The sequence below is a fragment of the Paracoccidioides lutzii genome, assembly GCF_000150705.2.
Source record: "Paracoccidioides lutzii Pb01 unplaced genomic scaffold supercont2.19, whole genome shotgun sequence".
Classification (NCBI taxonomy): domain Eukaryota; kingdom Fungi; phylum Ascomycota; class Eurotiomycetes; order Onygenales; family Ajellomycetaceae; genus Paracoccidioides; species Paracoccidioides lutzii.
Genome location: NW_015440965.1, coordinates 398,809 through 674,387, shown reverse-complemented (window position 1 = coordinate 674,387; position 275,579 = coordinate 398,809). Strand labels below are relative to the sequence as shown.

Here is a 275,579-nt window from a genome sequence, read left to right as displayed (position 1 = left end):
TCTTTTATTTATATAAAATAATTTATCAAATTAGTTAAAATACTAAATTTTTTAATATTTTTTACTTTTTTATTATTTTTTAATTTTAGTTAAAATTTTAATTATAATAGAAGTTTTATTTTTTTTTCTGTAATTAATATATAAGATCTTTATTTATTTTATTATTATTATTAATATATTAATAGTAAGTATTTCTTTACTAACTTTTATTTTTTTAATTATTTAATTAAATTTTATAATATTTAATTATATCAAAGTTTTTTTTCTAATTTTTAATATATAATAACTAAAGTCAATTATATTTTTTGATATTTTATCAAGTAAATTTTTATATATATTATTAAACTTATTTAATTTTATTAAAATTATTTTATTTATTTTAAATACTATAGAAAAACTTCTATAAATTATAATAAATATAAATAGTAAATTTATAAACTCTGAAGTTTAATCTTCAAAGTTTTATTTTTAAATTTTCAGTTTTATCTTTTTTTAAATATATATTATTTTATTAAATATAATATTTTATTTAAATATAAATTAATTATTAATATTATTCAATTATGAGATTATAAATTTATAAAAAAATAAAAATTTTTTTAAGTAATTGTTTTTATATTTAATTATCTAAAAATTTCTAATATAAAAAACTTATAATTATTAAAAAAATTAATATTAATTTTAATTTATTACTAAATTTTAAGTAAGATAGCTATAATTATTTAATATATAAATATATAACTTCAAATAATTAAAGTATTTTTTAATTAATATATTTATATAATAATAATATAGTAATTATTTTATAATTAATTTATAAATAATTAATCAATAATAATTTAATAAATATATAAAAATATATATAAATTAATTTTTTTTTAAACTTATTTTTTAAAAATTATTTTAATATTTTATTAAAATAGCTTCTAAAATTAGTAATTAAATATTTTATTATATATATTTATATTAAAGTTATGATAATAATTAAACTTAAAAAATATATAAAAAATTTTTAATAAATTAAATAATATATTAAATACTTTTAATTATATAATTTAAATATTTTTAATAAAATTAAAATATATATATATATAATTTTTTTAAAAAGTAGAAACTAATAAATATATATTTTTTATTTAATTTTTTAAAAATATTAATTAAAATATATTTTTTAATAAATAAAAAATTTATATTATTAATATTTTATAATATATAATTAAAATAATATTTAATATTAAAATTTAATTTTATAAAATTAAATATATAATTTTTATATCTCTTATAAATAAAAAAAATAAATAATATAAAATTTTTAATATTTAATAAGTTTTATTTATTTATATTAACTTATAATATTAATATATATATATATAAATTAAAAAAATTTAGATTTAAAATCTATAACTATTAAATAATATTTCAATAATAAAAAAATTTTACTTATTATTAAATAGATTAATATTATTAAATTTTTTCTCTTAATATTTTATATATAATTTTAAAAATTATAACTCAAGTTATATTATATTTTTAAATTTAATTATTTATTTATATAATTTAAAAGTAAAATTTTTTATAATTAAATTTATAAATTAAATAATTTTTATAAAATTTTAAAACACTGATAATACTTTTTAAATTTTAAATTTTATTTTAAAGATATATTTTATTAATTTATATAATAATAATTTAAATATTATATATATAAGTATTTTATTTTTAATTAGTTATTTTATTAAATTATTAGAAGTTACTTTATTAATATACTATAAGAAAATTATAAAAATAAAGAATAAATATTTTTTTCTCTTTTAATAATTTTATTTTAACTTTTATTTTAATAGTTTTATTTTTTTCTGATGGTTTTGTATCTGAACTATAGAGTAGATCTATTATTATATATAATATTAAATACTACTACTATAGTAAGTGAAAGTTGACTGAAACTTACATCATATGACATTTTTTCAACATAGTCATTCTCATAGTCATTCTGTCAGAAAGATATTTTTACAACTTTACAACTACTTGTTCTATAGTAATTTGATTTTAATTAAGTTCTTAAAGAGTTAAAAAAAGTCTTTCTTATTGATTAGAAACTTGATGAATTTGTATAATTGATATTTTAAGTATTAAATACTGATTTTAATTCATATGTAATACTCATGTATTACATTATTATATTATATAATATGTATATAACTAGTTATATATAATAATTAAATAATAATTTAATTATTATCATTTATAATATAACAAATTAATAACTTAATTATTTTTAAATTATATAATATATATTAGATTATTTTTATTTTTAATTTGCTGTTATTATATGTCTTTACAATGATTTTGCATTAATTTTCACAAACAGTAATCTAAATCTCAATTTCAACCTTCGCATTACATTCTCATCAATCTCCTCCCTCTGCTGGATTTCACTACCTTGACCTTCACTATCTCCACTTCTTCTTCTTCAACTTCTACTTCTTCCCGCTAAATAACTATACACACCAGGTTTTTCACCCGGTCGTTCCTTGCCTCTACTCCTCCCCTTTTACCACCACTGTGAATCCTTCATTTTCTCTCCATTCACAGAATGCCCATTCAGCTGCCTAGCCATCACGGCCTACCAATACACCTGCATCGATGACATCGCTTCCTGACTCTCACCGTCTCCCCGATCGCTATCGGCCTTCCTACCGACAGCACCCTCACCAGCAAAACCACGGCTTCGATCAGGCCGGCTTTCCCTTATTCAGTGGCCCCTCTGGCCTTGACAGCAATAACAGCAATCACCCGTCTTCAAATTCATCTCAGTCATCTCAATACTCCCCTCGATTACAGCCCACTTACCGCTCTTCACACTCTCTAGGCTGTTACGAAGCAACTTCCCCCAGTCGCATCCAAGTCCACAACCTTTCTCATATCCGCAGCTTTGCCAACGAGGAAGTTCTCGCTTCCTCTAGACGCCTCCAAGCACAAGCCCAAGGCGGTGCTAGTCGCTTCTATCAAGATGTTCCCCGTCAGTACGAGATTAGCTCCATGCCTGTCACAGACATCATCGAGATGGTTGCTGGTCTTTTAACCAAGATCACCACCACCAATGACCAACAGCACGAGCATGTGCACCGCAACATCCTGCCCAATGATGGCGCCGCTGGTATCAGTCCTCAAACCACCAGCGTCCTGGCCTTCCATGGGAAAAATATCCCCAGCATTACCATTCTCAATTACTTGAGTCGCATACACAAGTATTGTCCAACAACCTACGAAGTTTTCCTCAGCCTCCTCGTCTACTTCGATCGCATGACTGAAATGGTGAACAAGGGCTTTGTACAGAGCCTGCAGCAAAGATCAGATCAATATACAGCCAGTCTCCCTCTTTCCTCCCCGTCACCATCTATTCCGTCTGCAGTTACTTCAAATCGCCCTTCCACCCGTGGATCTATCGTTACCCCTCCGTCCTCTGTTCACATGCAAGCCCGAGACCATGATCCTCCCTCCCCTTCCCCTCCTTCCACTATATGTCCCAACTCCATCCCACAGTCTTTAAACACCACCCCTGGTCCACGTAACGACGTTCATTTCAGCCTCTCTCATTACTTCGTTGTCGATAGTTTCAACATCCACCGCCTCGTCATTGCAGGTGTGACCTGTGCAAGCAAGTTTTTCTCAGATGTTTTCTACACTAATTCCAGATACGCCAAGGTAGGACCTCATCTTTCATCCATTTTCCTACCCAGCTGTGCACTAATGTACCCAGGTTGGTGGCCTTCCTCTGCTGGAACTTAACCACCTCGAACTCCAATTCCTCCTTCTAAATGATTTCCGACTCGCTGTTCCAGTCGAAAAGTTAGATGCATACGGTACAATGCTTGTTGAATTCTATGCTAGAGAAGTTGTTGCGCAACAACAGCAACAGCAACAGCAACAGCTCCTTCTTTAGCAACCGCAGACCGCGAAGGAGGACAGAAATGGAGATTTCCCCCAGCACCACCGGCCAAAGAGCAAGTAAAAGCACAATTGTACTGCGGAGCTCTGGCCATAGGAATCCATTGGGCACACAAGCGCTTCGCAAACCTAAACTCGACCTTAGTCCAGTTATTGTTACTCATTTTTGTTATTTGTTATGAGATGAATGATTGCGAAAAACGCGGAATCAGAGATAGTTTAACAGATAAATTACAGTATAAATATTTTTATTTTATATCTCTCCATACAAGCATGCTTTGCTCTCTTCACAAGCTTGAGAGCGCTTGCTACCCTCGCTACAGGCTAATCTATCACTGAACATGTGTCATGATCATCATATCGCTCGTATGCCTCAGATCCTTGCAGACCGCCGCTACGGCCATATGTGAATAAGCTCGCGTACGCCCGCACACATGAATATATATTTCATTTTTTTCTCGCTATTTTTCTCTTCTTCTTCTATTAATAGTCAAGATAGTCATCATATATAGATTAGCTAGTCATTATGAATACTACTATCTTATGCCTGCTATGTTCAGACTCTCATAATTCCTCTAAGAGGACTAATATCAACCTTGTTGTTCTGTGGGGCTCTAAGCGAGCTAGCTACACTATTATATATGTAGGTGCATGTGACACAGGTAGCTGGGGCATTCACTAACACTCTCTTGATTCTATGGTGAGCCTGAGCTCTGTCATTTATCCCCTAGCTGCTCAATCCCCCAAATCCACAATAAAAATTAAATACAGGAATCAGATGCTAGTTTCCTTATTAGAAAAAGCTCTTTTACACATTTATACTGTAACTTTGCAAAGAAAATATGCAATTACTTCTCTAATCTGTAATATTATTATATTTTCCTTTAAGACTATAAAACAGTATAAAAAAATTAATTATTCTCATCAATGAAATCAGATCTCTATCAATTCTATTTTCTTCATGAATTTAATATAAGTTGACTTTTACAAAAACTTTATAAATTTATTTGCTTTATTTACTGTAAAATTTATATATAAAAGTTTTAATTTTTTCTTCTCAATAAAATTATGAAGTATATGATAATAAATCTTTATATAATAGAATCTCTTTATCAATAACTTTATTTTATCAGATTGATGATATCTTTATTATTTATTTACAGTATTATATAAATTTTTAACTTTTCTTTTATTAAATCAGCATCTGTTAGACTCAATGCTAGGGTTAAATATATCTTCATTATATAATCATATCTCACATATAATCTAGCAGATCAGCTATGATTTAGTCACATGATCATATAAGCTATTTATAATCTGAATAAATTCTGATATTTTTTTTTCTTATCAATCTTAGTATTTTGTTATATAGCAGTTAGCAACAAAGAGAGTTTTCTTCTTATGTAGCTTATATTCACTCTTTAATATAATATTAAAATTTTCTTTTATTTTTTTACTCAGGTTTTAGCAGAAAACTTAAGTGTCTTAGTTGAATTAGAATCTATTAGTTGAGAGTCTGATAATATATCAGATTAACTATTGAAGATAACAGTTTAATCTGACATCAAATGGTCACTGCAGACTCTTAATTTTTTAAAAAAAATTAAAAAAACTGATAATATATTCTAACAAAACTTATCAATCAATTATATATCTCAATTGAGAAATTCAGAGAGATAATTTATTCAGATAAAAATTATATCTACAATGAGTTAGCAATAATCTTTGATAGTATTTTTGATGATGAGAAGATACTGAGAGATATAGTCACATATCAGCAGATAAAATAGAATAATACTGCAGCTCAGATAATTATTAAGCAGAGTTAAATTAATAAGCTTATTGCAGAATATGATGAGTTTAGTCATATTTTAGTTTAAATAATAGTCAGCAATCAAGCAACAAGTCAAGATATAACTCTCTCAGAGAATATAAAGAGATCTATCAAGATTGATGACTCAAAACATCTTACTAATAATAAAAAATCAAAGTTTGAGCACTAACTCTTTTGTATAAGAAACAAGTTTCAAAAAAATATAAATTACTACTCTATAAAACACATAAAAATTATATATATTGAGAACTAGGTGAATGAGAACACAGTATATCATATAGCACTCTGTATAGAAGAGAATCATTCTGAGTAATATTAGTTTGCAGAAAAGATATTTGAGCATTTCAAATTAATATATGAAAATACTAACAAGTTATAAAATATTAAAAGCAAGTATTACAAGCTGATTATATATAATGAGAATAATTATCATAAATTTATCATAAAATTCTTATATTTGATAGATAAGATCAAGATTATCAAAAGAAATTATTAAATAAACTTTAATAATAAACTGTTTTTTGATCTTCAGAGAATAATAGCAGTAGTTAATATGATCATCAATATATACACTGAGTTTCAAAAGATTTGTACACAGATAACTCATATCCTTCAGATAATTAATATTATTAAAAAGATAAATAGCTTATGAAGAAATAAATTTAATACTCTCAAGCAAAACATCTAATAGACTCTCAATAATCAAACTCTCTTTGATATTTCTTCTACAAAATTCTCAATCATAAAAAAAACTGTGAGTACTCATTTAGACATTCAGTGCTACTACTGCAAGAAGAAAGATCATATTACAAGAAACTATTTTATGAAATAAAGATCTCAATAGATGATAATTAAGCTCAAAGTGAATAATATTTCTAAGTTTTCAATAAATTTAAGAAAAGAATAAGTTTAAGAAAAGACTTTATCTCAGATAATTCAATAGTCTATAAGAGATTTGATATGAAGGACTTGATTGAGAGAAAAAGTTTTGATATACTGATCAAGTTAGTCTATAATGAAATTGTTACTTCTACAAGTTCTTTTGTTAATATTGAAGTGAATAATATAAATTTTATTGATATCTGATATATTATAGAACTGATAATATTTTTCAATAGAAAGTTTCAAGAACTCTTATTCAAATACTATATAAAGAGATATAATAATATCTCTAATGATATAATAGACTATATATTGACTTTAAACCTCTGAGTGAATAATCAGAGATTTTAGAATATTTTTTTACTGATAATAGATCTGAATCAGTATTCTGTTATTTTGAAATAAAAGAGATTAACAGCACAGAATATATAACTCGATATAAAAAATCAATATTTGATTTAATTGAGTAAATAGTCTATTTCTGAATAGATTATAAAGTCAGTATTGAAGATAGTATCTCAGTCAATACTAAAGTACTCTAACTTTAAGTCTGAGCATCAGGCAAATATCAAATGAAGAAAGATCAAACTGAACAAGAAGATTAAACAGAAGTATAAAACTTGACTCTGTAGATTGAAAGAAATTAGCTTAGTCATAACATCTAAAACAAGGTAGAAACTGATTTGAGAGAAGACAGTATAACAAATAATGAATATAAACTTTATTAAAACTGCTTCCTTTCATAATTATATAAAAATTATAAACTTAACAATCTTCATAATCAGTCTATATGAAATTAATAAACAGCTTGAGAAGAAGTGAAGTTTAGTGAGAGCTGAGAATGAATCTGATGAGAAGTTGATCAGCAACTTATCAGAATGATTAAAAGACTGAGAGAACTGCTTCTTAAAAAAAGTATTAGATAATAACTTTCAATCAAAAAACATTTGAGATTCATATTCATAAACTGTTAGAAAGATTGTTATCTCAATTGATTTATTTATCAGAGCTTCAGTTATGTGGTTTATCATTGATAGTCACTTATTTCAGTTGTTTTGATAGTAAGTTATATATAAACAGAGCTTGATTATTAGATATTAATTCATAATCTCAATCTGACTATCTATTTGCATGTAACAAGCTAATGAAAGCTTCAGCTTAACTTCTAATTATCTAATGAACTCACTTCAGAAGTTTGAGATAAATTATAACTTATAATCTGATACAATTGAATCTGATACTTTATAATATTCATAGTAGTATTTCAAAAATAGTCTTACTAGCTTTTTAACATCTGCCTTTCTTATGATAGAAATAAATATAAACTTCTTGCTTAGTTAATAGATAATTATCAATATTGCATTATATTCTTTTTTTATTATAGAGTTATTTATAAAGTTTATTGAAATATACTGTCAGGCACTGCTGAAGATTAATAGTGACTTCAGCAGTTCTGAAGTTTTATTTTAATAGATCTTCATTCTTTGACACACTAGACAATTGTTTACATACTGATCAATATCTTTGATTCAGTTAATTTAGTAGTAACTTGCCTTCACTAACAAGTATAGCTTTTTTTTCCTAAGATGTATTATAGATGACTGCTTATGAATATCTTTTAGAAGATATATTCAGAGAGTAGAATCTTCCTCAATTAATATCATTAAATACTCTTCAAAATATAAAAGTTCATCTATCAGCTCTCAGTACTATTCTCTCTATTGAGCTTTCTTACATTCTGATCTCAGTGATTCTGCTTCTTTGTTTCTTATCTTGACTTTATCAAGAATGTGTATATCCGCATTTAGTGTCTTGACCTTATTAGATTTCTTGATAATCTTTGAATTCAATCTCTTCAACTTGAAAAATAGTTATATTTGAGTACTTGTGCTATTTTTCTAAACCTTCAACTGACTCAGTATGTCTGCTAGTGTATTTTAACCCTCAGCTAATACTGTATTAGAAAGTAAAATCATAAGAGAAACTCTGTCCATCATACTTGCCTAGCATTGAGATTCTTAGTTGTTATGAAGTACTCAATAGTTCTATGATCAGTCAAGATCTTGAATCTCTCTGTTCTCTGAAGGCTTTTCAGCTCAGTATATCATTCTATCAGTGCTTTAATAATTACTAGCATCTTTTTATTATGAATTTCGTAGTTTCTCTCTGCTCTACTTATTGAAGTACAATAGAAGACAATTGAATGCCACTGTATTCTCATATAACTAAGATAAAATATCAGCTATAGTATTATTTGAGATATCAGTCTTCACCTGAGTCTCTTGATTTGAGTTATAATGATAGAGCACAGAGGCTTCAGACAAGACTCTCTTCATTTGATCAAAAGTACACTGGTAGATCTCATTTCACTTAAAAGATTGATTCTTTTGAGTGAGTTTAAATAGTAATTTCATAATCTGACCGTAATCCTTGATAAAATATCTATAAAAGTTGTAGAATCTCAAAATGAATTGAACTTTTTTAACTATACTAGATACTGCTCATCTTGATATCACTGCAATCTTTTTTAAATTCACTTTGATTCCTTGATCAGTGATAATAAAACTCAAGTGCTTTATCTGTTGAATATAAAACTTATATTTTAAGATGCTTGACTATAGTTCAGCTTCTAATAATTTAGTTAACATCTTTTTGACATGCTTCTTGTATTCTTTCAAAATTTTACTGTAGAAAAGTAGATTATCTACAAAGACAGTCATAAACTGATTCAAATAGTCAAAGAAGATAGTATTCACAAAGCATTAAAAAATCACTGAGCTATTATTTAGATCAAAAAGTATAACCTTATACTTATAGATCTTATAATATATTTTAAAAAAAGTTAGATCTTTAGTCTCAGAGTGTATATATATTCAATAAAAGTATTGATAAATGTCTAATTTGATAAAGAACTTAGCTCTATTTAATTACTTCATAAGCTTATCAACTAGCGGAATTGAGTATTAATTATTCTTTGAGATTGTGTTAAGCTGGTAATAGTTCATGCAAAACCTCAGCTTGCCTGCAGTATAAGCTATAAGAATTAAAGAAGCAAATGAAGAAGTCATAGATGAGATAAAGCCTTTCTCTAGATTAATTTCAAGATACTACTTAATAGTCTCAAGTTCTTTCAAGCTCATTCTGTATAATAATGCACGATCAATAGCTTTATTCAGATTAGCTCTTTTCTTAATCTTAATCTTATAGTCTTCTTTCTTTCAGAGAGATGATAATTAATCAGAGGCTGTTTTTGAAAAAATATCATAATATTTCTTATAGTCTCCTGGCAGCTATTTATTAATTATTTATTTATTTTTTAGTTCTGTATTAATAATGATCTTCTTTTTCTCAATAATTCTATCTATCTCACAGAGACTTGAAATAAAGATCTTTAACTTCTTGTTTCTTTTACGATGATGAAAAATCATATCTTTAGTGAATATCATTCTTTACTATTTCAATTATTTATATATTTGATCAAACTAGATAATGATTTTTTATATCTAGTCATATTTTCTGCTTTATTAGTTAGAACTATCTCAGAATTATATTAGTATATCTCAGATCTATTATTAGTATCAGTGTATTGAGAAATTTTCAGTCATCTATTCATAGATACTAGAAGATAATTTCTGTGATCGAGGTTTCTCTTCATCTATTAAATTTTATAATTTAGTGATTTTTTATCAGCTTCTTAGAGTTTGCCTTTAAGGCTTTAGTACACTTATGTGCAAAGCTTTTATCAATAAAGATATAGCAGTTTGCTTAAAAATTCACTAATACTCTTATAGAAATAGTATATTCATTAAAAGCTACTTTAATATGTATAGTAAAAGAATTCTCACTCATTAATTAATTCACATTTAAAGTTTCTAGTACAGCTATCTCATCTAAGAAGAAGGTTTTTTTCAGATTTAATCTTTTTCTAACTTGATGATAGTAGTCTTAGTATTTATTTTTTTCAGTTTTGTCTCTTGTTTGCATGAGCAGTTTCAAGCTATATAATCTTTGCTTTGACAATTGAAGCATTTCACATTTTTCTTTCAATTCTCATTCTTCAATCTATTCTCAGTTGTCTGTGCTGGTATGATTGAAGTTGATTCACAATTTTAAAATGTGAATCTTTTCTTATTATTATTTTAAATGATTGAAGTTTCTTCACATCTGAGCAGTCTTTAATTGTGATAATCTGATATATTCTTAAGATAATGAGTAGCCTGAGTATAAATATCTTGAATCTTTTGAAAGATACTGCAATTGATATAAACTATTATAATTATAAGTTGAAAGTTAAAAAAAATTTTATAAAGAAAGTCTGCTTTATAATCTTTCTTATGAATCTGAGCTTTACTAGCCAGGTGCAAGAATTTAATTATAAATATGTAGTAGTCATCTTCATTTCTTATTATTAGGCATTGGTATTTTGTCTTTACATTCTCGAGCTTATTAACATTCTCATATATTTTTTGTAGATACTTGAACATTTTCTCAGCTGTTTCAAACTTATTAGAATGATCTTTCTTCATTCTTAAGACTAAGTATATGGTAGCTTCATCATTAGTTCAGTTTTCAATATAGACAATATAGTTTTTTTTCAGTTGAAAAGTGGTCAGTATTGACAGCTAGCTTGCATTTCATTCAGAAGAGCCAGTTTTTGAATATCAGTTCTTTTCCATTGATGAGATGCTTAGAGTTATCAAGTTTAGCTGATCATCATATCTGTTGATTATTCATCAATCTGATTTGAAAGACTAAATAGTTCACTGTTTGCTATAAAGTATTTTGTTTCTCTACTAGACTGTTCAATTGCTGATCAAGTTCACTTACTTGCTTTCTCTGCTCATCTCATTCTACTTTGATTCTTTCTAAAATGCCTTTTGTCTCATTCATATGATCAGCAATTTCTTGATATATCTGCTCATAGTCTTCTTCAATTACCTCAAGAAATTGTTTCTTGAATATGAGATTTATTGATCTTATATTCTTCTCAGTCAGAGTTATTATATGTCAATTTGATTTTCATAGATTGTCAGATTCTCTAACTACTTCTGACATCTTAGCAGTTTTCTTAGAGGTTTTACAACAAAAGTAAATAAGAATTCTCAAAGATTTTTCATCTAAAAACCTGGTTTAAAAGAGTAAGAAAAGTAGATGATATTAGTATTATATCATAGCTTCAGTTAGATGTAGGTAAACTGGTGTTCAATTGCCAACTAGATAAGCTATCTGAGCAAATACTAAGATGATTTCTAAAAGATGGGTTCAGGGAAGGCTCTGTTTATATAGCCCTTTTTCTCTAATGCCATTGCCAGGTGATTGCCATGTTTATATATTATTCATACATGGGGTAATTGTGGGGTTGTTTGCCTAGGCAATTGTTGTTTACCAATCACCTTGGCCTGTATGACGACTGATCGCCTCAGCCTGTATGATGACTGATCACCTCGCCCTGCAAGTGACAGACAAGATAGATTGACAGAGAAGATGAATATGATTTATTTGAGCAGGACAGTAGCTAGTCTGTACAGTAGCTAGTCTGAGGGGAGGTGTTGGAGCCTAGGCTTCCTATTATGGACTAGCACACCGCACAGTAGTATATAGCATCCCTGAGATAGCTACCAAATACAACCACTTTAGACGTCCCACAAAATTATGAGTGCACCCACGTGGCTTGATGGCTTGTTTTCTGTCATCTCCTTATATTAATTTTGGGGACCCTATATACGATCTATATTCAAGCAACCTCAACAATGACCGGCGCTCTCGTCTAAGCTAAGTTATCTAATTTCGGAAAATTTCGTCCAGACATTTTTTGCAGGTAGTGAAAACTGTGGCATTTTAGTGAGAATATTTTCTTATATGTGGAAGGAACATGCATTTTTGAGTGTAAGCTCTGTTAAAATAGGTCTATTCCAATTCTGATATAAACAAAAGAAATATCCAAGCATACATCATAAATGACAGAATGATATAAACACAAGCGTAAATGCAAGAGGAGGGAGATATATTGGGAATAATAACTAATAGGAATGTACAAAAGACCCAACCAAAATGTATTTCACATTAAGCTTGTTCTTACTCCAATCTCCCGTCCGCCCTCCCCAGTAGGCATCTCCCCGTTCCTCCCCACAATGAATTCCCTATAGATGACTTCGAGGCGCTTCCGCTCCACGTCACTGATGGAACAACGAGTAGTAGCAATGGATCGCTCGATGTGGGTCCAGCCTATATGGATGTCATCAACAGCACTTTTATCAGCATCGTCCACGCTACTGGCACGGCTCGTAGAAGCGTCAGTTAGCGAATCTAATCCTTCACGTGCGATCTGGCGTTGACGTCTGCGGGCTTGTTTAATCGCGTCGAGTTTTGCTGCCACAATCGCAGACGGGATCAGAGAGGCAGCGGAGCTGTCAGTTGGTCGGTACCCAGATGCTAGAGCTGTAGCATGCTCATCTGAAGAGTACAGGAATTGGATAAAGGGCCTGCTTGCCGATTGGCCTGAGTGGGTGGCACCGTTGACTCCTGGTTTGACGCTGTTTGCTAACGCTTTCGATTCAGTCTGTGAATTTGGATCGGAAGATCTATCGCCCAAAACATCGTGGATGGCTTCGAGATGGGCGTTATATACAACTGCCTGCAGGTCGGCACCGGAATATCCCTCTGTACGATCAGCAATTTCCTCAACTCGCGCCATGACTTCCTCTCTAAGTTTGAGTTTCTGGCTCAGAGTTTTGATGATATCCACCCGGTCTAAGTGTGAGGGCATGCCGCACAGAAGGGATTTATCGAGACGTCCCGGTCGGAGCAAAGCGGGGTCAATGAGGTCTGGTCGTGACGTAGCTGCCAGAACGTACACTCCCGAAAGCCCTTCCGCACCATCCATCTGGGTAAGAAGCTGATTGACTACTCTATCAGTGACACCTGTGGAGTCATGTCCTCGCTTTGGCGCGATACTGTCGAATTCATCGAAGAAAAGGACACAGGGCCTCGCAGCCTCAGCTCGTTCGAATAAATCGCGCACGCTTTTCTCACTTGCTCCGATATACTTGTTGAGAATTTCGGGACCCTTTACACTGATAAAGTTGAGTCCACATTCCCCCGCAACTGCACTTGCAAGAAGTGTTTTCCCGCATCCTGGAAACCCATAAAGCAACAAGCCAGAACGTAGGCGAAGTGGACACTGAGCAAATATCGGTGCATATGTTGTGGGATACTGAAGGGTTTCAAGGAGTGCTTTTCTTGTCTCATGAAGCCCGCCTATTGACGAAAAGGTGGTCGAGGAGGATGTCAGAGTGACATTGCGGAGAGATACAGGGGTGAAACCCTTCAGCGCACGGGCAAAATCTTCAGTGCCTAATGTAATTGTGGCCGACACAGATGATGTATCTTGAACCAAACGGATCAGAACTTCATTCCTTGCACGAGCAGTTAAAAGGACGAGATCTCCGGGCATGTATCCGTCTGTCTTTCCAGCTAAGTCAAGAAAATCCAAGTCTCGGCTTAAAACAAAACCATCAGACTCGCGGGACGAACTTGGGCGGCTGCCAGGATTTGATGGGTCGAGCCAAGTGTCTTGCGTAGACGAGCTGCAACTTCTAGAATGACCATTGACTTTAATTTGGAAAGTTGCAGCCGCCGCGTCCTCAGCAGTTAATTTCTCCAAAATTTTTCTTCTTCCATCCTTATTTGGCGCCTTCAAGCTAATAATTTCCCGTACAACATGACCTCCAACAACAACGTTGTTAAGGGATTCTTTCGCTTGTGCTGTCGCAAGTATCACAACCGAAGACCTAGCCGAACAGAATTCCCGTACTGTTGAACACACGATCTCACTGGTCTGGCGACTCCTTCCATTCTCACCGCCAACTTGAAGCTCCGTTTCCACAGGACAGAGTCGATCAAGGTCATCCAAAATCACGATTGACTTGCCACCTTTCCTGGCACCCCAGGTTGCAGACAAGAAAAGGCGATGAAACATTTCCTTAATGGTGGAAATTCGTGTTTCATCCGTGACCAACTTCCGGCAAGAAAAATAGGAGACGTTAAATAAGTAATCCTCCCGTAAACTGTGAGCCAGTAAATGACATAGAGATGTCTTTCCTGCCCCTAAACCGCCAGTAAGAAGAATCGATGATGACCGAGTAAGATTCGATAAACAATTTTCGATAGTTGTATCTATCCCTACCAAAATAGGCGCTTCATATGGAATGAGGACAGTAGATGGGGCGAATGAAGGAACACTGTCCTGCGGTAATGGTATTTCTGGCTGGATCTGTAAGTTGGCTCTGCATTCCGAGCCCAGAAGCCAGCCAAACGCAGGCCTACCACCAGCATCCGAAGACGCGTTCAATGGCGGGTCGAAGCGAACAATAGCGCCTTCAAAGTCAGACGATGTGAATTGGTCTTCAAGGCTGGGCAAAATCATCCCGTCTGTGATTGGGCCCGACAGCATTCCAGTACCCGATGAACCTGGGGTGCCATATAATAGTTTAATTCTTTCAGCCAGAGCATCGCGGGATGCAGATGAATCACCACCGAATTTTAAACCATTCTTCTTTTTCAGCGAGGCCGTAGCGAAAGGAAAGACTTTGATCGATTTTACAGACGACCACTGGATTTGAAGGGGCGCTGGCTCAACACGAACAATCCCCCCAACCATTCCAACAGATCCTAGGGCGGAACAGAGTTGGGAGGAAAGGGCGACATGTTGGCAATCAGGACTTTCATCCCATGGGAGAATTCTGGCAACAACTTTCTTGGAAGCCTTGCCTGCATCAAAGGTCTCTTGCTCCTTTTGCTGTACCTGCTGTTGAGGGTCGACAGGTGGAAGCAGTCCGGCTGGAGTAACTATCGAGACGCATGACCATATTGCTCCGCGCAGCTCACTTTTTGCCAGGATGTCATGGTCAACCCATATCCTAAGCCCCTCGTTTTTCTGATTGTCTGCACCCTCATCAAACCAATGCCGAGCCACTCTCCGATCTACACCTCGAAGATAGACTGTTCCGCGCGACGCCAAATCGGAATGGCTACTCCTGGGGCGGACAGTACTGCCACTGCTACGACCACTGATACTTTTGCTCCCAGTGCTCGCCGTGCTCTTAATTTCGCTGCGCGAAGGTCTTCCAAATTTTGGACGCATTTTTGGAGCAACTATAACTTCAGCATCTGGTGCGATTTTCGCAAAAGGCGAAGTGGAAGGCAGCGGTGGGGTTAGTGAGGTGATGGTGATGTTGGCCGTTGAGGTGGGTGACAGATGTAGTGTGAGGCTATGGGAGTGGGGTATTTGTCCAGATGTTGCCATGCTATATGCCGGGTTTGGAAGAGCACGAATTTGAGACAGGAGATTAAGTTCTAGGAATGTAGCATGCAGCTCAATAACTATGGGGATCGTGTTAGCCATGCGATTCGGAATAGAAAGGTGCTATCAAAGAAATACCCTCCCAATCCGCCGGTGTTAGGGGTTCTATATTAACAGTATGTGCCACTGGGGGGTCGAGATGCAATAGCAACCCGACCTAACTCGAAGTCAGCAGTCTGACAGTATTGGAGCTTAATATTTTGAGTTGTGGGTGCTAATCACCTGTTGACCGTCACTCAAACCCAAAACTCTACCAAAGGAGGAATCTATATCCAAGATGGGGATCTCCTGCTCTCTTGAAGAGCCTCTTGAACCGCTAATTCCGTCTCTGCTGACTACCGGTGAGAGCCTGCGCTTACTTGGCATACCCGTCCAGCCAACGTAGGAGAATTTTTGCGATTGGGATGTACATGATTGGGAAGCTGACACGCTGGCGGTAGAGTGGTACTGAATCTCGACAATGACATTTTGGGCAGGCTGAGAAACAAGCAGGCATTAGAGATCGAGCGTTTCTAAAATCTGACAGGACGATTACTGTACCGTATTTGCGTTCATCAACAGCGAAACCAGCGACGATGGCAAGTTAACAAGACAATTCTTGAGCGGCACAAAGGCAACCTCCGCCGTGATTGATGTTTTCCCATTAGCCGGAGGCATGGCTGATATTACGAAAAAGAGGTCTCCTCTTGCAAATGCATTAACAAATGAAGAAAAGAGCCTCTAGCAAATGAAGCTATAAGAAATATGCAATCTACCTTACTAAACAACTGCTCGAAATGTTGATGTTGTAGATTTTGTAGATGCTGGAAGCTCCCGGGTCAAACTTCGGGTCATTGTCGGCAAGAAAAGCCCAGGCCGAGATGCGGGCCTAAATATAATCCGCTCCGGTATACACTAGTCCATATTAGGACTCGATGTCTTTTGACGTGTCGCGCCGAAAACGCGTCGAAGACAGCTCTGAAACAAGGTTCAACTTCTTAACTTATAAGTGCAGCAGTTCGCTACACACTACTATACTTCTCCTTTCACATGGTCACTCCCTCTTACAATTTAGATATTATATCATTCTCTCAGATTCCCACTGCCTAAGTCTAATCACTACCTTCCTCTCTTGGAAGCTGTGCCATGGCGCTGCTCCAGTATCGCGCGCCCGTCAAATACGCGGTGCAACAGGAGATCTTCAAAAACTTTCTTCGGACCTTTAAGAGCTTCTCATCAACATCAGAAAATGCTGCCACTGAGGCAATCGAAGGCCTTCGTCTCGACGGCGATGATATCAACGACGAGTACGATTTTATGGATGATACAGATGCAGATGGCCAGCGCGCAAGAAATGATCGATCGAAGGAACCAAAGTTGAAGTATATGAAGATGCTGCAAGATGTCTCGAACCGAATACGAACCAATATTGTCATAGAATTGGATGATCTGGACTCTGTAAGTTAGAGAGAACATTTGACGACATGCCAGCATTCTTCGCTGATTCATTTGGTGGTAGTATGTTAAATCCTTGCCAGATGGGCCGGAGTCAAATATCCTCGACAACATCCAAACCAATGCGAAACGGTACATCGATGTATTCTCTGATGCAGTCGATGAAATTATGCCTAAAGAGACAAGGGAACTCTCGTGAGTTCCTTATTTCCCGTGCTCATTCATTAATTGCAATGCGGTTTTGTGCCTAATTTCCTTTCTGCCAACAGATTTAAAGATGATGTTCTCGACATAATCATGTCCCAACGCGAACGAAGAAACGAAACTATGAGCATGGCGGTTGAAGCTGATCCTGAAGCTGAAACTGGCATGCCATCCTCAATGTTTCCTCCCGAACTTACCCGTCGCTACACCTTGAATTTTAAGCCATTAACAGCTTCTTGTTCAAGCACTGATCGAAGCAAAGCAATAGCAGTACGGAATGTTCGTGGAGAACACCTTGGTCATCTCATTACAGTTCGTGGAATTACAATCAGAGTCTCGGATGTGAAACCTGCGGTCAAAATCAATGCCTACTCCTGTGATCACTGCGGATCAGAAGTATTTCAACCTGTGGTCACAAAACAATTTGCACCCCTTTTAGAGTGTCCTTCTGCCGAATGTAGGCAGAATAACACGAGGGGACAGCTGTTCCTATCTACTAGAGCCTCCAAGTTCATACCATTTCAGGAGGTTAAAATCCAAGAGATGGCGGATCAGGTACCCGTTGGCCATATTCCTCGTTCTCTAACCGTCCACTGCAATGGAAGCTTGGTGCGACAGGTAAATCCTGGTGATGTGGTTGATATTTCTGGAATTTTTCTCCCAATACCCTATACTGGCTTCATGGCCATCAAAGCCGGCCTCCTAACAGATACTTATCTCGAGGCGCAGCATATAACCCACCATAAAAAGGCGTATGAGAATCTTGTAATGGATGCCCGAACACTCCGTAAGATAACCCAACATCAAAACTGGGGAAATATGTATGAGTACCTTTCTCGATCCATTGCCCCTGAAATCTATGGCCACCTAGATGTGAAAAAAGCTCTCCTTTTGTTGTTAATTGGAGGAGTCACGAAGGAAATGGGTGATGGAATGCGCATTCGTGGTGACATTAACATATGTTTAATGGGTGATCCTGGTGTTGCAAAATCTCAGTTGCTCAAATATATTACTAAAGTTGCTCCTCGCGGTGTTTACACCACTGGTCGGGGAAGCAGTGGCGTTGGTCTCACAGCAGCAGTGATGCGAGATCCCGTTACGGATGAGATGGTGCTTGAGGGAGGTGCCTTGGTCTTAGCAGATAATGGCATCTGCTGTATTGACGAATTTGATAAAATGGATGATGGGGATAGAACTGCAATTCATGAAGTCATGGAGCAGCAGACAATATCCATTTCAAAGGCCGGCATATCTACCACTCTCAATGCTCGTACCTCAATTCTCGCCGCGGCCAATCCACTCTATGGCCGATATAATCCCCGCATATCACCAGTTGAGAATATTAACCTCCCAGCTGCCCTTTTGTCTAGATTTGATGTTCTCTTCCTAATGCTGGACACCCCATCTCGCGATGCTGACGAAGAGCTTGCAAAGCATGTCGCTTATGTTCATATGCATAACAAGCATCCCGAAACTGACGACAATAATGTTGTTTTCACCCCCCACGAGGTCCGACAATACGTTGCGAAAGCCCGAACCTACCGCCCAAATATCCCCAAACGTGTCTCTGACTACATGGTTGGATCCTATGTACGTTTAAGACAGGACCAAAAACGCGACGAAGCCAGCAAGAGGCAATTTTCACATACTTCTCCGCGTACATTGTTGGGGATACTCCGCCTGTCGCAGGCTCTGGCCCGCCTACGCTTCAGCAACGAAGTAGTTACAGAAGACGTGGACGAGGCCTTGCGTCTAACGGCAGTGAGCAAGGCGAGCTTGTATCATGATGCCCATGGAGGTGGTGATCACTCCCCGATAAGCAAAATCTACAATCTTATCCGGAGTATGCGAGAGAGCGGTGCTGCCGCTGTCGAAGACGGAAATGAAGGAGAGCTGAGCATGCGAAGAGTAAGAGAACGCGTTCTGGCAAAGGGCTTTACCGAGGACCAACTGATGCAGACCATTGAAGAATACACGGAGCTTTATGTAGGTTATATTGTCCTTGCTTGCTTGCCGCCCCATTGGGTTCAGTTTCCCATTGTATTGACGATTCTTTTTTCCTAGATCTGGCAAGTTATTGCCAATGGGACGCGCCTCGTCTTTATTGACGTTGACGATGACGATGAGATCATGGCATAATGTAATAACGGAAAAAGGCAAGTTCACGAGAAAAGATTGTACCAGCTGAACTGCGCGAGAATATGGCAGGGTTTAAATACCATTGTTTGCATTTCCATTTCAGTTAAGTGGTTCTTTCTTGAATGTAGACTCATGATATCTTTTCTGAAAACTGTTTACGTTGTCCATTTGTTGTATTTTTTCTTTTATCATTTGCTTTGGTTACCTTTAACGGAATTTGCGATGTTATACGAACAGGCGTTTTCTATTTACTGGCATGGTGTTGATACAAGACAGGAAGGATCATCCAGAATCTCGAGAAAGCTATTTTGTTAACCTTGGGAGGTCCATGCACTCTGCTGTTTTTCTCTGCGCTGGGATGAGTAGGTAACCAGAGGTCTTCTTGAACATTCTAGAATTTATTCCGCGCTAGAGCCTTGTGATTCTACTTGTGACAGAGTGGCAAACTTGATTGATTGCAGAGTTTGCACAATACGAGAACAATTATGGTGGAAAGCAGGTCACGTGACGGAAGTTGCCTGACGCCCAGTAGGAGAACTTCATATAATATACAAATACCGGTCTGGACTCTCTGATCGTTATACAAAAACATCTTAATCAATCCTGATCACATCCCTATAAGCTCTCTCCCATCCCCTCAGGCAGCAAGCCTGATGGCGTGCCGACGCAGCGCCGCCAGCGCGCCCAGCCCCCCAACACCACCGAACGCGTCCCGAGCCTTGACGCGCATCTGCTCCCCCATACGCCGTCCACCCAAGAGACCCCATCTCCTCACCCCAATCGCCCGCCGCACATGTGAACTGAATGACATGGAGTCTCCAAGCTCCCCTACACCAGCAGGCAGCTCAAAGAGCAGAAATGTCGCACCAATTCACCTCAACCTACGTGGCCCGATGGCTAGCGATCTCCTAGCCGCCCACGAGGCTGAGGCACAGAAATCCCATGCAGAAGCACTAGCGGCTGCAAATATGCTTGATCGGATTGAAGAAGACCTAGATGTCATGAAGGCAAAAGGCCTATCAAGGGCACTGGCCCTTGGAGCCGCTGTGAAGGCATTAGTCAAGGACTGGTACAATGGAAGTCTAGAAACAGCTAAGCAGTCCACCACAATCAAGCCTGCTGGCTCCACTGGTGCAAATGATGCAAGAGCTCCTACCTATGCAAAGACAGCTGCAGACAGCACCAATGTAACAAAAACACCAGCAACCATACTGCAGAAACCCCTGCTTAGGAATAACCCCAGAGAAGGAAAAACACCACGAATCCTCGCGCGCCTGCCTTCAGATCATCTAGCTCGCAAAGCAAGCCCAATTGCTACTCTTAGAAAGCTGAAGGCTGAACTCCCAGGGCCTTTGGCAGCAGCCATCACAGCAGTTCAAGCCATCCCCACAGGCATTGCCATCATTCCTAGAAGCTTGCAAGACATGGAGGCCCTGCTAGCCCAAAAGAATGTTTTAGCAGCCACCCTCACCAATACTCAGATAGAGAAGGAAGAACATTGGATCACCTGCCTGATTCCTGGGCTGCCCATGGAGATTAGTGACTATGGTGGTGGAACTCTGCGTCTCTCAGCAGAATCCATGACAGAAGAATTCACACTCCAAACCAGAATCAAGCCTGTCCAGAGTCGCTGGGCAAAAATACACCCTGGAAACCCAACAGCCACTCTTATATTACACTTTTCGCAAGAGACAGCAGTAAACCTGCCATCAAAAGTGGAACTATATGGATATCAAAGACCAGTGATCAGAAAGGCACCTAAGGTCAAAATACAACAATGCAGCAAATGCTGGGGATTTCATCAAGAGAGATACTGCCTCCGCGTCCCTCGCTGCAAAAAATGCAGTTCTAAGAATCATGTGAAAGGAAATCCATCCTGTCATAAGGAGAATGAAGCATGTGGATGCCCCAATCGCTGCACTAACTGTCTTGGACCACATGCCGCGGATGATCCATCCTGCCCCACCAGACCAGGGATAAAGAATGGGACTGTTCAAAGGCACTCAAGAAACCAGCTGAGGGATATCCGCAATGCACAGAGTAAGGCATACTTGGCCAAGGCAAGTAACAGCAAATGTGGTGGTCGAGGGCCATCAGCAGACCTGAGGTTGAATGATTCTACTGAGCGTAGATCTAACCTCACACCAACATCAAACACAGCACCAAGCACAGCATTGAGCACAGCATCAGGCACAGCATTAGGCATGGCGCCCAACCCAACATCTAATGCAACACCCAACACGTCATCTCACGCAACAACACCCTCCTTTCAGCTACTCAATGAAGAAGAACTCTAGATCTCCGCAATTCCTGCAGATTATGCAAGTCAACGTAGGAAAAGGGGGCCCAGCACACGAGACGGCCCTCAATCTAGCGTTTGAAAGAAAGACTGACATCCTTCTCATACAGGAACCCTGGATTCACAGGAACTTAAGCCAACGCATCTCCAAAAAGCATCCAGCATTCAACTGCTTTGCCCCAATTGAAAAGTGGGACAGGAAGCCACGGGTCCTCACCTATGTGCGTAAACACCCACAAATCCATGCTCATGCAGTCCCAGGCCCCTGGGCAGAAAACCGGGACATCCACATGCTGCACATACAGGCCTGGGGTCTACAGCTTCAGACAGTCAACATATACAATGCACCCCCAGGCGCAGAGGATCCTGGACAAGGTGTGGGCTGTCTTCTCTCCTGGTCTGTCCCAGCACTCCCGTTGCTCCTTGCTGGCGACCTCAATATCAAGCACCCCATGTGGCAACCAGGAGTGCCTCCAAGCATGTGGGCGGAACCATTCCTGCAATGGACCATGAATTTCAACTTTACTCTCACCATGGACCCAGACACTCCCACACGTGGGCATAACATGATAGACCTGGCCTGGGCCACCCCGGAATTAGTTATCAAAGGAGTGGACACACAGGTGGACAGATCCCTTTACACTTCCTCTGACCACCAGACTCTTCTCACCAAAATCAGCCTTCCACAGGGCGCAAGGCCTGACAGGCCAACCCATTTTTTCCTTCTTGACACCATGAATGAGAAGGTCTTTAACCAGACGCTGGAGGCCTATAAGCCAAAACTAGACAAACTATGTGATATCCCAGAGTACCCCAATACAGATCAGCTGGATGCCCTGGCTAAAGGTATCACAGATGCACTAATAGCTTCCCTGGAAAGTTCCACCAAGAAGAGCACCGGGCAAGGCACAGGTCAGCCATGGTGGAATGAGGACTGCCAGAAAGCAGTGACAACACTACATCGTGCACAGCGCCTAGGCTCTAGTTTTTTACGAGAAGCAAAAAGCAACGTAGCCAGGACCACCAGGAAAGCCAAGAGAGAATACTGGCGAGGCAAGATAGCAGAGGCCTCAGTGGGGAAAGATATCTTTAAGATGATCAAATGGGCCCATTCAACTGGCTCCTTTCATTCCCCCCCTCTTGTAGATGAAGAGACTGGGCGAACGCGAACAACCCCTAGAGAGAAAAGAGACCTTCTGCAACGGGTGCTCTTACAGAAGGCTGCAAGCAGAGAGGATATCCCAATTAGCTGGTCCAACCCACCATCTGTCAAATTACCTTTTCCTGTTGCCTCAGCACATGAGATACAAAGTTCTCTGCTGAACACGGGTAATACCACTCCAGGAACTGATGGAGTGCCAACAGAGGTGCTACGAAAGGCATGGCCACATATTAAGGTATCAGTGGAAAGGCTGTTCAGAGCCTGCCTTAGGGTTGGCTGGCACCCAACCTCCTTTCGAGATGCCACACTGGTTGTGCTGCCTAAGGTCAACAGAGATCCAACACTCCCGCGATCCTACAGGCTTATAGCCCTTCTCTCAACGTTGGGGAAGGGACTGGAACGCCTGGTAGCCCGTAGGCTGGCCTGGACAGCTATACAAGAGAAGATTGTCCACCCCCAGCATTTTGGAGCCCTCCCTGGGCGGGCTGCCTCAGACCTAGTGGCAGCGATGGTTCATGATATAGAGGAAGCCTGGGCCCATGGAAAAGTAGTCTCTCTTCTTACTCTGGACATCAAGGGTGCTTTTGATGCTGTACTCAGAGGAAGGATGCTGCGGAGATTGCAAGAACAAGGCTGGCCACCAAATTTAATTAGATGGGTGGAAAGCTTCATGACAGGACGCACAGGCAGGATCAGATTGGATGGACTCCTGGGAGAGCTCTTTGATATCCCAGCAGGGCTTCCACAAGGCTCGCCAGTCTCACCTATTCTATTCATGCTGTTTATTCAGCCTCTGTTCTTTCTAGGAACTATACAAAGAAGACGTGCACGCTTAGGCTACGCAGATGATCTAGGACTGCTTAGTGCTGGAACCACTCTTGAAGGGAATGTTGTTACTCTCCAGGAGGATTTCAAGTTGCTAAATGATTGGGCCAGCAAAGAAGGGCTGACATTTGATTTTGCCAAAACTGAGATAGCACACTTCACACGGCGCAGAACCCTTTCAAACCCCTCAATCAACCTTGAAACAACATCTGGCACTCACTCTATTACAGCAAAGGCAGTGAAAAGCTCCATAAGATATCTAGGAATCTGGCTAGATAGAAAACTGAGCTTCAAGAAACACGTGGAGACCATGGCGGCTAAGGCACGACAGGTGTCTAATGGCATACGAGCACTAAGCAACACAGCAAGAGGCGCCCCAGTACAACTGCTTAGACAATCCATTCAGGCCTGTGTGCTCTCTGTGCTCTGCTATGGAGCAGAGGCCTGGTGGCCTGGAGCCACATGAATGGAGAAGGGAAAGGAAATCTCCAATCGAATGGATTGCCTAGTCAGAAAGCTAGATCTAGCCCTTAGAGATGCTTTGCGAGGGGCACTGCCAGTCTACAAGACCACACCCATTTCAGCTCTACACCGTGAGCTAGGAATCATGCCAATGAAAGAGACACTAGACAACCGGCGTGCTGTATTTGCAGTAAGAATCAAAAAGCTTGACAAGAGGCACCCGCTAGTGAGATGCTCTAATAAAGTAGCTACCACCAAACCCTATACCACACGTCTGTCTAGAGCGTCCAGTCATGCTGGTGGGATAGAAGCATATGACCCTCTACTCACACCCCCTTGGATGAGATTTCCCAGGAAAGAAGATCTGCAGATTGGGTATGTGGCAGGCTGCACAAAGGAACAGGCAGCACAAGACTTTAAGAGCTGGCTACAACAACGCAATCCCCTGGATCTGGTGGTCTTTACCGATGGTTCACAGATAGAGCACCCTCAGCGTGCGACTGGTGCAGGATGGGCTATATGCTGGGGTAGCGAACACCGTCTAATCTCCACAGGAAACCTGCCAATGGATAAAGCAGAGGTCTTTGACGCAGAGGCAATGGCAGCCCTGCAGGGCCTAAAGGAAGCCACCACCTCACCTCAGGCGAAGTTTGCCAGCAACGTCTACATTTGCCTAGACAATTTGGAGGTAGCACGAGCCCTTGAATCCGTGCCAAACACCTCTAGCCAGCAGGTCTTCGCGCAGTTTCTGAAAGCCATAAAGGCCTGGCAGAGCAGGGATAGGCTCCCATTGGCCACCCAGAGCAGGGTGGTCATTAGATGGGTCCCAGGCCACGCAGGCGTGGCTGGTAATGAAAAGGCAGATCTTGAAGCCAAAGCAGCCGCAGCGCAGGCAGCAAGTGCAAGCATGGTACCTCAACCTGACAGCATAGGCACTCTAGCTTATATAAAGCGACACACTATGGAACAAACCACACGGGCCTTTGAGAACTACTGGGCCAAAAATCAGCCCAAACGCTATATGGAGCTGGAGATCCCACTAAAGAGAGCCTCAACAGAGGTAAAACTTTCACGCTTCACATTAGGAAAGCTCTATGCCGCCCGATCAGGTCATGGAGACTTTGCAGCCTACCACAGCCACCTTAAGCATGAAGATGCAGAGTGCTACTGCCGGTGTGGACATAGCAAAACTCCAGAACATTTCTACTATTGCACTCTTGCAAGAAAAGCAGCAAAGCAGCGCCGGCCTATCTACAATCTCCGCGAGACACTGGCAACCTCGCGTGGGGCCCTAGAATTCAATAACTGGCTAAGAGAAACAGCCTTCTATCAGAATATCTGTCCAATGCGCCGTCGTGCACCTCCAGATCAGATCCCACAGACCATTCTCTCCTCTGTCTTGCCCCCATCTTCCTCACCACCTCCTCCTCCTTCCTCTCTTTCCTCTCCTTTCTTTCCTTCCTTGCCTTCCTTCCTATCCGCCTCCCCTACCTCCCTCCCACAAACCTAAAACCTCTCAAAACCTCTGCTCTATGGCAACCGACCCATGGGCTCTGCCGGTGCAGCAATACGCAACCCATTTTTGCCTCATTTGTAAGATAGCTACTAGATAGGTAGTCGCCTACGGGCGTAGCTCTACCCGCCCTATAGTTCGACGCGGACTCTACTAGATCACGTGCCCTTAAGGCACGTGGACTAACCGGGCGTTAAATAAAAACACACACACACACACTAGTGTTAAGAAAGCTCAGACTTTCTTGTATAGTCACAAATTAGAATATATTACTGCGCCCGCCAGTTGATTTGAACTTCCTCATATAATCCCTGTTTGTTTTCGCGTCTTGTCTTGTCTCTCATGTCTTGTTTGATATGTTTCATTCTTATGCCACTACTTCTGCTTCCTGCATTCTGCATCTTGCTTATACACGGCCGTTTTTTTTATTTACCTGTCCCCTCATAAAAAGTTTCAACTCGGTTACAAATATCTGTCTGTCCTCCCTCTGTCTCTCTTATCAGGTCCCTTTGTTTAGGGCCTTTCTGTGTCAAGATTACCTCACTTTGTCTATTCAGACGACGCCTCATTATTTGTCCGAATCCAAGTCCCCTCACCGAAACCTCATTAAACTCGCCAAGGACGGTCAGGACCTGGCCCTCCCTAGCGAGCTCTTGTCATCCCCAAGACAGTCGGAGGAACATGTTTGCGTATTTGTGTCTTGGGAGCATTTGGAGTCGTGACAAGCTGGAATTGGACACCTCAACATGCCGTTCATCCTATCCATCAACCAACGAGAGATGACTGATACCTGAAATCCCTGGTCATTCCACCCTGCCACGTCGTGACGCTGGACCACTTGTCGCTCGCTTGTTTCTCGTCCTCGTCTCCTTCGAATAGAAGGGCTGCTTTATCCTAATTAATTTCCTGCCTACCCTACCCGCTTCTGGCCCTGGCCCGTATTTTCTCGCCCTGTTTACACATACTTCCCAGTTCGTTCGCTCCACGAGTCACCACTACTCCTGGAGGAGCTTTTGTTTCTTTTCTAGTACCGATAGTTATTTTACTTTGCCCTTTTTTTTGTTTTTTTTTTGGTTGGGTAATGCTCCTCCCCGGGTTCTGTGCAAGATGCCTGCTTATGAGGTGGAACGCAATTGCGATTCGTTAAACCACCTTGTTCATTCTCTTCATCGCCAGGATCAAAATCCACAATTCCCCTCCGTCAGCAGTCTCGAGGCTATCAATTCAGATCAAGCCTTCGAGAGTAATAAAGACATTTCCCAGTCCTCCTCATCCTTGTCTTCTCATCTCCCGCTCCTCCCGGCAACCACCTACAAACCCCCCGGCTCCCCAGCCTCATCTCGACAACAACTCTCTCTCACCACAAACTTCACAGACCAACACTTTAGACGACATTACCCTACGAGTGATGAGACCTCTCCGGACCCACGCGACTTCTATCTACAATACAATGATCCTTTCGATCGTGATGGTCCCGCAGCGGTTGTCAACAATATGACCTCAGCTTCGTTCTTGAGAAAGTCGAACGTTTTATCTGGCTGCTATCCTCCTAATAACCCGTCACCGACATCAAACAATCCCCTTTTTTCCTCACACTCTCGTCAATACCACTCATTCTCTTCTTTCAACCCCTCTCGGCCCAGCTCAATCGACTCCCCCGTCGCGAGAAACCCACAACAAAGGCAATCATCGTTAAAGGAGCTAGTGGATAGATTTAACCAGAACTTGGATCCGCTTCCCACGAAACCTCCTCATTCACGTTCATCTTCGAGGGACGACAGTTCCGTTTCCTGTGACAGCGCATACTCCCGCCTGAGTGGTACCCAACACCATACCCACAAGGGGGATAATGAACGGGAAGATCATCGATCACCCCCGTTACCTCGGCATCACGGGCGACAGAGCCAGCACCAGCGTCCACTGGGGTTAAATTACGACAGTGGGCGCCATTCGTTTGGATCGCCGCCTGCAAACCAGCCGTTGTTTGGTGAAATCATCCCTACTCGATCACAGCTCAGATTGCGTGGTCAAGATACTTCATCTCCCCGTTGGCGGAGAGGTTCGGATGGTAGCATTCACACCCCGAACCCGATGGTTCTCAACTTACCTCTAGACCCTGACAGCGCACTCTCTTCAACATCCCCTACCGCCTGGTATCTTGGATACTCCCCATCCTTTGAATATTTTAATCATACTAAAGCCACTACACACCCCGTTGCTCACCGGCGATTCCGAAGCAATTTAACGCCAAACCTTTCCATCACTTCCTCCTCCGCCTCCAAATCTTTCGATTCGTCAAACGAAAAAATGGGGATTGTCGTTAATGAAGTCGGCCTACAACCAGCTCCTAATATTAGGACTCGGATCAAATGCAATTCTCAGTCACGTATTCCGGTTTCAACCCGCCGCCTTAGCCAGACATCTGATTCAGGTGGCTCCGCACATTCAACAAGAGCCAACTCAGCTATGGATCGATATAATATGCACGTAGGACTTCCTCCCAGAGGTAGCAGTGCGCTTCCAAAACGTTCTTCAAAACACTCTCCTATTGTTAAACTCCCTCCAACGACCCTTAATATAACGTCACTTTCACAACATAGTTGGGGACACATGCCGTCTCACCTAACTCCCGAGAGAAGCCCGACTCTAAATACTGATATGTCCGTGCCACGCCTGAAAAAGTCTCCCCAGCTAAGAAGTTCACGACCTCGCCAACCGGCGTCATCAGCGACCACTTCCGCGTCACGCGCTAGAGTGGTAGATAGAATATCAACCCTACAGAATCAGTCTATCGCTCTGCTTGTGGATGCAAGACCTTCAAAGACAAAGTCAAGGCGGCTTCCGGAACTGGGGAATGTTGACTTTGCTGCCCGCCGACGGAAGATCCAACAGGCATTTAATAAAACTGTTGAGGAAAATGCGAAACGGGAAGAACGCGCCGTTAAACGACGTCAGTTGGTTGAAGAAAGAGAAGGGGGTGGTGACGGAAGTAAAAACACGCTACCGTCATCCCTGGACGAATCGCAATTGGAGTCACAATTCAACAAGAGAAATGATCCCTCGCGTGTCTCAATGGAGAGTTGCCCAGAGACTCCTGATATCTGCGATGGGCATGATGCATTCGTTACACCAGATGAACGACGCTCCCCGGAGGTGGTCAACAATGTCACGGAACGTAAGGAAACAGGTCGTCATGTTACATCATTCGGCCAAGATAATAACAACTGCTCAGTTATGGAACTTGTCGAGCGGCCCAACGAGCACTTAGATGTTCCACGAACTCAAACGCCATGTTCAGATATCGCTCCGGCTTCTGCGGTGACTGTGGATACCGACATTACAACCTTTGATCCTGAACCGCAAACAGATTATCCCCAACCATCTTCTCAGATCCACCGGACTGTGCTCAGTCAAATCATGCAAATGCGAGAATCCAGTCCAAGTAGCTCCGCATATTCGGATTCTTTCTCTGAGAGGGACGATAAGGAGTCGATCCAAATCATGCTCCGGCGGAGCCGCTACCTCGACGCATCACAGGACAATAACAGCGACAATCAAGATCAATGTGAGGCTGCGGACGACTTTAGGAGCAATGGCGACCGTCATCGCTGGAGTACAAGCTCCTGGAGATCGTCATTCCAAGATCAACAGTTCACCGTTGCTCCTTTAGAGAAAATAACGAAGAATCCATCAGACCCCGATGCCCATATGCCCATATCCACGGACGAGAGTAGTCGCACTCCTCAACCGCTCGTTTCACAGCCACGCGCTGACTCTCCTACCACCGGAGAAATTGGATTTCAACACAGCGCTGGGGATCTCCTGAAGGAAACCACTCGTACTGCACATAATGTCCGGTATAGCACGCAGATGATGCAACAGTATCCCGATATGGCTAAGCATGGTGGATGGAATTCAAAACGCGTCACACAACTTTTCTTACAAGAACTGGGGTTCGAGGGATCCCATTTGCTCAAATCTGATTTCGGAATTGCGACACGTGTCCGAACGAGCCGTCCACCTTCCTCTCGGGGTGATAATAACCAGAAAACTGACGTTCTGAGTGAGGATCGCATAATCGTCCCTGAGTCTGTAAATGTTCCAAACTCAGAATACGTGCAACATCGCGCCAGTTTGAATTTCAGAGAAGACTGGGAGAAGGCATCTCCGTCTGTCGCTGATTGGATGCAACTGGCCGCGTCGGAAGAGAGTACAGGAAATTCTCCAAGCGCGATACGTGATGGTACCGAAACCCCGCGGCTTCCCGTTGCAGGATCCACATTTGCACCCACAGAGCCTAATGAAGGATTTGGTCTTCCGATCAATATCCAAACTCCCCATGATGACGATTCACCTACTGTTCCACCGCCTCCTCTTCCCGACCACTCTCCCCCTCCCATCCCCGGCTCTCGGAGTGTTGGCGCTAAACAACCTCATGAACCAGGTTTTCATCCGCCTGTAACATCACCTCCAAGTATATATTCGAATAATCCTCCTTCGCTAATTCACCCTAGTGTCTCGGTTATATCTACAGATCAGAAACTAAGCGCGCGTTGCAGTGAAGAGTCTTCTCTTCACCAGTCTGGTTTAGCACCATCTCCGCAAAACCTGGCATCATCAGCCACGTTACAAGATTCCTCAGGTGTCGATCGGCCAAGTGTGGAGACCTCCGTGCAGAAATCCTCTCCATCCCCCGAACAGCGCCGTCTTAAAAAGCGAAAACATATCATAAAAGAATTAGTTGACACGGAGCACACTTTTGGTCAGGACATGACTGTCGTTGTGGATATCTACAAAGGAACCTCCAGCTCATGTCTGGATTTGTCTCAGGATGATATCAAAACTCTATTTGGGAACTCCGATCAGGTTGTCCAGTTTTCGATGGATTTTCAGGATTGTTTAAAACGCGCTGCTAAAAGCGTTTACGTACTACCCCAGTCCCAGCGATATAAAAGCAAGCGTGGCGGAAGTAGGTTGGCGCAGGCGAGTGGTTTCACGACATATAACCAAGCCAATCCAACCTCAGAATTATCAGATGGTGAAAAGGATAGCCAAACTTCGATCGGTCAGGTGTTCATGGAAAATATCGAGCGGATGGAGAAAGTGTATTCCGAATACCTGCGGAATCATGATGCGGCTAACAAAACGCTGGAGGTTCTCCTGCGAAAGAAGAATGTCACTATATGGCTGAAGGAATGCCGCGACTGGGCGGTGGATTTGACATCGGCATGGAACCTTGATTCTTTACTTGTGAAGCCGGTTCAGCGCATTGTGAAATATCCTCTATTACTAACGGAGCTGCTCGGCACGACCCCACCGGACCACCCGGACCATGCTGCTTTGACGAATGCGCTCCGTGAAACAACTAGCATATCTGTAAGGATCAACGATATGAAGAAACGCGCCGATGTAGTTGGGCAAATTATCAGCGGGCGTAAGCGCAAGGAATCGGACATGCGTGCAGGACTCTCCAAAGCATTCGGTCGGCGCACAGAGAAAATAAAGGCCCATATCGGTATCACAGATATGTTTGCAGATAAGGAATTTGTGGTACTCTCCCAGCAATTTGGGGACAATTTTTTCCAGCTCCAATTGATCATGCGAGATGTGGAACTCTACACTACGGAGGTGCAGGCGTCGTTTAAAAGGTTCCATGAATATGTTCTTGCAATCGAGTCCTATATTAATGTTTCCCCGTCAAATTATCCCGAGTTGGAAAGTAAATGGTGTCAGTTCAGGATTGCTGTGAACGACGTCCTTACTGTAGCTCTGGTTGATCATGTAAGCTTTAGTTGATTACCTCTGTTGGGAAAAGAAACACTAACGTTCTCAGGTTTCCACTGTCAGGAAAAGCGTGATTCTCCCTATGATCACGCTTCTAAAACTTCATGATGGACCACAACGGGTGATGCAAAAGCGTAATAAACGGCTGATGGATTATGTCCGTTACAGAACCCTCAAGGACCGCGGCGACAAGCCAGACAAAAAAACCATTGAGCAAGGGGAACAGTTCATTGCTCTGAATGTGACGTTGAAGGAGGAACTGACCAAACTTTTCGCCTTGACCGGTAAATTGACCGAAGCGTGCCTGAATAACTTTGTGGAAATCCAAAAGATTTGGCTCGGTTTGATCGAGAAACGACTGGGGTATATCATCGAGCGAATCCCCCAAGACCTGGAGCATATCGGAGCCGATTGGTCTGCAGATTTCTCTTTCAGTGATGCCCAAGTCTTGTCGTTGGGTATCTGCAATGGCTCGATACTTGCAGAGGTTGCAAATGTTGCTGGATTTAGTCCACCCTCAGCGTCAAACGGGGCGGATGGATCACCCTCTCGAAGACCCTCTACAGTAGACAGCGCGAACATTCATACTGCGAACACCACTACCAATCCCATTTCCAATCGAGCGACCTCCCTTGAGCAGTGTAATTCACCCAAGATGTCGTACGAGTTCAGCGTCGGCAGCCCTGGAAGTCTCATACAGTCTTCTCAGGCCGACAACTTTAACGAAACGCACAATAATGGAGCCCAAGCATTCTCCACCGGACGAGCACGCACTAACTCTGGATTTTCTGGCCGCATGTCTGGTGTATCTGACATGCCAAACGGGAAACACGTTCCGTCGATGACAGCACTAGTGAACAACACAACAAACGCAGGGTCCACTTGCGCATCTCGACCTTCCAACATCTCTCCATCACTGCCACAACTCTCTCTCGATCCTCCAGTGCTTCAAGATTTCCTTGCGGATCCGCTAGTGGCAATCAGCAGCAATCGTGGCACTACACCTGACCCAACTCTACATCCGTCATCACCACCTACCACACGATCCGGTGGTTTCTTCTCATCAGCAATGCCCATGACCGAGTCTCCGTGGACAGCAACCCCCACGGACGAATCAGAGCAAAAAAAGGATCCGTCAGTTCTGTTCCTCGTGGCGAGTTTATTCGAATTTAACATCGACCGTGCGCGACGGGAGGCCGGGTATCCTTACCTGACATATGTTGCTGGCGAGATATTTGATGTCATTGGCGAGAAGGGCGATCTGTGGCTGGCGCGAAATCAAGATGACCCCACGCGCCAGGTTGGATGGATTTGGACGAAGCATTTTTCCAAACTTTCTGGATAGTTGGTGAAGTCATTCATCCCCACAACAGAAGGGTGGATATGAATATGAAACCAGCGACTGCTTTGCGCTTCACCTGACTAGATGAATTTGCATTGCATTCTTTTTATTTCCTTTTGTTTCTACGTTTTAGTGTTCTCTTGTTTTTAATTATGGTTTATTTGGTGCTTGATGAATGATTCATACACTCAACGCAGCCTCCTGATACCTATCAGATTTGCTCGATCTTGTTGGTTTTTTTCTTTTGCGTTTCCCATGACATGTCATCGTCACTAGCAATACCATATTTTCTATTTTTTTGGTCCTTGTCCCTTACTACTCACTCATGTGCCAGTGGTCATTTCAGTTGGCACCTTACCGTCTTGTCTTTTTCTCCCTCTTTTCATCTTCTGTATTTCTTTCAATCGCCGCATTACCAAAGCCAAAAGGAAGGGAAGGGGAAATCATTTAAAAGGAGTTATATTAGATATGAATCTAACGTGGCCGACAAACCCCAATTGGTTTAAATTACGGCATTGGCTTGCATGTTGTGTGTCCCTTTCGCATCACTGAATACTCAACCCGAGCATGTGCTGCTTTCCAACCACTCTAGTCTCTCTATGGCTTTTAAAGTCTTTATTTATACCCTTTCTCTTCTGCTTTTGTTTTTCTTCTGGCTCTATCACATTCAATGATTTTATATATAATTTCTAGTGGTTCTGTAATGACGAGTTTTTTGCTCTGTAATTTCTCAACTTTCTCTCTCTCACCTTCTCTTCTTGTACTTCGTCTCGCCTTTACCGCGATGATAGGGAGAACTAATGATAAATGAGCATTTCTATTACAATATGAAAGATTGATTGAGCCTCTACTTTGAATGCAGTGAAAGTAGTGAATTGTTTCATTTTTAATATCTATGATATATTGTATTATATAATGTCAAGATTTTTCACACTAGTATTTTGCTTTCACACTGCTTTTATGAAATACTTCATGAAGAATCAAATTATCTTATATTATTATTTTTGTGAGAACATTGAAAGTGAATGAACTAAGTATTAAAAGAAAATATAAGAAGATCTATAATTAAAATCATAAGAGAGGAGAAATATAAATGCTATAAGTACTATAAATAGAAGAGAATAGCAATAAATGAAATATATATGTAGAATTGAATACTAGTTAATAATTAAATCTCTTGAAGAAACTTGAGAATTCAGAGTATTTATATATAAAAATGAATAGTAATAGATTTTATCTTTAATTTTTTATTAAATAAATAATTAATAATATAATATTAATTCTATTCTTCATAAAATACTGATTTTAAAAAATTTATTTTTGAGAAGAATTGATTTTAAAGTGCTAAATCATAAGATAATTCTGATTTTTTAAAAGATGTTGATTTTGAAGTACTTTAATAAGTAGCTATGAAAATACTAAAAGTGAATAAACTAAGTATTAAAAAAAAGCATAAGAAACTCTATAATTAAAATTGTAAAAGAGTAGAAATATAGACATTGTAAGTGATATAAAAAAAAGAGAATAATAATAAATAAAATATATATATAAAAATAAATAATAATTAATCATTAAATCTCTTGAAGATATTTTAAAAATTTAGAGTATTTATATAAAAAAATAAATAATAATAAATTTTATCAATAATTTTTGATGAAATTAATACTGTAATAATTTAATTTTTTATAAATTATTAATTCTATTTTTCAGAAAGAGATAATTCTAAAGAATTAATTTTTGAGAAGTGTTAATTTGTACTGATTTTGAAGTATTGAACTTTAAAATAATACTAATTCTCTAGAAAATACTAAATTTAAAATACTGTTATAAGCAGTATAAGAAGATATTAATTATAGTTATCTCTTCTTTTTATAGATATTAATTTTAACATCTCTAGAAAATGATTATTTTTAAATATAGATAAAGATATAAAATATTTATTAATGTAAAAGATAATACTTATGACATTTATTCAGTAATATTGAGAGATATATTATATGAGATAATTATTATAAAAGCATTTACTACTATGAGATTAAAGAGAAAATATATTTTTTTACTCTTTAAATTTCTCTTTTTTTATAACTTTTTAATTATAAATTTTTATAGGTACTGCTATTTTTAATTTTAAAATCTCTTTTATTTCTTTTTTATTTCTATAAATATAATAAAGTTTATTTCTATATTCTTTAAATAAGCTTTTTTGATTTTAATATATTTTATATTATCATGTATATGATAATATAAACAGTTAATAAATATACTGAGTTATAGCTCAAAATTATTAATTATATGACTGATTTTATATTAAAGATATTTTCTATAAGTGATACTTGTTTAAGCTCAGTAATTTATTTATGATATGTAATTTATTCTCTTGTGAAAAGTGATACAGTTCTTATTATCTTATATATAAAATATATATTCAAATAAATATAATGTGGTTTTAGCTACTGTGTCAGAGAAATTTTTATAATATTAATATGATGACTAATTATTACTTATTTAGCTTACTTTTATTTTAATTGAGTTGATTACTTACTCTTCAGAGCTTTTTATTTTTTGTAGAGTAAGTAAAATTAATGGAGATCTTTTATTTTCAAATTAAACTACTATATTTGATGTAATAATGTAGAATAAATTTATAATCAATCTTTTCAACAGTGTAATCATCACAGACTGAGATGATTAGTTATTGCATAAGCTAAGATAATCAGTTATCATATAGGTCAAGATGATTAGTAAATAATAATTATCTAGATAATAATAAACAACTCCACAAATACCCTATATATAAATAATATATAAATGTAGTAATTACCTGGCAATGACATTAGAGAAAAAGAGTTATATAAACAGAGCCTTCTTTGAACCCATCTTTTAGAAATTATCTTAGTATTTGCTCAGATAGCTTATCTAGTTGGGAATTGAACACCAGTTCACCTGCATCTAGCTGAAACTGTAATATAATACTAATATCATTTGCTTTTCTTGCCCTTTTTAAACCAGGTTTTTAGATGAATAACCTCTGAGAATTCTTATTTGCTTTTGTTATAAAACCTCTAAGAAAACTGCTAAAATATCAGAAGTAGGTAGAGAATCTGATAATCTATGAAAATCAGACTGAGATATGATAACCTTGACTGAGAAGAATATGAGATCAAGAAATCTCATATTCAAGAAATAATTTCTTAAGGCAATTAAAGAAGACTAAGAGCAGATATATCAAGAAATTATTGATCTTATGAATGAGATGAAAGGAGTTTTAGAAAGAATTAGAGTAGAATGAGATGAGCAGAGAAAGCAAGTAAGTGAATTTGATTAGCAAGTAAATAGTCTAATAGAGAAATAAAATATTTTATAGCAAACAGTGAACTATTTAGTCTTTCAAATCAGATTGATGAATAATCAACAGATATGATAATCAGCTAAACTTGATAACTCTAAGTATCTCATCAATGGAAAAGGACTGATATTGAAAAACTGGCTCTTCTGAATGAAATGCAAGCTACCTGTCAATACTGACTACTTTTCAACTGAAGAAAGCTATATTGTCTATATTGAAAACTGAACTGATGATGAAGCTATTAGATACTTAGTTTCAAGAATAAAAAAAGATTATTCTGATAAGTTTGAAACAGTTGAGAAACTGTTTAAGTATCTACAAAAAATATATAAGAATGTTAATAAGCTTGAAAATGCAAAGATAGAATATTAATATTTAATAATAAGAAATGAAGATGACTATCATACATTTGTGATTAAATTCTTACACCTGACTAGTAGAGCTTAGGTTCATAATAAAGATTATAAAATAAACTTTCTTTATAAGATATTTTTTGATCTTCAACTTATGATTACAGTAGCCTGTATTAATTGCAGTATGTTTTAAAAGATTCAAGATATTTGCACTCAGGCTACTCACTATCTTAAGAGCATGTCAGATCATCACAATCAAAGACTGCTCAGCTATGAAAGAACTTTAATCATCTGAAACAGTAATAAAAGAATTTTCACATTTTAAAACTGTGAATCAACTTCAATCATGCCAGCATAGACAACTGAGAATAGACTGAAGAATGAGAATTGAAAAAAGAATATACAATACTTTAATTATCAAAGCAAAAATCATATAGCTTGAAACTGCTCATGTAAACAAGAGATAAAACTGAAGAAAATAAATACTAAAACTACTATCATCAAGTTAGAAAAAGATTAAATCTAAAAAAAACCTTCTTCTCAGATGAGATAGCTATACTAGAAACTTTGAATATGAATCAGTTAATGAGTGAGAATTCTTTTACTGTACATATCAAAGTAGCTTTTAATGAATATACTATTTCTATAAGAGTACTAGTGAATTTTTAAGCAAACTGCTGTATCTTTATTGATATAAGATTTGCACACAAGTGTGCTAAAGCCTTAAAGACAAACTCTAAGAAGCTGATGAAAGATCACCAGATTATAAAATTCAATAAATGAAGAGAAACCTCAATCACAGAAATTATCTTCTTGTATCTATGAATAGATGACTGAAGATTTCTCAATATACTGATACTAATAATAGATTTAAGATGCACTGACATGATTCTGAGATAGTTCTGACTGATAAAGCAGAAAACATGATTAGATATAAAGAATCAACATCTTATTTGATCAAGTATATAAATAATTGAGAATAAGATATCAGAATAATATAATATAATAATCTTAAAAAAGATTCTGAAAAGATTAGTAGTGAGGTCAGATCATAAACAAGATACAGATTACTGTAATAGACTTATCAATAAAGAATTTAAGCAGGAAATTGCTAAAAGATATATAATAACTCAATGAAAAAATGAATCAAACAAATAGCAAAAAATGATATTTATTAAAGATATGATCTTTTATCATCATGAAAGAAACAAAAAATTAAAGATTTTTATTTTAAGTCTCTGTGAAATAGATAGAATCATTGAGAAAAAGAAGATCATTGTTAATACAGAATTGAAGAATGAAGAAATAATTAATAAATAGCTGTCAGCAGACTATAAGAAATTCTATGATATTTTCTCAAAGACTGTCTCTGATCAATCACCATCTCTCTGAAAGAAAGAAGATTATAAGATTGAGATTAAGAAAAGAGCTAATATGAATAAAGCTATTGATCATATATCATTATACAGAATGAGCTTGAAGAAACTTGAGACTGTTAAGCAGTATCTTGAGATCAATCTAGAAAAAGACTTTATCTCATCTATGACTTCTTTATTTACTTCTTCAATTCTTATAATGTATACTGCAGGTAAGTTGAGATTCTATATAGACTATCACTAGCTTAACACAATCTCAAAGAAGAATTGATATTCAATTCCACTAGTTGATGAGCTCATGAAGTGGTTAAATAGAGCTAAATTCTTTATCAATTAGATATTTATCAATACTTTCATTGAATATATATATACTCTGAAACTGAAGATCTGACTATCTTTAGAATATGTTATGAGATCTATAAGTATAAGATTATACTCTTTAATCTAAGTAATAACTCAGTGATCTTTCAATACTTTGTGAATATTATCTTCTTTGACTACTTGAATCAGTTCATAATTATCTTCGTAGATGATCTACTTTTCTATAGCAAAATCTTGAAAGAATATAAGAAGCATGTCAAGAAGATATTGACTAAATTATTAGAAGCTGAACTATAGTCAAGCATCTTAAAATATAAGTTTTATATTCAACAGATAAAGCACTTGAGTTTTATTATCACTGATCAAGGAATCAAAGTGAATTCAGAAAAGATTACAATAATATCAAGATGAGCAGTATCTAGTTCAGTTAAAAATATTCAATTCTTCTTGAGATTTTACAACTTTTATAGATATTTCATCAAGAATTATAGTCAGATTGTGAAATCACTGTTTAAGCTCACTCAGAAGAATCAATCTTTTGAGTAAAATGAGACCTGCCAGTGCACTTTTGATCAAATGAAAAGAGTCTTATTTGAAGCCTCTGTGCTTCATCATTATGACTCAAATCAAAAGACTCAGGTGAAAACTGATGTCTTAAATAGTACTATAGCTGATATTTTATCTTAGTTATATAAGAATAAGCAGTGGCATTCAGTTTCCTTCTATTCTACTTCAATAAGTAGTGCAGAGAGAAACTATGAGATTTATGATAAAAAAATACTAGCAATTATTAAAGCACTGACAGAATGATGTGCTGAGCTGAAAAACCTTCAGAGAATAGAGAGATTCAAGATCTTGACTGATCATAGAGCTCTTAAGTACTTCATGACAACTAAGAATCTCAATGCTAGGTAAGCACAATGAATAGAGTTTCTCTTCTGATTCTACTTTCTAATACAGTATCAGCTGAGATGTTAGAATACACTAGCAGATATGCTGAGTCAGCTGATAATTCAGAAAGATAGCAAAAGCACTTAGATGTAACTATTCCTCAAGCTGAAGAGATTGAATTCAAAGATCATCAAGAAATCTATTAAGGTCAAGACTTTAAATATAAATATACATATTTTTGATAAAGTTAAGACAACAAATAAAAAAGTAAAATTACTAAGATCAAAATATGAGAAAGTATAACAGAGAAAATAGTACTAAGAGCTGATAGATAAACTTTTATATTTTGAAGAGTATTTAACAATATCAATTGAGAAAGATTCTACTCTCTGAGTATGTTTTCTAAAAGAGATTTATGAGTAGTCATCTATAGTGCATTTTAAGAAAAGAAAGCTACACTTGTTAATGAAGACAAGATAGTACTATAATAGCTGAATCAAAGATATTAATCAGTATGTGAACAATTGCCTAGTATACTGAAGATTGAAGATCTCTTAAGATAAAACTTCAGAACTGCCGAAGCTACTATTAATTCTCAATAGAGTCTGGCAGCACATCTCAATGAACTTTATGAATGACTCTATAACAAAAAGAGACTATAATGCAATATTGATGATTGTCTATTAACTAAGTAAAAAATCTATATCTATTTCTATTACAAAAAAGACAGATGTTAAAGAGCTAGTAAAACTGTTCTTATAACACTACTATGAATATAATAAAGTATTAGATTCAATTATGTCAGACTGTAAATTATAATTTATCTTAAACTTCTGAAGTAAGTTCATCATATAATTGAAAAATAAGCTGAAGCTTTTATCAGCTCATCATATGCAAACAGATGATCAGGCTGAGATTGTAAATTAATACCTGGTAATTAAGCTTTATTTATATGTAAATTACTATCAGAACAACTAGAATGAGTGGCTGCCAATGATGAATTACATGACTAAGGCTCTGATAAATGAATCAACTGAGATAACATTCTTCCTAACAGCTTATAAATATGAATCTTGAATATTCTTTAATTGAAAGTTACTGCTTAAGATATTATCTAGAGAAAAGAAGTTTAAATGAAAAGATACCAAGTACTATATTATTCAAATGAAGAAAATCTGAAAGCTAGCAGTAAACAATATAAAAAAGATATAAGAAATTATAAAATTATAGATTAACAAGCATCACTATAAGCTAAACTTTAAGATAGGAGATAAAGTCTTCTTGTCACTAAAGAACTATAGAATTCAACACCTTAGTAGAAAACTCATGAAGCAAAATGAAGACTTCTTTGAAATCATTGAGAGAGTAGAAAACAGCTACAGACTAAAACTATCAAACAGTATGAAAATTCACTCAATATTCTTTTTTGATAAGCTATAAAAGATTGTGAATGATCCTCTACTAGACAGCTAAATGAGACACCAGAATCAGTTAAGATATAAGAAGAAAATAAGTAAGAGGTTGAGGATATTTTAGCAAGTCATATCTCCTGTGAGAAGTTTCAATATCAGATAAAATAGCTAAAATTTGATGAAGATTCAACATGATATCTAGCACAAAATCTAAAGAGATCACTATATCTGATTCAATAATTTTATACTGCAAATTCAACAAAAGTAAAGCTCTTAAAACAATTAAATAAATGATTGAACACTTGAGAAAAGAACAATTATTTAGCAGATAAAGGAGATGATAATCTATCAGCATGAGAGTATGTCTAGACTTCAAGGAGAGATAATATAATAATTTAGAACAGGTTTATATTCAATCTTCTTGACAGTATAATCATCACAGACTGAGATAATCACTCATCATATAGACTGAAATCATCAGTCATCATACAGACTGAGGTGATCAGTCATTATATGAGTCAAGGTGATTAGTAAATAACAATTGCCTAGGTAATAGCAAACAACCCCATAATTACTTTATGTATAAATAATATATAAATGTGGTAATCACCTGGCAACAGCATTAGAGAAAAAGAGCTATATAAACAAAGTTTTCTTCAAATTCATCTTTTAAAAATCATCTTAGTATTCATTTAGATAGCTTATCTAGTTGGCAATTAAATACCAGTTCACTTGCATCTAGCTGAATCTTTGACATTGTACTAAGAAAAAGAGCTATATAAACAAAGTCTTCTCTAAATTAATCTTTAAAGAATCATCTTAGTATTTGCTTAGATAGCTAATGTAGTTGATAATTAAATATCTATTCACTTGTATTTAAATTAAAACTGTAATATAATACTAAAATCTATTACATTTCTTGCTCTTTTTAAAGTAGATTTTTAAATGAAAAATCTTTGAGAATTTTTCTCTACTTTTGTTTTTGAATCTCTGAAAAGACTATTTAGATATCAAAAGCAGTTAGAGAGTCTGACAGTTTATGACGATCAGACTGAGATATGATGACTTTGATTAAAAAAATATAAGATTAAAAAATCTCATATTAAAGAAATAATTTCTTGTAGTAATTAAGAAGAACTCAAATTGAGTATATCAAAAAATTTCTAATCTTATAAATAAGATAATAGGTATTGTAGAAAGGATTAGAGTAGAATGAAATGAGTAAAAAAAGCAAATAAGTGAACTTGATTAGCAAGTAAATAACTTGATAGAAAAATAAATATCTTATAGTAGATCATGAACTCTTTAGTCTTTCAAATCAGACTGATGAATACTTAACAGATGCAATAATCAGTCAAATTCAATAACTCTAAGCATCTCGTTAAGGAGAAAGAATTGATATTTGAAAACTGCCTTTCCTAATAAAATACAAGCTAGCTATCAATATAAATCACTTTTCAACTAAAGAAAATGATATTGTCTATATTGAAAATTGAACTAATAATAAAGCTACCTGATACTTAGTCTCAAAAATGAAGAAAAATCATTATTAGAAGTTTGAAATAGTTAAAAAAATATTCAAGTATCTATCAAAAATATATAAAAATATTAATATATTATATAATATAAAGATAATATATCAATAACTAATAATGAAAAATGAAGATGACTACTATATATTTATAATCAAGTTCTTGTATTTAGCTAATGAAGCTCAAATTCATAAGAATAACTATAAAGTAGACTTTCTATATAAGATTTTTTTTCATCTTCAACCTATAATTGTGTCAGTCTGCATCAATTGTAGCAATTTTTATAAAGTTCAAAAGATCTAAATCAGAACTACTCACTATTTTAAAAACATATCTAGTTTAAATAATTAATAACTGCTTAGTTATAAAGAAACTTCTATAATTTAAAATAATTATAAAAGAATTCTCTCAACTTGAAATTATGAATTGACTATAATTGCACTGGTATAGGTAACTGAGAATAGACAAAAGAATGAGAATTAAAAAAATAAAAAGTGAAATACTTCTATTGTTAAAGCAAAGATTATATAGTATAAAATTACTCATGCAAGTAAGAGATAGAACTGGAGAAAGTGAATACTGGAACTGTTATCATCAAATCAGAAAAAGATTATATCTAAAAGTAGCCTTCTTTTTATATAAAATAGTTATACTATAAACTTTGAATATAAATTAGTTGATGAGTAAAAATTCTTTTACTATATATATTAAAGTAGCTTTTAATAAATATACTATTTCTATAAAAATACTAGTAAATTTTGAAGCAAATTACTGTATTCTTATCAATATAAGCTTTATATACAAGTGTGTTAAAGTTTTAGAGATAAACTCTGAGAAGCTGATAAAAGATCATCAGATTGTGAAATTCAATAATCAGAAAAAAACTTCAATTATAAAAGTTATATTTCTGCTTTTCTAAGTATATAAATATAAATTTCTCAACATGTCAATATTAACAATAAATTTAAGAAGTAATAATATAATTTTAGAATAATTTTAACTAGTAAAGTAGAAAATATAACTAAATATATAAAATCAATATTTAATTTGATCAAGTATATAGATAATTGAGAATAGAATATAAGAAAAATATAATATAATAATTTTAAAAAAGATTTTGAAGAAATCAGTAGTAAAGCCAGAGTATCAACAAGATGTAGATTATTATAATAAACTTATTAATGAGAAATTTAAACAGAAAATTGCTAAAAAATATGTGAGAGCTTAAATAAAAAATGAACTAAACAAGTAATAAAAAATAATATTTATTAATAGTATAATCTTTTATTATCATGAAAAAAGCAAGAAGTCAGAGATCTTTATTTTAAGCCTTTGTGAAATAGATAGAATTATTGAAAAGAAAAAGATTATTATTGATATAGAATTAAAAAATGAAGAAATAATTAATGATTAATTGCTGAAAAACTATAATAAATTCTATTATATTTTTTTAAAGACTATTTTGATCAATTATCACTCTTCTAAATAAAAGTAAACTATAAGATTAAGCTTAAAAAAAGAACTAATTTAAATAAAGTTATTAATCATATATCATTATACTGAATGAGCTTGAAATAACTTGAAATGATTAAGTAATATCTTGAAATCAATTTAATGAAAGGTTTTATTTCATCAGTGACTTTTTTATTTGCATTTTCAATTTATATAGCTCATATGATAAGCAAGCTAAGGTTTTATGTGAATTATCATCAACTTAATATAATTTTAAAATAGAATTAATACTTAATTTCACTAGTGAATGAGCTTATATACCAGCTATATAAGGCTAAGTTCTTTATCAAATTGAACATTTATCAGAACTTTAATTAGATATATATATACTCTGAAACTAAAGATCTGACTGCTTTTAAAACATATTATAAAATCTATAAGTATAAAATTATGCTCTTTGATTGAAGTAATAATTTAATAATTTTTTAATACTTTATAAATACTATTTTCTTTAACTACTTGAATTAATTTATGATTGCTTTTGTGAATAATCTATTTATCTATAATAAAATCTTAAAAAAAATATAAAAAGTATGTTAAAAAGATGTTGATTAAATTATAAGAAATTAAACTATAAATAAGTATCTCAAAATATGAGTTTCATATTCAATAAATAAAGTACTTGAGATTTATTATTACTGATTAAGTAATTAAAGTGAATTTGAAAAAGATTATAATAATATTATAATAAATAGTATTTAGTATAGTTAAGAAAAATCAATTCTTTTTGAAATTCTACAATATCTATTAATATTTTATCAAGAAATATAGTTGAATTATAAACTCACTATTTAAGCTTATATGAAAAAATCAATCTTTTAAGTGAAATGAGATCTGTCAGCATGTTTTCGATTAAATAAATAGAGCTTTGTTTGAAGCCTCAGTACTTTATCATTATAACTCAAATTGAGAGACTTGAGTGAAGATGAATACTTCAGATGATACTATAACTGATGTTTTATCTCAGTTATATAAGAATGAGTAGTTATATTCAGTTATTTTCTACTCAGCTTCAATAAGTGTAAGTAGAAAGAAACTATGAAATTTATGATAAGAATATACTACTGAATGTAAAAGCATTGACAGAATGATATGCTGAGATGAAAAACCTTTAGAGAATAGAGAAATTTATAATTTTAACTAATTATTAAACTTTTAAGTATTTTATAATAATTAAAAATTTCAATATCAGATAAGCATACTGAGCAGAGTTTTTCTTCTGATTTTACTTTCTAATTCAGTATCAGTCTGAGTATCAAAATACACTAATAAATATAGTAAATTGACTGAAGGTTCATAAAAATGACAAAAGCAATTAGATATAATTATTTCTCTAGTCAGAAAGATTGAATTCAAAGATTTTTAAGAAATTTATTGAGATTAAAATTATAGATATGAGTATATATATATATATTTTTTTTAATAAATTTAAGACAAGAAATACAGAGATAGAATCACTAAAATTATGATATGAGAAAGTACAACAGAGAGAATAGTACTTAGAGCTGAATAGATAAACTTTTATATTTTAAAAAATATTTAGCAATATCAATTGAGAAAGATCCTACTCTGTAAACATATTTTTAACAGAAAATTTATTAATAGTCATTAATAATATATTCTGAGAAGAAGAATCTATACTTGCTAGTGAAGATAAAATACTACTAAAATAACTGAATAAAGAATATCAATTAGTTTATAAATAATTGTTTAATATACTGATGAATAAAGATCTTTTGTAATAAAATTTCAAAGTTATTGAAGTCTCTATTAATTCTCAGCAAAGTCTGATAGTATATATTAATAATCTTTATAAATAACTCTATAATGAAAAGAAATCATGATGTAATATTGATAATTGTCTGTTGATAAAGTAAGAAGTCTATATCTATTTCTATAATAAGAAAGATAGAAATTAAAGAGCTAAGACTATTTTCAAAGCACTTCTATTAATATTATAAAGTATCAGATTCAATCATATTAGAATATGAATCACAATTCATCTTATACTTCTAAAATAAATTCATCAAATGATTAAGAGTTAAGCTAAAGCTTTTATCAACTTATTACATATAAACAAATAATTAGACTGAGATTATCAATAAATATTTAATAACTAAGCTTTATTTATATATAAACTACTATTAGAATAACTGAGATGAGTGATTGTCAATGATAAATCATGCGGCTAAAGCAGTGATGAATAAATCAACTGAGATAATACTCTTTCTAACTGTCTACAGATATAAATTTTAAATGTTTTTTGATTAAAAGTTATTGCTGAGAACACTATCTAGAGAAAAAAACCTCAAATGAAAAAATACTCAGTAGCATATCATTCAAATAAAGAAAGTTTAAAAGCTGCAACTGATAATATGAAAAAAAAACAAGAAATTATAAAATTATATATCAACAAATATTATAAGAAGTCAAACTTTGAGATAGAAAATCTTTGCAATTCATCGAGCTTGCTACTCTGTCATAATTAAATGATGATATTAGACTCTGTGATTTCAATATCAGAATTAAATCTATTTTCATCATGTGATTTTGATACTGAGATTAAATTTACCTCATTATATAAATCTATAAATTGCTTATAATTCAAGGTAGATCTCAGCATTTCTTTTTCTCATCAAGCTTAGTATTTCATTATATAACAGTTAATATTGCGGAGATTCCTTTCTTATACAGCTCATATTCACTTTCTAATATTATATGAGAGTTAATGTTTTTATACTGTCAGAATAGTATACTTCTATTAATTGAATATTTTTAGCAGTATCACAATAGATTTTAACCTTTTACGCTTTCAAACCTTTAATTGTAAGTTTAATTATATCTTTATTTGATATAATAGATCATGTAAAAAGGCAAAGATTTTAACTGTGTTGAAGTGAGAAAAATTAAAGTGTTAAGTGACTTGAAGTGTTGAGTGACTAGTTATATTAAAGGGTTTTTCCTAATGTTTTCCCCCAGGCTATAATGTGACTTATCACTAAATGAGCCATATTACTAAATGAGCTGCTCTCAGCAAAACTGCTTCAACTTGCTAGAATCTAATTAATTTCACAATAATAAAATAAATATTAATTAGATTATTAAATAATAATGAGAGTATTCTCTAGTTCTATATTAAATAATTTAATATAATAAATATATACTTGACTAAAGAACACAGTCATAATGAAAAACTTAGTATAAAGTAAGAAGATTGATCAAAGAAGTATCAATTTCTGAATTAGTAGTAAAAGTAGTAGTAAGCTACTTTGAGAGATTAAGATTAATTTCTTTTCCTAGACTGAAAGGTCAAATAGAGTTTAAAAGATTAGAATCTGTTATAGACATCTGCTTTCACTATCACTTTAAAGCAGCTGTAGTTGAACTGACTGATTTTCATTTTGCAGTGTGAGTATAAGTCTATTCTTACTTCTCAGCTTCAAGCTGAGTCTTTTTAGCCTCTCTAGCAAGTTACTAAGCTTCATACTTCTCTATTTTTCTAGTCTTCTTTTTCTCACAAATTCTATAAGCTGCTGTCTAAGCTGCTTATTATTCAATTCATTTTCACTGAGCCTCTTCAACTTCATATTCTTTTCATAGATCATATTGGAGTTAGTCTTAAGCTTGTTGAGCAGCTTTCTCTTTTTTTTTACAATCTGCTTTCTAAATACTCTCATGAGTTAGTTAAACCTTAAATGATGAGAAGAATTAAGTTTAGCTAGATTACTACTATGAATTCAATAGATTTAAAAGTCTTTCACACTGTTATTACTTCTTTTTATTGTATAAAACTTTAATTATAGTCTTATTCTCATATGCTAGCATCTTCTTTTTAAAGATAAGCTTTTTACTAGTATGTATAATCTTTTTCATATCTTTAAAGAGTATACTTTGTTAAATTCAAATTCTATTAATATCATGTTAAAGAGAATAGATAGTTATAGATGTAGCAATCTCAGTTGAAGTTAAATTGATTAAAGATATAAATTATTTTATAAATTAATGAATAATATACTCAGAAGTAAAAGAATAGATATCAGTGACAATAAATGCAGATTGAATATTCTTAGCTATTAAAGATTAATATAACATAAAATTGAAGACTGATAAAAAACTTTTTTTTATTATTTAAATGAGTTCAAATTCACTGCAAAGGAGATTATTGACACTATAAATGTATACATCTGCTAGAGAACTAAAAATATTAACATTCAAAGATTGCTGTCAATGAGTTAAATGTGAAGACAGTACTGCAAAAAGAATTTAATTTTGATATGCAAATTCAATATATTTTATATTGATATAAGAAGAGTGTTCATCTAGAATAAGAAGATATTTTCTGCAGTCTGCTTTGATTTTGATGTGCTCATCAAAAATTCATTTCAATTAGTTAAGTTTATAGTCATCATTACTTCAATCTTTCTCAGAAACTGCAAAATAAGCTATATTATTCTCATTCAAATTTTCTAGTCATATATTTAACATATCATAAGACTTTTCTTGATAACTAAGAATGAATGAAAGAGTTATTTCATCTGCATATATTACTGTGAATAGAGAAATGAATTTACAGCTGTCATCTTGAACTGCAGTAATTTACTTTATTTTCAAAGCTTCAACTGGAATAATTCACTTAATAGTCTGACTGATGTCAATTAAGAAGCTCTTTTCATCAAAATTGTAGATATTTGATAACTCAATATTATATTTTTCAATTTTCTCATTTAACTATATAGTTATATAGCAAAATAGTTAGCAAGAGTCTATATAGAACTTAGCACAAGAAAACAAGCAAAAGATCAAAATACTAGCTGAAAATAATGCTCAAAATGAGTAGAATTATCTGCTATTTTGCATTTTGATCAATGTCATGGACATGAATTCTTTGAATTTGAGTCTTATAGTACTTAATAAAGCACCTCACTTAGTGAATTTCAACAGATTCTTTGATGATTTCTGCAATGAGATTTTGAATGATTTGAGATATAGGAGCAAAGCTATGAGCTGCAAGCTTCTCTATATGAAGTAGAAGTGTTTGTTCTTGCTGATTTGGGAGCTTCTTATGTTGGAAGGCTGTTTTATCCTGTGCAAGTTGCAAGTCATTATAACACCAGTGCAGTGTTTTCTTATTAATTGAGTGCTTCCTAGCAGTTGCAGTGTAATTTTTAACCTTTGAGCTCTTAAATCCTTAATTGATCGCAAAAACGCGGCTCATTTAGTGGTAAATCACGTTAGTGGAATGGGGAATAGAAAGTCCTTCACGAAGCCACGCTGGATTTAAGGCGAACTTCTCCGATAGGATTCCTCCTTTTCTTCGCTATTCTTCTATCTTCCCCATCTTTCCCCAAGCCAGATCGTGTTTGACTAACCCAACCATGCGCGGAAGTTCTTTTCTTAATTCAGGTGGTTTCCTCTGGTTAATTCTCCCTGGTTGGACTTCGAACTCAATATTGTTCCGACGCTCTTTCAAAATCGGACTTTTTTCATTGATATGTTTCTTTCTAGTTGTTATTGCAACATATTATAATCCTCCAGTTTTACGGCACCCATCTTCTCCCCTATCGGATGATCAGTCGACTGTTACTCCACATGAGGTAGCAAGCAGGAAGGAAAAGGGCCTACCTGCGAATACTCCAACTGTATCGCGTCCTCTACCTCCTCAATCCTATCCTCCCCACCACTCCCCCTCCCCCACCCTTTCCGCTATTCCTGAAAATAGTATTAGGAAACCTCCTGGCTTGAAGATTGTTGCCGTGATATTTTACGGACGGCCTGATAGAGTTGAAATTCTTGATTGCTATCTAAAGAGGAATCTCGTGGCAAACAGAGGATGGATCGATGAGGTGTATTGGGTGTCCAATACCAAGAACCAGAATGATTTGAACTGGCTGGATAAGCTGCTTCCTACTTCACCTCTATATAAGAAAATCTCACCGGATACAGATAGTGAGAGAAAAGGATATGCCAGATTATGGGACAGCGCTGTGACTGAACCGGATACACTTTACCTTAAAATTGACGATGATATTGTCTACATTAACGACCATGCGATCCCGAAGTTGGTGTCGCTGAAGCTAGGGAGCAACCACTCTTTTATCGTCTCTGCAAACGTTGTCAATGGCGCTCCTCTTTCTTACCACCATTACCGCACAGAAGCTATACGACCTTACCTTCCCGAACTGACGCAGCCCAGCGACACTTCTCTGGGAATACCGACGTGGCGTGCCTCACAACTCCCACCCTGGGAGGGCCCGGATGATTTCGAGTTCCCGCTCGGAGTTGGCACCGCGCCGTATCCGAACCACCGCTGGCTACCCCTCCGCCACGGGAATCGAAGCGACATATATCGTACCCCTATCCAACACTCACTCTGCAACCCATGGAAAGAGGTATATGGAAAGTGGTCTCTCGCCGCGCAGCAGCATTTTTCCTTTTTTGAATCCCTTGAGCAGAACGCAACCGATGTGTATGATTTTGCCCGTCGTGGTGTCTGGAATATGGGTTTCGAACGGATCAGCATCAATTTCATTGCCGTCTGGGGAAAAGATATCATCGACCATCTTCCATTAGTTGATGACGAAGCAATGTTGACTAAGACAATCCCACGGCGGTTGAATAGACGTGAGTATTCAACGATTTTTTAAAACTTCTGTTTGCATTTATTACAAAACAAAAACACCCTTTTCTTGAGGAATACATACACTGCGAGCGATTACCTTCTGTACTGTAATTTCTGACTAACGTTTATATATCTAGCTGTCCTTGTGGCAACCGGCGCCCTCGCTTCTCATTATGCATTTACCTCTCAAGTCGAGGACCTCAAGAACACTGATATCCTATCTCGATACCGCGCATATGCAAATGAGTTGATTTGTCCTGGTACATTAATCTAAAATTACGTTATGAGGTTTATATATTCCGAAACTCTTGATACGATGCATATATCTACGCAGCTTTCATGACTTAGATTATCACACTTTCCCCCGGTTTTACTCCATAAGTTCCCTCTCAGCTGTTTGTGATTAATTGACATATTAGCATAATTATCCATTTTGATATTAACTTCTTATATATTCCTTTGAGATATTTTACTATTTTTTTTCTCATTTTATCTTTATAAAAATATTATATAATTTTTTTTTTCATTATTATTTAATTATTATAATTATATAATTTTAATATAATTATTTTTTTAATTAAATATTAATATTTATTATTTTATTATTTTATTTTTATAAAAAATATTTATTTTATATTAAAATTTTTAATTTTATTATTATTATTATAATTTTATTATAAGTTATTTTAATTTTTAATTTTATTAATTTTATTATTATTATTATTATTATTTATATAAAATATAATTAGTTAATAATTATAATATCTATATAGTTAAACTAGAATTTAATTACTTTTTATATTTATTTAATAATATTATATTAATTTTGATTTTTTATTTCTAGAAATTTATAATTTAAACTCTAAAAGATAATTTATAAAAATAGTATTTCTTTATTAAATTTTATTTAACTAGTCTAATATTTTAATATAATATATAAAATTTAGAATAAACATATTAAAATAATAAAATATATATAGATATATTAAATATTAAATAATTTAATTTATTAAGCTAGTATATAGTTTAGCTATCTATTCAATTTATTATTTTATAAATATTAAAAATTAGTATTATTAACTATAAAGAGTTCTTATTGATAGTGAGTATTTAAAAAAAAATTATAATTTATATTAAAAAAAGATAATTTTTAAGTATTAAAACTTATATACTGAGTAAATAGTCTTAAATATTAATAATTTAAGTAAAAACTCTTCAATATTAATAATTTATATAAAAATTCTTAAATTATATTATTATAAATAAAGACTTTTAGACTTTAATAATATAAATAAATACTTTTAAATCTTATTAATTTAAATAAAGACTTATAAATCTTAATAAATAAAATAAATAAACTCATAATATAATAAATATACTATTAAATATAGTTTTAATATTTTATTATTATCAAAAAATAATAGTATTATATAAAAAAAAGAGAAATAAAAACTAATAAAATAGATATATATAAAGTTTTATAGAAATTATAGTAGAAAAAAAGTATTCTAAACTTAAAAATTAAAATATAAGTTGAATATTTTAAATTTAATATTATTTTAATTATCAAGATTTCAATTTAGATGCAGATAAAATAGATGTTCAATTGTTAGTTAGTTAAACTATATAGATAGAATATTAACACGATTTTTAAAAGATGAGTTTAAGAAAGACTTTATTTATATAGCTCTTTTTCTTAGCACTGTTTTTCATATTTATATATTATTCATATGAGAGATAATTATAGAGTTGAGATTGATTACTATATCAATATCTAAACAGTTATGATTACTGATTGCTTTAGCCTGTGATATTATGCTGATGAGAAGGTTAAACAGAGTATGCTCATTCTACATTATCATATTATTTCTCTTTTAAAGTCTAGATATGTTATTATACTGATAGATTATCATTTATCTCATCTGCTAGATAGTTATTTTTTTTTTTAAATCTTGAGTTATTTATTTAATTATTTTAGAGGTTTTGCTTTTATTGAGTTTACAGTATAAAATTCTTAAATTAAATACAGTAATTCTTTTATATTTAGAGTTAAATATCATGTTAAATCATTATCAAATTCTAGTTATTTTACTCAATATTGAAGCTTTTTATAAGAGATATAGCTCATTAGAATATTCTCAATCTCTTACTCATTTTTATTTTGTATGTAACTAGTTTTGATGTATTATTTAATTTTTAATAAAGAGTTATTCATAGTTTTCTATAACTTGTTAGAAGAGAATATTGAGTAAATCTTTATGCTGTTTAATAGAATTAATTTATAGCTATTATCAATTTTCTCAATAATCTCAAAAAAGTTCTTATTTTATTTTATAATATTTCTGCTAAAATAATAAATTTTATAGTTCTTGAATGATAGAAAAATCTTATCTTCTATCTCAAAGTTTAATTACTAATAGTATTTATTGATATATAATTTCATAATTTTTTATGCTTTTTTCATAAAGCTAGTTGTCAAGTTTTAGATTTTTTTTTTTAAATAATATACTGTCAGATATCTTTTTATTTAAATTTTTTCTCTCTAGATAATGTTCTTAGCAGTAACTTTAAATCAAAGAATATTTGAGGTTTATATTTATAAGCAGTTAAAAAGAGTAATATTTTAATTGATTCATTCTTCAGAGCTTTAGTTATATAATGGGTTGAACCCCTAGATTTGCTCTGGCTGGCTGACTCAGCCTAGCCATCATTCACATGTGCACATGTGATCATGCTATGCGAGTTTGCTTAAGCTTGAGTTCTTATCTCATTCTTTTCTTCCCTTTCTCAAGCAATTCGTCCTTGTTATATAGGAGGACTAGTCTCTAGTTCTTAGAGCTTAACCCTTTACATTACAAATTGCTTCACTCCTTTCATTGATAGGTCACTGGGAGTCTTAATTCTGTATCACAAAGCTCAGCAAATATGCTGACATATAATAGACTATTGAAAGTTTTAAATTCTGCATCATGAAGTTCAGTGATAGCACTGATATATGAATAGACTGAGTTAGCAATCATGCTAACAAATGAATGAGCAACATTGAAAATGTCTAGCTGAATGAGATAAAGTAGCAGACTTGTACAATAAATGGATCAATATAAAGCAATGAGCAGAAATACCCTCAGCAGCTTCAAACAACAATGAATGGCCTTTCTTCAACAGCAGGAACAGGTTCAGTGTGAGAATAGAAATTTAATAGCAGCTCAGCAAGCTGAAATAGCTAATCTATGACAAGCTTTGAACATCTTAACATCAATCCTCTCTTAATTGAACCTACAATCACTCATTGTAGTCAGAAGATCAAAGACCAAGCTATCAGACTGCAAGAAGTATGATGGTTCTAATCTGAAGTACTACCCTCAGTGAGAGCTAAAGCTTCAATTAAAACTTAAGATCAATGAAAAAGCTTTAGGTAATAATGAGGAATGTGTTTGATATGTGTACTCAAGACTGGAAGAAATGACAGCAGCTCAAGTTTACCTCTGAGTTGAGAATAATAAGAACAAGATCAACTTCATGATAGAGAGCTTACTGAAGCAGACACACATGCTCTTTAGTGATTCTGCATGATAGAAAAAGACTATGCAAAAGCTCAACAATTTATGACAGGGTAGAAGAGCTCTCTTTGACTTTCTGCTCAAATTTAATCAGCTACTGCTGGAAGCTGGTGGTCACAGATGAGATGATCACATTAAAAAGAGGTATTTGAAATCTGCTCTAAGCATGGAGCTGAGGGAAGGCATGATGAGTGTAAGAAAACTATCTCTCTACAAGAATTACTATAAGAAGCTTAAATTAGTTGATCATCAACTCTCTGAGCTTAAGACTTTAAGATAGTGATCTAAACATTGTGAGAACAGATCTTCTTCAGATCATACAACATCTAATTCACACTCTCTACTTCATCATGCTGTTCTTGACCAATGAAACCAGTCTTAAGCTTTCACTGATGATCTGATGGATCTCTCTTCTGGTGCTGTGACCTCAAGTGCTCATCACACTAAATTGATAAATCAAACAGAGGTTAATTGATGAAGAGAGCAAGGCCTGTGCCTGAGATGCAGAGCTGAAGATCATATGATTAAGAGCTGCTCATTCAAACCTCTCAGACATCCTGCCACCCCCACAATAGCTAAGGTGATCCCTGAGCCAGTACTGGACAATAATGATATGGATATGAGTGAGGATTTGGGAAAAGAGTAGCTTCAACCAAAAGACACTGAAAGGAGCAAAATAAGAAGCTTATGAGAAAGCAATGGAGAAGATTTAAATCTAAGATGATATTTAAACCCTTCACTATCAATGCTCTAGTAGATAATGTCTTTTTAACTATAGCAATGATAGACAGTGAATATAATGTCTATGATCTTATTTCTCAATTCTATGTTAATAAGCATAAGCTCTCATGCATTGAAATTCTCTCTGTTAAAATGACCAGCTTTGAAGACTTCATGAGACTCTTTACAAGCATGGTGACTGGCATTCAAATTGATATAGATGGTCATATAACTGAACAGACCTTTCTCTACATGGTGAATGAGTTACATGGTCATGATATGTATCTAGGTGACTCCTGACTAGCCCAGCAAAAGATGACTGTGATCTCTTATCAAAGAATTGTAAGATTTGAAGAGAGTGGCATAGAGATATAGTCTAGTTCAAATGCAAAAGCTGATGTGATTCTCATCTCTGCTGTAAGCTTCTCTAGGCTTGTGAGCACTTGAGAGAAGTGAAACATCAAGATCTTCACTGTCAGTTTGACTGACATTCAAAAGACTCTAGAAGTGAAATCAAAGATTGACTCCAGAGAAAAGCTGCCTGAACATTATCATGAGTTTTTGAACATATTTGATAAGAAAGCCACTGACACTCTGCCCCCACTTCATGGCTCAGGTAGAGATCATGGGACTGAACTGATTAAAAAGGCTGATGATAGCACAGAACAACCCCCTTGGGCCTCATTATATAATATATCTCAAGAGGAACTACTGGCTTTGTGAATGACTCTTATAGATTATCTAGATAAAAGTTTTATTAGAGTTAGCAACTCCCCTGCAGCTGCTCCTGTACTATTCACAAAGAAGTCTGAGGATGAGTTAAGATTCTGTATGAACTATTAAGCTCTTAACAAAATTATCTGAAAGAATTGATATTCTCTATCATTAATCAGTGAGACTCTACAGTGAATTGTACAGACTAAATGATTCACTAAGCTGGACATTATTGCAGCTTTTCACAAGATTTGAATCACAGAAGATGATGAGTGGATGACAGCTTTTAGAATCAGATACAGGCTATTTGAGTGGCTGATTACACCCTTTAGTTTGACTAATGCTCTGAGCACATTTCAAAAATATATTAACTGAGCATTACATGGATATTTGGACAACTTCTGCTCAATCTATTTAGATGACATCTTGATATTTTCCTCAAGAAGCTTACAGGAGTATCATGAGCATATACAAAAAATGCTTATGCATCTACAGGAAGCAGGCCTGCAGGCAGACATCAGAAAGAGTGAATTCAAGGTGAACAGTACAAAGTATCTTAAATTTATCATTGAAGCAGACAAGGGTATACAAATAAATTCAGAGAAGATTAAAGCTGTTTTGAAATGAGCAACACCTACTACTCTTAAAGATGTACAAGGATTTTTAGACTTTGTCAATTTCTATAGATAATTTATCAGAGATTTCTCAAAGATTGTGATCTCACTGACAATTCTTACATATAAGAATGTTTCTTTTTTGTGAATGAGCAAGGCTGAGGAAGCTTTTAAGCATCTAAAATCAATGTTTATCTCTGCTTCAATCCTGCTTCAATTTGACCCTGATCATGAGACTATTGGAAATGAACTTCTCAGATTATGTCTCAAAAGAAGTGTTGCTACAATATGATGAGCAGAGTATTCTATACTCATATGCCTTCTTCTCTCATAAGCATTCACCTATGGAATGCAACTATGAGATTCATGATAAGAAGTTATTAGCAATAATTGAGTGTTTAAAGAAATGAAATGCTGAGCTACAAAGTGTAAAGAAATTTAAAATCCTCATAGATCATAAGAATCTAGAATACTTCATGACTACACATAGACTAAATGAAAAACAGCTACATTGAATGAATATTCTCTATCAATTCAACTTCAGAATTGATTATCAGCTAGGGAAGTTGAACATTGAATCAGACACTCTATCACAAAGAGAGCAAGACATGCCACAGAGTGCTGATGATGAGAGAATCAAGCAGAGACAAGCTCAACTACTTAAGTTTAACATACTGACATCTGAAATGAAATCAATAGTGACTGCTGCCAGTGTGAAATCTGAGATGTCTCTTCAAGCTCAGTGAAATGAGGCTCATAAAAATGACAAGATTCTGCAGCATCTGAAGCAAACTCTTCATGAGAGAAGATTCAAATTTCCTTCTGAACTTAGCATTAAGATCTCTGTCTCTGAGTGCTCTTTAAATGAGAATGAGGAGTTTCTCTTTCAAGATAATAAGTGAGTGCTAGACTTTGAACCTCTTTGAACCAGGTTAGTGTACAAGACTCATAACTCACCTCTTACTGGTCATCCTGGATAAGAGCAAACAGCAGAAGTTCTAAGACATGAGTTTTACTGGCCAGACTATGTCATTGATATGAGAAGAATGATCAGAAACTGTCATCTTTGTAGATCAAACACTGCATGAAGAGATTGACATCAGGAACTGCTTAAGCCTTTCTTTATTTCTGAACACATGTGGCAGGAGCTTTCTATAAACTTTATCATGAACTTATTAAGCTCTAAAGAATACATGAACATCATGATTATAATGGACAGACTAATCAAGGGGGTTATATTAAAAGCAGTTAAGAAAACTGATGTGGAGATAGTGACTAGAGTGTTCCTTCACAACATCATCTCTCAACATGGCATCTATAAGATGATAGTGTCAAATCAAGGGTCAGCTTTCACAAGCATGTTTTGAACTCAGGTATGTGAGAAATTAGACATTAAGAGATGACTCTTTACAGTCTATCACTCAGAGACTGATAGAGCTACAGAGTGAATGAATCAGACTCTGAAAATCTATCTATACAAGTATATTAGCTTTCAACAGAATGACTGATGTGAATGACTCTCTCTAGCAGAGCTGATCATCAATAATAGAGATGCTATCTCAATAGGTGTGAGCTCATTCTTTTTAATACACATTTTCTACATCTTCTTCATTGTTATAGCTGATGCACTCTCTGTTGAAACACTACATAATCTCATTGAGTTTGCAGATGATTATATGAGAAAGGCCTGTGAAGTGTTGAAGTGAGCTCAAGTAAAAATGACAGATGCTCAGCAATCTCAAAAGAAATATGTGAATAGATGAAAAGACCTGGCTTCAAGCTTTCAACCTGGAGATAAGGTCTGGTTGAGCTTAGAGAACATGAGAACTAATCACCTATGCAAGAAGCTGAATGTGAAATACAATCAATATACTATGCTAGAAAAGATAGAATTTCATACTTATCAACTGAACATCTCATCTGACATTCACAATATCTTTAATATAAAGCTTCTACATGCTGTGGTGATAGATTCCCTGCCTAGTTAGAGGCAAACTGACTGGCAGCTACTTACTATAGAAATCTCAGAAGGACCTGAGTTTGAGATTGAGGAAATTCAGAGTGAATGAATCTACCAGAGAAAAAAGTAATACCTCATTAAATGAGTAAGTTGAGCTGAGTCTATATGGAATGATATGAGTCTTCTATAAAAAGTGAAGGTCTTGAACACTTGAGAGGCCTCTCAGCAGGCAAAATTAGATGTAAAGAGAACTTTAAATAGTTGTAAAAGCCTGCAACAAAGAGGAAGAAGAGAGGTTTTATAAGAGATTGAACCTCTAGATTTGCTCTGACTGGCTGACTCAGCCTAGTCATCATTTGTACATATGCATGTGATCATGCTATGTGAGCCTGCTTAAGCTTGAGTTCTCATCTTATTCTTTTCTTCCCTTTCTCAAGCAATTCATCCTTGTTATATAGAAGGACTAGCCTCTAGTTTTTTGAGCTTAACTCTTTACATCTGAGTACAAATCTTCTGAAACTCAGTGTATGTATTGATGATTATGTTAACTACTGCTATCATTGTCTGAAGATTAAAAAACAACTTATCATTAAAGTTTATCTTGTAGTTCTTCTTAATGATCTTGATTTCATCTATTAGATGTAAGAATTTTATAATAAATTTATGATAATTATTCTTATTATATATAATTAGCTTGTAATATTCACTCTTGATATTTTACAGCTTATTAGCATTCTCATATATTGACTTTAAATGTTCAAATATCTTCTTTATAGTCTAATATTGCTCAGAGTGATTCTCTTTTATACAGAGTGCAATATGATATACTGTGTTCTCATCTGTTCAATTCTCAATATATATAATCTTCATGCATTCTATAGAGTAGTGATTGGCATTCTCTCAAAGCTTGTTCCTTATATAATAGAGTCAGTGTTTAAACTTTGACTTTTTGTCATTAGTGAGATATTTTGCATCATCAATCTTGACAGATCTTTTTATGTTCTCTGAGAGAATAACATCTTAACTTGTTGCTTAATTGCTGACTGTTATTTGAATCAAGATATGACTAAGCTTATCATGTTCTGTGATAAGTTCGTTAATTTAATTCTGCTTGATAACTGCTTGAGCTGCAGCATTATTTTATTTCATTAACAGATATGTGACTATATCTTTCAATGCCTTCTCATCATCAAAAATACTGTTGAAAATTACTATTAACTTATTATAAATATCATTTTTATTTGAATAAATTACCTTTTTAAATTTCTTAATTTAAATGTATAATTAATCAGTCAGTCTTGTTAGAATGTATCATCAGTTCTTTTGATCTTTTTTAAAAGCCTCTAGTAGTTATCTAATGTTGAATTGAAATATTGTCTTTAATAATTAATCTGATACATTATCAGACTCTCAACTAGTAGATATTAATTCAACTAAAGTATTTGAGTTTTTTTTTTTTTTTTTTTTTTTTTTTTTTTGCTGAAACTCAAGTGAAAAGATAAGAGAAATCTTAGTATTATATTAGTGAGTGAATGTGAGCTGCATAAGAAGAAAGCTCTCTGCATTGCTAACTGCTATATAATAAAATACTGAAATTAATGAGGAAAAGAGGTGTCAGAGTCTGCTCAGATTATAAATAGCTCACATGATCATGTGACTGAATCACAGCTGATTCACTAGATTTCATGTAAGATATGATCACATGATGAGAATAAATTTAGCCTCAGCGCTGAGCCTAACAAATAATATAATGAATGTGAAAAATTCAGATTAAAGATGTTTAGTTAGATGACATGTTCAGTTAGATGATGAATTACATTAACTAATTTCTAACATCTGATTACTAAAAATATCTATGTTCTTTAATATTTTGTTAATCAGTTCTTTGTATATGTTATTAAACTCATCTGATTCTTTCAGAATTGTTTTGTCTATTTTAAATGCTTCAAAAGTACTTTCATAAATTATAATAAATGTAAACAGTAAATCTGTAAGCTCTGAAGTGCTATTCTTCAAAAATTTTTTTTAAATTCTCAGTTTTGTCTTCTTTTGAGCATGCATTCTTTTGACAGATCTGATGTTTCATCAGAATGTAGATTGATCATCAATATCATTCAATTGTTGTTCATTCACAGTGGAAGACCTCTAATTCAAGGAAGGGTCTCATAACCTCTAAGAGGATCAATATCAATCTTGTTATTCTGTGAAACTCTTAAGTGAGCTAGCTACACTATTATATATGTAGGTGCATGTGACACAGGTAGCTGGGGCATTCACTGACAGTCGAAGCCATATTGGTGACAAACAACATAAACAAAAAACATAAACAACAACAACAAAACAATAACAACCTTGGAACTTCACGCCGCCCTGATTTCGATTCCGATCCGGATCCTAGTCTAAGGCACTCGAACGAACGAGGCTCACCTACCCAAGTTTTATGGTGTTCTAGCCAATCACGCTCCCTACTGTACGTAGTTCTTCCGTCCTCACTTAGTAGAGTCCCTGGCGAACAGCTTGTTTAGCCTCTGGTGCCTGTGGCTTGACCATGAATATTGCCAGAACCAATTCCGTAGAACCAAAGTGTAGTTAGAAGATGGATATTCTTTATACAAATAGAACTGCTGCTGCTGCTGCTGCTGCCTGCTGTTGACTGTCCGTACCCGTCGATATTCAAGGGTCTTCTCGTTGTCTCCACGCACTTTCCCCGCTACCCCTTGCTACAGTCGGGCAATACCAGTTACCCACTCCTCAGTATATTCCTTCATACGCATCCCAACGACTTGAAGACAGACAGATGCAGCCCATGAGACTCGAGATTATTCAAGCATTTTAATGACCCCAATGTATGCTAAATATCCCACTCTCCCGCAGATTATTAAAAAGCCGCATGTTGCACCGGATATGGTTTGGTGCTGACACCTCGAACACAAACAGATCCACCGAAATATATTAAATAAACAAGACGACGTTCAACTTTAGTTAACTGTCATCCTCCACAGCGATTGAATTTCTCTCCTTTTTCAAATTTGATTATCTGTTATGGTCTCTCTTTCTTGACTGGACGATATTGAAAGAAGCAGAAGGAGAGACTCACAGCTAATGACCGTACTGTACAATAAAATCAACGTGCTTTCATTCCCCAGTCTGACGATTTCCCCCGAGTCGCACACACATCCACATCTTTTCCCCGTACAAATCCTCCGCGGATCGTTGCAGCTGGAAAGGAAGAGCAATCTCATTGAGGCCGATATACACTGCAACTTGTCAGAAGACCTCATATAGGATACTATTACAATAATAGTTATCTGAAGCACTGTGTGCCATGCAATAATGGAGGGCGTTGTAGACCCAGAAACCTTCTACACCAAGCAGAATTGCATTGGTATGTTAAGGGTGTTCAACAATAGAATAACTTGAGGACTCTTGATTAACTTCTGTACAGGAGGCGGGAGCTTCGGAAAAGTTTACAAAGGGTATGTGGTTGTTATTCTCCTTGCTGCATCCCTCGTTCTCAATAATCTTCAAAGATATCTAATGTTTATGTTTCCCTTTTATATGTAGAGTAGATAAGCGGACAGGCCAAGCTGTTGCCATTAAGATTATTGATGTCGAAAATGCCGACGACGAGGTTGAAGATATTATACAAGAAATCTCCATTCTGTCCGAACTCAATTCTCCATATGTCACCAAGTACCATGGCTCGTTTTTGAAGGGCTCAGACCTGTGGATCATAATGGAGTTTTGTGCAGGTGGAAGTTGTTGTGACTTGATGCGTGCAGGCCTCATTACTGAGGACTACATCATGATCATTCTCAGAGAATTGCTAATGGGACTGGATTATCTCCATAGTGACAAAAAATTACACAGAGATATCAAAGGTGGGTAATCCCATTTTTATCCCATGTTGAGTATCCACTAGAACTGAAAGAAATTTCCTTCGATTTAGCTGCAAACGTACTTCTTGGGGCAAATGGCCAAGTTAAACTGGCAGATTTTGGCGTCTCGGGACAACTTTCAGCGACCATGACCAAGAAAAACACATTCGTCGGCACCCCTTTCTGGATGGCGCCAGAAGTTATCAAGCAATCCGGATATGATCACAAAGCAGACATATGGTCCTTGGGTATTACGGCGATCGAACTGGCACAGGGCGAGCCACCATACTCCGACATCCATCCAATGAAAGTTCTCTTCCTGATTCCCAAAAATCCACCTCCTGTACTTCAAGGCGACTTCAGCAAATCATTTAAGGATTTTGTGGAATTGTGCCTGAAGAAAGACCCTAAAGAGCGACCTTCAGCTAAAGAGCTGCTTAAACACTCTTTTGTTAAACGAGCAAAGAAGACAACTTATCTCACAGAGCTTATTGAACGATCAGAGCGGTGGCAGGCAGTTCATGGTAACCGATCAGCTGATGACGGGGACGAACGAGAAAGTTGTCGGCCTCCGCATAAACCTACTCCTGAGGAAGAAGATCTGTGGGACTTTGGCACCGTCAGACCAGCAGGTGGTAGGGCGGGAGGGTTACAAGCGATGAATGATACCGGTGCCAATGCAAGAAAGCAGGTACATGAAAAAACAAATAGAGCACCTATTGAACCACGGAAGGGCTCTGCGGATCTGCATATCCAGAACAAACCGTCGAAGGAAACCATGAAGGCTCTACCATTACCTCCTAGATCACCTCAAAAACGTAATCTTCCCGTTGTCCTCCCGGCCTCTCCTATATCTGCTGCCAAAGTTCCACTCCCACCATCAACGCAGAAACAAAAGTGTCTTCAGGAACCATTATTGCCCAAAACTCCTTCACATATCACGAAGCCTCGGCCATTACCCCAGAAGGAAAGTCCCAGCACGAGCGATTATGACAAGGCATTGCAGATGTCCTTAGCTCAGGACATTGGTTTTCTCCAACTTGGTGAAGCAAGCGACCCGCAGCATTCGCAGCAAAAACAACTCCCATCCCCGGCTCCCAATTCACCCACACCAGCCCTAGCAGTCCAGGATCATATTCCAAAGAAACCAATTCCAATGCATATACCGGAAATACCACCGTTTAAGGGACATGCTCTGGCAAATCCGTTGGAAGATGTATCAAACCAAAAGCCCAGTCTAGCTCAGGTCAGCCCTTGCCAAAAGCCCCCAGGGCAACAACCGCTTCCATTTCTCGCATTTCAGTCCCACACTTTGGATCAAAATGTCCAGCAGCAGCCACCACCTCCCATACAGCAGCATCAACGCCTTCCGCAGCTATCAAACGCGCAGCCAGCGGATATACCAAACAAACGGGAATTACCACCACCGCAACATCCATCCCAACCACTGCTACAACAAGACCAGCTACGCAAATCCAGCAATTCCAATCAACCCTCATCACTCCCCTTCTCCATAGATCCAACTTCTTGCAACGACGACATCACCGCTCTGAACGGCGTTATCCTTCCTGCCCTCGAAGCCGCCCTTCACCGCCGCACCTACAACATCAACGCCTTAGCACGGGGCTCGGGCGGTGGTTCTGGTCGCAAAAACGACGACCCCGCAGCTACAGAATTGCTCCAACGTCGACATTACGCGCATGAAAAGCTGAAGCGACTCGTTATAAAGGCTGCGGGTATTTTTAAGGAAATTGAGAAGTGGGATGATGATGCTCCTGTCGGGATGGGTGGGGATGTTACTGCGTTTCTTGAAGGGTTTTTGGAGGAAGTGCTTGTGAGAGTTGAGCCAGAGGAGGATTCTGCTGGTGCTGAGGGTGGGGCGTCGGGTAAAAAGGGATGATGGGTGAAGGGGATGGTTTTCCAAAACGTAATTGGACTCTATGTTTTGTCTGTATGGGTGTAGATGAATCTCCGGGCTTTTGTGCTGACTGTCAGATTGTGGGGGGAATTTTTCACTCTCCCTTCCTCCTTCTTCTTTTTTCACTTATATCTAACTGTGTTTTGCGATAGGCGGGGTTGGTTCTGCGGGTTTCATATCATATTTCTTGTCCATGTCGGAATTACTGTTTAGTATGTTCTGGTGGTCGGTTGCTGATTTGATGGACTTTTGAGGCCGGGGTTAGGGAAGCGATCTTTATTATATCTTTTACATTACTCCGTGCTAGCGAGATGAGCCTACCGGGTTGGAAACATGTTTGTGTCGAATTGTCATGTTAATTGAAACTCTCTAGTAACGAGATATTTGAGAACGGGGTCATGGTTTAAAGCTATAATATATATCTTGTTTCTGAAGAAGCAGACATACCACGTCCTTCCGTGAATAAACCGGATATACTACACAGTCAAGCCCTTACCTACGTCTGGCTTGGTGCTCGGGTTGCAGAAGTTCTGGGGTTCGATCTGTGCGGATGACCAAGAACCCACCGCAGTATTTCGAGCTCGGTTCTCGTCTCCCAGAGGGTTGTTCGTAGAATGGATAAGGCCCTATTGATATGGTCCACGTGTCTTGGGGATCGTTCCTATTCTTCTAAGCCTCTTCTAAACGCTGGGGGCTACCGCACATTCCTCTACGGAGGACATGGTATAATGTGACCTCGGTGGTCGATCACCAGGGACCACATCTTGAGGACCTATAGGTTAATGACTTATTAATTGAACGACTGACGATGTATCCCGCTGGAAAAAGCAAATATTCAGTTCCTGTACTTCCGGAGCTCTTAATTTTGTCTCAAACAATGAAATGACAGTTTCATGGTTTTCTGTAGGAGCGCCATGTAACTGAGTGGGTGTTCTATGGCTGATTCGCGGGGTTCTGCATCATTTGACTGACGGGTATTAGGTTGGAAAGATTTGTTCACCGACATCGACGGGCGTACGGGTGATCAGTCTTCAGAGGAAATCCGTAATGGATCAAATTTTTGACATTATTTTTGGACCAATGCTCAACGCTGTGCACTTCATAGAATAGAAACACGATGCTACATCACAGATTACTAGTTTGGGCTACACTTCATGTTTAGTCTCATCAGCAACATTATTCCGGCTAGTGGGGTGGTTACAGCCGGGTTTATTAAGTGTTTGGATGGGCCTTGGGTCCTGGGAAATAGCCGACTCCCTGTGTAAAATCATTAAGGCATTAGTAACGTGTTGCTGATATAATGAGGCATGCTCAATAACCCCTATACACCCTTCTTCAACAAATTTCGAGAGATGTTGCCTGTGTTCTCTCGAATGTAATTATTTAATTTTGTACAGAAACTGGTGGCTGTTAGTTCTTCGTTTTGCCCGATGAATTGGATTGCTTTAAACCCTAAAGTTGAGTGCTTCGATGCATTCCACTAATGCACCCCAGTTGCATCCAAGATGCAAGGTGGTCCATGCGAATGGCTCCACTCCTTTTTACATAACTTTATATACCGCTTGCAGCTAGCCTCCATATTAGTTGTCTATCAAACTATCAAAGTAAAACTAGGACTCACGTATCCTCGAATGATGTATATAACCGTTGTCTCCTTGATCTCTTAAACTGGGGCGTATAGTTACATTTTGCTCTATCGACCAAGCAATCACTTTCTGGTGATTTTCTCAATCTGTATACTTCCTCTATTGATGCACTTTCACACCGTGGAAAATGATATTTTCTGGTTAGTTTCTCGTCTGATGTGATAACAACCGTGAGGCACTCACCGCTTAACCGCCTAATCATATCCTAGCAACTCCTCCACACATTGCGTTTCCATGTCTTGTTGCGCTTTCACTTTTCTTGATCAGTAGCTTTGCGAAAGTGAGCACCTTCTCTGCGTTGAACCTGTGCTAATTAGGTCCGCTTCCTGCAACAAAACTCGTTCCGTGACATAAAGCGGAAGATAGAGAAATTGGCAGATTTTTTGCTGACCACTATCACATGGGTATATAGGTCGTCAAGAGGCTTTTCTTCTCTCCGCTCCGAAACGTACCGGGGCCTTTTCTCGCAAAGATTACTAACGGATGGCTCTTATATGTGGGCCTTAGAGGCCATCGAGCGAAGACGATTCACAAGCTGCACCAGAAGTATGGACCAGTGGTACAGATTGGGCCAACGGAACTTAGTTTCTCTAGCATGGAAAGCATAGAAACAATCTATGGAACAGGAACTCGGTTCCTCAAAGCAACAATTTATACAACCATGGGCCGTTTGGGTGTTTTCAACACACAGGATCCAGTAGCTCACAAGGAGCGGCGGAGGTTACTGAACCACGCTTTCTCACAACACCATGTCAATGGTATGGAGCCAGCTTTTCAAAATTCGGTGCGGAAGCTGGTAGCCAGGATAGAGCAGCAGAAAGGAAAGGCTCTGGACGTAAAACATTGGTTCAAGATGTACACACTGGATAACGCGGGCGAAGCTTTCCTCGGAACATCCTTTGGAGGCTTAGATTCGGACGAGTCACCGCAATATGTGAAAGATTTTGATTTGTTTTTGATTTCGTGGACTTTTAAAGTAACTTTTCCGATACTCTCTTGGTTGCTGCAGAGAATACCCCACCCAAAGATTCAGTTTATCTTTGGTACAGACGTTCGAATATATCAGGTTGGTTTGCAATCAGCCCGATTAGTCTCTTTTCTTTGGTTCGACTCCATCATTTGTATATAAGTGACTGACTTGCGGTTTTTGCTCTTCAAATAGTATGGAATCGATCGATTTAACGAATACATCCAGACATATGGACGTGCGTCACAAAGAAAAGATCTTTTAACCAAGATGATTGGTCGTAAAGAAAACGATCCAGATGCCTTAGCCGACAGTGAGGTTGCTGTGGAAATCAGTAACCTTGGCTTTGCGGCCACGGATACCCTGGGGACCGCTCTGGTGTACCTTTTCTGGGAGCTCGCTCGGAATCCGGCCCTAGCGGAACGACTTCGCTTCGAGCTCGCTGAAATTCCGCTAGTACATGGGGTAATGCAACATCATAGGGTGTCCAGTCTCCCCTTCCTAGACGCTCTTATAATGGAGGTATTACGAGCCTACCCACCTCTGCCAGCTGGACTCCCAAGGGAGCCCTCTGTGGGTGGGTTGAGCATAGACGGCGTCTACATCCCTCAAGGTGTGAGTAGATATATACATACATATTTCCGCAGATATCCTCTCCTTTTCTTCGATCCGCGGCCTGTTAACTATGATCCTTGCTGATATATATGACGAGCTTAGACCGTTGTTTCAACGAATACGTGGACCACCCATCACAACCCGGATTATTTCCCAGACCCTGACAAGTTCGACCCGACCCGTTGGCTTGGAGACAATGTGTCCGATGGGATGAAGAAACTCTGGATGCCATTTTCCAAGGGCCCACGGAATTGCATGGGACAGGCCATGGGGCTGTTCGAAATGAAGATATTAGTCGCGACATTGATCAAGCAGTTTAACGTCAGCGTTGACGATGCGATGAGTTATGACGGAATGGATGTTATGGATTATTTTGTTCTCATCCCCAAAGGGGGTAAATGTCTTCTCAAATTCACGCCGGTTTAAATAAGTGGGATATGATAAACAAGTGATAAGTCGGAAGATTTCCCCAAGCTGTGTCGTTTAAATAAAGTTCAGAGAGAGGGAGGTTTCACATCTTCCAGAGTAAACTAACCTAGTTAGTGACCTCGGCAGCTTGCCTGGCTGGCTACCCTCCATGTTAGTCAAGTCACAATACCAAACTAACTAATGTATTTCACCACGAGCGGCGGATTCTCTCTGAAAATCATCAAATATTTAACATATTCAACAACCAACACACTTAAATATTTAAAATATTAATAAATTAAGACTATCTAATAGTTGAATATATAGCTATTTATTAGGGCAACTGCATATAGTATGTCTAATAGTCCCATAGCTGCTGCAGCACGGTGGAGCTCACTGGTGAGATATAGCTTCAATCTGAGCTTCAACCTGCATATCAAGCTGCTGAACACACTCATGACCTTCCTGTATAGTTAGAATAGTGTCCTGACCTAGATTAGCATGTCTCTATGTCTTTTTCTTTGTCTTCCACTCATTCTCTGCTTGTAGAATCTTGACTTCTTGAAGAAGAAGAAAAAGAAGAAGAAAAAGAGAACACTATTTTGATTCTATATATTCAATAATCATGATTCATTCACAATTCTCCTGGATGGCTGTACATGATCTCTCACTACACTCAGCTGTAGTAATGACTTTAGAGGCTGTACAAAAATCTATTGCAAAGTCAATCTCATCAAAGTTTCAGATTATCATCTTATGAATTCTGTGTTCTTGAATAACTTCACATATCATCTCTAATCATTGTTTTATAATCTTTAAATTTTCCTACTTCACTCATTGATAGAATATACAGTGATTATAGGGTGTACATAGTTGAGAATGACATTGAATGAATCTAGATGTTCAGTTGACTCCAAGGGTGATGATAGAATCAAAAGTATATGCTTGAAGCAGAATCTGTGCCATTCCATGTAGGAACTCTGGTTGAATTGAAAAGACTGACTTATCTGCATTCAGTAATTGCTTAAGAAGGGTTTCCTCTTCAATCTCTGTCAATTTGTGACCATCTGTGTGTGTCTCTGAGTGTGATTTGATGCCAGCAAGTCATTTGCATAGGATAGTTTCAGAAACCTCATATATCTTTAAAGCTTTTGTCTTTGATATTTTTTTTTTTTTTTTGGATTTATATGAAGGAATGATCAACTGTATGTTAGATTCTTGAGATAAAGACATTTTGATGAAAAAGGGTGAAGAAATGATGTGTTGAAGATAGTTGGGTTGGATATTTGATGATTTTCAAAAAAATCCGCCGCTCGGTGGTGAAGTACGTTAATAGTTAATATCGTAGTAATAATTGGCGGGTAGATAAAAGTTAGCTATTATTTCAATCCATGAGTGACACAGAGTGACACATTTGAGAGCAAATGGTGTGGTTACTATTCTCTTAAATCAATCTTCTTACTAGCTTTTGCTGTGTATATAGCGCTTCCAGGATAGTTTCCTCTTAATTAACTCTCAATAACATATAATTAAAAAATATTTACAAACATAATTTAAATTGGGTCAAATTGAACTAAGGTATATAACTACATATAAATACATATAAATGACTGGTATTAGTTAATATAAGCATAAAATAGAGATGCATCCATCTTCTCTCATTGAGATTATCCAATGATAAAAGAGATCTCTGATACTGAAAATAATAAGAGAACTGAATTAATGAAAACAATTACCATGATTTATAAGATGAAACGCTAAAGTGGATTGAAGTATCATATGAGAAATTTGAGTACCGGATCATGTTGTGACTAGCAGTGATCTTAAATCAAGCTTCTTCTAAGTCCTTGTTTAGGTAACAAGGTCTCCAGTAGTGAAGTGTGGACAGCTTATCCAGCGACAGAAACGTCAATTCAATTCCCAGACTTTTGAGGGAGAATACTTATTTTGAGGCCGCATTTTATTTGTCTTGATTCATTGACCGCCGTAATTCACCTATCTCCCTTGTTATTCCTTAGGTCAGTTTCATGCCCATCACCATCAACAAGAATCTTATGGGCCTTGGAATTACCATGAGTAAACATAACCCCATAATGATGCTGTGAAAGGGTCTTCGCAAGTACGAGGGCGTCCATATATATGCTGTCACGGAGTTGAACCCATGAGACGAAACCGGAGAAATAAGGTGCTCGAAGAATTGTGTCTGATTTGTGAAAGATCCCATTATATGATCAGGAACCCGTGAACTTCGTAGAGGCGTTCCAATCAGGGAGTAGATAGATTCTTGGCTTGGTGGAAGCCATAAACGCATAGAACTTATACACATTTCAAGTTCCTCCAACAACGGTTCCTCAGAGTCACTCTATAACTCACCATTTCGAATTTTCAAAAGGCACCCCGGGCAGTCGAGTCATCAAAATCGAGATTCACCTGTCGAATGAAGCCATTGGATGTTCCCCACAATTTTAAACCTTAAGAGGCAGGCATCCTAGCAGCCTCTGCCATTTGCATGGACACAACTCCTTCAATACTGGTCCAGTCTCTTCATTTCATCACAAGTCCAAAGGACAACTGTATGATATTAGCATTGAAAGGGACCTGAAACCAGGAGCAATACCACTGAGAAAAGTAGTGTAGTGACTTGGACAAGATGACCCATGCTATCCTGACGGCTCTGCCTAGGACACGAGGCACAGTTAGCGTTGCCTTCAAGATCGTGAAAGTTGTTGGACGGGGTCAAGTAAAGTCCGGTTGTAAAATGCGTGGGAATATATATATGCACATGGAAGTCATCTTGGGAGTGGATGTACAGGAGTAGGTTGAGGGGTGATTTTGAGTTGGATGTTATCCCGAGAGGTTACCGGCTCCAACCCTGTATCCCAATTCTGGGGCACGATGTGTAGTTATGCGATTTCGTAGTGTCGACAAGTAGTCTGGAAATGGCACATCCAGTACACACTGAGTGAGACCATGGTCAATAATATTTGGTAATAGAATAAATATGCTACGCGCAACCTTCAAGGATGGACAACCTCATTCTGTCAGAACCATATTTTTGAAATATCTCCACAACCACTGCTCTATTTTACTCATACTGTGGCTCAATCTACTCATCAGCTCTCTAGGTACCGCCCAGTATCAAGTAGATATGGTGAGTGGTCAAAATACCCCACAGGTGGGTATCCAGCCACTCAAACTAAGCAATCATGCCATCCAAATCAAAGCAGACATCCAAGCTTTTAAAGAATATTGTATAAACCTGCTAGGTAAAACATGAAACTCAACCTGGCAGATGATTGAAGTCTTCATGAGTAGTGTCAGTGCCTATGTTAAGAAGACTGAAAAACAGTCAACTCAGGCTGAACTGACTGCAGACCTTCAAGTCACCATGAAAGCTCAGGAGGAGATGAGAAAGAATATAGTTCAAATCAAGAACATACTAGCAGCTCCAGCTGTAAAGCCCACTGAGGCCAACAGCCTATTCTATGCTCAAGTCCTGCAGAAACCATACCTCCTGAGAACATCAATGCAACTCAGACCCTCAAGTGGACTACATGAGATTCTGATTAAAATAGAAAATACTGTCTCAGAAAGTGAAATACAGATAGTCTCAGAAGAAATAATCAAAGAAAAGATCAATAAAACACTGGAAAAAAGTCAAGTTCAGAATCTGAAGAGTGTAAAAACCCTAGCTGTAAAGCAACACTCAAGTGAAGACATCACACTGTACACAAATGATCAGGACACAACAAGGAAAATGCAGATATACAAGAAGAAGTGAATGAAAGCTCTTGAAGACACAGCAGCTCTTCAGATTATTATCTTTGAAATTCTAATTCATGAAGTCTCAACAGCAATAGATGTCACAAACATCAAAGAAATGAAAGACAAGATACAGTAGAACAATTCAACATTGGAAACTGCAAATGTCAAGTACATAGAATGACTTAAAAAAGAACTTGAAGAAAAAAGAGTATTCACATTGATAGTGAAGTTTGATAATAGTGAGTATGCAGATAGTGCAATCATCAAGGAGATTGCATTAGGAGCTCAGATATTTATCTGTAAATACTACAATAGAATCTGCAAGCTGAGACAATGCTTCAAATGTCAAAAGTATGAACATATTGAAACTCATTGCAAGGCAAGTCAAATCTGTGGATACTGTGCAGAAAGTCACAGTACTGTGAGCTATGATAAAAGAATGAAAAAAGAAACAGAGGCAAAATACACAAACTGTGATAGAAAACACTCAACATGAAGTGTTCAATGTGAGAAAAGAAAGACTGAGCTGACCAGACTTGAGGAGAGAAAGAGAACAAGATCATATACACATCAGAAAGCAGCAGTAAGATATCAACAAGGTATCACAAATGAATTGTGGACTGATAGAAAAACAGATACTTCAAAGAAAGTCTCAGTCAGACCTATTCTCCAGTCAATAGTGAGGACAGACTTGAGTCAAAAAAGAGACTAATCCCCAAAGAAGAGCATGAGAGCTGAAACCCAGGAAGAAAGTGAAGAAGATGCAGTCAGACAGGTGCTACAGAAGCTGAGCAATAATCAGCAATTGATTGCTTCAGTGAAGAACTTCAATCTGAACAAATGTCAGTGATGTGCAAGTCAAAGAAGTCAATCATCAACATAGATCTCAGACATGCATATGATCTTCAATGAATAATACAACTCTATTAATACTTCAATACAATGTCAACAAGTCTCAAGATTAAGTCATGACATCACTGCTTGCTGATCAAGCAGCATTAACATATGATATTATAGCTATCCAGGAACCATGATGAAACAAGTTTCAAGAGATCATATACTACTTAGTCAAGGATCAATTTGACCTGATCTATCAGAAGGATGAGAAAACTCAGGTATGCTTTCTCATAAACAAGAGAATAGAAGAAGACTGGACACATACACATCATACAACAGATATTATGACCTTAAAACTGCAAGTGAATAAGGAAAGAGTGCTATGCATACACAATGTGTACAACTCAATTACAAGGACACTTGAAATGAATGATGCAATACCAGATCTCTGAAAGGCCTTAGAGGAGAAATCTGAAGCTGAGCATGTAGTACTGAGAGACTTCAATCTTCATCACTTATTGTGAGGTGGATTCAGAGTCAGAAAGACATCAGAAAGAGCTGAAGTTATGCTTGAACTGATAGCAGATTATCAACTAGAACTGCTTATATCTGTTGAGACAAGGACACATCAGGAAGTGGGAGAACCAACCACACTAGACCTGATTCTGAGAACACACTGGGTTCAAGAAAGAGTGATATGCTGTGGACTAGCTGAAGTGGAATTGAACTATGACTCAGATCATCTATCAGTGGCAATCATTCTGAACATGTCAACAGCTCAAAGTGAGCTAAGAAAGAAGAGAGTTTGGCACAGATTGAAAGAAAAGAAATTCAAAAAGAATGTCAGAAAGAATCTGTCAGGAGTAAGCAAGCCACTAAGCAGGAAGAAGATCAATCAATATCTGAAATCTATAGTCAAGGCAATCACAACAGTTATTGAAACTCACTGTCTAGAGTCACACATCAATTCACAATCAATACCAAACTGGACACCTGAGATCAAGGAAGCTCAGATGAAAGCAAGACAACTGAGACATATTCACCAAGAAACCCAGTCAGAAAAAGCATGGGAAGACTATAGAAGAGTCAGAAATCACAAAGAAAGATTTATCCAGAAGCTCTTGAGAAGAAATTATAGAGAAAGAATACAACAAGCAACAGAATCCACAGAAGGCCTCTGAAAGCTGATTAAATGAGCTAAGAACAGAGAGTTCAGAGCTGCTCACACACCACCTCTAAGATATGAAAAAGACTCTCTAGAATCTAAACTGGAGAAAAAGTATGATCTGCTCAGCAAAATCTTCTTTCTACTCTCAGGCATTGTCAATCTCAATGACATAGCTGGAACAGTATACTCAGAACCAATTGAATGACCAGAAATCACACTCAGTGAGGTACAGAAGACAATTCAAAAGATGACTGCAAAGAAAGCATCAGGCCTAGATGAAATATCAAATCTAATTTTAAAGATTCTGATAGAAGAGCTGACTCAGCCTCTTACAATTCTATTCAATGTCTGCATGGAACAGGAATACTGCTCAGAACACTTTCAAAGATCTATAATAGTAGTGCTCAGAAAACCAGAGAAAGAGGACTATACTCAGATCAAATCCTATCAATCAGTGACTTTGCTAAATACAGTGGAGAAACTGCTGGAGAAGATCATTGTCAAAAGAATGTTCTACTGAGTAGAGAAGTATGATCTTCTTCCAGAAATGCATCTGGGTGACAGAAAAGAAGTCTCAATTGAACATGCTCTGCACTGACTACTAAAGAAGATAGAAACAGCACAAAAGAAACAGATAATATTCAAAACAGTATTCATACTGTCTTTGAATGTTTCAGGTATCTTTGACTATATCTCACACTCAAGACTTCTTCACAATCTCCAAAAACAAAGAATTTCAATTGCTGTGGTGAGATGAATAGAAAGCTTTCTGATAGATCAAAGAATCTCTATCAAGCTTTCAGAAGACAGCTCAGAGGAAAGAAATATGCAATCAGAAATTTCATAGAAATCATCAATGTCATCAATACTCTATCTATTCTGTAATACAGATCTGGTGAAGGACTGTCAGAATTCAGAAAGTGACACAGCAGGAATAGACTGAATAGATGATATAAATATTGTGATCTCAAGCAGCTCAGCTGAAGAGAACTGCAGAACACTTGAAAGAATTCATGAAAAGTGCAGCAAATGAGAGACAACACATGACTCAAAATTCAATTCAGCAAAATACAGTCTGATACATTTATTCTATAGATTCAGAGAATTCAATGACAGCTATACAATGATTATAAGAGGACATACAATCACACCAAGCTGATGTTGCTGAATACTAGAACTCATACTTGACAATCAGCTCAGATGGAAGAATCATATTGAGAAAGTGAAAGTCAGAACAATCAAGACTCTGAAAGCTCTCATCAGCCTGGCAGAATCTACCTGAGACACAGAATATAAGAGTCTGAGAAATATCTACAAGACTGTTATTTTGTCACAGATGACATTTGCAGCATCAACATGATATGCACTAGCTGAAAATACACTCAACTACAGATCAGTACTGCTCAGCAAGCTTGAGACTGTGCAAAGAAAGACAGTCAAAATCATCACAGATGCATTCAAAACAGTTTCTGAATCAGCACTGAATATTGAGACTCATCTTTCATCACTGTGACTGCACTTGGAAAGAATTACAGCTGAAACATATTTAAGACTCAGAACAACCCCACAATAGAACACTCTAGATAGAATTTGGAAAGAAAAAATCTGACAGAGCTACAGATATGACTGAGAATCTCTGTCAACAAAATGAACATCTCTGAAATGACATGAACATTGATGCTGAAAGGCTCTTGACAGAGAAGAGATTAACAATCTGAAAATCAGAAAGTTCTATATAGTTCCTCCCTGGTGAAAATCACTAGAGACACATATAGAGAATAGAGAAGCAGCAAGAAAGAGTCATGATAAGAGATGACTGAAAGGACTAAGAGCACAAAACAAGCTGATAGTATATACAGATGAAAGTGTCATAAATAACAAGATAGGTATCTCAGCAGTGCTTGAGAATCTTAACTTTACAGAAAAGATATACTTGAAAAATGCAATCAGAGCAACAGTCTATTTAGCTGAACTCAAAGAAATTCAAACAGCTATGTTCATGACTCAAATTCTGAACAAAGATGCTATTATCTTCTCAGACAGTCAGGTAGCAATTCAGGCAATTCATGATTCTCAAATCAATGATCAATAAATTCTTGAGCAAATTGTAAAAATCTGAAATCAACTCCAGGGGATTGGTATTCAGATTGAAATAAGATTAATATCAGCACATGAGAATATGCCAGAGAATAAGCAAGCAGATATGGCAGCCAAAGAGATCACAGGCTGGAGGCTAGCAAGAAATGCATGAGGTTAGAATGTTCAGATGGACACTGGCCAATTGACACAGACAGCAATCACTCAGATATCATTGAAGCTGCTCAAGACTAGACTAAGAACTCAAATGAAGATGACTTGAGTGGAAATCTGACAACATGAGAAATGAGAATGAGATCTCTTCTGAATAGTCAGAGAACTCAGCAAGAACATCTCTAGACTTCACTCAAAGCTGATCTGACCTTTGTCAAGTATTCTAACCCAGCTGTGTACAGGTAACATTGAACTATGTCATTTCCTGTGCAGAAGAAAGGCTCCAGGAGTTGAGAATGAAATATGTAAATGCAGCAGAGGAAATCAGACAGTGGCACATGTACTGCTTAACTGTATCAAGCACATAAGTCTCTGGAAGGACCTCTGAGTAGAGGAAAGAACTACAGACCTTTGGAAAATGCTCTCAGATTCAGATATAGTGACTCAAGCTGTCAATTTTATGCTCAAAATCAAACTCCTTGAGCAATTTGAAAGTGTACAGAATCAAACTGTCAAGCAATGAGTTCTTAATTGTTTTCAGACACTCAATAGCTCATGCTGCAGCAATGTGTGTGAGCAAGATAAGAATGATATGATAGCTGCAAAGCAAAATCCAACTGACAATCAATGTCTTTTTTATGTTATTTTCTTATATTTATTCACTGACATCCAATGTCTTTTCTTATGTTATTTCCTTATATCTATTCACTCAATTCTTCTTAGGCACCTCACAGGTGGCTGCCACCACCTGGCAGTGATTTAATCAAAATCTTGTAATTAGTGATTTCTTTAAGTTTCGCAGGTGTTGGATGGATTAGGACTAGCTTATTCCTGCATAGCGGCCTTCGAGGCGGCTGGGTCGGTGTATGAAGTAATCAATCAATCAATCTACGCGCAACCTTCTCCGATTAGTTAACTATTGGCTTGAACAGGCGCGTCAGGCGCAGCAAAGTTGATAAACCTTGTTGGTCAGGCTTCCCCTGCTACTCAACACCTTGTGGACTCTGCTCCATATCATCCATGGATCATATAGTACCCCTGGACCCTGAATAATGTTACGCAAACGACCGCATTTAAAATACCTCCGATCACCTACCTCCGATGGATCCATGGATAACTCCCGAAGTTGTTGGGAGTTAAGCACCAACCTCGGATCACATGACACCATTTCCAACCCAATTGACCTTAAATTCTTCGACAATATCGTCGCTATCAAACGGATACCGATCCTTCATAGGGAACCGGAACCTTCATTCCCAGCTGAATACCAGCAACAAAGGGCCTAAGTTTCAGGTCCATGATCTAGTTAGTCATATCGCTGATCCCTCGTGAAATACTTTATCTTTACCCCTCCGCGGATTTTCCCCTCATTTTTCCAAGGCACCACTGATTCGGGTAGGACCCATACGACATACCGTATGCCGAGCCATTGGAGACCTCGGAACTGAGCCCCACAAAAGGGTAACAGATTTCCGCTTCTCGGGCTGTCTGTTGTTTCTCAATAGAAACTTTTCTAAAGATATTTGAATGAAGAACAGCTAAATGGATGGTCATCCAAATATCTAGTCTCATTTTCAATTTGATATATGCTGACATTCCGTCAACTTCTCTCATCGCGATGGAGTCCTCAGATACGTTTCCATTGCATTGGCTAGTATCATGGGCGCCACCATGTTAAATAGCGTTATCGCCGCGTGTGTAGGAGAGACAGTCTCCGTTATATCGAGATACCCCTCAAAGCGGGGATGTGGCGCTAGAAACGAAATACAGCTCCTACTTGAATCCGACGAACCTAGGTACTTCTTCACTCACGGAGCATATGCACCATGTGGACCTTCAAACTAGGATACAGTTTTTGGTTGCCACGGGGTAGGGAAGGCTTATTCACTTTATATAGCTATCTCGACGTCGCAAAATTCTTGACCATAGTCTACCACTATCCAGCTACAAAGACCACAATACCATCCTTGCATTATAGAATATATCTTCAAAGGAAACTTGGAACAGCAGCCATGGGGGAATTAGTCGAAACCCCAAAACAGGCGAAAGCCATCATCTATGACAACCCCGGTACTATCTCAACCAAAGTCGTGACTGTGGATGTACCTGAACCAGGTCCTGGAGAAGCCCTTATAAATCTGTATGCCAGGGATCTCGTTTTTCGTCCCCCCGTATATCCCATCTCACTTTGAGCAAGAACTGTCTGATACTGATATATATTGTTTGATGAATAGGACTCACTCAGGGGTATGTCACTCAGATTATGGAATTATGACAAATAGTGTATGCCACACCGCATGTCCATCATTCTGCTTGTAGTTCTTTTTACTCACACAACCTTTCAGTGGAAGAATCTCCCGTACCCGACGCAGCCCGGGCAAATTGGTGGTCATGAAGGTGTTGGAAAAGTCGTCAAACTTGGCACAGGCACAGAAAGCTCTGGGATAAAGCTTGGAGATCGTGTGGGCGTCAAATGGATCTCATTCGCTTGTGGTAGTTGCGGTATGTCTTTTAAACCACGCATACAGGATGATTACTTGTAATCACACGTACCAAAAATCGACATTCCAGTCGGCACATAACTTTACTAATCTCAATCTGTATAGAACCTTGTTGTGCTGGAGTAGATGCAGCGTGTTTGGAGAGTAGAGTTTCCGGATATTACACCCCAGGCACGTTTCAGCAATACATATTGGGCCCCGCAAGCTACGTCACCCCGATTCCAGACTCCCTTTCCTCAGACGCGGCTGCCCCTTTTCTTTGTGCTGGAGTAACTGTCTACTCTGCCCTTAAACGAAGTCGTGCTCAACCAGGAAACTGGGTCATAATTTCAGGTGCGGGAGGTGGGTTGGGTCATATTGCCATCCAGCTCGCCAGTCGGGGCCTGGGACACCGTGTCATCGGGATCGATCACGGTAGCAAGAAAGATATTGTTCTCGAATCTGGCGCGGAACATTTTATAGATATCACGCAGTTCACTGATAACAGGCCGAAAGGTGGAAAATTGGCTGAACATGTCAAATCCCTCACAGGAGGCCTAGGAGCACATGCAATCATTGTCTGCACATCCTCAAATGCTGCGTATGAGCAGGCTGTTTACTTGTTACGCGTGAGTGGTGTTCTAGTCTGTGTTGGGATACCAGAGAACGAGCTGAAACCCATTGCGTCGTCGTTTCCTGCCACCCTTATCTCGAAGCAGATTTCCATCGTTGGATCTGCAGTCGGAACTAAGCGGGAGTCAATTGAGACTTTGGAATTTGCATCGCGAGGAATTATCAAGGTGCATTTCCGCACGGAGAAGATGGATGCACTCACAAGTGTGTTTGAGGAGATGGAAAGGGGCGATCTTAAAGGGAGAGTTGTTATTGACTTGTCTTAATCGAGGACTTGAGAGATTTAATTAACCAGGTTTTAAGAAGATGTGGCATATTTCCCTGTTTGTTCTGGTAAGGTGGACCTCAGGAATTAGTCATTCTCCAACACTCATGTGTATAATCTATGAGTAACAGATTATAGTAGCACTTTTCTTCTACTCTGTATTTAAGTTGCTGGATTTGAGTATGAACAAATGGTGTATACCACAATTTAATGAAACAGTGCAGAGGTCATAAGACCCAGAAAGAAAGAAATCTTTATAAACCTAAAAAGCCTTTTGGAACCTCCCCAAGGTGCCAGGAAATCTAACTGACAGAGCCAGTGACGGATAACCACATTTCAACTACTAGTCAGAGACACAGTCTCAATAAACACAGCAAAATCCAAAACTGCAGTATTCAAAAAGGAGCATATTAGATGATTGGCAGCACGCGAAGACTATCATGTATGGAACTTGTGAACTCAAAACAATACTAAGGTTTGAAGAGGGAATGATTGAAAATAAATAGGAGTAACAACAAAAGAATGAAGAATTAAAATATCTTAAATAGGTGAGACCAGCTTCACAGTACACAAATATCAGCAGAAAACAACAGGGGAGAATTTAGAAGGAAAAAACAAATGAATTGTTTCCATGCCTCCTTTTCCCACTCACTTAAAGGATAACTTGATGACACCATTCTTAACCTGTTCCCTGGAATAATGAAATTGTGATTCTCACTAATATACAATCCTCATTTATAATAGGAACAGAAAAGGAGTGAAGTGACTTGATGAGAAAATATCCAGCTTGTGAGTGAATGAATGATGAAAAGAATCAAATCTAAATGATAAATAAGATATTACTTTCTACAAAACCCTTTTGTAGATTTATCAAAAGAAGAGGAAGAAAATGAAAAGAAAAAAAAAAGAAAGAAAAATAAATATTTCTCTCTGATAAATATGTAAAACATTCACTTGAATGAAAAATAAATAAATAAAATAAATAAATAAATAAAATATTAAATCTCTTATCTGAACCTGTTCAGTCAAGAATCTACCTTTAGTAGTTAACTCTGAATGATCAGAAATAGCTCTACTTGAGCAAATGAATTTTCCTTGAAAAGTGAGTTAACTAAGTGATATTGTTAATTGAATTTATGTTAAAAAGCAGCATAATTAGTTATATCTAATAACTAATACAAAAAGATATCAAAACAAAATTCATGAATACAAAAATCAGACCGGTTGTACTTAGTCCTTGTGAACATTGAAACTTGATATCTCCTAATTAATAATAAAAGTTCTCATGTTCTCATCATTGCCTCTTCTCTACTATGGTTCAACATCTCTTGCATTACTGCTATTTGATTCAGTTGGCTGCAGGCTGAGCACTTGTGTTGCAGCTTAATTATTTAGCTAGTTATCTACTAATCATGTCACTGTGCAATTCACACCTCATGTGGATGTTTGTTGTGAACCAACAGGAGACTCCTAGAGATCATTGGATAAGAATTGCAGAGGATAAAGAAATTAGAGTTTTGAACAGAATAACCCTGGGTTTCAGGATTAACCTAAAGAGATGATCACATGATTGATAGATTGATAGATTGGTATAGCTATCTATCAGATGTTATCAAGTCTACCAGGTGGTAGATTGGTAGGCTGATATGACTATATACCATGAGCTATCAGATCTATCAAGAGGTTTCCATCATGTATATAAACACACTCATTACCTCTAGGATCAAGAGGCCTATCTTCTTGATCACAATCAATTTTATATTCTCCATTTATCTACCTGATCTCTACTCCACCCTACTCACATTGTGTCTGCATTTATCTGATACATCCCTGCTCCTATACTTGTCATAGCTTTGATCACCTAACTCTACATCCTCCCAGGTGCCCATCTCACTCAAGTCCTACACATACCTGATGTTAGGCTCAGCGTCCGACCGAGCCCGACCGAAGGCCGGTGCCCGGTTAGACTCGACGTCGGATTAAGCGCGGCGCCCGATTAGGCCTAATCCATATCACGTGACCACACGACCATGCAGGTGGTTATAATCCACGCAGGCCCCCAGCACCCCCTTTCATCCCATCAAGCTTAGTATTTCGTTATATAGCAGTTAGCAACGCAGAGAGTCTTTCTTCTTATGCAGCTCGCATTCGCTCCCTAACACAATACTAAGCTTCCCTTCTACCTTCTCACTCAGGTTTCAGCAGAAAACTTGAGTGCCTCAGTTGAATTAGAACATGCTAGTTCAGAGCCTGACAACGCGTCAGATCAACTGCTAAGACAACAGCACTGTTGAAGACAACGGCTCAATCCAACATCAGATGGCCACCACAGGCTCCCAACCCCCTGGAAGGGGCCGAAAGGACTGGTGATACCTCCTAACAAGACCAACTGACCAACCACGCGTCTCAATTGAGGAATTCAGAGAGGCAATCCACTCAGACAGCGACCGTGTTTATAATGAGTTGGCGGCGATCTTCGATGGCATCTTTGACGATGAAAAAACACTAAGGGATACAATCACACGTCTGAGGATGGAACGGAACAACGCCACTGACCAGGCCGCTGTCAAGCAAAGCCAGATTGATGAGCTAATTGCTGAACGCGATGAACTTAGCCACACCCTGGTCCGCATGACAGTCAGCAACCAAGCAGCAAGTCGAGGTGTCACCCCCTCTGAGACTACCCGGAGGTCTGTCAAGATTGATGACCCAAAACACCTCACTGACGGCAAGGAGCCAAAATTTGAACACTGGCTCTCCCGGATGAAGAACAAGCTCCGGGAGAACGCTGACCACTACCCTACTGAACGCATGAGGATTGCATACATCGAAAACCGGACTGATGGGGACGCGGCACGTCACATTGCGCCCCGTATGGAAGAGGACCACCCCGAGCGATATCAGACTGCAGAAGAGATATTTGAGCACCTCAAGTCAATATATGAGGATGCTAACAAGCTGCAAAATGCCAAGAGTGATTATCGCAAGCTGATTATGCGCAATGGGGACAATTATCATGAATTTGTCACAAAATTCTTACACCTGGCAGGTGAGGCCAAGATTGCCAGGGGGGACTACAAGACAGACTTCAATGACAAGCTGTCCTTTGACCTCCAGAAGATGGTAGCAGTAGCCAATGCGACCACTGATACATATGCTGAGTTTCAGAAAATCTGTGCGCAGGCAGCTCACACCCTCCAGGCAATCAATGCCACCCAGAAATCAAAGAGCTCGCGGGGAAATGGGCCTAATACCTTCAAGCAGAACACCCTGCGGACCGCCAACAGTCAAACACCCCCCAGCATCTCTACAACAAAATCCCCTACTGTGAAGGAGGCCTTGAGCTCTCGTCCGGATATTCAGTGCTACTACTGTAAGGAAAAAGGCCACATTGCCAGGAACTGCCCTGCAAAGCAGAAGTCCCAGCAGGTGATTGCTGAGCTCACAGGGAATGATGCCCCTGAGCCTTCAGCAGATTCGGGAAAAGAGTGAGCCTGAGAGAAGACTCCACCTCAGGTAGTTCAATAGTCTGTGAGAGGTTTGAGATGAAGGACTTGATTGGGGGGAAAAGCTTTAATGTGCCAATCAAATTAGCCTACAATGGAATTGCTACTTCTACAAATTCTCTTGCTGATACTGGAGCAAATGGAGCGAATTTTATTGATACCCGATATGCCATAGAATTGGCAAGATTCTTTGATAGGAAGTTTCAAGAACTCCCATTCAAATGCCGCATGAAGGGATACAATGGCGCCCCCGGCGGGGTGATAGACCGCACATTGACCCTAAACCTCTGGGTGGATGGCCGGAGATTTCAGAATGTCCCTCTGCTGGTAACAGACCTAGGCCAGCACCCTGTCATCCTGGGACGGAAGTGGTTGGCAGCACAGGATATATGGCTTGATGTTAAAAACCAACGCCTGGTTTGGCCGAGTGAACGGTCTATCCCTGAACAGGTGGCGGAGCCGATGTTGAAGATAGTACCCTGGTCAGTACTGAAGCGCCCAGACCCCAAGCCTGAGCATCAGGCGGATGTGGAACGAAGAGAGATCAAGCTGGATGAGGAGATCAGACAGGAGCATCAGGCTCAGCTCCGCAGATTGAAAGGGACCAGCTCAGTCGTGATGCCTGAGACGAGGCAGGGGCTGACCTGGGAGGAGACAGCACCACAGATGATGGATATGAACTTCATTGGGGCTGCTTCCTTCCATGGTTATATGAAGAACAAGAAGTCAACAGTCTTCATAACCAGTCTGTATGAAATTGATAAACAGCTTGAGGAGAAGCGGGGTTTAGTGGGAGCTGAGGATGAGTCTGATGAGGAGCTGATCAGCAACTTACCAGAATGGCTGAAAGGCCGGGAGGACTGCTTCTCAAAGAAAGCATCAGATGAACTGCCCCCCCTACGGAAGAATGTTGATTTTAAAATAGAGCTCCAGCCTGATGTTGACCTCACCCAGGGCATTGGACATGCGCCTCTATATAAGATGAATCTAGAGGAACTAGAGGCAGTGAAGACCTACCTTGAAGCCAACCTAGCAAAGGGTTTCATCACCCCAAGTTCAGCCCCCTACGCCTCCCCAATCCTGATTGCCCGTAGTGGGAAGAAGCTACGATTCTGTGTTGACTTTCGCAAGCTGAATGCTATAACCAAACGAGATCAGTATCCCTTGCCCCTGATAGATGAGCTGATGGACCGACTCAATGGGGCGAAATACTTTACAAAGTTGGACATTCGGCAGGGGTTCCATCGCATCCGAATGGACCCTGAGTCTGAGGACCTGACCACCTTTAGAACCTGCTACGGGACCTATAAATATCGGGTGGTCCCCTTTGGCCTTACAAACGCCCCTGCCTGCTTTCAACGGTTTGTTAACAGTATCTTCTTTGACTACCTGGACAAGTTTATGACAGCATTCATGGATGATCTTCTAATCTATAGCAAGAATCTGGAGGAGCACAAGCAGCAGGTAAACTCAGTGCTAGACCGACTAAAGACAGCGGGTTTGCAAGCCAGCATCCAGAAATGTGAGTTTGCAGTCCAGAGGACAAAATACCTAGGGTTCATCATCAGTACAGAAGGGATTGAGGCAGACCCAGAGAAGACAGCTGCCATTGTGAGATGGCAGGCCCCCACCACAGTCAAAGGAGTCCAGTCATTCCTAGGATTTGGCAATTTCTACCGAAGATTCATAAGGAACTACAGCCGAATCGCAAAGCCACTGTACCAATTGACAAAGAAGACTACCCCATTTGTGTGGACATCAGAATGCAAATCAGCCTTTGAAAAACTGAAGAGGCAGCTGGTGGAGGCTCCAACACTGCGTTACTATGACCCTGAGCGGGAGACTCGTATTGAGACTGACGCCTCTGACGGAGTAGTGGCTGGGGTACTAAGTCAAAGATTTGAAAATGACCTTTGGCACCCAGTAGCCTTCTATTCAAAGACAATGAATGGTGCAGAGCTTAATTATGAAGTTCATGATAAGGAAATGCTGGCAGTAGTCCGGGCCTTACAAGAATGGCGGGCAGAGCTTGAGGGACTACAACGGGAGGAACGATTCAAGATCCTCACTGATCATCGTGCACTGGAATACTTCATGACTACCAAGAAGCTGAATGCACGTCAAGCCCGCTGGGCAGAGTTCCTCTCCCGTTTCTACTTTGAGATCAAGTATCGACCAGGCAAGGCCAACCTGCTAGCAGACGCACTGAGCAGGCCTGAGCAGGTTAGAAGGCAACAGGACGGCCGTATGCAGATCCTCCTAGGACCAGAGACCCTCGACCCCCAGATCACTCCCTCTACAGACATTGCTAGCATCAACTCCTCAGAGAAAGAGAGCATTGCTGAATGCATAGTGTCTCTAAACAAGACAGCCACCTCAATTGAGCCCCTGCGGCAGCAGGCAGATGATGAGAATAGTCCCTATACAATGGAGGACAATGTGCTACGGTACAATGGAAGACTAGTGGTGCCTGTTCAGGAAAAGGAAACCCTGATAGCCAAGCTACTGCAGGAAATTCATGATCAAGCTTCAACAGCACACCCTGGAGGACGAAAGACCCTGGCCCTGGTGCAATCACGCTATTGGTGGGCCACCTGGCGGACAGACGTCCTACGCTATATTCGGAACTGCCATGTGTGCCGGATCAGTAAAATTCCAAGAGATAAGACTCCTGGTTTGCTAAAGCCATTACCAATACCAGAACGGGCATGGCAGCATATTGCAATGGACTTCATGGACGTGCCGAAAAGCAAAACAGGTTATGATGCCATTTTGGTCATAGTATGCCGGCTAAGCAAGAAGACAATCTCCATTCCAACCACCCGGGGAGTTACAGCCCAGGAGCTGGCCCGACTATTCATTCGATTCTACTATTCATACAATGGGGCGCCTGACTCAATTGTCTCTGACCGAGGCCCCCAGTTCATATCAAGCTTTTGGGATGAGTTTACACAGATCCTGGGCATAAAACTGAAACTCTCAACGGCGCATCATGCACAAACTGATGGACAGACAGAAGTGGTGAATCAATACATTGCCACCCGTCTTCGCCCCTATGTCAGTTACTACCAAGACGACTGGGATGAGTGGCTGCCCATTATAGACCATGCCTCCGCAGCTACCCCAAACGCTTCCACAGGGATCTCCCCCTTCCTCGCAGCAAATGGATATGAACCCCGAATGTCATTTGACTGGCAACCACTGGCGGAGAAATTGGACATGAATGAGAAAAGAAATCGAGAAGCAGCAAGGAGCTTCATTCACCGAATGAGAGAGATCTGGAACCAGGCAAGTAAAGGCATAAAGACAGCACAGGAACAGATGAAGAGGCAGACTGACAAGCACCATCGAGAGCCTGACTTTGCAGTAGGAGATTTTGTTTATCTAACATTGAAATCATACAAGATGGATCAACCAAGCCGTAAACTGGCAGAGCAGAATGCCGGCCCCTTCAGAATCCTGGAAAAGGTGGGCAATGCCTACAAACTGGACCTCCCCATAACAATGAAAATTCATTCAATCTTCTCCCCAGACAAGCTACGCAAGGACTCCAGAGACCCTCTACCTGGCCAGACTATCAGACCACCAGACCCAATTGAAATAGATGGTGAGAATGAATGGGAAATAGATCGTATACTGGCCAGTAGAATAAGCCGGAGCAAGCTGCAGTATCGGGTGCGCTGGAAGGGGTTTGATGAGGATTCTTCATGGTACCCCGCTCGCGACTTCAAAGGATCACCACACGCCATACGCGACTTCCATGAGGCTAACCCTACAAAAGCTGGACCCCCAAGGCGACTAGATGAGTGGCTGAAGGCATGGGAGACAGACAGCTACCTGAAGGACGAGGTTGATGACGACCTACCGGCATGAGGACATGCCTGCCCCTAGACCGGGGGGTGATGTTAGGCTCAGCGTCCGACCGAGCCCGACCGAAGGCCGGTGCCCGGTTAGACTCGACGTCGGATTAAGCGCGGCGCCCGATTAGGCCTAATCCATATCACGTGACCACACGACCATGCAGGTGGTTATAATCCACGCAGGCCCCCAGCACCCCCTTTCATCCCATCAAGCTTAGTATTTCGTTATATAGCAGTTAGCAACGCAGAGAGTCTTTCTTCTTATGCAGCTCGCATTCGCTCCCTAACACCTGACCCTCTAGCTGTAGCTATCATTGGTTATAAGGATTCTCTAATTGATGTCCTTACTACTTGTGATAGTGGCACTACCCCCTGTCCTAGTTATCAAGCTTATGGCACTCCCGTTCGGCTTAACCTTACCCTTCGGCTACAGGTGAAGCTTGCTAGTGATAGAGGCTCAGTAGTAATATGCCACATCAAAATGATAAAAACACTAAAATAATAAAAATCTTGAATCATATTTTTATTATTACACTCTATATCAATAATTAATAACTAATCTATAATAAAAAAAATATTTACATTATTCTTAATATATATGTCATCTCTAAATTAATTTAATTTCTCTTATATCAGTAATGTGAGTGAGTTATTACTAATTTTATGAGACTGACTTCAAGTCTTTATCACTTCTTATTCTGCTTTTTCTCAGCTTTATTATTCTTATATTACTTGATTTTTCTATTGACATCTTTAATAGTAAGAACTCTCTCTACTTGAATCTGATGACAGATTATTTTCACTTTGTGATATTTACTGATATTGAAAAAAAATTTTAATTCAATGATATATTGCTCATTAAATTCTGCATAAGTTAAACTTGCTTTGAATATCTTATTCAAATGATATATTAAGATAAATGATTTAAATTCAAAAGTATCTCTAATACTTTGTATGATATTCTCTATAATAATAATATGATATTTCAACTTTTGAATTATTTTTTGATGAGAATAGCTGAGAAGAAGAGATAGATACATGTTAGACTCAGCGCTGGAGCTAGATTTATCTCCATCATGTGATCACACCTCACATGTGTAGCGGCGCCCGCCTGGGTGGCGTTGCCCTAGCGACCGCCCCGCCCACACGTGATCGCTTGTATGTAATATAGCAATAACCTAGCTAGCTTCTCTGAATAGAAGGTTCAACCATCCCACAGGTTATAGTCTAGATAGCTTGTTTTTAATAAAAATTGCATTAAGAACAGCTGTGTACATGTCTGGATGAGTTCACTCTCTGATCTATTGACTGGACTATCTACTTCTTTAACAGAGAGAAAGTAATCTTTATGATTGCATTCTAGAGCTGTTGGAGTGTTCTCATCACTAGATGAAGATGAAGAATTAGAAGGCCTAGAGCAGAAATCAAGTTCAAACTGCAGCATGAATTCATCAAGCTGTGAGTCTGATGAAACACCTGCTTCTGAGTCTATACATGAATTCACAGCAACTAGTAAAGGAACTTCAAGCCTCTAGCCTCAAATGTCTACTTCTAATATGAATGACATGATTACAATGAGTATAGCAGATTTGTTGGTCTTTTGCCAACAAATGATATGTCAGAATGCTCCAAATATCAACAATGATACCTCTGTAGATGATTTCAAATCTCAGATCTGTGAATATTAAAAGGATGTTCAAAGAGCTATGGATACTAAGGCTGTAACTACATTTGATGGCACTAATTATCAAATCTAGTGTAAAAGAATACTTGCAGATGCTGAAGTCATTGATGAAACTGATATTCTAATCAAGAATCAACATATCTGCCCAGATAATATTAGCCAAAACATGTTGAATGCTGAAAAATGAAATATTCAAATTAAAGCACTATATTAATATATGTTGCAATCCTTATTGAGGTTTGTACATATAATCATTGGAGCCTTGGAACCTGACAACACTGCTGCATTATAAGAAAAGATTGATGTTGAATATGTGATGTCTTTGATGAAAGAACATCTCAATGTCATGAAGAAGCTGACTACTCTACACATCAACAATGATTACTTGATGTTTTAAAAAAGATTTTACTACTTAGTTGCATATCATAAGAAACTGATGAATGACTCAGAGGACTTCTATCATGATTTTTTCCTTATTGATTTGAAAGAACATCAAAAGTTTTTTGTTAAGATGCATTTGAATGATTTCTATATGATTAGCCAGAATTATATTAAAAATATTAACATTAATGATCTCATGAAGCAGTTAATAAATCATATGAGCAAGTCCAATGAATGTCTCAAATCTTCATAAGTCAACACAGCTACCTCCTCCATATTAAACTCTAACTCATCTGATACCACAAATTTAAATAGTTTCAAATGTGAGATCTGCTACTCAAATTAGCATGTTAAGGACTCTTGTTGACAATTACATCCTAAACTTGCCACTGAAGAGTGGAGGGAGGCAAATAAGAATAAAATTGTCAAGTTCACAGAAAATAGCAATACCAGTGATTACAATAAATAAAAGAGCAAAAAGAAGAATAAAAATGATAAAAAGAATGAATCTTCTGACCTTCTAGTGACACAATCTGCTGCTGTCAACACTGTGATTGCTCTGTCAGCAATTACTGACATTATCTTCAAGCTTTGATTTTTCAACACATGTGCAAGTTTTCATATGATAGAGAAAAAGCAGTCTATTATTCAATGGAAAATCTATGATAGCAATCTCAAGATTCATACAGCAGATGGCAGATATAGTCATGTCAAAGAGATTAAAAATCTCATTCTAGAATCTAACAGAGGAAATATATCTATATGCAATGTTCATTATATTCTGAATCTTACTGTTAACTTAGTATCTTTTGCTAAGTTGAAGAATCAGAGTTTTTGATATGAACTTTCAAATTTGAACATCTCATTCTACTTCATTATCAAGGCCCTCAATGGTGTTATTTTCACTATGATTCACATAGCTCAGAGTTCAATTTATAAAATAGTTAAAAGGATGTTGAAAGTTGATACTCATCATGAGTCAAAAGTGATCTATTTCACAGCAAAATCACATATATATGATAATAATTATGCTAAGGCCTTGGCCATCACTAGTGACAACAATCCCATCAATGCTAAACCCTAATTTCAAGAATCACCTACAGCCATAAAAATGCTTGCTTAGTAGCATGTTGACCTGGGGCATATACATGCAGGAGCCATTATAGCTTTGGCGAAGAATCCACTATCTGATATTCATATCAAAGACCTCAAGACTAGTTTCTTTTGTGACACCTGCGTTAAAGCAGGTATGATGTGTAAATACTTAATTACCTCTATGCCACAGGCTGTAAGGCTAATGGAACGGATTCATATTAATTTGATAAGTGATGGCCACATGTTGAGTGATACAGACAATTATCTTATAGAATCTTATCAAGGTATAAAATATTTCATGTTAATCATAGATGATGTGACATGATTCAAATGAATCTATTTCCTACATAGCAAAGATCAAGTATTTGATTATTATTCTCATTAGATTAAGTTCATTAAGAACCTCAGTTTTTTAGCCTCTGCCTATATCAAGACAGATGTAGACAGGGTTTTTCAATCACAAAAGATGACAACATTAATAATTGCTGATAGCACAGTGTGGAAATCAACTACCTCTCAATCATCTCATCAAGACAGCATATCTGAATGTGACATTCACATCATTATGACACAAGCTAGAGCAATTATTATAGAAAAGGAAATTTTAAAGAAGTTCTGAGCAGACATTCTAGAAAAAGTTGTTTCAATCACAAATAATATGCTCACATCTACAATCTTATAGAATGAGAAGTATTGACCTGCAATCATAAATGATGATAGCAAGGAGCCTGCCTGTAGTTCTCATACAATTTCTTTTTCAGCATTGATGAATGCGCTACTGCAGATCATCCACTTCTATGAGCTTGGATCTGATGTTTTTATCCACCTTCATAGATCACAGAAGCTGGTGGATAAGCTGTCTGCTCAGATTAAATTATGCAAACTTATTGAATTCTGTGGCCAGTTAATCTATCATGTGTAGAGTCTTATCTCTGATAAAATTATTGATATGTTTGATGTAATTTTCCCTACAAAAGTGCAGGAAATACAAAAGGATTCTACCACTACCACAACAATCAAAGTTGAAAACACCCTGACCTCTATCACCTATTTGATGGAGGATGATTCTGACATTTCCAATTTTTCAGAACCATACATTTCATGGATGAGACCTGTGAAAGCCTTTATGATGTACACACCTTCTCTGATTACAGACGGCTTGCTGAAAAGCTTTAAGGATATAATTAACTGTTCATAGATGAGATCATATTGAAGGAAATCTATGCAATATAAAATTGACAATCTTGAACATTGAAAGACTTGGACATTAATTTCACATTCTGACATCTCTCATAGTGAGCTGATAGCATCTGGCTACTGAGTCTTTGTCAAAAAGAATCACCTCAGTGACCTTAATGCTGATGAAGATGGCATATTGCAGAAGTCCAGATGAGTAATTTACAGCAATTGACTCAAAAAGAGAACATATCAAGAAATATATGCCTCTGTAGTTACAGATATCATGAATCACATGATGTTCACAATCACCATAAAACACAGTTGAACTCTATAGCAGGTGGATAGAGTGATAATATACTTATACAGAAGACTTAGAAAAATAATCTATATAATATAATCTACTGGCTTTGAAGAAGGAGCTTCACATATACTTATTTGTGCAGTTGAAGAATTCCTATACAGGTTAGATCCAGCTGTTAAAATATGATATGATTACTTGACAGCTCTGCTACAGAAGAACAGCTTTACTCTGAGTTCTTATGACCTCACTCTTTGACAGCATTCAGTCTAAAAACATCTATATATAATCATATACATTGACAATCTTCATATTTTTGCAGATGCTCTGAAGAATGCTGATTAACTAGTTGATGTTGTGCATTAGAAGCTTGAGATCAAAGATTTGAATGAACTCACAAAATATCTATACATAGAAGTAAAATGTATGAATAACAGCATTGAATTGACCCTCTAATGTTATATTAATTGATTAGTAGAAGATTTCTACCTGGATGATATAACTACTGTCTGAATACTCATAGATAAGAGTCTATGTTTGAATGACTTCTCTGTTCTTAAAAAAGAGACCAGTTTTACAAAACAGTGATTTCAACACAATGTTGGCTGCTTGCAATATTTGGCAGTTAAACTGCAGCCAAATATCACCTGCACAGCTTCTTTATTGACACAGAAGAATACTGCCTCTACTCCTAATACATGAAATGCTCTATTACATGTCATTCAATATTTGAAAGGCATACGTGAAATCAGCATATTTTACATGAAGGATGATTATGATGAAGGACCTGAGAATGAGTTCCTGAATGTGACATATATGTCAGTCAGATACATAGATTTCAACTGAATCAGCCTGTTGAATGATGATCAGAAGTCTACATCCAACTATGTTTTTATGCTTGCTGGCACACTGATTTCATGGTGATCAAGCAAGCAGCTGTGCATCTCTTTGAGTTCCAATGAGACTGAATACATGGCATTGAGTGAGGCCATACATGAAGCAATGTGATTAAAAAGCATGATGATAGATCTGAACTTTATAGCAGATGACCCCCTGCCAATCAAAGTAGATAATAAAGATGTGATCAATCTAGTCACTGTAGCTGCAATCACTGCTAGGAGCAAGCATATTGACATGCAATTTCATTATGCCTGTAGTCAATTGAACAATGGCATTATCTTGATTGAATACATTTCAACTGAAGAAATGACAGCAGACAGATTGACCTTTGAGCACAGTGACATTTCAACAATTCCTTGATTTACTTGATTTTACAGGTGGAAAAGGCAGGAATGTCAAAACTTAATGTATGTAGCATGATTTGAATGGATTTGAGGATGGCATAGCTAGTTTTTCCTTTTTCACATATGGCATTCAAGATCCCACATGGTGATGTGAGGGGGGGTGTAGCGGCGCCTACCTGGGTGGCGTTGCCCTAGCGACCGCCCCGCCCACACGTGATCACTTGTATGTAATATAGCAATAACCTAGCTAGCTTCTCTGAATAGAAGGTTCAATCATCCCACAACATGTAATCTAGTGAATCAGCTGTGATTTGATCATGTGATCACATGAGCTGTTTATAATCTGAGCAGACTCTGACACTTCTTTTTTCTCATCAATCTTAGAATTTCATTACATAGCAGTTAGCAACACAGAGAGTTTCCTTCTTATGCAGCTCACATTTACTTTCTAATATAATTCTAAGATTTCATCTTCTACTTTTTCACTCAGGTTTCAATAGAAAATTTAAATATTTCAGTTAAATTAAAACCTGCTAATTGAGAGTTTGATAATATATCAGATCAACTGTTGAAAACAATAGCTTAATCTGACATCAGATGACCACTGCAGGCTTTTAACTTCTTGAAAGAGATCAAAAGAACTGGCAATACATTCTAATAAGATCAATCAATCAATTATACATTTCAATTAAAAAATTCAGAGAGGTAATTACTCAGACAATGATTGTATTTATAATGAGTTAGCAGTGATCTTTGATGATATCTTTGACAATGAAAAATTATTAAAAGATATAATCACATGTCTGAGAATGAAATAGAATAATACTACTAATCAAATCACTATCAAGCAAAGTCAGATTGATGAGTTAATTGCTGAATATGATGAATTTAGTCACATTCTGATTTGTATGACAGTTAGCAATCAAATAGCAAGTTGAAATATCATCTTCTCTGAGACTGCCAGGAGATCTGTTAAGATTGATGACTTAAAACATCTCACTGATAGCAAGAAGTCAAAATTTAAACACTGACTCTTCTGAATGAAGAACAAGTTCTAAGAGAATATCAATTATTATTCTACTAAATACATGAGAATTACATATATTGAAAATTGAACTGATAGAGATGCAGTACATTATATTGCATTTTGTATAAAAGAGAACCATTTTGAGTAATATCAAACTGTGAAAGAGATATTTGAGCATCTCAAGTCAATATATGAGAATATTAACAAGCTGTAAAATGTTAAAAGTAATTATCACAAGCTGATTATGTGCAATGAGAATAATTATCATGAATTTGTCACAAAATTCTTATATCTGATGATTGAGGTCAAGATTGTCAATAGAGACTACAAGACAGACTTCAATGACAAACTGTTCTTTGATCTTCAAAAGATAATAGCAGTAGTCAATATAATCACAAATACATATGCTGAGTTTTAGAAAATCTGTTCTCAGACAGCTAACATTCTTCAAATAATTAATATCACTCAGAAGTCAAAGAGCTTATGAGAAAATGAATCTAATACTTTCAAGCAAAATATCTTATGAATCTTCAACAGTCAAACTTCTCCTGACATCTGTACTACAAAATTCTCTATCATGAAGAAAACTATAAGCACTCATTCAGATATTCAGTGCTACTACTGCAAGAAAAAAAATCACATTATAAGAAACTATTTCATAAAACAGAAGTCTCAACAGATAATCACTGAGCTCACAGGAAATGATACTTCTGAGTCTTCTGCAGATTTGAGAAAAAAAATGAGTTTGAGAGAAGATTTCACCTCAAGTAGTTCAATAGTCTGTGAGAAGTTTGATATAAAGAACTTAATTAAAAGAAAAAGCTTTAATATATTAATCAAGTTAATCTATAATAAAATTATTACTTCTATAAATTCTTTTACTAATACTGAAGTGAATAATGTAAATTTTATTAATATTTAATATATCATAGAATTAGTGAGATTCTTCAATAGAAAGTTTCAAGAACTCTCATTCAAATGCTGCATAAAGAGATATAATAATATCTTTAATGAGATGATAAACTGCATATTAACTCTAAACCTCTGAGTGAATAACTGAAAATTTCAGAATATTTCTCTACTGATAATAAATCTAGATCAGCACTCTGTCATTCTAAGATGAAAGTGATTGACAGCACAAGATATATGACTTGATATTAAAAATCAATATCTGATTTGACTGAGTGAATAGTTTATCTCTAAATAGATAATAGAGTTGATATTGAAGATAGTACTTTGATCAATACTAAAGTGCCTAGACCCTAAGTCTGAGCATCAGACAGATGTGAAATGAAGAGAGATCAAACTAGACAAAAAGATTAAACAGAACTATCAGACTCAGCTCTGTAAATTAAAAGAGATCAGCTTAGTCATAATATTTAAAACTAAATAGAAACTAACTTAGAGAGAGATAGTATTACAGATAATGAATATAAACTTCATTGAGACTATTTTTTTTCATAATTATATAAAGAACAAGAATTCAACAGTCTTCATAATCAGTTTATATGAAATTAATAAACAGCTTAAGAAGAAGTGAAGTTTAATGAGAGTTAAGGATGAGTCTAATGAGAAGCTAATCTGCAACTTATCAGAATAATTAAAAGGCTGAAAGAACTACTTTTTAAAGAAAATGTCAAATGAATTACTTCTTCTACAGAAGAATATTGATTTTAAAATAGAGCTTCATTCTAATATTGACTTCATTCAAAACATTGGACATGCATCTCTATATAAGATGAATCTAAAAGAACTAGAGGCAGTGAAGATCTATCTTGAAGTCAATCTAGCAAAGAGCTTCATCATCTCAAGTTCAGCTCTCTACACTTTCTCAATTCTAATTACTTGTAGTGAGAAGAAGTTATAATTCTGCATTGATTTTTGCAAGCTGAATGCTATAATCAAATAAAATCAATATCTCTTGTCTCTAATAAATAAGCTAATAAACTGACTCAACAGAGCAAAGTACTTTACAAAGCTAAACATTCAGCAAAGGTTCTATCACATCTGAATGAACTCTGAGTCTGAGAATTTGATCATCTTTAGAACTCACTATGAAATCTATAAATATTGAGTGATCTTCTTTGATCTTATGAATATTTCTTCCTGCTTTTAATAATTTATTAACAGTATCTTCTTTAATTATCTAAATAAATTTATAATAATATTTATAAATGATCTTTTAATTTATAGCAAGAATCTGAAGAAGCTCAAACAGTAGATAAATTCAATGTTAGATTGACTAAAGACAGCTGATTTGCAAGTCAGCATTCAGAAATATAAGTTTGCAGTTCAAAAAATAAAATATCTAGAGTTTATCATCAGCACATAAGAAATTGAGACAGACTCAGAGAAGACAGCTGTCATTATGAGATGACAAATTCTCATTACAGTTAAAAAAGTTCAGTTATTTCTAGAATTTAGTAATTTCTACTGATAATTCATAAGAAACTACAGCTGAATTGCAAAATCACTATATCAGTTAATAAAGAAGACTACTTTATTTGTGTGAACATCGGAATGCAAATCAGTCTTTGCAAAACTGAAGAGATAGCTGATGAAGGCTTCAACACTGCATTACTATAACTCTGAGTGAGAGATTCATATTGAGACTAATGTCTTTGATGAAGTAGTGACTAAGATACTAAGTTGAAGATTTGAAAATGATCTTTGACACTCAGTAGTCTTCTATTTAAAGTCAATAAATGGCACAGAGCTTAATTATGAAGTTCATGATAAGAAAATACTGACAGTAATTCAAATTTTACAAGAATAATAAGCAAAGCTTGAAGAACTATAATAAGAGAAATAATTCAAGATTCTCACTAATCATTGTACACTGAAATACTTCATGACTATCAAGAAGCTGAATATGTGTCAAGTTTACTGAGCAGAGTTCCTTTCCTATTTCTACTTTAAAATCAAATATCAATTAGATAAGGTCAATCTGCTAGCAGATATATTGAGCAGGTCTGAGCAGATTAAAAGATAACAGAATAGTTGTATGCAGATTTTTCTAGAATCAAAGACTCTCAACTCTCAGATCACTTCTTCTATAAATATTACTAGTATCAACTTCTCAGAGAAAAAGAATATTACTGAACATATAGTGTCTTTAAACAAAATAGTCATCTCAATTAAATCTCTGCAGCAGCAGGCAGATAATGAGGATAGTCTTTATATAATGAAAGATAATGTGCTACAGTACAATAAAAGACTAATGATATTTGTTCAGAAAAAAAAAACTCTGATAGCTGAGCTATTGCAGAAAATTTATAATCAAGCTTCAATAATATACTCTGAAAAATAAAAGACTCTGACTCTGATGCAATCACACTATCGATGAGTCATCTGATGAATAGATGTTTTACACTATATTTGGAACTGTCATATGTGTCAGATCAGTAAAATTTCAAGAGATAAGACTTCTGATTTGCTAAAGTCATTATTAATATCAAAATAAGCATGATAGTATATCACAATAAACTTTATGAATATGTTAAAAAGCAAAACAAATTACAATATCATTTTAATTATAGTATACTGGCTAAGTAAGAAAATAATCTTCATTTCAATCATCTGAGAAGTTATAGTCTGAGAGCTGATCTGACTATTTATTTAATTTTACTATTTATATAATAAGATAATTAACTCAATTATCTCTGACTAAGACTTTCAGTTCATATCAAGCTTTTAAGATGAGTTTATATAGATTCTCAGCATAAAACTAAAACTCTCAATACCACATTACATACAAACTGATGAACAGACAGAAATGATGATTTATATATATTATTATCTATCTATATCTCTACATCAGTTACTATCAAGACAACTGATATAAGTGACTACTCATTATAGATTATGCCTTTATAGCTGCTTTAAATACTTTCACAGAGATCTTTTTCTTTCTCACAGTAAATGAATATGAATCTCAAATATCATTTGACTGATAATTACTGGCAGAGAAATTGAATATGAATAAGAAAAGAAATTGAGAAGTAGCAAGAAGCTTCATTCACTGAATGAGAGAGATCTGAAATCAAACAAGTAAAGATATAAGAACAGCACAGAAACAGATAAAGAGACAAACTGATAAGCATCATCAAGAGTCTGACTTTATAGTAGAAGATTTTATTTATCTAATATTAAAATCATACAAGATGAATTGATCAAGGTGTAAACTGACAGAGCAGAATATCAGCTTCTTCAGAATTCTGAAAAAGATAAGCAATGTCTATAAACTGAACCTTTCTGTAATGATGAAGATTTATTCAATCTTCTTATTAAATAAGTTACATAAGAACTTTAGAGATCTTCTATCTGATCAGACTATCAGATCATCAGATTCAATTGAAACAGATGATGAGAATGAATGAGAAATAGATTATATACTGACCAGTTAAATAAGCTAAAGCAAGCTGTAGTATCAGATGCACTGAAAGAGATTTGATGAGAATTTTTCATGATACCTTGTCTGTGACTTCAAGAGATCATTATACACAATATAGAATTTTCATGAGACCAACTCTACTAAAGCTGAATCACTGAAACATCTGAATAAATGAGTAAAAATATGAAAGACAAGTAGCTATCTGAAAGATGAAGACAATGACAATCTTTCAGCATGAGGGCATGCTGTAGAGGGTTAAGCTCTAAGAACTAGAGGCTAGTCCTCCTATATAACAAGGACGAATTGCTTGAAAAAGGAAAGAAAAGAATGAGATGAGAACACAAGCTTAAGTAAGCTCACATAGCATAATTACATGCATACGTGCAGCATAATCATGTGTGCATGTGCAAATGATGACTAGGCTGAGTCAACCAACCAGAGTGAATCTAGAGGTTTAGCCTCTTATAATACCCCTCTTCTCCCTCTATATTGCAGGTCTTTATGACTATTTAAAGCTCTTTTTATATCTAATTTTGCCTGCTGAGAGGCCTTTCAAGTGTCCAAATCCTTCACTTCTTATAAGAGACTTATGTCATTCCATGTAGGCTCAGCCCAACCTACTCATTTAACAAGGTATTGCTTTTTTCTCTGATAGGTTTGTTCATCTCAAATTTCCTCAATCTCAAACTCAGGTCCTTCTAAAGTCTCTATAGCAGGTGGCTGTCAGTCAGTTTGCCTCTGACTAGGCAAGAAATCTGTTACTGCTGCATGTAAAAGCTTTACATTAAAGACATTGTGAATGTCAGATGAGATATTCAGTCAGTAAGTATGAAATTCTATCTTTTTTAGCACAGTATATTGATTGTATTTCATGTTCAGCTTCTTGCACAGACAATTAGTTCTCATGTTCTCTAAGCTCAACCAGATCTTATCTCTGAGTTAAAAGCTTGAAGCTGAGTCTCTTCATCTATTCATGTAGTTCTCTTGAGATTGCTGAGCATCTGTCATTTTTACTTGAACTTATTTCAACACTTCACAGGTTTTTCTTATATAATCATCTGCAAACTCAATGAAATTATATAATGTTTTAACAGGAGGTGCATCAGCTATATCAATGAAAAAGATATGAAAAAGATATGTTAAAAAGAATGAGCTCATACCTGTTGAGACAGCATCTATATTATTGATGATCAGCTCTGTCAGAGGGAGTTATTCATATCAGTCATGCTGTTGAAAGCTAATATACTTATGTAGGTAGATTTTCAGAGTTTGATTTATTCACTCTATAGCTCTGTCAGTCTCTGAGTGATAGACTGTGAAGAGTCATCTTTTAATGTCTAATTTCTCACACATTTGAGTTCAAAATATGCTTGTAAAAGCTGACTCTTGATCTAACACTATTGTCTTATAAATGTCATATTGAGAGATGATATTGTGAAGAAATACTCTAATCACTATCTTCATATTAGTTTTCTTAACTGCTTTTAATATAATTCTCTTGATCAGTCTATCTGTTATAATCATGATGTTTATGTATTATTTAGAGCTTGATAAGTTCACAATAAAGTTCATAAAAAACTCCTGCCACATGTATTCAGAAATAAAGAGAGGCTTAAGTAGTCTCTAATGTCAATCTCTTCATATGATGTTTGATCTACAAAGATGACAGTTCCTGATCATTCTTCTCACATCAGCAGTATAGCCTGATCAGTAGAACTCATATATTAGAACTTCTGCCATTTGCTCTTACCCAGGATAGTCAGTAAGAGGTGAGTCATGAGCCTCATGCACTAGCCTGGTTTGAAGAGGTTTGAAGTCTAGCACTCACTTACAACCTCAAAAGAGAAGCTCTCTGTTCTCATTTAAAGAGCACTTAGAGACAGAGGCTTTAATGCTGAGTTCAGAAGAAAATTTGAATCTTTTCTCACAAAGAGTCTGCTTCAGACACTGCAGAATATTGTCATTTTTGTGAGTCTCATTTCACTGAGCTTTAAGAGACATCTCAGATTTCACACTGGCAGCAGTCACTCTTGATTCCATTTCAGATGTTAGTACATTAAACTTAAGTAGTTGAGCTTGCCTCTGCTTAATTCTCTCATCATCAGCACTCTGTGACATGTTCTGCTCTCTTTGTGATAAAGCATCTGGTCCAGCATTCAACTTCCCTAGCCAGTAGTCAATTCTGAAGTTGAATCAATAGAGAATATCTATTCAATATAGCTGTCTTTTATTTAGTCTGTGTGTAGTAATGAAGTATTCTAGATTCTTATGATCTGTGAGAATTTTGAATTTCTTTACACTTTATAGCTCAGCATTTCATTTCTTTAAACACTCAATTATTGCTAATAACTTCTTATTATGAATCTCATAGTTGCATTCTGCAGGTGAATGCTTGTAAGAAAAGAAGGCACATGGGTGTAGAATGCTCTGCTCATCATATTATAGCAGTACTCCTTCTGAGACATAATCTGAGAAGTCTGTTTTCAATATAGTCTCATGATCAGAGTCAAATTAAAGCAGGATTGGAGCAGAGATAAACATTGATTTTAGACATTTAAAAGCTTCCTCAGCCTTGCTCATCCACAAAAAAAGAATATTCTTGCATGTAAGAATTGTCAGTGAGATTATGATCTTTGAGAAATCTCTGATGAATCATCTATAGAAATTGGCAAAGTCTAAAAATCTTTATATACCCTTAAAAGTAGTAGGTGTTGCCTATTTCAAAACAGCTTTAATCTTCTCTGAATTCATTCATATATCCTTGTCTGCTTCAATGATGAATTCAAGATATTTTGTACTGTTCATCTTGAACTCACTCTTTCTGATGTCTGCCTGCAGGCCTGCTTTCTGTAGACACATAAGCACCTTTTGTACATGCTCACAATGCTCCTGTAAGCTTCTTGAGGAAAATATCAAGATGTTATCTAAATAGACTAAGTAGAAGTTATCCAGATATCTACATAATGCCCAGTTGATATATTTTTAATATATGCTCAGAGCATTAGCCAAATCAAAGGGTGTAACCAGCTACTCAAATAGCCTGTATTTGATTTTAAAGGCTGTCATCCACTCATCACCTTTTGTGATTTAAATCTTGTAAAAAGCTACAATAATATTCAACTTAGTGAATTATTTAGCTCATTCAATTCACTGTTGAGTCTCACTGATTAATGATAGAGAATATTGATTCTTTCAGATGATTTTGTTAAGAGCTTAATAGTTCACACAGAATTTTAGTTCATCCTCAGACTTCTTTGCAAATAGTATAGAGGTGACTGTGAGAGAGTTGCTCACTATAATAAAACTCTTATCTAAATAATCTGTAAGAGTCTTTCACAAAGCCAGTAGTTTCTCTCAAGACATATTATATAGTGAGCTTCAATAGAGTTGTTCTGTGCTACCATCAGTCTTTTTAATCAGTTCAATCTTATGATCTCTATCTGAGTCATAAAGTGGGGGTAGAGTGTCAGCAGCTTTTTTATCAAATATATTCAAAAACTCATGATAATGTTTAAGCAGCTTTTCTTTAGAGTCAATCTTTGATTTCACTTCTAGAGTCTTTTGAATGTCAGTCAAACTGACAGCAAAAATCTTGATGTTTCACTTCTCTTAAGTGCTCACAAGTCTAGAGAAGCTTACAGCAGAGATGGGAATCATGTCAGCTTTTGCATTTGAACTAGACTCTACCTCTATGCCACTCTCTTCAAATCTCACAATTCTTTGATGAGAGATCATGATTACCTTTTGCTGGGCCAGTTAGGGGTCATCTAGATATATATTATGACTATATAACTCATTCACTACATAAAAAAAGGCTCATTCAGTTATATGACTGTCTATATCAATTCAAATACCAGTTACTATACTCATGGAGAGTTTCATGAAGTCTTCAAAGCCAGTTATTTTAACAGAGAGAATTTCAATACATAGAAGCTTATGCTTATTAATATAGAATTGAGAAATAAGATCATAGACATTATATTCACTGTCTATCATTGCTCTAGTTGAAAAGGCATTATCTACTAGAGCATTGACAATGAAGGGTTTGAATATCATCTTAGATTTAAATCTTCTTCATTGCTTCTTCATAAGCTTCTTACTTTGCTTCTTTCAATGTCTTTTGATTGAAGCTACTCTTTTCCTGAATTTCTCATTCATATTCACATCATTGTCATTCAGTACCAGCTCAAGAATCATCTTAGCTATCATAAGAGTGACAGAGTATCTGAAAGGTTTGAATAAGCAGCTCTTAATCATATGACCTTCAGCTCTGCATCTCAGGCACAGGCCTTGCTCTCTTCATCAATTAATCTGTGTCTGATTTATCAATTTGATGTGATGAGTGTTTGAAATCACAGCACCAGGAGAGAGATTCATCAGATCATCAGTGAAAGCTTGAGACTGGTTTCATCAATCAAGAACAGCATGATGAAGTGAAGAGTATGAATTAGATATTGTATGATCTGAAGAAGATCTGCTCTTGCAATGTTTAGACTACTGTCTTAAAGTCTTAAACTCAGAGAGTTGATGATCAACTAATCTAAGCTTCTTGTAGTAATTCTTATAGAGAGATGATTTTCTTACACTCATCATGTCTTCCCTCAGCTTTATGCTTAAGGCAGATTTCAAATACTTCTTTTTAATGTGATCATCTCATCTGTGACTATCAACTTCTAGCAGTAGCTGATTAAATTCAAACAGAAAGTCAAAAAGAGCTCTTCTACTCTGTTATAGATTATTGAGCTTTTGTATAGTCTTTTTCTGTCATGCAAAATCACTAAAGAGCATGTGTATCTGCTTCAGTAAACTCTCTATCATGAAGTTGATCTTGTTCTTATTATTCTCAGCTCAGAGGTAAACTTGAGCTGCTGTCATTTCTTTCAGTCTTGAGTACACATATCAAGCACATTCTTCATTACTATCTAAAGCTTTCTCATTGATCTTAAGTTTTGATTGAAGCTTTAACTTTCACTGAGAGTAGTACTTCAGATTAAAATCATCATACTTCTTGCAGTTCAGTAGCTTGATCTTTGGTCTTCTGACTGCAATGAGTGATTGCAAATTCAATTGAGAGAGAGTTGATGTTGAGATGTTCAAAGCTTGTTGTAGATTAACTATTTCAGCTTGCTGAGCTGCTATTAAATCTCTGTTCTCATACTGGACCTGTTTCTACTATTGGAGAAAGGCCATTCATTGTTGTTCAAAGCTGCTGAGGGTGTCCCTGCTCATTACTTTGTGTTGATCCATTTGTGTATTTGTTGTACAAGTTTGCCACCAGTCTATTCATATATCAGTGCTATCACTGAACTTTGTGATGCAGGATTTAAGGCTCCCAATAGCCTGTCATATGTCAGCACATTTGCTGAGCTTTATGATACAGGAGTAAGACTCTCAGTGACTTATCAATGAAAGGAGTGAAGCAATTTGTAATGTAGAGGATTAAGCTCTAAGAACTAGAGGCTAGTCCTCCTATATAACAAAGACAAATTGCTTAGGAAAGGGAAGAAAAGAATGAGATGAGAACATGAGCTTAAGCAAGCTCACATAGCATGATCACATGCGCACATGCAAATGATGGCTAGGCTGAGTCAGCCAGCCAGAGCGAATCTAGGGGTTCAGCCCCTTATACATGCCTGTTTCTAGATTGGGAGGTGATGTTAAACTCAGTGCCAGGGCTAGGTTTATCTCCATCATGTGACCACACCCCACATGTAACCTAGTGGATCAGCTGTGATCCAGTCATGTGATCATGTGAGCTGTTTATAATCTGAGCAGACCCTAACACCTCTTTTTCCTCATCAACCTTAGAATTTCATTACATAGCAGTTAGCAATGCAGAGAATTTCCTTCTTATGCAGCTTGTATTCACTTTCTAACAATATATGATCTAAATCATTCTCATCTTCATTAATCTGCAGTAAGATAGATGATGAGATTTACTATTTAAAAGTATCAAGAACTCAGTCAGAATTTTATAAATATATATTACATTAAGCTTATTCTGCAGCTATTGTATCAGATTTAAAGATTTACTTTCATATAGCTGAAAGATCATGTAGAAACTGCTATTTTTCATACTTAATAAAATTATGATATATAGTATAGTTGACTGTTTTTGAATAATAATACTTATATTTTTGAAATAATAGACTATTCAGAGATTGTAGTAAATAAGTAACATGTAATGAAAATTCATATAGAATTATCTTATGAAAATTTTATGTATTGTATGAACGTCTCAGTGATATGAGATTTATGATTATTTATTAAAAGTAATTAATGACTTCTATTCTATTTCTTCTCTGTAGTAATATTAAAATATTTAAGTTATTCAAATTTAATCTCATTATTTATAAATTTAATATCTGATATAATAATTCTATAATTGCTGAGTAAATCTGTTTGTGTATATCAATTCTTCAAGTGTGTTTTGAAGATCAAGATTATCAATGATGAAATAATATGATTATTCATAAATACATATTCAATAACTATAATCAAATCTCTTAAAAAAAATGAAAAAATAATGAAATTAACTTCTTTAAAAGCAGTTATAACTCATTCTCTGCATTTTTATTCTTCTTGAAATTCAATCTTATTGAAGTTATATGTATTATAGATATGAAATTAATACTACTTGAATAGAATCTGAAGATATTCAAATTATATATTAATATATTCAATATCTTTAACTATCATTCTCTTTGAATTCATTAATTTCTGTTTCACTTTTTTATACTTAAATAGGTATTCAATGAATCTATAAGTTCACATCTTGCTGACTTTTGAAGAGAAGGTAGTAGAATTTATATGCTGATATCTAAGTATTGAATTTGTGAAATCTTTAATGTATTCAGCTGTGAGAGAATAATTCTTTTTATCAAGCAGCTTGACTCAATCATTTAATTATATTCTTCTGACTTTTATTTAATCTTTTGTTAACTGGAATCTTTGCAGTATTTGAATTCTTTTCATTGATATGTGCTCAGAGATATTGATAAAGAACTTTAAATTCTCATGACAGAGACAGTATTTTAGAATTTAGATTTTTTCAGTGATAAGTGACAGCTTTTTGAATACAGTCTTCAATATTTTTATCCTTATTTGACATTGTGGTGAGTTATTAATTGATGAAGATGATGAAGATGATGAAATTGCAAGATTTTTATCATTTTGGTGTTTTTATCATTTTGGTGTGGCACACCCACATGAGGTGTGGGTTGCGCAACGGCACGATTAACTAACTGCTAAGTAACTAACTAACACCTGAACTAATTGGCGCGCTCTGTTTCTGGCGACAAAGCCCTCCCCCTTTCCGCCCTGCAGCCCGAGTCCGAACTCCGCTAACTAGTCTAAGAACAATTAACAATACCTAAATAGGCAATATTTCATCTCATATTAAAACAGTTCATACGGAATACTCCTGTGGTCTGTTGCTTTCCGCTCAGTTAACCTGTTGCTCACTTAATTCCCCTAGTTATGTTAGGTGGGTAGTTAACTTCTGGAGGGGGGTTGAGTTTGGCTGGATGTGTTCTGACTTCATCCTCAATCTCTCACCGTCACAGAAAGTCTCCAATAGGCTCCTGTGCCACTGCGTTTCTGGATGCCCATTCCGTGCCTGAAGGAATCGGAAGTCGCAAACAAGAATAGAATCTTGGTTACCACGGGTTCGTTCCATGGTACTGCTCTGCGGTTACAGCCGTCAGTGATCCTTGGATCCTCTCAACTAATTTCAGTAGGCTCCTCCGAGGTTTGTTTGCCGCGCTGGTAGTCTGTCTGCCTGAGCTAAATCTCCCCGTCTCCAGAAATGTATGGCTCTAAGCCGCCCCATATTCCGCCCTTCTATTCTCCCATCTCTTTGGTCTCACCGCAACCCGAGTGGCAGCAGCCTCCACCCCAGCAGGCGCATGGTCCACAATGGCCTTCGGACCATGTTCCTCCTCTTCCCCCTCTCCCTCCCCCGCCGTTTCCGGCAGTGTCGCAACCAGGCGCATCTTCGTATCATCCGGGAACATATGGCCCCATGCCAGGAGCCTCGCCATCGCTTGATCAAGGTGCCCACACAGGATTCCCTCCAATGGGAGATATATCAGCCTGGGGTGTACGCTTTAACCAACGCCAGAGCTGCCAGCACCCTCAGTCAAACCTTCATGGAGGGCAATGCGCCGCTCCTCCACTGCCGGTACGTCTAGTTAGCCAATTTAAAAGAAAGAGGAAGAATGGAAGATCGAAAGAAAAAGAAAAAAAAGACTTCAAATGCTGATCGGTAACTTTAAGCCTCGCCCATCAAGTGCGATTGATCAGCTGCAATCGCAATCCCCCGCGCACCCTGCTCCATGGCTCTCCCCCACAACTCCTCCACCCCAGCCAGGTCAACAGTTTTACTCGCAAAACCAAATAATGAGTATGACCGATGCTCACCCTTATTTCCCGCAGCAGCAGCAACAGCCGTGGCAAGTCTTTCAGGATCCCAACTTCCCAAGCAACCCACAAAATCCCCCTCCCCCGCCCCCTATACCTGCAGCATACCAAATAGAACAACAGCAAAATCCTCAAGGCTGGGTGTCCCAACCAACTTACTCCGATCAACCGTCCACACACCATTATGACCCTCCGCAACAGCAACTCCAGAATCCGACAGTGACGGGCCCTCCTGTGTTGGCTCAATATGGTATTACAGGGGACGGAATGCACGGCCGGCCTCAGAGTCCTCCACCAGCAAATTCACCTCCTACTTCATTTTCAGTTATCCCCCAATCGCCCCCTGTTGCACCAACGGCCTCAGCACTAGGAATTGGTGGCCCATCTGATTGGGAACACTTTTCCGGCCCACAAGAAGAGATTGACGACACCGAAGTCTTTAATTTCAAGACTGAAACGCCTCCCAAAAGTGCCAATACTTTTGAGCTTCCTTCAGATAGCCCCCCGCGGACCCATAGTGAACAGAGTAAGCCAACTCACAACGAACTCACAGTTAGCCCACAAAGCTACGCCGTAATAGAGCCCATCCGAAGCCCATCTCCCAGTCCAACAATTAGTCCCAATAATTCGGTGAGGGGAGAGCCCAATAATAAATCTGTTCTATCCGATCGAGCTGATAGTATTGCCTCTTCTACAATTTCGGCTGATGGCTTTACGATCATTGATGGGGTTATCCAAGCATGGTCTAACACAGTGCCGTCCGAAATACCATCGCTTAATGCTACGCAAGCCAAAGAGAGCCCGCTGAATTTATCGTCACCTATCCCGAAACCCCCTCCCATCCCCTCCCTCCCCGCTCCCCGAATTCAGACTCCAGAGAATGAGGGCACTCATTCCACCACCCCAAAACCAGAGCAGTTAACGTCTAAAGCTGAAATAAAGGTTGTTGATCCAAATTCGGATCTTGACCCTTGGTATAAATCTTCTTTAGGCCGATATGTTACCATGCTCCGAAAGGAAATGGCCGCGGAATCGGACGAAGAAAGGTTCAAAATTTTTACCTATTTTCTCAACAAGGAAACTAAATTGCGTGAGATTCTTTACGGTGTAGAAGATACGACAAGCACGATTACTGTCAAGCCCATGACGAGCCTCTCGATCAGAAGGCAATCGTTAGCCATGTCTGGGCTAAACACTACTAGGCTAAACGTCCCACCGGAGGAAAGAGATGACGTTCTGGCCTACAGTCCAGGAGGGAGGCCCATTCTTGCCTCCGCTCTGTCTACGCACAACCAGCGGGAGAGGGTCTCTACTGGAGACGGCCTCCATAGATCAGCATCTCACCCAACTCCACCCTTACAAACTCGCATTCGGCAAAGTAGCCTGGGCTCACAAGAAAATTTCAGCTCTGTTTCTTCCCGGAACCACATGTCAGGTCTTCCGCGATCAGTATCTGTTCCTCCTGGAGCAGGCCAAGCAGCTGCTCAGAATCAAAATGTGACCCCACTTGTAATCCAACCTACAACGCCGGTCTACACCCCTTTCCGATACAAAGAAGGGCCGCAAAGGGGTTCAGGGCCGTTGTCGTTTGACCGACCTGCATACCAGGCTTATTCTGCTTTGCGGCAGGCATCTGTTGCTGTTGGCCGAACACTTGCTCATGCGGCTGCTGCCTCTTCTCTCGGGGCAGATTCCGGGAAATCGCCATCGGTGGGAAAGGCTGAGCATGGGGAGACATTCATTGGACTGATTAGAGAGAAAAGTGTAGCATATCGTGGCCAACATAGGGTTACCGACTCTCTTACAAAAGCCTCTTTGTCAGATACTTCATTGGGGGACAACAAGAGCACAATATTTGATTCTCTACAAGCCTTAGTTCCTCGATCATTTCCTAATCCAGCCGAAAATCCACATGTCATTGAACTCCGCAAAGAATTAGAATCTGTTCAGGACGATTTCGCTTTCATCCAAGAGTCTATAGATGAATGGGATGAGCAGGCACGCATTAAACGCCCTGAACTTGATAATCAGCGTCTAGCTAGACAAGAGGAATCAGAGCACCATATCGATAGTCTATTCAATGACAAGGAAATCGGATATTCTGACATTAACGTGTTGGAAGATGAGTTTAGGCAAACAGAAGCGCAACGACAGCTCACTGAGGAAAGAAAGGAGTTCGAAACTTTTGTCAATGGTATTTTCAATCCCATAGACCGCCAGTTGAAAGACGATATTTGCAAGCTCCAAGCTCAATATGATCGTGCTATTAACCTGCTGAATGCGAAAACTCCAGCGACTGACCTCTTACCTGTTTCGCCTAAAGTAACGAAATATGAGCTTTCACACATCATGAGGATTGCTGTGGAGTTATTCCAAAAATTGGAGGTTCGATACGATAAACAAGCGGTAGCGTCTTTGGAACGAGAGCGACGCCGGAAGAAAGCCGAACGCAGATATTATGTTTTCCTTGGAGAGACGTCATTGCTCAAACAGCTCGATAAAGATTTTGATACGATGGAGAAAACAAGTATTCTCAACGCCGCCAGAGAAAAAGACAATCGTGCAAATACACTAATGGACTCGTTCGACGATGCCAGCATGCGTGGGCTTGGAGAAAACCAAAGCCTTGTGGACGATATTGCTGGAAATGTGAAAAGGCTTGACGCACGATACCTCAATAACCTTGGGAACATACCCCCAGAAACAAGACAGACAATGAACTTGGCCTTGGACTTTGTCAAATATCTCAGCACAGACTCTCAATCTATCCTTCAGAGTTTTGGTATAGCCGACCTGGCTCTTAACAACGCAGACTATGACGTTTCCGTCTCGGAAGCCCGCGTCGCTAATGCAGAGCCAGATATCTTCCATGGCCTCGAAGAGGAGAAAAAGAAAGAAGACGTTAAAATCCACGACGACCTTCACACGCGACTTGACAGCGTGAAAATGGGCCACGAAGCGATAATGGCTAACATCCGTGGGGCCCTGAGTTGCATGAGGAGAGTAGGATTTGGACAGCCTTCGTCAAATTCGAATGGGGATGTTTGGGCGGAGCCACAGCCCCCACCTGCAGTGCCTATTTTTGAAGTACCCCCACCAGTCCCGTTGAAAACACCGGCAGTTGTTAACCCTCTGGTAGTTGAAGATGAGCAGCAGCAACGGTACCGGAAAGCTCTGGAGGATGCCAAAATAAGAAATGCCGCGAAAGGATTCGCGTGAAGATTTATTTGGAGCTCTTCATTGTTTCCATTTGACCACATTCCGGCTGGCGGTTATCTTCATAGCTAACAATACACCCCTCTTTCTGTCCCGAAACATGAATTGGAGGTTTTCATCCATCCACTCCATTACCGTCCGATCTTCTTTTACGTTTTCTGTTCTCTTTGTTGCTTTCATTCTCGCCGGGATGTAAATAACTAAGCAGGACCTGTCTTTATATCTCAACGGCTTCTTTCTGAACGGTATATTTTGTGTGTGTGTGTGTGTGGGGGGGGGGGGGGGGGGGGCATCTAGGCTTCTGATTTGTACGACTTCTTTTTTGTGTTCTTTTTGCCTGATACTATTATTTAGGCCCTTTGCATTTGTTTCACCCCTTTAACTGTTATTGAGCATTTGTTTTACTTTTGTATCGAGGCCAGTGTTGTTGTTGGGACATCGATGTCTTGGATAGATACCACTTTGTTTTCAAGTAACTTACTTGGCCAATAATCAGGGGTTTGCCCAGTTGTTTTATGTCTACATGATGAATTCTTTGGCTTGTAGTCAATCAATCACTGGTCAACCTTCATTGTGGCGAGATCATGTTTTCGAACATTCTGACTGAATGGTAATTTCAGTGAACTGAAAGGGCAGAAATTGATAGCAGGCCAAAAAGTGAGGGATTATATGTGCTTCGGAGTAAGAAATGTAATTTGATGGCATTGGTGACTCTAGCGATTTTGGTTACCCCCTGCAGACAAACTACAAGGTGACACGGTGATGAACCCACACCCATAGCTTGCGGCGCCTAATCGAACCCCTAAACACCATCAAGTTTTACGTTAGGGGCTTCCTACGGCTCTAAAATAAATCTATTCTGTGCCTTTGAGATGCTTGATGTCTTGTACATAGCCCATACGGAGTACAAGTTGTCGAGAGCCAAATCAGCGCCCTCCAACTCACACGTTTCTTCGCGTTAGACAGCACTAAATAGTAAGTACAATACGCGCAAAGAAGGAAGTTCGTTTGGGAAGACAAGCTAATTTTGAACACAGAGAGAATAAGAGAGATGTCTCTGTTGTCGGCGCATATATGATTTATATTTATATATGCCATTGGGGTCGAGTGTGTTGAATGTAGCCGCTTTGGTTGTAAATTTAGGTTGCTCAGTCGACCGTCAGACCATACTTGCTATCGAGAGGCCACTGTTGAAACTCGATTCTTTCCAACATACGACAAAAGGTCTGAAGCACCTTAAAGTTCAAGTCTTCCAGTCAGACGTGAATCACCTTCATGTGAGAATGGCACCTCGGCCCGTTAACAAGATATCCACCAAAAATCGCGTCAAAACTCTCACTCCCCCCCTTTTTTTTACCTTAATTTTTCGCGAATTTCGGAACTAGTTGCTCTAAAACATGCCACCAAATTGAGTTTTGTAAGTAAAAATTAGCAGTAGAAAGACATACAAGAACGTAGGGGTGAGAAAAGGGGCAACTCTTAAGTATAAATAGCCGCAAACACTCACAGAGAGTGTTTTAGAGAAAATTCCCAAAGGCTCTGATAACTCAGGGGGTTGTGCGCACTTTGCTTGAAGAGGGTCCCCATGTTCCCCAAGCACTTGGCGGCGCCAGCAAGTTTCTTTAACTTATCCAGACATTATCGGGTACACTAGGTGCGTCAGGCACTAAACAGATTTCTTCTGCCTGCTAAATACACACCTCTATCAAGGAATATCGCTCCAGTTACGGATCGCTTTCCCGCTATGGGAGTTTTTCCACGAAATCGCGGTTCTTTTTAGCGCCGATTCTCTCCCCCCGCCGGGCTAGTCAACTACTGATCTTAGCGTCATTTTTCTGTCGATTGGTTGAATACTTCCACCTCAGGTTATCAATTGATTGGACAAATCCGGGCGCCTAAAATTGCCCGATGGCCAGGAGATAGATGACTGCTGAGTTGCCTCTTGCTTATCTTTATGTGTGCGGTCTGCATTCTCCAGAAGCCGACCTTTTTTCTGTCTTTGCGTTCCGCACCTCATTATTCGCAACGATTTAACGGATCTCAGAAAATGACGTTCTACCAACTATTATCTCCCCTCACTTTTCCAAGCTCTGGATTTGACTTGACTGATGTCTCTGAAAAGATTGAGGAAGAATCCCCTCCGACGTATAAAGCAGAGAAGTATTACCCGGCTCGAATAGGCGAAATTTTCAACGACAGGTATCAAATCGTTGGGAGACTAGGATACGGAGTGACATCGACTTTATGGCTCTGTCGTTGATCTACAGTGCGTACATTTATTTATCATTTTGCTACAGTCCGGAATAAGTCAAATATGCTAAGTTCACTTTCACGTGAGCCCCGACATGTCGCACTAAAGCTTTGTGTTTCTTACTCAAACCCGAACCATGAGATTAGAATCTACAGTCATCCCAATTCCGTTCAATCTCAATCTGACCATCCCGGCAAAAATCTCTTTCGAAAACTATACGACTCATTCGAAGTGATTGGCCCAGATGGCACTCACGTGTGCCTTGTTCATTAACCGTTGGGTTTGGGTTGGAACAGATGCTCGACCTTCGGCCTACCGGGACTCTCGCTATACTCCCTCGAACGGCTTGCAGAAGATTTCGAGGTAGAAAACAAAAAGGGATATCTGGAGTTTCTTCAAGGGATTCTACGCTGGTTGCCTGAGGAAAGGCCGACTGCGGAAGAGCTCCTATTTGACCCCTGGTTGATGGAGGGGCTTAGAATAAGGGGAAACTACCTAGCGCAAGAAATTCTCTTTCCGAGCAGAAGTCGGGATCTCGCCCTCGAAAATGACAAAACCCGATTCCTCAGCCGCTCAATCTACGATCAGGCTAATGACGACGATGCCGTAGCGGGAGTTTTAGTAATCGGTCCTGGCATTATCCCGTAACAAAGCCGTGAGTAGTAACTGTAAAGCGCAGCTGAATCAATCAGAAGCTGGTTTTGAAGGATCTATGCACATTAAATTTACGACACTTTTTCCCATTGTAAGTCCAAACCTCAATTGTTTCTTCATCTTATCTTCGTTCATCGTCATAGCCAATTCGTTATTAACGTCATACCTAAGTTGTGCGTTAGTGAACGGTACGGCCCGGTTACCGGTCGGGCAAAAACGTGCCACTGCTGACGAGGTTGCTGGACGTCCATTTGGCTCGTGCAATGATGCGATAGCTCTGATTGAAACTAATTAGGTGTGTTATAGTGAATAGTTGGCCATAAGCTTTAAAACTGTGGGTGTTCTTTCCAAGGTCGAATCTAGCATTAATCAGTTGAACTGATGGCATGATCCAATATATATATATATATAATCAGGCCCGAGGCAGAGTGGCTGAGGAATGCTGATAAAAAGGCCAGTGACTACATCGTACAGTCAATAGCACAATGACCAAAGTAAAGGGTACTATGACCACATGAGCAGTAGGTGGAAGCAGATAAGCCAGTAGGCCTGACTGGTCCATGGATCGCGGTCCACGGACCTGGTAAGCCCGAAGATGGCAAACTTTTTTGTGACCATGCTGGCCTGTGGACGGCAGCGGCCATTGAACGGATTTGTGTGGTCCTGTGGTGACCAAGGATCCGTGATCAAAGGACCCCAGGATTTCCCGCCAATTTGGTCAATGCATGAAGCTTGGTCATTTCCCTTGGTTTTATTCGCTGCCGGCATTCGGAAGGCGCAGACAGCTTGATAGTAATCTGATAAACGTGTCAACCCGACTGACTCCCTTGCTCGCGAGCCAAAAATCATGGCCCTCACAACCACGGTTCGCTTCGTACTTCAGAAGTTAACGCCCCAGCAGTTGCAAAACATTGACGACCGACTGGAATGACGTTTGATGGTCGGTAGGTGTTAATTTCTGGATTGGTTCTCTAACGATGACGTCATTCAGGGGCATGCAGGAAGAGGACATGCAAGGGAGCTTAGCGCCTTGTCAAGGCCTCTCTAGGTGTCGAGCTATTTTGCTTCCAGCATTTTGGGGAGAAATGCACGGAGAACAAAAAATGACTATTAGAAAATTGCAGATTTACTTAAAATATAACTGATGCCCCGAGAGATTCGAATAATGGTAGGGCTAGTCATACTTCTGAAATGAAAGTGTATGGCCTGCAGACAGAAATAGAATTTTCTTCTAAAGACTCGGATTCAGAAATGCTGTATTCATATAAATCTTTTGTACTCTAACGCTTGATCAGTAGCATATTTTCTCGCCCGGTTATATAACATCCGTTCCAACCGCCTTTCGCAGCTATGCAGATGATGAGAATCTATATACGTGTATACATGAAATGTCATATAACCAGGATCCTCTAATTACTCCCCTGTGAGTATTAGACACCTTGTGGGCGCTTCTCCCTTGTAGACCCTTGGGGTGCATCAGCAGTTCAAAACCTCAAGTTCCTAAGTTGAAACCTGTACACTCAGGAATTAGACGAGAACACTAGACAAGCAAATCTCCAATTGGGTTTAGATTGTCCGCATGGGTGCGGATCTGTTGAAGGCTGTCAGGAGCAGAGTTTCGGAGACAAGCAAAAGAAAGACGTGAACCTCCTTACCCTGACTTCCTTCTGACCCTGGTAACTTCACTAGACCGTACAGGTGTTGGTCAGAGAAAACCACCAGGTCAGATTGTGGGCACAAGACTTTCAGTTCAGACTCATCCAGTGCAATATTGCTATCAAAAGAGGGGAGGTGATTTTCTGAGATATATCCAGAAGGGAAGAGAAGCTCAGGGAAGTGTGTGAGTAAACAGTGGTTTAGGGATGAATTGTGCTGAGGGCAGAGAAGCTGCTCAGAGATGAAGTTCATATCTACAAGCCATGCTTGTAGGAGGGGAAATTGTAGCTGATGAGAATTAAATTCAAATGTGCTTATTGTTCATCCTCTCACGTCCAAATCAACCAGGAAAGTAGGGTCTCTTATATACTCAATGTACATTATTCTCCTCATCATCTAGGGCCAAGAATCCAGTTCCAGCTATCCCTGATACAGCAAATAGCATTACACTGTGCTCAAATGGCAAGGATGAATCAGTGATGTTGAAGCCAAGGAGTTCTCTGTTATCTTCTTCTGTCTGGTCAAGCAAGCAATTTCCATGTGCAGCTCATGCGGAACAACTCTTGCTCTTAAAAAAAAAAAAAAAAAAAAAAAAAAAAAAAAAAGAAGGGGAATTGACTCATCAACAATTCACTGATGTGATTCTGCTGCACTATACTTACTTGTCACAGCCACATCAGCTGGACAGTGATGCTCACCATGAATTGAGTTAACACTGTAATACAGCCATCACCCCCACGTAAAAGGCAGACCACAGAAAGTATGAGATGGACAATTCACATGTATGATTCTGTTTCCATTTATGGAATCTTCCATGCAGCTGACAAGTATGAGTATTTTGAAAGTGCCTTCATAGAAAACTGCTACAGGAAGTGCAGGCTCAACAAGAGCTGGTTTTCATCTCTTGCATTCTTTCATGCACCATCCGTCCTTACAATGGCCTCCGCGGCTGAGCCGCGCAGGAATATCGAATGCTGATAATCAGACAGATAGTCACTCTTGCAGAAATTACCCCTCTCCTCCTGTGGATTTACCAGGTTTCTCCGGAGAGGCTGGAATGTGAAGGATTGCAGGATCCCCCATATGGGCCAAATGAGCGTCACACCATCACCGGGCCTGATACAATTGAAATGAGATGAAGGAGGCGCAGCTTCAGGACAATCTCCCACGCATTGAAAAGTCCCTGATCGCCCCTCTCTGATTCACTGAGTTGGTTTGATGATGGTGGGATGATGGAATTCAGAACGAAGGAGGTTACCACATGCAGGGAAACCGCTGAGGTGCATACACACCAAATGCCAAGATTGCAGACAGGACAGAGGTTCACAGCCTATATCTGTAGAGTGGGGCATTTTCACTATTGGCTATGAGTTCAGATGAGAAGGATTGAATGCATAGCAATCTCTCCCAAACTGACAATGAAGGCAGGGTGAGTATTCAACAAGTTCAGATAGAGAATCCAGTCTATCTGCAAGGTGTTCTCATCCAAAACCGCAGTTCAATCGAAGGGAGACAACACGCCGCGAAAGCAGGGTTGAGAGGGTGTTGTGCTCATATGAACAATTTCTGATATAGCTGCCCAGCTCACCTGGGCTGGTCCACCTGTGTGGTTGAAAGGCGAAAACAGAAATCAGCGCAGTGCGCAAGGTTGCAGAGGGAGGGAGAGTGTCTTGAGAGATTTCTCTTCTGCAGTGATTCTCAGGGGAACATGGACAAGTGGTGAAACAGATGGAAACCCAGTCTCACAGTGCCAGGCCAGATGCTCGCTCTGTTAGACCACCAGTTGAAAAGGGTCAGAAACAGCACAGCGCGGCACAGAAGAGCCTGCAGTTCCAGGCTCAGACCAGGAGCAACGCGATGGCAGCACCAGCATCGTCAGTAGGTGCTGGAGAGCCAATGAGCCGGGTGGAAAGGAGGAAGGATTGAGAGGTGATGCCATTGGGACAGGGGGAGGGTATGTCGGCGAACGCTGCTGGAGAGAAGGGGAGGGGAAGTAAGAAGGGAAATGGAAGAAAGTCAGACCAGGTTTACATAGGCGTCGACGGCTCTGACGATCGCGAACATCACGGCCACAACGCGGCGAGTAGAAGGAGGCCAAACCCACGAGGGGCAGCGCGAAGCAGCAGCGGCAATGCAAACCGAAATTATATTTAAATTTTATTTAAAAAATACGTATTTTAATCAGCTTGTAACATAATAAGTTTATTATTAAATAAAACTTTAATATTTTTTTAAAATTGATGAATAAATTAAAAATTAGAAATTAATATAATATGTAATTAATATAAAAAATTTTAAATTAAATAATTTTTATATAACTAATTAATAATTTATAAATTTAATATAAATTTAAAGTTTTTTAAAACTAACTTTTATATTATAAAAATGATATTTAAAGTTTAATAAATTTCTATTTTTTATTTACTATTTTATATAATTTTAAATTAAATATAATATTATATATATTTTTAATTTTTAAGTAAATTTTTTAATTATAAAAACTTATAAAAATATATAAACATAAAATTTAAATAATTTTAATATAAAATAAAAATATAATAAAAATATAATATTAACTAATATAAACTGCAAATAAAAGTATTTGATTTTATTAAAAAAAAAGAATTTTTAACTAAATAGTCATAATATATTAAAATTTAGTTAAGCTATTACTTATAGATTATACAGTGAACCAGATAGGTGAATTTATGAAATCCCTAGCAACGTTTGCATTTATTAATTTCATAGAGAAGATAAGACTGATAGGAATTAATTAAATTTTTGCGGAATTGAATATTTGCGGCATAGAATACGTATATAAAGAGAATATATAAAACGACAGATAAATAAATTGTGTGTTGTGTTTTGAATTTTACGGTTATGCTTTGTTATGCCTTCCCTTATTCCAGGAAATCAGCATCTGATTTTGTAGTTAATTTTTATTTGAAGGATTTGAGCTGATGAGCGCCGCAGCATTGGTTGGGGGTGCGGGTTACTCTATCACGTGATCTATATACATAAATATGTTCATAGTTTAGAATTCTACTGAGCTAGTTCAATACAAGAGAACGGATACATAACCTTGCCTCCCATGTACCGCTGAGCCTCAACGACCGTATTGCATACGGTATGATACTGTACACACACAGCTTTGTGTAATAGGACCATGCCCCGTTCGGCGCCTCTACCAACCCGGCAAGGTAATCATCCCAACAACTGCTAGCAACGGCGGCAACAGCAGCAGCAACTACAACTACAACAATAACAACAACTACTACCACTACCACTACTAACTACTACTTACAACAACAACAACCGACTGCTCCACCACCTACATCCAATCCCTAACCAGCAACCAGTCTTCTGTTACTCTCCTGAATCACCGTCTCTTGCCTTCTAAAAGCCTTCCATTCGGCTTCGAACCTCCAATTCCTGGTTTCCTCGTTTCCTCCCCTCATCCCCGCTCCCCACTGGCTGCTCACCCGTTGTTCCCAGCCTGGCGCTGCACAACAGTCAGCCGTTTTCTCGCTGCCATTCCAGACAACATCCCCCTGTGTCACTCTGTCACTGTGCCACTGTGCCACTGTGCCACCGTACCCTTTGTCCCTCTCCATCTGGAGATTTGGTTCTGTGTCTGCCTCCTGGAATCTAATTTAATTTTTCTCTTGCGCCGCATCCTTACTACAGCCCGTTCCTATCCCTACGAGTCCAATCGAATCCCCCTTCCCGTGGATGTAGCAGTGCCTCAGTTCCCGTGACCGCCACTCAGCCTCTCCGTATTCAATCCACTATACCCTCCCTGCTTTCCCCCGAGTAATCGCCAGACATCCGCCGCCTATACTCCTTGTAACCCATCCTTGTCTTCCGCTTTGGGTTTCTTGTTTTTCAATTTTCAATTTTTTTTTGTCGTTTTCATCTATGGACGTATCCCTAGCCCATTCCAGCCCCCATCAACCTCTATCTATCTTGACTAGTTAATCCTCTACAGCCCCAGTCCAGGGAAAAGATCGCAAATCCCTCAGCTTGCGCCACACTGGCTCCACGGGTTTCAGGCGCATCCCAGTTCGCCCCAGTCGAACCTCCAAGGTCTCCAAATCGGAGTCAAGTAAGTCCATGCTCCGGCTTTCCTTTTCTCGTTAATCTCCTTGTTTTTCGTATGCGGTTCTGTTTCTTTGATCTTGTCCCTGGGCTCGGATGTTTCAGCGTCGTTTCATCTCCTCCCTTATCTATCCGTGGCCTCGCCGTTTGCTAACGCGGTTCACCTCTTTTTTGTATTTTTCTCCATGTTTTGTATAGTCCCTGCATCCCCTGCTGTATCCAATTATCCACCCAATTCCCCAATGCTTCCCTTTAACGTTTAACCCCTTTGGTAGATTTGTAGCTTTAGCCATTTGAAGCACAGATAGATCGTCCTATTTTCACCCCTTTGCCAGTCTCTTCACCAACTTGTTAATTCGTCCCGAATCACGAATCCGCTCCCGTGCAACCTCGTCTTGTCTAATCCTATCGCTTAACCCTCCACGTTAACACTCACACAACCCACCCTAGTCTTCACCCCAACTAACATGACTTCTTCATTAGCCACTCGTGTTATCGCTCTTGAAAGCGTGAATTCTCATCAATACTCCTCTTTTCACAACCCTGGTCCTCGCAATCATTATTTCATGGCCGGGCCCGTTCAAACAGGTTCGGACCCAGTCACCTTTCACAATCCGCTTTCGCGAACACCGAACCCAGTGGTATCGTCTCCGTCTTCTATCGCAGCCACCTCAGGCCCCATATCCTCTTTCTTGAAATCTACGGAACCCAGGAGTGGATCTAGTCTCAGCTCAATCGCCACTGCAGGATTACGGACTTCTTCTTCGCCAAACATGGTGTCTAGTTCGCGGTTGTCACCGCAACCAGTGACAGCGAGCAACCCGCATCGTCGTCAGGATGGACCGCGGGAGCGCACCTCTAGCGAACAGAATCATAGCGATGGGAGCACACCGCTTCCAGATGGTGCAGACGAACGAAAAGACAAAAACCAGGGAGGTTCGAAAACCGCTGCCATAGCAATCTTAACCCCAACAGATCCGCTGGATGGTGCTCCAAAATCGATTCATATATCTGCAGAAGACTCAAGGACTGATATCCATGCGCGACGTGCAAGTTCTACTGGCCTGTCGGATGGGTTTGATACAGGAGATATGTCGGTGCCACAACTACCCTAATGACAGTAGAAACGTTGCCAGCCCTGGGCCTATTGAGGAAGCCAAATACCATGGAAAAATGAACGAAACGCGACGCAAAGAGGAAGACCTCGTGATGGAGGAAAGGAAACAAATCTTTTCTCTTTACCCGGTTCCGATGCCTGCGTCTAACATAAAACGATCCCTAGAAGAGGAATGAGTCTTCCCCCATTCAGGCTTCAAAGGAAGTCCCCGATCACCTTCCGTGAAGAAACACAGATGCCACCATTGCGCAACTGAATTTACTCGCCACCATAATTTAAAGAGCCACCTTCTCACCCATAGCCAAGAAAAGCCGTACGTTTGTCAGACATGTCAATCACGATTCCGGCGACTACACGACTTAAAGCGACACACGAAACTTCATACTGGCGAGCGGCCACATATATGTCCAAAGTGCGGTCGTCGATTTGCTCGAGGTGATGCGCTGGCGCGACATAACAAAGGTCAAGGAGGATGTGCGGGGAGGCGATCTAGCCTGGGAAGCTTTCTTGGTGATGATGAATACGGTGATGGAGGCACTCCGGGTGGAGAAGATGGAATGGAGGGTCTTATGTATACCGAGCCGGATCGAATGGATGAAGAGGAGGAGAAACGTGCAAATATGCCCAGCATTAAAAAGCACAACCCTCCAGATTTTCAACGGACGTCAAGTGCCGGGCATGTATCCTTTCAGTCCCACCAACCTAGTACCTACCCCCCTCTAGCAACCAGTCGACCCTCACAAGGTAGCCTCTTTCCACCAGTCACAAGCCATCCAGGCTCCAGTTCGTCCCCTTCCCCCATCTCGCAATCTGGGAACGTATCTTTACCTCCAGGAGGAGGTTGCAGTTCCTCTTCGGGCTTCAATACCCAACAGCATGGCAGCTCAAGTTCTGTCTTCGCGCAGAACAGTATGACTGAAAGTCTCAAACCTCTATCGCCGAACGTAATCCCAACTCGTCAACTGAGCCACGGATCGGATCCTAATGTTCAACCCTCACGAGCTTTATCCCCTAATTTGAAGCCTCAGAACCAACAACAACCACAGCAGCAGCAGCAGCAGCAGCAGCAACAACAACAACAACAACAACAACAACAACAACAATTCAGCCGAAATAGCGTCCCTGAAAACAACAGCGGGCCTTCCCAGATTCTCCCGGGTCCGCAGCTCCCTCCCCCGCATGGCCTAAACAGCTCAGATACCCGATTCCCACTCCCCAGTCCGAACTCCGGCCAAACACAGGGTCAACTTCACTCAATGTCTTCAGCCTCGCCCCACCTGCAGCCGCATCCCCACACCAACGCAAGTACAGATCCAAACTACAACAACAACCTTAATAATAATAGTAATAATATGTTCTCTCAACAAAGGCAGCCACCATCGTCATCACACCCTAATGCCCCGCCTCCTCCTGATAGAATATGGGCGTATATGCGAACACTCGAAGACCGTTTAAATGGTCTGGAAGAAGAAGTCGGCAGACTTCGGAACCAACTAGTTTCAACAAACAACAATGCTAGTGGGGCTGCCAATGGCTCATAGATATAGGTGCATCTATACATACATGTTGCTCCTGGCCTTCTCCGATTCCTGGGAGGGTGGAGATCAAAGCCGTCAGATGGTTGAATTGATCAGCAATAATTATACATTGGGGAACTTTTATTTGGAATACGTATGGATTGGACAATTCCATTGCATTGATGAGTGATATTTAACTCACTCTTTTTAATTGCGGCTTGAGGTTTGAGAAAGTAGCAGTGGTGAAAATAAGAAGGGATAGAATGTCATTATGGCAGTATTGTATTAGTGAAACTATTTTCGTCTATTATTTATTCCCCATCATATATTCTCACTTCTCTTCTCTTTTCTCTTTTGTAGAGTTTTTCTTCCTCCTTTTGGATTTATCTATTCTTCTTTTTGAATCTTTCTAGCTTTCATTTTCCCAACCCCTTGCCAATATTCTCTCTTCTGCATATATTTCCTTTGCATGACTACTATTCTTCTCTGATTGAGTTGGTGGATTGGGCACCATGTCATATACCTATATATATCTCATACTTCATACTTATTTTTCACTCTGTTCCCATTTATTTGGGTCTCCTTGCTTATGCATGCCGCCAATTGTACCCCCATCCCTCTTATACTTATTTTCCAACCTCTTCTTCCTTTTCTTCCTTTTCTTCCTTCTCTTTAGAGTTTTTTTTCTTCCTCTTTGCTAGTTGATTCTCTCACTTAACTCCTGGGATGGTCTATTTACTCTTTTGTATATTGTGTATTGCTTCTTGCATTGTGTCTTAATCTCCTCCGTTTTAATACAATGTTTACAATTTCAAACAGGATAATTTCGGCTCCAAATGCTCTCTTTTTTCCCCTCTTCTTCTTTACCCTTTTTATTCTGTATTCCACTCCTACCTTGTCCGGGTGTGGAACATGGTGCTGTTGTTTATCCATACGGTATTCTAGATGATAAAGGACAGTGAGGAGGGCTGTCTGCCTGCAAAGACGGGTATGAAGATATATATATACGTACATATGTAGTTCTAAATATCGGATGCTAATGCGCAAGCATCCTGTGGCGTTTTCGATTTTGGGGCGAAATGGGAGCGGGGTATGGCAATGACATAGTCATATTCAAAAATTCTGAGTTTTGGATTTATTTTGACAAGAAATTGCACGATTATTTCGAGTAATTATAATACTTTCTGTTCTGTTCTTTAATATGTTTGCTTTCAAACTGCTGGATAAAGTGGCCCTGCTTGCCTTTGACACTTAGAAGACTAAACAAGACGCTCCCATAAATGCGCAATTGAGAAAGGGAGATGGTTGACTGACTGCGTTCATTCGGCGCCCGTATCCTCTCCAGCAGCCGGCTTCATCCCCCTTCTCCCATCAACCCACTGCATAAAAAGCCCCACATTCCTCACAATAGCCCTGGGTATACCACCCAGCGTCCAGCTCTGCTGCACAAAGGCAGGGATCCAGCCACCGGCATTAGAGCTGGTGGCCATTGTCCACTCGACCTGGGTGGACTGGGCAATGGTCTGGATGAGTTCGACGGCGGCGTAGTTTGAGAGGATGGTATTCTCTGGCGGCGAGAAGACAGGGATGGCAGCGGGTTGGATGGGGAGATGGACGTTTATGTAGCCTGTTGGTTCGGCTGGGAGCTTGGCGGGGAGGAAGGCGCTTATGTATATGATGGGGAATGCGCGGTTAAAGAACAGGGATGTCGGTTCGAAGGTGTGGATTGACACTTTAACTGGGTGTTTTGGAAGGTAGGAGTTAGTATATGGTTAGAAAATAAGAAATAAGAAATAAGCAGTAGATTTTACTCTTTTGCTTACCGCAGGCCGTCACTCCGCTCCACCCTCCCTCGATATCCAGTCCACTACAGTCCCACTCCGCAATGGTCTCTGCACTATTCAAGCTCTGCACGTACTGCGACTCGTTCTCGAAATGGTTATCCTTCAGAGCATGCACGAATTCCTCAAAGGATGCAGTTCCCTTCACCGCACAATTTTGATGGACACTTCTACGAGCAAACCATTTATCACCCTTCTTGCTTGATCCCGGATTCTCGATAGTCCTGGATGTGGATTGGGTAGCGCCACTGAACAATTTCACCTGCGCTGTTGAGTGGAGTGCGTGCCGCAGTTTGGGATCTGCGGTGAATGTCTTTCCGGGAACGGTTTCTGTTATGAATGTATATGCCTGAGTGAGAGTGGTGTGGAGGAATTCTGAGAGAGAAGGGTGGGGATCAGTTGTTCCAGCATTGGATGATAGGGGTAGGGCGATGGATGGGTGGGCGGGGATAGCTGAGGGTGAGAGCGGGATTGGGCGAATCAATGAGGGTTTTGCGGGAGGAGGCATGGTATATCTACATATAAGTACGTATGGATATATGTGCAGATGTTAGTTGGAGAAGCAATTTCTAGAGGAAATTTAGGGTGTAGATACAGTTAGTTATTGAATTGGATGTTGTTTTCGAACTTCTGACTAGAAACTGCTCAGCACGGCTCAAAGTGATGGACATATATACATTTTGTATGCTACGCACGGAGATATATTCACCTTTGCTGACCACCCCAAGCCCGTATAACCGCTTGTTAATAGTATGGTTAACTATACGCAGTAATATATCAGTATCTTGTTTGTAACCGTGCACTTCAGCCTCTGCCCGCTAAAAGGCCCACTAAATGATGGCTAAATGGGGCCTGGACCCACTTGGGGCTGTGGGTGGGAGGGGACCTTCCCGGTCTGACCCTTGAAACCCGAGCTTAATCGGACTGCATCCGACCTCCATTCTACTATTAACTCCGTACCTTGGCACTTAACCGCCGACTGACTTCTTTAACTATTACTGCAGTGGAGATGTCCCAGATGAGCCGCTTACGCACGTGATATGTCTAGTTCAGTAGGCACCAATTAAAAAATAATGCAAGCTTCAATCTTTGAACCGACCTATCTTAATTTATATTCAGTAATTATGAGCGTAACGAGCTTTCTTTTATTTGTATTTCTCTATATTCTTCTTTAGAACAAAAGGTGTCTCGCCACACTTCAGTCAAACTCTCAAACATTTAAAGGTTATGATCAACTGTTCGTCAGGGATTTCATGATTGAATACAAGGTTCCGTTCAGATATAGAAATTAAAGTGCTATATTGAATAAGCGACATTGGCTTCCATAAACCGATCTTGGGTATATACAAACAAACCAATACAAATAGACAAACAACTTCCTTCCAACGACGTAAAGGCGCCATATCTGGCACAGTTAACATGCAATGAGAACAAAACGTGGATACGACATTTGGAAACCTCGCCGCTCACCCCCCAACCCCAATCTTTTTCCCGACAGGCAAACCAAGACGTGCTAATAGATGAAAAAGCAAACAAACAACAGTGGAAGGGAGAGTGGACAGGCAGGTATATCAATCAGCTGACCCCATTGTAATAGCTCTGAGGAGGTTTCTGCGCAAACATGATGTGGAACGGAAGATACGAATGTATTGACGAATCCTCCACAGACTTCCGAACACCGACATTGAAAACCTCCATCTCCTGCAACGTCCAGCCCAACGCCTCAGCAGATGTCTTCATGCTTATCCCTTGCAATCCGTCATTGATCACGCAACGATTATACCTTCCGATCTTCTTCAGCTTTTTGTCTCTCGGCCATGTGCCAATGGGCACTTAAAAATTTCGCTCGTTAATATTCGTAAATCCGGCGTCTCGAATGTATCCCGGGTGTTTCGTGGGGGACAGGAGGTCCACATTGAACCTGGCGAGTCCTTCTTCCATTAACTGGAGCGATTTGGCCAATGTGTACTCGGCCGGCAGGGAGTCGTCGTCGCATTGGGGCTGGAAATATAGGTCTTGGATTTCAATCCATCCACCGGGTTTTAGTTTGCTACAATTCCGAAGATGGCAAGATCAGTTCTGAGACAAGGATATAGCCAACCATATACTGCACAAAGTAAATTTAAAAAAAAAAAAAAAAAAAAAAAAAATCTACTCATATGCAGCTTTGAATAGCTTTGGAAAATCTTTAATTGACGACGTCAGATGTCGAAGATGGACGAAATCGAAGTGGTTGTCTGGATGAAGCCATGCGCACCCCGCAACATCAACCATAAACCTCACATTGGGAGGAACCCAGAGAGGCTGTATAGGGCTTTAAGTCAATGCCGAGGATATTAGCGCAAGGGTATTCATCACCCACTACATCGAAATGCGGTTGCTAGCAGCCGCAAAAAATATATATATGTACAGTATTATATATAGATGGATGTAGATGTTGAATGAAAAAATCAGGCTGCTTGATATCCGTACTGTCAATGGCCCAGACGCCCGTTCCGGTCCCGATATCAAGAATCATCTGTAGGTTCTCAAACGGAGCATAGTGCAACTTCCCCCCGCAGAGATTAACAATCATGGAATGTTTCATATCTTCGCGCTCCTGTTCCTGCTCATCGTTGGGAAACAGGTATATGCCCTCATGATATTTATGAAATCTGCGCCCGTTTTCAAAGGGGATGTTGTAGGCGCTTGAGGCTAGCGACGTCGAAGCATTCAGGTCGCTGTCAGTGGCATATCCGTCGTCGCTCTCGTTTTGTTCGTTGCGGATCTCGATGGTTGCCTCTGTCTGGAGGGCACCGCCGCCCTCGGTGGTGGTGGTGCCCTGGGCGTGTTCCTCCACGGTTTTAGAATGATGCGTAGGGGATAGAGAGTGGGGTGAATTGCTTGTCATCTTTTTAGTAGGGCCGTTATAGGAGACATTTCAAGAGCGTCCATATATATATATATATCCGTGTAATGTGGATGTGATAAGGAGGCTTGAAGTTAACTAGGACATTCGAATTTTCCGTGTGTATTATCCAAATGCGGAAACAAATCACCAGCCATTGAGGGTTCTGAGGAGCACAGATGGCGCTGGAGGCGTAACTCTAATGGAAAGAGGATGACAGTTTGATCAGACAAATGGGAGATGCTTGGTTCGGCGGGGAAGAAGAATCATGCATCCATGTACTATGGATGCAACTGGCTAGCAAGAAAAAAAAAGCAAAGGCTTCATATGGTGAGGACCGTTAAGTAATACCTAGCAACTGGCTGTTGGGAACAGGTTAATTACCGAATCCATATCGGGATCTTGAGAGCAACTGCACACGCAAAATTGGCCATAAATGTGACGAAAATACCAACAATAGAAGAGCCAAGAGGAGGAAAATCAAAGGATCTATGACACTGTGCCTACGGCTGATTTACAGTACAATTGGAGTTATCCAACAAATTTATAGTTAATACATTTAAACCACAATCCTGTAGTTTATTGTTGTAAAAGTCTGAGCGGACATCATCATTCAACAATGTCAGAGTAGGGACCACTTTCACTCTATCAGCTTACTTCTGTTATTACGACTCTTCATGATATCTTGCAATTATATCATGGACACTGTGAGCAACACCATAGGTGAACTGCGTGTAACAGACATACAGATGAATTGCTTAGTACAATTCCTACATCTGTAGTCTTCTGGATGCAACCAAAACATCCTACCATCCATTCTCAACTCTTCAAGGCAGTTCAGCCAGGAATGCCAGATCTAGATACTTTATCGTATTAGTACCATCCGTACCATTGTCGGCAACATGGGAGATTCCGACGGGAATCCGTATTCTCACACTCGCCGCTAATGGCTCCACTCATCGAGGCCGCACTCGCGGTCCAGGGTGTCAAAGTGAATGCCATAGAGAGCACCATTGAGTATTCTTTCACCAATTCCAATCTCTGCCTCGAAGCTCTCTGGATCGCAAGTCCAATCACAGGAGAGGGAAATACAAAGCTCGCCCAGGCTGGAGATGATGCTGTAAAGCTGGCTCTAGCTGTGTCTGGATTTGAGAATGGTTATTCCAGAGGGATATCGGCGATGGGCTCGTCCGAGACAAAAGACATAATATCAATGAATAGAGTCCCGGCTGACTTGTCTTTCTGGAATTTCTAAAACCTCCCCAGGACAAATCAGCGAGATAACAAGTGCGAGAGCATTAAACTGCCACCTGGGGAACAAGGGGTTCGAAATTGAGCTACAGGAACATATGATTCGGGAAATATCCAGTGGCGACATCTCAACGGAAACTATGGCTACCACAGTCGCAGCCCTCTCGGGTGCCGTGTTTCTAGACAGCGATAAAAATTTATCCATTTTATTGCGCGTGACGGATATTCTGGGATTGTCGCCTGAGACATGAATGAGTTTGTCCAAGCAGTAACATACCCCTTGCTGATTATCTTAAGTCCTCTGCGTCGCTTAGTACTCGTTCCTAGCGCTCTTCAGTTATCAATGAGTATTAATAAAGGCTGGCACCTCATGTACTAATTTAATTCATCAGGCTCCGATCGCGAAAGGGAGACTCAGGATCTGGAAGGACCCACGAGATCAATCTCTATGGATAAATATTGGGGTTGTTCAACGGACTGCTGGTCAGTTTGTGGTTCGAAATACTGCGAAATCAGGGAATAGGAGGGGGGCCTTCTGCGGCGGGAGCAGATATTAATTCAGCGAAATGCGACTAACAAACGGAAAAAAGGACAAAATAATATAAAAATGCATTCCGATGTTGTCGTGGTAGATGAATTTACGAGCTGGATATATCGTAATTTTCAATGAAGTCAAAACAGCTTTCCAGAGCCAAGGTGTAACAAATCCATGAAAACCCTTTCGTTACATATTCGATATCACAAAGGGGTATATAGTCTGTGTCAATATATATTCTCAAACACGCCGAACGCCGGGGCCTACACTACCGGTGTCAAAAAGCTCGATAAGGCCCGCACCCAGAGCTTCCTCTAGAGCCCACCGGAAGTTCATCCCATAAAGCTCTTTCCATTTCTTCGTTTTTCCAGGCAGGACGCCAGAGAATTCACCCCGCGCTCGCTTGGCGACGCTGTGATGTGCGTCGGACTCAACAGCCCCATCCCAACGGTCTCTGAGGAGGGTTAAGGGAGCTTCTCCGGACCTGGACTTATTAAGAAGTACCATTATTTGTGCCCGGCCCGCTCCAAGCAGGCGGAGATAGGGACCTAGGTTCGGGATAGAAAGAAACATGGTGGTGTCTAAAAATCTTCTTTGTGCAGATTCTACTGTCTCTTGCTGTGATTGGCATGTGTTCGAACACTGGCTTCTTGCTGCCGATGGGAGGGAAGCAAGAGAAGTATCAAAGGATGGGTGTTTAGCTAAAGAGGAGGGAGACACAAGGAAACCAGCTCGAACTAAAGATGATGTCTCCTCCGGAGAGAAGAGATCTGCTGAAATAGCAGATGACTTGGTATTTCCTCGTAAAGTTTTTAGAAATTTCCCTGTATGGATGAGTTAGAGCGACTTGATGGGAAATGAAATTTAAAATAAAAATAAATTAAAAATTAAAAAGAAAGGAAAGAAGGGGGGGGTGAGCGGGTATCAATCCTTTCTTCCTCACCCTTCAAACCATCACCTATGTATGAGCTGACCCGAACAATCTCCTCCCAGTCATCAATTAAGACTAAGCAATCTCCCAGACCACCGGAATCCAGTCCCCGCCCGGGGATAAACAGCCTTCGAACTTGACCGGCGTTGACGAGTTCGACAATCTCTCTCTCAACTTTGGTTGGCGCATTCAGCAGCATTTGAACATGCGCAACGGAAACAATCGGTGGCAGTGCGCGGCGGAAATTCAAGACTTCCGCTCTCCGGGTGCTGTTCATTCCCGCCCTGTCCGGCAAGTCACTGAACATGGTGTTGCGAATATGCTGGATCGTTTGGATTACATTATTTACTACTGTTGTTTCGGAAATATACTTGGATGGGCCAATATCGGGTAAGTAACTATCCTGGTAATATTCATGGTGAATGCCATTCTCGCTGTCCAAGGCCGTTTTGCCCAAGTCCTGAGAACGTGCGGCGTTGGGACTTTGTAAAGGTTTGGCTCGAGTGTGACGGGCGAATGGCGATTGTCGTCTGGATGATGGAGTGCTTGATGGTTTCCTGATGCGCGAAGACTGGGCAGCAGTGAAATGAAGCGGCATTATGGAAGGATACGGAGGGACAGCAGGTATTGGTAGTTATTAATATTAAATAAGGGATTAGAACAGTGATGCCTTATTTGTTCACATGATTGCACGTATATTGAGTTGGCACAGTTTAGTCAAGGTATAGTTAGAGTTAGTTAATAGATAACTAACTAGTTACATCAACAAGCAAACCCTCCTCCCCCTGGTAGTTAAATGACTAAAAGTTGCCTCGCCACCCACCATCGACCGACCTTCTGAAATCGCTGGAGACGGGCTTCCAGGTTGCAGCGTCCCCAGGCCCCGACCTCTCCATCTGGCACGCGGTCTGTCCCTTCTCTCCTATCTACCTCGAGGCTACTCCGCACGTCAATACCAATCTCTAGGTGGGTAGTAAGTAACCATAACTAGCAGTCTGCGACTGGGCCGAGTATGTTTCCAACTTTCGAAACGTGAATTTTCTGAATAATCTTCGCCAGATATCTCTGCAGCCTTCTCTTCTGAGTTTTTTTACAATGTCCGTTTAAGCTACGCGTTGTTTTGCTGTTCGCCTTCACACGCAAGCGCTGTCTTCGCCTTCTATAATAATGACGTCAAAAAGTCATTAGCTCATGAAACTCGGCCAGCGTCTCACACAGGAACATATATGTATCATCACCAAGCAACTTTGGCGAATTCACTTGGCTTGGAAGGTATTTACGTCATTAATTACCGTCTTCTTCGTGCATATATACCTGGTTACTAGCTATTTTGAAAATCCTTGTGCTTACTTGCCTCTTTCTTGACAGTAACAAGACTCGGCAGACGGTTTTGATTGAATCCGCGAGCCACTTTCGCATCACCAATGAGAAGGATGTCTTGAAGAAGCTCCAGTCCAGAACTCTCCATATTCGTCCTTTGATTGATGAGATAGTTGACCCGGCCGACCCACCTGCCATTGTGCTAAATATATCTTGAGGATGAATAGGAAAGAAATCAGATATGTATCAAAGGGGGTGCTCGAGGCATTAAAAGTGTTTCATGGAGACGGCTATGTGCACACAGGTCAGACTTGATTCCTGAACATATCTTTAAGGATATTGAATTCTAATGAAAGGGAACAATCAGATATCAACATGGACAATATCATGGTGAACCATGCTTCGCCTTCTCAGAGTCATGAAAGTGGACAGCGGCTCACAGACGTTCAACTTGCACATCTTGATAGCACAGTTTATATAACATATGACCTCAAAATTTCTGCAGGAATGGTGATGGAATTGGAACACCCATTTGGCGGAGCCCAGAGGCGCAATTAGGACTTATATTTGGTCATTTTGGGACAATGGGGTACCTATAACACACCATCCTGCTTAACAGATCTTGATTTGACTGATCTAATACCAAAGGCTGTTATATCCACGATTTGAGGTGATAGTTTCTTTATCCTCAAGTCCAAAACTTGGACTTGTCATTTGATGGTGTTCCCATCGAGGCAATGAATCCTTTTTCGTTGGCTAGTCGGCGAGAGATTTCAACAGAAGACAAGCAGTTTATCTTGAGGATTATGAGACTTGATCCAAGAGACAGACCAACCGGAGATGGGTGGCTCAATGGAATATAACCTAAATAACCTAACAAAAACTTCCTCTGTTTTCCCCATCCAGCCTTCTCAGAAATGGCTTGGGCTGGTGAGCGGCTGCGACTTTTAACCATTCCCTCTCTGTCCAAAGAGTCTTGTAAAAGAAGTGATGTTGGCAATGACCCAAACATATCCACCATTCCATGAAGATGATGCAACTAGGCTCTACAGTAACCGCCTGCTTAAAAATCTCTCTCAAAAGATGCACGCAGCACGAAACGCTTTCAGAACAGCACGCCCCTAAGTCCCAAGGAACTGTTTTAGGGGCAGGTTTTGCGGCATAGGTTTTTAACTAGGATTTTTAGAACTTCTAGTTGTTAGATTTACAGCAACAAGCGTGGATAGGTACATACATGTACAAGGATTCCACACAAATGTTGACCTAGACAGATACCGAATGGCACACCAAACACCACTCTTCAGTCCTGAATCATTCTATTGATGGCGCAACAAAGTGGCCTTTGTGCATTAATATAATTGCTATATATATGTGTGTTATGTATGTATGTACCTGGGAAGTTTAACTAATACGACATCCCAGATTCGGATCTTGCCCCACAGGAAAAACCACGAAGCTTGTTATTGATCAATCCTCAAAATCCCAACTTAAAAGGATGTTTCCACCCGGTTTGAACCGCCTTTTTTATTTTTTATTTTCTTATTTTTCTATTTTTTTACTTCAAACTCTTCTATAAACCCGAGTGGTCGTGTTTTCCCAATGATGATCCTGAGGAGCCATGATATGATCTATGGATTGTTGAGCAAGCATGTGAATTGCCCTCTCCTTTCCTAAGCTCTGGCAGAAATCGTAGTTAACTATTCCACTTTGAATGGATGACGTATCTATGATGAATGGATCTAGACCTCGCTGCAAGGGAAAACAATCACTTTTCGTGTACGTGAGATTTCCTTGGAATTTTGCCAATTCGAAGACAGACAGCTTTCTCGAGTATTCACATAAATACACTGCCACATACACTACATACAATCTCACGCCGGCTAAAACTTCTGCCCGCTGTTGCTTTCCCATTTCCACTGTCCGCATTTCCGATCGACTTCTTGCTCCGGTCTAAAGGGATTTTGAACTGCCCTCGAAACCTTTCAACGGACGTCCTTTGCAACCCCGAATTTCTGTCACAATGACGGTTTTCGTTGTGTCTTTGTAAGTTCTTCTGTTATAAGTTGATGATTGCATTGGGTATGGCAGCTCTCTGACTTTCTTTTTCCTTTTTTTTTTTTTTTTTTTTTTTTTTTTTTTTCGAATTCTAGGTTTCTCCCCTATACTGTCAATTTTCAGCTCCCTGAGGGCCTGCAAACTAGGCGACCGTCAAGTCCTAGACATCGACATGTGAGAGAAGGATCTTCTGAGCTTCACAGGAAACAATTCAGTAGCCTATTCTCCCAGCGCAGGAAACCAACTTCTCCAACAATACCGGCATTTCCCAAGGAACAAGTCCAACACCATTCCCTTACATCCGACAAGTCTAGCAAGCCTAAGCCCAAGGTTGACCAATCAGGCTATCCGTTTCCTTCACCCGCGGATCTTCAGCCGTTGGCTCCCAGTGATCCCCATTCCCCAACTTGGGGGACTAAGGGAGTATTCAATCAACCGAAAGCAATGCCGTTGTGTTCTCCGGCCCCATCCATCCTTGATCATGGTGTCGCTACTGACTCCAAAAATGCAGCTGATGCGATTAAGCTGTTCACATTAACTCAGCCAGACCCTGAGAACGACTATTTTGCGGGAGCAGCATGGACAATAGTGCCGTCGGAACAAGGAAATGGTGGGCTTCGGAATGCCGTCCGCTCTACTGTCGACAGCAACGTTCTCGGGAGCGTATTTTGGGTCGGAACTCTCGGCATGCCGACAGATGCATTGGATGATCACACAAAGGATAACATAGCCGAAAAACTCGAAGTGGACTATGATGCATTGACTGTCTATGTGGATGATAGCGATTTTGATGGCCACTATCTCCACTTCTGCAAAACAATTTTGTGGCCGGTTTTCCATTATCAGATTCCTGACAACCCAAAGAGCAAAGCGTATGAAGACCACTCATGGGTCTACTACGTTCGTGTGAACCAAGCATTTGCGGACCGTATTGTTCGCAACTGGAAACGTGACGATGTGATCTGGTTCCATGATTACCACTTACTATTAGTGCCCGCTATGGTACGGAAACAACTCCCTGATGCTCAGATCGGGTTTTTCCTCCATATAGCATTTCCGTCATCCGAAGTATTTCGCTGCCTGTCCGTCCGGGAGGAGTTGCTCAAGGGTATGCTTGGAGCCAATCTGATAGGTTTCCAAGCTCAAGAATATTGTCATCATTTCTTGCAAACCTGCAGCCGCATACTTACTGTCGAAGCAACGAATGAAGGTGTTCAACTGGACGATCGCTTCGTTAATGTGGGGACTTTCCCAATTGGCATTGACGTGAAGGGCTTGGACGGTATACGGAGCAATGACGAAGTTGCGCAATGGATGCGCATAATCAAGGAAAAATATGAGGGAAAACGCCTTGTTGTGGCCCGTGACAAGCTGGACAATATTCGGGGCGTCAGGCAAAAGTTACTGACATACGAACTTTTCCTCCGCAAATACCCGCAGTGGCAAGACAAGGTATGATGACACTGCCCTTTCTTATCCTTAAGGTTCTATGCGCAGCAACAGCCATAACTAATACTGTCGATCCAGGTGGTTCTAATCCAAGTTGCCTTGCCGACGACGGAGCAATCTGAGCTTGATGCAACAGTATCAGACATCGTGACGCGAGTGAATTCTGCCAACTTCAGCTTGGCCCATCAACCTCTGGTCTTTCTGAAACAAGATATCGACTTCCCTCAGTATATTGCGTTGATCTCCATGGCAGATGTTCTCATGGTCACGAGTCTGCGAGAGGGTATGAATCTTACCAGCCATGAATTCATCCAATGCCAAAATGGCCAATATTCCGAGAAAAAACATGGCTCTCTGATTCTTAGTGAATTTACGGGAAGTGCTTCGCTATTCGAAGGACACTCGTTGCTTGTCAACCCCTGGAACTACAAGCAATGCGCCGAGGCTTTGAATACTGCCCTGGAAATGAACCCAGAGCAGAAGCAGCGCAGCTGGACAAAATTAAACGACATAATTATGAAACATACTACGGCTAATTGGTTCAAAACGTTTATCGAGGCTCTCAGGAAGGCGTGGAGTGAGCAGTCATTTCGGGATAATGTGTCCATACCTCGTCTTTCAGTCAATGATCTTTGCTCTAAATATAAACGGTCCTCACACCGTCTGTTCATCCTCGACTACGAGGGAACTCTGGCATCCTGGGGTTCCCCTACTAGCATCGTGTTGACCACGCCAAAGCGGGCCATTGATACGTTAAATGACTTGATTGAAGATCCCAAAAATATCGTCTACGTGATGAGTTCTCGAATGCCCGAAGAGATGGAACGGCTCTTCCGCCGTGTCGCAGGGCTGGGTCTAATTGCTGAGAACGGTCGCTACCTTCGCGAAGCCAACCATGAGGACTGGGTACGGCTCGTGAGCGAGGAGCATACAGAAACCTGGAAAGAAGGAGTGGCAGACATGATTCGGTATTTCCAGGAACGCACAGAAGGCAGCTGGGTTGAACACATGCACACATCTCTAGTATTCCATTTCGCAAATGCAGAGGATCCGCAGACGGCCGAACGACATGCGTCCGAGTGTGCGAATCACATCAACGACACATGCGCGAACCATAATGTCCACGCCATTGTGGACAAGGATGCTCTTATCGTTGAACCTGTCTCCCCCAACAAGGCCACGGCTGCGAGTACGGTGCTAGAGTGCCTCCAACGGTCCGCGAAGGGTTCTCTTCCTGCTACAAATCAGGAGCCTGATTTCCTCTTTGTTGTTGGAGATGGACGGGAGGATGAGGTTATCTTCCGCTGGGCGAACAAACTGGACGAGGAAGGGGTGATCAAAAACGTTCTTACTGTGACGCTTGGGTCGAAGAATACGGAAGCAAAAGCAACATTAACGCAAGGGGTGACCGGTAAGTGCTGCCCGTAGCTACTTGAGGAATGCGTTTTGCCCTTACTGACACTGTGGGATGCAGGGGTACTTTCCTGCCTTCAGAAACTGGCGACCATCTCGCAGGTAACGCAGTGATAACCTCCATTCCGCCAGGCAGGGCGTGGTTATCCATATTCATGTCTCCAAACGATTAGCTGGTTGATGCTCGCCTATTCAGCCTTAGTTCTCATCTCGTATGTATAGTTTATTGAGTTACGTATTCTAATTAGCTACTGTCTTCACTTTTAAGCAAGCGATCCGAATAGTTATTCTGCTCCCTTTCCTCAATTCGTCGCTATGTTAGGAAAAATAAAATTGAATCTATCTAGGTCTACAAGTTTCATTTATCACGGATAGCTACACATCTAAATCTATATACAAAGTAGTGAAAGAGCTATATATACCGCGCTTGGGGTCTAACAATTTACCTTGGGAACCAAAGGAAAACATTCCGACAGAGCCAAATAGATTGCTTATATCTTCGTGGCCCCATTTCCATTCCCATTTCCCTTCCTCTGGTCAAAATTCCTCCGCGCATCCACAATCAGTGCGACATGGTTACTCAACGCGACAACCTCACCCTGCTCATCCAGCACGACAAGATCCAAATCCATCCTCCCATCTCTTAGCACCTTCGTCTGCACACGTGAATACAACCACTCCACCCCCTCCGCCGGCAACTTCTTCTTAAACTCGATATTCAGCAGGACAGTGGGGTACCAGTACCTGGCCACCTTGTCGCTGCTGCTTTCCGCCGCGGCCGCAGACCCAGGAGCCGTCACCCCATCAGCCCACTGCTTCCGATCAAACGTCGCCAGCATCATCGGGAACATATCCGCCAGATAACCCAGCGACGCATCGGTCCAGCGCTCGATTAGGCCATACGGCTTAAATCGGGCCCACTGCTCCACGACGCCGGCATATGTCTCCCCCATTCCCGAGCGCCGGGGCGTGTAAAACTCGGCATGCTGCGACGCCTTGCGCATGGTCGCAAAGGCAACATGGAAGCGCTCCCAGTCACCATCGCGGCCGTCCCGGGCCAACCTCGCCAGGTCAACCGTCGGCGCTCCGCCTCTGACACCACCAACAACAGCAAGGTCCCCTGGCCCCCGCACCGGCACGGCAGACAGTTCATACCCGGTATTCATCGTGGGGCCCTCCTCCTGGTCGAAATTGGAGACGGTGATGTAACCGGCAGCCTCATCGCGGACGGCGCCGTCGGGATCCAGTTGGCTGAGGGTTATATGTAGGATTGAGGTGCGGGAGCCGAGTTTTGTATCTTGCACGGTGAAGGTGGCGGGGCCAGCTTCGGTGCGGCGCAGGAAGGTAAGGTGGATTGTTATGGGGTGGGGAGCACCGGAGTGCAGGGTTGGGTGGGTGTGTTTGAGATGGGTGACTGCGACATTGTGGAAGATGGAGGTTACGTAGCCGCCATGGGGGACTGGGCGAAAGGGGGTAGATCAGTTGTTTGTTGGAATCATAAATCATGGGATAGGTAGGGAGGAGGAAATGATGCATGCATATGCATACCTGTTCCGATACACCATTCCAATCGTAGGGTTGCGGTGTAGGTGTGCGAGGACAGTGGGGTGACAGCCGTAGCGTCCTCGAATCTGTTCACGGCCGTCATGGTCGGTGCGTATGTATTAAATCCTGTCCAATTGAGCTTTCGCAACAAAACCCCACCGTTGTGGAAACCTTCACTCCAGGAACAAAAACGTATCCCTCCGTCTAGACACCCTCTATTCCCAACAAACTGCGAGATGTTAAAGCAGTTGCATGTGCGAGGGTATATCAAACATGTGAATTTCCAAAAGAGTAGGTAAAGAATAGACAAAAATTGAAAATCCCCGAATACAAAATCAGGAGAGGGCGCATAGAATATATATACAAAATATAAAATAAGATATGTATATATAGAAATATTTAGAACAGGAGAATAGTTCTTTGTAGGTACACCACGGGATATTTGTATGGATGAATATCGATGCATCGTCGGGAGGAAATTCTGGTGGTTTGGGTTGGGTCAGTCGGGCCGAGTACCTCGGCATCCCGACACAAGCCTGTTACTCCGGCCAAATCAAAACATAACAAAGCTTCAAGTCACTTAAATGTCTACATATTTGCAAAGCTCTGAATTTGTTGGTATGGTGGGGGGTGGGAGGGAAGGGGAGGTAGAATGAATGTATAATATCCATGCTATATCACATTAAACAGCGAATTCCAGAGGTTCCATAACTACTCTATGCTCTATACGTTGAGAGATAAAAAATTAGCCCTCTATATACATACACACACACACAAACGCAACAGAGCCGAATGCAGAATCACAACTTTCCCTCCCTTGACTGCTGCACCCAAACCCCATATGCCTCCGTACAAACCAACTTCCTCTTAACCCACTCCAACTGTCCCACCCCCCCTTTTCCTTTCCCTTTCCCTTTCCCTATCCCTATCCCTATCCCTTCCCCTTCCCCCTCCCCTTCTTCCTGCACAAGCTGCCCTCTCATAAAAAACTTCCTCCCCTCCCTCGCCACACACCACGCCTTCACAACCGCCATCCCCGGCACCCTCACCGGTCTCCGATACCTCACATCCAGCTGCACCGTATACAACCTCGCCCGTTCCGCCTTCTCATTCTCCTTGTAGCCAGGTATATGCAGCGAGACGGCCAATGACATCACCTCATCGAGCAGCGTGGCGATGACACCGCCATGCGCCGTGTCCGGGTGCCCGCTTATGCCCGGCGTGGCGAGGGAGAAGAGAGCGAAGAGGTCGACTTTGTTAGATGGGATGGGGCGGCCTGCTGCTGGTGCCGTGGGGCCAGTAGCGGGCGGGGGAAAGGGAAGAGATTGGTGGGTTGGTGGTTGCTCGATTGTTTTCTTGCGGAGGGTGAGGCAGTGGGGGATTGTGGTTGGGGAGCCGATTGTGAGGGCGAAGAAGGCGTCTTCGCCGGTTGCTGGGTCGGAGGTTCGCGAGTAGGTTTTTATGGCGGCGTGGGTTGGGAGATTGAGGAACGTGGATGTCCATGGGTCTGATTGGAAGTGGGAGAGGGTTTCTGGGGGAATGGAACATGGGGGAGGAGATGTAGGTGTATAAGCGGAAGAGGAGGAGGAGGAGGATGATGATGATGAGGATGACATGGTGCGGTTGCGGTTGCGGTGGTTGCGGTGGTGGTTTTTGATCCCTTGCTATTCCGCCAGTTACGGTGAGTTGTATGTATGGATGAGGTTAATTAGCGAATTGAAGAATTTAGGGAGTGAGGGAAACAGAGGCCGAGTCCATTATCAGTTTCACCAAAGGAACATAAACATTTTATTCCTCTTTTTCTTATTGTTTCTTATTTTCCCATCTCTCTTTGCTTTTCGTCCTTTCTTCTATTTCCAGTGTGAATAAACTCCGCGACACGGCTCTGACACCGGATTTTTGACCTCGGCAGTTTTCAGGAACCGGGATTTTTAAGTTAACTATTGAGTTGGTAGTTAGTTAAGAACCTCAGCCATCGAGCGGTTGGATGCAAATCCCCTTGGGATTTCTTCTCAACCCAGCCATATCAACAGGAGGAAGTTGAAGGCTAACAATGGATCGAAACATCTTTCATGTATCCATCAGGTAGCATGAGAAAGCCCTATCCCTATCAGCTTCTGGAGGCATATGGAGTGGATCCATTACGGGGGGACCCTCAACATTTGCCGAACGAGTGCAGAAGAAGAGAGGGGAAATAACAAAGAAGATTGTGAAGAGTCACCCTTGAAAAACCAGATCCCTCATTTCCTCTGATAACAGGCGTAATAAGCCATGAGCTTCTTAGCCCGGAGCTCACTTTCATTTTATGATGAATTCTGTGGCTGTGACACCCACACGGATTTGAGAAATCCAAAGAACTGGAATAGGGAATTTAGCCTGTTTTGTTGGATGGACAAGACGGATCCTAGCCTACAATTTTCTTGGTATTAACTAACTTCTGTCATACCTGAGCTCACGGAGTATTATTTAATTCTAAGGCGCGGGGGGTAAAAGGGAGAGATATTATCTCCCTGGACCCGCTCCCGGCAGCATCAAATCGCCCAACCAAAGGCGCGGCCAACGTGTCAGTGGCCAGCAGAGCCTATTGTCTTGGTTGGCGGGATAAAACTGCATCCGGCGGCAATACCACACCAGGAGGACAGCACAGGTTAACCCCCCCCCTTACTTACAACCAGCCCGGGCCCGGGCCCCGGCCCCCGGCTCCGGCCCCGAGCAGGAATTAGCCCGGTGGACGAGGGCTTCCTTCTTCAGCTTCACGTTTGCCTCTCTCTCTGGGGTTGTTTTTTGTTTATTTTTCTTTTTGTTTTCCTTTTGTTTTGTTTTCTTTTTCTTTTTTTCTTTTTCTTTTTCTGCTGCTGCTTCTTCTCCTTCTTTTTATCCAGCGTCATTCATATCTAATAAATATATTCCGAGTCCTCAATGTAACAAACCACATTCTTCCTGGCTGATAATAATACAATACTGACTGTGACTTTACTCTCGGCCTGTGTTATTGGTTCATTGGTTACCGTTGCTGCAGTAGTTATCCCCTGATCCCCATCAACCACAAACCCCCACCCCCCAACGGGCCACGGCCACGGTGATAGATAACTAAGATCCATACGCAGATCTCTGCCACACTCCGTGTGCGTTGATAACTACTTGGTAGGCAGCTCCGTCAGAGCAACCGCCACAGCAACAACCGCTTCCACAAGCGCATCAGTCTCACCGCAACACACACAAATATCCGCCAGCTCTCTCTCTCTAAAATCTCTACCAATTCTCTTCCCCTTAGTCGCATCCCAAATCTGTTGTCGTCTCTGGCTGCAGCTCATTACCGCGATTCCCAATTGATACACCCTCATATCCTTTTCAGCTAGCTTCAATTGCTCTCTGAAGCGTTGCTCCACCTCTTTTCTCTTCTCTGTCTAGGGTGATACTTGACAACGCAACACAGCTACCATCATGTTGCTCTCCGTTCTCCTCCCTGTTGTGTCTCTGCTGGTGACGACGGGTATCGCTGCCCAAATTTTCCCTCCTGATTTCAACCTAGGTGCTGTCCCGACCGACCAAAAATGTTAGTAACCAGCTTCCATGAATTTTTCTTATTTTTCGCGTTAGGGGGCATGTGTTGCTAACCAATTGCTGTCAGATGCCTGGTGTGATTCCCAGTCCGCCGCTTGCCCTGCCATCTGCCAGAACTTTGCCTCGGTCAATAAGTGCAGCGCAGTATGTATCCAATGCATCCAAGACCCTGTCTCCCATTCTTCTTTTTCCTCTACTCCTGCTTCTTCTTGGTGTTCCTTCCTGCATCACATATCAAGTGTCGCATTGAAATAATCCTAACCCACCGCATCAGAATGATCTAAGCTACACCTGCACCTGCGGTGACGGAACCACCCCCGACCTGACCAAGTATAAGAGCACGATGCCGTTCTTCATCTGCACCTCGACCTTTGCCCAATGTATCGCAAGCCACCCCGATGACCTGATGGGTCAGAGAGCCTGCAAGGAGAACCAGTCCAAATGTCTCGGCACTCAGGACCCTTTTAAATCAAAGGGGGAGATCACTTCCAGCGCCAGACCAACCAAGACCCAAGAAGCGCAGATCTCAAGCAACATCCCCACCGTCACCCAAAATACAAGTTCCTCAAAGACCAGCAACCCAGCTTCCACTCTACGTGTGCCTCATGATTCCTCTGTTAGCATCCTAGTTGCCGCTTTCCTCGCGGCTTTCAAGCTTTTCATGTAGCCACCTGACTGTGGCAGACTCCTGACCGTGGTGTTTTATGTTGTTTAGCGGACAGATCCTTTCTTATTTTTAATGACGACGATGAGATGTATTCATGCCCTCCCTGTTGATGTGTGTGCAGGACTGGAGTAAAGGGTGGGAAAATAAGGAATGGTGAAGGAAGAAATGAAATGGTCGCAGCAAGATGCCTCTTGCGATAATTGTTTGTTTTTGTTTTGTTTGTATGCTGCTCACCCTATATTTCTTAGCCTCCTTAACCTCAAATCCATGAGCATTCCTTTCCCTTTCTTTAATTTCCAGGTGGTACTCCGTAGGTGTTTATGATGAGATGTAATGCGTGCATCAGCCACTGCAGCAAAATGGTAGTGATGGCATTTGATTTGACTGAATATGCCTCCCGAAATTCTTTGCGGAAACAAATCAACATGTCCGAAATGGTTTTTGTGTTTCTGTCCCAAGTTTTATTTAGGCGCGGGTCACTTTAGAGCTAAATGATACATGTATGACGTTGACTTGGGAGGAATAGACTGTATGAACCCATCTATCGCCGGGTACACAGAGGATATACAAGTATTTATCCTCCTTATCTAAGAGTAAAATTACTATCAAAATATCAAAAGTATTTTACTATTAAATTTACATTATTTTAGACTATCTTTTTAATTTTCTTAATTTTTTCTAATTTTTAAGCTGCCATTTTGTGGGGACAGAGCTGTCTGTTGCCCGCCAAAAGATACATCACAACCTCGCCAAGACCGCTCCTCCCCACACATCGAAATTCTCGAATTCATCAAACCAAAAATCTTCGTAGCCACAAGACACGCTCCCTTACCTTCAGCCCAACGCAGTGTCCAAGATCAGATACAAGCCACTATTTACACTCCCTGCAGCACATTCAGGATGGCTGCAGCACCCAACACCCTCCTGGTCGAGGGCTCGTTTACTGAACTGGCCGACGAGCTGGCCCAGTACATCGATGCCATCCGGAAAACGGACAGGGGAGTCCATGCTGAGATTTTTCCGGCTCTCGAGGCTCTGCGTGAAAAGGAACAGCTTGAGGAGGAACCCAGTCCCGCGCAGAAGCAGCAGATTCTTTCTCAGAGGGATGAGGTGCTGAAGAAAATTGTGGTCGCTGCTGCGGCATTGAATGCAGCGCCAGAGAAAGGTGAGGGATGCCCCTAGATTCTCAATCGCAACTTTTCCTTGGCCTGGAACATTTTATGTATCTGAATATATAGACTAATGAATTTTTTATTTTTTTTTTTTAAAAAAAAATAAACTACAGAAATATCCGCTGCCTACAAGCTGCTCATTCATCTCATCCGCCAATCCTCGTCGGTGAACATGTTCCTCCCGCGAGTCTGCGGCTACCTGGCCAAACCCTTCACCTCCTCCCCACAGAACAGCTCAACCTTCTCCATCTCCATCCTCTCAACAATCTTCAACACCCTCCCCCAGCAAGATATGGGCCGCTACCATGTCTTCCTCACAATCCTCGCTGTCATCCGCCAGGCGCCTTCATCCCTGGCCTTCGCCGCTCTCAAGTCGCAACTTAACACCCAACTTCCCTCCTGGATCTCCTCCTGGGATCTGGACGAAGAGGACCTGCAACGCCTTCACCTAGCCATCTCCGACGCTGCTAAGGACGCCGGTGACCGCGACATGGCTCATTCGCACCTCGTCTCAGCCCTCCAGGCCATCCCCCCCTCCGAATCCTCTACCCCTGAAACGCACGACATCGCCCTCCGCGCCCTCCTATCCGCCTTCACCTCCCCATCCGTCTTCGACTTCACCCCCCTAACAGCCAGTGACGCCATCCAATCACTCCGCACCACGGAACCGCACCTCTTCGAGCTCCTCGAGATCTTCGCAGCAGACACCCTAGACGCCTACGAAGACAGCATAAAAGCCACCCCGCTCTCCTCCATTCACAACCTCGCCGCCTCCGCCGACACCCTGCAGACAAAAATGCGCCTGCTCACGCTAGCAAGCTTGTCCGCCACCACCCCCTCGCGCTCCCTGCCATACGATACCATCGCATCAGCCCTGCGCATCCCACGCGACGACGTGGAGAAGTGGGTCATCGACACCATCCGCGCGGGCCTGGTGGAGGGCAAACTGAGCCAGTTAAAGGGTGAGTTCCTTGTGCACCGCGCGACGTACCGGGTGTTTGGAGAGAAGCAGTGGGCGGAGGTGCAGGGGCGATTGATGGTGTGGAGACGCAGTTTGGAGAATGTGTTGGATGTTGTGAGGAGTGAGAAGGAAAAGTTTGTACGGGAGGAAATGGCGGCGGCAAGTGCGGCGGCCGCCGCCACCGTCGCTGCTGCTGCTGCTGCCAATGCGGAGGGAGGTGCGCAGCAGAGGGGTGGTGTGGATAGGAGGAGAGGTGGTGGACATGGGCATGGGCATGGGCATGGACATGGGCATGGGCATCATCAGAGACAGCAGCAGCAGCAGGAGCATCAGCCTAGGGAGGTTGATTTGGTTGGTGGAGGTGATTAGGGATATTTTTTTTGTTCTCTCTTTCGTTTTTATTACTGTTTCCCTTGCTAGTTATGGATTAATATTCGTGGTTTTAATCTGCAGTCTCTTTATCTCTTTTTTTTGTATTTTTTTTTTTTATTATTTCCTCAGTTTCCCTTTCGAATGCTGTTAAGAAATGACCATGTCTGCTCTCTTTCAATTGCCATCCAAAATTATCTCCTTTTATTGTACCTCTCTTCCAGAGAGAAATATACAGCTTGGGGCTTATCTTGATCTTTGCTTTTCCTTCTGCTTTCCGGAGTGCCAGATTTGGACCTTGTTCCCGTCGAATGCAACGACTTATAGATAGTGAAAATGAGATAGAATTGAGGAAAATGACGAACAACAAATACGATAATTTTAAAAGCATAGATGCATTCGAATTCATGCTTTGATTCTATGCATCTCCCTTTCCAAGCAGAAAAGCAGACTCTACCTGCCATACTATATAGGCAAACACAGGGGGTGTACAGATACATCCTTGGGACATAAAATATCCTAATATAAAAACCACATAGTCACTCTTCACACACTCAGGTTCTTTGGGTAGAGAGCCTTTCTAAAATTCAACATGCATTGAGAGGAACCTTCAGTATATCTAATTATATGTAAAAGTAATTTGAAAGAAAATGAAATGACTAGGAGATTTATCGATTGACCCTGCAATCCAATGCTCACAACAAAAACCGAAATATATAATTATGAGAAAAAAAAAAAAAAAACACACACACACACACACACAACTGCTAGAAAAATGAAATCAATCAGTTGTCCACATTCACCCTCTTAATGCCCCTCTTCACCAACCCCTCCCTAATCTTCTGATAAACCTCCTCCACACTCCCCACTGCCTCAACACTTATCACCTTCCCCTCCTTCTCATAATAGTGAATAACTGGCATGCTCGTCTCCTCAAAGACCCGGAACCTCTTCCGTATAGACTCGATATTATCGTCATCACGTCCGCTCGTCTCCCCACGCTTGAGCAGCCGGTCCAACATGACATCCTCGGAACAGCGGAGGAACAGCGTAGCCGTGGACGGACATACCGTATCTTCGAAGAAGGTCGCCTGGTCCATCTTGCGCGGGAAACCGTCGATCAGGAACCGCGCTCTCACTTCACTATTATCGACATCCTGCTGTTGCTGCTGCTGCTGCTGCTGCAACTGCTTCTTCTTCTTCTTCTTCTCCTCCTCTAATATCTGCCCCATGGCATTGGACAACAGCGCCACAGTGATCTCCATGGGCACAATGATGCCCTCGCGAATATGGTGGCGGATCAGGTCACCGTACAGCGAGCCTTTGCGTTGTTGCTCGGCTCGCAGCAAATCGCCAGCAGACAGATGGTTGAACCCATAGTCGCGGACGAGGTTTGCGGATTGCGTGCCCTTGCCGGAACCGGGGCCGCCAAGAACGAAGATTACGGTTATGGAATCCGGAGAGAATTTCGGGGTGGAATTTGTTGAGGATTGGGGTGGGGGTAGTTCGGCGGGGATTGAAGATGTGGGTAATTCAGTTATCTGTTGTTGTTGGGACATTCTTCGGGGTGCGAGATTTCACGAGGAAGACGTAGGAGCCGCTGCCGATGAGGGTGATTAGGAGGCAGGGGATGATTTTGAATTCTGAAGAGGGTTTCTGGGGTGGTTTGTTTGGAGAGGCGGTGGAGTGGGAGGGGGAGGAGAATCGAGGGCGGGATGAAAAGGAAGCAAGCGGCTGGTGGGGTTGTTTGAGGAGGATGGGAGAGCCGGACACAACCCGGTGTGGAAGATTGAGCCGCGTGGAAGCAAGGCGAGATGTGCTAGTGAGCAAACGGGGGAGAGTGAGCGGCATTCTTTGCTTCTTGACAGTGGTAAACTGGAATTTAAAAGAAGTAGAACCGTTGGGTGGTTGTTTTTCGCATCGGACGGTGGTTTGAGGAAAAGAAATATTTTTCACGGAATCTGGTTGGCTGGGAGAACGCCGAGGACAAGGACTTGTAACTATGCATGTACTCACCAGCAGAATTTGCTCGGGGGGTACATGGGTGTTTCCCATTGGCACATGCGGTTGGATATTACAAATTTACACAATACTAAATATCCACGAATATTAGGAGTGAGACTATTGTTCTATTTATTTCATCATTGCGTTGGCGAATGCTGTGATATTCTGATATCTGTGGGCGGCTGTTTTCTCAAGGGTAACTAACTTGATCATTCACCAAGAAAATAGGAAGAGATATTTAGATATGTACACTACTGCTGGATGTCAATGGTATAGTTAACATCTCATGAGCATAAGGGCCGAATAATTCGATCTCTAGATGATGACAGGATACGCTTTTATACCAGGCCAGCTACGTTCACCTCAATTTCCCGGTTCTATCTCAAAATAACCACTCTCGTCTTCTCCTCCAGCTTGCAGCTTAGCAACGGTTGACAACGCGGTCCACATCCTAGAGAATGGCACCCCCTGACCGCTTCAGACCGTTCAAATGGAAGTTAGATGGCCCCCCGATATATATAACCCAAATGACAGACATAACTTTACACTCGGTATCAGGGATCCAAAACAGGCGACAAGTCCAGTGCCTGGGAAACGGTGATTCAGCTCCACCCGAGTTAGTATCCCCCACCACTGTTCTGAAGCCGATAGCCAATGTGCTCCGCTGTCTGGAAACAGAGCACTCACCTGGGTAGCATCAGGGACAGTACGCACATGAAGCATAGGTTCAATACAAATGGGACATGGACTGAGCCGAGCGTGTCTCGCGCCACTGTCTGGTTCCAAGTCACTGCTCGATAACGCGATGTGCAGTGGTCCCTCGCCTGTTCTGATTGATCTCCCTCTTTTCGGCCACTCGGTTCCAATTTTGTTTAGATCTCTGGCGTTATTTGATACAATCTCCATTCCTCGAATTCCCCATTTGATCTCTTGCCTGGTGTCACTCCAGTCTGGCAATGTGAATCAACTTTCCTGATCCTGGAATCGCGACTCGACTTGCCGTATGAGAGAAACTGAAGCATCTTCCCTTTCCCTTCCCAGATCGGGGGATACAAATACACGAGATTAACTGTCTGCGCTAGACAAAGAAAGAGTGTTTCTTTCCTACCAGCTAAAGATGCAGAGAGAATTTTGGTTGTCCTGGGAGCCCTTGCGATGGACGTGAGGATTCCATATGCTTCCTCGCGAGGGGTTTGAATAACCTATATGGCATTTGGTCCTCCTGACATCATGGACAAACTCTGCATCAGAAGAGAGGTCATGTATGTATGTCCCCTGATGTCCGTACATGAATGCATGCCCAATCCATGCAGAAACAGAGCAAACTAGGAAGCAAGAGACTACGTAATCCAACTCAATGGGATTGTTGCTGAACTGGCGTCTGAAAATCCAGTTAAACTACAAACCACAGATTGATCCGTTATTGATCTCTGGCGACCAAGATAAGGTTATGGGGCATCTATCAACCTTAAACCATCAACCTCGAAATCAAACACGATCATTATTTTTGCAGCTGGTTTAGTGGAAAATACAATAACTTATCTCAGCCGCGATGTTAAAATAGTATATTATTTTCGGAGTTGTGGTTGATTGTGCGTTTCGGAAATTTTGTTCGAAAGCCAGACAAAAATCCTGGTACCAACACAGGAATGAGTCTATCTGCAATCCACAGAGGGATTCATGGTTGCGTCCACTGTGCTGAAGTGGGTGGCATATCCATGAATCCAAACTGTGCGCATTAAGCCAAGAATAATCCACTTATGGCCAATTCACCACATTACCACATTGAAGACAACATTGTTTCGTCTTGGCTGAGGGCATAGGCAAGTGACGTGTATTCATCACAAGCTAGCTACTGACTAGTTCAATAAACTCGCTTGAAGAATAAGCAAGACCTGCAAAAAGTCCACAATCTCAGAATATTGCCTCCCTTGCAATCATGACCGTAACATTCAAACATGATAGCCCCAGCTGTTAGCCTCGAGGTTCAGGTGCGATTACTTAGGCCTGAAGCTCACTTCTGCCATATAGTTATAAGCTAGAAGCCACCACGGTGCGAGCTCAATATGAAAAATCGGATCGCCGAATAATAAAGAAGCCAAAACATTCAGGCCCAACTGAGGGAAATTTTGACTGGAGCAGTGGAAAGTGAGCTTCTTTTGTTTCTTTAATCAAGTGCAGATATCTAGCTGCTTTATTGCATACTGCAGCATTCTTCACCCCTTGCTCCCATCAACATCCGTCACACTTGCAAGTGGAGCTAGTTAGGGGGAACCATCGCACCAGCCCACTGAGCCCGTCTTCCCCGCCTCTGTGATCAACGGGAATCTCCCACTCCAGCCTTGTGATTGGTGGCTTTCAATAGTGCTTTTCCTGCACTTTCACCAGTCGCACAGAGCACCAACCAAACACCATGTGCGATGGAGATGTTCCCTCATCGGTCGATCCATTTGGTCTGTTTCCTGGCTGTGATTGGAGTATCTGTGCCTCCTTTGCCGCTGAACTAAAAGATGTTCAACGTCAGGTTCTGGACGTCCATTGGCCAGCGGTGCCAAGTTGCCAACCAAAATGCAGTTCAATACCCGCCTGTGAGTTTAGGGGAAGAAAAGATGCGTCCATTTCTGGGCGCTAAGTTACGGTCGACAGAGATTTGTGAGTGGAGAAAATCATATCTGATTGGGGCAGTCTTTTCGTCAGCCAACGAACGGGAAGTCGGAAACAAGGGACTGATCGAGGCTGTTGCATGTAACCGCCGACAAGGACAGACAGAAATGTGAGAACCAAGAACTCGCCAGGACGGTCAAGCTGCGGCCACCGACTGGGCATCCATGGATACATTAGTTATTCGCTGCAAAGAGGGATGAAATACAGTCCTGGCCCTGTTCAACCTTCAGCTTGGTTCCCTTCCATTTTTCCTTTTCTCTTGTCGATCTTCCTTCCATCCTCCCGTCTTATTCTCCTCAAATCTATTTGGAGATTGCGAGTTTATACCTCCCGAATGAAAACTCCTAGTTAACCCCGTTCAATCCACACAACCCACCCGGGCGCTTAACCAGCACTTCCTTCGCCAGCATTGATTTTTTTATTGGTTTGCGCAGAACCGAGTCGACGTCTCTCATATCCTCCTCTTCTAAGCCCTCTCCCTCCCTCTTCCCCGTTTCTCCTCATCTCTCGATTTGACCATTCAACCTCGCTCTTCTTACTTCCCCTTCCTCCTACCTATCAACCCTGATTTCCTACCATTTACATTCTTTACTCTGCGGCCGGCATCGCGGATACAATCAGCACTTTTACTCTCCAGAGCTGAGCTTAGTTGACCGACATAATTATTCGGGAAGGAGAACGAGAAGAATTTCCATTTGGCAGATATTTCACAGAAGACAATAATCTACTTCGATCATCCAAGATTGGTGAAAATTGTTATACTTTCTGTATATCACCTGTAGCAGGTTTGCTGGCGTTCCTTCACCAGGTATGCAATTTGAACATTTGATTCTCTCTATACTTTACTTTTGGCTTTCGATGCCATTGATCTACCTTATTGCAGAGACATAGATTGCTGATAGTTTTTCCCCTTTCAAGAACATCGTTGTCATTCCATTGTTCAATAATACTATCGTTTGAGGCTTCCATTCTCCCACGGTTTGCGAAATTCGTACTTCTTTCCGCGTATAACCTGCCATCCGTTACTTCCGAGCTGGTCTCTTCGACATATACCTCATCATCGCGAGTCCGAAGTAACCCACACACATTCATATCTGTGGTGGTTTAAGGACCTCGACGATAACCAACAGCACTCGGGCGACGGCGACACAAGTCTTTTGCTATGACATATTCGAACTCCAATAGCGATCGCTTTGAGCAGTGCGAGCCAGTTTCCCCCGTAGACATTGTTCAGCCGCAACGTTCCAAGGCTGTTGGTTTTATAATGTCTTCTAACAAAGATATGAACGAAAAGCAGGAGAATCCTGGTGCCCCTAGCCTTATATCTCCCCGGACAGCTCGTTTCGCAGAAGCCACATCAGTCCATTCTCCATCTGAACTTTCTGGAACATCTCCCTTTGCGGATCCGCCCTCTATGTCAAAAACCAGCCAGCACGCTCAGGTCTCGGACCTCGGCTTTGGATATATGGCAGATAACAAACCTGATCGTAATGAAGATCAATCTCAGACCGGAACAACCCGGCTAAATCCTCCAAACTCACCCCTAAAAAGTGCCATGAAATCCCCTGGTGCTGCTGGCCGTTCAGTCATGCTCAGTCCAACCTTCCGTGAGGAGCAGATACTGGAGCACCATGAGAAGGACACAGAGAAGGCAAATGCAAAAGATCTTGTACGTTTCAACACCTCATTTCTCCAAATGTCATTCATTTACTTTTATCCCTTGGATTGCCTACAATTTGGCACTGACATCGATTTAGAAAATCAAAACACGTGTGCAACTGGCGAAGTTAATGCTTCGTGGTGTCAGCTTCGGCTGCAGTTTGATCATTCTCTCCTTGGTAGCGACGAGCTTTGTCATTTTTAATGCCACAAAGAATCTGGCCCAGAAGAACAGCTTCAATGCCTGGGCGCCAAACACTCCTCTGTGGCCCCAGATACTCATCCTTTCTATTGCCTCGATATCTCTCCTTTTCTGCATTGGAGTTTTCTACGGCTACTTCCGTGGCGGCCACAAACGCGCAGAAAAGGTAGCCGTTTACTATACCGTTTTCTCTGTCATGTTTTTCATTGTCACCCTAGTCATGTGGGTTACAGGTGCAGCTGTACTTCAGAATAGCAAACAGTCTAACGGGAACAAAGACATATGGAGTTGGGCCTGTGCCGAAGGTCCTAGAAGGGAGTTCTACAAGAACGAGGTTGACTATAAACTTGTTTGCCGCATGCAGGTGAGCGCGGGCTTATTCCTTACCATTTTGAGGGGGGAAAAAAGAACTAATTTCTTCTTAGGACTGGGCACTTGTATGTTGCGTCATTGAGGTTATCATTGAAGTGCTTGTCATCTGCATCTATGCCGTGGTTTTCTACCGCTTCTACTCGAAGCGCAAGCTCCGCAAATCCATGGATGTGCGCGACAAAGCCCGATCTGATCTCTACCTCGCCCAACTCCGCAGCCAGTCTGCTCCCAACACCCCTGGATTTGCCCGCACGCCTGGGTTCGCATCACCATCAATGAGTCCCATGAAGCGAGGAGATCATTATTCCAACGCTGAGGGTGGCTATGCGACACAGTACGCAACTCCCCAGTCCCCAGAAGCCACCTATGCTTTTGGACAACGACTGTTCCAACTCCGCCCGCCCCCAATCCGTGTCCAAGATTCCACCCCCAAACTTTCACAGGATGAATTCATAACACCGATGACCCCGACCACCCATGAACGAAGGAACCAACATGTCGACGCCGCGCCTGGTGAGCAGATATATGCAAGCGTACCAATCCCAGGCGCTTACGCAACGCCCCTACAAGTCCCAGCTTCTCTCCAACAACTCGAGACAGTGACGTCGCCCCTGGAATGGCAGTAACCACACAAGACCGCATTGTATCATCTCGAAACTCGTGATCTGCTGAAATCTTCAAATTTCGAAGAGATGCGATGAATCTCCCCAATCGCCAGCTTTGCACATCAACTTGTCACGCTGAGAGATAGTCACATACTGTACAATATTTTTATTTCAAACTGCATATACTGGGAAGAATCACATATCTAGATGCAGAAAGAGAACAAGCCCACTCTTTCATGGCCAGTCGTCTAAGTCTGTTTTCACGAAATGAACAAAGGGAATTGGAATCGGAAACTATTATTAGGTTGGCTTGGGACGCCTGCTAACTGTTCGTTGTTTCGTGGCTCATGGGGTGGCTTCGACCCGGGATTCCGATATAGGGAGAATCAAGGTGCATTTGGCGTTGTTCGGCTTTACTTCATCGTTTATTCTTTTTAATATATATCCATGATTAATAAATATGTTTGGGATCTTCCTTTGTCGAGCGAATCTCAAAATACTGACCCCTTTTCATCTTTGGAATAGTTGCCTGTGAACACCATGCTTTTTCCTTTGTGTTTTTGAGTTATAACTAGCCACAGAATTTCCACGGGGATTATTATTCGGCTGCTTTTTGGTGACGAGATGATGATATGCAAGAGGAAAAGGAGATGGCGAAATGAAGTAACCTGACTATGCTATATACCTCATTCTTTTCAACTTTTCCTTAGTTAAGTTATTTTTGGATATATATTTTCACCTTAATGCTTACCACCTCTCTCTGCTAGCACGCAAAATTCCTTCCCCCCCCTCATGCATATTGTTTTCATATGGCCATCACTCGCCCTCCTTTGATGTCCCTTTTTCCAGTATATTATATCTCGATGATATAAGACTATGAATGACCAATCGAACTGAAAATTTGCTGACCGAAACGAGGGGCTCTATGACGCTTTGAGCCAGCCAAAACCTAAAGTACCCCGGGGATTAGTGAAAGGAAAATAATATCTTGCCTTTCACGCCGAACTCAACCTTAACAGGACGATCCTCTGCGTCGGGGTGCGCGTTCAAGGGTGGCTCCGCAAACTAAAACTATATATATATCTGTAGTAGAAGTCTCACCTATATTGTTCATCTGGCCAATAGCCTAAAAATCCCGCCTATTCATGTAGATTTTTTAAACTTCCTTCGGCCCCCTGTTCTTATAGATTAAGTGTATAGATCAGACATGGGAGAAACCATGGATTATATATAGCTATTAATATAACCATGTTACCTCTGAAGAAGGAAAATCACCTGGGCTAATATCGGCCAGTCCCCAACGCCAGTAAACAGAAGGGAAATAGGGTGCAAAGGAAAAGCAGACGAATTCTATGAATATGTACCGATCCATTAAACCAGAAATACGAAACAAAAATTGAGACAAAAAAGGAAAAAATATCCAAGATGGATAAATGAGTAGAATAAGACCTCAATTCTGCTGTACTGTACCATTCCAAAGAACCGTCTCGCGCGGTGGTAAACATTGCTAGACCCAGCCTTCTATTAGGGTAAGGGAATTTGCAATTAACTCAAACTGTGAAAAAGGAAAACACACATATCTGTCCACCTAGGAGACGGATGGATACTTTAGACCTCCCCTTCAATAACAGCGCCTCCATCCTTAGTAACATAAATTTCCTCCAGTCCATTGTTCTCCCATCCATCCATGCCGCCTTTGTTTTGCAGGACAAGGCCTTTCTCATTAGCCAGATGAAGCAAGCAGATGAAACAATAGGACGTGCTAATATCACGCAACGCTTGTTCAGGATAGGAAGATTTAAGCCCTTGCATTACGGATGTAAATCGAAGCACCCCGCCTTCTGTACTGGTATCATCTTCTGTTGGCTTAGGGGTCTTTGACGAAACGGGGCTTGGACATTCCGTGTCATTTTCTTCAGAGACGGGCGTTAGTGAGCTTAGAGATGTTACGGCTGCTGAAGGTGAGGCTGAACTGAACGACGACGATGTGATTAATCGGTCACCAATACCTCTCCACATTTCTTCCTTCAGTCGCCGTACGTCAACTTTCTTGGCCACTCTTGCGTAGGCCACGTATTCGGGGCGTACTCTTCGACCACCTTGAGTGACAAGTTGAGAGCCAAATCCACCAGCACCTGTCAGTGCTCCGCCCGGAGTTGCAGCAGCGTTTAACAAAGCAGTGAGCCCTGAAAGACCACCTGGTTCGCCTGCAGAAGTGCCTGACGGGGCGTTAGAGTCAATAGTGGGTGAAAATGCTTCTCTCGCATCAGCGAATGGCATATTTTCGTCGTCATCATCACCTCCCAAAGGAAGGCCGTGAGGGAAGGCAAGACCCTCATCATCAGCAAAGAAGTCCGCGTCATAAGCACCGGTAGGAGCAGCACTCTCTTCCAGGCAGGTTTGTTCACTGCCTGCTTTGTGAGCAGCCCAGAACGCCTCGTCCATTTCGCTGTTGTTGACAATATTTTGTTGGCTCATATTCTGTCGACTTCTGGCAAGAGATCGGAATCCCATTCTAGCCTTGGGTTTGAGGAATAAGCGGAGAAGTTCTCGTGAATTAAAGTGTTTATCGTCTGGCAGAAGGTTCCTGCCTTTGGTCTTCCATTGTGCCTTCGGTAAGGATATCGCTGAATTAGAACTTGACGAAGTATAGATCATCTCCGCGAGCGTTGGATCAAGGGGTGAAGCAAAGTCAATTTCAAAGGGATCCTTCTCTTTACGTATCCGAGGAGGTGCACTAGATGCGGTGGTTGTCTCTTTGATTCGTCGAATTTTCCAATGTTCGGGGCCTGCCCAATTCTTTTGCAAAGCATTATCGAAATAACTAAGGATATTGTTATGCTCATTGGTGGTAGGTTGATGAGAGAGAGATATAGTATATGGATCATTAGAATCAAAATCATCCATTTCCTCATCACCACCAACGACACGATGGACTTTTAACATGGGTTCAAGCGCAGCGTCCCTAGCCCATGCCTCACCACCTTCACCGAAGCCCGCATCACCTCCCAAGTCGAAGCCGGTTATCGTCACATCATCATCATCAAATCCAACAGCAATATCGTCATCCAGCATGATTCCGGAGGCTTCTCCAACTCCTCTTTCAGACTGGGACTTGTCCTGTCGCCAATCATCAGGTGCACGTAGGAACGGAATATCAAGTGAACCACTGGGATCACCAAGATCGAAATCCTTCAGAGAGGGACAGATATCCTGATCATCCAGGCTATCTAAGCTTGAAAAGAATTTGTTGGCTAGGGGTCCAAGGTCGATTTCAATGTTTTCGTCGTCCCAATCACCCTTTTGTGCTGCTGGCGAAGGTTGAGGAGGTTTATCGGTTTCAACGGTCGCTTCTCGATCATCATTTTTAGAGGTCCAATCGCCATCTGCTGTGGAATCTCCAGCATCGTCGCTGCTGTCAAATACAATTCTACCGGTGCCGTCAATCGAGAGGTGATTGAGAAGAAGTCCCTTAGCTCCACCCTCATCGAAATCTGCGGAAGCTTTCTTGAATAGGGGATCCACTGAAAATTCCAGTTCGAACTTCTTTAATTGCAGAGAGGCAAACGACGGAGCCAGGGTGTTTTCGTGCGATCGGGTCTGACACAAAGCATGTAAGTGTCCAAAATATTAGACGATCTGAACCAAAAGAATATCGAGTCTTTACCTTTTTTTGCTTTTTTCTTTTCACACCGTCTTCCCCAGTCTCTTCCTCTTCCTCATCGTCACCTCCTTCGCCGCCATCTCCTTCATCCTGCTGTCTCTTCTTATTATTGCTATCTGCCAATCCACTCAGTAACTTGCCAGTCTCAGTAGCAACACTATCAACCCGACTAGTGTAGATTTTCACGCATCCGTCTAGCGTACAACTAGCTTTCTGGAAATTGACACCGTCGCCTTCCTTTAGCAGGGACATGTCGTGGAAGTAATCAATGAGGGCGAAATTCCACGAATTCGTCGCATTAATTTTGTTGTCAGTCGCCATTTTCATCCATTCTTCGAAGTTCGCGAGAATTGGTACTCGTTTCATTGGCGTGACTGCCCTGCCGTTGACAATCTGCCGGCCATCTGAATCTGTTTCTCTTGCCCCTCGTGTGCCGGAGCCCCGTGGGGTAAGTGGACTGATGCTCGATGCTCTTTCGTAGCTGTTGACCTTGCGAATCGGCGGCATAGGGGTCTTTACGGCGGCTTTAATTTGGTTCATTTGGAGATCATGGAGGGCCTGGCGGGACTGAAAGCGCATAACTTTCTCGCCCGCATCGTCGTTGAGTGGGATCCTGCAATTTGGTGAAGATGTAAGTAAGAGTTATTATTGACTCCGCGTCAACAATAAATATACAACGATGTAGGTTTCCCCTTTCTTCCTCACTCAGCGCCTTCCTCCTGCGCACACTCAACATACAATCCTCTTTCGCCCCCTTTGGGAAAAGGCAAGAGCTTACTTCATCGGAGAACTTTTATGCGGTGTCGTGGCTTGTTTGGAGGGCCCACGGCCATGACCCTTTTGCGGGGGATTCACGACTCGAGGCATGGCGGGTCGCAAGGGAGGTAGGTGGTGGAAAGCGAGAAATGAGATAAACACGGAAAAAATACAAAGATATTGCACAGGCACTAAATTTGTGCTGTCATCCCCAGTCGCGATATATGGTACTCGTTAAGCTACTGAAGGAGTGGGGCGCGGATATCGATAGGGTTCCTGACGGCACGTCGTCTGTTTCTGTCGCAACAACGCGAGAGCATTTTTGGACATCAACAATAAACATTCGGGGTGCTGTAAAGACCACATGCGTCGCTATGCTTATATCATCAAATATCACGTGATAGAGTCATGTGATGACGTTTTGGCGGGGCAGAAAGTAAGGTAGGCACTGTTGATATGTCTATGCAATGTAAACAGAAGCAAGCAGGATTTATATATATGTATATATGTATATATATTGTGGCTTGATGGGATGCAGTTATCTAGCTACTAGTTATCGTGTAGCAGACTCTCAAAGGATCCGACCTGTCGACTGAATAAATTCGTTGAACCACCGCGTCTCGGCTGATGTTTTTTACTCTCACTGCTCTCCCACATGTTCCGCACCAGGCACACCGTCCACATCTCCATTCTGTGGCATGTAGATATCATCTGGCAAGATAGCACATTCTATCCGCGTTGCCGTTGCAGGAAAGACGTACGACAGGGACAAATACACCAAGCTCGCACCCACTATCCCCACGAACCATCCAATTTGATACACATGCACACCCACACCAGGGTCAATGTTGTGGTTAACTGAATTGAAAAGCCCAGGCAAAGTGGGAGCCACACCCACGACAAACGCCAAAATAGCGCGCCAGTTGACACCATTAGTGTACCAGTAGATGTTGTCCGGTTGATAAAGAGCGACACAGTCATATTTTCTCTCCTTGACAACCCAAAAATCAAAGAGCATGATGCCCGCAATTGGCCCGAGAAACACCGCATACGCGGACATGAAGTTGAGGAAACTGCCCACGGATTTGAGGATTTTCCAGGGCAGAAGGATCCACGAGAGAAGCGCACAGAGCAATTGCCCGCGTCGGATGTTGACAAAGCGAGGGGCCACTGCCATAAGGTCATTCGCTGCCGATATGGAGTTGGCGGAGATATTTACTCCCAGGGATGAAAGCGCCAGGGAGAAGGCGCCAAAGAACCGGCAGGCCCGGTTTTCCCATAACGAAACCACGATGTTAGGATCCCACGGAATATCGGCTAACTTGTATTTCGATTGCGCGGCAGAGGACACGGCAACTCCAATGAATGAAATGAAGGTGAATACAATCGGAAGCATCGGGACGTATAGCGCTTGCCATTTGACGCTTACCCGTGAGTAACGAGAGAAATCAGCCTGTATTTTGACAGGTCGAAATGTTAACTCTCGACATTTTATATGTCCCATCGCGCCGCCTCATGTGACTACTTCGATCCACTTGAATGTAATTTGACCGAATTAGGTGACATCAAGAGAAACTGTTACTAACCTGGTTAACACTCAGCGTGGAAAAATTACCAATGACTGAAGTCAGGCTGGCCAGAAATGCCCAACTATATGCTGAGCCGGAAACCATTCGGTGCTGGCTGAAGATTTCTCCCCCGTTGGTCGACTTAAACGCCCATATCAGCATCGCAATCCACGCAATAGGGACAAGCACTGATTTCGCCATGAATAGCCACCGGAGGTTATTTGGATGCATGCATAAAAATGGAAACTGAATGATGAAAAAGATAAGGTATCCAACCATGCCGTTCGTCGTAATACCCTGGCTCTCTGGAATGTGATTCGGCAGTCTGAGAAAGCTCGGCCAGATGGCACCGATCATGGTTCGAACGGAATTGCCTCCATTGACGTTTTGGATCGCGAACCAGAAAACGGCCAGGATAACTCGTGAGATAACAGCGATGAACGATCCCCGGAAACCCCAGCTAGCTCTGGCGAGAACAGGGAACGGGGAATGGTAAATCACCCCAGTCGCGCCATTGAACGCAATAACCCATGATATAATGAAGAATGCTAGCGCGACGATTCCCAGAGACTCACGCCATGACAATCCGACAGCTATGATGCCGCTGGCAAACTGCCAGGTTCCAATGTTGACTGCATCGGAAATCCAGTAGGTAGTTAAACTGGCTACTCCCCATTTGCGCAGGTGACGTGGGATCGGATCTAAATCTCTATTTGTCCACCGCAAGTTTCCTTCAGCAAAGGCGGACTTAGGCTGCTCAACATGAAGCGAAGGCAACCGAAACTTCATACTTGTGTGTGAGAGAAGATGGATCAAGAGCACACAATGAATGCGGCCATGCCATTGATGAAATAAACGTCCCCTGATCCTGCGTCATATATCAGCAATAATGCAGGGTTTGAAGCTGAAAAATAATAATAATAATAATAAATAAATAAATAAATAAATTAAAAAAAAATTTAAAAAAATTAAAAAAAATAAAATCCAGAACGACCTGCAAACAACCGCAAACCGAACTGCTGCATCGTACGGCCGATCATTGGCAAATCTGGCTCTGGCGAATCGTGGGGGAGCATTTTGGCCACGAATCGATAAGCATGCAGCAACTTTTTCGGACTTGTGCGACATGAGAAGACTGATAATGGATGATCATGGATGATCGACATCCAACATTAAAAGCCCGTAAAATTTTGACTATGTTTAGAATAGTTCAACTTATCAAAACCGATGTAAACTATACGGTCAACCAAGGAGATGGATCGAGCTATTTAGGATCCCTTGATTTGACCATACTTGTTATTACTCCTACTTAAAGCATGATGATATTGCTCCGGGGCGAACGTTGAGGCTGACTGCTTCGAAGAGTTCTGCGTTACGAATTGCACCATTCGTTGGATGAATTTCTGCCAGCTAGAGGATCACACTGTCTGGATCAGGATTGCTCGAATATTAGCCATATTATCATATCATCCTGTCGACCAGCATAAACCAGCGCATATGAACATAGGGGAGTGGGAGATATGGTTTCCCGTCCGTTCAGCCGTATCACAAACCGCTCGCCGGGCTGTTTGTACTTGGGCGGGAGACTACCTGCGAATCTGGGCTTTCGTATATTTTTTCTGCATGATTTTTTGGACGATAATAAATGTTTAGCATCTGTATTTTTATTTTTAATTATTTAATTATTTATTGATTTATTTATTGGTATATCGAAGATGCGATTTGAGGGGGAATGAGTTAAACTACGCGTGAGTATTGGCAAGAGAGACAAGATTTATCGTTCGTATTAGTTCTTAGTATCACCTGAAATCCAATGCCACTTGACATTTTAACTGCCTGTTGGATGATGACTCCCATTATTCCCACCAACCATGAGAACTTCTGACTTTGCCCCAGTCAATTTCCTTTAATACTACTCTGAGAGAATTTTTTGTCAGAGTACGTCACAGACTTCCGCGGGTTTGATTAAGCGTTGGGATGGATGACAAATGCGTAATACGAAGGATGGTAAAACCAATGACTGTGGATGTTTTACTAAGGCAAGCTGCTGTATTTCTTCAGTCAACCTCTCGTTGAACTTTGGCACGTCCTTCGGTGCCCAGTGGGCAATCCCCTGTTGATTGGGAGCTTGCAATTTGCTTTGAGATTCCATGCCAGCTTGCCACTAGTAAAGTCAATGGTCCATTAAGAGACACAAAAGGTATGACATTCCAGCATATTCCCAGCATATTCCTGTTGTTCAAGGATTTTTTGCGGAGTTGCAGTATAAGGTACAACGGATGCAGCGGATGCAACGGACGGTGTATGCTTACTTGTTCCATTGCCCCCAAGTCCCCAAAGGTTGTTTTCTGGAGGCGCGTGTCTTGTCGTCGACCTTTTGCACTGCCACTCGGGGGACCCCTAGTTAGTTAGTAAGGGGAATGTAGTTGTATCACGTGATATCGATATACGTCAACCAGCTCTTATTTTCTCGAAATTGTGGATAAACCGGTTTACAAAGAGACACCGACGGACTCCATCAGCTCCGCGCAACAAGTATCAATTATGACAGGTCCTAAGCATCATCAGTTGGATCACTTATCATCCTCATGACCCTATAGCCATCCATATTGTGCAATAGATAGAAATCTCCAAACACTGAAGTTGTGGTCGCCCATGATGCATCTACGATGGCTGCAGCGCCATCATTATTGCTCCCCCGAGCACCCGCTCTCCGCAGATTTAAACCTCGTTATTCGAGCAGACCGTTCTATTTGACTCTTCTCATCCTTTCAGTTCTTGTTGGCGCGAGCATCTTGTTAACTACAGCTCCAAGACCACCCGAATCACCCAGGATATCATATCTTAAGAAGCGGCACGATGTCGTTCTTGGGGGATTTTACGGGCTGGTGTCGACGGAAGAGGGCTTAGACCAGGTACGCATCCAGAAAATGTTCCTGTCGTGTGCACGGAACTGACGATCCGTTAACTGTTGCTCTCTGAAGTGCAATTTGGTCCATCGAGCCCAAGACCAATGCGCCTTCGTCCGCCAATACTGCGCCGATCATGAAGTAGGCCTTTTCTCCTACCTACAGCTCTACTTCTGCAAACTCGCAAACGTAAAACCAATCGCACTTGCCATTCTAGCCGTATGGTTGGCAGTCCTTTTCAACACCATCGGGATTGCCGCCAGCGACTTTCTATGTGTCAACCTAAGCACCATCGCGAGCATCCTGGGAATGAGTGAAAGCTTGGCTGGTGTTACTTTCCTGGCCTTTGGAAATGGCAGTCCCGATGTATTCTCGACATTTGCTGCAATGAGTTCGAACAGTGGAAGCTTGGCAGTGGGCGAACTTATCGGGGCAGCAGGATTTATAACCGCTGTTGTGGCGGGATCGATGGCATTGGTAAGACCATTTAGAGTGGCGCGAAGGAGCTTTGTCCGTGATGTCGTATATTTTATTTTTGCTGCTAGCTTCAGTTTGATATTTCTAGCCGATGGGAAACTACACGTATGGGAATGTGCCGCAATGATTGCATTTTATGGATTTTACGTCCTTATTGTCGTTACTTGGCATTGGCACTTGGCCAAGCAAAGGCGAGAGCGGGAGAGGGATATGGCTGCGAGGGCTCATTTTCATATACCCGAGAATCAGGAGCTGGAGATCGAGGAGCAAGAAGAGGATGATGATCCCGTGGCTGGGCAAACCCGACCCCTGCTTCATGGAGCCTCAACAGAGGATTTTGGGGCTTTGGAACGTGGAGATGTACCCGCCTGGAGGATAGATGATGTTGATGAAGATGCAGACACTCGAGATCTCGCCCAAATCCAGGGGAGCATGCGAATCAATTGCCCTACAATGGGCCAACGACGGCCTACCGTCACTCCGATCCGGCCTAGTTTGGTTGGTGCTCTTGAATTTCGCTCCGTCTTATCCTCTCTGCAAAAATCAAGACTGCAATCAGGGCCAATCCATCTTCGAAGTTACTCTGATGAAACTACCTTTGCAGAACCGCCGAGGGACACCCAGTCGGACCAGGTGCGCCACTCGCATTTTCGATCCCTTACTACCCGCGTGCGATCTGTTTCTGCCAATGATCCCTCAAATCGTATCATAAACAGGCAAGATCCAGTTCCACCAAATGTTGATTTACTGATGACGTCCTCCCAAACTGGTGTCCCGGATGAGCGAGATCAGGGAATTGGTGGCTACGGTGCAACGGCCTCTCATTTTGCACCACCAGAAGGTCTCACTGCTTCACCTGCGTCAACTGCCTTTCCCTCAAGATCGCAGAGCCCAGCTGTTCGTGGTCAACCCGTGTCCCCAAACCTATTAACGCTTCCGGAACAAGATTTTCAGGCTCCTGATTATCTCTCTGAACCAACTAAAGACCGCGATCGTGATGTCGCCCGATCTCCAAGATCCAAATTACTGGATGATATGTCCGACTCGCGATCAGTGTCATCGCCACAGAGCTCAACTAGCCCCTTTCCTCCATATTCAGACAATTTTTCAAGCCGTTCACAATCACCTATTTCACACCCTCAACGTACGGATTTGTCCGTTGCATCTTCATACACCCATCGGGGATTTGCGGACTCCGAAATGGAGCCCAAGCCAATAGACTGGTGGCCATATAGATATCTGCCCTCCCCTTACGCGATGGTTGCAGCTTTGTTTCCAACCTTATATGGCTGGCAAAGGAAGCCTATATGGGATAGATGTCTTGGCGTAGTTGCCGCACCCAGCGTACTTCTCCTAACTATCACTCTTCCTGTGGTTGAGCCAAAGGAGTCAGAGTCTGAAATGTATTCAGAGCAAGATCTCAACGACTCCGGACCACAGGATGACGGAACAGGCCTTCAACCGACCCATTCTATGCCTGACGTTCAGAGAATGCCCGTAATACCGGATGCAGATGAATTGAATGAAGATAATGGCCGCGATGCAAGGTCGTCACCCCTCATACCTGAAAATCGCCATCGACAAGACTCAGAAGCCCCCGTTCCCCCAAGACAGACGATAGCAGAGCAAGGCATGCCCCCATTCCCCAAGGAATGGAACAGATGGCTTCTAGCCATCCAACTTCTTATGGGCCCTTTTTTCATAACACTAACTGGCTGGTTAACTCTTGACGGCGACCTCAATCCGCGAAACCTCTTCCTCCCAGCCCTCATCGCTCTCGTCATATCCTTTATCCTCCTCACCACGTTAATGCTCAGCACCAAGCACGGCAACAACACCCAAATCCCGTCGCGCTCACGACCATTCCTCGCTTTCCTCGGTTTCGCCGTCTCCATCGCCTGGATATCAACCCTTGCATCCGAAGTGGTGAACCTCCTAAAGGCAATTGGCGTCATCCTCAGCATCAGCGACTCACTCCTTGGCCTGACTATATTTGCCGTGGGTAACTCCCTAGGCGACTTGGTCGCTGATATCACCGTAGCACGACTGGGATACCCCGTTATGGCGCTAAGTGCCTGCTTCGGCGGACCGATGCTGAATATCCTGCTAGGGGTCGGCGTGGGCGGGCTGTACATGACCCTGCACCCCACCAAGTCATCACCCAGCTCTGTTAGCAATATTATAGCGCGATCTCTAGCAGCCACCTCCAACGCGTACGAAATCGAAGTTTCCACAACGTTGCTGATAAGCGGTGCGACGTTGTTGGCGACGCTTCTTCTGGTCCTTATCCTCGTGCCGTTGAATGGGTGGTGGATGGATCGGAAGATCGGCTGGAGTTTGGTGACGTTGTGGACTGTGACTACTATTGCAAATGTGGTTATGGAAGTAATGTCTACAAATTAGGTCAAGCGTGGCTATTATATCCGGGTAAATTTATACGTGTTTTAACTCCAAGCATCGCCGGTTTGCTTCTCCGAAAATATTGACGTCTGGCCTTGGTTCATTGTTTTTCTGGTATCCTTTTATTACCCCCTTACTTAGTGTTAATAGTCTCTTTTTTATGGCATTTGATAATGAGCATCTTGATATTTTCGGAAAATGTGTCGCCGCTTTTCTTTCACTTTTGGAAGAGCCAGTAACGTCATATCCTATTCCACTAGCTTCCCTATAGAAATCCTCTTGTCTCATCTCCTCGCTTTTGGTTTTTGGTTCTCTTTTGGTAGGCAAAGGTATTGTTACATGTAGGTATGTAAGGTCGGTTAACTCATTTAGATACCCGAAGGCCACAAAACTATACTCTTGCATTCTAACATCGACTTAACTACGAAGCTCCACTGTTGCAGACTTCCTTACATGGTCATTTCTGCATGTCAGTTCTGGCTAACACTTTAAAACATATGCAATAATAATAAACAAACATGGAAATTATGTGCTCTACCAAGTAGGTAGGGGTTTAGTCAAGTGATATTCTCAAGCCAGTTAGAGTAGAGCGAAAAGGTTCCTACAACCTTTAATGGGAATGGTACACTACACTAACTATTTAATCAACAACAGATCTGGGACCCGTCTTATAATCTTGAGTTGGGGGCTGAAGGCACGCACGTCCATGGAATCAGATCATTTATAACTCAGATGCAATAGACCTGATCCTAACCGTCAATCATCTCGATTTCACAAATAACAAAATATAGGCTAGGACATGGAAATATTATTACGGGGTCTCTCTATCAAGAACCAACGTACAACAACACAGCAATCAATTCAGAAACCTTTCTCGACAAATCATGTCAAAACTATAAAAATCAAACTATCAACTCAATCAGCTATATAAATATAACACCAATAACCATCTTGAAAACTTAATTACCATCTCAATCTCAGCAATCACAATTCCAAAATCAACAAAACTCACCAACAGCACAAACCTTTTACCACATAAACACACTTCCACAGCCCCACTCTCCTCTACCCCTCGCTCCTCGCAACTCAAAACGCCAAAACCACCTAAAGAACTCTCCCTGATACAGCAGCCGCACTCCGATCCTTCGTCTCCACCTTCCTCAACCCCTTCCCAGCCTGTATACTGGCCAACAACGCCCCACGAACGTCCCCTCCAGCAGCGCCACCACCAACCTTCGGAATCGTAGGCATAGGAGACGCACCAGCCGCCGGTGGAGGTGGTGGAGGAGGAGCACCAGTCGGGCCTGCTGGTGGTGGAGGTGGGGGTGGTGGGGGTGGTGCGGCACCGCTGGGAACTGGTGGTGGAGGTGGAGGGGGCGAAAATGGTGCCTCTGCGAATGGCGCAGGGGGTGGAGGAGGTGGAGGCATAGACGGCGCGTCTTGGAATTCCGCTTCGTCATCATCATCGTCGTCGTCTTCTGCATCATGGGCTTGCACAGGTGGTGCCGCAGGAGGCGGCGGGGGTGGTGGTGGTGGTGGTGCAGCGACGGGACTTGTCTGCGCGGGTGTGGCAGGTTTCGATTCTGCTTTCTCGTCCGCCGCGCTGATGGGACGGGGAGGGCCCATGGTGCCAAAGAGAATGCTGGCAAGATGCTTCGCGCTGCCACCGGCCGCTCGATCGTCGTCGTCATCGGAGGAGTTTTCGGATTCAGCGACAGACCATTCATCGTCTTCAGGGCGGGCGCGAGATTTCCGCCCTAGCGATCCTGGGAGGGGTGTTGCTGTGAAGGCGGATTTCTGGCTCTCCTGCTGCTGCGCTAGGCGGTGGAAGGGGTTTGTGGATTGGATTTCTGACTTTGGAGGGGCGGGTGTGGTTGTGGGTGCAGCTACAGCAGCCGCCAGAGGATCTGCAATTTGTTCTGGTGGCGTGTGGAAGCCCGGCTGAGTATCAGAGTGGCTGAACTTGCCGAAGTATGGGTTCTTTGATTCTATGTCTGCAGCAGCGCTCTGTTTGACCGATTTCGGACTTGGATATGCCGCATTTGGAGCTGGTGGTGGCCCAGAGTCTGGTTCAAATACAGCCGGAGGAGTGGCAGGACGCGGCACGGTTACAAGTGGTGGCGGTTGGACGGTTGTAGATAGAGGTAGAGCAGCGCTCTGCATAGGGGTGCTGTTCTGCGGCGTGATTTCAACGGCGCACTCGTCATCTGACGATTCCTCATCCAGGCCCTCAAGCTGACGCTGGAGTTCTCTCTCCCGCGCATGTGCAGCTTCAATCTCCGCACGTTGCGCAGCAAGCCGCGCTTCCTTTTCCTGAGATTCTTTCACAGCAAGTGCCTTTCGGCGTTTTTCTTCCTGCTTCTTAATCTTGCCCTGCTTAACTTGCTCTTCCAACGCCTTGAGACGAGTTTGGGCAGCTTCCCGCTCTCGTGCAAGCTCCTCTTCTTGTTCTCTAGCCTCAGCCCTAGAATAGCCAGTTAGCATTAATCAAGTGCACGGTAAATAATTAAAAAAAACTTACTCTAAACGACGACTTTCCGCTTCCTGAGCCTGCTTTTCATCCCGAAGTGAACGTTCCCTCTCTTCCGACTCCGCATTCACTGTAACAAGTTTCTCAATATCCACAACCTTCTTAGCCTCTAGATGACCGGTACTATCAGTCCTACCCTTGCGCGAGGGAGGCGGAGGTGGTTTCTTGTTAGTAGGTTTGACCAGTGGACCATTCTGTTCTTCAACAATACGACGCTGCCTCTCCTGCTCCCGCTTGGCATCTTCTTCCTCCGCCCGTTTGCGCCTCTCCTCTCGTTCACGCTTCTCTCGCTCCTGGCGTTCGAGGAGAGTTTCACTTCCATCTGTACTTGGCTTGAGGCCTGCAGCTGCCATTCGCTCGGCAATTCGTTTCTGCGCTTGTTCCTTAGCTGATGCCACACGTTCTTGATGCGTAAGGCCGGTAAGAGATGAGGTTGAAGTAGTGGAAGCTGGTGGTGATGGTCGCGTTGTGGCAGCTTTGCCATTAGGCGATGCATTATTGTATAGTTTATACGACTGAGATTTTGCAGCAGAAGCATTCCTGTAACGGAAATGGCGTTAGAGCCGTGACAGAAACAGATGGATAAAAATCAAACAGGTTCCAAAAAAAAAAAAAAAAGGAAAAAATAAGTTCTTACTCTTCCTTCCGAACCTTCGCCGTCCTACTTCCCCGCTGCAAATCATAAATGAAATCGCGAATCATATCCTCAACACCAAGCGCCTCCTCCCACCGCCTCCTCTCATGCTCCCGCGTAGAATTCTCATCAACCTCCTTAAGACCATCCTCAAGACTACGCGTGAACTCCTTAACACTCTCCTCCACATCTTTCGTCATAGCCTCATTCCGCTCCTGCTCAGCCTTGACACTGGTAGTCTCCTCTTCCAGCCGTCGCGCAGCAGCTCCATCATCATCATCACCCGTAGACGGTGGCGGTCTGCCGGCCAACTCCGCAGCTCTGGCCTGCATCCTCGCACGCGCGCGGGCTTTGATACGGTCAGATTCCGTAACAGCGCCACCTGGACCCGTTCCGACAATCGTAGAGGCAGAATTAGGATGGGCCTTTGCGTCCTTCAACCGGAACAATTCGAGCTTGGCGTCGGCAATGTTCCGTTCGACCTTTCGGACACTCGAAGCTATTTCAGGCAGTTGGTCCTGATACGACTGGAGCTGTCTGCGAAGCGCACGGCGCTCAGCGCCAGAGTCTGTGTTGCGGAAAGGAGCTTTGGGATCGGTGTCGATGTCATCCTGAACGCGTCGGATTCTTTCCATGAGCGACTCAGCTTCCTTACGATCTCGCCGGTTAAGCGCCTCTTCTTCCTCAGCGCGATTCTCGTCCTGGAAATCCGTAGCATCCAACATGATCTTAGTCTCGCGGATCTTCTTTTTCAGCTGCTCGAGTGAAATATCTTCGTCAGCTCGTTCGGAGGCGGGCGACGGGGTGGGCGAAGGGCTACTCCCGCCAACACGGCGGCGGGCGCTTGACCTATAACCGATGGCGTCGTCGTTGTTTTTGAAAACTGTTGCATCTTTTCGACCAACACCAGGCGATGCGGATCCGCTTCGGAAAGAATGGTTTTTCAAATAACTAACGCCCGTCTGTTGAGGCTGTAAAAATGCGCCAGAGGACTTGCGGGATTCCGCATCCTGAGAGAGAAGGGACTTGACAGTTCCAATAGAGTCGTCCAAGTTCCTCGTTGATGGAGGGATAAGTTCAGGCGGAAGTCTATTAGGTACAGGGTATCCGTTGAGTTTCCGGTATATCAGATGCATCGCAACAGCAAACTCATCCATATTCAACCTTCCCCGATTACTCGGGTCGGACAGCGTCCAGATGCGTTCAAGATCCTGGCGATCCAAACCACTCTGGCCCATGATTTCGATAGCAACATCACCACCAATAAACCCCTTATTGAGCCCATCCCACGCTCTAAAAAGCTGGTCATAAATCTTCTTTTCATCCTTCGTCACTGCCCATGGAATCGTCGCGTTCCCTGAAAGACCCTGAGTCGTGAACCCGCCTTCACGACCAGACTGAGGCATTAATCGCTGTTTCAATGCTTCAATGTTGGGCAATCCAGTTGCAGGCGCATTGACAAACCCCCACTGACCGGGGACACCAGTTGGTTGAGCGTTCTGCGGACCAAGTCCGGTCTGGGAAGGTGAAAGGGTCGAACCAAATTCAGCCGGCATGGGGGGCATTGGAGGTCGCGGTCCGCTATAGCCAGTTGGCTGAGGGTTATTCGTAAACCCAGTTTGCTGTGGGTGGAGGCCAGTATTCTGACTGGGAAAGCCAGTTTGTTGAGGTTGCACAATGGTAGGAATCTGAAAGCCTGTAGTTTGGTTATAGAATCCGGTCGGCTGTGAAGTCAGTTGGGATAGAAGTTGAGTATTAGAAGCCTGTTGGGGTTGAGGATGCTGGGGTGCAGGCGGTGCAGACACGTTTTGCATGAGGGGAGCATCAAAATTTGGAACGTTTGTCTTGGGAGCCGGTGCTGGTGTATCATCCGGGACGGCAAAGGATATCATATCGACCATACTGGAGACTTCATTCGCTATCCGTTCAGGGAGAGTGGATGGGAGTTCTTTTCCCGTTAGCTTCAAGTTGCACAGGTACATTGCCAATGCGAACTCGGGGAAAAGGAGACGGCCCGATTTCGTGGTATCAGAGAGCACCCTTTAATTTCATATATAGTTAGCAAATATATAAAACAAATTAATACTTCTCACACATCCTGACGTGATGGCATGACGAACCAGATTCTCGAAAGGTCACTTCCAGGCAGCTTGGAGCGCTGAAGTAGGTCCTTTGCCGTCTCTCCTGTGGAACACGCGTCAGTCATGAACCAGTCTTAAGTAGCCAACCAGAACTTCTATTAACACATAGAGCCCATATACAGAACCCACCATCTAGAGACTGATTATTCCCCACAGCAGATTTGAAAAGCTGTTCAAACTTCGCCTGATCCTGAGCGGTGATAAAAGAAAGGCGCATATTTGGAATTTTGGAACCTAAAGCACCATGATGTGTCGCTGAAGGAGCCGGGCCCGACGATTGTTGAAACGATTGTGCGATCTGCGACGAAGTGTGGCCCGTTTGTTGGGCAGGGGGCATAGGTTGAGGCGCTGAGAGCTGCTGCTGCTGCTGCTGCTGCTGATGCTGCTGCTGATGCTGCTGATGCTGCTGCTGATGCTGCTGAGGTGCCATCGGGGTAGGCTGCTGGTTTTGAGGAGGGAAGCCGGGGAACTGAGGTTGAAAGGGTTGAAGGCCGCCGGTGGGAAACCCTGTAGGCTGTGGTTGCTGCATCGGCACATTCATTTGCTGCATCTGGTTGCCCGCATAGCCGGTCGGTTGGAGTATGAAGGACCCTGGCGGAAGATTCTGTTGCTGAGGCTGGGAATAGCCAGGGAAAGGCTGCGGCTGTTGGTGCTGCTGTTGTGGTGGTGGCTGCGGGCCATACGGGGGCTGACCTGAGCGGTTGTTGTTGCCGGCATAGTAGGCATTCGAATACATGGTTGCAAAAAAAACGCTGGATGCTGTGGAAATGAGATAAAGAAGGAAAGAGAGAGGAAGTGGGAAATTACAGATAATGAAAGAAGTGAATGAGGGCAGAGATAGGCTGTGGATGAGGCAAAGTAAGCCTCAGCTCAGGGGAAGTTTTGACGTTGGAGATTTTCGAAGGTTGGAAGTTGTTGATTGATGCTGGCGGTTGACGGTTGCCAAGTGAAGTGGGCTTACGTCATCAAAGTTTACTTCGGGAAAGTCGGATAATTATAGAGACAGGTTCGGTCTAACATCCAGGGGAAGATATGGGGAGAGAAATTCAGTCAGGAAATATATCATTGAGTACAGAATCGGATGTATTATTTCCCGCTTAGGAAATGGGTGAATTCATGCCAACCAACTATGAGGGATACATTAACGATAGCTGCCCAGCCAGGTGAAGTTTTGGCCTGGGTAACAGATGAGACACAAAGTAGGCAAATCAAATATCAAATCACATGGAGAAAAAAGGCCACAAAAGATCATCAACCCGAGTTCTCCCCAACGCCACCACGCCATCCCTGACCCGGTTCCTACATAAAAGGAAAAATAAAAAAATAAAAAATAAAAAAAAAAGGAAAAGAACCCTTCGCCGAGAAAAGATGAAAAAGCAGAAAACACGACATGATATCCCATCCCAGCGTCTCGCCAGTAACCCCATTGATGTCTATCTATTGGTCAGTTACTCTGCATGTCCACCTCCAAAGCCGTAAAACCAGCTCAACTAAGCCCCATTCTGAGCATTCTGCTGTTGAGCACCAGCACCCACCATCTTGCGCAGTTCGTATTCTTTGGTGAACTCGCGGCTGAGGGCGCCCAGATCCTTGACCAGTTCGTGGCAGGCAGTGATGACAGCTTCCTTGGGGGTGATTTGGCCGTCTGTCTGCACGCGAAGAATGAATTTGGGGATCAGGGGATGCGGGACCTGTGGAAATGGGGAAAGGGGGGATTAATATGAAATGAGAAATATGAAGAGTTCGTGGGCAGGAACGGGACGGATTAGAAAGTATACCTTGTAACCGGAGAAGAGGACATGGGAGCTATTAAGAAGACGTGAACGGATCATGTTACCGAGGGTGTGGTCTTCCTTGTTAAAGGTGAAGATGGCAGTGGATGGGACTCCTTATTGATGGGTAGATTAGCCACCACCATGTCCCAAAAGCTGATGGGCGAGAATGGGGTATCAACTCACGAGTATCGACTTCAACCTCGACCTTCTTCTCACCAGGAAGAAGGACGAAGGATTCGAATCTGATTTCATCAAACATACCATGTCAGCCAGGAATGTAACATTATATCGCAAAGCGTAATAGTTGCACCCATAAAACAAGTACCAGAGAGAAAAAGTAACGCAAGATTCAACTCCAAAATAAAGCCAACAGCCACGAGACACAGCAAAACCAAAAACGCCAACGAAAAAGGCACGCATAGAGAACAAAACAGGTAAATGTCCGAACCTAGACACATTGTCCAGATGGGGACGGACTTTAGTCCTGCAGGGGTTCTGGCGGTAACTTGCTGCAGACGAGTCGAAGAAGGTCATAGAGCGCTCACGCTCGGGATCACGTTCCCTGGGGAGACGGGTGATGTCCATGATCAAGCGTAAGATGGGGAAGGGGGGGGGTGGGGGTGACGGAGAGGATTTGTAGGGGTATTTTTGTAATGTAAACAGAAAAGGGGCAAGATGATAGGTTGTTGGATGCTTGTTGCGCAGAGTGATGGTGATGGCGATGGTGGTAAGAGAACGAATGGGAGGATGGTGAAAGAAGATAGAGGATTTCTGAGAGGGAAGAAGAAAGACTGATGAAAGGGGGCGGCATCAACGGAGACGCAGCAACAACAACAACAACAACAACAACAAACAAGAAGGGATGGCTGACGGGACAACATGACGGGCCGGGCGACTCAAATGCCATCCCGTTGCTGAATTTCCACTTTCTTCTGGAAAATGTAGCAAACATATATAGAGCGATCGACTGACACCCGGGAATCGTACAGCGAGGAGAAAAGAAAACACGCCAAAGAGAACATCTAATATCTTACCTCTCAGGGGCATTCATCTTGAATTACGCCAGCTGCTGGAGGAGATGGCCTGATGACAATAGGAGACAGGGGAACAGCAAGGAGAAGACCAGAGAGTAAATATAATGATGAATCTCCTGTGCTCCTGCTGCCCAGCAGAAGGAGTTTGACCTCGGATACCGGCCCCCAAGCTCCAGGCTTCCCCTTGGACAGACTTGATGCGGTGAATAAATATACCAGAAACCTTCGCCTTAAAATAAAGCCTCGCCAGTCCAGAACTTAAGAAAAAAACGAGATATCCAAAAACGCCTTAACCAAGTGTCTGCAACTGCTGAAAGCCGCGACAAGAAAGAATCAAAGAAACCAAAGAGAGAGGCAGACCAAATACGTGTTCCAGAATGGGTTAATAATTTAAGGATATCTGGGGGTAGAGGGTATCCCAAGAAGAAACAGATGGAGTCTTTATTATCTGCTCTCCAGAGCGAATACAATATATATATATATATATATATATATAAACAAGATGTCGGTGCTTCCGTTGTCCTTCCGGCGTTGGATCTTTTTTATTTTCTTTTGATATGTTAAGCCGGGCGGAAAGGAATACATGTCACGTGGTATGTATTACTAAGGGACTCGGACTTATGAATATCCGCCCTCCGGACACCATTACGTCATCGGACACCCGCCGCACATCTGACAACAATGTCCTGTCCTACATCAGAGCATTCCAAGTGTCGGAGTACTCTGTATAAAAATACATATATACATCAAGCCGAATGTCATGTCCGCGGTGCCATTGGCAGTATCCTCGCTCAGTTTCCCAGGTAAATTGTAATAGTTAATGGTGTTCTCTCACTAGGAATAGTTATCACAACCTCCAAGGAGCTGCTGGTTCCCGGCAGAGTATTCATACGTACTGAGCTGAGTCACAGAGTAGCTCCAGGATGCGATTAGGGCCATTCCCATATGAGATGGGAAAGGATACCAACTGCGGTGTTTTCGTGCTCTGGAAAGGCTGAAAGGGTGAATTGTGTTCTTAGACCCCGCATTTCCCTTTCAGCTCTACATCCCTCCACCTAATCGCGGCGGAAGTCCGATACGATCTCCTACCCATCATCTCCCGGAAAATACAAGATCCAACAACAACCGCATTATTCCCGTAAACGCCTCTTCAACAAAAAGTGTAAAAAAAAAAAAAAAAAAAAAAAAAAACATCCACCATGTCGACCATCCACGACCTCCACCCAAGCATCGCTGCCAACACCCCCGCCATCGTCTCTGCACCAATGCTCGGCATCTCCTCCCCCAACCTAGCCGTCTCCGTCACCCGTGCCGGCGGCCTGGGTTTTATTGGCGGAGGCTATGACTCCACCAAGACCGAAACCCTCCTCTCTACCGCCGCAGACCTCCTCTCTTCCTCTCCAATCTCAAGCTACAACAAAGTCGCCAACGACCCCCTCCCAGTCGGCATCGGCTTTCTAAACTGGGGCGCAACGCTCCCCGACGCCCTCCCTGCCCTCCAGAAGCACACCCCGGCCGCAGTCTGGCTCTTCGCCGCCCCAGACCCAAACCCGCAAGACACCCTGGCAACCTGGACCAGTGAAATCCGCCGCGCAACGAACAACCGCACACGCATCTGGATCCAAATCGGCTCCGTCAAGGAAGCGCTCGACGTGGCTGAGAAAGCCAAGCCGGACGTCCTGGTCGTGCAGGGGAGTGATGCAGGAGGCCACGGCCTGGTGCGGGGCGCAAGTATCATCTCGCTAGTGCCGGAGACGAGAGATGCGCTCACCCATGCTGGGTATGGTGGAATCCCACTTGTGGCTGCGGGGGGCATCTCGGATGGGCGCGGAGTCGCCGCAGCGCTGTGCCTGGGCGCGCAGGGTGTGGTGATGGGCACGCGGTTCCTGGCGTGTTCGGAAGCGGCGATCTCGGGCGGTTATCAGCGGGAGGTGCTGCGGGTGACGGATGGCGGGGTAAGTACTGTGCGCACGACAGTGTATGATATTATGCGTGGGTATAATGCGTGGCCGGAGCGGTATGATGGGCGCGGGGTGGAGAATGTTACGGTCCGCGACCGGGAGGCGGGGATGGATGATAAGGAGAATCAGAAGCTTTATCAGGAGGAGATGAAGAAGGGCGATGCAGGGTGGGGGCCCGAGGGGCGGTTGACGACATATGCGGGGACGGGGATTGGGTTGGTTAAGGAGGTTAGGACGGCGGGGGAGATTGTGAGGGGTGCGGTGGCGGAGGCGAGGAAAGTGGTGGATGCGGTTAACGAGGGTTTTGTAGGTTTGCGAGTGAGGGAGGATTTGGGAGGAGAAAATGATTGATGTATATGCATTTTTATTGTTCTATCTGCCCAAATGAAATCCAATTATGATTACCGATGTATGTATGTGCGTATGTATGTGATTCCAAAAGGGAGGCAATTTTCAATAGGAGAATGACAGAAACAAAAACAACCACCAACGAGCCATATATTCGCCAATATGAGTGAAACATAAAATATAATAATAAAAAAAATGCCACATCAACCACAATACAGAAAGAAAAAGGACAAGAAGGAATTTTGAAGAAAAAGGAGATCAGGAAAGTGGAGTGAGTAATTACACCAAAACAAAAACCAAAAATCAAGCAAAACAAAAATCAACTCAAAAACACCAAGATACTATATGTCCCAGTGCAAAAGGTCAATTAAGAAAATAAATCCAAGAAAAATCCAACTCATTTCCCAGCTTTTTGTGTGTTCACCCTCCCCCTTGTACCTCTCCAATCTCGAAATGCGCTTCCAATGGATTTATATTGGCAACTTAGATAGTAATCACATCCAATGCTCCAGGGGCATGCATGCATGTTGTAACCCGTCTTTCAATCGATGCGAATACCACTTTCCCACACTACCCAAAAAAAGGTGTTACAGCACCTGCTCCAAAATCCACATGCCAACACAATCCCTTAGGCTGCCGTAGTATGATGGTGATGATGATGATGGTGATGAAACAATTCCCCCAACGATGACGCCGTCTTCTTATACTTCCACCCACTCTTCTTCTTCTCCCGCGTCTTCATCATCTCCGCCCACCCTTCATCCTCATCGTCGTCCTCCGCATTCCCATTCTCATTCTCATTCCCTTTTCCATTCCCATTCAACCCACCTCCAACCGGCGTCTCAACCCTTAAGTGGCTCAACGGTCTCACCCCGGCAACACCAGTCCCCGAGGAAAAACTCATCCCCCTCTTCCCCTCATTCCACGGCTTAAGAGTCGAAGACGTAAACGTCGACGACCTCCCACTCATCGTCCGCTCATTACCACCCACCTGTATGCCTGACCCCGTAGAAACAGGCCGATACCTCGACGCGGTGCCGACGTTACTGCGCTCCGATGGCGCGACGGATGGTGCGTAGGCAGTGGCCGTCCCTGGCAAAGGCCCAATGTTCATGCCGAAATCAGTTTGGTAAGGGGAATTGGGGAGGAAGGATGATTGGCGATTGGCCCATCTCGGATCGAGGAGGCTGAGGGTTTGATGGTCAACTTGTGGCGGGCCTTGGTTCACGTTGGGGCCGGGACCCATGGAGAGCATGGAGACAGGCCGAATGGGGCTGCCTGGGGTGGTCATCTGTTGACCCGGGCTTGCGCCAGGCATGGGCTGCGTGGGCATGCCTTGCATTTGCATCATGGATTGCATCCATTGGATCTGCGTCTGCATCATTTGAGTCATCATCTGCGCCTGGCCATAGTATTGCTGCGGTTGTGGCTGTTGCGAGTACATCTGCTGCGGACCCAGACCCATAGGCGAACCACCTCCACCAGGCACATTCAAGAAATGCGGTGACGGTGTATTCATACCCATCATATTACTCCAATTTCCCTGGGGTCCGTTCATCCCTAAAAAACTATTAGGAGTAGTAGCCCCATTCGGACTTCCCCTACGCATAGCTTTCGCCCTCTCCTCATTCGCAATAACCCCTACAAGTCCTCCGGGTGGCAAACCGGGCGGCGCACCGTAGACCGACGGTGAACCACCGCCCAGAGCCAATGATTCGCGGTGTGTAGGGTTAATAAGGCCCGCGCCAATGTTATAAGGATCGCGTGGGAGGTTGCGTGCGAAGACGGGGAGGCTGACACGGCTGGCTTGCGGGATTGGTTCGGCTGAGACGGAGGGCGGGGGCTGGACAAACGACGCCATTGAGGAGCGGAGGTTGGGGTTTGAGATTGAGGGAGTGAGATGGCCCGGTGGCCGGACTTTGTTGGGGAAGCCGTGGGCGGCTAGGATGCCCAGTGGGATGTCCTCATCTTCTTCTCCGTCGCTGCTCTTGCCGTTTCCGTTGGAATTACCGTTGGTAGATGTCTCCGGAGCAAGGAATGATGTGCGGCTGAGGTTGCTGAGTGAGCCTGCTATGCTAATATTTATATCTGAGTCTTGTGGTTTGGCCTGCTCTCCCGTAACCTTCATCATCTGCTGCCTGTATACCGACAGATGAGCTTCCTGCCTCTTTCTTTGCTTCGCAGCCTCGCGAGCTTTCTCCACCTCATCCTCCTCGTCATCGTAGTGGTCACTGTCGTCGTCCGAAAGGTGGCTCGAGGACGTGTCTGTTTGCTTCCTTGTCATTTCCTTCTGCTGTCGATAACGCTCGAATTGAGCTGGCGTCATCACTTTGTTAGGCTGATTGTCCGAATGGCTAGCTTTTTGTTCATATCGTTCAGCCAAAATGACTTCCTCGGCTATTGAAGCTGCAACAGGGGAATCATCGTCGTCGTAGTCCGTTGGTTGTTTCAAGGAACTATGCTGCTGCCATCCGCTTCCGGAGAAGTCCGAATTTTCCCCGACAGGAGAGATATCCGATGTCTGCGTCCGTCTGTGAGAGACAGCACTATTAACTATCTTTGCATCCTCATCTTCGACAGAGGCAGTGCGTTCAAGATATACTGTATTTCTATATTTTCTAGGGCTGGAAAGCGCATTGTGCGTTGGTGAAAGGGAGCCTTTGGTGTCAGGAAATCCTGAAGCCCTAGTGCGGACAGCAAGTGGGCGTGATACTATAGCATCGTCCTCCCTCGAACGCGTACGGCCCATGACGCCCTCCTGTAAATTCTGGTTTTCATTTGTATGAGGTGAGAGTTCAATATCCCTGGAACGGTAAATATGTGCGGGGGAGAGGTCCTTTGCAGGTTCTGGCGGTGGTGGGAAGCCATATGGAGGTGCAGGGTTCTTATTAATGTATGTGGTATTAGTATACTCAGAAGGCAGGAAATAGAGAAAGAGAATAAAAAGAGTGGGGAGAAGGGGGCCCCGGGAGGTTCCGGGGGGAGGTCCCGGGGGGGGGGGGAATTCCAGACATACCTGACTCAGCGGACTTGGAGCCAAAGGCCCAGCAGCCTCTTTATCCAACCCATCAAACATATTCTCAAAGCTCATCGAATCACCAGGGCCCAAATCCGTATCTGGCAACCTCGGAGGAGTGGTTGTATTGGTAGCACTGCTCGTTGTAGCACATTCTCTGGTAGAAGTCGACGTAGCAGTTGATGGCAGCACCCTGGACCGGGGTGTGTTTACAATAGCGGCAGCATCCGGCCGATGCGATTTAGAAGATTTGGTTCCAAATGAGAATGTCCGGCCAGCCGAGCGAAGAGAGAAGAAGGAAGATTCATGAATAGGGGGAACGGGGACGTCTTGGATGGGGATATCAGTTGAGCTAGGCAAAGTGGACGAGGAACTAAACTTGGCAGAGGAAGCGGAGCTATCGTAAAAAGGACCAGTCGAGGCAGAATTGTTAGTGCCTCTGCTTCCACTTGGACTAGTCAATTCCGCGACCTGCCCTCCTCCCGCTGCTGCTGCTGCTGCTGCTCCGCGTTCTCCAGGATATAAGGGAGCGGGATCGGTGGGGTGCACGTACCGATTTTCCGCGCCGGGAGCGGAAGGGTTGAGTCCTGCGAAGATATTTGTAGCATAGTGGTCTTCTAAGGAATGCTTTGTGCCGCTGCCGTCGCTGATGCTGGAGTTTAGGGTTGTAGTTCCATCGAAAGATTTTCTCACGGGACCCGGACTAGGACGCTCGAAGACCTTGAACGAGGGTTTAACAGGTGTAGATGCAGGGCCTAAATCGTCCAGGGCATTTCCATGGGATTTCCGCCGAACAAAGCCCTTGGGCAACTTGATTGGCATGGGGGAGGAAGTGAGGGGGTATTAATTAGGGTAGAAGGGGGAGGAGAAGAGAAGAGAAGAGGGAGCGGGGGACGAAGGGAGAGAAGAGGAGGGGGGGAGGGAGAGGGGGGGGAAGAGGAAAGAAAAGGAAAGAGGGGAATGAGAGGTCCCTCAAAGGCAGTGTAGGTTGTGGATTTATTTTTCTTTGCCTTATATAGCTTCTTTATTTATATAAGTCGGAGGCGGTATCTTTGGTTCCCAACCTAACTCATGCGCGGGAACCACGCGCTGCAAGGATGTCGAACCAGGGAACCCACGACGAGCCGGAAAAGGCAGAAGCCGACGAGGGCGGATGGACGGACGACAAGGGAAGAAGCGAGGGAGATATTTTTCTTTTCTTTTTTTTTCTTTTTTTTTTCTTTTTCACGATGACATGGGCCTAAGAGTCCCCAAGAAGATGGGAATTCCAAGTGGGCTATGGCAGTTAGTTTGACGGAGGATAGAAGAAAGAGACGAGGTAGAGATGTTGGTTGATACTGACCGGTTTAGGGGCAAGACAACCTCAGGCAGTCTCAGGTGACAGGGCTGTAAGATGGACAGTTCGGAGGCAGAGACAAGGCCAGTGGTATTTCGTGGAGCGAGGGAGGAGGGAGGAGGTAGGAGGTACGTGGGACGAAGTAAACGATCGAGAGACGCCGAAGATTGGGAACCAGCGAAGGATCGAGACAAGGCAACACAGGAGAGGAGGGATCGCAAGCCAATTAAATAAAATAAAATAAAATAAAATAATACAAAAAAATAAAATAGTAAAACGATAGAAGAGAGCGAAAGCGAGAGCGAGAGCGAGAGGAGAGGGGGATTAGTTAATGAAGATGGCGGAGTTGTTGGAGGTTGAAGCTTGTCAAAATGTTTTCAAGAGGAAAAGTGATGGAAGCTGAAGGTGTTGTCGCTGTCATCGACAGCGCAACCGGCTTAGTTGGTTTTGTTCGGCTGGCGGTTGCTGACAGTTTGGGGCGGGCGCGATCTCTTGGTGTTGGGCGGTTGGGTGAGTGGGTGAGTGGGTGAGTGGTTGAGTGGGTGAGTGGGTGAGTGGGTGAGTGGGTGAGTGGTTGAGTGGTTGAGTGGTTGTGTGGTTGTGTGTGGGTTGGAAAAGTTGTGTCTCTCTCTCTCTCTTCTCTCTCTCTCTCTCTCTCTCTCTCTCTCTCTCTCTCTCTCTCTCTCTCTCTCTCTGGCTGGGTTGGAACGAGACAAGGGGAAAAGGAGTTTGAGTTAAAAAAGACTGCATAAAATAATTAATGCACTATTATTTATTGATTACTCCCTTTAACAACTCCTTTATTTGCTCTTTTATTTAATTCTTCACTCTTCCAACTCTTTCCTCTTCTCTCTTCTGCTTCTTCCACGGCAATAAATGTCTGGGAGCAAAAAAATAAAAATTAAAAAATTAAAAAATTTAAGGGAAAAAAAAGAAACTCTTCTTCTTCCTCTTCTCTTTTTTCCCTCGCGCTGCCGACGCCATGTTAGTTAGTGGCGATGTTGTCCGCAGCAAAACAACAATCCAGCTACGTCTGGCCCCCAGCTACCCAAGCCAGTATCGTCACATCAAGGCATCCCCTAGTGAGATTCTGGAGGGTCTAGCATAGTTAATCGATCCGGGCCCGAGGAAGAGGGGGGGAGGGGGGTAGGTTTGGTTCAGTGCCAGTTGACTTCTTACAAAAAATGGAGCCAAAACGGAGCAAAACGGAGCCAAGTATGTCGTTCCCCAGCCCTCAGAGAACTGGCTAAAGAGGGGGAAAAGGAGAACATCTCAACAAATTCCGTGCTACTCCGTACTCCGTCCTGTCTCAGAAGATGCTGCCATGTTCTTTTCACCTCTTTTTTCTTCTTTATTTGCCCTGCTCTACCCTGCATGGGATGAGATATATAATGGCATCTTCGGAGTGCACTCTACTTCTCTTCTGTTTTCCAGAACCCTCTGCCGGCTTAAAGGGTGGCCCCCCCCCCTGTCTCCCTTGTCTCATTGTTCTTCAGTCCAACTGTTGTTATTGTATTATTGGACACACATTAATTATTGCCTTGACTGACTGGGACATGCGCCACCTCTTATTTTCACTAGTTTCGCAAGTAGGCGTGTAAAATTGTTTATGCCAGCCCACTCTCACACCACTCCATCCTTCCATGAGCTAGCTATTCTGTTAAGAGATACATTACGACTTCTCAAAGTTCTACCCTCAACGGCCGAAGCTGGCTACGAAGGCAAAAATGCAGTGTCACAGAACGCTCTTCTACATTGCTTGTTCAATTCTTCCCTCAACTGCCCGGATCTCAAAAGGCTTCCGAGATCTCATCGTGGGAGAGAGAGATGAATAAGGTTGAGCATCATCTCCTTTGGGGGAGAGCTGAGAAATTTCATAGATTCGCCTAACTATATACTCCCGGTTTACACTCATCAAAACCTTGTAGTTGTAGTTAGTTACACTTTTCCTTTTCTGGAATCTACTTGCTTAGTTCCTTGTCTTTCTCTCTGCCAATACACAGACATGCTGTATATGTTTACTTATTTATCCAGTTAATAATCCACACCTCTCTGCCCGACTGCCTATGAGAGCGGTTGGCACCTTGGCAGGTTGGTTGGCAACCAGTGAGGCCGGCATATCAGCGCCTCCCTGTAGGCGGTTAGGAGGTAGGGAAGCCTGTGGGCAAAGCAAGACCCGCGCAAAGCAGGCCGGCAGGCAAGGGAGGGTGTGTGGATTAAGATTTTCAGGAGACAGAAATGTGGGTTAGTTAAGTTCCAGGTGAAAGTTGTTTAAAAGTTGGGGCCCACTTTTCTAAAACCATGATCAACTCTGGTCAACCCCCAGCTAGAATAAACACAGTCTAACAGGGCATAGTTGGAACGTTGGTTTTAAAAAAAAAGTTGAACATGGTTTGAAATCTCAGCCTGAAAGGGAAAACCTTCGCTTTCATTCCCATTTTCAATATGTATTTTAACTAAAACTACATACAACTAGTCATACCTTACACATGTCCCACACACATCTCTACCTGCTCCTGACGTGGGTTTGGTCCCTTTACCCTTTAACTCTTCATCCTAACCCTGGTGTTGAGGGTGGCGAGGTTGAATAGAGATGGAGTCGTAATATTTGTGTGGTTGTGTGCACGGTTATGTAGACTGTTGTTTTATTTGATGAGGATCCTGGTTTTAGAAAAGTGGGCCCTAACCTAAGGACAACTTTCACCTGGAACTAACCCCCCAAAACCAGCAGTAAAATTTCAAAAAAGAAAAAAAGGGACAACGAGTTATCTAAGGTTTTGAGGTGGGAACTAGTTAACTAGTTATTAGGCTTCATAGTTATATAAATCATTTATTGGACCTGATCCCGCCATCACGTGACATGTTTGCTTTGACATTTTTCCTTTATCCCTTAAGCAAATTCCTCTCTTCCTTTCTTATTCTGCTCCCACCAATAAACTTCATGCGGAGATTCATTGTCTTTCCACCTGAGTTACCTGCTCCGTACTACAGATTATTAACTGTCTCTCATGGCCTTGTTTTCTTGTTTGAACTCGACGCTACCAAGGTTCAAGGGTCAGTTTTTGCCGCAGATAAAACCTGCACAAAAATATGTTATTCGCTAGTTTACCTCGGCAGATCTCAGCGTGCAGGGACCCAACAAAGACCATTCCTTCCGTGGATTTCTCACCAAGCTTCTCTCCAACCTTGAGAAAATCTGCAATGGGAATGTCAGATTTCTTCTTATTTCGATACAACTCTCATGCCACAGGCTTCTTCTGTACAAACTCCCCGGGGGTTCTACTAGAGCAATACAACTCTAGGGTAACGGGTGCCTATAGTTAGCCGGTGGCTACTTTAGTGTTTGATCTTATTCGATGAAAAAAGGCCTTGCAACAAAATTGGGTGGTAACTAGCTCACAACAAAGAGAGATTGAACTGAGTTGAATAACTTTGAATCCAATGTATTAATGAACCAATTCTCATTAATTATTGCATTACTATTATGCACATTCATTTATTAACAAACAAGACTTCAGCTTGCATGGTGGCATGGTATGCACATGTGCACAGTCAGACCTCTTGAGTGTGAAAACATGCGTAACCTGCCTACCAGAGATGTTCGTCAGGTACACTTAACCTTGTTTCTCAGGGCAGGGCAGCTCGCTTAGACAACTCCAGAACTCTGTCTTTAAGGTGTGTGGTGGCTAATAAGAAGCGAACCCTCATTGGGAGTGTTTCTATATAATAATGCCTCTCCCGCCTCTCCTCTTGTCTCCACTCCACCTGCAGCTCCTCCTCCCTATCGTCATTCTGCCCTCCGTTTCCGCTCCCGGGACCCTAACTCCCGCTCTTGCTGCTCTCCCCCCCTGCTCTCCCGCAGCTGACCCAGCCATGCCTCTTTGAGACTCGAGATAACCAACCCATGGGCATATGGATACACCATATTCCAATCCACCAGATACCCCAACGACTAAAACCGAACTCGGCATTTCCATTCAGGAGTATAATCTGCAATCTGCAGTCTGCACTAGTTTGAATATTACCCAACTACCAAAAGTCCAAGTGCGCTGCCATTCAGAGCAGATGGACAACGCGGAGTAGCAATCGCTTACAGCCCATCGTGGGCAAAATCCCCTCGTCGCAAAGCTTGCGGCTTCCGAAGCACTATATACCGTCTCTGATCCCAAAAGAATCAAGAGCTCTCGTGATGTTCAACCTCTAGCTACACCCTGGAGGGCTCCTTTCCCGGTTAAGATAATCTAGTACCATTAAATCTCAGAAGCTCTCTGACCGTTCTTCTACAGCCTGTAGTGTTAGAAGAACGGAATGGCGATATCGAATTCCGAGTCGTCCCGCAATGATGGCACTGAAGAGAGCTGGGATTATCCTTACAGGTCTCCAATGCCTCTTTCGAGAGCAATTTCCGAAAATGCCCAAAGATTACATTGCACGTCTTATCTACGATCGCGCTCATTTGTCGATCGCCATCGTCAAAATGCCTCTGGTGGGTATTGGCGGAATATCCTTCCGAGAATTTCGGGACCGCAAGTTTGCCGAAGCTGTTTTCTGCGCCGTTTCATCTGATCAGCAGGTGAAAGGATACGGGGATCATATCATGGCCCATCAATTTCAAGGATTACGTCAAAGCTTCTTCCCCAGAAATGCATTTTCTAACTTACGTCGATAATTACGCCACGGCTGTTTTCAGAAACAACATTTTCCCAGAGAGATCTCTCTTGACAAGGCTATCTGGAAGGGCTCTCAAGGATTGCGAAGGAGGGACGCTCATGCAATGCTCCATGCTTCCCCGAATATTACGTTATCTCAAAACCGGGCCGTATGCTTCTCAAGCAGAAGAAACCATACGTGCAAAAATTAGTGCAAAATTAGTTCCCTGAGGAAAAGCCGCACCATCCATCAGTCGCCTCCGCAGTGGACTGACAGCGCTGTCACTCCAACAGATCCACTCTCCATCCCTGCGATCCTGACAACGGGCTGGTCTCCAGAAATGTATGCATTAGCACGAGAACCACGCTGCGGACCTCATTTCAGTGAATGAACTTCGACATTTTCTGCATCAAATCCAAAACCACAAACAGGCATGGCCCCTCCTCAATCCGGTCAACAGGGATGAAGTCCTGGATTTATTATGAGGTCATTGCATCCCCAATGGATCTATCGGTTGCAGAAAATAAAAAGAAACTGTTGACTAGTTAGCTATGGTTAATCCGACCAGGAAAAATTGCATTGACAGACCCAGGATAGACTGGATCGTAGGCCAGTTGTCAACAGGAAGACCTGCCACAAGCGGAGGGTTCTTCGTTCCATTAAGGTACTAAATAATTTGCTGTTAGCCAAGGGTCCTTCGACTCAAGGGTATGAAATCCCCGGCAAAATCTGGGGAACAGCTAAAAATGATTGGTTCTTGAACACCCTGTCCCCACAGTCAAAATTGCTGAACGTAATTCTGTACCCTGGTTGAAAGTCCATGGACTAAAAGGTGATACTATCTATCCCGTGGGAACAGGACAGAGGTGGACACAGAATTCCACATACAACTGGAATTCCCAAGATATAAAGCAGATTAAGAGTAACTAATGGCAAACTGTTTATTACATTTGTGACAGACCTTCTTGAATTGCTGAATGCCTAAACCAAGGCCTTCACTTTGACCCTCTGTCAGGCCAATGACACGACTTACATTTAGGTTAATACCCAAACCTCCCAAACCCAAACTCAAACTAACTCCATATATAAGCCTCTCCAACATCCGGCAGGATGATGCCAGTTCTGCCCATGTCAACTCTCGCAGCTGACAATGGGAGTGGGGCTTACCACTGTAACTCTGAGCTATAAAATGTATGTGGTAGAGTTGCTTTGACGAGTTGATAACCCTGGACCTAGAGATATTTGTGTGAATATATTTTATTTCATAATATATATATATATATATATATATGGGTTGGTTGGAGGAATGAGTGAATAAAATATTTGCAGTATCAGGTGATTGCCTATCCCTGGTCGATTTTCATCCCTGTGGTAGTTAAGGATACGACATGGTAAAGAAGGTCATGTTGACCTTTAAGCCTTCCCCCAAGGTTAGAAAGGTTAACTTTATCTTCCCACGTTTCCAGCAGGCGGTCAACAAGAGGGTGGAAATAAGCGCATCAAGTGCCTGGTTCCTGGTTCCTGGGATGCTGGAGTGTTAATTCTGAGTTCATACCAATTAGGTATTGAAAATGTCATGGAGCTGGGATTATGTATTAGTCATCTGCTTGTCCGAACGATTGTGTTAACGTTAAGCTTTATAGATCAATGCCCTGATAATATTGACTCGGAGAACTGCTAAAAGAAAGACGAACTGGGCAGTGGCAAAAGAGATCTGTCATGGTTGCAGTTGGGCAAGAAATGAACTAATAAGTAATAAACATGGACACCAAATGCTGTAGATAGACCAACTTGTAAAACGGTTGGGTGCATTGAATTAACGGCTCAACGTTACGAACATTAATAACTAATAGTCAACGTAAACCGCGTTGCGTAGGGTAACTAGTTAGCAAAATGGAGCTAGATGACTTGCGCATCGATACATAGTTACAGCAATACAATATGTAATCAAACAATTATGTCAATGGAGTTTTGGAAGCTAGGAAGTTGGGTATTGGGCATGTTTGCTCTATAATAAACAAAATTAGAAAGAAAGGAAAGAAGAGTATCAAGGAAAACCCCAGTCACTTTTTTCGGGGCCTCGGGAATCGTAAAATCGCTGCTTCTGGAAATCCATCGCCAAGTTACGAGATGTTGGACATAAACATCAATCATTTGAAGACGATAATGACACGAGCAGACCGAAAAACACCCACTCGCACCACACCTCAAAAAATCTGATCGATAACCTTCATGCTATCCTCCTGCAAAGCCGTGTGGTGCGCATTCAACCCCCCAACAAGTGCCACGCCAGGCGGAACCTTGACATCGCGAATCCCAAAACACGCAAACGCAATAACCTTCCTCAGAGCCGGACACGACCGAAAAATGCCAAGCACAAGGGAGTCGTCCGCAGACGTATGAAATGAGATATCAAACTCCTTCAAGCAGGGGTGCTTTTGCTCCCCATCAAACACCTCCGATAATGCCTTGTGCGAAATATGCCGGCACGAACAGATGTTGAGGGCCTCGATAAATTTTCCGGAATGGTTCATCAGCGCCTTGAAGCCTGCTGAGGCTAGGCCGATGGGTTCTTCGGGGCCATCAGGGTTCCTGTTGTCCACGTCACGTGTGCTGGAAAAGTCAACGTGGGTTAAAGGTGGATTATCCCAGTCGGTAAAGAGGCTGGAATACGATGCATCTGTGCATTTATCGTTGTCTGCGAAACGCAGTTTGGAAAGCCGTCTGCAGCGTTGATGGATCATGTCTAGCATCTCATCCTCGGCGTTTTTAAAGCTGACTAGTGACAAAGTTTGAAGATTGGGTCCGAGTTTGTCGACCATGTCCAGAAGCACGTTGGAAGATGTCTCTTTCAAAAATTCTAGAGAGAGGTGCTCAAGTTTGGAAAGCTTTGCAATGGAACTGAGTGCGTCGTCCCCTAGTAGCCAGCAGCTTTTCAGCTTCAAGCGAAGCAGGTTGGTGCAGTGTTCAGCCATCACAGCTATCGACTCGTCATCGAGCGCGGAGTCTAGGTTAGACAGTTTGAGGCTTTCGAGCCTCGAACCGCATGTTTTAAACAATTTTTGCCAGCATCCGTTTGATATCAGGTTGGAGGCGTCGAGATGCAGGTGTTTGAGTTCTTTGTTGTGTTCCATCATATACTCCAACTGCTTATCCTTCAGCTGACCTGCAAAACGTAGATTGACTCTCTCGAGAAATGGCATGGTAGAGAATATCTTCTGAAAATCATCTTCCTCCAGTTCTGTCGCGTCTTACTTTTAGCGAGGTTACTATTAGTCGTGGTAAAAGGGGAAAGCATACTTCCGCAATCATATATGTCAATGACAGTGACGTCTCCACGCAGGAAAAGATCAACAGTTAGTGGATTCAACGCTCGTCGCTTGGATAAAATGTGGCTAAGTCTCAAGACAAGATCGGGCGGGAGATCGCCAAACTCCTCGATATTGTCGATATGGTCTGCGACTGTCTATGTACGGAAACAGCAATAAATATATAAATCCTGAGGTCGGAATTGCAAGGATGAGATCGTGACTTACTTTGATACAGCTCTCAACGAGGCTGGTTGCACCAAGCTGGGCAATACCGTCTAGAATCTTGCTAACATTCTGGCGACGGCCCTTTTTAGTTTTATTCGCAAATGCCTTTTTGGTCTGCTGGTCCCGAAGGTCTACGAGCTTCGAGCAAGGGGAACACAGGAGACCACCTCCTGGACCAGCTTTGCTGTATGCAGTAACCGTAAAACGTGTTTGGCAAGATTCGCAGTTCTCAAGTTGGCCAGGCACCCTGTGACTTGCTTTCTTGCCACGAACCATGGAGTTAAGTATTTTTGCATCGTCAATTTGCTGGCCTTGGACTTTTTTCTGCTTCGCGGCCTTCATGGCTTTCAGTGCGGCCTGAGACTTGCGCTTTCGTCTATTCTGGGTCTCAACAGCAACATCTGACGTCTCCTCATCCTCAGCTATTCCCCCCTCATTCCTGCTACTGTTGTCTTCAGTGCCATTGGCTTGCTGACTATTTTGTTGGCGAGCCTGCCTCAGGCGTTGTTCGTAGTTGTTACGGATTTCTGCGGCAGAGATATTGTTGGACTAGGGATGAGATCAGTCAATTGCGCACTTGGTTGGAGATTATATATACATGAATGTACATATATACACAAAGTGACAAAGTGAGGGTACAACGTACAGCCAGGAAATCCGTCAGAGCGGAATGCCTTCATGTGGTAGACAAGTTGTTAGTATTTGCTCGGTAGCCCCTTTGCAGGTTAAACTCGGCGGGTCTCTACTTACGGTCCGTGGATATGGGTTCGCTGCCGTCTTTGCGCCCTATAAACCTAAGCAACAAGTCCCAACAATATTAGGAGCAAATAACCACTTACATCCTGAATTCTTCGTGAGATTTTCCAGTGTTCTGCAACTTCTATCTCTTCGATGCTGCGTTTCTTCTCAGTCGAGCCGAAAAGGGTTTAATTGACCAGCCAGTCCACGTGACTTCGTGCCGCGTTTTGCGCAACGCGTTGTTCAGACCTCAGCAATGGGAGGGGAAAAAAAACGACAGACAACCTGGGACAGTGCAAAACCCGCCCTTTCAACACGCCAATTCCGGTTGTCTCTGTAGCAACAGGCTAGTTGCCGACCGACGCGACGGTGCAACAGTGAGTTATTCGCTAAGACGTATTCTGCTGGATTAGATTGGCAGACACTGTGCCTTGCAAGATCTTGGACGATCTTGGCCTAGTTCGTGGAAGGGGAATAGTCCACGTCTTAAGTTTTCAAGAGTCCCCAGCATAGCTGAGAAAGCCCAGCCTAGGTGCCAATTGCAGACAAAGAACCTTGGAAGAAACCAGGCAGCAGTGTTATACCTGGATATCGTTTTCCTGGGTATTGTTGAGGCGAAAGTTTGTCAGCATCCAAAGTCAATGCATCACTAGTTAGTGAATTACCCGCTAACTTTGCACTCATATAACACAATTCTTCATCTCGATCAGCCATAGGATCTATCTTGGAAACCAACACTACTCTCAACCTAGAGCCTTTCGTTAATCTCATTTTGGTAAATTTTCTTGGGCTTCTTTTTAATTCCGAATACCCTGCGGTTGATTCGATGGCGAAAGGGAATTCTTCCAAAAACGTGGAAGACTCCTCAGGCCCATACAACAGTGAGCGAGAGTCCTCCTTTAATTGTCAAGAATGTAGTTGTGCAACACGTACTGTACAATCTTGAGATCAGAACTAACAATCAGTTATGATATCAGTTCTTGGGGAATACTCGACTTCACTGAGAGAACGTGCCTCAAGTCGGCAAACCAGATCATCCTCGTCCTTAAATCCCAGTGTTGTTGTCTCTGATCTTACCGACAGAGACTTTTCCTTTGACGAACGCCTGGTATCTCCTCGTACTCGGGCTGAGTCTTCTAATAGAGATGCCAGAAATGATAATGATATAAAACCGGCCGTCATGGTTGCGGTGGCCATAGAAAATAAGTCCTCTTTTGGTTCACCTTCATCTTCAACAGATGGAAGTGCCGAGAGTACAACAAACGGATACTCTACTCCTGCTACAACTGTAAATGGTACTCCAGCAGAACTTGTCAATCCTAAGAGCAAACGTGTCAGCGCATCAGCCCGTGCCCTTCAACTACGGTCAAGTGCATTCGCTCTAAGGAAAACCTCAGCCGGCACGAAACGTTCTGCTAAGTCTATTAGTGGGGATTCTTCACTCGACGAGAGCCCAGATGCAGCATTAGCTCGTGCGGTACAGGCAGAAGAGTATAACGATGCCAGCTCGAAAAGAGTAAAATGCTCCCATGAAATTCACAATTCCACTGATGACGAATTCAACCATGACTCTTTGTCCGACGCTCCTGACAATAAAGACAAGCTGTGTTCGCGGCCGAAAGCTAATTTAACCCGTGTGACTCGTAGCAAGGCTGGTCATCAACCTCTCGCACCAGCCATGAACCCCATGGACACCAATCGCGGCTGCAAGAGGAAGGGTGTATCCAAGGATATTATTGCTGACAGTGAAGGATCTTCTTTGTCGGAGGCAGATTCTGATCTTTCCAACCCATACAGCAGCGAAGATGAGATGGACACGTTCCAGAGTGACTCGAGTGACGAAGACTCTTCTGACGTGGACATCGATGAGTTTGCTGCTCCGCTTCCTCCGACCACCAGACCATTTCGAGCACGCGCCAAAACTACGGCTCCAAGTCATCGCCGCGTTCGCCGCGTGGGCTCCATGGGCCGCATGCGCATATATCCAGAAACTCCTGAAGAATTCCGAATGAGTGCACGCGTAAGGATTATCCTCCCATTGAGATCCTCCTGCAAACTAACCGAACTGTAGGCACTTCGCGAACGAAGAAAACTTCAGAATCAACATCCAATTATCAAAACGATGTGGGATGAATTGAAAAAAACACCAATTATCACTCCTACCCCAGCCCCGCAACCACCAGGCATCACCAGAAAATTGAAGTCGTTCCAACTGGAAGGATTGAACTGGATGATGCAGCAAGAAAAGTTACAGTGGAAAGGCGGGCTGCTTGGCGATGAGATGGGAATGGGGAAAACAATCCAGGCTGTGTCCTTGTTGATGTCTGATTACCCTGTTGGCAAGCCGTCATTAGTCGTAGTGCCTCCAGTTGCTCTCATGCAGTGGCAGTCGGAAATCGAGGTATGTTAGACGTGCAAATGCTTATCTGACTCTTTACTAACTCGGGGTTTACTAGCAATACACGGACGGTAAATTGAAAGTCCTTGTGCACCATGGGTCCAATTCGAAAGTCAAACACCTTTCAGCGAAACAGCTAAAGGCCTACGACGTGATCATGATATCTTGTAAGTTTATCTGTTCATCAGCAAAAACTGTTTTTCATTGCTGACCGCTTTTCGTAAGACGCTGGTCTTGAATCTATGCATCGCAAGGAGGTTAAGGGTTGGAAAAGAAATGATGGCCTTGTGAAGGAAGACAGTATGCCCAAAGTACCCTACTCTTCTTAAGTGAATGCATCCTTACGGTTTTAGGTGTTATTCACTCAATCCATTTCCATCGCCTAATCCTTGACGAGGCTCATAGCATCAAGGTAAGTAAGCTCTACACCATATTTCCTAGGACGAGAGCCTAGCTAACTTTACAACAAGCAACGTACCACAAGCGTAGCCAGGGCTTGCTTTGCCTTGAAGTCGACCTATAAATGGTGTCTTTCTGGTACTCCTGTCCAAAACCGAATTGGAGAATTTTTCTCTCTTCTGCGGTTTCTGGATATCAAGCCATTTGCATGTTACTTCTGTAAGGTGTGTCCGTGTCAGGAATTGCACTGGTCACAGGATGCAGAAAAGAGATGTACCCACTGTCGTCACAGGTATTTCTCTCCTTAAGCCTTTGTAATGTGTATTGATCAGATTCTAACTCCTTGCAGTGGATTTTCTCATGTTTCCATTTTCAATCAGGAAATTCTCAATCCAAGTAAGTTGCTTCAAAAGACTACCGTAAGACCTTCTCTAATGAAATTCAAGTCACCGAATCGGACTCTCCAGAGGCTCGGAAATCTGGCCTCGACAAATTGAGATACATAACCGATAGAATTATGCTCCGACGCGTTAAAAAGGATCACACGTCTTCTATGGAGCTCCCACCCAAACGGTACGAGAATACAAACTTAAGACATTGTGGGTGGAAGCGAATGCTAACATGTATTAAAGGGTGATACTTCACAATGAATTCTTTGGAGAAATCGAACGGGACTTTTCTTCCAGTATTATGACTAACACTAGTCGACAATTCGATACGTATGTCAGTCGAGGTGTTATGTTAAACAACTACGCAAACATTTTCGGTCTCATCATGCAAATGCGCCAAGTCGCCAACCATCCAGATTTAATTTTGAAAAAAAACGCTGAAGGAGGCCAAAACGTTCTCGTTTGTGGCATCTGCGATGAACCCGCTGAGGAACCGATACGGTCTCGTTGTCGCCACGACTTCTGCCGCCAATGTGCCAAGGACTACATCCGGTCGTTCGACGAGGGCGGAGAACCCGACTGTCCGCGCTGCCACATCCCGCTTTCCATTGACTTTGAGCAGCCAGATATCGAACAACAGGAGGACCATGTTAAGAAAAATTCGATTATCAACCGTATCAAAATGGAAAATTGGACGTCGTCAACTAAGATCGAAATGCTCGTGTACGATCTGTTCAAACTACGCAGTAAGAAGCAGACGCACAAGTCTATAGTCTTCTCGCAGTTTACATCTATGCTTCAGTTGGTTGAATGGCGTTTGCGGCGAGTTGGATTTAACACGGTCATGTTGGATGGAAGTATGACCCCAGCACAGCGCCAGAAATCCATTGAACACTTTATGAATAATGTCGACGTCGAGGTTTTCCTTGTCTCTCTTAAAGCAGGGGGTGTTGCCTTGAATCTCACGGAAGCGTCTAGAGTCTTTATCGTTGATCCGTATGTATTCCTGCCATCCCTTCTTTGACGTGATGATAGATTTGCTGTGTCGCTCAGAACTAACACTCCAATCATTTTAGATGGTGGAACCCAGCCGCGGAATGGCAGAGCGCAGATAGATGTCATCGGATCGGCCAGCGGCGGCCATGTGTTATCACCCGACTCTGCATCGAAGACTCAGTGGAATCGCGCATGGTCCTTCTCCAAGAGAAGAAAGCCAATATGATCAGGGGGACGATCAATAAGGACCAGAGCGAGGCGTTGGAGAAACTGACGCCGGAGGACATGCAGTTCTTGTTCCGGGGGACATAAGAGATGGGTTTTGTTTATCTTCGTATACTCGAGCAAGCGTGCGATTCTTACCACAGTGATGTTATATTATATTTTGCTAAGTTCTATACTAGGGTATGGAGATTGCGACCAGTTCTAAGTACCCTGTTTAATTCCCAGATACCGATGGTTAAGGCGGTTTATTCGTTCCTAGACGCCTTCTTAATGGCGTACCATAAACAATAAACAATTGCTCTCTCGTACAATCATCTGTAGGCCAGCTAAGCTAAGTCTCTAAATTAATACAGGCATTCACTAATGCATATCCAGTTCCCAATATTCAATACGCTGTAACCCCGTTACTATGCCTCCTCAAATCCTATCAGACGAGAATAGCGTAGAATCCAGTAACTAAGTGAATAACCACTGTTTTTTCTCGAATGCTGCCCTGCTCGGCCAATATCTGCGAATTTCATCCAGCTTTTATAGGCAGTGCTCTCAGGCGCTGCGAAGGACATTTACAAGGCAGGGAACTCATGGGCAGCTGGCTTGCGTCTCGCGGACGTTCGAGAACGACATCTCGGATTTGTTTAGGCACTCGGGCCTCTTCGCGGAACTCGTGTCACGGGTTCTTCGAAGGCACGCACTCATGCCTTTGTACGCAGGGCGATTAATCTTCTGGTCACCAGAAGATTATTGAATAGATGGAAAGAAGAAAAGAAAAAAAGGAGTTCGCAAGAATGGAAGATTTTCCGTGCGAGTCAGGGCGGAATAAGAATAGCCCAATCATAAGATTGGTGAACAAGCTTTTTGGTTACGAAAGAAATTCTTAACTAATCAGGGGTTAGCCGGGTACACTTAAAATGCATGATCTTGACACTGAGATAGAAGGTATGAAAGATTTGCATGACTAGCAATTCAACAGACTTCGCACATGAAGTAGTAGACTCAGTACGGAGTAAGCTTTAATTCTTATTAACAAATTTTGTGTTGAATTCAATGACTTTTTCTCACTCACAGTAAATATATTCTGATATTACTTCGTTTTAATAATCATAATATTTTACACCTTGGAAAAGATTTTCATAAGACTTTTAATCAATATTCATATGCTTATAAGTTCAATATGAATTCCTAGATAGTTGTTTATAGAATGAAAAATGACTAAGAGTAATTAAATTAATTAATTAAAAAAATAAAGATATAAAACTTTTAGATAAAATTATTCTAGTAGTTTTAAATTTGTTTTAAATGTTTTGGAAATCCTTTAAAAATTTTTTAAAATCTTAAAATAGATCATTAGAAATTAAACTTTCTAATAACATTGAAATTAAATCATATTCAACACTTAATTAAACTCTTACATATATATACACTTTAAAGTTACAAAAACACTAAAGGCTGTTTCAAAAATAAAATAAATATATGAATATGTAAAATGAAATAACATTAGTCATCATAAAGATGTAGTTAGTTATACTTAGATAATACTCTAAGAAGTATATAAGTCTCAACTTCATATGAATTTGTAGTAAAATTAATATTTTTGAATATTTCATTGTTAAGAATAATATAAAAAGATAAGACTTAGTTTGACATATTATTTATCTTAATTATAATTATTTTATTTTTGATTTTTAAACTAAAAGCTTTAATCATAGTAGTTATTCAGTAACTAGTTACTAGCTAATTAGTTGATAAAAATTTTAATAATTATATGAAGTTTTATTGCAAATTTAATCTTACTAAAATTATGAACTAGTTATCTGAATCTCATACTTAGTAATTATGGTAATTATATTAATTAACATTTTGAATTAATTTTGAATAATTTTTCTATTCTTATATTTGACTATGTCTTAAGTGTAATATTTAAAATAGCAGCATTTGAGCTTTGTATAGTGTTTAATCAGCTTATAAACTTGGTTCTTATTAACATGAAAAGAAATAAAAGTAACATTCCATATAATAAAACGATGATTAGTTATATTTTTAATAAATATCAGTTTGAGAAAATAATTTTCAACTGTTCAGATTAAAAAGCCACTAAACTAACAGATTCTCTTTAATTTAGCTCAGTTGAATCTACATGGAGACTGGTTTTGCATCCCTGCCATTGAGTCAATCAAGCAGGGTTGAATATGAAACTTTGTAGAAATGTTTTGTAGCTTCACAAATTGAAGGCATTTTTTTGCTTTTTGAAAGTGGAATAATTTCACGAGTTCAAGTCTTCTATCTCTATAGAGGTTCTTGTTATTTTCTTTCACTGATGGCATTTTCACATGTTGAATTAGGTTAGTAAAAAAAAAAAAATTCGAAGGCATTTTGGACTTGCACTAGGGTGGGTAGATGGGCTCGCGGGTGGATTACGTTAATATCTGCTCTCTTATCATGTGTCTCAACTGATTTGTTTCTGCCAACCCGAAAAAGGACATATATATAGTAACTAACGAACTGTTAGTTGATCGGCATCCCGAACATCGATCGGCATGCCGCTTTGGCACGCTGTTTGAACCCCGCCCAAATCTTTTGTCGAACTGTCATCTGGAGGGAATTCAAAAATCACAGGCGGGCAATCTGGCGCTTGTCCTGAATGCCGCTGCTGGGGATCTATACTTAGGGTTGACCTAGCAATTGCCCCTGAAGCCATTATGTTCTTTTACGGTCATAAAGAAGTTTTATGATGGGGAGACAATCGAGCGATTGTTGCTTATAACATGACCCTGACAAAGCTACCCAGGTAAATTAGGTGGCTCTGGTTGACATCCTGCGGCGGCGGAAAAGCGTGCGTTCGTGCATAGCCCAAACCAACCAAAGTTAAACTGGGTTGCCCACGGAACAATTTGAGTGGCAACAAATTTCCGGCGTACAACGGAATTGGTATAAATGCTCTTTCCACCGCCCTTTTCTTGTTTTTTTTTTTTTTTAAAAAAAAAAGAAAAAAAAAACTTAGTAAAGTTATGCAAGGGTAAGCAAGTCTTTACACCGTCCTACCCTTTGGCGTTATTTCCCGCTCACTGAACCGTTGAAGCCGAACAAATGTATGTATATTTAATCTTGCTACGTATCAACTCAGCGCCGCGCCTAGAAAACCATGGGCAGAGTCGCAAAGCTATAACAACGACAGCTAACAAGTCGCCAATCAATAGATAACTTCGCAAATTAATATCAATCATGCTAATCACTCGAGGCTTCTCTCTCACCAACTTCATCATCGGTTCGTCAGCTCTCTGTTTCCAAGTATTCGTCCTCTATCCATGGCACAACAAACTCGACAGAGACTTCGAGGAGCTGAAAGACGCACATATCTCGATGCTGGAAAAGGGCGAGAAAGACCGCACGGAAGAACTGAGGGCCATCCACGAGCGACTGAGAAATCTCGACAAAACTCGCAGATGGTTCTAGGTGCTGCATAGCGACATGTACGGCCTCTGAAACCGGCTTAGTTAGTTGACCTTGATACGTCATTCATGGTCAGAATCGTGCTGGACCGACATTGGTATCTGTCTCAGAAGGCAAACCCAATTGCGCATACGCAAAAGTTTTCAATACGTTCTCATTCCAATAGAAATGGTTCGAATTCCCTCGACTTCGTACGTAATGTCTGATGCGTTAAGCGACTATAGATTGCATGGATCCGGGGTTTATAGATGATTGGCGGTGACTGTGATGTTCATTGCTGAATGGTTTTTTCGATACCTTTTTTTTTGTTCCTCTTCTTTCCCCACCCCCCATTTTTTTTAATTAGTTTTCTATAACTAAGCATGCTTGATTTTGTCCGTCACTATATTGTTCGCTTAGTGTATCTTCGGGATTTTTTCGGTGCAGAGGAACAGCAAGGATTTTTTTTTCTGGCATTTGTTTCGACGAAGACATAGATAGATTTTGAGATATAGATAGAAAATCTTTAGCAATATAGGATGAGCGAATCTAAAACAAATAGATCTAATTCTCTAGATATTCTCCCACTCTGTTCGCGCTCCAACATTTAATTCGCCTCTATCATATTAGAAGCGACTCCGGAGTGCCTCGGGCTTTGGTCTCGGTCGATTTTTGGCTGCTGGAAAGCGTTCTCGTTGGTCTGTCTGCTGGCCGAGACAGCTAGATCGAGAATGTCGTGTCCCGGTATTTCTTCAAGTTCCTGTTTCACTGGGCTTGGACAGAGTGACCATAAGATATTTCCAAATTGGAGAAAAGGTAGTTACATAATGACGAAAAAAGAAAAAAAGAGAAGAAGAAGAAGAAGAAGAAGAAGCAAATGAAGAAATCGTGCGATTTCCAACGGTTCAATGCTAAAAGACTATTCAAATGTATGATTGAAATCTTTTGTGGGAGAGTTGATTGGAATTCGTCACGGTGGCCACCGATTCCTCATAGCTGGGAGAAAAGTGAATTCATTGCCTGCAGGTATTCACAAACTACAGGGGAAAAATCCTTGGGGCATGTTTAATACAAGAAGCGCGATTCTGGTAAAGAGTATGATTCCTTTTTGCCAATTTTTTGAGTCTGAGAAGTAAGCAAGATTGAGCGAGCACCAGGCTCAGATCATCCACAGAGAAATGCAGCTGGTAGTAACCATAGCTGAAAGGACACAAGAAAAGAAAAGTGATATGAAACAAAACTAGCTGTGTTAAGCTATGATAAGATGTATATAGGTGCATCAAGCACCCTTGAACTAAAGAAATTCAAAGGCCAAAGAACCTGAGAGGCGGGTAGCTGAATATAGATCCAAAACGGGACGCAAAGTCAAAAGTAGACATTAAAATACACAAAATATATGAAGCGTCAACGCTCTAGGGGAAGGGTAAAATTGCAAACGGGATAAACAACATGAAAGTAAAACATCGTTTGCATTAAGTGGTACAAGAAGCTTCCGTGACCGGGTATCAAAATATATTAATAGTTTGAAAATATACTTAGGTATGTAACTCAAATATACAGACAGACGTGGGATCCTCACTAGTCTGCATAGAACTCTGGCTGCCACTCCTGGCCAGGATATGTGGTACTGGACATGACAATTTCCTCACTCGAGTCATCACCAGGGACGGGGAGTTCGACTGGCTCCATCTGCGTAGAGAAATCAAGCATAGGTGCAAAGGAGGCATGTTTATTAGGAGAAAATGTACCGTTGACTGGTGCAGATGACCTGGTGTTCGATATTTGCACCAGACTCGTGGAACGCACATCCACCAGTTGGCTATTGTTATGATTTTTTGGGTGTGGATGTTGTGGTACTTCGGCTTGGGGAGAAATGACTGCTGATTTAGCAGCGAAGTTTGGGAGTGGATACTGAGTCGGATCGATGCCAGTGGTGCCAATTCGAGTCAATGGAACGGACCCATCTGTTCTCGCTCCATAACCGCTCTGGAATTGGGTGAAAGACATTGGGCTCTGAGAGCGTACATGAAGGTGGCCTGTGTATGGTTGAGAATTTCCGGGCTGGCTGCCACGGCGAGGAGACGTATCTTGTCCGGTAGAAGGAGGCTGAGGAGCCACCGATCCGAGTCCGCCATGCTGGGACACCTGATGACCATTTCCACCAACAGCAGAAGGCTCAATTGACTTAGAACCGAGAGCTTGATATAAGCGGTCTGGCTGTTGTCCTTGGTTAGTGAGAATATGAGGTTGGATAGTTTGCTGTTGTTCATGTACTTGTAACATAGTGTTGAGATGTCCGCTTGGATGTGGCTGCGGCTGCAAACCGGCCGTGATCTCCACTTCGTACTGATTTGGAGCAAAGGACAGATTTGAGGCTGTTTTAGGGGGGTCTGCGGTTTTAGAATGGCGGCTGAACAAACCCTAAAATCACATTGACGTTAGCAAGATAATAAGAACGGTAAACCCATCTTAGGACACTTACACCAACTCTTGATTTCTTTTTCTTCGGTTCATCGTCCATATGAGAAAGGCGGCTGTGGCCTAGGAAAAATTTAGTGGAAAACCTCATCTTGTTACCCAGTGATCCAGTATTGGGGTCCGACGCAGCACGTTTCCACGGCGCCGACTCGACACCTGCCACGCTTCGAGGTTTTGAGTTGTCAGAATCGGCCCTAAATGACTGAAAGCGACTGCTCCGGCTTCTCTCACTAGCTTGTCCCGTAGTGCTCCCGCGTCGCTCAGCATGGCGGCTAAAGTGTGCCTTGGACATAAAACCTGCGATGGCCGAGCCTGGACGCGGTTCTTCTTGTAACGTTGCTGGCTTTGACAGGTAATTTCCTCTAGGAAGGTTCTCGCGGTAGAGCTGAACCGATGAGCGTGAATCCGTGATAGGAATAGTCTGTTGGTCTGCTTGGCGTTCTTGGGGACTGATGGAAGGTTGACTAGGATGCCGGGTTAGAAAAGGTGGCTGAACGGAGGATTCAGCAGGTAGGGTTCCATTGGAATTGTTGGTCCAAGGCTGATCTTTTCTGAATTGGTGTTGGGTAGTGGAATCCGGCTTAGCAGCAGGATGAGCAGCAGCGTTCGCATCTGGTATGTTATCATGCGCCCGAACAGATTTGACGGTATCTGGTTGTGTTTGGTCATGCACCGTGGCCCGACTTGAATGCCTCGACGATATAGTTGTTGTGTCAAGAGGCTCATGACCTTCCGGCACATCGACTGATGATCCCCTTGACAGGCCAGGCAAAGAAGGTAGTGCCTTGGCCTTGTTAGACGTTGGTGACTGAGGTGCTGGGCTTCTTGGTGAAACTGATATATCATCTGCATTAGTTGAAACACTCTGTACATTTTCATCGACTTTAGCCGAAGCTAGATTTGCTGATGGAACCACCCGCGTCGCATCCTTATTCTGTTCCAACCTAAGGGAAATAACTCGTGGTGTGTGGACATTTTCCCCTTCTGCGGTGTGTGATTGAACGTTCTGAACGACATTTTCATGGGTTGGCGCTATTGGTGATGGAAACTGCGAGGAACTGGAGAATTCATGACCAGTTGTACCAGTAGGTGGTGAATGGGACAATTCGGTATGCTCTTCAACCAGAGCTGATTTAGATGGTTGCTGAGGCTGCGATTCTCCGAGCCCTTTTACCGGAGCTGATAAAGTTGTTTTTAGAGAAAGCAATTCTCCATGCCCTCCAGTCAGATCGGATTTAGACAGTTGTGGAAGCGCTGATTCTCCGTCCTCTTCAACCGAAGCTCCTTTAGGTGTTTGCAAAGCCGGCGGTTCTCCGTGCCCTTCGACCGGAGCTGAGGCAGTGGTACGTGGAGATAGCGGATCCCCCCGTCGTTCATTCGAAGCCGGAGAACCTCCCCGCACATCAACCCGGGCCAATTTAGGCGTCCTGCCAGTCGACGAATCCCAACTCCTCCCCACCTCAATAATGCGCGAGCTAAATGCACGCAATTCGGATTGAATCACATTGGCCTTGCGACCAATGACTTGAATGGCACGAGCTTCCTCGACTGGCGGCCCGATGGAGCCGGAATCATCATCAGACACATTCGTGGATGAGCCTCTGCGGTCAGTTGATAGTCCCGCGGAAATGAGTAGATTTTGCCCATCAATAGAAGGGCTGAGTGGTTGGGGTTCTTGATAAGCATCTTCTCGGGTCTCTTCTCCGGCATCTTCTTGGAATTCTCCATGCGCCTCTTCATTCGCCGTTTCGCGTTTTATTTCTGGTGTTGACGGAGGCTTATTGCCAGTCTCCACGGGGGTATCGATTTTCAAATCATTATCGCTTTCCCGCGCCGTATAGGGATCCCTACCTGTAGACGTAGACTCCCACCCGCCCGTTTCACTACTAGCAGCATTGTGAACGGATTTCTGAGAGCGAGAGCCCGGAGGACTAGACGACACGTAAGAGACTCTTTTCCCAGATTCTGATAAAGTTTCACAATCAGGCCCCGCAATTTCTGTTTTGGGAGAGGAGGGAGATGCCCGAGGCGCTTCCCACGCAGTTCTCATATCACTAGAGAACGTCGAGGGATCTAGTTTGAGCGATAGTAATCTAGGGTTTAGTTTTGAGACTTGACCATCGGGGACGGTTCCTGCAACACTTTGCAGCCCGTCGAAGCTTGGAGTGGAGTTTGGCCTGGGCTGCGTTGGGGCTCCGTGGGCATTTACCTACAATCACGTAAAGGTATAAGATTAGATTCAGAGACCAAGAGTGGAAGGATGGAAAACGACAGATGGCTTTGAACACATTTGTCATACAATGACCGCGCGGATTGGCGGTCAAAACTATCGGATCCTCACTACAAGTTGATGATAGGTATGCAAAGTAGAGAAAACAGAAAAGTAGGCTCAAATTGATTGCGAGGGTGGAAAACTTAGCGCCCGAATGACGAAAAATAAAAGAGCAAGAAAATCCCTAATTGAACCTCCTGCGGATCACACTAAATCTCAAAAAATGAGATCAAGTATCTACCTTATCAGTGCTGCCACTGTTGTGTCGGAATTTGCTCCTCCCCTTTGCAAACAGACCCTTTGCCGCGCCACCGGCTTTCCCGCCAAGAACGCCAGCGCTGTGCAGTAGATCCTTGCCCTTGGCCTGCACTTGCTGGCTGTGCATTTTGGCAGCAAGCTGACTGCCAGACGCACGTCTTGTATGCCCCGGTGTCGTGGGTGACCCTTCCAGGTGGGAAGTCTGGAGGGAAATGCTACCAAGAGAGGAAAGTTTGGGGAACTTGTTCCGCGGGATTGTGTTCCTGTGTGTGAGTGTCGTTCCTGGAGGAAGTGTTCCGTTGCGTTGAACCAACCCAGCATGGTCCGGATGCGAGTCGGCTGTTGCCTGTATCCAGGCAGCGAGGCCAGTATCCATGCCAGCAAACTTCTCTCTTGTTTGCTGAAATGCTTTGACTTTCTCGGCAGTGGTAGTCATTGCCATAATTTGGCGGAATGTTGTTAATTTATGATCTTCCGCTCCTGGGGGCTGGGATGTCGTTTGCATAGGGGAGCTAGAAGGATCCCCGGATGCTAGATAAGTGGACGGAACATCATCGGACTGGGCGGACGAGGGGCCTTGTTCTGTGGAGATTTGGATCGGAGTTGTCTCACTGCCATTTGGATCATTTGGGCTATAATCAGGCTGTTGGTCAAAATCTCCGCTCCGCCGTTCTGAACCAGTTGGTGTGCTACTGTCCAAGGGGGATTGTGTAGACTTCTCAGAAGTAGCGGGATTTATTGACAATTTCTGAGATTCCTCATTACCATCAGCGGACGGCTCTTCCCAAGAAAAGCGTTTCTTCAACTTGGAAGCAGGCGATTGTTGATCGACAGGAGAAGACCCAGTTTCAGGGACAGGGAAACTTACGGCCACAGGAATTGTTTCCACCCCAGAAGAATTTGGGAAGATATCGGAATGAGACGCTGTATGCAGTTGTATGGGCTGAGTTATATCAGACGAGGTGTCCCCACTCTCGTTCCAAAAGCTTTCACATTTGCTTGGAATCAATGTGCTTTCGTGCTGGGTTTGGGCGTTAGCTTCTAAACTGGAGCCAGGAGCATTGGCCGACTGGACGTCCTCTTGAATAACCATTGAAGCCCTTGGGGTCAGGGACTGGATAATTTCATCCCGTAGCCGGTCATTGAAATCTTGGGAAGTGATCTCGGTGGCTGGAGGTGAAAGATTTTCTCGGGAAGGGGCAATAACAATGATCTCTGAGTTGCGCTTGTCTGTCGCCACGTTAAGAGCTGCTGGCATATGAGGATCATGGACCATAGGGCTTGATGGAGGAGGCGCCTCTGACAGTTCGATAACATCAGGCCTAGCGGACGAGAGATTTGAATAAGCGCTCTCAGTTCCAGATGAAGAAGTAGGTTGTGGGTTCTGTTCAGAAACCGCTGGCCAACTCTCTGGAACCGATGGTTGTGGTGTTGTAGTCGATTTGGGAGTGGAGGGATCGGATTTCGTTGGAGAAGCCAAGCAAGGCTCTAGCCCGCCACGGACACCGGCTGGAGAAGCTTCAGATGGGCCATCCGGTCCTTCGGACAAGTCGCCTAGTTGGGATTCAGCGGGATGAACATCGGATTCGACGACAGTTCTTCTAGCAGGTGCATATCCTGAATATGGTGGGGTCATGCTCCGCCTGTGACCTGGCTTAAATTCAGCAGGCTCTTCAGCAATGGTTGGGGTTTGGTCAGCGACTACCCCACGCCCATTTTCAAACACGGAAGAAGTATTTGGTTTGATTATTGGGCTAATAATAGAGGTACTCCCACTGTCTGATCTGAGGATACTTCCCGCCGGAGTACTTGGAGTTTGGGGAGGGGCGTCGAAGGCTTGATGGACCACAGAGCGGAATCCAATAGACGTGTTATGCTGTAAGGGAGAGGCATCCGATGCAGGTTGCTGTTCCTGGTTCTCTTGAATTCGTTGAACGTTTTCCTTGTCGTGAAGACCTGATGCACCCATAGGTGAATCTGGAAGCCCAGCCACAGGTTGTAGTCCAGGACGTGCTGTGGACGAATCCGGCTCCCTTATTGAAGCATTTTCTTCTGGAGATCCGGACTTGCTCTCTTGGGTATCTATGGGTAATTCACGGTTTTGGTCATGTACCTGCTGTGCGTTATGGTTTTGTGGCACTTTCTGCATTCTCGAAGCACCGTCCCTCTGGTCTGGTGTCACTGCAGCCTCTGGTGAGTCCCCAGAGGTATCATGGATAGGCTGTGGTTGGGGTTGGGAGGGAGAAATGCTCTGGTCTGCTTCCTTCTGCTCCAGCTCATGTTCATTTATTTTCTTTTGCTTTTCTTCCTGCATACGTTTATATATATCAGCAGGTCGAATGAACGGAAGCTGCTTTGAAGGCGGTTCTTGCTCGCCCGAATTCCCTAGCGTAGGTCTTTCGTCGCCTGTTTCCTGCCGATTTTCTTGTGTATTTTGAGGCAGCACTGCAGCCGCTTGGTTTGGTAGAGCAGGTATGGCGGGTTCAGGTTCATCGTCGTATTCATCACCACAATCGCCCCAATCATCACCGTCGTAAGAATAGGACTTTGCGTTTACCCAGCGTTTTGTTTTCTGGCGGTGAACATTGGTTTTGAATGAAGGACCTTGACCTGGAGGATGCTCTCCGGATGGGTTAGAGAATGGGCTGACACTTCCACCACTCCATTGCTATCGTTAGCTGTGCAGTTCGCAAGAGCAGTGTTTAGAGAATTTTGTTGGACAGGGGAGGGAAAAGGGGGGGAAAGGAACGTGAATTTACCTTCCACCAGGTCCGTGAGTGGGCTCATACCCCGACATGATAAACACACGCACTGAAATGACGAAAGGGTATCAAAAACGGATATAAGTCTGTCTTCAAGAACTAGCCTTCCTATGAAGAATCATGTATGAGGCTGACTAGTCCGAGTTTTTCATGAACCGGATTGGTGACGGAAAACTGTCTGTTGCTTCGTCAATAAAGGGATGGCTCCGCGAAGGAAGGATACGCAAGCAGCCAGCCAGGAATCGAGCACCAAGGGACCGCAAGCCAAAGTGCGATACTCAGTAGCGAAAGGGATGCGTAGGTTGCCGTGATCAATAAAGACAGACCACACAGTATGACAACATCAACAACAACAGCAGCAGCAGCAGCAAAGGAAGAAGAAAAGAAGCGGCAAAAGAGCAAATAGGTCTAACTATTACATACACAAGGGGAGTCGTAAGAAATGCAAAACAGAAGCCAAAGTAGACGAAGTTAATTTAACTACAGGGAAAGGAACTAACAACTGGACAGGAGAGAACTTGTTACAGCGGAGAATATTTGGGGAGGGGTTATTTTTATCCACGGCAGCAGCAACAGCAGCAGCAGCACCAACAGCGGCGCAGTGGTGCAGTCCAGCAGCGAGTGCATCAGCGAAGGTCTTGGGTGTCCGGGATAGAATGATAACCTTGAAATGTCTCCGCCGCGTCAGCACAGCTCCAGCAACTCGCGCTGGATTTGCTGGCGAGAGCCTTTGATTACTCACCACCGCTGTCACGTTACCACGGCGGTCGGGGTTACACGGGATCCGGCGCCAGGATTCAATCTTATGCTCCAGCTAGGCCTATATTTAGCTGGCTCCAAAGGAAATGATGATACGGCTTGGCGGCAGGGGCTAGAGGCAGATCCCAGCCACTCCGCGACGCCGTATTTTCGCGGTACAGACCAGACAGGTAACTAACTAATTTGAAAAAACCATCCACCGGATACCAACTAGTATCATTAGCACGTGATGTTGTAAGGAGCTCGGAGAAGCTATTAATCCTGAATAACACGTGACAAGAACTCCTTGCCAGTTACGCTGAGCCGCATCCCGAAAAGGACTGCAAGAGGTGTCAACAACCAGGTGCTTGATATATCCATAGATATATAATCTTAGATATATCTTATCTCCAAAAAGACCAGGTACTGTATAAAACAACTCATTTAGCACACATCATCATCACCACTGCCTGTCGGAAGAAGTGACAACCGCCGATCCGTCCCCTGAATAACGACGATATCACACCCTATCCAAGCTAAGTTACCTGGAACCGAGTGACGTTTATTTTGGCGTAAACCCCTTCATTGGAAACGTCCCAAAGCAGGTCGATAGTTCGACTTCGCCCTCCTTATCCCCACCTAGCTTCCTCTTCCCTCATATTTCCCGGATGTGAGGGGTGCGCATTCGCCCCTCCACCCTCCGCAAAGTTAAGAGAGTCGTGTCCTGCCTCGAAGTCCTCCGTCGAACCTAACTACACACCCCTTTACCTTGTTACCAATCACCCACAATGGCAGTTTCGACATCAGTCCAGGATCGGACTCCCGAGTTCCAGACTATCCTCTCACAGGCCCAGAAACGCCTTGCTTCTTCAAAAGCTAGTGCACACCGGCAAACTTTACTATCAGATGTCCAACGTAAAGATGCAAGTGGATCTCCAAACGGAACAGCGGCAGGGAAAAGAGTCGCCAGGTCGGAATTCGCAAGAAGAGCAGCTGAAATTGGAAGAGGAATTACAGGGACGATGGTAAAGCTGCAAAGGTTAGCTATGTGTAAGTTGACTCGCGAACGGAGTATTCCTGGCGGGCGTTTCTGAAATATCAGGCAGGGTGAAAATATAAAAATATTTTAGTAGAAGTCGATCGACTGATTTGATATCCTGATAGTGGCCAAGCGCAAAACCCTCTTCGATGACCGACCAGTTGAAATCTCGGAACTCACATATGTCATCAAGCAAGATCTTGCATCTCTAAATTCCCAAATCGCTTCTCTACAGTCTCTCACACTCGCCCAACATCCGAAATCGTCGCGAAGTAAAACCGATCAGGAAGGGGAGCATAACGACAACGTATGTTGTCTAGTCCTTTCATCATTTCCCCATATTATATAATATATAATGCATGGTGGCTAAATTCTATACCCAAGGTTGTGGTTATGCTCCAAGGCAAACTAGCCGACGTTGGGGCAAACTTCAAAGAAGTCCTCGAAGTCAGAACCCAAAACATCCGTGCCTCACGATCAAGAACAGAAAACTTCGTCTCCTCCGTCTCTTCCAAGTCGCAATCAGCACTAGATCCCCAACGCTCAGATTCCCCACTCTACAATGCCCCGAGAACTCGAAGCCCACAACCGGGCGCCTTTCAATCCAATTCCTCTGACCTCCTGAGCCTCGAACCATCGTCGTCTTCCACCCCCTTTAGTCGGGGAGGAATATCCTCAGACCGACAGATGCTAATGATGGAAGAGGCACAGTCTTCCAACTCATACATCCAAGCACGCGGGGAAGCCATAGAAGCCATTGAGCGCACGATTAACGAGCTAGGTGGGATTTTCGGGCAGTTGGCGACGATGGTCAGCGAGCAATCGGACATGATCCAGCGGATCGATGCCAATACGGAGGACGTGGTGGATAACGTCCAAGGGGCACACAGGGAACTGTTGAAGTACTGGTCTCGCGTTTCAGGAAATCGATGGCTGGTAGCTAAAATGTTTGGCGTTTTGATGGTATGCATCACTGACCACGACTTTTATCTTCACCCGTTAGCCCCCTGGTGTTTTTGCGCACCGGGCCCCTTGCTATATTTCAAGAACACCTATCATTTAAAAACTTGGGCATGTGCTAACATGAACCTCCAGATATTCTTCCTTCTATGGGTTCTAATATCGGGCTAGCGCGGTCTACTTCATAATGTATATTATTAGATTTCCTTGCGGTACGGTGCGTTATGGGTGTCTTTATTTAAAGCTCTATTTACCGGGGGTTTCTTTTTTCTTCCCCCCCCCCCCTCCCTTTTCTTTTCTTTTTTTTTTTTTTTCTTGCGCACCTTAGGCGTCAAGGTTTTGGGTTTTGCTCCTGGTTGACCCTTTAGCATTGTCGACGCATATATTCCTAATTCCTTTTGAAGACTTCTAAAAGATCAAAAGACTATTTTTTCCTTTCATTTTCACTTTTCTTCTTTTTTTTTTTTTACTACGAGTCTATATATTTAATTTGCCCAACCTATTATCAATGATCTTCGTTCAACACTATCACTGTGCTCTTGTCCGATGACTATAGAGCAGGATTTCATGGAAATGAAATGCCCAGCGGCAGGACACAAAGAGAAGCTGGGGAATAGATAAGTGGATAGTTACAAATGTCCTTCCTTGGGCTGCGTTCATGATTTCCCTGCGCCTCGGACGTCAGAGGAAGAAGGCATACTTGTGTCCTCTGACATGCTTCAGGAATGAAGGTGAGTCTACGCTACGCTGTTGATCTCTGCTGCTGATTAAACCAGCTGAATCTTGTGATGGTTTATAGTCCTATTATACCAGCGTCGCGCCGTGGTGACCGATGATTTTCACGGCAGCCAAATTGGATGAACTGGACTGGACTTTCTAAGTTTCTATGTTCGACACCCAGAAGTCGTCAAGGTTACAATATCTTGGAAAACTCGCTCAACACTTCCCGAAACCATCCCGAGTCTGGTACCTATACACCAATATCTGCAAAAGGATATTCAGCCGAAGGGTTCTTCTGTCGGTCAATCCAGACAAGGCACTGCCCATCGGTGGGTTGCACGGCACAGCGGCCATCAACAGCCTCCCGCCTGTGGAGGGGGGAGCAGCGGGAAGGTGAGATAGCCTACCGCCCAAAGAAGCAAACACGGTATCAAGGCTCCAACATATCTGATATGGGCTGGCCAGATCATATCACTATACAACTATGAGGTTTCCCGGAGTTTCTGATACGTATACTATCAACGGAAGTAGGCGTCAGGAAAATTGGTTTACGGACAAAACTTCAAAAGGACTGTTGGTACGGCATGTTCAGAGGCGTACCTGGATTGTGCCTTGGGCTGCGCGTATAACATATGACCCAAGAGCTAACGTATTTTCAACCGTCTACTTTTGGAGGATGCAAAATGGAGGTAGCAGATGTGGGAGCGAACGATGGCACTCCCTCCTCCAATCTGATGTGATATTGCAACAGACATTGCAGCGTTCTCTCGGAATCATATATTCTCTTCCTGGTGACAAAATTAGTGGATGGAATAAAATTCAGGAGTAAACATCTACGTATGCCATATCCGAGTTTCAGGTGCCAAAGGAACGGCAGATCAACCTGCATCAGTACAACTGCGCTCCAGTCCAGACTTTAGTCCTGATGATCTTGGAACCATAAATCGCAAGACGCGAACAAAATCCGCACTAAAATATGACACGACAACCATGCTTGAAACACCACAGAATCATATTAGGGGAGACATTCGAGATCCACTCGATATAGTGAAATAGCCCTTAATAACTTGTTACCTGATTTTGCTGACGAAATCGTTGCTGACGGGTTCGACTCTATGGCTGATATACGCTGATAGGTACGCAACTGTTGACGTATCCGAGGGACAAACAAAACGTGTATTTATGAATGACAAGAGATGGAGTGCTCGTTTTGAGTGTCGTCCTTTTCAACACAGGCCTTGATGTATCATCAGTTAAGCATGGCGCATTGCAATGGTCAGCGAGCTAAGTGAACTCGATATGTATTCCAGATAATGACAGGTACATAGCTATCCTCTTCCTGTTTTATGGACTCAAAACGAGCTTTGAGAATAAGTCGCTTGGCGGGATCAATCGAAGTTGCTCTTGGGATACGCTTCATCCTGAGCGTTTGGCGCATTTCCTCGTATTTCGTATGGCGTATTTCGCCTGGTTAGTTAACGAGCATGACGAGTTAAAATGATGCGGGGTGATACCCCTTGTTTGTTTAACAACCATCCATTAATCCATGGGTCGCATCAAAGATTGAAAGATGCTTGCCTTTAGGATGAATACACGTTGGAGACATAGCCTCCAAAACTTTTCTTGAGAGTCTACACTGGCATTTGCCTCCTCGAAATCATGGATGACTCCTCACGTCCCAAATATGTCAGCTTGGTGAGGCGTTATGCTCTCTTCGTCGTATCCGAAGCTTTTGCCTAAACGATGTCCTTCCCGATACGATACGGCTAGGTACACCGACCTAATGGACTGGATATCAGAATGCATCATCGTCTATTGCTTCATAACTTCAATTCCTTTTCGAGATGGGGGAGGATATATATACCTCTCGGCATATAGCAGCCATGGCGAAATCATTCAGTATCAATTGCCTCTCTCCACAGAGCATTCACTTTAGTTTTCTTCTCGTTCGATCTATCAATTCTCAGCCATGCCACTGGCGTAAGGCTCTCTATCTACTCTGCTATTCAGACGAATACTTATCACCTTTCTTGGGATTTATTTAATTGGCAATTTTCGAAATGAATAAGCCGGGTACTGGTATACGTGCCAATTGACTCTGGAGGAGAAATATGTCCTCCTATTCCAGAACAATTTTACTAACCGTCAGTCACAGAGGGTTTCAGCTACTTCCAGTACAAGCCGGTGAAAGGAGTCCCCACTATTTTTGCCGTTATTTGGTTTATTTCAGGAGGCCTACACCTATGGCAAAACAACATGTATGAAACCGGCTACGCACTCTCTCTATGACGAGAATACTGGATATTCTGACTTGATTGTATAGGAAATATAAGACGTGGCGGATGGGCTTTTTACTGCCATGGACCTGCGTGGTCTTTGCTATTGGCTATGTCCTTCGTGAAGTGGCGGCTCACGGTCACTACGGGAATCTTGATCTCTTTATCTCCACAACGGTTTTCCTATTTTGCGCTCCGTGAGTCGATTGCGTCGTCAATTGCCTTTAATTCTATCGACGAATAGTTTATGGGCGAGAATGTTGTTCTAACACAGAGCAAATGGATTCTATAGCCCTATATACCTCGCCATCATCTCAATTATCTTCGGTCGTTTACTGTACTACGTCCCCTGGCTGTCACCCATTCATCCAGGACGTGTGATGTCAACCTTCCTTGGATTAGATCTTGTAGTGGAAACCCTGGCCTCCTCCGGGGCACCCCTGGCGACAAATTATGGGAATTCAAAAACGAAGGTACATATCGGCAACATCATGATCAAGGCGTCGATTATCCTGCAAATCCCAATCTTTATCTCCTTTTTCGTCCTTGTCGCCTTTTTCCACCGCCGTTTACACAGAGCCGACATCCGCGATTCAAAAATACGAAAAGTCCTGATAAACCTCTACTTGGCTTGTTTCTTAGTGACGGTTCGGAATGTGTTTCGCACTTTTGATACTTTTGCAGGATGGGGATCTGCGATGGGTCGTGTCGAAGCTTATTTCTGGTGCTTCGACGGTGTACCCATGCTAATCGTTACCGCCATGATGAACGTGTATCCTCCTGCCAGTTGCCTTCCGCGGTCACATGTGACCTATCTGGCCCGGGATGGGAAAACAGAGCTCAGTGGACCCGGTTGGATTGATGATAGACCCTTTCTGGTGACAATCTTTGACCCGTTTGATATTGCAGGGTCGATAAAGGGGAGGGACAAGAAGACTGCCTTCTGGGAGGAAGATGGGGTTTTGCTAAACGAGCGACCGAAAACACAGCAATCCTCGAGTTGAACTTTCGCGAGTCCTTGCGCGGGCATGGATATAGGACATTCACATGTCTTGTTGCCTAAACTTATTCCTCTCTCTCTCCCCCCCCCCCCCTTTTTTTTTTTTTTTTTTTTTTTTTTTGTTAATCCTTCGGTAACATATTCTTCAGGCAAGACGTCGGCTGGAAAAAATAACGTGATTCCGCAACCTCTACAAGAATAGCCAATTCTTTTTGTTCATCACTTTTCTAACTAAAGTTACAGAGGATTTTCGTGGGAACCCCTTTTTAAAAGGTAAACTGGTGCTCTAGGAGCCAGTAAAAAAGAGGTCAAAACGCGCGGGTATTAAGTAGAAGGAGAAAAATCGATAGCGTTTCCCTTTGGTCCTCCCCACGCACAAAATAAACTTCCCCGTCTGCTCCCTTGTATCCAAATTCATCAGATTTTCGAAAAAACATACATGAATGTTGGAGAAGTGCAATCATGGTTTTCCGCGGCATTGATACCCACGGAAGATGTAAATCAAGCGAAAGACTTGCAATTAACAATTTTTGGACAAAGAAAAAAGCAATAGAAACATTGAGAAACATTTATCGGCTGCATATTTGGTTGCAGCAGCAGCCGCGGTAGCTTCTTGCAGGTTTGCTTTTTCAACTCAGGCCATGAAAATATTATCAAAGGGAAAGGTTTTGTCTAGACTATGCAGATACCAACCCAGTTTACTTCATGAATGTCGGGAAACCAATCCATGGATAAGGGCATATAGCGGGATGGACCATTTATCCGGCTCCACCCCGGAATCTGAGATTGAAGGGACCCGTTGAACGTCAGGGGTCTCTGACTTAAGCCCCTGTGTCGGGAGAATTGGGACCTTGAACAACTAGACCCCGATGAACACTGCATCGCTTTCTTTTGTCACATTTTGATCCCCGTCGGATATCCAAACAAGAGACGGTATTTTTGGCAAAGGATATCCTGCCGACTCGATGGAATCTATATCACCATTTGTTTTGATATTTTGACTTCAGGAAACGGTTGAATTTTTGGAAGATGATTAAGCTCTTCCCGCTGGAGGAAATATGTGAAAACGAAGGTGATTGGCTGCTCCTATAAATTATGGGGCAAGGGTGGCTGGTTTGACTCGGCCACCCTTCAGCCTTCGCAGCACTGTGCATGGAATCAAGGACGCTAACTTCTGGGAATGCAAGCATTAAGTTATACCGCTGCAAGAGCCGTGGCCGTTGTTCATTAAAAAAAAAAAAAAAAAAAAAAAAGGAAGGAAAAAAAGAAGGGTCTCGACATCGCGATGGAAATGAGGAACAATCTAGACCCTGCGTGGTGGGTGTTTCGGAGTAGCAGATGGGTCAAGGGACCGCGGAATGACCCAAGGGTTCATTTCAACCGGCAGGAAAAAGCCTGTCATATGACATGTTGTAAACTTAACCATCAGTAGTTACAAGCAAGATGCGAAAACACTAATGCAATTTGGGCGACCTGAAAAGTCCGTCGAAATTGTTGAAGGATCCCTGGAAATGATAAGTTGCCAAATGTTGGTAGTCTCAAAGAACAGAAACATTCTCTGTGTTTGCTTGAATAGTTAGTTACACATTTGTTATCCATTTGCTTCGCGCTCAACAGCATGGGCATCCAACACAGTAGCACCTCACTTTGCCCATCTGGAGAAATATGCGATCTCGCCTGCGCGTGCTGGATTCGCCCTGTCGAGTCGAAGTGCTTAACACCCTCTAGAGATAGAACATATATCTCTAGTGAGTCGATGACGAAGGAATGAGGTTGGCCTCAGCGCACCACGGGTGTGAAACTTGGAATGATCGATGGGAAACGTGTGGAGACGTGTGGGAAGCCGCTGTAGCATGTGGTACAGTGGAGAAATTTTTTGACGAAGGGAGGGAGGGAGGGAGGAGGGGAATCATTAACGAAAGAAAGAAAGAGGAAAAAGAATTGCCATCTCTCGACATGAAGTTGGTAACCCCTTGCAGACGATTGACGTAGTCAATCTGCTCGACCCCATCGAATTTAAGAACTGGTCCATTTTGGCTGAAGAAGTGGTAGTACACCAATCAGCCCTTCTGGGCTGCCTCAAAACGAATAGATCGGGATCTCAGTGTCAGTTGGAAATTTCGGGAGCTTGACACCTGAGCAAGGGAGGAGGGATATGCGCATGGTTAGAGCTCCGCAATGCTGTGAGCCTAGCAAGGCGATTTTGTCAACATAGACTGTTGTTATATAGACCAGCCCGAAAAGATCGTCGCATAACCAAAGCAATGACCGAAACTGTAATCCCACCACGTGCCACCTTAATAACTTTCGATGCCACATGGCTTTTTGATGGGAGTTAACAGCCTCGTTCTTGGATGCCCTTAAATATTTTAGGACAGGCTTTGGTTATTAACTCTGTTAGTTACTGAGAAGCAGCTTTCAAAGCGAATCAGATACTTGGCGGAGAAATATTGCTGGCCGATTCAAGCAGTTACTTAATAGTTAAGTAACTAAGTAGTTAACTGGTTATCTAGTTATGGTTAATTAACTAGTTAACTAGTTAACCGTTGATCGGCTTATTTATGTCATCGCCGCCTCCATGTCGTTGGATGTTTCGATATCAATTAATCAATTAAATCAAGCAAGCATCCCTGCCCTGAGAAGGGAGTGGTAGTTAACACCCATATCCTGCACCTGAAAGAGGGAAAATAGGGTCTTTAGGGAAATTCAACTGATCGCATATCGCATATATATAATGTCATCTCCGGAGCCAGAATTGATATTGGAACGAAGTATTGTTGGAACAATCACCGGTGAGCTGAGCTCCGTGCCGAATAAACTTGTTCGAATAACACAGGGTTGCAACCAAACATGAACCTGTTTTTCAACCTCGAGGAAGGGCAATTTTAGTGTTCGAGTCAGTTACCCAGCTGACGTTGTGGAGGCCAAATTTCTTAGAATAGGCATCCGTGGCATGATTTGTAACTTTCATGGTCGGATCTCTTTTTTGGCTTTGGTACCTACACTTCCTGTTTCCTCATGGATTTGAATTAGTTATTATTTCGGTGTTTAGTTAACTACACAGTTTTTCACAGTAAAAACAAAGAGGAATTACACTATAAATAGCCTGCGATATTTCTCTCGTTGGCAACTTTGCAGTTTGGTTACACTACAGGAAACTGGCTTGCCGAACCGCTGTCGAAGCCGGTTGAATCAGTCGAATATTTAGTTAGGGAAGTTTGATGATCTTAAAATTACCATGGTCAGTTACAGCAAGAGTTAACGAATTCCATCAACATCCTGAACAATACAGCTTAACTTCAGGCTTGCGAGATGTTCCTGAGATATTGCGGCATTCTGAACTTCAGAAATGAAGTATTTTTCATTAAAACATAGTTATACTGTACCTAGTTAATGGTTAGCTTAGTTACTTTCTCGGAGATAATACATGATAATATTAAAGATCATCGATAAGAAAAAATACGAGGTTACCCTGGACCGAGTGTTAGACTCCTCATCAAAAATAAGCTTAACTGAAGCCGTGCCTAAGGATTCCTTCCAGGGTAAATCTGAAAGCTCCCTTTCTCTTCCTGACCTTGTAATGATCATATTGATATTTTTCTTTCAAGGCGCACACACATGGCTCACTACGGGAGAATGAAAGGTGAGACGCAGCTATTACCATCAAGATGGTTGTCCTCGACGCTAGAACCCGAACCCAACTGCGTGCACAGTGCTGAGTCCTGAAAATCGCACTTCTGTCTCCCAGTCAGGCGGAACCAGGGAATTCCAAGGTTCGCCCCTGATGGTTGTAAGTACTCTCAGAGTCTCTCCCCCAAGAGATGCTAGCTGTCATAATTATTGTCAACTCAACCGAAGAACCATTTGTCTCCTCTCTCTTGGTAGTTGGCTGGTTGAGATTTGGCATCAGTTCACTAATGTTGATTAGCAAATGGTGTTGCAGGATCTTGGATTGAGTTCCCCCCTCGGCCCACTAATGGCGTATTTTAACAAAGGGAAATATGATGCTGATGATAATGATTAAATGATGGTGAGATATTTTACTTATTTCTCTTTTAATTTCTTTGCTTTGGGATACAGGATACATGGATACTGGCTTCGGACGACAGAAAGATCCTTTGCGCTTGTGTTTGGAAGATATGGAAGTAAGCACCGCAAAATAACACTGGAACAAGGCTGTTCGCAAGCCCCAATTTGCAGCCCCTGTGGAAGCCTAGGGATTGGAACGGGACCCAATCGCCGTGATGTATATATAGGACGAGACGGGCAGAGACATTCAGAAGTTTCCGCTCCTTATTTCTCGATGCAAGCCAACCGTGATAGAGAAACGATATGACAATTGTAGCAACAGCGTTGCTATCTACTCCGAATATCAACTTGACGTTGGAGTTCATCACGGGAACGGAACAACCATAAGATACGTAATTTATCTTTATATATGGGTGGAGAATAATCGGTCAAACGGGTACAAGGAAGCAGGGAAATACCAGAGTCCTAACCAACCAGGGCCTTGGTTGTTTTGTTTGCCCTGGTCCGGGCAGATGGTTTCATGGTTGTATGTGAAAATACCTGTACCATACCTGAAAAGTTACCGCAGACTCTGCTGTGGACACGCCGCTCGTGGCCGTATGCGACCGTATGCGTCCTTTTACAAACAGGGTATTCTCCGCTCAAAGCCTTGTTTTTGTCTCCGCCCGCCTTTCGGGCTGGGATGTTTTGTCATCTTTCCCTCTCCCTCTTCCCTCATCTCAACCTAATCCCGACTTCAATTAAATTTCATCCCTTCATCCTTCCACCCATCCGCTCCCTTTTTGTTCTCCGTCTTCCCCAGCCATCGCTAGTTTGGGTAAGCTCCTTTACCGCGTCTCTGGAGCATTGGTCCGTTGACCCTCAGTTTTGGTGGTGTCCGACCACCCTCTCTCTTCCTCTCCTTCCCGCCAATGTTACGTCTTTCCTATCGGGACTGCCGCTCTCAGGCTTCCGCTGTTGGATGATTGATTCGTTGTCGGTGTTTTCTCGCTGCAATACGTTCGACCTCCAGCCATCCATCCGTCTCTTTAAACCCGTCCTCAATGGTCCCCAAATATCTCCATCCCCACCCAGACTCCAGTATCGCCCACCTCCGCGCCGCGCTGCGCAATCGACGGCAATAATCAAAAGACAAAGGGGTACCGCAAATTTTCTCTTTTTCCGCGATCCCCACTGGACCTGGCGACATCATGATGTTACGGCCAGCCACTCCGCTTTCGGTTCTGCTCCTCACTGCGTTCGTTCTATTGCTGCTCTCGGTGTTGTCAACACCCGTTGTCAAGTCAATCCCCCTCGCTGGCGTTGGTAATATCAAATTTGGGATTTTTGGGTATTGCGTGGGCAATAATTGTACGCCCATCCGCGTGGGGTATTCTTCAAGTAAGTTTTTGGGGCGGTATTGCGCTTTTTCTACGCTAGCCTGCTTCAACACGGGAATTGGAGGGGAGAGGACATCAAGGAGTTGATATATGGACCGAGTAGTTTGAGATTGAACTGATACTGATATACCACTTTGTCCTGTAGATGGCCCATTTGGCGATTTCTCCCGAGATTCCGACTTCAGCCTCCCGTCAAGCGTCCGCCACTCATTATCTTCCCTCCTGATCGTTCACCCAGTTGCTGCATTCCTCACCCTCACTTGCTTCGGGTTGGCGGCTGCAGCCCATTTCCACTCCCCATCTCATTCACCTCGATATCTTCTTGGACTCCTCATCCTTCTACTCCCTACGCTGCTGGTATCACTGCTTGCATTCCTCGTTGATATACTCCTGTTTGTTCCTCATCTAGAATGGGGTGGATGGATTGTTCTCGCTGCAACTATAATGATTACGGCAAGTGGAGTACTCACTTGTGCTATGCGACGGACCCTCGTGAGCCGAAAAGCTAGGAAACGACGGATTGCAGAAAATGCAGAAATGAGCGGAGAAAACTTTTATAACCGTCAAAATGCTGTAAAACTGGACCCTCCTGCTCCAGTAAAGGACCAAACTGGGATTGCCTTTAGTAACAGCACTTCCCCAGACTCTCTCCCAACGTTTGCTCTCTTTGAAGCCAGTTCAAGATCACCCGATGATGACCGGCAGCCTTTGAACTCTGTCACCCCAAGCAGCGTAACCCCAGATGGCTCCTTCAACTTCCGTTCTCTAGATAATAGACGTAACCTCGCTGGACATGAAAGCCGGCCGTACAACTCTCCCGTGGACGAATATGGCAATATCCTTCCACCTGGAGATGCAGCTTCTGGACCACCCTATTTGCGAGGACCCAGACCAGATACTAGACCGAGAAATCAATTTTCGAACAGTAGTATGGGGTTCCAACGGGGCCGTGGGCCTAGCTATGGTCCCCCACGCGGGAGGGGAGGATACTCAATGCGAGGTCGAGGAAGTCCGTACAATGGCCTGAGTAATGGTCCGAGAAGACCATTTCCCCATGGAGGCTATGGTATGGGCAGCAGAGGTGGACCAATGGGCTCGGGAATGATGGGTCGGGGCCGAGGACCGCCTCCAGGTTACCCACCAGCTATGCCCGGAGACGGATACAGCCCATACGGGCCCGGCCTTACCAACCAGGATGGATATGGAAACATGGGCGGTCGTGTCGACTGCTCTCACGGTGGCCCACGGGGCCCATCCCCTGTGCCACCCGGGTCTACTTCTAGCATTGAGATGAAACCTGCGTTGAGCAATGTTCCTGTATCTGGCCCAGGACGTGAGCCTCAAACTTTGGCTGATGATTCTGGGGCTCGCGGGGTGGTTGGATTCCAACCAGATGAACACACTAACTTGCACAATCCTCAAAATCCAGATAGCATGTACAGCGAACAAGAGTGAGTGAATTAAGCTTCTGAAATCTTGTATCGTCGTTTCGCAGCTAACCTGGTATAGGGTCTATGTCCCACCGCGAGCGGCTTGGGAGGAATCCTTCCGGGAGCCAACCCTCCCAGTAATTGAACCAAATAAATCTTCGAGCCCGCACACTGGGCGAAGACCAAGCTCAGCAGGTCCGGATATTGATTTAAGAGACAACACGCAATCCCCAATCGCCCGCTCCAACTCAAGGGACAACTACTATGAAGATTTGGATCCTCGTTTTGCGGAGCCAGTGGAGTTGCCGCAGGTACTAACCCCTGGCCAACCTGGTGAGCTCCAGCCGCGTACTTCCTTCGATGATATGACTGAGGGCGCTCGCTCACCTGCTGCCAGCGAAACCAGCCACTTCACCTCCATTTCCCAGCGCGGGGTAAACCCCAAGTGGAGCCCTGCGGAGGTGGAGAGTAGAAACGAGAAACAAAGGCGGCAGGATATGCTACTGGGCAATAATCCTGACTTCGAACTTCCAGTTGGCAGAGGCCGTGGCGGTGCAGCAAGTAGAAGGATGCCAGCGGCACAGATTCTGCCGCCTGTGCCAAGCATGCCGTCGATGCCCTCGACCGTGCCCAATGACGGGGGTAGATATCCTCCACCCCAGTGACATAAATTTCTTTCCTATTTCTTTTCATCTAATATGGTTTTTCGATTGTCTATTCTGGCGTTTTGCATTGGTTTTTGTTTCCTTTTCCTTTCCCCTTTTCTCGATACCCAAGGCAAGTCCTTTCGTACCGCCTGGTCACTTTTGACTTCTAAAACATTCGAGCCGCCCTTTGGGTGACCGTGTCACGGAACATATGAGTTTTCTACCTGGGACATATTTTTTTCCACATGGGTCATGTCCCACTTTGTTTTTCTCTCCCCGGCGGCATACGACATTTCCCCCCTGCTCTCCCTTTGACCCTCCTAATTTCGTGGACAACCCCTTTTCCTTTCTTTTTTTCTCTTCTTACTCTTGTAATGTACTGTAAATTTGCTTGCTTCACTCTCACAGACTCTAATGTTGTCTGGTTCTGTATATCTTAACATTGGGATACGTTCATCACACGTTCCATATTTCTGTACGATTCTTTTCCCTCTTAACTTTTTTGCGCCCTATCTCTTATTCCGGCACTCTGCTATTTCGCGAAAGCACCACCAAGGCCAAATCGCATTATAATGTCCTTTGCTTCGTATTTCACATTGCTGTATTCTGCTTTCATCTTCTTTTGCCTTGAACAAACGGCACTGGTGCATAATGGATGGATGACTTTTGATTCCATTAGCTGTAACTTAATTACTCTTCTTTCCTTCTTCCTTTTATTCCCTTCTTTGAAATTCCTGGGCACACTAGGCTGGATGTCCATAGGTGCAAAATTTACCCTTTGCACACTGGTTGTGGCTAAACAATAATGAATAACTAAACTCATGGTTAATATTTGGAATTTCTCTGTTTTCTAATTCATCTTGACCGGAACCTTCTCTATGATAATTGTAGGCGCTTGAGCGCAAGCTGGGCTGGTATAGCTTAGAAATGAAAAGATTCATTAAGTGACATCTCGTTGGTTCCATAAGGGACTTGTCTTTATTTTGTATTGAAGCAAGCGTCCATACCCTTTTGCTGTTATACCCAGGCAGAACTCATCCTGGATATTAGTTAACTACCCTTGAAGATCACTTACCTTTGGTTAAGCTTTCGCGCGCTATTAAATCAACTGCCAGTGCTGTCTATCAAGGACATAAAACTTCTTCGAGTTCGTAAGGAGTAATAGTTTTGCTCATTGATATTCTTTCATTGTTTCAAACTTCTATTATCTCTTTTTGGCCTTCCTGCATTTTAGTAGTTATTCGTTCGCTTTCCTGCACGCAAGATTGCATAGTTAGGTCAATTGTTCCAGCATTGTCTACTAGGACTACCAGTGGGCATTCCAACAGCCGATGGTATCGAAGATATATTTTCAGAGAGGATCAGTTGAAGCTGGGAGTGATGAAAGTCTTTACCTTATGGCAGTTAGTAGCATAGGGACCACGCCGCTTTATGTGGAGGAAAACTCGTTTGATGAAACTTCACTGTCTCCAATGCATACCGCGCAGCCCAATCATGCTGACCATAGAATTAGGTTGTTACAAAAATTCTGCGGGAAATGGCTGAAGAGTCACCAAATCGACGGGGCGTGGATTTTAATGCGTTCAATCTTACAAACGAAAGTATTGACCAAGGTCAAAAATGGGCTCTGAATATGAGACTTCAATTGCTTGGTAGGGAAGTGGCTGAAAGATTCCACGGTGTTAGGGAGCTTGGGTTGAAGGTATTTGGTAGTTCCAGAAAGGCTCATTGACTATCGTCGATGTGAATTGCCCATTTGTTGATGAGAACGATGCCTGCTCGCCATTCACTACCTGCTTGAGCATTTTCATGGAGCAGCGTAAGGTGGTCGTGTTGTTGCGTTGGATGAAGCACACAAGGTATTTCTTTTTTCTGTCGTCCATTCTTCTTTCACTGTCTTTATTTAGGGATTTTCTTACCACCCAAATCTGCTAGTATATCTAACAAGCCCATTGATTTAGTTTCTAAACTACGAACAGCCGTGAAGCAATCACCCTCACGGATAACTACACTATTGTCACACATTCGTTAGCAGAGACACCTGGCGACCCGGGTTATTATATAGCAACACAAGACCCTGACTTATCGCCAAACCTACTGGATCTGTCTAATTTGGCAATCGTTCACCCCTTTCACGTCACTAGCATGGTTCGCGACGCTTCGTGGCCATCTCGCGGGCGCAGTGCTTGACGAAAGCAAGCCGAAGTACAGCTCCGACAATCTCTTTTTCCAGAATCGTGACCCTGAAGGCCGCGGAGGTCTTCGTATTTTGCCCAAGCGCGATATTGGACACAGAAGCCTGGGACGAATCCAAGTCATCGCTCGTCTTGTAGATTTCGAACGGCGGTAATGCACGATATGTCCGGGTGAGGATCCGCAAACGGATCTCCACGGATGGAGGACGTATAATTCTTTCGGAAAATTAAGTTGTGGTTTCAATTATTTGCTCATTGGGCGGAGTTTGGGAGATCTGCTGGGATCCATTTTTTATTTGTTTGTTTATTCCCCCTTTTTTTGCCTTCGTGTTTAAACGGAGATCTCGAAATGTGCTAATCTTCGCGTTTCTAGGATTCATAGAGAAGCTGTTTAGAATAGACTCTAGAAAAGTTAATTATAACCATTTTCAATTGCTAGCAAATATCCCTGAGATACCTAACTACGTGCTTGCAGAGCTCCTCTTTCTGGTGGCTTCGGTGTTTCTAACAGTGGGCAAGTCTATTACGTCATTTCTTATTGATCAATAAGCTTTAGTTACATTGAATCCACAGCCACAACTTCTTACTGCTCCCTTCAGTGAGCTGCAGAACCAGGTTTTAGGGATACGGACAGAAGACTCGACGTTGTATCTTGCGTGTCTGCATGTCGCAGCAGCCCTGGGAGCGCGAAGTCAGGAGGCTCCCTACTGTTTTAGCTACAACCACTCTAGTTATGATACTCGACCCCCCACTTCTTGAACATCATTAACATGGACGACGGAGAGAATGTCTCTAGATGACCCTTCTTTTAGAGGAGAGTCGGCTGGGCGCGAAGGAGATGATTTGGCCGGCAATGTCTCTTGGGACCGGCCAGAGGATCAGCCGAAAGACCTTGACATGTCCTGCCTATTAGAGACGCGTTGGTGGTTAGCAAGTACCGCGTTTCCGTTGTTAGCTGTACGTCTTCTTCTTGCGTGGGATTCGCACTTACAACTAACTACCCTTTTGCTTCTTTTTATGGTATGGTATGGAATTCGGAGATGTATGCAATGGACTAAATCCACCGATATTAGGGCACTTTTGGACCAACGGCGAGCGCTTTTAGCATTTGTTCTCTTGCAGACCGATGGCGAACCAGAATCCTTCCTGGAGGGGCATTGGACAATGCTGTCCCTGTTCGGGACCCTAAATGGTTGTCCCAGCGCAATGTTTCTCTACCTATTTTCTGCAGTTTCTCTTGCTAATTATGGATGTTCCTGCACAGGGCTATCGTCGTCAACGTAATATCCCTCGGCTTTGCCTTGGTATCAAACTTTTCCCTCTTGTTGAATATGGCTAGGCGACTGTCTTTCCCAATTGCTCAACCTATTACTATCGGAGGATGGTACATATCTTCAATTCTGCTCATTTGCCTAGCAGCTCTACTCCGCCACTATACCGATTTGACAACTTACCGCATGACTCAAGCGTATTACTATGCGATTATGGCCGCCGCAATTTACTTTCTAGTATCTTCACTCATGGTTGTGACGGTAATTGGTGCTACAAGAAACCATTACCCTAGAGAATTTCGTCTTACCAGGTACCAACGATCCATGATGCTGCAAACGATCACGTGGATAGTTTATTTGCTTGGGGGTGCGGCGATTTACTCCCATATCGAAGGTTGGGATTACCTGGACTCTGTGTACTGGGCAGATGTCACCCTACTTACAGATGGATTTGGAGACCTGTCCCCCAAAACCCATCTTGGTCGCGCACTGTTATTTCCTTATGCTGTAGGGGGGATTTTGACCCTGGCATTGGTTGTTACATCAATAAGGGAACTAATGTTAGAGCGAGGGAAAATGGCGATCATTTCTAGGCGGACGGAGGTGATGAGAAGTCGCGTCACATCTCAAGTTAGACAGGGGAAAGGGAATGTGAGTGGAATAAGGCTTCCCCCAATTTTGGACCGAACTCTTCTTTCCGAAAGCGAGAGACAGGAAGCGGAGTTTTATCTGATGCGCAAAATACACAAAGTCGCCAGCTGGAAAACGAAATGGATTTTGTTTGCCATCTCCCTATTTGCGTGGATGGCGCTCTGGCTTCTTGGCGCTCTGGGCTTTTGTGTTGCAGAACAGGATCAAGGCTGGACATATTTTGAGTCCATATACTTCGCCTATACATCCCTCCTCACGATTGGATATGGTGATTTCACACCAGGTGCGACATGGGGAAAACCGTTTTTGGTTCTCTGGTCCCTGCTTGCCATCCCCACTATGACGATCTTATTCTCCAGCATGGGGAACACTATCGCAAAATTTGTTGAGGACGCTACCAATTTTGCTGGTGAATTGACGGTTCTTCCTGGAGATACGAGTTTCAAAGATTTAATCGTTTATCCCATCCGCCAGTTTAGGGATCTAACTTACAACACCCCACGAAACTTCTTCTATGGTAGAGTATCACTGAGCCGCTATAACGAGAACAAGTCAACAAACAAAACCTGCCCACCAGCCTTCAGAGCACTTGACGGAAATAAGAAATTAAGCCCAGAGAACGAATCTAGAGAACGAGATATAGAGGAAGCGGCTAGAAATCCACACCGACGTCAATACATTCTTATCCGTGAAATTCGTAAGATTTCCCGAGATTTAAATGCCATTTCCCCGAAAATGTACACTTATGATGAGTGGTATTACTATTTATCTCTGGTTGGGAAAATGAAGTCGTGTTCGAGCTATATTAATATCCCCGATTCTCAAATCGAAGAAATACAACAGTCAGATCGTCCCCGAATTGGTCTCAGAACGTCAGTGAGTATCGAGAAACCGAAAAGTGAAGAAAATAAATGGAGCTGGATTGGGATGCAGAGCCCACTGGTGGGTGAAAAAGATGAAGCACAATGGATTTTCGAAGCACTGTCGGCAGCACTAGAGCACGATCTCAAGCGTCAGAGCGAGAGAAGGGAATAAAGTATAGAGCAGCTTAACTCTATAAATGTTCCTGATACCCTAGATACAATAAGTGGTTTGCTCAGTGAGTTTTAACTCTATAGTGAGTTCTTTGTTTTCTATCTCCGTTTATATCCTTGTTCGAGTTCATTTCTTGGGGTTTGAAGTTTTTGAAGCCTCTGCTATAAGAAGTAAAGTTAAATCTTCATTCATTTAAATTGCAAGCTTGCTAATAATAAGACATAGTTTCACCTTTATGTTATTTCCGAACTTGATCTGTTCCCCACTGGATGCCTCCATGGGTGTCTTACTTCAACATGGAATGAATACTCTCAGGCTTTGTTTGATCATTCTGTGAATCAATTGTGAAGGTCAATGTTTAATGATTAACCCAAGTCACAAACTATGGAAACAGAGCTGCTACAAATAGTTGGCTTTACTATTCACAGTTTCCTTGTTCTTTATCATGTTTTTTTCCATTGTTCCTTTGCGTATTCACGATGTTTCTTCCAGAATTCCGTTTACGATGTCCACCCATCGTGTTTTGGGCGATATCTTTATTTCCCCTACGTTTACCGTGTAGTTATGTATCTCCATGCCATGGCACCATGTTATACTTTGATTGCATCTAATACGGCAGGCTGCCTCTTGGATAGACGGAGCGTTCAGCTTTCCGGCGATCGGAATCCTATTTTCTTCTCAGAATCGCACCGTCCATTGATTCCGATTCTTACAACGATACCTTCGTTGGCTAAGTCGCTACAGGCAGAAACCGAATCCATCGAGTTTGCTTTCAAAACTACGATTACTGTTACTGCAACTGCAACTGCAACTATAGCTGGTTCGGCCAACACACGCTTCTCAAGTTATCTGTCATCAAGTTCTAAACCGTTGATCTTGACGCCGTCAAGCTCTAGGCCATCGCATTCACTACAATCGAGATTTGTATTATCAACTTCTACGCCACCAGTTTCTACAACAGTAGCAGTACCCAGTCGCGCAGAAGCCACACAATCTATGGTAGTGCCTGGGGAGTGTTCTCGCTCAAACGGTGTGCCATTCCCGGTTCTCGTTCTGTTGATCATTCTTGCTGTAGTCGCCGCGATACTATCTCTAGTGATTTGTTGGATACGGAGGAGTCGAAAGTTCTGCAGGCATTGCAAGACGGTTGCTCTTAATCCCTGTTGGGAAACAAACACCGTCTGCCAATGGTGTTCACATACTAGCCTCGCAAATTGACAAACGACCAAGTATATCGAGAACGAATAGAGGCGAGGCTGCATCCGTATCTAGTTTAAATTCCCAGCTCACCCGCGATACCAAGTCAGGAACTTCTCAGCGGCTTCCAGTTGGTGTTTCTATCCCCTCGTCGTTTTACCCTCATAACCTAAGCGCCAGGGTTGCCATTATAGAACCAAGAATTCTACAGCTAAACTGGGAGAGCTCAAGGGCGAATCCAAACATTTTGAATCCCAGCACTTCAGTCAATGGTAGTGAGGAACGGCGGGACCATACCTCGTCTATCGCATCAATCATCGATGAATACGCCCAGATACCCGATGAAAATGAGTATTCCGGTAGCCACCAGGCAAATAAGGGTGTTAGAAACTATATGAATTCAAATCTAAGACATGATGGGAGCTCCTCCGCCAATTTACGAATGGGAGACTTTCAGCCCAAAAAGCGGGACAACAGCCCGGTTATAGGGACGAGGTCCGTTTTACCGAATCCAGCGCGTAAATACTTCCAAAGTAATGGGAAGCAAGATTACTCGGTTGCAGGCCCCATGGCACCATATGATAGACGCAAGAAGAAACAAGATACACAACCTTCGCCGTCGAAAACTGGGCAATTTGGATCTGCCCCCAGGAGCGAGTCTTCATTTGGTGCTCCAAAGGAAGACGCTAGGGTCCAGACACCCAGATACGAAAAACAGGACAACCATAGCGACGTGAATTCAACTCCAGTGGAATCTCCACGTGCCACTCAGCCCAGCTCTATGACATCGATGATCTCCCCACAGATGTTAAGATCCACAAAGGCTAGTAATGGTTCTCCCACTCCAGCTTATCGCGCTGGGCTAATTAGGAGTAGCTGTGCTCCTTCCAATACAACGCGGGATTCAGACGCAAATATTAGCAGAATGCTACGTCAATGGGCTTTTATTGATCAGCAAAATTTTGGGTTGAAAGATCACTGTCCAGGACGATCTTCTTCAACTTGGGATGTATATGATAGCCATTCAAAAGCAAAACTGAAGTCCCATGTGCTGGGTATCAGAAGATCAATTTCTACACGTTTGCCAGGGATCTTATCGAAATTGTCCTTCTCAGGGAATAGGGCGGCAAGAAAGAGTAAGGATGCTGAATTTCAGGCTGCGGATTATCCTGACAATGAATTTCCCTCCTATCCTTATTCCGTCACATTTTCTGCAAAGAACGGGAACCCCGGAAAGAATCGGATTGGTGAGGCTCTTAGGTATAACTCTCATAATCCGGGCTTCAGGGGGCCTTATTTACTGCAGCGAACATACAGCGAAAGTGTCTATTCACGACCAACAACACTGCAACGGGTCCCAGAGGGTCAGCAGGAAGGCGTCGATCACAGCGTTGACCCAGGATATTTAGACCAGATATTTATTAGTCCACAAGTTTATGGAAATTCAGAAGCAGGACCTAGTAAACACTCACCTGCGACCTCGTTCCCCAATGGAGGCGGTGGTGGTAGTGATAATGACAAACTTGCGAGTTATAAATTCAACACACATCGCGAGCGATAACTAAGCAACGGAGCATATCGCCAAGCGGCAACACAGTGTGCTTTCCCCAGGCAAGAGAAGTGGGATTCGTGATCCCCCTCTTGAATACAATGCGTGTGTTATGGAGACAACAGATAAAGGGTGGATTCATTTCTGACCCTCCTGCATTAGTAATATAGATGATTCTGGGAATCATCAGGGCCCGAGACGAGATCCAGTCATTCGCCGATTTGCGGACACGCACGGGGGAGTTAGGAAAAAGAGCCCTTGAATGGATGTTTCAACTGTAGCCCATGTTTTAGAAGGCAATAGGTGTTTTAACCTAGGAGCGTGTTCTATGATCTCAATGCGAATACAGATTGCCGTTTCTCACCATTTCTTCAATACTATGCACACAGTCCAACGGCTTCTCCGTACGCCGGACCCGCAGTTTCTCATATCTATAAAAGCATCAGTGACAGCTGTCCAGTGGATCGAGTGGTCTTTTGACAGCGAGGGCTCCACTGGCAGTTCTGATAAGGTGATTGGTGAAAATAAGGTTTAGATTATGAGTGCTTAGCACCTTAACCCCAGACGCTAGTTAGCTGACTAGTCCCCAGAGACCCTAGCGTATAGATTGGGTTTTCCCGTGATTCAGCCGCTTTTGCCTGTGTATTGTCTTCAACGTCGCTTCGTTGCATGGAGTGGGGGGAGTGTAAGGAGGCTGGCGGGCGGCTGGGAGTAGTTCTGCAATCCAAAATGGATTTACACAGAACATGAGACAAACTAAAATATGGCAGGGAATATGGGTCAAGATAAGATTGGGCCTGTGAACTCGCAAATAAGCGGCTGCCACGGTGTGGTCTTGGTGGCTGGGGTGCCAACCTCCTCGACTATCCCAGCCCACCTTATCACACCAACCACCCACAATATACGCATTGCGTCAGATCGATCATGCAGGGCCCCATTAATACCTATATTCCCCAGCAGAATCCATATTTCTTGTTTCATCATGCCCTTCTACTCTGTATTTCATGGTGTTTTGATGGGCTTTTGAATTGTTCTTGGTGTTTTTTGTGGTTTCTTCGCTCCCTGTGATTTAGTGCAATCCTTTGCATCCGTCATGACCTCTCAGCCTGCTACCAATTTGAAAGCTGTGAAATGTAAGCTGGATGGATGTAACAGATTGCTAAACTTCCTAGCGGATGTTTATAACTAACGGAGCTTCTCCACAGCCAACCAACCTCAATTAATCCACTCTTCATCTCAGCAATCAATTGCTGCCTCTGACGACTACTATTCCTTTTCTGACATTTCGCAAACTTCAAATCATAGTCGAGTCACCGTTGTGCGATATGCGACCCCGCCAACTCGGAGATCTTCACCTTCTCCCAATATGACTATGGCTTCTTGGACGGGGCAAGGCAACATGGCAATTGGAGCTTGTAACGGCGAAGCTGGCCCCGACTCGGAGAAAATCCCGAGAGGTAGTTTAGGGGCACCAAATGCTCCAGGTGGCATCAGGATAGGAGATAACGGGACGCCAACCCCCGGTCTGGATGATATGCCATACATCAGGTTTGCCATCGATCAATTGACCCGCGACGAAGAACTAGTTGGAGAGGGACGACATGGCTCGTTTGTCAGCACGGATTATCCTGTTGAACGTATCATTCCCAATGAAGGTCTGGGATATTATACATCTACTACTGCAGAGCCAGTGGGGCAAACAAAGAAGGAGCCTCAAGAAACAAAGAAAATTGAACATCCAGGTAAATCACTACATTTCTTTATCCATCTCTCTATGTTTTTCGCTCGACGATGCAGATACTGACTTGGATAGTGTCAAATATGCTTACTCCGATAACTCCGCCCTCAGATGGCTACCAACACCCGCGGCTTAACTTTGTTTCTCTCGCACTCAGGCCTCTACCACTTTTGCTGCTAACTACGGCATGTCTCGCCATGATAGCTGCCCTCATATTCTGTATCCTCTGGTCGCAACGGAATGGGGGCTTGTGGGCATATGATGGGCTTGGTGGCTCACGATATTTCGTGTTCCAATTCCTACCACAGTTACTAGCCATTTTCATTACGATTTGGCTATTCATTTTACAGTCCGCGGTGTATCGGATTCTCCCACTGACAATTTTAGCCTCGAGAAGCGGATCGGAAACTGCCTTGCAAAGCATTAAGATATTGTCTCATAATTTTCTCCTTCCGGATTTATCGCTCTTCCAACACGGTGAATGGTCGACAGGCATGTTCCTTGTGATATCATGGATGGTTAATATTTTTACCGTCCCACTACAAAGCGCCTTGTTTGTAGCTCGTTTTTATACACAAGCTGGTGGGGGAGGGTTTCGATGGACGACTGCCTGGGGCGTGGCTGGGACATTGATTGCTCTGTATGGGCTGCTTACCATTGCCCTGCTTGGACTTATGTTTCGATTCAACTGGAGGGTGAGCGGACTTCTGTGGGATCCAGTTTGCCTCGCCGACATCATCCCCCTGATACAAAGGTCCAACGCTCTAGGACGATTTGACAAGAAGGAGATTTCGCAGTCAGTCGGGAAGGATCTCTTGCTTCATAGACTGCGATTGGGATATTGGTCTTCAGGTACCAACAGCAATGAGATATTATATGGCATCGGGGAAGAAAACGTTATTAAAGACCAAGAGTCTTTTGATCAGTCACACCATCCAAAGCGACATTCTGAAACATCTCTCCCTGATAATTTGGACATGGAACGACAACACCTTAACAACAAGGGCTCCTTTGAAAGAAAGGTCCACTCCCCATTCGTTCGGTATCGATGGACCGTGTGGTTTCTCAAGGATACCTTCGTGGTAGCATGGATCGTCATCGCGATTGTCCTGATGATTGCATTCATCGTCGTCAGTTTCGTCAGGCAGCCCATCAGAGACGGGTTTGTTCCTCTTTTACCTACGTTACCCTCATCGACCAGCTTCTCCTCATCCAACTTCCTATACGGTTTTATTCCTTCTCTAATCGGAATAATCCTCTTTCTCCTCTGGCAACCCATCGACCAATACTTCCGCGCTATCCAGCCATTCTGCGACCTCTCTTCCCCCAACGGCGCGCCTGCCGAAAAGAGCCTCTTGTTAGCCTACCCATCCTGTTATCCATTAGAAGTTACCTTCCTCGCCCTCAGCGCTGGCCATTACAAAGTCGCATACATCTCCTTTATGAGTTTGGCCTCTCTTGCCATCCCCGTTCTCGCAGGCGGCGTCTTCATGGCCCGTTTCTACACCGAGCCCGGCGAAGTGCGTATCTCCACCTACATGCCGGCCTACTACACCCTCATGGTCTTTGTGATCATTTACGCTCTTTCATTTCTCATCCTTTGGCCTCGCCGCAATCGCTACCTCCCACATGCCATTTTCACATACGCGGATATTATTAGTTTCCTGTACCAAAGTCCCCTTTTGTCGGATAAGGTATTGCGCGAACCCAGGACGAAAGCAGACTTGGTGATGAGGGTCACAGTTGCGCCGCCAGGTGATGATGAAAAGGCGCTCTACGTTTTTGGTATCTACAATGGTCGCGACGGCGGGGAACATCTTGGGATCGATCGGCTGAGGAGAATAGGCCAGGTTGAGATGTTCGTTGGACTGAATGACGGCAGTGAGGTTGTGTAATATCTCTGCTATTTAAAAGGGTGTGAACCGAATATTTGAATTTCCCGCGTCGAAAAATTCTGATGATGTGGTGTTTTTTTGGGGTTGGATGGTTTGTTCTTGGTGTTATCTATCTGATTGTTTTCTATATTCTCCATTTACCTCATGAATTCAACACTACTCCTCCCGCCTGGCCGACCAGACGTTATAAAAAACGGCAGACGGCACAGACGATAGACGATAAACGACAGACGACAGACGACGAATGATGAACGACGAGCGACACAAACGTAGTAATACCCGGAATTGAAAAATGCTACAATTTATTTACGACATTACTTTCATGATAGACCAGCGACGGCGCAATTGGGATATGATTTTTGTTTATTTTACATTGCCCAACGGAATGTCTTGGTGCTCATTCGGCTCCCCAGGGATTTTTTTGGTTTATTTATTTATTTTTGTGAATTTCCTTGATTTTCTAATTCCCAGGAAAGGGCCAAGTTATATTTTTAAAACATAAGAGAAGCATACAATAATATCTATGTATTTTGCACCTTGATTTCTAAACCATAAAGAACCAATAAATGATATAACTCCAGATTTATCCTATGTCTTGTACCATCCTTGAACTGAACGCCTAAATAAAACCAAATCCACTATTTACTCGCTGCGCAGGAGGCATGACTTGCCCAAGGGTCCCCTCAATATGTTGTTACTTGATTTCTAACCCACGATAAGAGATTTGATGGTCGAGTTCGACGCACTACGCATCTTGTGCTGGAGGCTCAACCTTCGATGATTGTTCACCATGAGCTTGATAGTCGGATCGCATTTGCGGAAAATGGGAGCCAGGGTGGAAGGCAGTAAGGAGGATAGCGGCGACCAAGCACATGCTATGATTTGTTGTTAGCTTTCGTAAATTTGCATTTTAGAGGAAGGAGGGTTAAGTAAGGAGGAGAGATACATGGAGATGGGAAGGCGGTTTGAAACGTACACTCCTTCAAAGATGATAAATGAGATTTGATCTTGCATAATCTCATTGCGCCAGCCTCCTGCCATTTCAGCGATTCTACAATAGAGTTTTGTCAGTATCAAGGGTGCGATAAAATCAAATAAAGGGGGGGGAGGGGGGGAGTTCTGTCTGGAGGGATTGGTCAGGAGCTGGTAGGGGGTTTGCATATCAGACAAAACATACCGGTAGATACATCGTGCAAAGATCGCGACGAATGCAATAACCAAACTAATGAGGAACGTCCTAAACTTTGTGTCTGCCCACACCTTCTGAGCCTCAATGGTCATGCGGCGGCCACCATCCTCAAGGACACTCCAGAAGAAGTGACCAGCCAGAGCGGAGAATATAATCAAGGTGACCACCTGCCACACGATACCGGCAATCATGGTGTTTGCTCCGAGAGCTTGGGTTTCTGGTGTATCTCCAGTTGCTGCGAGGCCACCACCGGCTCCCTGGAGGAAGAGCGAAAGAAGGTCAAAGCCGATAAATATCCAGGTATACAGCATTGGCTTCAACAGCGAGAGGTGAACTCCCAAAGCAAGAGACATATGCTTTAGGGTAAGGTATATGGAGGCACTTAGAAATGATGGCGCGATGATGAGTGTGCAAATCTGGATTTGAAAGCCATTGGAGTCCCATGGGTTCTTATTCAGCATGAGTCGGCCAGCATATCCTGTTGATAAAAAGGAAAATGGGTTAGAGCCAACCATCAAGTTGTCTGATTGTAGATTCCTGTCCTTAACATACCCATGGTTTCAGCGACGCAGCCCAAGGCCATTGCGATTCCATATGAATATATCTTGTACTTGTAGAGTTGCCAGAGTTGAACGAGGCAGAAAACCCCAAAAGCGACACAAAATATCATGTTAACCACCGGATTCGGGTGGTATCCATATATGGTTGCGTCGACTGGGCACTCCGGGCCCACCACCTCGCACATACTATATTTTCCCATCTCGAAAGGCGAGGCGACGTAGGAAAAGAAATTTGCGGGCAATAGGAGTTGATATTTTGTCTGTAATTGTGAGAAGTTGAGCACGCTGTATGTTGTTGGAGTTTGATCTGTTGAGCAAGAACTGGACAATCTCGAAATCGGGGCAGTCTGTCTTTTAAATAGAGATATCTTGGTCCTCAAAGATATTCAATGGTTGATAATCTAACGAAATATGAAAATATGTTGAGAAACTTGAATATTTGATAATCTCCAAGAATGTAGGTATGCATGGCTTGTACACACACATACATTTGATAGCCGAAGCCCCCCCGCGTGAACGGGATGCTAGGACATTCTTTACGTCCGTAATGCGACATGCGACCTGGGAGAACTGGACTGGCCCGAAACCGCCAACGGCCGATAGTTAATGTTACGAGGGATGTTTTGAGCTAAAGCTTTATCTCCGGTTCGGGCGACTGAACACGAAGGTTGATGCGTCATCCCGTAAAAATGACCCCTCGTGGTGATTTCTAATCCTTGAAGTCCCTCGAGTCGAGCCCGAGTTCCCAACTGATCACCGCTAGAAGCTGATTCACAAAGGGGCAGTGACAAGCATTAGGTCCGTCAGGTAAATATTTATCCTTGACAGCGGGCATTGATTGCATCATTGGAAGAGAAGCGGATGTACAGGTCGGCTGTGCTTGACGACGTGAGCCGTAAATCGCCCGTTGATCATTCATTGACTGGTGGAAGGTTAATGCTGTGACGATAGTCAGAACGTAGTAGTATTCGTAATAATAACTAGCTAATCTATAAGATGATAGCTCTGAAAAGAAGAAGAGAAAAACAGCGAGAAAAGAATTGAAATATCCCCGTGTCCGTACGAGCTTAGTCATAAAGCGAGGCATACAGCCGTGGCGGTCCGCAGGGATCTGAGGCATACCCCCAGCTGAACGCCGTCAGGATGAAGCTGAAGAGATTACCCAAATAGGCAATAGATAGGAGATGTGAGGGTTGAATTCTTACAAATTGCGGGCGCAAAACAAGAAAATGAGCGACCAAAAAAAAAAAAAAACCCTAAAACTAGTTCAAAACAGGCTGCTAGTGAGTGATAAGATCTGTAACATTCATCAGGTCAAGTTGACACACAAATGTGGTGTGTTCTTCTTAGAGGACCGATATCAACCTTGTTGCATTGTGGGACTCTAAGCGAGCTAGCTACAACTAATAAATATATATAGAGGTGCACGTGACCTCGGGTAGCCGGGGAATTCTCCAACAGTTTTTGTGGCTTCAATGACTTCCTAAATCTATCTGCTGGCATTACTTTTAGCCCTCATTCATTCAACATTGACAGGCACACTGGACATATTCTCCAAGTCAATGATGATGATGATGATGATGATGATGAATATCAATGTGTCATAGGTGTGTATTTAGCTCCGAGTCAGATCAGACAAGCAGGTTTGTGAATTGACAGTTATCACAAAGAATATAAATTCTCTGCTCTGGGTCAAATTGAATTTGAGTAAAGAGAAATACTGTCAGATTGCTTTGCAGCATATGTGCGACATCATGAGAAGTTCAGTTTTGATAGTAGATGTTGTTGTTGACTGATGAGAGAATTTTCAATCTATAGAGCTGCTAACTGTTATGGCTTCAATCTAGGCGCAGGTAAACAGATGTTCGATTGCCAGCTACGTAAGCTATCTCTCAACGAAATACTAAGATGCTCTACCAAACAGGGGCCTGGGGAAGCCTCTTCTTATATACCTCTTTCCCACCAACGGTTGCTATGCCGTTGCTAGGCAGTTGCTGTGGGGTATTTGTTTACGGGGTATTTGTTTACGGGGCGGTTGCAGGCAGTGGCTATTTTACCCTTCTTGATCAATGCCAGTTTCCGCAGCCATACGCCATCATAAGCGCCGTAGCCAGCGCCATAGCCAGCACCATCACAGTAACTATTCATTCATATATTGATGATTAAAATAATTATCATTCATTTATCAAGTCAAGCATTCAGAATACAGTTGCTAATCATTTGCAGAGTGTTTTATAGCACTTCTATACAGCATATCTATAGTCTTTTATTGTTGATACTAGTCATTTATGAAGAAACTTAATGATCTTATAAACATCTATTTATTCATCTTCAGTGGCATTTTCAAGCAGCTTTATATTTCCTGTTCTGTAGATAAGATCACTTATCTTCCCAATGACTGTCAATTTTCTTCATCATTTCCTTTTGCATTTATTATAACACTTCAGTTCTGCCCTGTAGACAGTGATGTTCTTTTGAGACAGTATGAACCTCATCTTTGTACTCTGATTATGATGGGCTAGCCGCTGAGAACAGCTAACAGCTAACACATGTGAAAACAGAAAGAAATCATTAAGGAAGAAAAGAGAGAGACAGATCATGTAGGGGATTGAGCTTCCTCTTATAGAGGGCGGAGATTCAGTATGAAGATGACTGGACTAGCACCTTGGTAATAGGGGTTATAATGGATAGGGGCTAATACAGATAGGGGTAGAGGGGGGCCGCCTCGGTACCGCTGACTCGATGGCGCCGTTTCGAGAGGTTGTCTCAATACGTAGCCTGAGTGAGTATCATGGGCGTTAGGGCATAGCCCTTCATAGAAAATATCCGTGTCCGCATGTGCACGCGAGCTTAGTCATAAAGTGAGGCATAACTTACTAGTTAGTTTCGGTCCGCAGTGATCCATCCGAGGCATACGAGCGATCCGAGGCATGATACGATGCTCGTGCCCACAAAACCATGGATATCAAGTGTAAAAGATTCTGTCCCCTGGAATCTGACATGCATTAACCTGAGGTGTTTCGGGAAAACCTTCCCGTATTGCCCATCCCTGCATTGCTATATCATTTACCCATAACTATATATTTTTCAACCGCGTTGAAGCGTCGAGGTGGTCGATATGGCGACAGTTCCCTTCTTCGTGATGTGGGATAGGGAGAAAAATAACTTCAATTTTTGCACTCCAGACCCCCTCTGTAGAGTGGCTATTTTTATCTTTTTTGCTTTCATCTTTGTCGTCCTCTTACCTTTTTGGCAGTTTGTGGAACACAGCTTGTCGGGCTCTCGTTTCTGGTGGAAAGCAAGGTGGAAAAAGACGGCAGGAAATAGTTATCTATCTATATCTATATCTATCTATCTATCTATCTATCTATATATATATATATAAAACCCTTTCAAACGGATCTGTCGGTCCCGCCCTGGTTGTATCCAAAGATGGTGGACAAACAGATAGAAAAGACCAGCGCCGATGCCGATATTAAAAGAGATGACATCAAATCAGAATGGACAGCCTGTATCAGAACTGAGAGATTGTTCATCCGGCGTGTGATTGTTGGCGAGGATGCAGATGGCATATTCGCTATACGTTCACGGATGGATGTCATGAAGTGGAGGTAATTGACCATCTACCCAGATCTTGAATTCCAGGTGCCTTCTCCTGCTTGTTGAGTTGTTTTATCACATTCCCATAAATTCAGGTCATGACCTTCCGTGCAGGTCTCCTTTTTATTACCTACCTTCTGGTAGAATCACGGGCCTCTTTTTTATCCTTTCTTCTTTTTCTTCATTTTTTCTTCGTTGTGGTCCCTCCCTCTCCGTGTCATTGTCTGATTCCTTGAGCAAACTCCCTACAAAGAGAAATGGGACTTATCGTATGGATTCGTGAACAGACCTCACATGGCTCACACGCTCGAACAGCTCCGCGAAAACCCCCGATGCCGACGTCGCGGCAACGAAGAACCATTTCCTTAACCTTGAACAGAAGGGAGCTCTCAATCTCGTCATATTTGAAGGCTCCAATACAAGTCGGGTCATTGGCACCATTGGCTTCTTCAAAAGGGACGGGCCGCATGGGCTGACCGAGCTTGGATACCTGCTACATCCAGACTTCTGGGGGAAAGGATTCATGACCGAAGCCGTCCGTGCTGCGATCAACTTCTGGTGGGACTATGTCTCCGTTGTTCCAGAGAATAGCGCTGATAAAAACGGATTATCCAAGAATGATACGGTCTTGCGTGCCGTTACTGACATGCTGAATTTGCCAAGTAACCGGGTTTTGGAGAAGTGTGGATTCAAGAAGACCGCAGCGATGGCTGACAAGAAAGGTCCTGATTTCACGTGGGAGCTGCAAAAGAACTACACTTCGACCACTTGAGAAGATGACGGTGTGACGGGCAATTGATCGTGGATGAAATTCCCCCATAGTCCTAATGTTGTTTCCCTCGGTTTGGTGGTGGATAGTTTCTTTGTCGCTGCATCTTTGATGAATCCACGTTCCTCGCAAGTCCCATGTATTCCAGGGACTTCATTTGTCCTCAGTATATTACAACTTAAGAATGGAGAAAGCAATTTGGTATTTAGGAATCATTTATAACCATCCAAAAGGGAAATACGTGCTTTTTTTCTTTTTTTCTTTTTAGGGTAGTTAGGATGATGATTCTTGAGAGGGAGCTTATTTAGCGAGTTCATGGTGCTTCTAGCGGGGAGAACTTGAGGTGCATATATTGCACATATTCATCAACAGTGGGTCGGACAGAAACTATGATACCCAAATTATAAGAAGTGATCTGCCTACTCGATGTATTTGACCAATCTTTTGCGCGGATAGGCAATAAGTTGCAAACCAGACCCAAGTATCGCCTCCAGGGGTGGAAGAAGATAGATTAGCAAGTCTAAATAACGTTGGAATTATTTATGGCCAACGCTGAACTTCCTCAGGGGGTTTCTCGACTCTCAAGAAAGCAGTCCACCTATCTACAGGTCCTTGCCAACATACTCTACCAAGAACTGCCAAACATGATGCGAACGGCTATTCTCCCACCGGCCACCCCGCTGCACCCAAGTGATCCCCATATAGCTTCTAGTATATGATGCTGGCGATAGCTCTGCAGTCTGGGCTAGTCTGCAAGCTCAAGTTGGCCGATTAAGACACAAGGGCAGAGGCTGTCGCACTGAAGTTCATACGCAATAAACTACTTAACTTCAAAACCACAGAGGTCCTTACACTAGATCGAACGTGATGGCCGATCGTGACCTTTTCTCACGAGGCTCCTGGGTCGGACTCTGATGGATGCGTGACCTAGTCTGACTGAGGACTGGCGACTGCGTTACACGAGGGCTGTGGTGAGCATCTGTCATCTAGCAGAATGGAAAGGGCACGTCCTCAGTGGCGTGCATGGCAGGAGAGTGCCTAAGCAGTAACTCAGTCCTGTGAGCCTTCAACAAGGACGCAGAGCCATGGGCATGGCCTGCTCAAGCGTTGTCTTTTATCGTACTGACTTTGGGCCAGGGAACATCTTTTGTGGAGAACGAACCAACGTTAGGGACTGCTGTGGCTATTGATTGGGAAGCAGCTGGCTATTTCCCTAGAGGCTGGGTCAGGACCAAGTGTCGAATCTGAAGTGGTATGGATTTCTCAACTTCGGCCTCCATCAATCCGACGTAGTGGAGAGCGGAAGTTCAATTTGCTCGGGATCCAATGGATTTGAAGATTGCTCCAGAGTTTGGCAGTTATGGTGGGTATTAAGCTGCTCAGTTTTATTAGGTCTCAGGACTAAATCAAGGTAACTGCCGCGATGATGAAATCGAGCTGGCCAAAATCCAGTTCTCTCAATTGCTTTTCCACTTAAAATAAATTGCACGGGTCACCACTGGAAGAACGTCAACTTCTCCAAGTTTGATAGGCATATAAAAACCAAAAACTCGCGCATAGAGGTATTCCCGGCTCCCCAAAAGTCTGATTCCACATCCCGTTATCATCTGTCAGATGCATCCTCCCACTCTGTATCAAACTGCTGGTTAGAGATCGCGTGTATATAGAGGGATAACCAGCAAGGACCCTTCTGAACGCTGGGGTATCCGCTTGCCCTCCCGTTTACCTTTAGATGACCTGAGGATGTCCATAGGTGCAGTTGCTTCAAACGCTCTTGATTTCCTGGACAGTAAATGCTGTCTGTAATGTTGTTGTATCCACAATCCATGCAGTCAAGTCCGTTTAAGCTGTTCAACATGTGCAGTCGTTAGTAGATATGATATCAGACTTGGATGATCTGAGAGCGGTAATGAGATTGCACGATGTAGACTGGGGCAATCTCTAAGAACTGGCAGTTTGATGTGCTGACTTCTGATGTTTTTTTTGGGGGGGGGGGCATTCCAGACATCCAACAACTAACTACACTCCCTAGATCAAGATATTTCGGGGTTGGAAAAGAGTTTGTAGTTAACTACCCACTAACCCTAACTGGGTCGAGCCCACTTAAACTTCCGCTTGTGAGAGTTCGGTTTTTCCTCCGCAACTTGAAGCTGCAATTCAAAGTCGACTCGCAATCTCGAGAACAAGCAGGATATGTGAGTAAGGGCAAAACGATCCTGTAACGGCCTGCCTTGCACACCCTCATCTGACATGGCCTCCTATTTCTCCCGACCATCCACCACCATGCCCTCCAGCCCCAGCCAAAATGGCCAAACCTCAGAACCGCCATCACAGCGATCTCAGACACAAGAACAGCAAACACAATCCCTCCAGCCCGCTCAAAAATCCCAGCTGTCAAATTCCGCAAAGCTCCTCATCGGCGGCACCGTTTTCCTCATCCTCTCCACGTTCATAACCCGCCGCACTCTCCGCCGCAAACGCCTCACTTCAATCCCACCCACCTACACAAGCGCCCCGTACCATAAACCCCAAGTGAACGGAGGCCTGGAGGCACTAGAAGCTCTCAACATCGCGACAATAAATGTGGCCAGCGTGGCCATGATTGGCGTCGGGGCAGGCATGTACGCATTTGATATTAATACCATGGACGATTTGCGGCGGAAGGTGAGAGGCGGCTTGGGGATTGATGGGTCTGGGCGGTCAGAGCAGGATGTCGAGGAGGAATTGGAGGAGTGGGTTGTTCGTGTTTTGAGTCGGAAGACGGAGAAGGAGAAGCGGAGTGAGGGGGGGCAGCAGGATGCTAATGAGAAGGGGAAGGAAAGATAAAGGCGATTTTGGGGAATTGAGCTGGGAGAGTATGATGGGAGGGGAGGGGTATATCGGGATTGGCTTGCGATATTCCGCGAGCATGAGTATCTTGAGATGAAGGACCTAGCCAGGACTCTCTAGTTCTTCCTAGGGAATTGAGGGGTGACTCGCCATTGATGAGACTGAGGAGACCTTCTGAGCTGCTACTGCAGATGACGGCGTCTGCGTTTTCTTCGTCATTAACATATATTACTACGGCCCAAAAACGGTTCTTCCCGTGGTGGAAAGACACCAATTTCGTTCCCTTAGAGAGAGAGAGATTTTCTAGAATTCTATAGCAGCCATGCCTACTTGAAAATATACTGTACCATAATGTTCGTTTCTGTTTCGATTATCCTACTAAACACTGGAAAATACAAGAGGAAAAAGAAATACAGGTGGGGAATCTGTAAATTTTACCCCTACTTAAATCCATGACAAAACTCCACTAAAAGAATGTGTGGTATAAAACCTTCGCATCTGCCAAAGGCCCGCAAGACCTACGAGTAAACAAAACATAGCTAACGGTACAGAATACGGACGGATAGAAATCCCACGCATCCCCCTACCCCTCCTTGGACATCCGCTCATATCGCTCGCGTGCAGTCTCCTTCGTCTTCTCCAGAAAGTCATCATACCTGCCCCTCGTATTCCTCCCGGCTTCCTGAACTGCATCTCCAACTTTCCCTCCTTGCGCGCCTAACCCAACGCCTTGGACATATAGATCAGTAGCGATGGGAGCGGTCATCCCAGACCCCTCCGCCCCAAGTCCCGAGCCAGCAGACCAGCCCATTTTCCCAAGCAGTGCTGCCCCTTTAGACATAGCAGAGACAGCGGGAGCTTCCTCAATTTCCTTTTCAAATTTCTTCTCCTTGGATTTAACCGATGGGCCGAAGGCCTGACGTCGCTCCTTAGCACGGTCACGGTATTCTGTTGATGGTTGTTGAGGATCATCCCGTTTTTTCGCCAATTTCGCCATCGCTTTCGCCTTGAGCGCCTCATTTTGTAGGTTATCACGGTGAAGTTGACTGAGTCTCTCGTGTTTATTTACTTCTGCCTCGGTTTTAAACTGTCGCATACAGAGATAGCAGCATTTGCGATTGAGATCTGCATACGATTGGGTTGGAACTGGAGATGTAGAAGATGACCCTCCTTTTTCTTTGCTACCCTGCTGGTTGTCACCGCCCGAACTCTTGTCTGTGGATTCATCTCTTTGGATGCCGTGCAGTTCAGCGTGGCGGTTACTCCAGAATTGTAGGTGCGTTGGCACAGCAAGCTTTTTCATGCCAGGTGTTGCTCCAGCATCGGCTTTTCTCTTCTTTGGCTTTTCGGTCTCTTTTCCGGCTTTTGGATGCTTGTCTGTTGTCGAAGATGCCGTCACTCGAGGCTTGGAACATTTCTTGTCCGGATCTTCTATTGATACCATCAGCTCTGTAGCATAAGCATTCTCATCCCAGTATGCTAGCTTCATGGAAGGGTTTCCAAGTGGGCTAAAGGTGAATCTTTCCGTGCTAGCGGTAGGATTGATGACTGGAACGAAGACACCAGCATGGATATAACTTGCTAGGACCGGCTTTGAGGAAATTGTAAACGTTTCAAAGGAGTTATATCGAGTTAGTGCAGCTTGGGCATCCTGAAGAAACGTTAATAAATATACCCTCTTTTTTTTTTTTTTTTTTTAAAAAAAAAAAAAAAAAAAAAGAAGAAGAAGAAAAAGGGTACTTACTGCCACAGTTGCAAATTCCGCAAATCCGTATTTCCAACTTTCGTTACTTCGACGATCTCTTATGAGTAATACCCGTCGTATTGAGCCTTCTCGTGCTCCCAGATTAGAGTCACCGGTCGTCGAGGCAACTTTTGCGCCCTTTTTAGCTGCGGGTGGTGCACCTTGTCCTTCTGAACCAGACAAGGGTTTATAGAGTTTAGCCACTCCTTTCGCGAGAAGTTCTTCTGTGACTGAGGCTTCCAGACCACGGAGGAGAACAAATTGAGACGGGGTTCCGTCGGTAGCTACGTCGTTGTCACCATGATTCGCAACGCGTGGAGGATTCGCTACTCCGGGGGGAAGTTGAACAAAATCTTCAAAAATCAGATTAGTTTCCCTAAAACTTTAGAGTTAATGACGCACCAGTTCGAACTGCCTGGCATCGAAAACATTTCTGTCTTTTTGCGTAGTTGACGATGGCACACTAAATCGCACTCGTTAGTTAATAGATAGTTATCGCAGAGCTATTTTCAAAACCTACGATCTTGCAAGTCCACTCTCCCTCAGCTTTGATTCGATTACGGTCCTCTCTTTCTCGACTATAAGCTATTCTAACCCTCATGCCACGGTCATCAGTATGCGAACCGCTATTCCCATAGAGATATATGGAAGGAAAATTGCGTTCCAGGAATTCACGAGAATCGTCAATTGTATGGAACCGAATAAACCCCAACTTTCGGGATATCTCTGGAAGGGAGAATCAGCATTTTTCCGACACGTTAAAAGAGAACATCAGACGTACTTGTTTGGCGGTCGCGGATGACGCGGACATCCTCCAATGCCTCGACATGGTAATATTGGGTGAGTTCATTCAAGATCTGTCACAAGAAAAGCATCGACCGGAATGATAGCCGGCGACAAGCACATCTCAGTATATGGTTCTTCCAAGAAAAGGAGAGAAAACGTAGCGCAGCCACTCATATCATGAGGAAATTCAGTTTGCTATGAATGGTTGTAGGGAAAGGGAGGAGAGGTCGAACGTCGTCTTCATTCATGTCAACTGGCAAGCCTTCCATCATGATCTCACGGCTCTCCTGGCCGTAGTAAGGACGTCGAGTGCCACGTTGGCTGCGGCTTCTAGATCGACTTCGGCTTCTGCTATAGCTTCTGCTGCGACTGTCATAACCGGGAGAGCGATATCCTTCCCGGTCACGGTCCCTGTAAGATGACCTTCCGCGCCGCCGCGGGGGCGACCGGGACGGGCGTCGATACTCGTTTCGCTCTCTAGATCGATAGTCCCTAGCAATCGAAATGTCGCCATCGCCGCCGTGATATCTCCTATCTACAGCATGACCACGAGGAGATGTCCGAGAATTGTCTTCAGATAGAGAAACAGAAATGAAGAAATCAGCACAAGCTCAAATGAGGGATGTATCCATTTATTCGCCCCAGTGCGCGAAGTTGATTTTACCATGCGGAGGAGAGACTGGACCGCCTGGCGAGCCGTATCTATGGTCCCGAGATCGCGGGATAGAATGTGGGGGAGAGCGGGAGCGGGAGCAGGAGCGGGAGTGTCGGTCGTCATACATGCGTCCGTCACGGTCGTTGTGGCGAACTGGCGCATTATACGACGGGGCTCCGCGGTACCCTCTGTCTCCAGGGCTATACGAAGACATATTGTGATATCATGAACAAACAAGCTTGAAACGGGTATTAGTGAACGAGGACAATACACTACTCAAGGGAAAACAGCAATCGGATGTTGGATTTTTGATGTTTGTCGTCGATTAAAACTTGAAGCTGTTCAGCCGGTTGCAGGGGAGCTTAGTCAGCCCATATCACATGACAGACATTTGAGAAATCAGTCAGATAACAACATGAAACATTGAAGTAAGGAGTAGAGATGGAATGAATGTAAATAATTAGAGGAAAGTATTTTCATGTTTGATTCCTTTGGTCCCATATTCATGTTTCCTATATGCATACCGCCTTAATTCGTTCAATATTAATATGTCCTCCTCTAAATATCCTATGCCACAGACAAAATGCAGTAGCCCGCTCTTGCAAGATCAAAGCGGAGGTTGTTTCGCAGCAGAGCATCGATCTCGGCCAGGACTCACGTTCTTCTTAGAGGTCATAGTACACATTCTTATCAACTATAACATTTAGACCTCATTGCCATCTGACAGATTTTTATTTTATCTGATCTACTTCTTATTATCAGAAGTGATTTCTCTACTTTCTAAGAGCTTTTACTGATAAAAGATTCTCTGCAAAACCCCTTTGTGCGGACGAACAAATCGTTGCGTTTCCAGCCAAACTTGTGGATGGCCCTGCCCATAACAGTTTCAGATTGGCCAGCAGAATAATTAGTCAAGGACGAGTGCCAATGTGCAGTTTTCCAGAGCAGGAATTTACAGCACCAAAATATCCTTACCTCTCCGCCGTATCGAAGAAATTGATGCCCACGTCCATAGGCCTTCTTCATGCATTGCAGAGTCCCCTCTAATAGGGTTAGCTATGAAATATCATCTTTAACATATATCTATGCACCAAACTGATTCACCTTCATTTATTACGTGGTCTGCCAAAGCTGCAGATGACATCAGCGCAAAAGTTGGCTACAAAATGAACTTCGGTTCACATACGTCAGCCACCCCCTCACCAGCGAGATTACAGAAACATAAAGGTCCTGAATTATCCACTTTACGGTAGAGCATTTCCGTATTCTTCTTTGCCTCAGCCATGGTAGTAATAGCCGTGGGCAGCAAAATCAGAACTATCAACCCGTCTAGCAGTAACAAAAGCCTCTTTTTTTTTTTTTTTTTCTTTTTATTTGCTTGATGAGGAAGCAAAAGAGCACAATAGGATAGAACACTCTACGGTTTGAAAGGTTGTTCAGTTGGTATGACATTTAAACTATGGCTGTCTCATATTAGTACGAAACAAGCTCGCCGGAGCATAGAATTGGCACCGGGAGTTCTTGAAACTATGGGCAGATGGCAATGGGCAACAGAACTTCCTGGAGCTCCTTAACTTTTCCAGTTCCATAAAAAATTGTGCCTGGGTGTTGATTATTCGCCCCGCTAATAAACACGCGCGTTTTATTGCGCATAATCCAGTAATTATTTGCTTGTTCTGCTAACTACAAAAGACGGTGAATTTCTACTTTATTTGGTATTTCGTTGTCCAAAAATTACACCACTTCTGTGCAGCGGAGAAAGAAAAACATCAGTAGCCCTGCTCTTTGGCTAGTTGAATAGTTAACTTAAATAAGAGGTGATTATTTTTTGAGCTGGGAACCGAAAGCCCCATCAAAACGCAACATCACAACTGCTTTGAGCTACCCCTCTTTCCCCTAATACTAAGAATATTTCGTACCTTTGTCCGCCGTCGCTGTAATTGTCCAAATTCCAGAGCAAAGCAACAGTTACAGAGCCAGTTCCATCCAAAATACACTGGCCGGTAAGCGGAGTCCGCCTAGTCCAATCAACATTCACATATCAAAACCATGCCGAACCAGGCACTAGAAGCCGATCACCACCCCGCCTCTGCCGCTGAACCTCTCCCTGCACACCTCAACCCAGCCAATTACCCACAAACCAAACACTTTCCGGACTCCAACATCTACCTAGAATTAACATACGACGCCCTCAACTCGACCAAGAACCTAGCACAAATCCGTTCTCCGCATGCTGGAGCAAACGTCCTCTTCCTCGGCACCACAAGATCAACGTTCGACGGCCGCCCCGTTGCCCGCCTCACATACACAAGCTATGCGTCCCTTGCACTACGAACATTGGAAAAGATCGCGCGTGACACCGTCTCGAAATACCAGCTGTTTGGGATAAGTATCTCTCATCGACTAGGCGAGGTGGCGGTTGCTGAGGAGTCAATTGCCATTGCGGTGAGCGCTGGACATAGACGTGCGGCATGGAGGGCTGGGGAGGAGGTGTTGGAGCAGTGTAAGGAGAAAGCGGAGATATGGAAACGGGAAGAGTTTGTCGGGGGCAGGGAAGGGGAGGGCGAGTGGAGGGCAAACCGCGATACGGATGGACAGGGCAATCCAGCAAGTGGGCGGTGAAATTCGCCAGCCGAACGGGGTGTGATTTTGGACATGTAGTGACTAAATATCGCTATCCGAATACCTACCTAGTCATAATTGCCGTCGATAATTACTCACTGTATACCAGTTACTAACTACGAGCTTGACCCGTGCTTCATCAGACGCTTGGCTGATCTGAGGCACTGCAGTCGAAGAGAGGGACAAATCTGCAGGCAGAAGCAGATAAATGGTCTCCGTTGCACTGACCAATCTGAATATGAAATTATTGAGGGTCTTTTCAATGGAGCAAGCAATTGCCTTTATTACTATCCTACTTTTCCCTATAGCAAGGCCCAAGAGTTCTCTTGACTCCGATTTCAAGCCCACCCTATGTATTATAGAGTACGTTTTAAATTCTTTTTATAACAGGATTTCACGGTCACGGGACCTTGCCAAGGCACCTTCTTGGCACCCATCTGAATATATTTTTAGAGACTATTCCTCGTTAATCTTTTGTAGCTTTTGAATAGAGCTCACTGATGATGTTTAAAAAATAAAATGACCTCAATTCTGCAAGATATGAAGTTATCATAGTCTCTGATAAAATGAGTCATCTGTTTTATGACAAAAAGAAGTATACAGCTTTCTATTTGATGCAATAAAACAGAAAAAGACTAATGTTGAAATAGGAGTTTCTCAAGAATCTTTCAGTCTCACTCATTTTACACATTCAATCTTTTCAAGAATAAGAATGTATATAGAGTAAAAACTTCTAGTTATGTTGATGATATAGATCTTGTGAAGAATAGATTGATTGATTGATTATAAAGTGATCACTAGCTACGCGGAAGTTATATACAGTGCAAATTATATAAAAAGGCGGATAGGCCTGACACCCTCACTCATCAATGTAATTGTACGCGAGATTACATACAAAAAATAGCTTGTAGCTAGGTATTGGTACATAATTTGACTGGAAAACCCATATTGTTGAAAAATCAGTCATTTCCTCCATATAATCATTTCTGCCTGCTTACTACATCTTCTAATATCTACTGTCATAGGATGTATCTAGTCACTTCAAGCGGCTTGATCAGCCTGCCTGCCATATTCTCAGTGAACAGAATGTAATCAATTGAGATTTTATTCTTATAGACAAGATTCTAAAGAGTATGGAAGTGAACCTCTATATGCTTAGATCAGTATAGAATAGTCTCACTTTTGATCAGTTCAATTGCTGATTTATTATCTGCCTGAATCATATACATCAGCTTATTAACTGATGATTTGATCAGACTATTATTATCATCAATATTATTAAGCTGAGATGACATAAAACCAGCATCCTCCAGCAATTCCTGAAGGCAGACAAGCTCATAGATGGTCTCTGAGGATGTGATATATTCAGCCTTAGTAGATGATTTCAAAATGCCTATCTGCTTGCTGCTTCACTAAGCAATGTGACCCACTGTCATATAAATGATATATTTGATAATAGAGTGGAAATTTGAATCATAGCCTGCTCAATCAGTATTAATAAACACTACAAGTTCTATATTTATGTCTTTTCAGTGGGACACACCTATGTCAGATATGCTTTGTAGATATTTAAGAATTTACTTGAATGCTGCTCAATTCTTCAAAATAGAACAAGAGCTGAATCTCTCTAAAAAGTCAGTGACAAAGCTTATATTGAAGTGTATATTGACAGCAAGATATTGCAAAGAGTCAATCTCTGATTGATAAAAATATAATATAAATTCTACTATATAAGTAATTAATTCTTTATTATCACTTATGAAATCAACATTCTTCTCCATAGAGGAGGATGTTGAGTGGCAGTCATTTATTGAGAATTTCTCAAGTAGGTTCTTTATGAATAGTGACTGGGACAGTGATAATAATTTAGCATCCTGATTGATCTTCATACTCAAATATCAATTTGATTTACTCACATTCTTGATCTCATAATTAGCAGTGATCTGGGCTTTTATTTATTCAATATCTGATATATTTAGGCTATATAGGTAAACATCATTTATATAGATGATTATATAGACCTTGTAGATATCATTTATGAAAAAACTAATATTATAAGAACTGACATGAAAGTCTATTTTCAATAGCATTTTTCACAACTTCTTATATTATAATAGTACTACTTGTTTCAGATTATATAGTCTTTGTATCAATTCACATACTAGATCACTGTGTTCTTTACAGAACCTGGTGAGTTAGTGCATATATATACATTTATTGATAAAAAGCCAGGTATTTAAGAATATTATAATTATGTTGATTTGCAGAATATACTATTCTCAGAATACTGAGATCATCATAAGTGCTCAAAAGATAGAGGCTAATACAACTGATGTGAATGTCTTTGAATAGTTGATACTTTTTTCTTGATAATTGCTGCAGACTACTCAGTGAGTCTTATATCAATCAATTTTACCCACATTATTAATCTTTTTGTTAAACACTCATTGATCACATAAAATCATCATATCTGAGGTTTTTTCAACTAGCTGCCATGCATCAATCTACTTAAGGCAGTTAATCTTCTTAACATAGACATAGAAGTAATATTTTCAATTTGTAGATATTTAAGCCCAGATAAGATTCTTTGAAACTAGTAAGCTGATAATCTCAGAGTTTGTGAGAATGTCAATCAAATTATCAGTGAAATCTTTTACTGAGATCTATTTCACTGAAGTAATATTCTCAGTGAGCATTAAAGAATTCTCTATCTCTAAAGCAGACTCTGAGAGAGCAGTAGTGTTTTGCATCAAAAATATCAGAATTCATGCAGTAATTTCATAGTCTATCTATCAATTATTTGTAGAGTATAAAAATACTGAAGAGGTAAATAGAAACTTCTCATTCATCATAAAATTATTTATTGATAAATTGTATTAAGTGAAGAGGATTGCAACTGCAGTTATATGAGCAGTGAAAGATAAATTCTTGACATCTTGCTCAGACAGAGCCAGAGAATCTGTTAAATAAAGATCTTTTTGAAATATCATATCTTTTAATATATAAAGATAATCATTAGAAGGATGAATCAATCTATAATTAGTAAAGTCATCATAGTCTATAAATATAAGCTTCTATGATTATAAAATCATCTTCATATTTGACTTGAATACTATTTTTAAATAAACCTTGCATCCTCATCAGTGAATTCTATATGTGAAGAGCAGAGTCTTGAGCTAAGATTTATATGAGATAATCAGCTTCAAATCTGAATCCTCTACACTATTATAGAGCTTGACTGATATTGATATAAGATTAAGCATTTCAATCACTGCAATTACCACTTTACTCTATATCTGAGAAGAGGAGAAGAAATTTATTAATAATATTTGAGCTTTTTCAATAATCAGATCAATAGAATGTTCAGACATATCATCTTGCTGCAGAGTGTGAAGCAAAGTTAGTTCTTATTTAATATTCTCACTCATCATATAGATAGCTATAGTGTTTGAATTTAACTCATTATGATCAAAGTGAATAATTGCAACACTGTGATTGAGCAGATTCTTCATAAATTAATTGAAGGTCTATATATATTTTAGAGTCTCATTGTAATACTTCAATAGAAAGGTTCATCATATTTGCATAGCATCATCAGTAATTATCATCATGAGCTTCTTATCTGCATAAGATGATATATCTTCTTCAATATCAAGCATTTCTCCACCTGCAAATAGATTCACTCAGATCTTAAAATCTTTGTGAGTGATACAGCATAGCAGGATATTTTTATAACTTGTACATTTATACTTGACTTTAATATACATAGTGTAGAATGAGAGCTTCTTCAGACTGATAATGATGATTCTGAAACAGAGCTCTCACAATATTTTAATTAGATTCTTCTCATCAATATGACTCAATTGCTGATGTTACTCATCAATTGATAGCTGCTTTAGCATAATGATGAGTAGTCAGATTGATGAGGATAAAATGAAGATATCAGTATTCAGATTCTTTAGATTAATTAGCTGCTCCATGTTATCATAGTTAAAAAGACTCAGTGATGCAGTGTTCAGATTATAATCTGTTGAAATTACCCTAGGCTTTGAGATTATCAAGTATGCCAGTAATTCAAGCTCCAGATCATTCATAATACCCTTAAATATAGAGAAAGTGTCAGATAGAATATATATATTATTGAGATTCAAATTTGCATAGAAGATGTTATTTTCTATAAATACTATTATCTCGAAGTAATTTTCAACATTCATATGCAAATCACAGTGATTATAGCTCTAGCACTTCAATAGATCAGTGAATATGAAATTGATAGATAAGCTTAGCATCAAATAAATATGATTAAATTCAATTAATCTTTTCTTGACTAGGATAGAGATGATCTCAATCCTTTGAATCTTCAAAATAGTCTTATTAACCACTTGAATCATAGAGCTGCTAACCTCTGTTATTCAAAAAAATTATAATTGATCACATACAATATGACATCTAGTCTTACTATCTTATATGATGAGTAAGTTGGTGATTGATTCAGCAAAGTATGCAGACACCTCAATGACCTGCATTAGATTTATCATTTAAAACATCTTGAAGCTGTTATTTGCAGTTGATAGAGTCTTTTTGCCCTCACTACTTTTTTTATTATTATATTTCTCTATTCTTGCCATATTGATAGTCTTTTATTCTTTAGAAGTGCTATCTGAATTGACTGTTCAGTAGAGCTCATCATAATAATGCTCACATTTCAGGCAGATTAAGAGGTTAAAATTTGAACATCTGCTTATTTGATAGTCTTTGTATCCCCTGAGTCAGCTCTCACAGACTAAATTATTTTGAATATTGCTGCTATTATTGGAATCCACAGCTGTGTTTTCAGTCTGAGCTATGTTAACTGAAGAATTAGTCACCTAGATGACCTTCTTAACCTCTTTGAGAGAGTTCAATCAAGAGTGTATTTCCTTCATGATCAAATGAACATCTAACATGACAGACTTTGATTTGAACTCTTGTACCTTTTTGATTTTCTTTTACATGTAGTTTCATCATATATTGAGAAGTGCAGAATAGAACATGTAGAATATCATGTCATTTTGTAAAGGGTTAAGCTCTAAGAACTAAAGGCTAGTTATAAGAGGTTGAACCCCTAGATTTGCTCTGGCTGGCTGACTCAGCCTAGCCATCATTCACACGTGCGCACGTGATCATGCTATGTGAGCTTGCTTAAGCTTGAATTCTCATTTCATTCTTTTCTTCCCTTTCTCAAGCAATTCATCCTTGTTATATAGGAGAACTAGCCTCTAGTTCTTAAAGCTTAACCCTTTACATTATGAATTGCTTCACTCCTTTCATTGATAGGCCACTGGGAGCCTTAATCCTGTATCATGAAGCTCAGCAAATGTGCTGACATATGATAGACTATTGAGAGCCTTAAATCCTGCATCACAAAGTTCAATGATAGCACTAGTATATGAATAGACTGGGTTAGCAATTGTGCTAACAAATGAATAAGCAACATTGAAAATGTCTAGCTGAATGAGATAAAGTGACAGACTTGTACAACAAATGAATCAACACAAAGCAATGAGCAGGGATGTTCTCAGTAACTTCAAACAACAATGGATGACCTTTCTTCAACAGCAGAAACAGGTTCAGCATGAGAACAGAGATTTAATAGCAGCTCAGCAAGCTGAAATAGCTAATCTATGACAAGCTTTGAACACTTCAACATCAATTCTCTCTCAATTGAACCTGTAATCACTTATTGCAGTCAGAAGACCAAAGACCAAGCTACTGAACTGTGAGAAGTATGATGATTCTAATCTGAAGCACTACTCTCAGTGAGAGCTAAAGCTTCAATCAAAACTTAAGATTGATGAAAAAGCTTTAGATAATAATGAGAAATATGCTTGGTATGTGTACTCAAGACTAGAAGAAATGGCAACAGCTCAAGTTTACTTCTGAGTTGAGAATAATAAGAACAAGATCAACTTCACAGTAGAGAGCTTACTGAAGCAGACACACATGCTCTTTAGTGATTCTGCACAACAGGAAAAGGCTATGCAAAAGCTCAACAATCTATGACAGAATAGAAGAGCTCTCTTTGACTTTCTGCCTGAATTTAATCAGCTACTGCTGGAAGCTGGTGATCATGAATGAGATGATCACATTAAAAAGAAGTATTTAAAATCTGCTCTAAGCATGAAGCTGAGGGAAGGCATGATGAGTGTAAGAGAACTATCTTTCTATGAGAATTACTGCAAAGAGCTTAGATTAGTTGATTATCAACTCTCTGAGCTTAAGACTTTAAGACAGTGATCTAAACATTGTGAGAACAGATCTTCTTCAGATCATATGACATCTAATTCACACTCTCTACTTCATCATGCTGTTCTTGACTGATGAAACCAGTCTTAAGCTTTCACTGATGATCTGATGAATCTCTCTCCTAGTGCTGTGACCTCAAGTGCTCATCATGTCAAATTGATAAATCAGACAAAGATTAATTGATGAAGAGAGCAAGGCCTGTGCCTGAGATGTGAAGTCAGAGGTCATATGATTAAGAGCTGCCTGTTCAAACCTCTCAGACATCCTGCCACCCCCATGATAGCTAAGGTGATCCCTGAGCCAGTACTGGACAACAATGATGTAGATATGAATGAGGATTTGGGAAAAGAGTAGCTCCAATTAAAAGACACTGAAAGGAGTGAAATAAGAAACTTATGAAAAAGCAATGAAGAAGATTTAAATCTAAGATAATATTCAAACCCTTCACTGTCAATGCTCTAGTAGATAATGCCTTTTTGACTAGAGCAATGATAGACAGTGGATATAATGTCTATGGTCTTATTTCTCAATTCTATTTTAACAAGCATAAGCTCCTGTGCATTGAAATTCCCCCTGTTAAAATGACCAGCTTTGAAAACTCCATAGGACTTTCCATGAGCATAGTGACTGGCATTTGAATTGATATAAGTGGTCATGTAACTGAATGAGCCTTTCTCTACATGGTGAATGAGTTATATAGTCATGATATGTATCTAGGTGACCTCTGGCTGGCCCAGCAAAAGGTGACTATGATCCCTTATCAAAGAATTATGAGATTTGAAGAGAGTGGCATAGAGATAGAGTCTAGTTCAAATGCAAAAGCTGATGTGATTTCCATCTCTGCTATAAACTTCTCTAGGCTTGTGAGCACTTAAGAGAAGTGAAATATTGAGATCTTCACTGTCAGTTTGATCAACATTCAAAAGGCTTTAGAAGTGAAACCAAAGATTGACCCTAGAGAAAAGCTGCCTGAACATTATTATAAGTTTTTGAACATATTTGATAAGGAAGCCGCTGACACTCTATCCCCACTTCATGGCCCAGGTAGAGATCATGAGATTGAACTAATTAAAAAGGCTGATAGTAGCACAGAACAACTCCCTTGGGACTCATTATATAATATGTCTTGAGAGGAACTACTGGCTTTGTGAAAGACTCTTGTAGATTATCTAGATAAGAGTTTTATTAAAATGAGCAACTCCCCTGCAGCCACCTTCATACTATTTATGAAGAAGCCTGGGGGTGGGCTAAGATTCTGTGTGAACTATTAAGCTCTTAACAAAATCACCTGAAAGGATTGATATTCTCTATCATTAATCAGTGAGACTCTACAGTGAATTGGACAGGCTAAATGATTCATTAAGCTGGACATTATTGCAGCTTTTCACAAAATTCAAATCATAGAAGGTGATGAATGAATGACAGCCTTTAGAATCAGATACAGGCTATTTGAGTGGCTGGTTACACCCTTTGGTTTAGTCAATGCTCTGAGCATATTTCAAAAATATATCAACTGAGCATTATTTAGATATCTAGATGACTTCTGCTCAGCCTATTTAGATGACATCTTGATATTTTCCTCAAGAAGCTTACAGGAGCATTGTGAGCATGTACAAAAGATGCTTATGCATCTACAGAAAGCAGGCCTGCAGGCAGACATCAGAAAGAGTGAGTTCAAGATGAACAGTATAAAATATCTTGAATTCATCATTGAAGTGAGCAAGGGTATATGAATGGATTCAGAGAAGGTTAAAGCTGTTTTGGAATAGATGACATCTACTACTCTTAAAGATGTATAAGGATTTTTAGACTTTGCCAATTTCTATAGATGATTTATCAGAGATTTCTCAAAGATTGTGATCTCACTGATAATTCTTACATGCAAGAATATTTCTTTTTTGTGAATGAGCAAGGCTGAGAAAGCTTTTAAGTGTCTAAAATCAATGTTTATCTCTGCTTCAATCCTGCTTCAATTTGATTCTGACTATGAGACTATATTGGAAATGGACTTCTCAGGTTACATCTCAGGAGAAGTGCTGCTATAATATGATAAGCAGAGCATTCTATACTCATGTGTCTTCTTCTCTCATAAGCATTCACCTGCGGAATGCAACTATGAGATTCATGATAAGGAGTTATTAGTGATAATTGAGTGTTTAAAGAAATGAGACACTGAGCTATGAAGTGTAAAGAAATTCAAGATCCTCACAGATCATAAGAATCTAGAATACTTCATGACTACACACAGACTAAATGAAAGACAGCTACATTAGATGGATATTCTCTATCAATTCAACTTCAGAATTGATTACTGGCCAGAGAAGTTGAACACTGAATCAGATACTTTATCATGAAGAGAGCAGGACATGTCACAGAGTGCTGATGATGAGAGAATCAAGCAGAGACAAGCTCAACTACTTAAGTTTAATATACTGGCACCTGAAATGGAATCAATAGTGGCTGCTGCCAGTGTGGAACCTGAGATGTCTCTTCAAGCTCAGTGAAATAAAACTCACAAAAATGACAAGATTCCACAGCATCTGAAGCAAATTCTTTGTAAGGAAAGATTCAGATTTCCTTCTGAACTCAGCATTAAAGCCTCTATCTCTGAGTGCTCTTTAAATGAGAACAAGGAGCTTCTCTTTCAAGATCATAAGTGGATGCCAGACTTCAAACCTCTTTGAATCAGATTAGTGCATGAGGCTTATAACTCACCTCTTACTGGTCATCCCAGGTGAGAGCAAATGGCAGGAGTTCTAAGATATGAGTTCTACTGATCAGGCTATGCTGCTAATGTGAGAAGAATGATCAGGAACTGTTATCTTTGCAGATTAAATATCACATGAAGATATCAATGTCAAAAACTGCTTAAGCCTCTCCTCATTCCTGAATGCATATGGCAAGAGCTTTTCATGAACTTTATTGTGAACTTACCAAGCTCTAAAGAATACATGAACATCATGATTATAATGAACAGACTGATCAAGAGGATTATATTAAAAGCAGTTAAGAAAACTGATGTGAAGACAGTGACTAGAGTATTTCTTCACAACATCATCTCTCAACATGACATCCCTAAGGCAGTAGTATCAGATCAAGAGTCAGCTTTCACAAGCATGTTTTGAACTCAGGTGTGTGAGAAATTAGACATTAAGAGATGACTCTTCACAGTCTATCACTTAAAGACTGATAGAGCTACAGAGTGAATGAATCAGACTCTGAAAATCTACCTACACAAGAAGTGAAGACTTTGGACACTTGGGAGGCCTCTCAGCAGGCAAAATTAGATGTAAAGAGGGCTTTAAATAGTTGTAAAGACCCACAACAAAGAGGGAGAAGAGGGGTATTATAAGAGGTTGAACCTCTAGATTTGCTCTGGCTAACTGACTCAGCCTAGCTATCATTCACATGTGCGTACATGATCATGCTATGTGAGCTTGCTTAAGCTCAAGTTCTCATCTCATTCTTTTCTTCCCTTTCTCAAGCAATTCATCCTTGTTATATAGAAGGACTAGCCTATAGTTCTTAGAGCTTAATCCTTTACACTAGTCCTCCTATATAACAAGGATGAATTGCTTGGGAAAGGAAAGAAAAGAATGAGATGAGAACACAAACTTAAGCAAGCTCACATAGTATGATTATGTGCACATGTGCAAACAATGACTAGGCTGAGTCAGCTAGTCAGAGTGAATCTAGAGGTTTAGCCTCTTATAATACCTCTCTTCTTCCTCTTTATTACAGATCTTTATGACTATTTAAAGCCCTCTTTATATCTAATTTTGCCTGCTGAGAGGCCTCTCAAGTGTTCAAAGTCTTCACTTCTTGTAAAAGACTCATGTTATTTTATGTAGACTTAGTCTAATCTACTCATTTAACAAGGTATTGCTTTTTCCTCTGATAGGTTTGTTCATCTTAAATTTTCTCAATCTCAAACTCAGGTCCTTCTAAAATCTTTATAGTGAGTGACTGCTAGTCAGTTTGCCTCTGACTAGGCAGGAAATCCATTACTACAGCATATAGAAGCTTTACATTAAAGACATTGTGAATGTCAGATGAGACATTCAGTTGATAAGCATGAAATTCTATCTTTTTTAGCATAGTATATTAATTGTATTTTGCATTCAGCTTCTTGCACAGATGATTAGTTCTCATGTTCTCTAAGCTCAACCAGACCTTATCTTCAGGTTGAAAGCTTGAAGCTGGGTCTCTTCATCTATTTGTGTAGTTCTATTGATATTGCTGAGCATCTGTCATTTTTACTTGAGCTCACTTCAATACTTCATGAGTCTTTCTCATATAATTATCTGTAAATTCAATGAGATTATATAGTGTTTCAACAGAGAGTGCATCAGCTATATCAATGAAGGAGACATGGAAAAGATGTGTTAAAAAGAATGAGCTAATGTCTGTTAAGATAGTATCTCTATTATTAATGATCAGCTCTGTCAGAGGGAGTTATTCATACTAGTCATTCTGTTAAAAGCTAATGTACTTGCATAGGTAAGTTTTTAGAGTCTGATTCATTCACTCTGTAGCTCTATCAGTCTTTAAGTGATAGACTATGAAGAGTTATCTCTTCATGTCTAATTTCTCACATATCTGAGTTCAAAACATGTTTGTAAAAGCTGACTCTTGATCTGACACTACTGCCTTAAAGATGTCATGTTGAGGGATAATATTGTGAAGAAATACTCTAGTCACTATCTTTACATCAGTTTTCTTAACTGCTTTTAATATAATTCTCTTGATCAGTCTGTCTATTATAATTATGATGTTTGTGTATTCTTTAGAGCTTGATAAGTTCACAATAAAGTTTATAAAAAGCTTCTGCCATATGTGTTCAGAAATGAGAAGAGGCTTAAGCAGTTTCTGATGTTGATCTCTCTATGTGATGTTTGATCTGCAAAGATGACAGTTCCTGATCATTCTTCTCACATCAGCAGCATAGCCTGATCAGTAGAACTCACATCTTAGAACTTCTACTGTTTGCTCTCACCTAAAATGACCAGTAAGAGATGAGTTATGAGCCTTGTGTACTGACCTGGTTTGAAAAGGTTCAAAGTCTGATACTTACTTATAATCTCAAAAGAGAAGCTCTCTGTTCTCATTTAAAAAGCACTTAGAGACAGAGGCTTTAATGCTGAGTTCAGAAGAAAATTTGAATCTTTTCTCACAAAGAGTCTGCTTCAGACACTGCAGAATATTGTCATTTTTGTGAGTCTCATTTCACTGAGCTTGAAGAGACATCTCAGATTTCATACTGGCAGCAGTCACTCTTGATTTCATTTCAGATATCAGTACATTAAACTTAAGTAGTTGAGCTTGTCTTTGCTTGATTCTCTCATCATCAGTGCTCTGTGACATGTTCTGCTCTCTTCATAATAGAGTGTCTGATTCAGCATTCAACTTCTCTGGCCAGTAATCAATTCTGAAGTTGAATTGATAGAGAATATTCATTCAATGTAGCTGTTTTTCATTTAGTCTGTGTGTAGTCATGAAGTATTCTAGATTCTTATGATATGTGAAAATCTTGAATTCCTTTACACTTTGTAGGTTAGCATTTTATTTCTTTAAACACTCAATTATTGCTAATAACTTTTTATCATGAATCTCATAGTTGCATTCTGCAGATGAATGCTTGTGAGAGAAGAAGACACATAAGTATAGAATGCTCTGCTCATCATATTATAACAGCACTCCTTCTGAGACATAATCTGAGAAGTCTACTTTCAATATAATCTCACAGTCAGGGTCAAATTGAAGCAGAATTGAAGCAGAGATAAACATTGATTTTAGACACTTAAAAGCTTCTTCAGCCTTGCTCATCCACAAAAAGAAAACATTCTTTCATGTAAGAATTGTCAGTGAGGTCACAATCTTTGAGAAATCCCTGATGAATTGTCTATAGAAATTGACAAAGTCTAAAAATCCTCATACACCCTTAAGAGTAGTAGGTATCACTCATTCTAAAACAGCTTTAATCTTCTCTGAATTCATTTATATACCCTTGCCTGCTTCAATGATGAATTTAAGATATTTTATACTATTCATCTCAAACTCACTCTTTCTAATATCTGCCTGCAGGTCTGCTTCATGTAAATACATAAGTACCTTTTGTACATGCTCACAATACTCCTGTAAGCTTCTTGAGGAAAATATCAAGATGTCATCTAAATAGACTGAGCAGAAGTCATCTAAATATCCACATAATGCCCAGTTGATATATTTTTGAAATGTGCTCAGAGCATTGGCCAAACCAGAGGTGTAACCAGCTACTCAAATAGCCTGTATCTGGTTCTAAAGGCTATCATCCACTCATCACCTTCCATGATTCAAATCTTGTGAAAAGCTGCAATAATGTCCAACTTAGTGAATCATTTAGCTTATTCAATTCACTGTAGAGTTTCATTGATTAATGATAGAGAATATCAATCCTTTCAGGTGATTTTGTTAAGAGCTTGATAGTTCACACAGAATATTAGCCCACTTCTAAGCTTCTTTGCAAATAGTATGAGAGTGGCTGCAGGAGAGTTGCTCATCTTAATAAAACCCTTATCTAGATAATCTGTAAGAGTCTTTCACAAAGCCAGTAGTTTCTCTCAAGACATATTATATAGTGAGCTTCAATGGGGTTGTTCTGTGCTATCATCAGTCTTTTTAATCAGTTTAATCCCATGATCTCTACCTGGGCCATGAAGTAGAAGTAGAGTGTTAGTAGCTTCCTTATCAAATATGTTCAAAAACTTATGATAATGTTCAAGCAGCTTTTCTCTAGAGTCAATCTTTAGTTTCACTTCTAAAGCCTTTTGAATGTCAGTCAAACTGACAGCAAAGATCTTTATATTTCACTTCTCTCAAGTGCTTATAAGCCTAGAGAAGCTTATGGCAGAGATGGAAATCATATCAGCTTTTGCATTTGAACTAGACTCTATCTCTATGTCACTCTCTTCAAATCTCACAATTCTTTGATGAGGGATCATAGTCACCTTTTGCTGGGTCAGTCAGGGGTCATCTAGATATATATCATGATCATGTAACTTATTCATCACATAGAAAAAGGCCTGTTCAGTTACATGACTACCTATATCAATTTGAATGCCAGTCATCATGCTCATGAAGAGTTCCATGAAGTCTTCAAAGCCAGTTATTTTAATAGAGAGAATTTCAATGCATGAGAGCTTATGCTTGTTAACATAGAATTGAGAAATAAGACCATAGATATTACATTCACTGTCTATCATTGCTCTAGTTGAAAGATATTATCTACTAAAGCATCAACAGTAAAGGGTTTGAATATCATTTTAGATTTAAATCTTCTTCATTGCTTCTTCATAAGCTTCTTATTTCACTTCTTTCAGTGTCTTTTGATTAAAGCTACTCTTTTTCTGAATCCTCACTCATATTCATATTGTTGTCATCCAGTACCAGCTTAAGAATCATCTTAGCTATCATGAGAGTGGTAGAATGTCTGAGAGATTTAAATAGATAGCTCTTAATCATATGATCTCTAGCTCTGCATCTCAGGCACAGGCCTTGCTCTCTTCATTGATTAATCTCTGTCTGATTTATCAATTTGATGTAGTGAGTACTTAGGATCACAGCATCAGAAGAGAGATTCATCAGATCATCAGCAGAAGCTTGAGATCAGTTTCATTGATCAAGAACAGCATGATGAAGTGAAGAATGTGAATTAGATATTGTATGATCTGAAGAAGATCTGCTCACATGATGTTTAGATCACTGTTTTAAAGTTTTAAGCTCAGAGAGTTGATGATCAACTAATCTAAGCTTCTTGCAGTAATTCTTGTAGAGAGATAGTTCTCTTACACCCATCATGCCTTCCCTCAGCTCTATGCTTAGGGTAGATTTCAAATACTCCTTTTTAATATGATCATCTCATTCATGACCACTAGCTTCCAGCAGTAGCTGATTAAATTCAGAGAGAAAGTCAAAGATAGCTCTTCTACTCTGTCATAGATTGTTAAGCTTTTGCATAGCCTTTTTCTATCATGCAGAATCACTAAAGAGCATGTGTGTCTGCTTCAGTAAGCTCTCTATTATGAAGTTGATCTTGTTCTTATTATTCTCAACTCAGAGATAAATTCAAGCTGCTGCCATTATTTCCAGTCTTGAGTACACATATCAAGTACATTTCTTATTATTATCTAAAGCTTTCCCATCAATCTTAAGTTTTGATTGAAGCTTTATCTCTCACTGAGGATAGTGCTTTAGATTAGAATCATCATACTTCTTGTAGTTCAATAGTCTAATCTTTGATCTTCTGACTGCAATGAGTGATTGCAGATTCAATTGAGAAAGAGTTGATGTTGAGATGTTCAAAGCTTGTTATAGATTAGCTATTTCAGCTTGCTGAGCTGCTATTACATTCCTGTTCTTATGCTGGACCTGTTTCTGCTGTTGGAGAAAGATCATCCATTGTTGTGCTGAAGGTGTCCCTGCTTATTGCTTTGTGTTAATTCATTTATATATTCATTGTACAAGTCTGCCATTTTATTTCATTCAGCTAGACATTTTCAATGTTGCTCATTCATTTGTTAGCATAATTGCTAACCCAGTCTATTCATATATCAATGCTATCACTGAACTTCATGATATAGAATTTAAGACTCTCAATAGTCTGTCATATATCAGCACATTTGCTGAGCTTCATGATACAAAATTAAGGCTCTCAGTGACCTATCAATGAAAGGAGTGAAGCAATTTGTAATGTAAAAGGTTAAGCTCTAAGAACTAGAGGCTAGTCCTCCTATATAACAAGGATAAATTGCTTGGGAAAGGGAAGAAAAGAATGAGATGAGAACACAAGTTTAAGCAAGCTCGCGTAGCATGATCATGTGCGCACATGCAAATGATGGCTAGGCTGAGTCAGCCAGCCAGAGCGAATCTAGGGGTTCAGCCCCTTATACATTTGAGAGTAAAATATCAAGTATTTTCAATTTTATAATAACATCATTAAACTTATTGAAAAACATATGTATGTTAGTGACTTGAACACTACTCATTAATGTAAATATCAGGACTGCTTTTCTGCAGAGCTGTGTTCTTGAAATGAAGAACTTCTTCTTAATCATATATCAAAGAGAATAAGTGATTCTGTCTTCATCATACTTATTAAAATAAGGCCTAATGCTGGCTGCCAACATGTTTAAAATGAATGTGTAAAGCCAGTGATTTTTGATTTCTCAAAAAGAAGCTTATTCAGAATCTTCATCAGGGCTTTTGACTTGCTTGTCCTTCAATATAACCTAGCATTGAGCATCAACTAGCTTGGCCTTCATATTTACATACTAGAAGAGGTAATTCAGAGATCTGACTAAAGCATTCAGCTTGATGGCATACTTAGTATTCTGTTTGAACTGGCTGATTGCCTTGCTGACGCAGCTATCTGAATCATAGAGATTATATTGTATTCAAGACCTCAAGTTCAGATTTCATGCTGATGATTGACTCACTGATGGATTTGCAGGCATCGCAGCTCTATCATTCTGAGTGTGAAGCCTGTTCAATTGAAGTTGAAGCTGCAATTCTTTGCATCTCTTTTTTTGAAGTTCTAAATCAATCTTTTGACATTTGAGATCTAATCTTCTCAGTTGCAATTCTTTAGAATCAGTTGCTAGTGATAGATTAGAGATTACTGCAGACATCTTCATCTCATCTTCTGAAGAAGTCAGATCAGCATATTCAACATAATGTAGGTGGACTGGCCTCACTGTGATAGAGATTATAATCAGTCTGACTTGCTGATTGAGTGTTTTGAAAGGTCTAATATTAGAACTCTTGAACATATCTAAGAGAGTCAGTGGGATTAGAGCCCCCTGATCATTTTCAGATCAGTCAGATTAGCTGAATTGACTCAATCATGACTGTGAGTGAGTCATCATACATTTCATCATGTTGTATTAATCTTCTTTATAACAGAGTAATTTTATTCAGTGAGATTCTTGCCTATAAGCTTGATTGAGTAGATTGACACATTCTTGTGCAATCAGTCACTGAAAAATTAATGAGTTGCAGATTTTTTCACCTGCTAAGTGAACAGATTGAACACAAAAAAAAAATAATAATATAAGAGTACATCAAATCAATCAATTGATATAAAATAAGACAATATTATATTGAATGAAGTGAGCAGCAATTAATATATACTATATTTGACAAGAATTCTCTGAATTGGCAGTTATTTGTGTAAAACAGATCTCATAACCTGTGAAGGATAGATTGCTTGATTGATTATGAAGTGATCACTAGCTATGCAGAAGTTATATACAGTGTGAATTATATAAGAAGGTGGATAGGCCTGATAGATCTTACTATCAGCTCTAAATTTACTCTAGAAAACTGTGAAAATATAGAGAAAGTATCTTTGAAAGAGAAATGAAAAGTTAATTTAATTTGATATGAATAAAAGTGAATCAATACACCTTTACTGTAAAAAATTGAAGAAGACAGAACTACTACTCTTCAAGATAAAGTTATTGAATCTCAAAAACTCCGTGAGATGACTAGAGATTTGATTAGATTCAAAGCTTAAATTTAAAGTTCACATTATAAAATATTAGCTCAGGCTGAAAGAACTTTAAATAGTTAGACTTTCAAATACTGAAAGAGAACTGTCTTTTACTGAACTAAATGGTATAACTGTGTATTCTGTGATATATCTGATTAAATACTATATTATTCTAGGATGGAACTATATAATTGTGAGTTTTAAATTGTGTATCTAAATCAAATTTACAAGATAGCAAATTCTAATATAACTAAGTAGATATTATTTGGATACCTGACTATGGTACGATTCATGAACCTAATTCTGCCTGTGATACAGAGATAATGCGAGAGGAGTGGGATGGTAGTTAGCGGATGAATATTTCTGGCTATTCCTGTGGACACTTTAGCAACTGGGCGCCCTTCCACGTCAGAAATTTGTCTACAATTGCAACAACATGGCTGAGGAAAGGGATTGCTATATAGGGGAGCAGTCATCATGTTAGACTACATGGCAAAAAGGCCCAATCTCCAGGAGTCTAAACTGGACAAAGGACGAGTACAATCCCATAGGAATCACTTTGATCCCTAACACATAAAGCAGTTTGGTTATGGCTCATGGATACATTAACGTGCTCATTTCTTCAATCATCATCTCTGCCCCTCATGGGCATTCAGACTCCGATGCAACTTTACTTAAACGATTCATGACGCTACCTTTAGATGTAACTCTCTGACAGGGCAAGTAGATTTTCGTCAACTCTGCTTCGTTACCCTCTCCCCGGCTATTCAGGGAGCGCATTTATTGGTAACATACAACCATATTGTTCTCAGGACTCGAAACCTGTGGGATGGTTCAATCTCCTCTTCGGATGAAAGGCTAGCTAGACTTTCTATATACACCAATCACGTCCGGCGGGACGGCTGCCAAAAAGCTCTGAACGCTGGCAGCCGTATTGGATGCTTCGGGAGATAGTTCATCAAACCCCAACTTGGTATATCTTATAATCCCTATCCTGCTATGGTCAGTTTGATTTAGACAATCTTGGAGTACTTGCTAAACATACCTATAATTCAGATAACCTAAGAGAGATAAATAATGAATGATGTCAAAGAATACAAAACTTATAAAGGATCTCATACAAAATGTAAGAATTCAACAAGTTACCGATTCTGTTAATAAACTTGAATGGTTAACGTCGTGGTAACCGAATTATCTCGACGATCAGATCCCAACCGTGGATGAGGTGCATATTAGGGGGTTTCAACCATACACGTATATATAGTTGTGGCGTTTTTTGGGTGGGTGTTTTTAAGGGCTGCAGCGGTCGCTCTGGGAGCGACTTCATCGACTGCTGTTTGACAGAATGAAACTTCCTATATGAGGATCCTGAAAGCCCCAATCAACTTCGCTGACTAGGAATTCTGCTTCTTCAATATTCCCATACACCATCGCCGTCATCACCATCATAACCATCATGAAGTTCCTTTCTTTGACCTTCCTTGCTCTATTTTCTGTGCTGGCAGGGCAAGGAGCACAACTAAGAGTACGGGCAGCATCGGAACCGTCACCTGTAAGTCATGAGCCGTCCTCCAACTTAAGTGGATTCTTGACAGGATATGCGGCTCAATTTCCCATAGGATGAGCAGGATATTTTTGAGGTTTTCCGCAACCTCCGCATGCATCACCTCGGTTTCATACATGTCGGTAATGATGGTGTGGCTCGATCTGTCGACGGAAACGGAACAGTGATTGATTTTATTCCAATGTCCAATGCGCAATTGCAGAAGACTGCAAAAATCTTTGTTCAAAATGCAACGCAACATGATCACTTGAGGGAACTTTGGAAAGACGTTAGTGGTCATGACGTTGAAAACCCGCTTATTTGGCGCAGAAGAGGCCCTCCTCTAGAGCCTCCTCAAGATCCAAAACACTTTAAACGCCAAAGCCCAAACATTCAATGTCATGACCTTAAGTGTAGCAACAACATTTTCTGTCATACAGTTGGTTGTCGTCAATGCATTATCCCGAATATGTCCAGTTGGGGTCGTTGTACTAGTTAGAAGTGTGCGGGTGTTGGGAAATCAAAACTGACTTAGAATAATTAGTATAGGTTTTAGTAGTTTTCATGCTGTGTTCATCGGGGAGATTCCCATCCTTCATTCACATCTTTCAAATGTGTTTGTTTAGAAGCAACTTTGTGTGAACTATGGGAAGCACCCGAGAGACAAGCTGCGGCGCAGGAGGCAGAATGAGGAACCTGACTCTTTTGCGGGGTGACCAAGTTTGGGAGAAGCCAATGTAAATAACCAGCGTCTTTCTCGCCAGGGAATTTCCTTTCTCAGATTGTCCCTTATTGGTGGTCCAACTTCCCCATGCATTCTCGCATATATATATATATATATATATTCTCTGGTTGGTCGAAGAGAGGTAACATAACGTTCATGTGATTCCCCTAGTCCCTTGCGCCGACCGTAAGCGCAACAGCCGTTGTATTACATAGACAACACTGTCAGCACAATAAACAAGTAGTTAAATGGTCTGCAAACATTTCATTCTTCCTTCTGTGTGCTACATACATACGTATTTTGGTCATACTACCCGGGTAGAGCAATCTTGGATCACTGATACCGTGTCGCGTCTTTCCTTCGACAGATGTATGTTAGTTGTGTCTCAGAGGAAGTTCACTCTTGCTCAGCACACATAGGTAGGTTGTTGACCAAACCAGCTGCGTGAGAGCGAATAGGGCTGCCAGAGACATTAAGAATCTGTCAGGCCTTTTTTAACCAAAGAACCCCTAATGCCGTGGCTTGCTTTTTATTAGCCTCTTGGTGCCCAGCAAGTAGCTTGCCAGCAGGGTTGGCAGGATGATTTAACGCTTGGCTTGCATGGTTGCACTCCTAAGTTAGATAGTTATGTGTGGCTGAGCCGCAGCAAACACCTGGGCTATGATTAATGATTGATTGATACCGGTCTGTGCCTCTGGGGCGGGCAAATTTATTTCGTCGGGCTTTTCCAACCACTCAGGAAACCGGGGAATCTTCCGTGAGCAACTCTCTGCAGACGTGGCATCTGGAGGAGAACCCTCTGGTAAGAGCAAAACATCACAAGGCCGACTGCCACAACCCAATAGCCGTTCAAGACGTGCTTCAGTTGACTGCTAAGTGCGCCAACATTTGGTGGCGGGAGGAATTTTTCTAGAAATCTTCCAAGTCTCTGGCCTTCCTTTCTTTTAATTCTCCGAGTCTTCTCGTGTTATTACTCTCTTCTTCCAAAATCTTTCGCAGCCCGCGTCATCAGCTGCTGGTCTACGGAGCAGGTTAGAGTCTCTGTAGCCTACAGATTAGTTATGTCTACGAATAACGGCTTTGGGCCCCCTCCACCCCCCTACAGTTTTGTAGGCTCTTCGCGACTCTCACCCCCCCAATCTGTTTGTCCTTCGCTTCCAGCATATCATGCTGGACTCTCCTTAGGCTATGGAGGGCCGTCACCTAGTCAATTACCTAACCCTTTGCTGAGCGGGGGGTTTCCAGGAGTTCTACAGACTATTAGACCACCCGTGCAACAACCCCCGTCAATGACAACTGATGACCAATTTTTATGTCAGAATGAGACAACGGCTGTCCAAAGACCTGAGTTTGAGCTCCGGTAAGTATAGGTAAAATACGCGCAATATCTTTTCCTTCGCTCCTCTGAAGCCCTTTACCCAATTCCCACGCTGACGAGGACCCAAATCTATAGCCCAGAAGACGTCGTGGTTCCAATAATGGGAATGATTGGTGCGGGGAAAAGTACTTTTGTTTCCCTTTTGGCTGACTGCCAAAACGCTGCTCTTGGACATATACTCAAAGGATGTATGTTCGTTGTCCTGCTCAATACCTGCCGGTCTCCTGCGGTCGGCATTCACTAACACCAAACATAGCTACGAGGGATGTCGAGGTATATCCATACCAGGTTGATAGGAAAACAAGAGTGCTTCTTGTCGACACACCAGGGTTTATTGGAACCAACAGAAGTGACATTAATACGCTCCGTTCCGTAGCAAACTTCTTCTGCCTGACTTTCTCCAACAACGTTAAGACGGCCGGCATAATATACTTACACGACATAACAGCCAAACGGATGGATGGCGCCGCAAAACGTAACTTGCGCATGTTGAGAAAGCTCTGCGGCGCCACTAATCTATCTAAAGTGATCATGACCACGAATAAGTGGGGAAACTTGGGCGAGTTACATGACGGGGTCAGCCGCGAAAAGCAGCTACGAGACTGTTACTGGAGAAGCATGCTCAGTCGTGGAAGTACGGCCATGCGCCACACTGGTAGCAGGCGGTCAGCAGAGCAGATTGTGAAAGCCCTTCTGCACAAACGACAGCCCATAGTCCTCGAAATCCAACGAGAAATGGGGTTACACAACCAACAGCTGAGCAACACGGCTGCAGGCCGAGAACTGTATGCGGATATGGAAAGGGATAGGCAACGATACGCCGGCGAACTCGTGGCATTGCGGCAGGAGTTCGATGAGGCGCTGCGGCGGAAGGATTCTGAGTATGGTCACGCGCTGCGGGGGACCAAGGCACAGCTGCAGGAGAAAATCGAGTTGCTAGAGGAGAGAATGAGGGCCCCGAGGGTGGATTTCCACCGCTTGAAACCTGAGACGAATGAGCGGGAGTTGGGGAAGAAGAAGAATTTCGGGCGGACGGCTTTGGGGATTGGTGTGGGTGCTATACTCGGTTTGACGACGGGGATTTTTATTTAATGTTTTAGTTAATATCTTTCTTTGAGCCGTTTATGCAAGGTTGATTCTTGTGATGAATATTTTAATTTAGTGCGAGAAAAAGAGTTTTTCCTCCGCAGGTCGGACTGGCATTGTTGGGTGTTCTGGCAGGGAACGAAGCTCATTCAAACCACAGGATGGTTTATATGATGATATTGAAAAGATATGCCGGGGTTATTTCCGACGACGATTAAATACGATATTGTTGGTTTATAATGAAATAATAAATTAGGACACTCTTAAGACGTCAAATTCGACATCCAATTCAACTCCCAGCAATAGTCTTAGGAATAGAGGTATCATAGGTCATTTTAATTTGTCTTATACTAGTGTTTGAAGCTACAGAAAGAATTACTGTAGAGAGTGCGTGTGTAAATTATAATACAACATAGGAGTAAATCTTACATATGCTCCAGAAATCCCGACCAACTCCATAATCAAGTAATATAGACAAGAGTGCGACAATGATATTGCATCACAACGCGGTGCCCTCAACCCTGAGAATCCCACGTTTCGGGCACACAAAATAGAAGAATTGCCGTCAAAACGAAGTGTATGAAGAGTGGAGACTCAAAAGGAAAGTCTTGTGGTTTACTCTCCCAGGCATTACTCCTCTTTAGTGTTAAGTGGTTTCCCTTCCCTCTTCCAATCCTTTATATGAGCAAGAATGGTGTTGGCTGCGGTTTCTGCAGTGTCTTGGCGTCCGATACATTCAATGAAATCTCCATCCGGATCTACGAAGAAACGGAGGTTAGTTCTATATTTCCAGGTGACCAGGGTAAGGAAACCAGGGATAAAAATCCCAGATATCAATCCAGGGAGGATATGATAGAACACACGACATACCCATTAGGTAGAAATAAATGCTGTGGTCCACAAGATAATCCTCTCCAGGTTTCACGTTGTCCGGCGTGCTGAAATAGACGCGATATTGTTTGCACACATGCTTCACCTGCTCGTACGTGCCCGTCAGGCCTATAATACCCTTGTGGAATTCCGCTAGGTATTTGCGCAGCACTTCGGGGCTGTCACGGGCTGGGTCGCAGGTAATGAAGATGGGCCGGAAAACAGATTTGTTGCTCGATCTAGATTTTACAAGATCGATTATCTCGGCCATTTTGTCGAGTTCATCTGGGCAAATATCCGGGCAATGAGTGAAGCCGAAATAAATCTGCAAGGACGTAGGAGTGTAAACAGGTGTCCATTTAACATACCCTCCCCAAGGGCAATTGGAAAGGAAACTAAATGAAAATATAAATGGAAATGGAGCACCCACAAAGCTGTATTTCCCCTTCAGTTGTTCGTCCGTGAATACATTTCCATCCAAATCCTTGAGGACGAACGGTCCGCCAACTTTCGGCCTGCCCACACCTTTGCTCATCTCAACAATCCTCTTACGATTAAGCCTCTCTTTCTCATAACTAAAGTAAAATATCATCGTCACACCCGTTGCGATAAATAAGATTGCAGCTTTCCATGAGAATGGGCCCGTTGAGGCGCGAGCTTTTAATTGCTGAATGGTTTTGGCTTTTCGGCGGGATGAGGAGGCGGAAAATGAATTAGCATGTGGTTTCGATCGTATCAATAATGGAGACAATCGTAATCCGGACCGAGGATAGTAAGTTTGTAACGCTTTTCCGCTGGAATAGTATGATCTGGTTGGTATAAGCGGGGAGTGAGACAAGGCGGACGTGGATGTTCTGTGAAGGAACGGGGATTGGTGGGAGGCATGTCGCATCCAGCGAACGAGAAAAGAAGAGGAAGATGAGGTCATTATTACGCTGTCAGGTTTATTTCCAATTTAAAGGTTTAAAAAGGAACAGAATTGGAGGTTTTTGTCTAGCAATTGGACAACAATTGCAAGCTGCGGTCGATGATGAGACAAAAACTGCGAAGGGATTGGCATATCACGTGAACGGACCTCTGATGACTTATCGGACTGCGACCCATTTTTAAATGTCACGATGAGCAAACGATATATAAGCTAGCCGGTCTATATTTTGACCAGACCCTTTTTCAACCACTTTATTCAAACCTAACTCACCACCTTTACCACGCGTTTTCTCAACCACATTATTAAAATGAAGTCTAATAATGAAACTGCTATAGCTGCTGCTATAGAGGATTTAAAAAATGATGTTTTTCAATCTGAATGAGCCATTGTTAAAGCATATAACATCTCATGAAGCACATTAAAGAGTAATTACTCATCAACATTGACAAAAGTTGACTTCAGAGCAAGAGATCTTTCTAGTTCAATGAATAAAAGAGCAAGATTTGCAAGGATTTCCATCCTCTCACACATGTGTATGAGAAATGAAGACTCAAATTCTATGAATGAATCAAAATTCCATTTAATTAAGAATTGAATAAAAAAGTTTTTAAAATGAAGTCCTATAATAAGATCTGTGATTGACTAGAGGATTGAGTCTCAAAGAATCAAGAATACTCAATAGAAAATACTTCAGCAGTTCTATAACTACTTTTCTGAGACACAACAGACTTATGAGATAGTTACTGAAAATATACAAAATATGAATGAGTATGACATTGCTTTAGAAGTATGTATGAACATTTTTACGGCGCAGCTGCTTGTATATGGATTAAGGTTGATCCGCCCTGATACGCTTTCAAGGTTGATCCATTTTGACCTCAATCATATTCAGTTGTTTAGATTGATCCAATCTGATCCCCAACCACCTCTATATATTGGGCTGCTCGTTCATTCTTCATTCTAATCCTCAGTTTAGTATTCTCGTCGCAGCTGCCTAGTTAGATAGATGAATTGAAGCTGTTGTCTTGTTATCATCCTGACTCTAATTGAGTTATGACAAATATCAAAGTACTTACTGAGCAAAGAAAAGGTAAAATCTATGTTAAATCTCTCTCTAATTGCAAGTGAGTTTCAATTCTTGAAGCTATTAGTGCTGATAAGCATTATATAGACTCTTTAGTCATTTTTCAAGATCAAAATGCACACTTTAATTGATTTGAGAATGTAAATATACTCAATTAAATCTATACAATATTAGAAAATTAATAAACATTAAATAATATATGTCTCAACTGATTATATATGATTTTTCTATCTCAAATATTTAAGAAAGGTCAGTATAGATTATTAGTGCTAAATGATCATGACAGTCACATCACTATTAAATTTCTATGAGAATATTATATAAATTTGACTTATTTAGTGTTTCTATCTGCTCATACATCTTATGTTCTTCAGTCATTGAATTTTGAAGTTTTTTCACTTATAAAGAGCTATTATAGAGCTGAGATCATTGTCTTAAGCTATCTAAATAATGCAACTCTTATGAAGAAAAGAAGATTTATATAAATTTATAAACAAGTATGTTTAAAGGTTTTAGAATCTTATAATATACATGAAGAGTAGAAAGCAGCTGGTCTAGTACCATTTAATCCTTTCAAAAAATTAGATTTCTCTCAGGTTCAAGATCAGAGTCAATCTAATTTTATGCCAGTGATATCAACAATTTCTATATCTTCTGAACTGCAAGATCTCTTGCTTACAACCCACTGAGATTCTTAATATATATATAAAGCTCTGCAGCAGTTGAATAAGGAGAGAATTCTTACAAGAAAGCAGTGAGTTTTTCTTTGCAAAGCTAGCAAGTTGATTGATGAGTTGAATGCTCTACAAGCTATCAATCAGTCTATAATTTTTAAACTCTCTAATCAACTAGAAATCCTACAGCAGTCAAAAACCAAAAAGAAGGCGGAAGTTGATCTAAATACCTGATTTATCAATATAGAAAGGATTAAAAAGGCTCAAGAGGAAGCTGCTGCTCTAGAGACTAGGAAACAACTACAGAAGCCAGAAATTGAGACTATAAAAGCAGCAGTAGCAGCTTTAGCAGCAGGTCTGAAAGCCTGCATGTTTGAATGGCAATTAGATTGAATTTGTAGTTAAATATTTACTCAAATAGGAAGAGGGGTTGCTTTGGATAGGGGGGTTGAAAAAGGGTCTGGTCAAAATATAAACTGGTGTAAAGAGTTAAGCTCTAAGAACTAGAGGCTAGTCCTCCTATATAACAAGGACGAATTGCTTGAGAAAGGGAAGAAAAGAATGAGATGAGAACTCGAGCTTAAGCAAGCTCGCGTAGCATGATCACGTGCGCACGTGCGAACGATGGCTAGGCTGAGTCAGCCAGCCAGAGCAAATCTAGGGGTTCAACCCCTTATAACTGGCTAGCTTAGAACGAAACATGCAACTCCCCGCTGATTATTCTGGGACCCGCTGGTATGCTTCCTCCACTAAGCGATGGCGCTGTTAACGAGATCATCTGCCAGCTGGAAGAAGGTGTCCCACTTGCGCCATATTTAGCTGATTCCCTCCCTGCCATCTGCATATTTTCCATATACCCAAGGCGCCTCAGAGAATTAGAGGTCCACGCGCCAAGCTTACACATGATATGCTGGTGGAGTTGTCATGTTAGCCTTGTGACAATATCGAGGGCGGCTAGAAAGTTGGATATGTCGCGAGAACATGTGAGTTGTCTATAGCCAAGTTCAATAAAATTCATAGAGATCTTTTGGAGACGGGAATCTGGGCATTCCTGGTGGAGTTAATCGTTGAATAATACTATACGCTCAAAGGAGTTATGTGTGTGCGCGCACAACGAGGAGCCGATTAGATGGAAATGATACTCGATCATGACCCACTACAAATAGAATTGAAAAACAATTCAACAGAATCTACTGCAACAGAATTTACTTCGACGTAGTGTACTTGAACAGTGTCCTCTAGCAGTCCTTCAGCAGGGTACTCCAACAAAGAGCACGGGAAGGTAAAAATAAAAGATACAGAAACAACCAAAACAAGGACATCGCCCACAAGGAGACTCATCAAAGGATATTAACGAAGCAAAAATGCAGAAAATAACTTTGATCAATTGAATACACGCTCACAAAACCCCAACAATAGATCTATAATCATACGTATGAATCAAAGCAAAGTATGGCACGAAGTGCGACAATGTGAGTGATGCAAGTGGAGTGATTAGGATATCGGTGGCATACGGGCGCGAGATAGGTGCAGGGAAGAGTCGATACCAATTGTCTCTGGATATGAATGCGAAATTTCAGAGCTGATGCTAGGAAGAAGACGGGAAAAAGAAGTACAGAACAGGGGCATTTTCAACTCATTGCCCCCGTCACACCATCACATCTCAGAATGCCAACTGTTAAAAAACAAATATCTCATGCCAAAAGCAGCAAAGGAGAATCAAAAATAAAATAAAAAAGGAAATGAGAGCAAGGAAACAAATGCAAACGCGTTCTTCGTCTATTAGTGCATTCCTCGACTCGCCTAGCTTGCTCTACTTGGGCTAGTTCGACTTCTCTCATCTTCCTCTAGAACGGCACTGAGTCGTGTCGGGTGACGATGTGTCGGCGTCATGGAATCCCACGTTGACCCCTGGACCCCCCAGCTAGGTCCGCTATGGTCGACGTTTTGACCAAACCCGCCTTCGTGAATGTTTTCAGGCGAGCTGCCAGGTGGTCCGCTGCCGTATTCCACTGCAGCCATTCCATCATATCCTGGGCCATATCCAGTTTCAGAGAATGGCTCCATGTTATCGTAGTCGTCGCTGTCGTCTGAGATGGTGCGGGAATATTCGATACGACGTTCCTGGTGCTGTGGATTACGCAATTCATACTCCTCCGATACGAGATCGCTACCGGCTGGCTCGCCAGATGGTAAGTAGGAGCGCTCATCGGTTCCGGTGGTCTTTGGCTCATCCATTGGGAGAGCAGAGGGATCGTGGTGGTAAAAACGTCCTTTGGGATCTTCAGCATGAGGTTGTTGGCTATGTGAGCTGGCGGTTGTTGAAGTTTGAGCTTGGGATGTAGCGGTTCGTGCTGTGGCCATTGCGGCTGTAGATGTTGGAGGTTGTGAAACTGCGGAGATGTGATATATTTGGTGACCGGCTTCTCCGCTCCTTTCAACAAGGATATCTGTGCCTGTTGGAGACGAGACTTGACTGTCGTACACATTTTGTTCAGTAGATTCCGGGACATCTTGTCGATTTTGTCCACCCATTGATGTTGGGTCAGGGCCTCCAGGGTAGGGACCCTCTCTTGTTGGAGGACGATTGGTACTAATATGTCTGCTAAGAACAGACTGCATCATGGGAACTACCTGCACACCGCCAACTATGGTAGGCTCTCCATTTCTTAAAGAAATTGTCCGGTCACGTTCTTCTTGCTCTCTTCTCCCTAGTTCTTCCCAAGCTCGCCTAGCTTCTTCTTTCGATATCTGCAATTCACGACGCATTTCCCGGACCAATTCCTCGGCTTTTGCCTTTTCACTTTCAGTCTTGGCAATCGAGCTTGCTGCGTCCGCGTGAGATTGTCGCTCAGTTCTTAATAATCGCTCCAGTTCTGCCTGGACCTCCCGAGAGTGCTCCTGTTCGGCCCGCGTGTCAAAAAACCAACGTTGGAATTTTCGTTCCGAAGATGCTCGTAATCGTTGTAACTCGACTACTGCGTGGAACAAGTTTGCACCAGCCGCAGAAAGATCTGTAATCTGCCGTGACATCTGTTGGTTTAGGGGATCACGGCTTAAGTCCTCGTTATTTTGCTCCAACCGACGTATCCAGTAACTCGTTAAGCCTTCCCAATGTGATGAAAGTGTCTCCCAACGCTCAAATGCATGAGGAAAGGGAGCTCGGGCGCGGCTCTGCTGTTGTTGTGACTGCGATTGAGTTTGTTGACTGGGTTGAGGAGGCTGTGATTGCTGAGAATAAGAGATTCCAGGTTCTTCGAGGGGTGGAGCAGCTTGTGTAGGCATGGTTTGTGGTCTGGAGTGCATGGACGAAGTAACTGGCTGTGTCCATGTTCCAGTCGCAATCCGAGAAGAAGGCTGAGCGGATGCAGGAGCAGGTCTTTGTTGGGAGACTGACGTTCCTCGTTGGCGAGATGTTTGAACTTGTTGCGTTCCATCACCTGTAACACAAGATTCAGTGGGTAGATTTTGTTGACGGGTAGCTGCAGCAGGAGGAACGGCTGACTGCATCCCGGTTGTGCCTCGAGCAGGAGCAACATGTGTTGGTATTCGAGACGTGCCCCCACTGTCGGCTCGATCACGCCTAGAGCCATGATCTTGCGGAACAACTCCTTTCACTGGTCTTCTGTGGTCCCCACTGGTCTCACCGGCAACGCCAGCAGCTGGTTGATGTCTCCCTGGTTGGGGAAACTGTTGAATCTGCTGCTGTTGCACCTTCTGCTCCTGCTTTAATCGCCATTCTGATTCCTGCTTACCCCTCTCCTTTGCCTCCTGCTCTGCTTTCTTTCGCGCTTCACGATCACGACGTTGTCTCATGATATCAGTCGGGGTCCGAACTCCACTAGTTGCAGTTGGATGAGCAGCAACGGGTCCTGGAACGGTTCGTGAAGTTCCATTTTGAGGCCGGTCATAGCCTGTTTGCCCAGACGGTATCCCTTCGCCCACTAGATCTGACATTGATGCATTAAGCTCGCTCAGATCTTGGGTAAAAAGGAAGGGCGTGCGGATAGCTTCTTCCAATGCCCAGAGGATAGCAGATACAGTTTGCGATGAAACACGGTTAGTTCGTCGGGGCCAGAATGATTCACCGGTTTGTTGCAGTGAGCTCTGGTACGGCTCCTGACGTTCTTCCTGCTGTGCTGCGGGTAAATGACGTTGAGAAGTATCTCGACTAAATTCAGGATCCGCCTCGACGGTTGTTATCTGCGGTGCGAACCTGACGGTTGCAGTTGGACGAGAAGCTGGGGTAGGAGAAGCAGAGAGTATATTTTCAAGCTCCGGAGTCCTTCGTAGCCGGTGGGGACGACTAGAAGAAGTGGATGAACTGGAGAATAGCGGGGATCGGGTGGATAATTCAGATAGATGGGGGTTTACATGGGCAGGGAGCGGCTGCTGGCGTTGCCGTGAATGGAGGGATGTTAACGTAAACTGGTCGTGAACTTCGTAGGGCTCGTCAAAAGATCGTGCAGCTACTTGAGACAGGGTTAAAGGAGATAGGTATTGCGGAGGAGGGGAGGACAACGCGAACGAAGCGGAGGACAGTTGAGATGATTATCCTTCCCAGAAAAGAAGTGAGTTCACTCGCACCCTGTCTAACAGTAATCAATAGCTCAGGGAGGAGGCTGGGAGAAAAGAACCGGCACCAAGCTGGCTCTGGGAGCGAGAGGAAGTTGTTGTTGAAGGTGGTAAGAGCCCTGGGACAGCGCGTATTCCGTATAAAGATAAACAAACCAAATGGTAAGGATAAAATCACCAGATAAAATAAGGACAAAGAAATGGCTAGGAAACAGGAGAGAGAATTGCCCCTGCAAGACTCCGTTGTTGTGTTGTTGTTGGTGTCGGCGTTGAATGCGGTGGCTGGTCAAATGAGCTCCTGGTGCAAGAATTAATTCAGATGGCTGGTGCACAAGGGACAGCCAACACCATAGCCTGTTGGATGGCCGAGACAGCATGATTCAGGGCCTTACACAGCTCAATTGGGTCAACTCTGCAACAAAAAGGCCAGAGAAGACATTTGCAGGGCGAAGACAGCTGTGGCAGGTGTGTCGAGTGGGTTTTTTTTTTTTTTTTTTTTTTTTGTTTTTTTTGTGTGCGAGGATAAGGTGACGTTGGAAGTAAAGAAAAATAAATAACTATTAGTTGGATGAGGCTGATTTCTCGTCGGATTGGGAAATGCCGCAGGTGAATTTGCTTCTTCTTCTCTCTGACGAAAACGGCTTCAGTCCAACATCTTGTTCTTGTTCTTGTTCTTTATTCTTCAAACAACAGCTGCGTAATATGCCAGAGCAACAACAATTATATTGTGACAGCCTTGTCAATGTCGGGCATCCAACATAGTTAAACTATCTCCTCGTCTGGCGACTTGCAATTTTTAGCGCAGTTACGTTAGTGTATTGACTGACTATCAAGTTAGAATGAATGATTTGAGATTAATATTGGTTCAAACATCCCAACTCATTCGCGAAAACCATGTTTGACTACAACCCAACGCGTGCCAACGCGATTTAATGAAATATTTTCATGATTCTCAGCTTCATCCCCCACCCTGCAGCTGAGTATGAAAAACAAATATTCCTACCATGGAATTACCTGTGAATTCTGAAGGTAATTCTCTTATTTTCAATTATTACTATGTTTAAACTAATTCATTCCTTTCTTAGAGCCTGAAATAATGCCTAGAAATCAAAGAAAATGCAAGCAGTTAGTTGAAAAAGTCATTGTAGATATTTTCTTTATTGAAAATATTCAGTTCACTTCCATGCAGTTTATATATTAACCTTCAGTTCTTAAACTTTTAGTGAATATTAATATAGAGAATTCATATATATTATTCACACTATTTATACAAGAGGTTGATATAAAGTTTATATTTAAATCTACAAATGTATATATCATAAATCAGATATAAAATAAACTTTCAATCTATGCTCATAAATAAAAATCAACTGCTACCTCTGATATCAAGATATTTTTTGATATAATCATATATATAAAAATATATAAATCATCATCTGTTTGTTATTATTGATAGTCAATTAATGCTCAAAGTAAAATTCATATATCATTATTTCATATATCAATTAAGTATTTTAAATAAATTAAATAATATATTTATATCTAATATTTATATATAGTAAAGATTTTATTCTATAATAAATTAAAGCTATTAATTTTAAACTTTCATATAATATATAAGAAGTTATATATATATAATTTAAATTTTTTAATTGATAAGATGATGATTTGATTCTTTGAAAGATCAAAATATATAGTAAAAATACTTAACAAGTTCATTAAATAGAGATGTAAGATATTTTTTCTAGTGAAATATAAATATTTATAAACTTTTTATATATAAAATCATCAACTGAGTATTTTGAATATATTTAAATACTCAGAGTTTATCAAAATTAAATCATTTATTATATATAATATTAAGACTTTCTATACTAACTTCTTATTTTCAAATTATTTATTAAAATACTTCACAATCAGCATCTTTTAAAGAATCAATATTATTTTAAAATTTAGTATTTTAAAATCAGTACTTTTTGAAAAATAGAATTAGTACTTTATTGTAATAGATCAATAGTTAGTTATCATTATTTTATATAATCAAAATCATATTAAATTTGAGATATTATTCTTTTACTCTGACTCCTGAATTTAAATTTATCTCTTAACTCAAAATATTATAAAATTTTATATTTATTTATATTCTTAGCTATTTTCTCTTTTCTTTCTTTTCTTCTTCTAATGAATTTATCTTTTTATTATAAAAAACTCTTAGAGCTATATTTAATAGCACATCTATTATATTATAAATTTATTTATTATATTCTATTAAGACCTGAGAGTTATTATTCAGATTATTAAGGCTTGAGAGTCTTTATTCAAATTATTAAGATCTAAGAGTTTTTGTTCAAATTGTTAAAATCTGAAAGTTTTTATTTAATTTATAAAGTTTAAAGTGCTCAAGAACTATTTTTCTATTAAAAAAAAATATAGATTATGATATTTTTTTTTAAATATTCACTCTTAGTGAAAACTCTCATAGTTGATAATAATGATTTTTGAAAATTAATATAACAACAAGCTACACAGATGATTAAATTGCAGTATCAGTTGAATGAATTAAGTTATATAATAATTAATGTAATTATATTTACCTTATTTATTATATTTGTTTCATTCATCAAAATATTAAAAGAACAATTTTCAATTCTATATAAATATAAAAATAATTTCTTTTTATATATTACTTGAAAGTTTAAAGTAAAATTAAGCTCAGTATTAATAATTATATTATTAGTTCTCTCTCAAATCAAGTTTGATATATTTATAGCTGATTGAATGAATATGTTTTAGTAAAATTTCAACTTTGAATAGATTTATATATTGAATAACAGTGTATATTTGAGAATATATTTCATCATCTCAATATGCTTTTTTTAAATTTTATATATCAAATTAAAGTACTAGACTGATTAAATAGAAACTGATAAATAAATACTGTTCTTGTAAGCTATTTTTCAGAATTTGATTATAAACTTTTAGAAGTTAAAGGTCAGAATTGAGATAATATTATTAAAATTAATATACTAAGTAGAAATCTAAATTTTAAATTATTAAACTAAAGTATAGACTATTAGAAATTCATAACTTATATTGAATACTGTGTTTATCTTTATTAATTAAATAATAATCTTGTTCAACTCTATATTATTCAAAATTTTTATAATTAAATTAATTTATACATTCAATTTAAATTCACTTAGAGATATTCTATAGTCTTATTACTCTCATTAACTACAACTGTGTCTGATGCAATGAACTAAATCTCAAATATCAGTGCTAACTACTTAAGAATTTTTAATATTTTTAGAAAAAATACAATAAACTGAATTGTATAAGATGTCTACATTTAATGCAATCAATATTAATACTTTACAGCTCAGTGTATTGAAATACTAGTCCTTATTCAATATTCATAATCTCATATAAGTCAAGCTATATCAGAGAAACTCTCATTTAATCAAAACATCATCAATCAGAAAAAAAAGAGCTTTTATTTTAAATCACAGACAAGAGCTGAAAAAGCTAGCAAGTTATTAAAAGTTTAAATTGAAGATATTCATAGATATTATTTTTATATCTACTATCATAAATAGCTTAATAAATATTCATGTAATGATAGATAATGATCTTTTTTATTACTTTATAATAAACTTTCAACTAGTTGAAAAGTATAAACTTTAATATATTTTTTTTTAAAAGTTCTAAAATATTAAAAAAATTTAATAATCTCAATTTATAATAAAGCTAGATGTTGATAAAGAAAAATATAAAAGAAAAAATATATATATCTATAAAGTACTTGATCTTGAATATAATTTTATACTTGAACTATCATGACTGACTAAATTTAATATTTTTATTAATACTCAGAACTATCAACTTATATTTTTTGAAAAAAACTATGTTTATGAGAATAATATTAATAAAATTATAAAGCTTATATAAATTTTTATAAATTCTTATTTTTTTTTAACTTATTGAGAATATAAAAAAAAATATTAATATTTTTATCACTAGTATAATCAACATTCAAAAGGTACTTAAAAAGCTTGAGTTTTAAAATTTAAAGAAGTTATAAAAAAAAATTTTATTTAATATTAAAACTTTATTAATGTATTTAACAAAATAGCAATTGAGAAATTATCATTACTTTATAACTCAAATATAAATTATAAGATTGAGTTAATAAAGAAGAAAATAATAAAATCTATAATTTTTTTGAGGCTTATTATATAATATATTCTATGATAAACTTCTAGTATTTTAAAAAATACTCAATAATTTATTTGATAAAGAATTTATATGAA

The 275,579-nt window shown here is 41.7% G+C and overlaps 60 protein-coding genes across 60 annotated transcripts; 39 read left to right on the top strand and 21 right to left on the bottom strand.

The window, feature by feature from the left end:
* Positions 1–2,646: 2,646 nt before the first annotated feature.
* PAAG_06724 (hypothetical protein) lies at positions 2,647–3,946 on the top strand (the record flags this gene model as incomplete). The annotated part of the gene is made up of 2 exons (XM_015845983.1): positions 2,647–3,708; positions 3,764–3,946. The coding sequence occupies 2 exons, from the start codon at positions 2,647–2,649 to the stop codon at positions 3,944–3,946; spliced, it is 1,245 nt and encodes a 414-aa protein (XP_015700209.1).
* Positions 3,947–12,725: 8,779 nt separating this feature from the next.
* On the bottom strand, positions 12,726–16,685 carry PAAG_06723 (peroxisome biosynthesis protein PAS1; the record flags this gene model as incomplete). The annotated part of the gene is made up of 4 exons (XM_015845982.1): positions 12,726–16,048; positions 16,107–16,185; positions 16,251–16,505; positions 16,569–16,685. The coding sequence occupies 4 exons, from the start codon at positions 16,683–16,685 to the stop codon at positions 12,726–12,728; spliced, it is 3,774 nt and encodes a 1,257-aa protein (XP_015700208.1).
* Positions 16,686–17,153: 468 nt separating this feature from the next.
* Positions 17,154–19,805, top strand: PAAG_06722 (DNA replication licensing factor mcm7; the record flags this gene model as incomplete). Its single annotated transcript, XM_002791506.1, has 4 exons — positions 17,154–17,465; positions 17,527–17,657; positions 17,732–19,652; positions 19,731–19,805. The coding sequence occupies 4 exons, from the start codon at positions 17,154–17,156 to the stop codon at positions 19,803–19,805; spliced, it is 2,439 nt and encodes an 812-aa protein (XP_002791552.1).
* Positions 19,806–27,173: 7,368 nt separating this feature from the next.
* Positions 27,174–33,195, top strand: PAAG_06721 (hypothetical protein; the record flags this gene model as incomplete). Its single annotated transcript, XM_015845981.1, has 2 exons — positions 27,174–31,847; positions 31,900–33,195. 2 exons carry the CDS (start codon positions 27,174–27,176, stop codon positions 33,193–33,195), a joined length of 5,970 nt encoding a protein of 1,989 aa, XP_015700207.1.
* Positions 33,196–49,310: 16,115 nt separating this feature from the next.
* Positions 49,311–50,828, top strand: PAAG_06720 (hypothetical protein; the record flags this gene model as incomplete). The annotated part of the gene is made up of 3 exons (XM_015845980.1): positions 49,311–49,365; positions 49,441–50,556; positions 50,692–50,828. The coding sequence occupies 3 exons, from the start codon at positions 49,311–49,313 to the stop codon at positions 50,826–50,828; spliced, it is 1,308 nt and encodes a 435-aa protein (XP_015700206.1).
* Positions 50,829–61,455: 10,627 nt separating this feature from the next.
* Positions 61,456–63,900, top strand: PAAG_06719 (serine/threonine-protein kinase; the record flags this gene model as incomplete). The annotated part of the gene is made up of 4 exons (XM_002791503.1): positions 61,456–61,507; positions 61,568–61,598; positions 61,687–62,003; positions 62,072–63,900. 4 exons carry the CDS (start codon positions 61,456–61,458, stop codon positions 63,898–63,900), a joined length of 2,229 nt encoding a protein of 742 aa, XP_002791549.1.
* A 2,325-nt stretch (positions 63,901–66,225) lies between these two features.
* On the top strand, positions 66,226–67,572 carry PAAG_06718 (hypothetical protein; the record flags this gene model as incomplete). Its single annotated transcript, XM_002791502.2, has 3 exons — positions 66,226–66,630; positions 66,727–67,146; positions 67,249–67,572. 3 exons carry the CDS (start codon positions 66,226–66,228, stop codon positions 67,570–67,572), a joined length of 1,149 nt encoding a protein of 382 aa, XP_002791548.2.
* Positions 67,573–70,760: 3,188 nt separating this feature from the next.
* Positions 70,761–71,335, top strand: PAAG_06716 (hypothetical protein; the record flags this gene model as incomplete). Its single annotated transcript, XM_015845979.1, has 2 exons — positions 70,761–70,805; positions 70,847–71,335. 2 exons carry the CDS (start codon positions 70,761–70,763, stop codon positions 71,333–71,335), a joined length of 534 nt encoding a protein of 177 aa, XP_015700205.1.
* Positions 71,336–77,586: 6,251 nt separating this feature from the next.
* On the top strand, positions 77,587–78,953 carry PAAG_06715 (alcohol dehydrogenase; the record flags this gene model as incomplete). The annotated part of the gene is made up of 4 exons (XM_002791499.2): positions 77,587–77,714; positions 77,809–77,857; positions 77,920–78,076; positions 78,181–78,953. The coding sequence occupies 4 exons, from the start codon at positions 77,587–77,589 to the stop codon at positions 78,951–78,953; spliced, it is 1,107 nt and encodes a 368-aa protein (XP_002791545.1).
* Positions 78,954–81,271: 2,318 nt separating this feature from the next.
* Positions 81,272–82,444, top strand: PAAG_06714 (hypothetical protein; the record flags this gene model as incomplete). The annotated part of the gene is made up of 2 exons (XM_002791498.1): positions 81,272–81,318; positions 81,397–82,444. The coding sequence occupies 2 exons, from the start codon at positions 81,272–81,274 to the stop codon at positions 82,442–82,444; spliced, it is 1,095 nt and encodes a 364-aa protein (XP_002791544.1).
* A 22,982-nt stretch (positions 82,445–105,426) lies between these two features.
* Positions 105,427–109,259, top strand: PAAG_06713 (hypothetical protein; the record flags this gene model as incomplete). The annotated part of the gene is made up of 2 exons (XM_015845978.1): positions 105,427–105,801; positions 105,897–109,259. 2 exons carry the CDS (start codon positions 105,427–105,429, stop codon positions 109,257–109,259), a joined length of 3,738 nt encoding a protein of 1,245 aa, XP_015700204.1.
* A 2,044-nt stretch (positions 109,260–111,303) lies between these two features.
* PAAG_06712 (hypothetical protein) lies at positions 111,304–112,155 on the top strand (the record flags this gene model as incomplete). The annotated part of the gene is made up of 3 exons (XM_015845977.1): positions 111,304–111,511; positions 111,554–111,764; positions 111,804–112,155. 3 exons carry the CDS (start codon positions 111,304–111,306, stop codon positions 112,153–112,155), a joined length of 771 nt encoding a protein of 256 aa, XP_015700203.1.
* Positions 112,156–112,360: 205 nt separating this feature from the next.
* PAAG_06711 (hypothetical protein) lies at positions 112,361–113,010 on the bottom strand (the record flags this gene model as incomplete). Its single annotated transcript, XM_015845976.1, has 2 exons — positions 112,361–112,448; positions 112,742–113,010. The coding sequence occupies 2 exons, from the start codon at positions 113,008–113,010 to the stop codon at positions 112,361–112,363; spliced, it is 357 nt and encodes a 118-aa protein (XP_015700202.1).
* A 2,535-nt stretch (positions 113,011–115,545) lies between these two features.
* Positions 115,546–115,743, top strand: PAAG_12270 (hypothetical protein; the record flags this gene model as incomplete). Its single annotated transcript, XM_015847782.1, has 1 exon — positions 115,546–115,743. One exon carries the CDS (start codon positions 115,546–115,548, stop codon positions 115,741–115,743), a length of 198 nt encoding a protein of 65 aa, XP_015702632.1.
* A 6-nt stretch (positions 115,744–115,749) lies between these two features.
* Positions 115,750–115,971, top strand: PAAG_12269 (hypothetical protein; the record flags this gene model as incomplete). Its single annotated transcript, XM_015847781.1, has 1 exon — positions 115,750–115,971. One exon carries the CDS (start codon positions 115,750–115,752, stop codon positions 115,969–115,971), a length of 222 nt encoding a protein of 73 aa, XP_015702631.1.
* Positions 115,972–118,382: 2,411 nt separating this feature from the next.
* On the top strand, positions 118,383–120,573 carry PAAG_06709 (protein krueppel; the record flags this gene model as incomplete). Its single annotated transcript, XM_015845975.1, has 3 exons — positions 118,383–118,990; positions 119,037–119,160; positions 119,314–120,573. The coding sequence occupies 3 exons, from the start codon at positions 118,383–118,385 to the stop codon at positions 120,571–120,573; spliced, it is 1,992 nt and encodes a 663-aa protein (XP_015700201.1).
* Positions 120,574–121,868: 1,295 nt separating this feature from the next.
* On the bottom strand, positions 121,869–122,898 carry PAAG_06708 (hypothetical protein; the record flags this gene model as incomplete). The annotated part of the gene is made up of 2 exons (XM_002791492.1): positions 121,869–122,287; positions 122,373–122,898. The coding sequence occupies 2 exons, from the start codon at positions 122,896–122,898 to the stop codon at positions 121,869–121,871; spliced, it is 945 nt and encodes a 314-aa protein (XP_002791538.1).
* A 1,325-nt stretch (positions 122,899–124,223) lies between these two features.
* PAAG_06707 (hypothetical protein) lies at positions 124,224–125,280 on the bottom strand (the record flags this gene model as incomplete). The annotated part of the gene is made up of 4 exons (XM_015845974.1): positions 124,224–124,440; positions 124,546–124,704; positions 124,749–124,770; positions 124,863–125,280. The coding sequence occupies 4 exons, from the start codon at positions 125,278–125,280 to the stop codon at positions 124,224–124,226; spliced, it is 816 nt and encodes a 271-aa protein (XP_015700200.1).
* Positions 125,281–126,223: 943 nt separating this feature from the next.
* PAAG_12268 (hypothetical protein) lies at positions 126,224–126,779 on the top strand (the record flags this gene model as incomplete). Its single annotated transcript, XM_015847780.1, has 2 exons — positions 126,224–126,434; positions 126,544–126,779. 2 exons carry the CDS (start codon positions 126,224–126,226, stop codon positions 126,777–126,779), a joined length of 447 nt encoding a protein of 148 aa, XP_015702630.1.
* A 524-nt stretch (positions 126,780–127,303) lies between these two features.
* PAAG_06706 (hypothetical protein) lies at positions 127,304–128,592 on the bottom strand (the record flags this gene model as incomplete). The annotated part of the gene is made up of 2 exons (XM_002791490.2): positions 127,304–127,887; positions 128,007–128,592. 2 exons carry the CDS (start codon positions 128,590–128,592, stop codon positions 127,304–127,306), a joined length of 1,170 nt encoding a protein of 389 aa, XP_002791536.1.
* A 194-nt stretch (positions 128,593–128,786) lies between these two features.
* PAAG_06705 (hypothetical protein) lies at positions 128,787–129,462 on the bottom strand (the record flags this gene model as incomplete). The annotated part of the gene is made up of 3 exons (XM_002791489.2): positions 128,787–128,956; positions 129,018–129,074; positions 129,345–129,462. 3 exons carry the CDS (start codon positions 129,460–129,462, stop codon positions 128,787–128,789), a joined length of 345 nt encoding a protein of 114 aa, XP_002791535.2.
* A 227-nt stretch (positions 129,463–129,689) lies between these two features.
* On the top strand, positions 129,690–129,872 carry PAAG_12267 (hypothetical protein; the record flags this gene model as incomplete). Its single annotated transcript, XM_015847779.1, has 1 exon — positions 129,690–129,872. One exon carries the CDS (start codon positions 129,690–129,692, stop codon positions 129,870–129,872), a length of 183 nt encoding a protein of 60 aa, XP_015702629.1.
* Positions 129,873–131,334: 1,462 nt separating this feature from the next.
* On the top strand, positions 131,335–134,345 carry PAAG_06703 (trehalose-phosphatase; the record flags this gene model as incomplete). Its single annotated transcript, XM_002791487.2, has 4 exons — positions 131,335–131,357; positions 131,465–132,821; positions 132,897–134,229; positions 134,293–134,345. The coding sequence occupies 4 exons, from the start codon at positions 131,335–131,337 to the stop codon at positions 134,343–134,345; spliced, it is 2,766 nt and encodes a 921-aa protein (XP_002791533.1).
* A 377-nt stretch (positions 134,346–134,722) lies between these two features.
* Positions 134,723–135,879, bottom strand: PAAG_12266 (hypothetical protein; the record flags this gene model as incomplete). The annotated part of the gene is made up of 2 exons (XM_015847778.1): positions 134,723–135,690; positions 135,780–135,879. 2 exons carry the CDS (start codon positions 135,877–135,879, stop codon positions 134,723–134,725), a joined length of 1,068 nt encoding a protein of 355 aa, XP_015702628.1.
* Positions 135,880–136,576: 697 nt separating this feature from the next.
* PAAG_12265 (hypothetical protein) lies at positions 136,577–137,392 on the bottom strand (the record flags this gene model as incomplete). The annotated part of the gene is made up of 1 exon (XM_015847777.1): positions 136,577–137,392. The coding sequence occupies one exon, from the start codon at positions 137,390–137,392 to the stop codon at positions 136,577–136,579; it is 816 nt and encodes a 271-aa protein (XP_015702627.1).
* A 1,828-nt stretch (positions 137,393–139,220) lies between these two features.
* Positions 139,221–140,007, top strand: PAAG_12264 (hypothetical protein; the record flags this gene model as incomplete). The annotated part of the gene is made up of 3 exons (XM_002791485.2): positions 139,221–139,332; positions 139,408–139,484; positions 139,615–140,007. The coding sequence occupies 3 exons, from the start codon at positions 139,221–139,223 to the stop codon at positions 140,005–140,007; spliced, it is 582 nt and encodes a 193-aa protein (XP_002791531.2).
* A 900-nt stretch (positions 140,008–140,907) lies between these two features.
* PAAG_12263 (hypothetical protein) lies at positions 140,908–142,509 on the top strand (the record flags this gene model as incomplete). The annotated part of the gene is made up of 2 exons (XM_015847776.1): positions 140,908–141,172; positions 141,293–142,509. The coding sequence occupies 2 exons, from the start codon at positions 140,908–140,910 to the stop codon at positions 142,507–142,509; spliced, it is 1,482 nt and encodes a 493-aa protein (XP_015702626.1).
* A 785-nt stretch (positions 142,510–143,294) lies between these two features.
* On the bottom strand, positions 143,295–144,068 carry PAAG_06700 (uridylate kinase; the record flags this gene model as incomplete). The annotated part of the gene is made up of 1 exon (XM_002791484.1): positions 143,295–144,068. One exon carries the CDS (start codon positions 144,066–144,068, stop codon positions 143,295–143,297), a length of 774 nt encoding a protein of 257 aa, XP_002791530.1.
* A 4,271-nt stretch (positions 144,069–148,339) lies between these two features.
* PAAG_06699 (hypothetical protein) lies at positions 148,340–150,036 on the top strand (the record flags this gene model as incomplete). The annotated part of the gene is made up of 3 exons (XM_002791483.2): positions 148,340–148,846; positions 148,935–149,402; positions 149,464–150,036. The coding sequence occupies 3 exons, from the start codon at positions 148,340–148,342 to the stop codon at positions 150,034–150,036; spliced, it is 1,548 nt and encodes a 515-aa protein (XP_002791529.2).
* Positions 150,037–151,623: 1,587 nt separating this feature from the next.
* On the bottom strand, positions 151,624–154,546 carry PAAG_06698 (condensin complex component cnd2; the record flags this gene model as incomplete). The annotated part of the gene is made up of 3 exons (XM_015845973.1): positions 151,624–153,615; positions 153,683–154,292; positions 154,458–154,546. 3 exons carry the CDS (start codon positions 154,544–154,546, stop codon positions 151,624–151,626), a joined length of 2,691 nt encoding a protein of 896 aa, XP_015700199.1.
* Positions 154,547–155,075: 529 nt separating this feature from the next.
* PAAG_06697 (allantoin permease) lies at positions 155,076–157,131 on the bottom strand (the record flags this gene model as incomplete). The annotated part of the gene is made up of 3 exons (XM_015845972.1): positions 155,076–155,888; positions 156,022–156,871; positions 157,016–157,131. The coding sequence occupies 3 exons, from the start codon at positions 157,129–157,131 to the stop codon at positions 155,076–155,078; spliced, it is 1,779 nt and encodes a 592-aa protein (XP_015700198.1).
* A 1,541-nt stretch (positions 157,132–158,672) lies between these two features.
* Positions 158,673–161,792, top strand: PAAG_06696 (sodium/calcium exchanger protein; the record flags this gene model as incomplete). The annotated part of the gene is made up of 2 exons (XM_015845971.1): positions 158,673–158,918; positions 158,988–161,792. The coding sequence occupies 2 exons, from the start codon at positions 158,673–158,675 to the stop codon at positions 161,790–161,792; spliced, it is 3,051 nt and encodes a 1,016-aa protein (XP_015700197.1).
* Positions 161,793–162,893: 1,101 nt separating this feature from the next.
* Positions 162,894–167,830, bottom strand: PAAG_06695 (hypothetical protein; the record flags this gene model as incomplete). Its single annotated transcript, XM_002791479.2, has 5 exons — positions 162,894–164,253; positions 164,311–164,859; positions 164,957–166,993; positions 167,074–167,137; positions 167,224–167,830. The coding sequence occupies 5 exons, from the start codon at positions 167,828–167,830 to the stop codon at positions 162,894–162,896; spliced, it is 4,617 nt and encodes a 1,538-aa protein (XP_002791525.1).
* Positions 167,831–168,584: 754 nt separating this feature from the next.
* Positions 168,585–169,454, bottom strand: PAAG_06694 (DNA-directed RNA polymerase II 13.3 kDa polypeptide; the record flags this gene model as incomplete). The annotated part of the gene is made up of 4 exons (XM_002791478.2): positions 168,585–168,785; positions 168,873–168,982; positions 169,053–169,111; positions 169,318–169,454. 4 exons carry the CDS (start codon positions 169,452–169,454, stop codon positions 168,585–168,587), a joined length of 507 nt encoding a protein of 168 aa, XP_002791524.2.
* Positions 169,455–171,102: 1,648 nt separating this feature from the next.
* PAAG_06693 (2-nitropropane dioxygenase) lies at positions 171,103–172,215 on the top strand (the record flags this gene model as incomplete). Its single annotated transcript, XM_002791477.2, has 1 exon — positions 171,103–172,215. The coding sequence occupies one exon, from the start codon at positions 171,103–171,105 to the stop codon at positions 172,213–172,215; it is 1,113 nt and encodes a 370-aa protein (XP_002791523.1).
* Positions 172,216–172,840: 625 nt separating this feature from the next.
* On the bottom strand, positions 172,841–176,050 carry PAAG_06692 (hypothetical protein; the record flags this gene model as incomplete). Its single annotated transcript, XM_002791476.2, has 2 exons — positions 172,841–175,096; positions 175,229–176,050. 2 exons carry the CDS (start codon positions 176,048–176,050, stop codon positions 172,841–172,843), a joined length of 3,078 nt encoding a protein of 1,025 aa, XP_002791522.2.
* A 4,856-nt stretch (positions 176,051–180,906) lies between these two features.
* PAAG_06690 (hypothetical protein) lies at positions 180,907–182,362 on the top strand (the record flags this gene model as incomplete). The annotated part of the gene is made up of 4 exons (XM_015845970.1): positions 180,907–181,137; positions 181,255–181,383; positions 181,468–181,556; positions 182,305–182,362. The coding sequence occupies 4 exons, from the start codon at positions 180,907–180,909 to the stop codon at positions 182,360–182,362; spliced, it is 507 nt and encodes a 168-aa protein (XP_015700196.1).
* Positions 182,363–183,421: 1,059 nt separating this feature from the next.
* PAAG_06689 (DNA repair protein Rad7) lies at positions 183,422–185,360 on the bottom strand (the record flags this gene model as incomplete). Its single annotated transcript, XM_015845969.1, has 4 exons — positions 183,422–184,455; positions 184,515–184,680; positions 184,751–185,299; positions 185,349–185,360. The coding sequence occupies 4 exons, from the start codon at positions 185,358–185,360 to the stop codon at positions 183,422–183,424; spliced, it is 1,761 nt and encodes a 586-aa protein (XP_015700195.1).
* A 1,095-nt stretch (positions 185,361–186,455) lies between these two features.
* Positions 186,456–189,982, top strand: PAAG_06688 (DNA repair protein RAD16; the record flags this gene model as incomplete). The annotated part of the gene is made up of 10 exons (XM_015845968.1): positions 186,456–187,508; positions 187,560–187,889; positions 187,945–188,053; positions 188,112–188,186; positions 188,240–188,298; positions 188,357–188,577; positions 188,635–188,681; positions 188,732–188,858; positions 188,918–189,670; positions 189,751–189,982. The coding sequence occupies 10 exons, from the start codon at positions 186,456–186,458 to the stop codon at positions 189,980–189,982; spliced, it is 3,006 nt and encodes a 1,001-aa protein (XP_015700194.1).
* A 3,132-nt stretch (positions 189,983–193,114) lies between these two features.
* PAAG_06685 (hypothetical protein) lies at positions 193,115–193,345 on the top strand (the record flags this gene model as incomplete). Its single annotated transcript, XM_002791469.2, has 1 exon — positions 193,115–193,345. One exon carries the CDS (start codon positions 193,115–193,117, stop codon positions 193,343–193,345), a length of 231 nt encoding a protein of 76 aa, XP_002791515.2.
* Positions 193,346–194,899: 1,554 nt separating this feature from the next.
* PAAG_06684 (hypothetical protein) lies at positions 194,900–201,126 on the bottom strand (the record flags this gene model as incomplete). The annotated part of the gene is made up of 4 exons (XM_015845967.1): positions 194,900–195,742; positions 195,804–198,008; positions 198,313–200,989; positions 201,089–201,126. 4 exons carry the CDS (start codon positions 201,124–201,126, stop codon positions 194,900–194,902), a joined length of 5,763 nt encoding a protein of 1,920 aa, XP_015700193.1.
* A 165-nt stretch (positions 201,127–201,291) lies between these two features.
* On the top strand, positions 201,292–201,825 carry PAAG_12262 (hypothetical protein; the record flags this gene model as incomplete). The annotated part of the gene is made up of 2 exons (XM_015847775.1): positions 201,292–201,388; positions 201,602–201,825. The coding sequence occupies 2 exons, from the start codon at positions 201,292–201,294 to the stop codon at positions 201,823–201,825; spliced, it is 321 nt and encodes a 106-aa protein (XP_015702625.1).
* A 792-nt stretch (positions 201,826–202,617) lies between these two features.
* Positions 202,618–203,999, top strand: PAAG_06683 (integral membrane protein sed5; the record flags this gene model as incomplete). Its single annotated transcript, XM_002791467.1, has 4 exons — positions 202,618–202,879; positions 202,994–203,175; positions 203,253–203,831; positions 203,964–203,999. The coding sequence occupies 4 exons, from the start codon at positions 202,618–202,620 to the stop codon at positions 203,997–203,999; spliced, it is 1,059 nt and encodes a 352-aa protein (XP_002791513.1).
* A 715-nt stretch (positions 204,000–204,714) lies between these two features.
* On the top strand, positions 204,715–205,604 carry PAAG_12261 (hypothetical protein; the record flags this gene model as incomplete). The annotated part of the gene is made up of 3 exons (XM_015847774.1): positions 204,715–204,941; positions 205,014–205,339; positions 205,408–205,604. The coding sequence occupies 3 exons, from the start codon at positions 204,715–204,717 to the stop codon at positions 205,602–205,604; spliced, it is 750 nt and encodes a 249-aa protein (XP_015702624.1).
* Positions 205,605–206,608: 1,004 nt separating this feature from the next.
* Positions 206,609–207,828, top strand: PAAG_06682 (hypothetical protein; the record flags this gene model as incomplete). Its single annotated transcript, XM_002791466.1, has 4 exons — positions 206,609–206,627; positions 206,704–206,806; positions 206,872–207,021; positions 207,117–207,828. 4 exons carry the CDS (start codon positions 206,609–206,611, stop codon positions 207,826–207,828), a joined length of 984 nt encoding a protein of 327 aa, XP_002791512.1.
* A 5,215-nt stretch (positions 207,829–213,043) lies between these two features.
* Positions 213,044–215,327, top strand: PAAG_06681 (hypothetical protein; the record flags this gene model as incomplete). The annotated part of the gene is made up of 3 exons (XM_015845966.1): positions 213,044–213,233; positions 213,378–214,683; positions 214,742–215,327. The coding sequence occupies 3 exons, from the start codon at positions 213,044–213,046 to the stop codon at positions 215,325–215,327; spliced, it is 2,082 nt and encodes a 693-aa protein (XP_015700192.1).
* Positions 215,328–216,846: 1,519 nt separating this feature from the next.
* Positions 216,847–217,659, top strand: PAAG_12260 (hypothetical protein; the record flags this gene model as incomplete). The annotated part of the gene is made up of 2 exons (XM_015847773.1): positions 216,847–217,011; positions 217,375–217,659. The coding sequence occupies 2 exons, from the start codon at positions 216,847–216,849 to the stop codon at positions 217,657–217,659; spliced, it is 450 nt and encodes a 149-aa protein (XP_015702623.1).
* A 631-nt stretch (positions 217,660–218,290) lies between these two features.
* On the top strand, positions 218,291–220,461 carry PAAG_12259 (hypothetical protein; the record flags this gene model as incomplete). Its single annotated transcript, XM_015847772.1, has 3 exons — positions 218,291–218,461; positions 218,578–218,699; positions 218,769–220,461. The coding sequence occupies 3 exons, from the start codon at positions 218,291–218,293 to the stop codon at positions 220,459–220,461; spliced, it is 1,986 nt and encodes a 661-aa protein (XP_015702622.1).
* Positions 220,462–221,040: 579 nt separating this feature from the next.
* PAAG_06679 (hypothetical protein) lies at positions 221,041–223,219 on the top strand (the record flags this gene model as incomplete). The annotated part of the gene is made up of 2 exons (XM_015845965.1): positions 221,041–221,491; positions 221,577–223,219. 2 exons carry the CDS (start codon positions 221,041–221,043, stop codon positions 223,217–223,219), a joined length of 2,094 nt encoding a protein of 697 aa, XP_015700191.1.
* Positions 223,220–224,300: 1,081 nt separating this feature from the next.
* Positions 224,301–226,840, top strand: PAAG_06678 (hypothetical protein; the record flags this gene model as incomplete). The annotated part of the gene is made up of 3 exons (XM_002791462.1): positions 224,301–224,340; positions 224,413–224,949; positions 225,021–226,840. The coding sequence occupies 3 exons, from the start codon at positions 224,301–224,303 to the stop codon at positions 226,838–226,840; spliced, it is 2,397 nt and encodes a 798-aa protein (XP_002791508.1).
* A 745-nt stretch (positions 226,841–227,585) lies between these two features.
* Positions 227,586–228,612, bottom strand: PAAG_06677 (hypothetical protein; the record flags this gene model as incomplete). Its single annotated transcript, XM_015845964.1, has 4 exons — positions 227,586–227,715; positions 227,817–227,891; positions 228,018–228,507; positions 228,582–228,612. The coding sequence occupies 4 exons, from the start codon at positions 228,610–228,612 to the stop codon at positions 227,586–227,588; spliced, it is 726 nt and encodes a 241-aa protein (XP_015700190.1).
* A 3,409-nt stretch (positions 228,613–232,021) lies between these two features.
* Positions 232,022–232,961, top strand: PAAG_06675 (hypothetical protein; the record flags this gene model as incomplete). The annotated part of the gene is made up of 2 exons (XM_002791459.1): positions 232,022–232,200; positions 232,505–232,961. 2 exons carry the CDS (start codon positions 232,022–232,024, stop codon positions 232,959–232,961), a joined length of 636 nt encoding a protein of 211 aa, XP_002791505.1.
* Positions 232,962–235,208: 2,247 nt separating this feature from the next.
* PAAG_06674 (hypothetical protein) lies at positions 235,209–235,784 on the top strand (the record flags this gene model as incomplete). Its single annotated transcript, XM_002791458.2, has 1 exon — positions 235,209–235,784. The coding sequence occupies one exon, from the start codon at positions 235,209–235,211 to the stop codon at positions 235,782–235,784; it is 576 nt and encodes a 191-aa protein (XP_002791504.1).
* Positions 235,785–236,370: 586 nt separating this feature from the next.
* PAAG_06673 (rna-binding protein) lies at positions 236,371–239,186 on the bottom strand (the record flags this gene model as incomplete). The annotated part of the gene is made up of 7 exons (XM_015845963.1): positions 236,371–237,438; positions 237,532–237,884; positions 237,934–237,994; positions 238,052–238,257; positions 238,313–238,388; positions 238,551–238,888; positions 238,982–239,186. 7 exons carry the CDS (start codon positions 239,184–239,186, stop codon positions 236,371–236,373), a joined length of 2,307 nt encoding a protein of 768 aa, XP_015700189.1.
* A 738-nt stretch (positions 239,187–239,924) lies between these two features.
* On the bottom strand, positions 239,925–240,257 carry PAAG_06672 (hypothetical protein; the record flags this gene model as incomplete). Its single annotated transcript, XM_015845962.1, has 3 exons — positions 239,925–240,028; positions 240,077–240,131; positions 240,159–240,257. The coding sequence occupies 3 exons, from the start codon at positions 240,255–240,257 to the stop codon at positions 239,925–239,927; spliced, it is 258 nt and encodes an 85-aa protein (XP_015700188.1).
* Positions 240,258–241,021: 764 nt separating this feature from the next.
* Positions 241,022–241,594, top strand: PAAG_06671 (molybdopterin synthase large subunit CnxH; the record flags this gene model as incomplete). The annotated part of the gene is made up of 1 exon (XM_002791455.2): positions 241,022–241,594. One exon carries the CDS (start codon positions 241,022–241,024, stop codon positions 241,592–241,594), a length of 573 nt encoding a protein of 190 aa, XP_002791501.1.
* An 18,269-nt stretch (positions 241,595–259,863) lies between these two features.
* Positions 259,864–260,449, top strand: PAAG_06670 (hypothetical protein; the record flags this gene model as incomplete). The annotated part of the gene is made up of 2 exons (XM_015845961.1): positions 259,864–259,959; positions 260,027–260,449. The coding sequence occupies 2 exons, from the start codon at positions 259,864–259,866 to the stop codon at positions 260,447–260,449; spliced, it is 519 nt and encodes a 172-aa protein (XP_015700187.1).
* Positions 260,450–261,735: 1,286 nt separating this feature from the next.
* PAAG_06669 (hypothetical protein) lies at positions 261,736–263,144 on the top strand (the record flags this gene model as incomplete). Its single annotated transcript, XM_002791453.2, has 3 exons — positions 261,736–262,034; positions 262,128–262,240; positions 262,309–263,144. The coding sequence occupies 3 exons, from the start codon at positions 261,736–261,738 to the stop codon at positions 263,142–263,144; spliced, it is 1,248 nt and encodes a 415-aa protein (XP_002791499.1).
* Positions 263,145–263,768: 624 nt separating this feature from the next.
* On the bottom strand, positions 263,769–264,936 carry PAAG_06668 (mitochondrial metallochaperone Sco1; the record flags this gene model as incomplete). The annotated part of the gene is made up of 3 exons (XM_002791452.2): positions 263,769–263,896; positions 264,009–264,333; positions 264,439–264,936. 3 exons carry the CDS (start codon positions 264,934–264,936, stop codon positions 263,769–263,771), a joined length of 951 nt encoding a protein of 316 aa, XP_002791498.1.
* A 3,561-nt stretch (positions 264,937–268,497) lies between these two features.
* Positions 268,498–271,646, bottom strand: PAAG_06666 (hypothetical protein; the record flags this gene model as incomplete). The annotated part of the gene is made up of 2 exons (XM_015845960.1): positions 268,498–271,143; positions 271,332–271,646. The coding sequence occupies 2 exons, from the start codon at positions 271,644–271,646 to the stop codon at positions 268,498–268,500; spliced, it is 2,961 nt and encodes a 986-aa protein (XP_015700186.1).
* Between the last annotated feature and the right edge of the window lie 3,933 nt (positions 271,647–275,579).